This window comes from Schistocerca americana, chromosome 8 (genome assembly GCF_021461395.2).
Source record: "Schistocerca americana isolate TAMUIC-IGC-003095 chromosome 8, iqSchAmer2.1, whole genome shotgun sequence".
Classification (NCBI taxonomy): domain Eukaryota; kingdom Metazoa; phylum Arthropoda; class Insecta; order Orthoptera; family Acrididae; genus Schistocerca; species Schistocerca americana.
Window position 1 is genome coordinate 487,153,296 of NC_060126.1, and position 288,358 is coordinate 487,441,653.

At 41.7% G+C, this 288,358-nt stretch overlaps 4 protein-coding genes and 1 non-coding gene across 5 annotated transcripts; 2 read left to right on the forward strand and 3 right to left on the reverse strand.

Moving 5' to 3' along the window:
- Positions 1 to 7,987: 7,987 nt before the first annotated feature.
- Positions 7,988 to 22,026, reverse strand: LOC124625820. Its single transcript, XM_047149286.1, has 2 exons — positions 21,859 to 22,026; positions 7,988 to 9,021 (listed from the first exon to the last, which is right to left on the reverse strand). The coding sequence occupies exons 1-2, from the start codon at positions 21,968 to 21,970 to the stop codon at positions 8,153 to 8,155; spliced, it is 981 nt and encodes a 326-aa protein (XP_047005242.1). The 5' UTR covers positions 21,971 to 22,026; the 3' UTR covers positions 7,988 to 8,152.
- Positions 22,027 to 22,127: 101 nt separating this feature from the next.
- On the forward strand, positions 22,128 to 61,782 carry LOC124544586 (biogenesis of lysosome-related organelles complex 1 subunit 2). The gene is made up of 5 exons (XM_047123176.1): positions 22,128 to 22,299; positions 22,376 to 22,506; positions 22,652 to 22,763; positions 38,135 to 38,267; positions 59,340 to 61,782. Exons 1-5 carry the CDS (start codon positions 22,251 to 22,253, stop codon positions 59,341 to 59,343), a joined length of 429 nt encoding a protein of 142 aa, XP_046979132.1. The 5' UTR covers positions 22,128 to 22,250; the 3' UTR covers positions 59,344 to 61,782.
- On the reverse strand, positions 61,225 to 136,653 carry LOC124544587. Its single transcript, XM_047123177.1, has 4 exons — positions 136,527 to 136,653; positions 99,185 to 99,311; positions 85,136 to 85,256; positions 61,225 to 61,354 (listed from the first exon to the last, which is right to left on the reverse strand). The coding sequence occupies exons 1-4, from the start codon at positions 136,578 to 136,580 to the stop codon at positions 61,246 to 61,248; spliced, it is 411 nt and encodes a 136-aa protein (XP_046979133.1). The 5' UTR covers positions 136,581 to 136,653; the 3' UTR covers positions 61,225 to 61,245.
- Positions 136,654 to 149,761: 13,108 nt separating this feature from the next.
- Positions 149,762 to 149,835, reverse strand: Trnas-cga. The gene has a single exon. It is a non-coding gene; the product is annotated as a tRNA-Ser (tRNA).
- A 77,032-nt stretch (positions 149,836 to 226,867) lies between these two features.
- Positions 226,868 to 248,427, forward strand: LOC124545434 (nematocyst expressed protein 3-like). Its single transcript, XM_047124352.1, has 3 exons — positions 226,868 to 227,021; positions 237,378 to 237,749; positions 248,021 to 248,427. The coding sequence occupies exons 1-3, from the start codon at positions 227,010 to 227,012 to the stop codon at positions 248,291 to 248,293; spliced, it is 657 nt and encodes a 218-aa protein (XP_046980308.1). The 5' UTR covers positions 226,868 to 227,009; the 3' UTR covers positions 248,294 to 248,427.
- The last annotated feature ends 39,931 nt before the right edge of the window (positions 248,428 to 288,358 follow it).

Genomic DNA, 288,358 nt, shown 5'->3' on the forward strand with positions numbered 1-288,358 from the left:
CATACTCAGAATAAATTGTGCATATAGAACATTTCTTTAAATGAACGATATTAAAATTTAACCAAAAGCTTCCAAATACAGCAGCTACTATAATCAAATTGATCAACTTAGAATTGTGGGACCTTAAATGTTGTTTCCAAGAACATCAGTACTAGGTCCGCTCCTGTTAACCAACATAAGTGGTCATCCAAAGACTTAAAATTATGTTTCCTTTTTCATAAGGGCACTAAGCAAAACTCCAAACATATATATGACAACATGTAATCTGTCTATTTAAACAATAACCACATTTCAAAATCTTTTAAAATATTAATTTGTCAGTTATAATGTAATTTTTTTTGTTGGCAACTACTCACCTTTAGTAATATCAGCCACAGTTTTCAATCTTTGCAGTTGGTATATAATGCTAATTAAGACAGAAGCAAGTTGGGGGATGGATGGTTACAGTTATTAACTGAGTGAAGCATAACGATTTTTGAGGCAGTACAACAGCACAAGGCACAAATCATAAATTAAAGAGTTCCATTTGGCAGGTCCTAAAACTGATCTTCTGAATTAATACTTTTGCTAAGGTTAAGTGAAGCACAGATGCACCCTGAAGGAATTATCTGAATGGAGCGGAAATTGGTAATTGTGATGTACATGTGCAGGTGAACAAACGGTTACAGTTTCAGAAAAAATGGATGATTTATACAAGAAAAACAGCACAAATTGAGCAAGTCAATAACGCATTTATCTGCCTCTGGCTCCTATGCAGCCATTTGTTCGGCTTGGTATTGATTGATAGTTGTTAGATATCCAGAGGGGGATATTGTGTCAAATTCTGCCCAACTGCCATGTTAGATTGCCAAAATCCTGAGCTGGTTGGAGAGCCCTACCCGTAATGCTCCAAACATTCTCAATTGGGGAGAAATGTGGTAACTTTGCTGGCCAAGGTAGGGTTTGGCAAGAATGAATACAAATGGCAGAAACTCCTGCCGTGTTCGGGCCAGCACTGTCTTGCTGAAATGTAAGCAAGCCCAGGATGGCTTGTCGTAAAGGGCAACAAAACAGGAGGGAAAAGGGGGGGGGGGGGGGGGGGGGGGGGGGGATATAGAATATTATCACTGTACTGTTGTGCTGCAATGGTGCCGTGGACCAAAGGGGTCTTGCTAGGAAAAGAAATGGCACCGCCAGACCTTCACTCCCGGTATACGATATTGCAGTGCTTGTGTTATTGACATATGGGAGTTTGGGTCTGGCCGTGAGTTGCGCATGGATAGCCAAATGGTAAGGCAACCACTTGCGATATATGGGAAATCTGGGTTTGAGTCCTGGTCCAGAACAAATTTTCATTGTTGTCTCTTTATTCTACAACTGATGGTTGTCCATACTCGTAATAGCGAATGCATTTGATGTCGGGCTATATGGCAGATGACAGTCAGATATGTATCCCACTGTTGTCTGGAGCGTCTCCAGATATACCTTCGGCCTTGAATCTTATTCAATGGTGTAGAATGTCTTCAGTGCCAAGTCCTGCTTCAAACTAAGCCACGATGACCAGAAAAGGGGTGTCTGAAGACGCCCTGGGCAATAGTGGGATGCCAACCTGACTGTTGCCTGCCATATGGCACAGCATTCGGGAGTGATGGTTTGGGAAACTGTTTCTTTTCATAGCAGGGCCACTTCAGTTGTCATCTGCAGCACCATTACAGCACAGTGATACATCAACAATATTCTATGCCCGGTTTGTTGCCCTTCATGGCAAGCCATCCTTGGCTTACATTTCAGCAAGATATTGCTCACCTGCACACAGCGAGAGTTTCTACTGCTTCTCTCCATGCTTGCAAAATCCCATCTTGGCTAACAAAGTATTTCTCCCCAGTTAGAACATTATGAGCAGGGCCCTCCAATCAGCTCAGGATTTTGACCATCTGACTCACCAAATGGACAGAATTCGACACCATATTTCTCAAGGTGACATGCAACAACTTTTATCAATCAATGTGAAGCCAAATAACTACTTGCTAAGGGTCAGAGGTCATTGACCTGCTGAATTTTTGAAGCTCATTCTCTTCAGTAAATCGTCCAATTTTTTGAAAGTATGATCATTTGTGTTTGATTTCCGTCCCATTCAGATAATTCCTTCGCGGTGCATCTTTATCTCCCCCCCCCCCCCCCCCCCCCTCCTACCCCCTTTGGAATGTAACTACGAGGGAGGTTTCAAAAGTTCTCGGAATCGCCACAAGAGGTCAGCACTAGTGCAACGAGTTGTTCAAGTGATATTCATTGGACTGTTGCCTGTAAACACATGCCATGTCAGTGCTCTTGGAAGAGAGCTGTGGTGGTGACGTGGCTCTGGAAGAAAAAAAAAAAAAGATTCAAGCAGTGATTACGTACTTCGTAGAAAAAGGTATGTAAGCATAGGACATTCATGCCGATTTCCAGAATACACTGGGGGAACTCTGCTCCTTCATATTCAACTGTTACTAAGTTGACAAATGAATTTAAATTTGGTCGGAAGAGCGCAGATTATGATCTGCGTAGTGGTCGGCCAAGATGTGTCACTACTCCAGAAATAACTGCAAAAGTGCACATGGAGGATTGCCGATTGAAAGCGTATGAAATTGCTCATGCTTGCCAGAGGTCATCTGAAAGGGTATATCACGTTTTAACTGAAGAATTAAAAATGATAGTTATCTGCAAGATGGGTGCCCCGACTCTTGACGCTGGATCAAAAACGCATAAGAATGGACATACCAGAACAATGTTTGGCCCGTCTTAATAGAAATGAACAAGATTTTTTGTGCCGGTTTGTGAGCACAGATGAAAATTGGGTGCATTACTATACCCCAGAGACAAAGCAGTGGAAACATGCTGATTCTCCCCACGAAAGAAAGCAAAGACAGTTCCTTCAGCAGGAAAGGTCATGGATCAGTGTTCTGGGATGCGAAGGGGATTCTGTTTGTAGATTACACTGGGCAAACAGTTACTGGAGAATAGTGTACTAACCTCCTGGACAAACTGCAACAAATTACGCGAAAAAAGGTCAGGTTTAGCAAGGGAGAAACATCTTCCATCAAGACAATGCGCATACGTGCCATGGCCATGGCAAAAATTACGCAAACTAAAGTATGAATTGTTGCCACACCCACCTTGTTCACCTGATATGGCTCCGTCAGACTTCCATTTCTTTCCAAAACTGAAAATTTTTCTTGGTGGACGAAGATTCACTTCAAACAAAGAATTTATAGCCGGGATTGACAACTATTTTGCAGGCCTGGAGGAAACTCATTTTTGAGATGGAATCGAGGCACTGGAGCATCGTTGGACCAAGTGCATTAATCTATAAGGAGACTACATTGAAAAATAAAAAAAGTTTTTGATATAAGTACTTTTTTTTTCTATTCAGTTTTGAGAACTTTTCAAGCCACCCTCATACTACTAAAGGTGTGGACTAGCCCAAATGTGGCAGTCTAGAGAGAGGCCAGAATGTAGTGCTAGTTTTCTTAATCTTTTATTAAGAGAAATGCAAGGAATTCTTACCATCAAAGTATATCAAGGGGATGAAAATTAGCTCACTAAATGGACAAGCTGGGAGTGTCACTCAACATCTGCAGAGTTTTTGCACACTGCTAGAACAGGGTGCATCGTGACAGCCTACTTCTTTGCCTTCAGAACACCCAACAGATGGCAGGGATGCAGAAGCAGTGTGTCTGGGGTGTTGTGCTGGGTCAAGGGAACATTGGTTCCCCCCCCCCCCCCCCCCCCCCCCCCCCACTTTTCCCTTTATTCATGTTAAATGCTTAAAGATCAGAAAGGCCTGCTGCTTGCAATCTGCAATGATTCTGAGAATTGTGCAGCCAGTTGAATGGGGAGGGGGGGGGGGAGGTTGTTTTTGGAATGTGAGAGTTTTTCAGCTTTGCATTTATTTAGATCCCACATGACAAAGTAGTACGTACAGTTTCCTATATAAAATTTAACTTATTGTAATCCTATATAAAGTTCAGATTTTGATGCCAAAGTTGCTCTGTTATTTTCTGCAGTTGTAGTGGGACTCTGTAGGAATTTGTAATGAAGAGAATAAAGCTGTGGGTCACTGATGACAAAGTATTTTCTCATTCTGTACAGTTCCTTGCTGCATAAATCACATTATAAATAGTGTGAGCATCCCAGCACAAACCATTTACGACAAATAAGTCAGAGTGATGATTGGTGGATATTATAGAGTGGCAGGTCTACCCAAGTGCTCACTTGCAACTTCAGTTTTCTGCTCACCCTTCTATTTGTAGGCACCAGCAGAAATGTGTATGGTACAGTCTGAACAGGTGAAACTGGCCCATGACAAACATTTTAGACGTGAACTTCAAAGACTCATAGTATACAAACAAAAGTAACTTTTTGTTACCAGAGGAAGACATTAATAGCTGTCAACTAAATGAAACAGTGTGCATAAAATCACTAAAAGTTCTCGTGAGTCAAATTAAAATGGACGAATTATAACTCACAAGCTCAGTTCAGCATGTTTTGCACTTAAAAGTATCTGTGAGAAGATGGGAACTAGTGTATACAGGGTGAAAAGCATTTAAACCGACAAACTCTGGGAGGTTGTAGGGGACATCAAAACAAATATTTTTCCCTAATGTCAAATTAATTAAACCAACAAACACTTTTCCATTTTTTTTATAACCAAGAGACAACACATTAACACAACCCAATTTCATTACAGTAGATTTTAAAAAATGCCTCCATTGACACATAAACAAAGGTTACACCTTCGGATCATGTTCTGTCTGACACAGGCAAAAACCCCAGTAGTATTCTGAATTGTTCCTGTTGCAGCTACTATCCGGGCAACCAGATCCTCTTCTGATGCAACAAGGTTGTGCATCTCTCCCAACACAAAAAAAGTCCAGTGGGGACATATCTGGGGATCGAGCAGGCCATGGTACAGGACGACCTCTGCCACTCCACGTTTCTGGGAACCGTCAGTCCAGGAATCGGCGCACATGATGACTGAAATGTGCTGGCGCCCTGTCATGTTGGAACCACATGCGTTGTCTTGTAGGGAGCGGGACGTCTTACAGAAATTCTGGCAATGCTCTTGCGAGAAAATTGTAATAGTGCCTGCCATTTAATGTCCTAGGTAGCAGATATGGCCCAATTAAACAGTCCCCAACAACACCAACCCACACATTAACGAAGAACCGCACTTGATGAGCGCTAGTAACTGTGGCATGTGGTTTATCCTCAATCCAAACATGCCAATTGTGCACATTGAAGACTCCATCATGCCCGAATGTTTCTTCATCGGTAAACAACACAGAGGATGGAAATGTAGGATGCATTTCACACTGTTCCAGGTACCACTGCGAAAACTGTGCTCTGGGTGGATAATCAACTGGTTCCAGGTTGTGAACATGCTGTAAGTGAAGTGGACGTAACAATTGCTGTCGAAGGACTGTTCTTACATTCGTCCCCATGTTATGTGCAATTGCACGAGTGCTGATTGAAGGATCCCGCTCCACATGCTACAAGACAGCTTCCTCAGATTGCAGCGTTCTTACCGTGCGACGGCGTCCCTGCCCAGGTAATCTGCTAAATGACCTGCTCTCACGCAGATGTTGGTACACAGCAGCAAAGGTCGTATGATGCGGGATACGGTGATTAGAATAGTGTTGTTGATAAACCCGCTGTGCTGCTCGTCCATTGTGGTGCGCTATGTAGTATGCACCAACCATATCGGCGTACTCGCTCCAGGTGTATTGCTCCATTAGTAAACAGAGACAATGCACTACTAAACTGGTGGACAGCAGTTGCCTACAACTGAAGAGCGTAATACGCCCCCTAACAACTGATTACAGTAATACAGCCTCTAACAACTGAAGAGCATAATACGGCCTCCACCAGTTTAAATAATCCTCATAGGAAAAAATGACATAGGGAAAGATATTTGTTTTGGTGTCCCCTACAACCTCCCAGAGTTTGTCAGTTTAAATACTTTTCACCCTGTACTACATATTACTCTTTTGTTACAATCTTCTAAACTATAAGTCAAGTAATGCATTTATTCAGGAAAAGCAATCTATTAGAACAGTGATAACAAATAACTGCATTTCTTGCACAAGCAGTTTTACGGATCATGGAATTCTTACCACTCACTTTCCCCTCTTTGTCTGGTTGAAGAACTGCATCATAGTTCAAATATGGTCGACATGCTGCCAGCAGACTTAACGCAAGAAATTGTAAATCTCTGCAGATTCCAAAGAAAATTAAAATTTAATTTGACTACTCTTACAAGATTGCCTACGTCAAGAACTGAAGATTCCTGTTAACTACATGTGTGCTGATGCCCACTGTAAGCAGGCCTCTGCATAATTATCCTGTAGATAATTATTGCCTTTTGGTAATTATTGGAGTAGTCCTTTGAGTATTCACCCAGCAGTATTCGATAAATGAGAGAAGTGTAGTGTAACTGAGAATGCACCAAAGTAGTAGCTAAGATGGTCATGTTTGAGAGGTTAAGCATTAGCTCAGTTAGATAAGGATAGGGCAGATAATTGACAGCCTGTTCTCTGAAGGAACCATGCCAGCACTTGTGTGTGAATGCTTCACAGAAAATCTAATTCAGCCTGAATGGGGCATATAGAATATAAGTTAAGATTGTTAAGAGCTGCAGTGCATCATTCTATCTGTTCCGGTTGATTGCAGCATTCTTTCTTATATTTTTCCTAAGATTATTTAAGCGGGATTAGTCTTCAAGAACTCTGACTTCAATTGCTGCTGTCAGTTTCAATAAAAAATCGAAGTATGTGACTGCATCATCATATTACAACTGTTGGCCTCTATTGTACTGACTTACACTTTGGTCACTGTTACAACACGATGGTGCAGCATACCTGAAAAAATAGTTATTCTGGAACATCTTTGTACATCTCTCAACATTTTTTTTGATTGCTGTGCTCATTATGCACACATTCACATGCTTGGTCCTCTTACACTGACTTGTGCCCATCTCCTCTACTGTTTCTCAAGTGAACTCAGTTTTGCATTATCACTAATACTCTTCCTTGATGTTTCTCCTGGTTAGGTTCATCTCAGAATCTTTGTTAGTTGTACATTTCTCTGTTAGAGCTATATCCCTGCTCTCCTTTATTTGTTTTGTTAATTAGCTCTTGAGACACATTGCCTACATACTGGATACTGATTACATACTTTCCTGGTAGACAAAACTTGGTGCAGGCACATAATATGAGCCTCCCAAATAATATTAGGGAGGTTGTTGAGCATATCACCGACCGATCACCCTCACTCTGTATGATACTGTGGCAGGGCTTTGAACTTAATGTAGGACATTGATGCACAATCTGACAGTCATGTACTTTACCACCACTCCCTTTCTTGCCTTCCTGTTGTCAATGGTGAAAATTTATTGCTCATACAAGTTTCATACTAGCTGATGGTCATGTGTGCATGAGGTGTGCTGGCTTTTGTGTGAATGAATGAATGATATGCCTTTCTCTTTTTCCGACGAAAGCTTGTGTGTAGCTCTCTCTTAATTAGGCCTGCCTGCAACTTAGCATGTCATCTTTACTGTAAGCAGTGACCTTATTGTTTCCTGCATTGTGTGATATCTGTAGATGATTATCGCAATCCTACTGTGCATTAGCAACTTTAGCTGTGAATTCAGTTCCTGTGTCATAGTCACATTGATAAAAACAGGCTGTGAGCAGCAATAGTTCAATCCGAAATAAGTCCGCATTGTAAGTACATACAACAGCACCTGAAAGAGACAACTGAGGCGAAATATTGTGCAAAAATGGGAATACAGACTTAACTGAACACACAGTACACCATTAAAAAATTAAACACATCAATATCTCTCTCCCATTCTACAATAAAAAGAAATTTATGCAGAGATAATTTCTTCTGGTAAGTGTTTATTAATTTCAGGAACATATGTGCTCAAACTCATTAAGTAAAAATTTTCTTTACAGCAAGTCTTCAGCTGTTCATTTGTATTTTCCATTTCTTTCTTTGTAAAAAATCACTAACCTTCTTAAATTCAGTTTATAGTGTAATAGATTTTATTTTGCAGTTTTTCAATTTAAGTGAAATATCTAGCTTTTTAGTAGAATCCTTAAGTTAGCTACAATTTTCCTGCTAATTTTGTTTATGGACTGTCTTCTTCACCGCCCCAACTGACATGCCTTGTTGCTTCTGGTTCATCATTGACTTTTGTTTTGTCTTCTTCTGTTTCAGATACTCTTGTTTCACTTACTGTCATTTCGATTATCCCTGTCCCACTTATTCTCATTTCACTTATTGCTGTTTCACTTCTTGCTCTTTCAGTTATCCCTGTTTCACTAATTCTTATGTCACTTACTTCTATTTCACTTAATGATTTACATGTACAAACCATTGGTGTAACACGCACTTTTGGTGGTGGCTGCTTCTTTTCTCTGCATTTGCATTTTGTCGGTATTGGCAGCCGTCGAAGCATTTCACGTAAAATTGCATGTGGAGGATACTTTGCAGCACTCTGCATGACAGATTCCATCAATGCACTTAAAGCAGCATCTGGAGCATATGTCGGAATTTTACGTACCAGTTCAAGAATCATTCCCTCTGGAACACTGTCAGAGAGCCAAAGTGTCTTTAGGAGGGAATAAATAATTGATTCTGGAATAGTGTCAATGAGTGGCAGAGACTCCAACAGTGTCCTCAGGACTTCTTCCACTGGAGTCTCTGGTAATGGAAGGGAATTGATGAGATCACACAGAACTGCAACTGCTGGATGACTTTCTGGTGGTAATTCTTCAACTTTTTCCACAGCTAGTGCAGCAGTAATTATTTTTGGATACATCTCTGTCACAGCTTCAACTGCTCTCCTGCATACAGGGTCTTCATCATGTTCACAGTTATATTTTAAAAACGTCTGTCGACATTTGAAGATTATCACTTCATTAACTGTGATTTCAAGCTGGTCCCAGATATCATAAGGATCAAGCCTCACATTGTATCCTAATTCTTCCAGTTTTGCTATATAAGAAAAATGAACAGTTATTAATAGGTGTTCTAGGATTTAAAAAAAAAAATTGAAATGTTCTACCTAGAAATTTATTATAAATTTGCTCAAGACATTGATTCTCTGTGAGATTCCTTATCTAATCAACTATAACATATCTGACACATCTTCGTTGTTGATACAGAAAATATGGGACCATTAAAGTATGGGGATCACAAATACACTCCAATTCAAAACAACATTGATAATGACATCACAATCAGAAGCACCTTCTATGTATACATCTACATCTATGTGCTGCTAACAACCATGAGGTGCATGGCAGAGGGTACATCACATTGTACCAGTTATTAGGGTTTCTTCTCGTTCCATTCATATTATGGACCATGGGAGGAATAATTGTCTGAATGCCTTTGTGTGTGCAGTAATTATTCTAATCTTAATTCTCAGAATCCCTATGTGAGCAATACATAGGGCATTGTAGTACATTCCTAGAAAGCTGGTTCTTGAAACCTTTTTAACAGACATTCCAGATAATTTATGTTTATCTTCAAGGGTCTTCCAGTTCAGTCATGCAGTATATCTGTGATACTATCCTATAGATTAAACAGACCTGTGACCATGCGTGCTGCCCTTCTCTGGATACGTTCAATATCCCCTGTCAGTCCTATTTGGTACGTGTCTCACACACTTGAGCAGTATTCTAAAACCAGTCACACAAGTGGTTTGTGACTCCTTTGCAGACTGATTGCACTTCCCTCTTATTCTACCAATAAATTGAAGTCCACCACCAGCTTTACCCAAGACTGAACCTAAGTGACGATTCCATTTCATATCCCTACAAAGTGATACACCCAGGAATTTGTATGAGTTGGCTGATTCCAACAGTGCCTCATTAATATTATAGTCTTAGGATACTATTTTCTTTGTGCACTTAGCAAATTTTACATTTTGGAACATTTAAAGCAAGTTGCCAATATTTGCACCACTCTGAAATCTTATCAAGGTCTGACTGAATACTTATGCAGCTTCTTTCAGATAGTGCTTCATTGCAGATAGCTGCATCATCTGCAAAAAGCTTGATGTTACTATTAATACTGTCTGTGAGATCAGTGATATACAACATGAGTGGCAAGGGTTCCAACACACTTCCCTGAGGCACATCCGAAGTTACTTCTACATCAGACAATGACACCCCATCCTAGGTAACATGCTGCATTCCACCTACCAAAAAGGCCTCAATCCAGTCACAAATTCCACTTGATACTGCATATTGCTGTATTTTTGACAATAAGCGTAGGTGTGGTACTGAGTCAAATGCTTTTGGGAAATCAAGAAATACTACATCTATCTGATCACCTTGATCCAAAGCTTTCAGTATGTTATGCAAAAAAAGTGTGAGTTGGGTTTCTCATGCTCGGATGTTTTCACAGTCAGTGCTGATTGGCGTTGAGGAGTTCATTCTTTTCAAGATACCTCATTATGTTTGAGCTCAGAATATGTTCTAAGATTCTATGACAAATCAGTGTCAAGGATACTGGACTGCAGTTTTGTGGGTCACTTCTACTACCCTTCTTGTAGACAGCTGTGACCTGTGCTTTTTTTGCAAAAACTAGATGCAATTATTTGTTCGAAGGATCTACAATGGATTGTAGTTACAAGGAGGTCTAACTCAGTTCAGTCTGGGATCTGATAGGGATTCCACCGGACCATGGAACTTTATTCAATTTTAATGATTTCAGCTGTTTCTCAGACACTGTTGACAGTAATTTCACTCATCTTTTCAGTAGTACAAGACTTAAATTGGGGAAATTCTCCAGGAGTTTCCTTTGTAAAGGAACATTTGAAAACACTTTTGATGTTGCTTATCAACAGTCCTTTTAGTCATATTCTAAACATTGTATTCGTAGTGCAATAAACAGTAAGTCATGCTCTCTCTCACCTGCTACAGCTTGCATAAGCAGTTCCCCTTGGTGTACCCAGTAATAATTAGTAAAATTAATTACAAGTACAAAAACTTTGTTTCCAAGAACATTATCTGTTCAGTTTTAATAGCAAAATGTGAAAGTTCCAGTCCACAATTAGAAATTAATTATTTTCTGTACACTTTCTGCAGTATATAAACCTTAACTGTCATGAACCATAGACCTTGGTGAGGTGAGGTGAGGTAGCTTGCATGCCTTAACAATACAGATAATCACAATGAAGGTGCAACCACAATGGAGAGACGAAAATAACCTATGGTTCCTGAAAAGGACAAGCAGCCGTTTTCAGTATTTGTAGAGGCAACCATATGGATGATTGACTATTTTGCTCTTGTAACATTAGCCAGTATGGTCTTCCTATGCTGGTACTGTGAATGACTGAAAGCAATGGGAAACTACGGCTCTTATGTTTCCAAGGGCATGCAGATACTGTATAGTTAAATGACTATGGCATCCTCCTGGGTAAGATACTGTGGAGATAAAATAACTCCCTTCGGATCTCTGGGCGAGGAGTACTGAGGAGGCCATTGTTATCGTGAAAAACAAAACTGGCATTCTACTAGTTGGAGTGCGGAATGTTAAATCGCTTAATATAATTTTCTTGATTTTGACTCATGAATAGGGCAACCTTTGCTCTTTCCTCCAGAACCCCACCTACTCCAAAAATCCACTTCATTTGCTCTTCTCAACTCAATGAGCCAGCTCCTAGATTTCAATCTCCACAAATACATCTGTTTATATAAAATGCACGCACCACCATCTGTATCTACACTTTAATAGTTGTCACCACGCCCATCTCAATAAGTGTCTTCTGTACAGCCTTGCTACCCTTGGATGCTGCACCTGCAGTGGAAAAAAAGTAGTTGTCGAAATATGCTGGTAACCTTACAAGAGTCTTTGACAGCAATATCCTATTCAGCTTATATCGATGTGTGTACTTTTGCTAGAAAAAGAGCAAGAGCTTGAAAGCTAGTGTGAATACTGTTTTCTGTTACATGCTTCTAGGTGCTCCCATCAGTCTGCTACAGGTATATAGTTGCTCTTCTATCATTTTTATACAGATCACTTGATTGTGTAGATATACTACATAATTTAAAAAAGGAAGTTAGATATAGTGTGAATTAGTGAAGTGAAGTGGCAGGAAGAGCAAGATTTCAGGTCAAGTATATAAGGAAAAAGATAGATTGTTACTTACCATAAAGCTGACACATTAAGATACAAAGACGGGTACAATTAAGACACTTACAGTTTAGTTTTGGCCACAGCCTGTGTCAGGAAAAGGCTGGGGCTGAAAGCTAGTGTGGAAGTGCCTTTTATTTGTGCCTGTCTGCAACTTAATGTGTCATCTTTACGGTTTATATGAACAAAATAGTGAAAACGTTATTGTACCAAGACAGACGTGAAGTCAACACCCTCCACAACAGTAAAAGTTCATATACCAAATAGCTCCGCAGATGATGAAGAGACTGAAAGAAAGCATGATGAGAAAAAAAAAGGAAAAGAAAAGAAAAAGAAAACAAAATTGAAATAGTTAAGGGTGATGAAACTTTAATTATGGTGGAGGACTGGAATTTAACAGTACAAAATGGAAGGAACCTGGACTAGCTGAAAGAAATGAGAGGAAGCCACCTGGTAGAATTTTGCACAGAGGGCAAATTGATCACTGCTAATACTTGGTTTAAAAATAATGAAAGAAGGCTAGTAGAGGATGTCCATTAATTATGTGAGAGATTTTCTTTAAACCCCCCCCCCCCCCCCTGCCCCTCACTTGCCCCATGTGATAGTTACCCGAGTCATGTAAAAGTAAATAAAAAGAGAATTTTTTCTTTGTTTTAAACTTGATTTAAACACTTTATTAAAACCAAGTTTTATTTAGAAAGTATGTTAAACAGTGTTTTTAATTATTGAAGGCACTATTTGAAACATGCTGACCCTGGACAGACACAAATGGACCATAAGTCTCCACAAAAATCATATGAACTGTTTTGATGGATCCCTAAAAAACTGATCTTCTACTGGTATATTATATACATGACATGTCACAGAACTCATGTTACTTATTTTGTTGATGAAACACAACATTCATTGTACCTTTCTTTTAGCCCTACGATTATGTACGATATTGCAGTGCCTGTGTTATTCCAAATTACAATGCAATGTTCCTTCATACAGGCACTGCAGTGACTACAGCCTCAGGAAATACCTGAAATGAATTTGCAATTGTGGATATGGACAACCATCAGCTGCATAGTGGAATGACAGCAATTAAATTTGTGAATGGTGGACTCCATGTGGTTCCCAAGTCGTGCAGTGACTGTAAACCATAAAATTACCAAATATGCAGCAACTGGTTGCTGCATATTTGGTAATTTTAATGAAATTTGTGCCGTACTGGGACTCAAAACATGGATTTCCCACTTTTCACAAGCAGTCATCTTACCATTTGGCTATCTCAGCACGACTCAGACCGAAACGTCCATATGTCATCAACCATGTGTGTACAATCTGTACTCATACATCCATTATGTATATTCCCGTACAGGTGAGACATTTTATTTGAAATTCGCTTGCCTGGTGCCAGCGGATAAAGGCGATATTGCAGTGCCTGTGTTATTCTGAATTACTATGCAATGTTCCATTCGATATGCATGCATTCATGCATAGTTGATAATGTATGAAAGTTTGGGTACTGCTGTGAGTCATGCTCGGATAGCCAAATGCTAAGGTGACTGCTTGCAATAAGCGGAAAAGCCAGGTTTGAGTCCCAGTCAAGCACCAATTTTCATTGTCATCATTCCATTATACAGCTGATGGTTGTCTATATTCACAACTGTGAGTACATTTCATGTAACATTATGTAGCTTTCAATTTTTTTATTTATATGATGAATAAGAGAATTCTTGTTGGTGAACTTCAGCTTAGCTTCCTTCCATAAACAATTAGCTTCTTGAAACTTCCTGGTAGTTTGAAACTGTGTGCCGGAGTGAGACTCTAACTTGGGACCTTTGCCTGGAAACATCCCCCAATCTGCAGCTAAGCCATGTCTGCACAATTCCTTTCTTCCATGAGTGGTAGTCAAGTTTCGCAGGAGAGCTTCTGCGAAGTTTGGAAGGTAGCAGATGAGGTACTAATAGGAGTAAAGCAGTGAGGGTGGGTTGTGAGTTGTGCTTGGATAGCCCTGTTAGTAGAGCACTTGCTCTAAGCAAAGGTCCTGACTTTGAGTCTCGGTCCAGCACACAATTTTAATCTGCCAGGAAGTTTCATATCAGCGTACACTCTGCTTCAGAGTAAAAATTCATTCTGATTAACTTCTTGCTTGCAAATGTGTTTCAACTTCTTGGCATGACACTTAACTTACCCAATGTAAAAGTCTGATACAAATCGATGTTGAACACAATAACATCGGATTTATACATATTGCCTGACAGACAGTGATTTCACCCAGTACAGCAAACAGTCACAGAGTGAAATCTGATAACTGTGCACGATTTGTTTCAAATCGGGGAATCCCAGCATTCACATGTGTAAAGCATTTAGTTCAGCTCAGGGAGGTCATACAGATTGGTCGACACATTAAAATTGTCTTTTATAATAATATATATTTTCTGACTTAAAACGCTCACGCGAGATTTTCGTTAACCTCCCCCCCTTCCTATTTAAATGTGGTTTAGTGAAATATTCATGTATTACATTATTTTTAGTTTATAACAGCAGTTATTATTTCAAGTTAATTGTTGATCGGTTTCACCACCTCAGTTGGGGCAAATCTGATCACCATCGTATTTTGTATGTAGGAACAGAATCGGACTTCCAGTGGAGTGAAACAGATCGCTATTATGATTTAAAAAAAATATATTACTGTATTTGCAACAAAATTTTACAATTTCTAGACTAAACAAATGGATATTAAACTTGACATTTATGCTATAAAACCACTAGCATTTACGAAATTTGACAAACAAATATTAATTTTTAGTTATTGTGTGTCATAATCAATGTGAAAAGTATTTACTCAATCTCATCATCATCTATCCCTTCAAAAATAAATTTACTTCACCTTCTGCATTCTGGAACAAATTTTTTAATAATTTGGGCTCAGTTGCATCATCAATTTCCGGAAAGACAAAATAAACATTACCATCAAGCACTTTCTTTCTCAGAAATGTCATTAGGGATGCTGTCAACTTTACCAATAAAAAAAAACCTGAAACTTTTTTTCATAGGAAATTTTACTATAGTGAAATCCTTTTCTTTAAATTCATGCCAATCTTTATCCTTCTCCTTGCCCATATCTTCACTTTCATTTGACTCATGCTGTTCTGGATCACTGTTACATAGGGACTCCCTGCTTGCAGCCCCGTCACCGTAATTTTCACTGAAGTCATTGATAACAATTCCTTTTCCTGGAGTTAATGCTAAATGCTTTGTTTGGTGCAGCTTTCCTTTTGTTTCATGAGAGCAAACCTGTTTCAACTGCATTTCGAAGGCTGCTGCCCAAGAAACTTCTGATGAGCTTGTGCCATGTGCATTGTTATCGGTTGCTTCTAGAATCTGGGAAATGACTTCATCGGGACAGAAAGGAAAAATTCCTGCTTTCCTGAACCCAGATATTACTTCGATTTGGACATGATAGGTATATTTTCAAGGGTTTTTTTCAGATTTTGGCACCACTCCTCTATTCTTCCTTTTCCAATAATTTAGCACATTTCTCCAAGCAAGTTTTAAACGTCTAAAAAAGGTCACATCAACTGGCTGACACAAATGAGTGGAATTAGGTGGTAGAAGTACAAATTTAATGTCCTGTTCCTGGCACAGTTTAATAACATTATATGACAGATTACTCGAGAAATTGTCACCTATAATCACTTTAGGTCCCTCCAATTGCCAGGCATAAGGAAAGACAATTTAAACAAACCATGATTCAAACATTGTTAGGTCAAACCAACCACTTTGATTCCTATTATAACCTGCACCAGTTATGCCTCCTTCAGTCCAATTATCGTAGAGGTGTTTTGCCCTGTAAACTGTGCACGGTGGGAGGACTGAGCTGTCTGCAGCTGCTGTCTTATGCCTTGCTTCATTATTACTTTAACTTATCCAAGATCATCACAAAAGCTTGTCTCATCACAGTTTATAATTTTGGAGGGAGGGACACCACTCAAGGTCACTTCAAGGTTTTTAAAACAATCAATCACTGTTTCTCAGGTAACTGCTGCCTTTGCCCTCTTAACATTTTCCACTTACTCTAACAGTTAGTTCATTAAATATTTTCAGAAAAGATTTTACCCACTTGTGTCCAGGTCGATTATCATGAAATCCTTTTTCAGTTCCCCCAGCTTGATTGAGATATGCCTGTACAATGTTCCTAACCTCATTATTTCTTGAAGGAAACCACCACTTCGCACAACACAATAATCATTTAACCAGGCTTTTTTCCTCACTATTGGTCAATGCTGGTTGGCCTTTTTTTTTGTATTTGTACCTTTCCTCGAGTTTGTCATTTAATGTTGTATATGGAACTGTGTATTGCTCTGAAGCTTTCCGGGTGCTTAATTTTCCTGATTTGACAGCTTTCACCACATTTAGAAGAAATTCTGGTTTGTAGTTAAGATTTCCATGTTGGTCCCAGAGCCTTTCGGTATAATCGCATGATCGGATTCACTCTACAAAAATGCAATTTTGTAATTAGGCCTGCATAGTGACTAGGCAGACGCAAGCAATAATATTGCAACTTACCAGTTACACTTAAGAAGTAACAGGCGCCAGCAGAAGTTTTCACACTGTTGTGTTGACTACATAGGCGCAGCACAAGAATCACACACCCACTGACAATGTGATTTGCTGGTAGCACACACTCCAATATGCTATTGTTGTTGATAGATTAGTCAAGAATTCATGACAACGGTCAGCTGCAATGTAATTGTTAAAATTCTATGCTCAATTATCCAAATGTGGGAAAACTGGTAAATGATTGGATTGACACCACCTTGTCGGATTCACCTCATTTTACGGTACTGTGAGAAGGCCTGGGACAGGCACAGGGAGCTGGACCCTAGAGAAGAGGCACGAGGCGGCCATATCTGTGAGGAGGGTGGGTCCACACTTGCAGCAGGGATGCCCCACAAGACTGGGACAGGCACAGAGGCAGGAGGTGAAGTTGGTGGCAGCAGACCTGCGGCCCTCACCATGGCGTGAGATGCAGCTGGTTGTGGTGCCACGTCACCACCCCATCACTGGCGTGCATCATCAGAGGCAGTAGCCTCAGCATCTGTGGACCATGACCAGAATCCATGTCAGTCAGTAGCTGAACCCACAAGTTCAGACCGCAGAGCCAGAAGGGAACTGCAAAGAGGGTCATTGGTGGGGCGACATAAGCACATGCAGGATTGTGCGTGGCTGGTGACTATGGAGCATCTTGGCTGGTCTCAGCTCCTCCACAAATATGAACCTGTATGAATTCAAGAAGTGTGTAAATGCGTGCTTGGAGGACCCTTGATTTGCAGATGAGATGTTTCACCCCAGATTGGGAACGAAAAGGAGGAGTCAACTAGCAAACACCTTGACGGGCACAGAAATTTTGGAAGTTCTGGGACACAAACTGTGGACGATTATCCATCACAAGCATATACGGCAATCCTTCAATAGAACGAAAAGTTTGAGGGGGCATGAATCATAGTTGTGGTTGACGGTGAAAGACAGCATATAACATATAAATAAATTTAGAGAAAGCAACAACCAACAACCAGAAAGAATTAGGGAAGGGTCCCACAAAATCATGGATGCTTTCCCACGGATGCTGCAGTGTGGGCTACAGAGAGATCATCACCCATGGCACTGCCTGTTGGATAGCAGATTGTGGCAAGATGCACAATGTCACCATCAAAGCTGGACCAAAACAAATGCTAATGGGTCAATAACTTGGTATGTGAGACCCCCAACGTCCCTGTTGTAGGAGCTGGAGCACATACTGCTGTGCTGGGATCACAACCCTGGGTGACGGCTTATTCATAGCTGAGAGAACACCGCCACTAATTACTGAAAGGCAATGACAGAGAGCAAAATAGCTCCGCACAGGACCAGAAATCAGATACCCCGTGTGGAGGCCTGACTGGGACACCATGCTGAATGAGGTGAACAACTTGCCACAGAACCGGATCGGCAGCAACAGCAGCTGTGACCTGGGAGACCGTAGGAAAAAATCCATCCACCATACGTTGTGCCTTAATCGTGAAAACAAAGGAGTTCATCCTGATCGAAAGTACGATCCAACCCCATCAGAAGCTGGGATAGCATATCAGTATTTGCATATTGCATGGTAGACCAAAAATGTATTTTATAGTTGCAGTGAGACAGAAACAAGGCCCAACACTGGAGGCGATGTGTTGATTTGTCGGTCAACGAAGCAGAAGCATTAAAGAATGAAACCAAGGGCTTGAGGTCAGTAATGAGAGGGAACTTAGACCCAGAGAAGAACACAATTTTTGGGGGCATAGATGATAGCAAGAGCTTTCATTTAACTTTGGAGTATCACTGCTGCGCAAAGTTGAGCATTTTCGATGTGTAAGCTATTGGACGTTCAGAACCATCCTCGTATCATTTTTGTGGTTGTTGCTGCTGTTGTTTGGCACATCACTATCCAGCACGGTGTGCTGTGTTTGTATGGCTACTACATTTTCTGCCCCCTGAGGACTGATCGATACCTGATGACCAGGAACAGGAACCACCACAGCAATATCACATCAAGCTTCAATCTGATTGCCAGCAGCACGAGATACCTTGAAAGACTGAGCATTATTTAACACTTCAGCCAAAGATTCTTTCACTGTAGTGCATGCTGACATACCTCACTGTCAGAGCCAGCTGAATGATGGTGTCACAGACCTAAAAAAAAAAAGAGTATAGGAATCATATGACTGAGGCCATGGAGTTCAGCCGCGCAAGCCCGCTAGGCCTGGTGGGGATTTTTTATGACAATGATAGAACTCTACATGCACTGCAATGACAATGATAACTGATGACAACATACACATTTCATCAAACAAAAATGACGCAGGTTCCCGGAGTGGCGGTCACTGGCACAACAACTGGTAGATCCGAGAAGAAATCAAGAAAGGACAAAGCCTTGCATATGTTTGTGTCAGTGACACCAAAAGCGAGGAAGTGTTAATGAAGCCACTTTTCATGAGCCTTCCAGTTTGTGGCTGCACCGTCGTAAGGGGGAATGGGCAGCAGGTACACTGACAGCGTGGAAGCCTGCATAGTCAATGTGGCTGACAAGTTCATCATAGCAAATTTAAGAACCTGCTGCTGCTCGAGGAGAGATTGGAGCACTGCCTCCATCAAAAACTGAGAAAAAAGAAAAAAAAGGAAAAAAAAGAAACGAAACAAAACAAAACAACCAAACAGACTGAGCACATGGAGGTGAACACCACACTGATTACCAGTTGTTTCGTACTGTAAGACACAAATGGCCACAACGAACCACAGTTTATTCTTCCTCCACATAAAAGTAAACAACAGTTGACAACACAGACACAAACAAAGAAACAATCCAGGTACTTATACAAGCAGTTGCTGACAATAAATAAGAACACAGTGGATGCCATGCAATATGCGTAAGTCATGTGGCCCACTGAAGGTGGCCTCTGGTGGCTGGGCCACGTAGTTGCAGTTGGGGGAATATTCAAAGTGCTGCATGTCAGCAGCCTGATGCTGCGGTGCGTATCCAAGTATTATGAGAAGCTTATACCAATTGTAGTTTTCCAATTATTCTTATTTGCGCCATAATAATGAACATCAGTAATTGACCACAGCACTGTGAGAGGTCATTAACCATAGAAACTACACTATGGGTTTGCAGTTTGATGCATCTATAACAATGTCGGAGGAACTAGACTATATGAATTGGCAAGGGACTCAAATATAACTTTAGAATAGGTATTTTAAATTAAGCTCTTTTAGTTAATATTACCCCATTCTGCTTGGAAGTCAACAATTTCATTAAAGCATCAAGATGTTCCATAAAAAATTCAAAATCACCAGATGAAGCACAGTATACTGTGAGGGACTAGTGTAGCAGGGGATACAACCCGTCGGCTTTGGACATTGATGTAACAAGTCGCCAATCGAGAAGCGATCCTTCTTAGTGTTGTAGCTCCCTTCAGTGGCTGATAAGTGTTTTTTGGCTTTTTTTAAAAAAAATCTCACGAGATAGAATAAACAGATTCACTTTATTAAGCAATCAGTAAACAAACGAAACTAAGCGAAAATGGTAAACTGCTATCTGGCGACTTGTGACGTCATTGTCCAAAGCCGACGGGTTGTATCCCCTGCTGCACTAGACCCTACTGTGACTATTATTATTACTGTCATTATTATTGTTGACTTCCATGAAAATATTCTACTGCAGCACGTGCTTCAAAAGGCTGATCACTGCAAAACTATGGGTATCAGTATTTTAGTGTTTACATCCCTTCATAATGTAAGTGGCAACTCTTCCTTTCTCCATGCATTTTAGGCCCAAAATTTTCAGTTGATTTTACCTCTGTTAATAATGATAGCCTGAATTCTATATTTACCCTGAAAAAGATACTGCCTTCATACTAGTTGCTACAGGGATATGCCCATGAGTGTAAGTGTTTCCCCTTGATGAATCTGCTGTCAACTCAACTCAACCCTTTCCCATTCCTGTTGAGACACTGCCCATGTCTTGTAAAACCCCACCTCTCAACAGCATCAAAACAAACAAAATCTTTGTTTGAGTCAGCACCTGGCATGAGCAGTTGATTTAAATCTATGTTACCCATAAATACATTTTATATCACTGCTTTATTAGGTCACTAAAATTAACACATTTCTTGATGTTAAAAATTACTTTTTATATCTTTCGATGTGTGATGTTTTTAACAAGTATTGGTCACAGGCTTCCTGCATGACTATGTCACAACTTAAGCTGAACCATGTTAACTAGAATCAGAGATGTTTAACAGGAGCCTAGAAAAGGAACAACCTCAACATTTGTATGGCTTGTAGCTGAAGCTATCTTTATCAGGTCACTCTCAGTACTGTAGTCATTGTTCCTGTACCTACTGTTCCCTCCTCCACCCACTATTACATCGTCCTCCTTTCCAAAATCTTTGCAAAAAGAATTTATATTCTCCATCATTTAGCTAAATCTCACTGTTGACTTGAAAAAAAATTGTGACTTGATACCTGTTTCCTAGTTCTTCCTGTAACAACTGGCCTACATCTCTTACATGACTACTACCTAACAAAAAGTGTTTCCCCCCTTTGATGCGTTTTCTGAAATCCTTGGTTTCCTATTGAAAGTCTGCTATGCCTCGCCTACGTCTACATCTACTGGAGACCATTCCTCACCTACATGAGAGAGTAGGGAAAACCAGTCTATTATTCTGGGAGTATTTGGCATGACGTTTGCAGAAATATCTATTTTTCTCTCAAGTTGTTCCCCATTTTGGTCGCTTTCCAGTACTATCATGTCACATGCATACAATATTTTCTTTCTTTCTCTCTCTCTCTCCAAACACGTATTATCATTTATAAGCTACACTCCCCTAAGATGGCTTTCGCAGATGGGACGAAGTTGGGTTTTTCCAAAACATTCGTTTAACCGCAGCGTAGTATCTCAGAATATTCTAATAACAGTGAACTTTAACATTTTGTAATTGTGCACCCTTTGGCGTATAATATGGCCGCTCCGCACATTTCGCTAATCCCTTGCAATCCTATTGAATCCACGCACACAACCAGCTCTGCACGTGTCAACTACTTAATAAAAATAAAACGTTCACTGTGGCAGATATACATAACATTCCAGTGTCACGAGAATGAATAATTAGTAATTACTTATTAGACCGTAGAGACGTTGTATCCGATGTTTCATCGTGCCCCAAGCCCAATAGGGACCAAAATGCAAAGTTACAGGCTTATCAAGTCTGCTTCTCATCCTTTCTTCCATTACGAGTGGTAAACGAAGGCTTTTAGACCCCACAAAAATTTCTGTAACAACGTGACAGGATCCCTCAGTCGTTTGCAGAGATGTTTTTTGTACATCGCAGTGTTCGAAGCAAACGGTGATCTCTGGTAAATAAATGCACGTTGGCCCCTCTTTACGTCACCTGACGTCACTTTCCAGCTGGGCAATTGTTTGTTTATATCGCATCAAGGTAGAAGTATATTCGGGAGAGTACGAGTAGTGTTGCAGAAGTAAATAACAGAAAATCTGCGTTATTTTGAATATGACTGACGAAGGTGATAGTGAAGGTGTTACAGACTCACCCAGAAGAGGTACGATACAGTAAATAAACTTTTGCGCCATGTGACAATAAGTAAGTAAGCCTACCTAATAAATATTGTGTTTCAGGGCCAACTTTGTCAACAAGCACAAGTAGCTTTGAAGCCCTCGACCCACACGATCCGAACTTAAGCCGCCTTGCCACAAACATGTTCCAGAAAACGGCAGATTATTTGTATGGAGAACTGACAGCCACATTGGTAGGTAGTGTTGTGATACATGTGACAACGATGTTCGATCGTGGATGTACTCGCCTTTATAGCAGTGTTAAATTACGTGCGATATGTTCATTATATTCCTTATACACTCGTTTAACTTGAGGGTTGATTTATGTTATGTTTTTAGGACGATTATCGTTTGCTGGAAGCGATGAATCGTGCTACGATAACAAAATATGCTGACATGAAGCAGATTGCTGGAAGTGTTTCGAAGACTATGGCGGAACTGAATGAGAAACGTAAGCAGATAATGCTGTAATATATTAAGCTGTTATTGCTTGATGTCAGAGACTAATTTGCCAACTTCTCCTGTGCAACAGATAACAGTTTTGCGATTTTTGGGTTTTGACCAGTGGTACGACACCCGTTGTTGCACTTGTTCAACATTAAATCGTTTATTGATTACATATTTTGGCTATAATCTCTATCTCTCTTGTATGTGATAAACGTGTAGCTGTTGTACAGTGAGAGGATTATTATGTTAAGTGTGCACTGTCGTCATCTTGAGTCTGAAGACTTGTATGATGCAGCTCGCCATGCTAGTCTATCCTACACAAGATTCTTCACCTCTACGTAACTACTGCAACCCACATCCGTTTCAGTCGGTTTACTGTAGTTGAGCCATGACGTTCATCTACCATTTTTACCTCACCCTCTTTGGGTGTCTGTGTGGTTGTGTTGTGTGAATGTATATATGCTTAAAAGGAAAAGAACAATAGCTTGGAATCTAGTGTTAGGCCCCCTAATTGTCTTCTATTACTTCTTTCTGAGCACCGTGCACCAATCCTCTATAGGTAAGTTGTTGCCTTTCCCTTATTTTACATACTTTCCATCCAGAGATTTCCACTATTGTTAAGTTATAATTCCTTCTTTTAGTAATTTTGCGCCATAAATTTCTTTTCTTTTTAGTTCAAATCTATTCTGCCTCATAAGTTATCCAGTATGATCGTCTAATGTTCAACATTCTGTTGTAGCACAACATTTTAAAAGCTTCTGTTCTCTTCTTGTGTGAATTTTTTTATCACCCATGTTTCGCTTTCGTACAAGGCTGGACAGTCTAGACAACTGCCTTCAAAATGCACATCTTAACATTTAAATTTATATTTTGTGTTTTTTTTGTTTTTTTGTTTTTTTCAGAAATGCTTTTCCCGCCATTAAAATATGCTCTGTGTAAATGTGTACCAGGCAACTTCCTCTTTCTTTGCTTTTCCTCAGTCTATGTTCTTGTATTAAAATCATCACATTAAATGTTAGTCACATCCTTAAAAAGAGTGCACTGATCACTTTGGAGCACTGTAGCTGGTGAAGAACTAATACTAGATGATTATGTAACCATCCACTGCTGACTTAAGTCATTGCCATGAAATGTTGTGTGTGTAAGCCAGTCAGTTGTATGGAATCAAAACAGTAAGACTGGTTGACATGGCAACGTGACAGAACAGCAGAAGTGCACCGTCATGTTTGGACAAGCATATGACCACACTATGATTGAAGTTATCCCCTGTGTTGATGTATCAAACTGGACCCACCAAAGTGTCTAAAAGGAAAGGCATAGCCCTTGCAGCCACATAACACAACGTAAGATTAGTGATAATATTATGTTCATAACCATCAAGGATCAGAGACAAGTGTTAAACTCTCTATCAGTGACAACTGGTTTGATACCCAACATGAATTTCTTCTGTCAGTGAATCCATCTCAGCTGCTTATGAATGACATTGAGAACGGAACGGCGTGCAGTGAACGTTTGGAGTTGGGTACCTCACAAAAGGCCATTACACACAATGGTAAATAAAGCTGCACATCTTCAAACAGCATAGAAATAGGACAAACACTGACTCATTGGAGGCATGTAGTCATGTAGTGTTGTCTGACTTTACAATTTTGCCTTTTTAAATAATGCAAAATGTTCAGTGCATTGACAGGCCAATGAGATCCTTACACCACAATTTGTGGAGGATATAGTTCAGCCTAGAGGCAGTTCTGTGAGGTTCTGTGAATGTTTTTTACGACATGACTTAGGCCTACTCTTTCAGGTTACAGTGAGCACGAACAAGGATTTGGCATTTCAGAAGCATCCAATTCCACTTGTCTGCTTTGACCCATGAAGTCATCAGTATGACAGATACAGCTACTTCTAGCTTATACAAAATGATGACAATGATGTCACTACAGACCAATGCCAACAAATGTGAACAAAAACAAAAATGAGACAGTAACATTTCACTCCAAAAATAAAATGAAACCAATGGGACAATCACGGAAAATGGGGGGTTTAGGGCAGGACGAGCTAAATATACAACAATAAAAGAAAATCTGTACCATCCCAAAACAAATAATTACTATACAATAATAATTACTATACAATAAAACCAAAACAAAAATTACTTACCAACAAAGACTGAAACTTCACATCAGATCCATACCTAATGAAAAAACAATAAAAATAAATTAGACTTGTTTCTGCACAACAAACACCAAACTAATCACACCTAACAAAAATGCCAAACACATAAACAAAAAGAACCTTAATCACTGACTGAAAACAATTCCACAACTCGCATTACCGCACCAATTACCTAAACTCAAAACCACATTAGCATGATGACAACCAAAACGCAAATGAATCCAATACCACAAGTTAAACTCAGCACATCCGCTTCCACCACCAGAGGCCACTGTCAAGTACAACACATCTACAAACACAACCTACTCAAAAACTCCATGCCACAATGACGTCACACACCACTCCATTACGTCATGGGTGAAAGCAGACTGGTGGAATCGGATGCTTCCATTGACACCCAAGGATTCTTATTTCAACATTTAGAAGGTTCTTATTTCAACATTGTTGACAAAGTCCTGCCCTGTCTTCCACATCTTCATGATGAATGTGCTGCGGACATTCCTGTCTTCCAAGATGACAACAGTTGTATTCACAGGGCTGTACACATACACTTCTGGTTTGGCAAAAAATCAGGCACTCTTTAACATACCTTGACTAGCTCGCTAAATCACCCAGTCTCAATCCCCATAGAAACTATCTGAGATTATTTGAAACAGCAAGTGAAACATAGTAATCAGCATCAACACAAATTTTTAGCTCATTCATCAATACATATCTTCAGCGGGATACTGCTTAATTGAAGAAACATGTAGACTCCCTTCCTTGCTGAATTGAGGCCATTATTAAGGCGGGATTTCTCCTGAGGAAGACAAATATTTTGACCACTATGCTTATTTTTCCTTCTCTCCTATTTTTGTCTGTCTCTTAACTATCTGCCTGGGTCTCATCATAAATTGTTTCAATCTCTTCATCATCTGAAGAACTAGTAGGTGTATAAGCTTGTAATAATGTTGTGGGTTTTGGTTTCATATCTATCTGGGTTACAATAATGTGCCCGCTATCTACATCTACATAGATACTCCGCAACCCGCTGTAAGGTGAATATTGGAGGCTACCACATATCGCTATGAGTCATTTCCTTTCCTCTTTCAGTCACAAGTAGACCAGGGAAAAAATGGCTGTCTATATGCTTCCATACGAGCCCTAATTTCCATACAAGCCCTAATTGCTCTTGTCTTATCTTTGTGGTCCTTATGCAAAATGTACATTGGTGGCAGTAGAATAGATCTGCAGTTGGCCTCAAATGCTGGTTCTTTAAATTTTTACAATAGTGCCTCACAAAAAGAATGTTAACTTCTGTCCAGGGATTCTGATTTGATTTCATAAAGCATTTTCGTAATACTTTCGTGCTGATTGAACCTACTGGTAACAAATCTAGCAGAATGCTTGTGAATTGTTTAGATATCTTCCTTTACATCTATATCTACATTTATACTCCGTAAGCCACCAAACGGTGTGTGGCAGAGGGCACTTCACGTGCCACTATCTGAGAGAAATCTTCCTTTAATCATACCTGGTGGGATCACATACACTCGAGCAGAATTCAAGAATGGGTTGCACTAGCATTCTATAGACCATCTCATCTATAAATGAGCTACACTTTCCCAAAAGTCTTGCAATAAAACGAAGTCGAGCATTGCCTTCCTGACCACCAGTGTGACATACTCATTCCATTTCATACCACTTTGTAGTGTTATGCATAGATATTTAATCAGTGTGACTGTGTTTAAGCAACACGTTGCTAATGCTGTATTCGAACATTATATGATTGTTTTTCCTTCTTATCCACATTAACTTTCATTTTTCTACATTCAGAGCAAGCTGCCGCTACATCACACTGACTAGAAATTCTGTCAAAGACATTTTGTATCCTCGTATAGTCATTCAAGGACAACGCCCCGTCCCCCACCATATACCCCAGCATCAGCTGCAAACAGCCTAAGTTGTTGTTTGTCTACATATATATTCTGTAGGCGACCATACGTTGCATGGCAGAGGACATCCTGTACCACTACTAGTCATTCCCTTTCCTGTTCCACTTGCAGATAGAGCAAAGGAAAACTAATTGCTATATGCCTCCAAATGAGCCCTAATTTTGCATATCTTACCTTTGTTGTCCTTACATGAAATGTATTATGGCAGCAGTAGGAGTTATCTACAGACAGCTTCAAACTCTGGTTCTCTGAATTTTCTCAATAGTGTTCCTCAAAAAGAACATCGCCTTCCCTTCAGGGATTCACATTTAAGTTCCTAAAGCATCTCTGTAACAGTTGTGTGTTGTTCAGACCTACCAGCAACAAATCTAGCTGCCTGACTCTTAATTACTTCAAAGTCTTACTTTAATCCGACATGGTGCAGATCCCGAACACTTGAGCAGTACTTAACAATAGGTCACATTAGCATCCTGTATGGGTCTTCTTTACCGATGAAGCACGCTTTCCTAAAATTCTCCCCATAAATCAAAGTTGACGTTTGCCTTCCCTGCCACAATCCTCATCTGCTTGTTCCATTTCATATCGCTTTGCAACACTATGCCCAGATATTTAAATTATGTGACAGTGTCAAGCAGGACACTGCCAATGCTGTATCCGAACATGGTGAGTATGCTTTTCCCACTCCATATTAACTTAGATTTTTCTATATGTTGAGCCAGCTGCCAGTCATCACACCAACTAGAAATTTTTTCTAAGGCACCTTGTCTCATCCAACGGTTACTCATCTTTGACACCTTTCCGTACACCACAGCTTCATCAGCATATAACCACAGATTGCTGACCACCCTATCTGCTGTATCACTGAAGTATATAGAAAATAATAGTAGTTCTATCTCGCCAAAATGTGTCCCTATCACACTTCCCTGGGGCACTCTTGATAATATCCTTGTCTCTGATGAACACTGACCATCAAGAACTATGTAATGGGTTTTATGACTTTGAGCCACTCACATATGTGGGGAAACTATTGTGTATGCTTGTACCTTCCTAAACAGTCTGTAGTGGGGGTACCATCTCAAAAGTTTTTGGAATCTAGAAATGTGAAATTTGCCTGTTTCCTTTGATCCACATTTTGCAGCATATCGTGTGAGAAAAGAACAAGCTGTATTTCACATGAACGTGCTTTTAAAATTATGGCGATTTGTTGACATAAACTCTTCAGTCTCTTGGAAATTTATTGTGTTTGAACTCGGAATATGTTCTAGAATTCCAGTACAAACTGATGTTAAGGATATTGGTCTATAATTTTTGGGTCAGTTCTTCTATCCGTCTTATATACAGAAGTCAACTGTGTTTTTTTTTTCAGTCTTTTGGGACTTTGCCCTGGGCAAGACAGTTGTGATAAATGCAAGCTAACTAAGGGGCCAGTGTCGCAGACTACTCTCTGTAAACCTGAATTGGAATTTCATCTGGACCTGACGACTTACTTGTTTTCAACTTTTTCAGTTGCTTCTCTATGCCAGGTACGCCTGTTTCTATGTCCTCCAAGAGGGAGTCTTAGTGACAGGCAAATGATGGTATATTTGTGTGATTCCCCTGGATGAATGATTTGTTAAACGATAAATTTAAAACTTCAGCTTTCCCTTTGCTGTCTTCTGTTGCCACACCAGTCTGATTGATGAGTGACTGGTTAGATACTGTCAACCTGCTTAGTGATTTTATATACAACCACAATTTTCTTGTGTTCTCAGCAAGATCTTTTGCTAAGGTGTGGCAGTGGAAGTTGTTGTATGCATTCACATTGATATTGACACACAAATTTATGCTAACGTTTACCTGTCAACATTTGCAAGTTCTTTGAATCAAGAGTGCGACAGTTTCTGTTTGCTCAGCATTTCCCACATCTGATTATTAAACCATGGAGGGTCTTTTTCATCCTTAATCATGTAACTTGGCATGTACATCACCAGAGCATCATTAAAAATTGGTGCAAATTTTGGCCACAGTTCCTTGACGTCTGTCCATTCATTGGTTAAGTGGGATGCTAACAACAGCTTAGCCACTTTTTCTAGCATAAATACATCCTAGCTTACTGGTGGACTTATTTAACTCAATTAACTGTTGTCACTGTGGTATCTTGATCACTATTCCCTGCCTCTACACTGACACTGTCGATAAAGTCAGTCCTGTTTGTAGGTACAAGGCCTACAATATTTACACTGCGTGTGGGCTGTCGATCTAGTTGTTAAGGCAGTTTTTGGAAAACATGTTTAAAAGTACTTCACAAGACTGACTGTCCATACCATATGCAGTGAATCCACAGACATCCCAGTCTGTGCTCTGGAAATTAAAGTCATCTCCAACTAATACTGCATGCTGTTAGAGCAGCTTACCCACAGTCTTATTTTATTATTCATTATTAGAACTACTTCTGCATTACCCTTATTTAACTTTGTGATGATAACCCTGTACTCATAAGACTAGGTGTACTGTTCTTCCTGCTACTGCACTTGCCTAGGTCCCACTATATCTAACTTCAAGCTATCCATTTTTCTTTTTAAGCTCTCTCACTTATTTGCTGGATTAATAATCTAAAATCTCATGCTCTGACCTGCCAGTTTTTATTTTTATTTTTTTCGTCTCTCTCCTGCTGACAAAATCCTCTTGGAGATCTGAATAGGGGACTATTTTACCTCTCATGGATGCTCTCATCATTAAGCCATACGGTAGAGCTGCATTTCATGGAGAAATATAATAGCTGTAGTTTCTCCTTAGTTTCAGGCATTGGCAGTACCATCATAATGAGGCCATGCTGGCTAATATTACAAAGCCAGATGAGTTAATAATACAGACTGTTGCTCCAGTAACCACTGAAGAGGTTGCTGTCTCTCTTCAGGGACTGTGTTAGTCTGAGTTCTCCACAGATAACCCTCTGATGTGGTATCACTCATGACATCGCTGTCTGTGTAGTTGAGGCATGTGTCCACCCCACCATGACAAGGTCTACAATTTGTAGTATATCTCTGCACTTTGTACTATAATGCTCTGTTATTATTCAGTCTTGATCAATGCAGGATGTTTCCTTTGAAATGAGAGTGACTGGTTTCCTTACCCATCCGTGGCTACAATCTTTAATGACCATCATTGATGAGACATAAAATATCCTCATCTTGCGCGCGCGCGCGCGTGTGTTCGTGTGTGTGTGTGTGTGTGTGTGTGTGTGTGTGTGTGTGTGTGTGTGTGTGTGTTCGTGTGTGTGTGTGTTCGTGTGTGTGTGTTCGTGTGTGTGTGTGTGTGTGTGTGTGTTCGTGTGTGTGTGTGTGTGTGTGTGTTCGTGTGTGTTCGTGTGCGTTCCTGCGTTCAGTTTCATTACACACAGCAAAAAAAGTTGTCCATCACCCCGGTTCCGAGAACTTCTGAAGATAGACGTTGACTGTGGATATTGTATCACAGACACAGTCCCTTTGATTGTTCAGAGATGTTACCAAGCCCACCCAAAGATGTAAACAACCAAGCACGAGCAGTGCCTATTAGACAGAGAGGGTCTGATAGCCAATCAGTTCCAGTTATTCCACCAGGAAGGAGAAAACTGGCTTGTGTCTGTAGTTCAACCATGCCTAGATAGTCAATACCGCGGTTTGATTGCATCTGCATTGTTAATTTGTGCCAAGAAGGGCTCCTAACAAAGGAAGTGTCCAGGCATCTTGGAATGAACCAAAGCGATGTTCTTCAGACATGGAGATACAGAGAGACAGGAACTGTCGATTACATGCCTCGCTCAGGCTGCCCAAGGGCTACTACTGTAGTGGATGACTGCTACCTATGGATTATGGCTCAGAGGAACGCTGACAGAAATGCCACCATGTTGAATAATGCTTTTTGTGCAGCCACAGAACATTGAGTTACAACTTAAACTGTGAGCAATAGGCTGCAATATGCAAAACTTCACTCCTGATGTCCATGGCGAGGTCCATCTTTGCAACGATGACACCATGCAGCACGGTACAGATGGGCCCAACAACATGCTGAATAGACCATTCAGGATTGGCATCATGTTCTCCTCACCAATGAGTGTCGCAAGACCAGACAATCATCGGAGACATGTTTGGAGGTAACCCGGTCAGGCTGAACGCCTTAGACACAATGTCCAGTGAGTGCAACAAGGTGGAAGTTCCCTACTGTTTTGGGGTGCCATTACGTTGGGCCGACATACGCCACTGGTGGTCATGGAACACCCCATAATGGCTGTAAGATACATGAATGCCATCCTCCGACCGACAGTGCAACCATATCGGCACTATATTGGCGAGGCATTCGTCTTCGTGGACGACAATACACACCCCCATCATGCACGTCTTGTGAATGGCTTCCTTCAGAATAATGACATCGCTTGACTAGTGACCAACATGTTCTCCAGACATGAGCCCTATTGAACACGCCAGGGATACATTGAAAAGGGCTGTTTATGGACGACGTGACCCACCAACCATTCTGAGCGAACTACGCCGAATCACCGTTGAGGAGTGGGACAATATGGACCAACAGTGCCTTGATGAACTTGTGGATAGTATGCCACACAAATACAGGCATGCATCAATGCAAGAGGACCTGCTATTGGGTATTAGAGGTACCAATGTGTACAGCAATCTGGATCACCACCTCTAAAGGTCTCGCTGTATGGTGGTACAACATGCAATGTGTAGTTTTTTTTTTTTTTTTTTTTTTTTCATGGACAATAAAAAAGGCGGAAATGATGTTTATGTTGATCTTTATTCCAATTTTCTGTACAGGTTCCGTAACTTTCAGAACTGAGGTGATGCAAAACTTTTTTTGATTTGTGTATAAAAAGTGGAGATGGCTGAAGAGATGCCCTGATTTTTTGAGCTCCTAATTTTTTGGGCTGTTAAACATTTTTATGCTTCATCCATCAGTGAGCTGTAGGCAAGTTGTAGCCCTTCCTATTTTTTGTTTGTTGTCTTCATACTGGTTAAGGGTCTTCCCCAGAGTAAAGACATCTATACAGTAGAGAAAAGATACAAATAATTTACAATTAATCCTCCCACTAGGAAAGTTACAGTTTTCTGGTAAGTACCAGGCCACAGGGGGCCCAGGAAAACAAGCAGCTTGTTACAGCAGTCAAAGAGGTTTGTGAGGAATACACAGCTCACAAATGTGCTATTTTGCTACAACCCTAATTTGAATATTGCATAAGAAAGCAATTCATCACAGGAGACAGAAGGTAAGGGAAAACTAGCTGCTTATTGTGGAAGCAGTTTCCCTTCTGAGATATTCCTCTTTTCATCCATAGAGGCAGAATAGTGGCATTGACGCAGTTTTATTTTTAAATATTGTAGTTCCAATGTAACACAACAGACTCACTCCAGCAGGAAGATACACCTTTTTGTCATGCCTGTGGCATATATTTTTTAGTGTTTCTGATTTTAGTGGCAGGAATTTTATATTCTGAGAAGTAGTTAGTCTTAAATTTCTGGAAACTTTACTTCTGTTTTAGTTGAGAATGAGTTGTTTTGAAGTCTTGTCTCTTCTCAATGTTCCAGAATAAAGTTTATTGTACAGTTTTTTATTTTATTGAACAGTGGCTGACTCATCAATTTTTTGTTTTTAGTTGCATCTGTCATAGCAGTTTACTTACTATTATCATTCTATAAAACATTTTTAATAAATTGTATTGGTAAATGGCTAAACAGAATGTAACAAATGCTACAGTTTGTGAAAGAGGAACTCTGTGTGTTGTTCTTTTCCTTTTTAGATGGTGCCAGTAAGTTAGTTTGGAAAACCAGACGTGGACACCACTGAAAACAGCCGCAAACAAGGCAGTGAAAGCATTTTATGTGTTCAAATTTGCTTAGTGCCAATTTGTTGAGTGTGCAAAGAGCTTTCTGTGACATGTTTCACAAGACACCACCAGTTTACAACAGCCTAGTGAATGTTGGGGCTGACTGGGCAAGTCATAACAGATAGTGAACCATGTGAGGGACATGATGTTGCAAAATCCCATGTCTACCTCTCCAGCTAGTGCAGAATTGAACATCCCTTGGCCAACAGTGCAAAAAATAGTTCATAAACAATTAAGAGTGAAGCCATACAAATTGTGGCTCCTGCAAGCTATAAGCCACGATGACCAACTGCGTCATGTGCAGTTCTGCATTGATATGCAGAACCATCTTGAAAAAAAATGACTTCGTAAGCAATTTAACATTCAGTGATCAAGCTATTTTTCATCTTTCGAGAAAGGTTAGCCAACACCATAGGTATGTGGTGGACACAGAATCTACATGCAGCTGTTGAACATGTCCGGGAGTCTGAGAAAGTTGAAGTGTTCTTTGCCGTGTCCAACAGTTCTTCTTTGCTGACACAACTGCTGCAGTTCATGCCACATCTTAAAACTGATAGCAGGGATTTCAGCTTTCAACAGGATTTTGTTCCTCCACATACCCATCATTATGTATGAAGATTACCAAAATGAGATGTTTCCACATTGCTAGATAGGTTGTGTTGTGCTACTTGAATGACTACCATGGTCCCTGCACTTGATGCCTTACAATTTTTTATTATTGAGTTACATCAAGGATAGCATTTATGTTGCACCTCTGCCACAGAATCTTGGAGATTTGTGACACCACATTGTTGCTGCTGTGCTTACTGCCACTCTTGATATGCCGTGTTGGGTATGAACAGAATTGGACTGCTGAATAGATGTGTTCTATGTGACAGAAGGCAGGCACAGAAACTTCTAGTTTTTTTCTTTTCTCTGGTTTCTTTATTTTTCTCTATTTCTCTGTGTCTCTCTCCTTTACCACTACTCCCCTCCCCCCACCACCACCTCTCCCTTGCACGCCGCCCAACCTGCAGTACTTCACTGTCTGCCATCCCTACCATACATCCCTTCCCCTCTCCGCCCCCTTCCTCCTCCTTTCCCCCACACAGTCGCCACTCCCATCATGCACTGGTGCTGCTGCTCACAGTTTGGTTTCAGTTGCCTGGGACTGCAGTAGTGTGTGTGTGAGTTGCGTGCATGCGTGCGTGCGTGTGTTGTTGACAAAGGCCACTGGCCGAAAGTTTTAAATATGAAAATCTTTTTGTTGTCATCTGCGACTCAGCATCTCCACTATATGGTGAGTGGCATCTTTCCCTCTTATAATATTGTTACATCCCAACCTGAATTTTCCATTGTTTAATTTAAACTTCTAATTTTGTGTTTTTATTTTTTCTGCAACTGTTTTTGTGAGTTGACTGTATTTCTCCTTGTTACCTTTTCTGTGTAATTTACATTTGGATATTATTTAAGTTGGTCCACATCCAAGAATCTCACATGCACAAAAGGATCAACAGAATATGGCAGTAAATAAATTAAAACTCTGGCTGCAACCCTTCTTTCCATCAGTTCCTATACCAGTTCCAAACTGAACAATCCATTGCCCTCACCCACCTAATCCTTCACCTACACATCAACTCAGCCAATGAACACACCCGTCAACTCCTATCCTTAATAAAAGTCCTTAATCTTTCCTCTCCCACGTCCAGACTGGCTGTTCAGAGCATCCTCCTACAGGCCAACCGTAAATTAGAACAGCATGCCACCCTCCACCTCAAAAAACTATCCAATCTCCTGGTTTCCCACCTCCGGAAAGGCAACTCGCTCACCCTTCACAACCTTTCCAGTAAACCTCAACCTCCTCTCATTGCACACCAACCCAGTCTCTCCCATCTACTCAATCTCCCACTTCCAGCTCCACTCCCTCCAAAACCTGGAACCACAACACCCTAATTCAGTAGTTAACCTTTCCTCCAAACCTCTCTCCCAATCCGAAACCTCTGTCCTATCCAAAGGCCTCACCTTCAGCCCCACTCCCAGATTCAACCAAACAGCCCTCGTCAAAGATTTACTGTCCTACACCCGTACTCTCTGCTGGAAATATCACTTTGCCACGAAGAAAAATGATCCTAATCCTACTCCTAATGATCCAACTCCCCAAGACACCATCCAAATTGAACCCTGCCTGGAACAGTTCCGTCCTCCGTCACAGCGGGACCCACCTCCTCTTCCTCAAAATCACCCTCTCCAAACCTTCCAGGAATTTCTGACTTCCAGCCTTGCATCTCAATCCTTCTTAAAAAAACCTTAATCCTACTCCCAACATCACCACTGCTGAAGCCCAGGCTATCCGTGATCTGAAGGCTGACCGATCCATCGTCATTCTTCCGGCGGACAAGGGTTCCACAACCGTGGTACTTGATCGTCGGGAGTATGTGGCTGAGGGACTGCGTCAGCTTTCAGACAACACCACATACAAAGTTTGCCAAGGTAACCCCATTCCCGATGTCTAGGCGGAGCTTCAAGGAATCCTCAGAACCTTAGGCCCCCTGGAAAACCTTTCACCTGACTCCATCAACCTCCTGACCCCACCGACACCCCGCACCCCTACCTTCTACCTTCTTTCTAAAATCCACAAACCCAATCATCCCGGCCGCCCCATTGTAGCTGGTTACCAAGCCCCCACAGAACGCATCTCTGCCTACGTAGATCAACACCTTCAACCCATTACATGCAGTCTCCCATCCTTCATCAAAGACACCAACCACTTTCTCGAACGCCTGGAATCCTTACCCAATCTGTTACCCCCGGAAACCATCCTTGTAACCATTGATGCCACTTCCTTATACACAAATATTCCACACGTCCAGGGCCTCGCTGCGATGGGAGCACTTCCTTTCACGCCGATCACCTGCCACCCTACCTAAAACCTCTTTCCTCATCACCTTAGCCAGCTTCATCCTGACCCACAACTTCTTCGCTTTTGAAGGCCAGACATACCAACAATTAAAGGGAACAGCCATGGGTACCAGGATGGCCCCCTCGTATGCCAACCTATTCATGGGTCGCTTAGAGGAAGCCTTCTTGGTTACCCAGGCCTGCCAACCCAAAGTTTGGTACAGATTTATTGATGACATCTTCATGATCTGGACTCACAGTGAAGAAGAACTTCAGAATTTCCTCTCCAACCTCAACTCCTTTGGTTCCATCAGATTCACCTGGTCCTACTCCAAATCCCATGCCACTTTCCTTGACGTTGACCTCCACCTGTCCAATGGCCAACTTCACACGTCCGTCCACATTAAACCCACCAACAAGCAACAGTACCTCCATTATGACAGCTGCCACCCATTCCACATCAAACGGTCCCTTCCCTACAGCCTAGGTCTTCGTGGCAAACGAATCTGCTCCAGTCCGGAATCCCTGAATCATTACACCAACAACCTGAAAACAGCTTTCGCATCCCGCAACTACCCTCCCGACCTGGTACAGAAGCAAATAACCAGAGCCACTTCCTCGTCCCCTCAAACCCAGAATCCCCCACAGAAGAACCACAAAAGTGCCCCACTTGTGACAGGATACTTTCCGGGACTGGACCAGACTCTGAATGTGGCTCTCCAGCAGGGATACGACTTCCTCAAATCCTGCCCTGAAATGAGATCCACCCTTCATGAAATCCTCCCCACTCCACCAAGAGTGTCTTTCCGCCGTCCACCTAACCTTCGTAACCTGTTAGTTCATCCCTATGAAATCCCCAAACCACTCTCCCTACCCTCTGGCTCCTATCCTTGTAACCGCCCCCAGTGTAAAACCTGTCCCATGCACCCTCCCACCACCACCTACTCCAGTCCTGTAACCCGGAAGGTGTACACGATCAAAGGCAGAGCCATGTGTGAGAGCACCCACGTGATCTACCAACTGACCTGCCTACACTGTGACGCATTCTATGTGGGAATGACCAGTAACAAACTGTCCATTCGCATGAATGGACACAGGCAGACAGTGTTTGTTGGTAATGAGGATCACCCTGTGGCTAAACATGCCTTGGTGCACGGCCAGCACATCTTGGCACAGTGTTACACCGTCCGGGTTATCTGGATACTTCCCACTAACACCAACCTATCCGAACTCCGGAGATGGGAACTTGCTCTTCAATATATCCTCTCTTCCCGTTATCCACCAGGCCTCAATCTCCGCTAATTTCAAGTTGCCGCCACTCATACCTCACCTGTCATTCAACAACATCTTTGCCCCTGCACTCCTGCCTCGACTGACATCTCTGCCCAAACTCTTTGTCTTCAAATATGTCTGCTTGTGTCTGTATATGTGTGGATGGATATGTGTGTGTGTGCGCGAGTGTATACCCGTCCTTTTTTCTTCCTAAGGTAAGTCTTTCCGCTCCCGGGATTGGAATGACTCCTTACCCTTTCCCTTAAAACCCACATCCTTTCGTCTTTCCCTCTCCTTCCCTCTTTCCTGATGAGGCAACAGTTTGTTGCGAAAGCTTGAATTTTGTGTGTATGTTTGTGTTTGTTTGTGTGTCTGTCGACCTGCCAGCACTTTCATTTGGTAAGTCACATCATCTTTGTTTTTAGATATAAAACTATAATTTAGATATATTAAAAATACGGGAAAGGTGAATCATTAGGAAAATGTTAGGTCCATGGAAAACTGTTGAAGGTTGGAAATTACAAAGTAATGATGAAATTTATCAGAATGTAGAAAATGTACTAGAAATAATGAGACAAGGAAGACTGGTTTTTTGACATTATATTTATGCAAGACAGTAGAAACAACTGTCAGAGAAGTGTTTAGGGGGAAATTATTGAATATAGGAGGATTCTAAGTCAGGAGAGTGGGAAAAATTGGTCTGAAATGGTCCAAAAACAATAAGGAAAAAATGTATTGAACAGATGACAGTGCTGGAGAAAAGGAAAGAAATGACTACGGAATTGAAATTGGCCCTTCTTCTGTAGCTGTTCCAAGCGAGAGGGGACTGGGGTGGGAGGGGAAGATAGTTCGCTTGTGCGTGTTCTCCTCCCCCCCCCCCCCCCCCCAACACACACACACACACACACACACACACACACACACACACACACACACACACAGAGAGAGAGAGAGAGAGAGAGAGAGAGAGAGAGAGAGAGAGAGATATATGGACATGTGTGTGACAAAAAGATATCCTGTATTTAATAGTGAAGTTGCTATTATTTGCCATACATTTTTTGAGGTGTAATTTACTGCTCAGAATTTTGCTTCAGTTAAATTTCCTCTTTTGGTTTTTTGTTATGTATCACTGAAAAAAAATATTATTCAATATTTCAAATATGTTAAGAAAAATGGAGTTGCAAGTAAATTAAACTTCAATTTGTTGGGAAACTTTCCAGAAAATTCTAGAAGTGTAATATATTTTGTTACCATTGTTTGCAGATAAGAGCCTGCAGCCATACCTTGAGCAGATTGATCAAATAGAAGACAGTGTTACTAAACTGGAACAGGCTGCCTATAAGTTAGATGCCTACTCTAAGCGACTTGAAGCAAAGTTTAAAAATTTGGAAAAGAGGTATATACACATAGTATGAATATTTGTCAGACTCTTTGCTCCTTCTTGTCATTTCCATATCACTAGCAAATTATTCTGATCTGGTAGCTTTTTCTCAACAGCTATTTATTTTATCAATTAAGATTATAGTTTATTCATCAGAAGCAATTTAATACCTACAGTATATTAAAAACATCTACAGCAAGCATGCAAGGAAAAGAAAATTACCATTAAACAAAATTTTTGTCTTAGTACTTGAACCTGGTTGCTTCAAGGGCATCTTTTTGTGTCGCTGTGAGGAGGTTCTTTATTATGTATGAAGCAGTACATGAACAACATTGCAGTATGTGGTCTGCTCCTCTCCATTCTCTAGTGGTGTGAACTCTACATTGAAGCCGTACTTTTTGAACTTGGCACTATCTCTTGTGATGATTGACTGCAGTCTGTCAAGGGAGCTTGAGGTCACCCAATGTTGCTTGTACTTGGAAGGAAGCTTGTGCATTGATATCAGACACTAGTGAGGTTTCTGATCCATAGCAAGCCACTTTTGGTCTCTATCTTGTTACAAGTGCTTTGATGATTTTAGGAAACTATTCCTTTTTCTGAAATGTGACAGTGCTGGCTGGCATCTGAATGAGGGATGGGTCTGAGTATTTTAACTGCGGCCTTTTCTCTACTGGCTGCTATTTCCTGGTAGATTTCAGGTGGTACTACATAGGTAGTCAGTGCAGTTTCTCCAGTGGTGTAGTGGCATAAAACAGAATGAGACAATGTCTTGGAGGGCAACATCCACAGTGTTCACATTGGGTGTAGCTTGTGCTGAGCATATACAGGGTGTATCAAAAAGAATCATCCAATTTGGCATGTCTGTATTTCTGGAACTAATACACATATACAATGAATTTTGGGTTTTGATGAATGGAAAACTTAAAAGCTTTTTCTTCCATACCTTTTTCATAGGTGTTCAATATGCCTCCCTTGAGATGCATGGCATATATCAATGCGGTATTCAGATTGTTCTCACACTGCAGCGAACACCTCTTGAATAACAGTTTCCACAGCTGCTGTTATGCAATGTCTCAGTTCATTCATTGTTTTTTGTAACAGAGGCTCATAAACATAGTCTTTTATAAACCCCTTGCAAGAAATAATCACATACAGTCAGGTCTGGTGACCTTGGAGGCCAGTAATGTAAGGCTGAATCATTTGGTCCAGTGTGACTGATCCATCATTCAGTAATTCTTTGATTTAAAAATTCCTGCACTTTCAGATGCCATTGTGGTGGTACCCCATACTGTTGGTAAATGAAGTCTCTCAAATCAGTCTCCAACTTTGGGAAAAGAAAGTTCTCAAGCATATCGAGATATGTGCTCCCTATAACAATGTTCTTGGCAAAGAAAAATGTGCCATACACCTTTTCCCGTGAAGCTGCACAAAACACATCAAATTTGTACAACTTCATGTAGTTGTTCCATACCCCATATTCTCACATTATGACAGTTCACCTTTCCATTTAAATGGAATGTTGCTTCATCACTAAATGCTAAATGTGGAAGAAAACTTTCATCTTCCATCTTGCCAAGTACAAAATTACAGAACTCCAAATGTTGTTGATTGTCACTTCACAGAGTGCTTACAGTAGCTGAATTTTGTATGGTTTCATGTGTAAACATCGATGCAACACATGCCAGACAGACATCAGGGGCATGTTGAGCTGCATGGCGAACAGATTTCTGCAGACTCCTTGTGAAACTGGTGGATGCGTTCATCTGTGTCGGACACTTGGGGATGATCCGGCGATTTGCCTTTACACAAACCTGTTTCTCAGAACTGTTCATGCTATCATCTCCTGTGCTGTAGGAGGATCCACACCATACTTAGTACGAAAGTCACACTAAACAGTTATTACTGAATTATTACTGAATACTTAGAATGCAGAATGCTTTCTGTTATCCCAACACCATTTTTATTAGAACTGAAGTGGGCACAACTGCTCTACCTAGTGGCAAACATGTAAAACTTGAGAGTTTTCTCTTTCCAACAATATGTTGTTCACGTATGTATCTCGGATAACGCGATAGTTAAGATTTTTTTTTAATCGGATGATATTTTTTTTATACAACTTGTATATTTGGCTGCAAAAGAATACCAAAAGGGGACAGATGTCATCACATTCACTAGTTATGTCTTCTGGACAGTATGTCAGTTATTGTGTGATGTTATTTCAGAGATACAGTTTTTGCTTCTTGAGCTGCGCCCATTGTAAGTCAGCGTGTAGTCCAAAGTAACACCCAGTATTTAGGCATACTTCAGTATTCTGATGAGCCTTAGAGCTCAGAATGCTTCTCTTTCCTGAAGGCAGAAGCCACAAGCCACAGATCTGTGTTTTAAATGGATTTGGTGCCAGGTGATTCTTCCTGTATTGAACAGCATTCTTCTCGAATATATCAAAGAGCTACTGTTTGGCAAATGTAATGCTGTTTGAATGGTGATGAAGCAGTTGCAATTGGTTCATATGGCAGAGACTGCTTATTTGCATCAATGTTGAACACAGACAGGATCCACACATCATAAGAGTACCAGGTTTTTGTGGTCGATACCATACAATTTTGCATGCTTACTGCTTTTATTCTCAACTGTCACGGTAATCATAATATTAATACATGAACATGAAAATTGAAGTACCAATTTTTAAACATTAATTATCCAATGAGACCAATAAAACTTATGTAATTTGAAAGGTAATTTTCCATTGATGTGCACAAAGAAAAGAAAAAAAAAATCTTGTGTAAGTAGCCACTACCAGTGATAAAAAGAAGAAGATGCTTTCATACTCATAACTTTGATGATACCTTCTCTATCACAAATTAAAATCTCCAGTATGTGAATATTGAAAACTTGAAGTGCTTACCAACTTCTGTCCTGCTTATTGATCAAGTGGTATGATAGAAATTACACACAGAAGTAACAGCGTTTCATGAAATTGCATTCTATGGATGTTCATGTTTACCTGGTTCATTTGCAGTAATACAGGAATTCCATGCAGCTACAATGCAACAACAGCTAGGTCAGAAATGTTGTCAACAGTGGAAATCAAAATATTATAGTTATATAGTCTGTAAATAATGTTGTATATTGGCTTTGTGTGTGTGTGTGTGTGTGTGTGTGTGTGTGTGTGTGTGTGTGTGTGTGTGTAAGAGTAACTTTGTTGTGATTATTTTCCGTTATTACCAGAAAATCTGAAGTAAGTTCCTAATTTTTAATTTCTGCATTTCGAATAACTATAACTTCAGACTTCCCTTATTATATGGAAACTAGTTTTATTTAAGTCTATGTGTAGAAGGAAAATGCTAAGAGGTCAGAGTGAAAGACGAGGAACTAGGAAGACAATTTTTGCTTAGAGACAGTAGTAGGGACTTGGCCATTCATAATGAAAATACATCTGTTGTATTCAATGATCAAAATATTAATACATGAATACTGAAAACTGAAGTACCAATTTTTAAAATTAATTATACAACGAGGCCAATGAAGCATACATAATTCAAAAGGTACCTTGCTGTAGAGGTGCTACTAACTTCTACACATTTACTTTTCACAAGCTGTGGTAGAAATGACATAACAAAGAAACAATGTTTCATCAAATTGCATTGTAGGGACATTCATGTTTAAGTGTAGCTGATGATTCATTTGCAGTAACACTCGCATAATGGGCAACTGCAATGCTACAAGTCCTATTTCGTTGATGTTGTCAGCGGTGGAAAATGAAATTTAGTAATGGAGCCATGAGAGCAAGAAGCAATATTTGTTAGAATCATATTTTGAATAGCTATGGCTTTCCTTATAATACAGAAACTATATTTGTTATTGGCTATGCCTCAAAGAAGGACTCTAATGGATGGTACTGAAAGATGAAGAGCTGGAGAGAGAACTTTGTAAAGACAAAGTAATAGGAATAATGTGGATGTTGATAATGGTAATTCTATCATTCTCTTGCAAGATACATTAAATGTCCATTGAACATAATTCCAAATTTGAGACCTATAATCACAGTTTGATGAATTAGCTGTCCAAATTTTTTAATGCAAGTCATTTCACATTTGAGGTTACTTTACTTCATGTTGTCATAAGAAGAAAGTTGATTTGCAACCATTAACACAAAATTTGTTTTTCAGCGCACTGTACCAAGGACTCGCTTCAAATGTTTAAACAATTAAAGATAAATCAAAGAATTATTTCAAGAATACTCATAGCTACAATGCAACATCTGCTGTGGGTCAGTTCTGAGGCTAAAGTTTTGGTCACAGTTGTACGTGGAGTGTATTACTTTAAGAGACAGGTTTTTTTCAATCACAGGTTGGGCCCTCTAACTCACTTGGTTGAATTTTGACCACAGGCGATATAGTAAAGCTTATTCTAAGACTAACGGTTCACATGTTCTTTCCTGTCTTGACTAATTTTAAATAAGAAGACATCAGAGTCATTAACAGTTTTGTATTGTTTATTCACTTTAGTAACAGCAAGCTAATCCCTAATCATGATCACACTTCTTCTTTCCTTTTGTAACATCTTCAGCTCAGAACTGCATTTATACCCAGATTTTTGAATATTTGTTTCATAATCCAATCTCCTCCCCCCTCCCCTTTGCAGTTTTTGCCCTTTGCAGCTCCCTTTAATGCTGAGGAAGTTATTCCCAGATGTTTTAACACATTCTATCCCTTCAGCTGGTCAGTGTTTTCCACATCTGATGTTCTCCCTTATACCGAGGAGGACCTCCCTCATTTCTTGTGTTACTTAAGTTGTCATCATCGTCGTCAGCCAGTTCGATTACTTGGTGACGTGGTGTCTTTGACTTGGAGTACAACATAGGATCCCTGCAGGTTCTGCCATTTCTACATATTTTGAGCTTCCTGCTGCCAATTCAGTCCAGCTGCCTTTCGTAAGTCTATGCCCCGCGTGTCCTGTGGTCTTCCCCTTGGTCTGTTTTAGTAATTTGTGGTCCAATCTAGCACTTGTTTTGACCACCTGCCATCTTTTCTTCCAGTGACATGACCAGCCCACTGTGATTTCAAAGTATCCACTCTTTCCATTATCTCACTGATCTTTGTTGTCCATTTGATGTCAGCTACTTCCTTTCTGTCTTTTCTTTGTGTAGCTCAAAATTGATGTTTCCATTCCTTTTTGGGTCATTGCTGGTTTTCAGACAGTGAATTCATTTAATGCCATGAGTCACAGCCATCAGCTATTGTTGGCAGTATATGTTGGTCAAAAACTATTTTCTTCAGCTCAGACAACATGTTAGACTTCAAAACTAAAACTGAGGAGTATGTTTCATAAGCTTGCCAGCTCAATTTAATATGTGAAATATTTCTGGTTTTAAGCCTCCTTTCATATTTACAAGTTGACCCAGATGGACATTTTCTGTGACCCATTGCAGAAGTGTACTACCAACAGATATATTCCCAGTGTCAATTCTTTATCACGATCTTGGTTTTATCATAGTTCATTTTTAGACCAACTTCAGAGCAGACAAACATGAGTTTATGAACCAATATAAAGTTCTTCTATACTATTTGCAAATAGAACAATATCAGCAACAAACCTCAGGTTATGTAATTTCTTTACCAGAATTAGTATTCCCTTTGTTATCCAATCCAGCTTAGACATTGCTTTTTCTAGGAATGCTGAAAATAGTTTTGGGATATAGAGTCACCTTATTTTATCTAATTAATGTTGACATTATAAACTCCGGAAGAGCCACACTTTTATTTATGTCCAATTACTTTATTTATTTTAATTAATATTTTTAACTCCACTGCTTCTTGTTTGTTTGTTCTCTCATTCACACACATGTCCATTTTGGCAATCCGCAATAGACACACTAAAATTAGCAGCATACTTTTCCATTATTATACCATATAAAAACTGAAACCCAAAACAGCTAAATAATATAGACCTTCTCAAATACAGAAGTTGCACATTAAAACAGAAACAATAAAGTAAATGGAGAAGACACCCAAATCTCATAAACTAATAATAAATCTAATAAATAAACTGTGTATACTATTAAAAGAAGTACAGAGTGCTTACAACACTTTCATTTGTCAAGCCTTCCTACCTCATTTGCAGTCTGCTTCTTTGTCTTTCAGACTGAACAGAGAAACCGAATTAAAGAAGCAAGTAACACAGTAATTGACTGAAATAATATCTTGCTCCAAGAGGAGGTAATGATATAGTTTCATAAGTTACTGGAAGGTCAAAGAAAATGATCCCATTGATGCCTTTGAAAGCCACTGCGTGTATGGCAAGTTAGTTATAGTGTTAGTGAAGCATAACTTTCTCTGTTCCAAATCCATTTTGCTGTGGAATCATAAATGTCTGTTTTGTCCTTGATCCTGTGCCAGATAAGAACTTTAAAAATGTCACTTCAAGGTGGTTTCATTCATTCATGTGCGTGTCATGTTACATAAATCACATCGTGAAGGAAAGATTTCAGCAATGTGAAATGAGTCACACTCTTACATTAAGAGACAGGAGTGGCCACTTGTGGATACTTCTGTAAAGTTTACCGGAAAGTTATGACTAGTGATTATCTACTGATAATTATGGGATATACTTCTAGATTGCTTTACTAAGTATATTAGTAGAAAAACAGCTGCTTTGGGGAAAACAATTGTCCCTTCTCTTATATTACTCAGCTGTTGTTTTGGTGTAATACTTCAGACAAAGCATTTATTTTACACTGAGCACTACAAACTACCTACATATGCTGCCAAAATCAAGATCTAACAACTGTTGTGATTGGGCAAGCTTTTGGAGCCAGTGGCTCCTTCAGGTAGAAGGGTTGAAGGGGAAAGAAGAAGGGTGAAGGAAAAAGAATGGAGAAGTCTAGGAAAAGGGGTAGATTTTGGGAAAGTCACCCAGAACAGTGGGTCAGGGAAGACTTACCGTACCGGTTGTGAAATGCAGAATTAATCATAATTGCTTTTATTATTATTATTATTATTATTATTATTATTATAAATCACAAATACCATTAGGGAGCATGAGCATATACACACATTTGCATGCAAACAAACACCAATTTATTAAAAGTAGTCATTCCGCATGTATGTGGAATGACTGTTGTTCAAGAATTATGTTAAGGAAGTGGACCCAGTCTGCATCAGAATTCTGGAACCGCCAACTTGCTCAAGGAGAAAAGGGTCTTAATTTTCTCCAAGTGATTACTGTTGAGGACAGGTGCTTACCTGTTTTTGCTGGTCTGAGGGCCAGGTTGACTTCATTCAAGTTTAGATAAATGGTTGTGTTAATTGTCCTCTGGTTATCAGATTATTGATTTAATCTTTACTGTGGTAGTAATCACAGAATTTTCACTTGTTGAAAGTGATTTGCTATTTAATCTGACTTTATTAGTGTGTGATAATTTGGTAAGGATTGTTACAAAGGTGTCCTTAAAGCCAGAAGACCTTCGGGATGCTTCTCGAATAGTTTGTTTTCAGCTTGGCTTTGTAAATTGGTATTTGTCATTTACCTTATAGTAACACTCCAATGAGGAGCCATTCAGAGATAATACCCTTCCAGTAATATATACTGTAACATCTTATGTAGCATCACATGAACAAGTTTTTCACTAAATCTTTAAAAAAAGAAAATAAAAAGTTGTACTCATTAAAAATAAGAACAACTGTAATAATCTTGTTATCCATCATAGAAAAGAACGTAGAACAATCTGATTTTGTGAACTGGATGCTTCATCTGAAATTGACTTCCTGTGACTGCATCATTGGAAAAGGAGACAGTTTGCCAGCCAGTGATGTCTGTATGGTAGTGGTGCTCCTCTGATTTGTAACATTGGTGCACAAAACCATTACAAATATGATATTTGGATTGAATTGTCTTTGTCATCTACTGCTGGTGTAAGGAGAGCACAAGAGTTGTGAATTAGGGTCACTTAATGGCTGCCATGTTTCTTTATCCTCACACAGAAGTGCGCTGTGAAGCTGTTTATGTAGTCTAATGATGTGAAGTGTGCATTTGTTCACTTCTTCTTCTTCTTCTTTGAACTTGTGGTGCTGTCTCTTGTTACATTTCTCTTTCTACCCTTCTTCACATTCCTTCCACTTTTCCCTCTGTGTCTTTTTGCTGCAGACAATTCATATGTGGTATGTGTCCCAGCCAGGACAGTTGCCACTTTCTGATCTTTTCCAATAATCTTCTTTCCTCCCCTATTTCCTTTTCCTTCATTACTTCTTCATTTTTAAGTCTGTCAGTCCACTTCACCTTAACCATTCTTCTCCATAGCAATATTTCAAAACTTTCTCAATGACAAAAGGGTCTTAATTTTCTCCAAGTGATGATTGTTGAGGAAAGCTGCTTACCTGTTTTTGCTGGTCTGAGGGCCAGGTTGACTTCACTTGGGTTCAGGTAAATGGTTGTGTTAATTGTCTGCTGGTTATCTGATCATTGATTTAATCTTTACTTTGGTGGTAGGCGTAGAATTTTCACTTCTCTCTTTTTAATCACTGCTATGTAACACTACACTCCAAACATAACACTTACTGAATATTTTCCTCAGTTGCATTGGAATTCTTGTAGCTGATAGAAACTACTTCATGTTTTCAAAAGCTCTCTTTCCTGTAGATACCCTCCTCCTTATTTCTTGTACAGCTTCCATTCCAAGTCACCAAACAACACAGGTGCAGAAAAGATTTTACTTGTTCTATCTTTTCTCCATACATTTATTGGCACCTTCTTCTTGCTTATTCTCATCATTTTTGTCTTTTCTATATTTATCTTCATTGCACACTCCTTGCTCTTTCTGGTAACACTCTTGAAAATCTACTTTAGTGCCTCTTCTGATTCTGCCAGCACTACTTGATCATCCATGTATTTTATAGTCTTTATCCTGTCTCCTCCAATTACAATGCCCCTTGCATCCTCTATGCCTCACTTATTGTTTCTTCCCCACATATGTTGAATAGCTGTGGTGAACTGGTCACATAAACACGTCCATCTCCCTCCAATAGCGACAAAGAAGTGGCGGGCAAGCCAACATGCGCCCGGAAGTTGCAGACATTCCTGCATTCCAGATTCTTTGGTCTACTGACCTTAATAAATTCCAAAGATACATATAAATAAATACATATAAATATACAACATTTAACATCTCAAAAGAATCCATTATTTAACATAAACAAAAATATTCATAATTAAATATATTAAACACATTTTCTGGCAACATAATGAAATGACCTCAACTCTTTACTGTGGGCATCGTACTTTTCGCATGAGAAACTTTATCTCCGACAGTTAATTACGTTACAATAGCCCACCAGGACTTACAAGTGTACCCTGGTCCACTTGTCAGTCCGATACAGAAATTGCATCATTGTCTTGGCTTGTATAAAACTTTTTATCACAACTGTAGTAAACTGTTTATTCTTTCATCAACCATTGACTTCCTCCTTTGTCTCACAACATAAATTACATAAACACATATATTGCCCAGAAATTTACTATAAAATAATACTAAAGTTAAAACATTTTCTCATATTAGAACAAACATAGTACTAACTCCTATATCATCAGTGAGGTTGCAAAAGTATTTCAATTCAACAACACTATTCTCTTATGAGCCTTGTAAATTATGTGATATCAAAATTAAGAGGCAAAATAAGCCAACATAAAGTATCTGTGCTGTGTTATAAACACAGCTGAATAAAAACAGTTATCATGGTGAGCATGATGTAAAATAAAAGCACACTTGCATATACAAGAAAATATAGTCTATTAACTATAGAACATTTTTTTTATAAGCATCATGGTCTATTTAAGTGAATGAACAAGATTAAAAAAATTATGATATTTGCTATTCTCAAACTGTGGGGGGTGGGTGACATGCCTTGTCTCCTAGCATCATCAGTAAAATAAAATCCCTCATTTATCAAGTCTACATATTTTGCAATTCATTAAATACTGTACAATTACTTAAACAAGCACATAGAAATCATGAAATCTAATCTTATAACAGAATTAAGTGACAATCAGTCTAGCTTCAACATCGTTTTGCATGAGATATGTTACATGGCATAGTATGGTGACTACAATTTATTTATTTATTTTTTTCTTCTTCCAGTAAAATTCTTTCCAGATAAAGGCATGTTTGTAGGCTCAATTTGTTCTTTTCTCAATGTACGGCTTCAAAGAAACAACATTCCTAAGGCCAAACAGCTTTCTAGACTTGGGATATACTAATCGTTACGCATTTGGGTGGGGGTCCTCAATAATCTCAAATGACCCAATGTAAATATCAAAGAACTTCTTGAGTTCTGCTGTTAGTAACTTCGATCGTTCATGGGATTTCACTAAGACAGGGTCACCTACTCTGAATGTAGTAGCCTTTATTTTCCTATCGTGTCTGTTTTTCCTAGCTTCACCTAGTTTCTTCATGGTTTTCTTTACAATCTCTTCACGTTCTTTCATTGATATTAAGCTACATTGTGGAAAGTCTATTAATTCAGAAATAAGATTCGCTGGTCTGAGATGAAACATAATTTCATACGGTGAAAAACCAGTAGAGCTATGCTGCAAGCTATTCATGATGTCTTCAAAGTTGTTTACATGGTCGGACCAACTAGGGTGTTTGTGACTACAATACGTCCTACAAAGTCTCCTTATTTCTCTCATGTACCTTTCTGCTGGGTTTGAAGATGGGTTGTACACAGATATCAAGATGTGTTTTGTGTTAGTTTTTTTCCATGAATGCTTTCCAGTTTTCTGAAACAAATTGTGAACCATTATCAGATAGTATAGCTTTAGGTTTACCTACACTCTTGAAGTAATCTCTCTCAATCTTTGTAATGATCTCCTTACTTGTAGCTTTTCGAACAGAATAAAGTTTAATTAGTTTGGAAAATACATCAACCGTGACGAATATAAAACAATGGCCACCTTTGCCTTTAGGTAAAGGACCATAAACGTCTACAGCTACTAAATCTAATGGCTTATCTGGAATAATGTTCTGCATTTCTCCCTGACATGTTCTGTTGCTTACTTTTACTCTTCGACACTTGTTGCATGTTGATATTTCGTTCCTCACCTTCTTTACCATGTTATAAAAGTAGACATTTTCTTGTAACTTTTTTACACATTTCTGTATTCCACAGTGATCATAACTCTCATGGGTGTACTTTATTAACTTGTCTGCCTAACACTCTGGCCAACATAGCTTCCAATTGTCATTGTCCACGTCTGTTCTTCTAAAGAGTGTTCCCTTAAAGACCTTATAGTACTTGTCAAGTTTATCATACCCCCTTTTGCCTAAACAGTCCTTAACCAATTTCCAATTAGGATTGTTATTCTGTCCCCTCCTGATGTTATTGCAAAGTGTCTTTATGAGCTTTTCATCTTGGATTCCCTTCATGTATCTTATTTTAAATTCCTTTTCTTCCTCTTGATCAAACATTTCCTGATCTTCTCCTACTGGTAACCTGGATAAAGCATCAGCTGAAACTTCCTGGCAGATTAAAACTGTGTACCCGACCGAGACTCGAACTCGGGACCTTTGCCTATTCGCGGGCAAGAGCTTCTGTGAAGTTTGGAAGGTAGGAGACGAGATACTGGCAGAAGTAAAGCTGTGAGTACCGGGCGTGAGTCGTGCTTTGGTAGCTCAGATGGTAGAGCACTTGCCCCCGAAAGGTAAAGGTCCCGAGTTCGAGTCTCGGTCAGGCACAAAGTTTTAATCTGCCAGGAAGTTTCATATCAGCATACACTCCGCTGCAGAGTGAAAATCTCATTCTGGAAAGCATCAGCTACTACATTTTCTGACCCCTTAATATACACAATTTTGTAGTCAAACTGTTGCATGAACATTGCCCACCTGGTTAATCTACTGTGATATAGTCTACACTCCTGCAAGTAACTTAAGGCTTTGTGGTCTGAATACACTTTTATCTTGTCTCCTAACAGGTATGTTTTAAATTTTGTAAACGCCCAGTGTACTGCAAGTAATTCTTTTTCTGTGGCAGTGTAAGTTCTCTCATGTTTAAGTAACATTCTGCTGGCAAATGCAATGGTACAATGAATATTTTTTTTCCATTCACAACTTTCTCCTGAAATAGTTCTGCTCCTAGTCCATAATCACTACTGTCAGTGTGAAGACAAAATGGCAAACTAAAATCTGGTCTGTGTAAAAGACTGTTCTTACAAAGTTCATTCTTAATTTTATCAAATGCTTTCTGACACTCTTCAGACCAATTCCATGTAGCATTTTTTCTAAGTAAGTTGCTTAAACATGTTACATTAAGGCATTGTCCATTTATATATTTTCAATAGAATCAACAGAGTCTGTAGGTAGATTTTAATTGTTTTCGGTTTCTAGGAGATGGAAAGTTTATGATAGATTTTATTTTCTCAGGATCTGCACTTATCCCTTTCTTAGTAATGACATGACCTAAAAATTTGAGTTCTGACACACCAAATTTACATTTTTCCAGTTTTAATGTCATACCACCTCTTCTGAGTTTCTCACACACCTTTTTCAATAACTTCAAATGATCCTCCCAACTTTGATTTGACACTAATATATCGTCTACATAAATTGTTAATTCTGACACAACTTCTTGGCCAAGTACATAGTCTAGTGCCCTTATAAATTCAGCGACTGATGAGTTTAGTCTGAAAGGCACTACACAATACTGGTAACATCTCCCATTTTATAAGAAAGCAGTGTACTTTCTAGAACTAATTGCAAGAGGTATTTGATGAAAACCTGAAGTTAGGTCAAGGCTTGCCATAATTTGCATATTTTTAAATTTGTATAACAACTCATCGATGTTCCCTGGGTGGTCAGTATCTCTGTATAAACATTTTTTTAACTGTCTGGAATCTGGTACTAATCTGACTTGCCCATTAGGTTTATTTACAATCACTAAGGGATTATTATAAGGGCTTATACTCCTCTCAGTGATTTCACTCACTTCCATCTTTTGCAATTCTTTCTCCACTGCTACCCTTTTCGGGATTGGAATACTGTACAGTTTTGTAAAGAAAGGTTCATGTGGCTTCAACTGTAAAGTACATTGGTATCCAATTACTTTACCTTGTATGTTGCTAAATACATCACTATATTCCCACAAAAATAATTTCAAATCTTGTTTTTGGTTCTCAGTTAGTTCTCTAGCTTCGGCTACTTTTTCATTTACCAACTTTTCAAACTCTATCTCATCTGTATCAAAATCTGTGACATGGCTTTCAATGTACTTACCTTCTTTTGTAAATTCAATACTGTTCAGTTTTATTCATACAAAACACATTTGAAGTAAGAAGTTTCGTAGTGATGACTTCACCACTTGGTAGAGTCATCATTAATTTCTGTCCTGCCCAATCAAATGCTGCACTTACTTTTGTTATCCAAGACATTCCTAGGATAAGATCCCCTGTGAAATCAGGAATGACGAGACACCCATGTGACCATGATACTCCTTCAATTTCAAAAGTAATAAAAGCCTGACTCCTTATTGATTTACTGTGCTTCCCAGTAGCCCCTCTTATTTTAATTCCTACCACAGGTAACTTGACATAATCCTTATTAGTTTTCAGTTTTTTACTTAATGATTCTGATATCCCAGATACTTGACTTCCTGTGTCCACTAAACACTTTCCTTTCCATGATCCTATCTGTACATCAATAAACGGACTGCTTACATCAAAGTCAAATTTTTTGTTAATATTGTCATGTAATAAGTCATCTTCAATTTCACTAAATCCATATCCCTTTCCAGTGTCCTTACCTGTATCATTACTACCAGAGTTATATGCTGTTATTACCCTAATTGCATTTTCTTTGGCCTGATTACTATTCCTGAATATTTCATTAATCCAACTACATTCATTTGTGCTATTGTGTGTCTCCTCTTTATATTTATCTCTTAACATTTGTGCAATGTGATACTTAAGTCTATGCCACCAATCTGGATACAAAGTTTCACATATATCAAGTGTTACCTTTCTGAAATTTTCATCATCCTTAATGGCACTACTGTTAACCCATAAGTTAAACAAAAATTGCCCACTATCTGACATTTCATCATCTACTCTCCTAATGCTGTTATGATTACCTGCTGTCAATTCCTTCTCATTTTTCTTACATATATCAAGATCAAATAACTCACTGACTAAAATTCTGGCATCCTTATCATTCAAATTGTCAACTGTGTTCATGTGTACCTCGCTAATTTCATTACTATCCTCTTTTATATTAGTAATCCCTAAAGCTTCTAACTCCTCACTTACACCAAAAAAAAAAATCTTTCTTCACTACTATCCTCAATCTCCTTTTCTTCCCAATCAACATCACAAAAATTATCCTCTGCACCCTTACCTTCAGTATGCAGATGCACATTTAAATCATCTTTACTAGGTGCTATTTTCATTCCTAGCCCACCAGACTCTTCCATAAGTTCTCTAGTTCCTATTACACTTTGATCATTTTCCAGCAAGGTGCCCCTCTCAGCCCACTTATAGAATGAATCTAAGTTTAATTCTTCAGTTTTCTAAGCAAGCAGTGCCTTTAAATAACTTATCTTTTGTTTCTGGTTTATTTGTATGACATATATTATTTGTAACAGATACTACATTAATGGGATAACAATTCTCTTTAAAATAATTACTCATTATGTCACTGGTATCTTTCTGTTTAGTTTGACAGTTTGGGTTGGCCCTTTCCATTTGTGTATAAGTAGCTCCTACCTTGCGGACTGCCAGTGGAGCCCTATTCAGTTTTTTAACTCCTGTTCAGTTCTCCCCATACCATTATGACTATTCCACTCCTCTGGTTTATTTCCAAAGTGCCTGTTACCAAACTGATTATGACTATTTCCATATTGACCCTTGTAATGGAAATTGTGTCCTTGTGATCCCTTGAAGTTGTACTGGTGATTTCTCTGATGAGAATCACTACTTCCAAAACTGTGTGGTTCCTTTTTATCGTGTTGTGTTTTTCCCCAATTTGTATGCCCTGTATTTTGAAAATGGTTTTGACTATGGTGTGGTGGTTTACCCGTTTTCTCAATAATTCTGTCTAGTTTGTCAACATATTTCAAAAACTGATCAATTGTGTCATATGGACCATAAGCTAACTCCCACTGTAGTTCACACGATAGCCTCCTTTTAAGTGCATCAATTTGAGTGAGTTCATCAAAAGGTTTGCTTAGGTGAGTGAGTTTCCTTAACTGATTTCTGCAAAACTGCTTCATGCTACCAAACTCATGTTTATAAACAGGTCCATTCAAGAATTCACTTTTTATTCTCGCTTGTTCTGTCTCTGACCAGAATTTACTTAAGAACCTGTCCTCAAACTCTGCAAAAGCCATTCCCTCAATACAATAATGATTAGTCCATGACAATGCTTCACCTTCCAGAAATATTTTCACAAATTTAATTTTCAAATTATCATTCATATTTGGAAAAAAGTTATCTTTGCAATGCTGCAGGAAATCTACCGGATGCATACTGCTCTCATCTGCAAAGTTTTTTACTGGAATGTTGCACCACAAAGTGCCAATATTGTATGGCAAACTACTGGTGACCATATTGCTACTAACACTTTCAAGTTTCTTAGTGATGTCATTAAAACTACTTTCTAAACTCTTAACTTCATTTTTGTTTATCTGATTATTTAAATGTCTGCTTGTGTCTGTGTATGTGTGGATGGATATGTGTGTGTGTGCGAGTGTATACCTGTCCTTTTTTCCCCCTAAGGTAAGTCTTTCCGCTCCCGGGATTGGAATGACTCCTTACCCTCTCCCTTAAAACCCATATCCTTTTGTCTTTCCTTCTCCTTCCCTCTTTCCTGACGAGGCAACCATTGGTTGCGAAAGCTAGAATTTTGTGTGTATGTTTGTGTTTGTTTGTGTGTCTATCGACCTGCCAGCGCTTTTGTTTGGTAAGTTTCATCATCTTTCTTTTTTGATTATTTACATCTATTTTTTCAGTAATAATTCCTATCTTTTGTTCAAATTTGCTTTCTACTTTAACAATTTTATCATCTACAGGAGAAATATGATCAGATACTGTTTCTTCCACATGTTTGATATCTGAATGCACAACTTCAAACGCATTACGGATTTTCTCTCTACCTGTACTAACTTCAGTTTTCAGATTTTTTGCTTTTGCATGTACATTTTTAACTTTTCTCCCGACATGATTGACCTTACCCGTGATCTTAACCATATTACGACTCAAACTGGAAAGTTTTGCTTCTACTTTTTGAAAGTGATCGTCATTTTTCTTTTCATATTCTTTGAAATGTTTTTCTAATCTATCACTCATGAGCTTAAGAGTCTGGTCTAATTGAGCGGCGTTGTTTTGCTCCATTTGATCCAAACGAATCTCATTAGCATCGAGTCTGTCTTTAATATTTCCTAACCACTGTCCGTTTTGTCTGTTAGTGTCATCAATTGCCTTAAATTTTCCCTCCATATAATTCATTATTGTTGATAACATGTCTTTAACTTCATCCTGTCTTTCCGTACGACTTTCAACTTTGTCTACAGGATTCGGACTATTACTGTTGCATTCACTTTCGTATGATAAATTTACATCTGTACTAGTGTTGGCGACACCGTCATCAGTACTTTCCTCTTTTACAATAGTCATCTTTTTATGCAGGAATAAACAAAATACAATAAATTTATCTTTTCTAAGGGATACTAAATTATCTTACTCACAGTTTACTGGAGTGTAGCCATGTATGGAAGTGAAACATGGATGATAAATAGTTTGGACAGGAAGAGAATAGAAGCTTCCGAAATGTGGTGCTACAGAAGAATGCTGAAGATTAGATGGGGAGACCACATAACTAATGAGGAGGTATTGAATAGAATTGGGGAGAAGAGGGATCTGTGGCACAACTTGACGAGAAGAAGAGACCGGCTGGTAGGACATGTTCTGAGGCATCAAGGGATCACAAATTTAGCATTCGAGGGCAGCGTGGAGGGTAAAAATCGTAGAGGGAGACCAAGAGATGAATACACTAACCAGATTCAGAAGGATGTAGGTTGCAGTAGGTACTGGGAGATGAAGAAACTTGCACAGGATAGGGTAGCATGGAGAGCTGCATCAAACCAGTCTCAGGACTGAAGACCACAACAACAACAACAACAACAACAACAACAACAACAGTTTACTGATTTTCTTATCTTATAACATCTTTGTTGATCGGTGCGTGATGGAATTCACAACACTGAAACACTACACTTTTTGTTGCACAACACTTTACACTATTTTTTTCTTCTTTCTTGACTTATTGCACCGTTACTCTTGCTCCAGTAACTGCATTCCGTTGTCTTGAAGCTATCAGCATACGACTTCCTTTGTCTTGAAGGTATCAGCAAACGACTTCCTTGAACATTTTCATCTAGGATGTACGAATTCTGTTGTTTTCTTCGCAATCTCGGTGGTGGTTTATTTCGGTAACATTTTCAATAATCCTGGATGACGCCACTATATTGTACTGGTTGTTACCTATCTCATTTCTTCACAACCGAACAATTGTGGAATCTTACGTGGTATATTGTGGTAGGACCACACTCTCACAACGTGTCTTTGAATGAGAATAATACGAGTAGTTCCAGCACAATTTCAGCAAGACGTATGTATTAGTAGCTGCTGAAACATTACACACTGCACATCTCGGTTGTCTAGGGGTTTTCAAAGTTTTGTCTGCAAAATAATTACTCCAACAAGCATGGCCTGGGTTTTCTTCTTGTTTGAAATAAACTCTAACGGATCCGAAATACTTTCAGCTAAAAATTATATTTATTCATACTTTTTGTTTAGTAACTACAACATTTTCACTATGAACATTGATACTCTAAATGCATTATACTGTACTGGTCACATAAACATGTCCATATCCCTCCAATACCGACAAAGAAGTGGCGGGCAAGCCAACATGCGCCCGGAAGTTGCAGACATTCCTGCATTCCAGATTCTTTGGTCTACTGACCTTAATAAATTCCAAAGATAACATATAAATAAATACATATAAATATACAAGATTTAACATCTCAAAAGAATCCATTATTTAACATAAACAAAAATATTCATAATTAAATAAATTAAACACATTTTCTGGCAACATAATGAAATGACCTCAACTCTTTACTGTGGGCATCGTAATTTTCGCATGAGAAACTTTATCTCCGACAGTTAATTACGTTACACTTAGAAACCTGATTTATATAATCGCTGCACTTTGATACCATGCATGTGGACCTTCAGTGGCTAAAATCTTTATTTCAACTTTGTCTTTGATTTTGATTCTTTTGGAAAAACAGCAGACTACATTTCTCACTTCAACACATTCTATAAAACAAGTATTCTTTGATTTTCAATATTTATTTATTTAGATTACTCTCATGATTTATGCTAAACTGTCTCCCTCTCTCCCTCTCTCCCTCTCTCTCTCTCTCTCTCTCTCTCTCTCTCTCTCTCTCTCTCTCTCTCTCTCTGGTTGTATAGTAAACAGCTGTAAGCCTCACTTCTGAGATGACAGTTATTTTGGAGAGGTAATAGTCTGTTATGCAAGAGATGCTAGGAGTTTTTTAATATCAGTCAAAATATATTCTATTGCAAGGTCTCTTGTGCCTTCCGGATTATTGCTGATGTGTCATAATTGGAATTCTCTTTAAATGCTGAAATTGAGTTTCTACATATATCCAGTTGTGATCTGAATTTTATAAATGTACATTTTTCCGGTACACAAATAGCTCTTGGTGTATGACACTTTCCAACAACTGAATTGGTGTAGGGAAAAAAAGAAATTTATAATAATTTTTAATGTCTCAAGAAATGGATTCAAAGAAATTCTTATTTAGTTATCTTTTACAAATATCTTGTGGCAAAATTTATCATTCTCTTGACAAGATCGCAGCTGCTTTCCCCGTTCCTGAACTGATGGACCTATTTAACGTATCTAGTGTTCTAACTGGTAATGGCACATTCAGTGATAATGGGTGGAATTATAGCAGAGAAAGTTTTGCCTCATAATGAGTTAAGAAAACTGAGAATAACAATCAGTTTGGTTTTTGAAGTGTTGGCAGAAGAGCCAACACCGTGTTGCTAGAGGAGGCCGAAATGCACGCTTTTAAGCTCACGCAGATTGGCGTGAGATCTGGAACAGTTAAGGGAATTTATAGTAGCAAATAAAGTACGTAGTTGATGTAATACTTAACTTTAATCCATAATTGGAGAACATCGGTCTGACGGTACAGGCATCACAAGTTAAATATCTATTGATAATGGCGCCTTGCTAGGTCGTAGCAAATGACGTAGCTGAAGGCTATGCTGTCGTCTCGGCAAATGAGAGCGTATTTGTCAGTGAACCTTTCCTAGCAAAGTCGGCTGTACAACTGGGGCGAGTGCTAGGAAGTCTCTCTAGACGTGCCGTGTGGTGGCGCTCGGTCTGCAATCACTGACAGTGGCGACGCGCGGGTCCGGCGTATACTACATCTACATCTACATTGATACTCCGCAAGCCACCCAACAGTGTGTGGAATGGACCGCGGCCGATTTAAAGGCTACCACCTAGCAAGTGTGGTGTCTGGCGGTGACACCACAGTTTTAAGGAAGATACAGGCACCAGAGAGACAGTTCTGACATTGTACTTGATAATGAAAGCAAGAGTTAAGAAAAATAAAGGTATGTTCATAGGACTTGCCAGTCTAGAAACAGGATTTGACAATGTAAAATGATGCAGGATGTTCAAAATTCTCAGGAAAATAAGAATTAACTGTTATGTATCAGAACCAAATGCGAAAAATAAGAATGGAAGACCACAAGTGAAGTGTTTGTATTAGAAAGGTTATAAGGAAGAGATGTAGTCTTCACCCCTACTATTCAAATAATACATCAAATAAGCAATGGTGAAAATAAAAGAAATGTTCTGTAGTTGGATTAAAACCAGGGCAAAAGGATATCAATTAGAAGGGTCGTTGATGACATTGCTGCTCTCAGTGAAAGTGAGGAAGAATCGTAGTACCTGTTGAATGGAATGAATAGTATAATGAGAATGCTCTATGTATTGTAAGTAAATTAGAGAAAGACAAAAGTAATAAAAAGTAGTAGAAATGAGATTAACGGCAAACTTAACTTCGTAATTGGGAACCATAAAGTGAAGGAATTCTGCCGCCTTGGAAGCAAAATAACAATGACTGATGAAGCAAGCAGGACATAAAAAAGTAGACTAGCACAGAGAGGGCACTCCTGGCCAAAAGAAGTCTAATTGTGTTTGGAGCACAGCATTGTGCTGTATGGAAGTGAATCATGAACTGTGGGGGAACAGAAGAGAATCGAGGAATTTGAGATGCAGTGCTGTAGAAGGATGTTCAGAAATAGATGGCTTGATAAAGAAATTCTCTTCAGTATATATGAAGAGAGCAACATGGGCCAGGACGATAGCATATCTGTTCAAGATGTCAAGGAATAATTGCAGTGTTACCTGAGGGAGCTGTGGGTGGCAGAGGATGGGGTCAGAAGGGTAAGGAAAAACAGGTTAATTGAGGGCAGTGGGTGTAAGTGCTACTCTGCAAGAAAGATATTGGTGGAAGACAGGAATTCGTAGCAGACCACATTTAACCAGTCAGATGACTGCCGCCCCCCCCCCACCTCCTCCACCCCCCACAAAAAAAAGAAAAGAAAAGAAGAGAGAGAACAGCTACTGAGATCTTAAATCAATGCCTTAATATGTAATTTTTAATAGTAATATTTGAATGAATCTGTAGTAACTTATATATTTTGGTACTAAAGAAAAAAAGACACTTTCGTTAACTTGAATGTATGTATACCATATAAAGGGGAACATTACATATTAAAATTGTTTCATTTGTAATGGAGTGATGTATCATTGATAACTGTTGTATGTGGAATTTTTAGTGTAATATTTGTTGCATGTGGTAATCTTGTGTTTCATAAGTTATCAGAATCACTGTAGATTGTGTTTGTTGGTTTCTTTTCTTCCTTGCATTTGAAAAATGTATCCTCACTAATTCTTACTTTGGGGTAAAAGTTTTGATATTTAATTTTTTTCAGGTAATGTGGCATAACTCAAATGAATAGTGCAGCAGAGAAGTAGAAACGGCAGTGAAAATTACTTGTCAGAAAAACAGTTCATGATACTTGTGCTGTTCTATTACCTACCATGATACATGGTATAATATTAATTCTGCAGTGACTGTATGGAATTATGAGTTGTGTAGAACTAATGAAGTTTGAAATTATTATTGCCCCTGTAGTAACCTTATTTATGTGTTCTGTGTAGAATGGGGCTATCTGTTGTTGTGATGCATAAAGTACGCAAAGACATTTAGCACTGATATTCAGATTATGCTGATATTCAGTATTTGTATTTATTGGAAGGAAGTTGAGATAAGTCTAATTTCTGCAGTAGATGAATATTTCTAGTCACTTTTCCCAACAAGTGGGCCGTTACATTTACTCACAGTAGAATACAGAAGTGAACTACAGAAAAAGGCAGAAGTGAAAAGTGAACTTTATCGACTAGCATTCCTTGCTTCTTCCCCCCCCCCCCCCCCCCCCCCTGCACACACACACACACACACACACACACACACACACACACTTTTTACCTCCGAATATATGCCATTATTAAATTACTTTCATGACTGTTTTGATTATTTCAGTTAACGGGTTTCTAGTAAGTCTTTTGTTTTGTTGCTAAGTGTTTTGTAGTAATTGTCCTGTACTCTTGTTTTAATATCTCATGTGATGAGATTTTTACCTTTCCAATTTTTTTTTAAGTAGATGTGTCATCTGAAAGAATATGCATACCTGTTGCAACTATAAAAACCACATTCTGCTTTTATTTCACATATTAAATTTTTGTTAAAAATTTTGTGATGAATTAAAGGTATGATAATTTTGCAACAAATGAGAACAATCTTATGTTACATTGTGTGATTTGTTTGTATTGTGGTATTTACCCTTCATATTTTGTATGTTTGTAACTGTCCCAATCAGTTGTTATTGACTTGGTTCCTTCTTTCTGTACATTTTATGTTTAAATTTGAAATACGTCAGTAACATAAGAAATGAAATTAGCCTTCTCTACCATCTGTATAGCTCTTTTAAGATAGTTTCATTCATGACAATATGCTGTTTACGTGCATGGCTTAAAAACTGCTGATTTTTTGGGATAACTGAGATTTTTATTCGTTCTTACATTAATTCATCAGTTTTGTAGGTACTACTACAAAGGAAAGCCATTAGAGATTTGGGGCAATTGAATATATAGTGAGTAGTATTAATCAGAAACTAATGGCAAAGGCTGTATTAAGATTGGCTGTTTTTGAACCATAATTTTGTTTCTGCTTATGCAAGCTGTTAATGGTATAATAATTGTCGAATCTTGCAAATTAACAGTTTCAGTATTTCAAATGTAAAATTTCATATACTTTTGTGAAAGTGAAGTTCATATACTTTTTTGGAAGTGATATTTATCTTTATTGGACGTACTGGAATTACAACTATTGCTTCATGACTGCCTAGTAAAATTTTGTAGTGAGGCGCAAGATGTTCTTTTTCTTCAATTTGACTATTTTATGTCACATAAATTTTACAGGCCTTTGTTGGTAGTGCAGGATATTTGGAACAGAGCGTGACAGATCAGCATTGTCATAGATGATGCCCTCTTAGAGATGAGTTTGATGATGAAAGCTTTGTAATAATATTGTTGCAAGTGTAAACTATTGTTAATCATACTATTTATTATTGTTTTAACATTACATATAATCATTTGGCTTTAATTATGGATTTCTTCTTAATAGACTATCAGCTTGCCTGTGATCATAAAATTGATTATTTCTTATATGAGCAGAATATTTCTTAAGTAGTAGCAAAAATTATTTTCTTAGCTTACTAAATATATTTCAAACTTATTTTTCATTTATGTGCTGATTCTAAATTAACATTAATATCCTTACAAATGTAAATAATATATTGGCTTGTTGTGCCTGCTGAATGGTAATGGCCCCGTTAAATGGTAGCGTTCGTCTGTGTGGACCAAATAACGAAGAGTTTCTGTTGCCCTGAAAGAAAGGTTTCTCAAATAGTAAATATTTTTACTAAATAATAAAATTTCTCTTCATTTTTTTAAACAATGTGGAATGGTGATAGCATCATCAGAAGTATTTGTTTCACATTTTGTCTTGTGTACAAAATTACATGTTTACAGTAAACAAAGATATGTTAAATTATTGAAGTAATGTAAAAATCTTAAGAAATTTAATCATGTTATTCTTATGTTCAGTGAATCTTGAACATCCACTGATATTATCTACTCCTGTCATTCATTATTAAACTGTTTTCTCACTAGGTTATTTAGAATAACAGTTTTTATATTTCAATTTCTCCTAAAAGTTACTATGTTCAATTGTACTTTTGTATATGAAAGTTATAGTGAAGCAATTGATCAATTATAAACAGTTGCAAAAATGATGAAAACACAAACAGAAAACCAATCTTTTGAATTATTTCATGAGAAGCTGAAAAATACCGAGAGTGATTCTTCAAATTTTCATGGCGTAAAGAGTATTCCATGAAGTTTCAGGATTGCATCCAGCTTACATCAACTTCTTGCCAAGATATTTCATCTGAATGACATTCACCCATCTTTAGGTGAGTGTATTGCTAGAGTATGCTGTGATTCACACAATCAAAGGCTTTTTGACAGGTCACCGAAAATGCCAGCAGCCTCTAATTTATTATCTAATAAATAAAGTACATTCTCACTCTAAGGGTAAATAGAACCCTTAATAAATCCAAACTGTTACTTGGACAATATATTATTTGCAGTCAGATGCTTAAGGAGACACTTGAACACAACCTTTACAAATAATATTGAGAAAGCCAGCAAAAGTGAAATTGGCCGATAGTTTGATGGTATCTCTTTATCCCCCTTGTTGTAAAGAGGCTTAACTTCAGCATAATTTAGCCAGTCTGGAATTGTTCTGCTGATAAGAGATTGATTACACAAATAACTTCAGATAGAACTCAAATCGCATGAGCACTCTCTGATTAACTTAGTTGATATGTTATCATACCCACTCAAATACTTAGATTTTAAGGATTTTATAATGGATGCTACTTCTCTGGGAGACGTGAGTGTCATTTGCATTTTACTCAAGCTATTTTTAAAGACTGGTCTCAGACACTCCATTGCACTGTTCACTGAACCTGATAACCCCAAGCTCTCAGTAACAGAAATGAAGTACTTGTTCAAGAGGTTTGCAACATTACATGTACTTGTTACCAAAGTCTCATTTATTTTTAGAGCTATCTGTTCCTCTTCCTTTTTGGCTCCACCTATCTCTGTCTTCACCATATCCCATACAGTTTTTATTTGGTTGCCTGATGTAATTATCTTTGTTGCATAATAAAGCTGCTTTGATTTCTACATTAATTGCTTCAATATTTTGCAGTATTCATTGTAATGCATTACAATTTTACATCAGAGCTGTTCCTAGATACTAGACAGTCTCCTTTTTGTCCCCCATGATATCTTTATTCCTTGTGTAATCCACAGTTTATTTTTTTTTTACTTTTGTGTAATCTCAGTTACCTTTAGGGGAAAACACATTTCAAAAGTGGAGGTAACCTCATTAATGAATACTTTGTGTTTTCCATTTGAGTCAGAAGTATGGTAAACATCTATCCAGTTCATGTCTTTGAGCAATTTCCTGAATTTCTCATTTTTTGACTTATTTATTACCCTCCTGTACTCAGATTTAATAGTTTTTTTAATCCTGGCGAGTTTCAACATTTAACTCAAGATGCTGCATGTCATGATCAGATAGCCCATTTACTATTGGTTTTGTGATATGGTTCTTTTCCCTAGATTTGTCTACAAAGATATTATCAATAGCAGTCTCAGAGCATTTACATGTCCTAGTAGCAAAGTTCTCAGTAGGAACTAAATTGAGTGATAGTGTTACTGGCTGCAATAATTGTTCACTGACAGTGCTTTTCAATAAATCCACATTAAAGTCCCCAGCAACCACTATTTCCTTGATTTTTACTATGAGATGGGACAGCAGAGCTTCCAAATTTTTTATGAAGAAGTTAAAATTTCCTGAAGGTGATCTGTATATACCTACTATTATAAAGGACTTATTATGAAACACTTCTTCTGTTGCACAAGCTTCTAAGTACTGCTCTGAGCAAAATTTATTAATATCAATATTCTTGAAATCGGAACAGTTTCTGACAAATGTGACCACTCCTCCTTCCTCCAGATTTTCTCTACAGAAGTAAGAAGCAAACTTGAATCCTGTAACCTTTAACATACGAGGGGCGTTTGAAAAGTCCGTGCAAAGTCCGAGAGATGGCACCACCAGTGCGTATCTAGGTCATTTTTAGTTATTAGCATCTTTGGAAAGAACCACACCTTTGTGTTTGGCATTCGTGCAAATCAAGGAAGTCGAGTGATTGTCAAAAAATGGCCAAAAAAGAATTTCATGTGGTGATTAAACATTACTTTGAGAAAGGCAAAACGCCTCAGGAGACTAAAGAGAAGCTTGATAAACATTACAGTGACTCTGCACCTTCGATTAGAACAGTTTATAAGTGGTTTCAAAATTTTCGGAGTGGCCATATGGGCACAAGTGATGCTGAACATTCTGGATGCCCAGAAATCATTGATAAAAATCCATTATATAGTGATGGATGACAGAAGAGTTAAGGTGCATGAGATTGCTAGTGCTGTGGGCATCTCAAACGAATGCGTACATAATATTTTACATAAACATTTGGACATGAGAAAGCTATCCGCAAGATGGGTTCTGCGATTGTTGACACTTGACCAAAAGTGGAATGGTTTGAAGTGTTGCAAGGATGGTTTGCAGCTGTTCGGGAAGAATCCCCAGCACTTTAAGTGTTGTTTTGTCACTGTGGATGGAACATGGAGGTGATTGCAGCAACTAATAGATATTTTGCAGACTTGGACAATTCCTATTATTCGGAAGGGATCAACAAATTAGAACAGTGTTGACAAAGTGTATAAGTCTAAAAGGAGACTATGTTGAAAAATAAAAAAAGGTTTACCCCAAACACTATGTAGTTTTTATTTTTGCAAGGACTTTTCAAACACCCATCGTATCTATACCAATAGTCACATGATGTTCAGGGCATTAGATTATATCAACTGGTTTGCTCAACTCTAATTCTTCAACACAAATAAGCAATCGTTAAGCATACCCTGTGGTTCTCAGATATTCTGATGCAATTAAGGATAGCCAGTTCTGTGCACTGGCTGAATTACAACTGGATGAACCTAATTTTTCTGTCAATTTTTGAGTGTGTCTAATTTCAATCCGAGGCTGTCTGCATGAATTGTGAACATTAATATTTGCTTTCTGGCTGCTTGTTTTATCAATGTGAATCTCATTTTCACCCTGTCTCTGAACATCTTTTGTTTCTGGCCCCCCCTACCCTAAAAAAACTGCAGAACTGTCACTTATAACCACTGGTACTTTACCACTTGTGACAGTGCCCCTCCCTTAGATATTTGCTATTAGCCCAGACAGTTTTCCCTTCCCTTTTCCTGTTGAGGTGAAGGCCATGTCTAGTATAGTCCCACCTGCTGATAGTCAACACGAACCACACTGATATGAGACCCCATACCTGATCCAAGCAGCCGTTCCACCTCTAAATTAACTCGCCTAACAGAAGAGGTTAAATGAGGCCGGTCATGGCGCCACAGAACAGACAGAAGCCCAACACCAGTATGTCTTGTTGCTGAAGCTACCTTTACCAGGTCAGTCTCAATTGAATAATGTGTTGTAATCGTGTTTATGAGCACAAACAACGTTGTTTATGGCAGCATGAATTTTTATTGGTGACTTTCGATTGAGTACAGAGGTACACCATAATTATCAATGTGTTAAGAGATTTTTCAGAGTAACTTTTTTAAGTGAAAAATAATGGTTTCGTACGCAATTTCCAGTTGTACTAACCACAGCAGTGAAGTAAGTTAGGAATTAATTTTCATATATTTCCTAAAACAATGAGACAAAATGGAAATAGGTAAATGCTTGTAAACGTGTAGATTTGTTTTCAGTTGAAAATGCTTGTGTGCTCAACACATTCTACTGACTTGGGTTATGTAAGGGATTTGAAAAATAAGCTGTTGAATATTCCTTCCAAACACAAGCTGAAGACTGATACTGTTCAAACTCTAAATCTACCATCCTCCAGTGCTGATTATGGTGTAGTGGACATTCTAATAATGAAAGAAATGTTTGACACAAAAATGAAGCTGCTGTAAAGATGTAAAAGATATTTTACAGGTAAATATATTACAGATTAATAAAGAGATTACTACTAGACATAGTGCTCATCTTGAAAACAAACAAAGCTGTGAATGTGACTATGCTTGCTTAAGCCAACAATTAGAAACTATGGGAACAGGAATAAAATCTTGTACAACAGAATGCAGATTTACAGGATTGTCTCTCTGGATGTTGACCTGAGGTACTGAAATTAAAACATGTTGGAAATGTGTTTCAAGGGTCTCTTCTGACTCAACGTACTCCAAAATCTATGATTCTGCATTGCTTATCTTATAAAGTGTTATCTTTTGTTAGGGACCTATTGAAATATCCTCTTCCTAGTGAAGTCATTATTAAAATAGGACTTGGTTTCAGATAAAGCATGACTGCCACACTTGTTCCACCAGGTTTTGTTGATTTAAGCTTTAGTGTTCTGGAAATGCAATCAAAGTTATCAACAAAATTTGAAAAAGACGTAGTTGTTAGCTTTGATGAAATGAAAGTAAGAATTGGTTTATGTTTTGACCAGAGGTGGTTATTTAAAGGACACACAATAATACTCAAGTAATGTTAATCAGAAGTTTGGTACAAAAATGGAAGCAGCCCATTTATTATAACTTTGATACAGTTTATTCTAAAAATCTGTTGGCTGAAACAATTCATGTAATAGAAAATGTTGAATATAAAGTGAGTGTGTGTATGTGTGTGATTAGGGGCCATCAAACAGAAAACTTACAGGGAGTCCAGAGGCTACATTTGATAACGCAGGATTTGAAAATCCATCAAGTCAAAGCAGTAAAGTATGGGTTATTTGTGATGTGTCTCATGCCTTAAAGTAATCTGGTTGATGAATGTTGTCAACTAAAAACTGGTAGTTTGCTCAGAAAAGAACCATTCATTGATGTCCTTCAGAGGCTTTACAATAGCCTTTCACCAACCACAGAAAAAATAGTATACGAGTTAAACATGTGTGTGGCATGTGTCTACAGGTTTCAATGCAGTGTGACATGGTTCACAGTGATGTCACAGCCCACTTGCATGTGACCCCTACCGTGATCTGTGACTCCATTTGTGGTCAGCAGGAACATGCGTAATGGTGGTACTATGTGCATGCACACTCAAGGAGTTAAAATTCAGATGTCAAAATTATAAAGTAACAGTGCTGGACATGTCACTGGTCATATTTTTTTCTGAAGAAATTAAAGAAATCACACAATCCCATGCCTTATCCTGTTGAAAACCATCGCCACAATTGGTAAGTTCTCCTTCTAGAATGCATTTTCATGATTTCCTTAATTATTGAATCCCAGAAGCACCACATCAAGGCCAAGCTTTCCATGGCAGAATAATCCATGGAACAGCCTCTGGAGGAACAATGTTCAGCTACGGCTGACTTTCAGGGCAAAAGGCAAGTGTGGTGATCATGTCCGATGTATCTAACATGCACCGTGCATGTTGTTGGACCAATGTAAGCTTTGCCACACTGACAAGGCATTCTGTAGATTCCATCCATCCTCAATCCCAAGTCACCTTTTGCTGAACTGAGAAGAGCGTAAGTCTTTGTAGGTAGGCAGAATATTTCTTTAACATAACACGTCCTTATGATTCTGTCTAATTTTGATGAAATATTGCAAATGTATGGAAGCAATGCCCTGGATTTTCACTGTCCTTTCTCTTCTTGGTATTGTGGGTGGTTATGTCTCTTTTTCCTTAGAGCTGTGCTGATCTGATGTGATGAGTATCCATTATCTTTGAAAACTGATTCAGGTGATTCAGCTCCTTTGTAAGGCAGCCTCTATCAGACACAAAATGTGCAAGGCTCATCAACATTCGAAGGTCACCCATAGCTTATGGTGGCTGGTGGCAGCTAGATGCCTGAAAATGCAAGTCTGTATGTTTGGGCTTACAGAAACTGGGACACCTCAATGATCCATCCACTTTCCGACTGACCAAGATATCCAGAAGTGGCAGACCGCTGCCTTTCTCCATTTGCACCTAAAAAGACTGGTGCTCCTCTCTATTCTACAAAGGATGGGGTTGCAGAGGGCTGGAACCTACAGAATACCTCGCCAGTGTATTAAAGCCTACATTAATCAAACAATGCTCATAGTGCATGAAAGATGCATTGAGCATGATTGCCACACTTGTCTTTTGCAGCCCAGTAAGTTAGCCGTAGCCGAGCATTGTATCTTGCAGGGCATTCCACGGATTATTCTGCCATGGAATCTTGGCCTTGACAAGATCCTTCTGGCAGTCAATTATTAAGGAATCAATGGGGATACATTTAGCAGAAGATCTTATTAATTGTGATGACAGCTTTCAACTGTATCAGGTGTGGGATCTGGTGATTTCATTAATTTATTCAGAAAGAAAACATTTTATGACCAATGACATGTTCAGCACTGTTAACTTTATTAATTTTGACATCTGAATTTTAAGTCCATGTGTGTGCATTCCAACAGAGCACACGCATGTAGTATTAGCAGTACTCATGTGTCTGCGCACCACAAATGGAGTAAGAGCAGAGAGGGTGCAAAACTTGACAGGTCACTCAAGTAACGGGTGCCTTTGAGCGTGCATCTCCAAGCCAGTTTTTGGTATAAAGTTAGCGATGTGAATTAGTAATCTCCAGTGCACCACATTCACCTGTAGATGGCTATATTGTTGTCAAGTCAACGTAATACGGCTGCAATCCCAAAGCTTCATGGAATACAGAGAGTGCTTCTTTTTGTAATTTTTTAAAACCATCTACATTTGAAAAGATTTGTATGTGAGATGAGATATAACTGATTAAGTTGTTAAATGTTTGTAGATCTAAGAGTCTTTGTTGTGATATAGCTTTGATTAAATGTTACTGTAGTTAACATAGAAAGCCAAAAAATTGTTTTTGCATGTTACTGAAGGTCAAATTGTTTGAATGTTTTCTTTATACAAGGATCCACACCCTCATTTTCTGCTCTGGGCTGCAAATTTCTTTATCTTATTTTGCAGTTTCGATCTTTGTCATTCCTAAGCAAAACACTGTTCATGCATTACAGGCAACCATTCTGTAAAACTTTAGATGCCTCCAAGTACAAGAGGCAAAGACTTAAAGCATGCTACATTAGGTATTCATCCAATAATATTAAAATTTGGGGAAATGGTTCTCAAATGTGAAATACCTGTTCATATCAATGGAGAAACTGTCATCAGGAGATAAGAAATACTGGTATGTCAATTGGTTTCAGGTTCATGGTGGTGTAATCATAGATTGCAACCAGTCAAGTGGAGATAAGAAAAAAGTAATTTCATTTCATGGTCTGTTTAGGTGTTTTATTAGACCTTTTGTTCTTTATTTTACCTAATTAAAAATTTTATGTTATACTGAAAAAATAAATATACATATCATTCACATTAAATTTGAAGCACTTGATACACACAGATGGGACTGAAAACAACTGATAATATACACACACACACACACACACACACACACACACACACACACACACACACACACACACACACACAAAAGAATCAAATACTCTTAGGCACATAAAAATCTGACCTCTATCAGTTGTGTCTGATTTTCCTTACTTTCCTCCTCACTACTCCCACAGTGGTAGTCCACCACTGCTTACCCAATCTTTACCCAATTTTTGCAATATGTCTGTCCCTATTCTACCCCAGCTTCTTACCCCTTACCCCATGGCTCATATTCCTGTACACAAACTAGATGGAAGACCTCTCTCATACATCCTCCTGGTATCACCTACTCTATTCCTGTCACAAGCATTTCCTACATCGGAGGCAGGGCCATCTGTGAAAGCAACCGTATAGTCTACTGGCCACTGTGAACATTCTGCATGATCATGACCACTAACAAGCTGTCTGTCCACACAAGTAACCAATGCTTAGCTGTAGCCAAAAGACAGCTGGACAGCTCAGTTTTCGAGTTCGCTGCTCATCATGGTGTCTTTAACTTGGCTACTTCACAGCCTCTGTCATCTGGATTCTTCCCAACACCACCAGCTTTTCTGAACTGTGCATATGAGAACTTTCCCTGTGGCATATCCTTTGTTCCTGTAAGCCCTCTGTTTTCAATGTATGCTAGTCCCTGTCCTCCACCCGCCTCTGTGTCCTTCCCTGATCCCACTCCAGCCTCACACATGCTTGCTCTCTCTCTTTCTCTCCCCCTCCCTCTCTCCCCCTCCCTCCCCCCTCCCCTCTGACACACCAGCAAGCTTCTCACCTTGCCTCCCTCTCTCCTACCCCCTCCCTCCCCCCAGCACAGTTCTCCCAATGCTGTGACTATCCCTGCCATAACCCTGATCCCTGCACACAACCACAGGCAGCACTACAGCCTCTTGTCCCACACCCCCACTCCTACCCTGCCTCCTCACGTATCTTCTGTACCGCCACTTGAGACTGCTACTCACTTCAGTCAGGCATGATTTTGAGTGAACAGGACAAGCATGTATCAAAACAAGATAGACAGCACATAATGTTGGAATTAAAAATGTTATGCAGACATTTTCAGTGCATTTTAAGATAAAAGTCGGGTAAGAAGCCAAACAAAATGCAGTTACTGCTTAATGAGCCACCTGAGACCATAAGTCCCTTGTACAAAAATACTCAGAAAATAGTGCTGAACAAACTTCGAAATTTTCTCCATGGAGTTTGGGTTCACCTTGTATACACACCACCTGTTTCGGGTGTGTATAATTCAAAGAAGTGCAGCTCACTTTTTACTATCACAAAACACAAAATAGTGGAGAGAGTATCACATATATGATAAGTAGCTTAGGAAGGCAGTCATTAAAACAAAGGTGTTTTTTGTTGTGGTAAGACTTTTGTTTGAAATTTCAATCACCAACTTTCTCCTCTGAATGCTTGTATATTTTGTTGCTGCCAAACTACTTGTACATAGGGAGAAATGACCATCAAACTGTGAATAGGAGAGAAATGAAGGTAATGGAGGAAGCATTCCGAGCCATCCAAGATCCAAAACCACTGGTGTGGTTTAGGTTCATTAAAGATACCCTTATTATCGGGTCTCAGGACCAAGATACTGATTCTCATTCCTCGACAGCCTCAACCTTCTTTCCTATTTACTTCATCTGGTCCTCCTCAACCCAAAGCCTGGACAATGGCCTCCATGTGAAGCCCACCAAATGTCAACAGAACTCCAGTTGATAGCTCCCATCGCTTCAAAAGTAAAAAGTTTGACGTCCAAAGAATGCTCAATATGAAATGATTAGCTATCATTTGCCCAGTAAGCTGAAGATGTTACAAAGGCCATCACAGATGGGCACTATCTGCCAAATCAGGTCTGCAAACAGAGCCCCAGTGCCATAGTCACACATGCCCTGAATTCTCCAACCATCCCCACCAATCAGCTGCAAAGGAGCACTGTTTTCAACCATTTTTGGCTTTCTTTGCCAGGAGGTCATCTACTGTCATGTCCAAAAGTGTTGAACATCCTTCTCGTAATCCTTCAGTCCTTTCACTTCTCTCAGAGAGTAGTGTTCCACTGCCCACCTAACCTACAAAATATCTTCATCCCTACTTCCATCATTGATGATCTGCTGAAACGTCTGAGTTCAGCTACTTATGCAATAAGGGTCATTGCAAATTTTGGTGATAAACATCTTAGTAAATTAGCTTACTATGCCTATTTTCACTCATTGCTTGCATATGGCATCATATTTTGGGGTAATTCATCACTGAGGCATAAAGTATTTATTGCACAAAAGCATGTAATCAGAATAATAGCTGGAGTCCACTCAAGATCATCCTGCAGACATTTATTTAAGGATCTAGGGATATTCACAGTAGTTTCTCAGTATATATACTCTCTTATGAAATTTGTTATTAACAACCAAACCCAATTCAAAAGTAACAGCAGTGTGCATAACTACAATACTAGGAGAAAGGATGATCTAGGAGAAAGGATGATCTAGGAGAAAGGATGATCTTCTTCAAGATTAAATCTAACTTTGGCACAGAAAGGGGTGAATTATACTGCCACTAAAGTCTTTGGCCACTTACCAAATAGTATCAAAAGTCTGACAGATAACCAACAAGTATTTAAGAAGAAATTAAAAGAATTTTTGAATGACAACTACTCCTACTCCATAGAGGAATTTTGAGATATAAATTAAGGAAAGAAAAAAAAATTAACTTAATTATGTCATGAATTGGAAAATTTGACTCGTTCCACATCATTACGAAATATCTTATTCATGATGCATGGGACTTGTATTAATCTAATCTAATCCAAACCTACTCCCAATCCTTTACAACACGGGTCATTTCCCCTTGGAAAACCCAGGTGCAATCTGTCTTATGCAACCTCTCAGTACATTGGACTTTGTCAGCAGCAGGGCCACCTGTGAGAGCTGTCATGGTGCATAACAGTGCTGTTGTTTTGACAGCCATTTATATGGGCATAACAACCTGCACAAAGTTCACATGAATTAAAGGCCACCACCAAACTATGGTCTAGAGCAAAGTAGGCAACCTCGTGTCACTGATCACAACATACTCGATTTCAATGAGAGCTTCACAAAACATGCCATCTGGACCAGTCACCCATACCAGCATCTCAGGAGTACATAGATGGAAATCATCTTGCAACGCATTCTTCAGTTGTGCAGTCATTCCCTCGTTCCACAACTATCTCCACCTCTCTCGCCATGCCTGCCACTTTAGCCCACAACAGACATTCATATTTTCATTTCTGCAGTATTCTCTTCCTATTTTCTATCTCACTGTCTAACTTACTTCTCCATTTCCTGTGCCACACGCTACTCCCCCTGCCTATTCCCTACTGTTGCCACACAGCCTCTCCTTTACAACCCCCCCCCCCCCCCCCCCCTCCTCAGCTTCCTCCTCTCCACCTCCTTTCTCACCTCACCCACTCTGCTCAGCACAACCCCTAACTATAATCATGCTGCAGCCAGAGAGGAAAATGTAACCTTCCTTTTTTTATATTAAAAAATCTACTTACTAAGCAGTGGCAGGGGAACACACACACAAAAGGATATAACTATTACAAGCTTTCGGAGCCAGTGGCTACTTCTTCTGGCAGATGAGATGAAGAGGAAGGAAGAGGGGCGAAGGAAAAGGACAGGAGAGGTTTGGATGGGATGAGAAGGAAAGACATTGCCGGGGACTGCACTGGATGAGATTTGAAAACCGAGAGCTTAAAGGTGGAAGACAGGGTAATATGCAAGACAGAGATTACTGCTAAAACATTGTGCACTAGTTAATACGAGTAAAAAGCTAAGTGCATTGTATGTAACAGAGAGGAGATGGGGGGGAGGGGGCAGTGAAAAATAGACTAGTCAGAAAATGAAAGCTGTAGGAAATTAAAATGGAAAGAAGAAAGGAGTAGTTACTGTGAAAAAATGCTGAGATGGAAGGGATTAATGTAAATTAAGGCCAGGTGGGTGGCGAGAACCAAGGACATGTTGTAGTGCTAGTTCCCACCTGCAGAGTTCTGAGAAACTGGTGTCTGGGGTAGGAATCCAGATGGCGCATGTAGTGAAAGGAGCACCGAGGTCATGACTGTCATGTTACACAGTGTGCTCTGCAACAGCATGTGTGTTGTCTGTATACACCCTCTGCCTATGACCATTCATCCTGACTGATCACTAGGTCATAGTCATGCTGATGTAAAAGGCCGAACAGTGTTTACATAACAGGTGGCATACAACGTGTAGTTTCACAGGTGGCTCTCGCTTTGATAGTATATGTTTTGCCAGTTACAGAGCTGGAATAGGTGGTGGTAGGAGGATGCATAGGGCAAGTCTTGCAGCGGGGACAGTCACAGGGGTAGGAACCATAGGGTAGGGAGATGGGTGCAGAAGGAGCATAGTGTCTGAGGGTCTGGCAAGGGTGTTGCAGAGATTAGGGTGGGATGGGGGGTTGACGAAAAGCTGGCCTAGGTGTGGTGGGCAAAATCACAGACAGAATGGATCTCATTTTAGGAAGTCATGGCCTTGTTGAAATAACTGATTGATTCATTCAAGACCAGGATAATACTGGGTGACAAGTGGTGTGCTCCAAAGTTGTTTTTTGGAGGGATCAGCAGTACCAGGATTGGATGTGATGGCCCGGGAAATCTGCTTTTGAACTAGGCTGTTGGGATAATTACACGCAGTGTATTGCTATAAAGAGTCTGCGTCGGAACAAATTCGTTTGCCTCGAATGCCAAGGCTGTATGGGGGAGAATGTTTGACATGGAAAGGATGACAACTGTCAAAATGTAAGTACTGTTGTTTGTTAGTAGATTTGATGTGGGCAGGAGTGTGCAGCTGGTCTTTGGTTAGGATGAGATCAACATTGAAGTAAGTGGCATGAGATTCGGAATAGGACCATGTGAAATTTAATTGTGAGAAGGTATTTTGAGATTCGCTTGACCAAGAGGCCACGGTGAGAACTATGTATGGAACAACGAAACGGATAAAGATTCAGAAAGGGGTCCGGCAAGGCTGCATACTGTCACCGTACTTATTCAGTCTGTATGCAGAACATGTTATGAGGAATGCAAGGCTAGATGAAGGAGAAACAGGAATTAAAATAGCTGGAATAAATGTAAACAACCTCAGGTATGCGGATTATACGACCCTGTTGGCAGAAAGTGAAGAAGAATTGAGAACACTCTTACTGAAGGTGAAAGACGAAAGTGAAAAGGCCGGTCTTATGCTGAATGTGAAGAAAACGAAAATTATGGCAACTACACCTACCAATTCGTGGGATATAGCAGGAGAAACCATGGAGGTAGTGTGACCACATTCAGTTATCTCGGTTCCCAGATTTCTGCTGATGGCGACTGCAGCCATGAAATCCGGAGACACCTGTTGCTCGGTAGACAGGCGATGTCAAACCTTGACAAGGTTATAAGGTCCAGAGATATAACACTAGCAACAAAGATCTGTATTTTGAGAGAGTTATGGTCTTTCCAGTTGTGATGTATGGATGTGAGACCTGGACCATTAGAAAGGCTGAACGGCGAAGAATTGACTCCTTTGAATTGTGGTGTTGGAGGAAACTTCTTAGAGTTCCATGGACTGCAAAGAGAACCAACAGATCAATATTGGAGCAAATAAAACCAGATTTCTCCCTGGAAGGTCTAATGTTAAAACAAAAGCTGAGCTACTTTGGACACACAATGCAAAGGCATGCCTCGCTGGAAAAAACATTAATGCTGGGGAAGATTGAAGGAACTAGAAGAAGAGGACGTCAAGGATGAGATGGATCGATGGCATCACAGAAGCAATGTGTTCCAACCTGGAAGGTCTACAGGAGAAAGTGCAAGACAGGAAAAAGTGGCGTGATTTGGTTCATGGGGTCACGAAGAGTCGGAACCGACTAAACGAATAGAGAGAGAGATTTTGAGATTCCAGGAATTTTAACAGGTCAGCCTCACCACGAGTCCATTCGGCAAAGATGTTATCAATGTATCCAAACCAAACAAGGGGCTGAAGATTTATGGATCCCAGGAAAGCCCCCTCCAAGTGACCCATGAAAATGTTGGCATAGGAAGGAGCTATCCTGGTTCCCATGGCCGTACCCCTAATCTGTTTGTATGTATGCTCCTCAAAGGCAAAGTAATCGTTGGTAAGTATAAAGTTGATTAAGGTGAACAGGAAGGATGTCGTAGGCTTGGAATCAGGTGGGTGTTGACTGAGGAAAAGTTTAGCAGCAGATAGACCATGTGCTTGGGGAATGTTAGTATAGAGGGAGATGGCATCAATGGTGACAAGCAAGGTGTGTGGTGGGAGTGGGACACATGGATTTCAGATGATCAAGGATATGGTTGGTATTTTTAATATAGGAGGGAAGTCTTTGTACTATGGGTTGAAGGTGTTGATCAACTGAGGCAGATATATGTTCGGTTGGTGCTTTGAAGCCAGCAACTGTAGGATGGCCAGGATGATACGTTTTGTGGACCTTAGGATGAAGGTAAAGGTGGGGGGGGGGGGGGGTGGTAAGATGTTCTGTGGATTGAGGTGTAAGTTCTTGTGAGGGGCTGGATGTGAGGAATTCTTGGAAGGCTTGTAAGGGATGATTCTGAGGTAGTGGTGGTGGATGAAGTCGGGATCATGGTCAGAACTGTTCAAGGCATGGTTCAGTGTCAGGTTTGCTGTTGGAAAGGTTTTGGGATTGGGTCGCAAAGTGATATTTCCAGTTGACATTACATGTAAAGGAAAGGAGGTCCTTCACCAAAGCAGCATGGTTAAATGCAGGTTTACTGCTGAAAATGAGACCCATGGATAATACAGATAATTCGGGGGAGGGGGGGGGGCGGCTTTGGATGAGAGATTGAGAACACTGTACTGTTGTCACTGGTTCTTGTGATTATGAGCTGGAAGGCAGTGGTGAAGGATGTGTGACGTTAAGGATGTTGGCCAAGCTCAGTTTTGTAGGAGATGAGTGGTGGTTTATGGTGTGGCTGTTTGGGGAGCTGCAGAGGGACAGGAAGGGAAACACCACTGTTGAGGTAGTTTAGGAGAAGGTAGGATAGCTTTTAGAGGTGAAGTTTGCCATGTTGTTGCATCCAAGGAAACACGGGGGGCAGATAACTGTATGAATTTGTAGGAGGAGAGAAGTCTGGTGGAGTGGAAACTGGCAGATGAGGCATGTAGGTCACAGGTTAGTTGGACAAGTGTAGGAGATTGCTGTATTTGAAACCGTAAAAGAAGCTGGTGTAGAGTAGGATTACATCCAGAAACAGGGACTTTCAATGTTATGCCTTTGTGAGTAACTCCAAGGGACAAGCAGGTTTCAGAAACATAATGTGGGCATAATTATCCCAAGAGCCTAGTTCAAAAGCAGATTTCCCGGGCCATCACATCCAATCCTGGTACTGCTGATCCATCCAAAAAACAACTTTGGAGCACACCACTTGTCACCCAGTATTATCCCGATCCTGAATGTATCAATCAGCTGTTTCATGACCTGAAATGAGATCCATTCTGTCTGAGATTTTGCCCACCACACCTAGACTAGCTTTTCATCACCCTCCCAAACTCTGCAACATCCTTGTCAGACCCTATGCTCCTTCTGCACCCTATGGCTCCTACCCCTGTGACCATCCCCGCTGCAAGACTTGCGCTATGCGTCCTCCTACCACCACCTATTCCTGCCCTGTAACTACAAAACATATACTATCAAAGAGAGAGCCAGCCACCTGTGAAACGACACGTAATATACCAGCTGTTATGTAAACACTGTTTGGCCTTCTACATCAGCATGACTACACCCAGTGATCAGTTAGGATGAATGGTCATAGGCAGATGGTGTATACAGGCAACACACATCGTGTTGGAGAACACACTGTACAACATGACCGTCATGACCTCAGTGCCCATTTCACCACATGCACCATCTGGATTCTTCCAGTTTCTCACAATTCTGCTGGTAGAAACTAACACTACAACATTTTCTTGGTTCTCGCCACCCACCTGGCCTTAATTTACATTAATTCTTTCTGTCACAGCATTTTTTCACGGTAACTACTCCTTTCTTCATTCCATTTTAATTTCCTACATCTTTCATTTTCTGATTAGTCTATTTTTAGATTTCCCCCCCCCGGCGGAAGTATATGAGGATAAGATAAGATGGGAGATACGAGTCTTTGAGAAAAGAATTTGACAGAGCAATGAAATATGCAAGTTGAAACAATGTCCCTGGAGTACACAATATTCCCTCAGCATCATTGAGATCCTTGGGAGAATCAGCCATGACAAAACTATTTCACCTGATTTCGAGCATATATGAGACAGGTGAAAGAAATACCCTCAGACTTCAAGAAGAATGTAATAATTCCAATTTCAAAGAAGGCAGGTGCTGACAGATGTTAATATTGCTGAACTATCAGTTTAATAAGTCATACTTCCAACATACTAGCACAAAATATTTACTGAACAGTGGGAAAACTGGTAGTAGCTGACCTTGAGGAAGATTCATTTGGGTTCTGGAGAAATTTAGCAATACACAAGGCAATATTGACACTATGACTTAGCTTAGAAGATAGGTCAAGGAAAGGCAAACCTACATTTGTAGCATTCGAGGACTTGAAAAAGCTACTGAGAATGTTGACTGGAGTACACTCGAATTTCTGAAGGTAGCAGGAATAAAATACTGGGAATGAAAGGTTCATTACAACTTTTACAGAAACCAGACTGTAGTTACGATAGGGAAACACTAGTTGAGAAGGCCATGTGACAGAGTTGTAGCCTATCCCTGATATTATTCGGTCTCTACACTGAGCAATGGGTGAAGGAAACCAGGAAGAAATTTTTAAATGAGGTTAAAATTCAGGGAGAAGAAATAAAAATATGAAGCTTGTTGATGACATTGTAATTCTATCAAAGAACTTTGAATAGCATAATGATTCATTAGAAAATAGTAACAGAGGAAACAGCACTGGGTTAGAATTGAAGAAAAGCCGTCAGGCAAAAATCAGACAATGGGAAATCCAGGATGGAATGTAACAATGTTATCAGAAAGAAAGTTGCTACTCAGCAACTCTGCTGTATGGTGAGTAGCAACTTTCCGTCTCATAATACTGTTACATTCCATCCCTGATTTTGCATTGTTTAACTTTGAAGAGCAGTTGGATAGAAGGGTTAGTGTCTTGTAAAATGGTTATAAGATGAACGTCAACAGAAGTAAAACAAGGGCAACAGAATGCAGTCGAATTAAATCAGATGTGCTGAGGGAATTAGATTAGGAAATGAGATACTAAAAATTGTAGATGAGTTTTGCTGCAGCAAAATAACTGAACATGGGCAAAGTGAAGAAGACATTGAATGCGGATTAGTAGTAGCAAGAAAAGCATTTCTGCAAATGAAGAATTTGTTAAAATATAATATAAATTTAAGTGTTAGAACCTTTTCTTTTTTTTTTTCTTTTAGATACTTGTTTGGAATGTAGCCTTATAAGGCAGTGAAATGTGGACGAGTGGACAATAAGCAGTTTAGAGTAGAGAAGAGAAGCTTTTGATACGCGATACTGCAGAAAAATGCTGATGATTAAATGGTTAGCTCAGCTAATTAATGAGGAGATACTTAGGTGAACTGGGGAAAAAATATTTTTGTGGCACAACTTGACGAAAAGAAGGGATAGTCTCATAGGACACATTACGTGGTATCAAACAGTAGTCAGTCTCGTAATGGAGGGAAGTGTAGGAACAAAAAGTGTAGAGGTAGATAAGATAAGATAAGATAAGATAAGATACTTTATTGTCATATAACATGTTTTTATACAATCATTTGATTGAGAACATTGGTGACTCGTCAGTCCTTAACCAAAGTTGTTACAGTATTTTATATACTACAGGAAATACGTCATACATACATTGCTTATTATAATAAAAATACAACATTATATTTTAAATCTTTTTGTAACTCATTGAATCATTACTATAGCCTTCACACACCTATATGAAGTATGGATGTACTGAACGGGATACAAACCGCCCTATAATTCTATATATAAACATGAATATACAGTGAACGTGTATACTTTGTATCTATATGGTTTCGAAAGTATACCATTTGTACTTTCACCTTTACTCCCTATTCCTATTTATAAATTCTTCTGAACTATAACATTGCTTTTCATTCATTTAGAAATTCTTCTAGACTATAATAACATTTTCTTTTTAGGTATGTGCCAATTGTCTCCAATGTGGATTCCCCAAATATTGATCTTATCTTATTTCTGATCTTCAGAGCCATGTAATATGGAGTATTTTCATATACTGTGAGTCGGTGACGAGGTAGCATGTATTTCAATTTATGTCTAGTTTCATAGGCATGTGTGAATGTATTTACTTCAAACAGATGTGAGTTTTTCTGTTCAAAGAGAAGTATTTCAAATATGAAGATGGAAAGGATTGTCATGAAGTCCAGGTTTTTGAATAGTGGTTTGCATGAATGTCTAGTATTGGTTCCTGTCATTGCTCTGATTTTTTTTTTTTTTTTTTTTTTTTAGTTTGAAGATTCGAAGGAGGTTTCTTTTCAGCACCCCAAAATATTATTCCATATCTTATAAGTGTTATGAAATACGCGTGGTATACAGTTTTCTTCACTGTTAAATCCGTTACTTTGTGTAGTACCCTCATTGCATAAACTAAACTATTTAATCTCTTCAGTAAACTGTCCACATGGTCGGTCCATTGCAAGTTTTTATTTAAAGTTATCCCAAGAAATTTTACAGAATCAACTGTGGTCAGTTCTTTACCTGAATATTCTATTTGTGATATACATTCAGTAGTTTGTTTGGGTTTTTTCAAGATTTAATTTCATAGCATTATTTTTTATCCATTGTTCAAGTTCTTGTAGAGTTTGTTTCGTGGTCCTCACAAATTCGTCAGTGTTTTTGCAGCAGACTACAGCAGTTGAGTCATCTGCGTAAAGTATTGTATCTGTATTTACTTTGCTAGGCATGTCATTTATGTAATATAAGAACAGAATTGGTCCTAATATCGAGCCCTGGGGCACGCCTGCTTGAATTTCTCTCCAGCTAGAGCAAGTTTTCTCTCCCTTTTGATGTATCACCACCCTTTGGTATCTGTTTTTGAGATAAGATGAAAACCATCTTATAGATTTTCCATGGAAGCCATAGATACCCAATTTTTGGAGAAGTAGCTTATGGTTTACTGTGTCAAACGCCTTTGAGAGGTCACAGAAAATACCAGATACACTTTGTTTGTTGTCAAGGTATTTACTTACTTTGGAGATTAGTTCATTTACAGCTTGTAAAGTGTTTCGTCCCTTCCTAAACCCATATTGGTTATTGAAAATAATATTACCTTCCTTATTGTACTCTTCTAATTGATTACATACTATTCATTCAACTATTTTAGAGAAAACTGGGAGTATAGACACTGGGCGGAAATTTACTAAATCATCTTGTTTTCCCTTTTTGTAGACTGGACAGACTTAAGCATATTTCAGTCTGTCTGGAAAGCAGCCCTCATCAAATGATTGGTTTATTATTTTACAGAGTTGAGGTGCAATGCTGTCACTTCCTGCCTTTATGATATTTGTTGGAATTTCATCCCAACACAGATTTAAGATTTTTTAGGGATTGTATGATGTTAGCTACTTCACGACATGATACTGCAGTAAATTTAAGCTCTCTTGATTCCTGCAGTACTGCATCAGGTCTTATTTGTGGAAGTAAGAAGTTATGAATTTTGTTTGTGGTTATGAAGTACTTATTAAATTCTTCACAGATGTGCCGAATATTAGTAACAGTATTCCCACCAATTTCTAGTTTGTAATTAAAATGTTTTGTTTCTTCAGTACCTGTTTCTTTCTTGACAACCTGCCATACTGCTTTTGATTTATTTGAGGCATTTGCTATATATTTACTGTTTGCCAATTGTTTTGCTTGTTTAACTACCCGATCAAATATTTTTTTGTATTTGATTTTGTACCTAATAAATTCAGCATCACGGTTGGTTTTCGCTTCCCTATGCATTTCCCTCTTTCTAATACTAGAGATCCTGATACCTTCCGTAATCCATGTCTTACTTTTATTGTATTTATCATTTGTTGATATGAGGGGAAAGCATTCATTGAAAATGTTCTTGAATTCAGATATGAAAGTACTGTAATTATTGTTTACTGAACATTGGTTGCTGAAGGTCCAATGGGTTTCCTTTAATTTCAAGATAAATTTGTTTATATTTGGCTGGCTGAAATTTCTGACCAATTTCACTGTGGGCCTATGTGTTTTGTCTATGTATAGCAATGACATAAAAAGTGCTGAGTGATCAGATATTCCTAAGTCTAATACATGTTTTTGTGTATTCCCATAATTTTTGCTGCTCACTATATTATCAATGCTTGTGGCAGAAGTGGCTGTTACCCTGGTGTACTCAGCTGCAGCATTCGGGAACTCTTGACAAACAGTGTAAATAACGATGTTCAAATCTCAGGCATTATAAAGCCTGGTGCCAGTTTTGACAATGTGGTTAAAAGTGTTAACGAAGATTGCTCAAACTCACAAAAAAAGACAGTGTGGTGATAATAGGAGGTGCAAACAATGTTTACAGAAATGAAGCCACGGCCTTTGTTAAGAAGCTGATCACAGTACTGCGGTTCCTGCATTTTACAAACGTAATTGTAACAACACTCCCACAAAGGTATGATCTTCTGGACTGGTCATGTGTTAACAAAGAAATTCGACAAACGAATTATAAGCTAAAAAGTTTTTGTGCCAAATTTGTAAATGTAAAGCTCATAGATATTGATACTTACGAAAGAAACTGTTTTACACGCTATGGAATGCATCACAACAAACATGGTAGGGAAAGATTAGCTGCGAATATTAACGATGTACTTGAACTGATATCTCATGGTAACGAAAACAGACCTGTTATTGCAATGGAAACTCCTTCACGGGGAAACTAATATGGCGGACCAATTCCTATGGAATTAGGTCCAAAAGAACTAACAAAGCGAGGGACCGTAAATTTGCAGTAAAAACTCACATCAGTGTAAACTTTGCCGACAGTTTAATAGATACTGTAAATTCTTTAGTCAGTAAAAATAGCTTCATAATGCACTTAAATATTGGTGGTGTGTCGGGAGAAATGATGAACAAACTATATGACTTAGAAATACTCTTAGGGCAAATTAACTCTGTAAAAGTCATATGTTTGAATGAACATTGGCTTAAATGCGACAATGTCAAGCTACTAAATTCACTCTCAGGATACAAGTTAGCATCAAGTTTTTGCAGAAAAAAGGGGTATGGGGGATCATTTATATTAGTTGAACAGACACAAAACTTTGAAGCTAAAACGACATTCGATTGTTTAAATGAGGAACAGGTATTCGAAAGCTGTTGCATTGAGCTGTCTGAATACGGTTTACTAATCATATTTAGGTATGAATGTAGTAAGCAAGTTCAAATGGATGTAAATTGCAATAATTATTCAGATATGAAAAGGCTTGTTCAGGATAAAATATAACGGAGAGCTCTATTAAACTTGTGTTTGGAATGACGACCTCAGTATCAACAACAAAAACAACAACATGGAACAGGAAACAGCCTGGTAAGTCAAACTAAAATAATGTGACAAAAATAGAAGATCTCAAGTCAGGTAGCCCTTCAACTAAACACTGCTGACAATTTTTTTTTTTTTTTTTTTTTTTTTAAATAAAAGCATGGCACAATCTCTTAAACTTTCTCGTAATAGGTTATGCCTCTTATCTACCAACACTTAACTGTATTGGGAAAAGAACCACTCACTATCTGTATTTTAATGTAGTTGCCAAACAGCCTTTACTGTCCTAACATCCAACTGAGGCTTAATTAGTTTCATTATATGCAGACATTTGACAAAATCAATGTTACTTGTAGCATGAAAACACAATTGTCCTGAATTCTGGAAAGTGAAACTGGCCTGACTTAAAATAAGTTCAGATGGAGAGGGAGGATCCTGTAACCATTAAACACTACTTGAGGCCAACATCAACATAAATTCTTACTTTTAGCATGCATAATGCTTAGTGTTGGATCTCAGTTCAGCTGGTGGTAATACCAACTGCTGCCATTTAAACTACAGATGAGAATGTTTAATGTTGATATTATGTTGAGTGTAAACCAAGAGAGAGATATGGCAGAACTCTAGTGGCTCTTTGCGAGTGAAGAATTATACTGACTCTATATAAGTGCCAATGTTTTCAAAACAAGAGTAGTAAATAATCACTTGTTTCTTTTCCCACTTGTGTTATGTCTCATCCATTGAAATTCACTGCCACATATGTGAGACTGTTGTCATGGTGTCAATAATGTGGGTTTGATAGTTCAAAGAAGTTCGAATGTCGTGTAACAGTGAATCAAAATTATTTTGGCCTCACACCAGCCAGTCTCACAACGTGGTCATACAACAGATGACAGTTGTTTAGGGATCACCAACTGAATGTGAAAGATATTGACTCCAAGACTAGCATTTCTGTCAGACCTGGGCACAAAAAGCTGTGTAATGGACTGAAAATGTGAAAAGTGTGCTCCAGGTGGGTGCCACGAATGCCAGGTGACGTTGACGTGTGATGGTGGCATGAATGTACTTCCTCTTCAACATTTGTGACAATTGATGAAATATGATTGCCTTTTTTCAATCCTGGAATGAATCCTTGGTCAGCTCAATGGAGGCATGCATTCTCAACTCCATAAAAAATTCCAGCCAATGGCCAATGCTGTTACAATGATGGTAGCCATGTTTTAGCACAGCATTGTTATACGCCTTATTCATTGTGTTCGGAAGGGCACTAAGGTAACTGGTGCAAGCTACCAACATGTGTTGGAAAGCAATCTGCTTCCAGCACTGTGAGGAAAATGGCTGGAAAGAGCTACACACGTGCTCTTTCACCAAGTCAATGCACCAATACATTAGGGCAAACACAAACCAGATGCTTCTTTGTGAAAATAAATTTGATTGGGTTTTCCATGCTCCTTATTCATCTGTCCTTGCTCCTAGTGATTTTTGGCTTTGTCCAACAATTAAAAACAGGTTCCATATTCATATATTCTCTAGTCAAGCTACTGTTGTATCTGCGATTTTTCGTTGTTCAAACCAGACTCTTAAAGAAGCATCAGTGGTGGCCATGGAACCATAACACTGACATTCTAAAACATCTGAACGGCTTCAAGGAAATTACAGTGAGAAATGACACAAGCTGAATTTTTTCACTCCGAAAATCAGTACCATGTGGCTCGCTGCAATCCTAAGAAACTACATTGTGAAAAAGAAAATCTGAGACCTTACTATCTGAACACATGTTTTAGGTCACAGTTGACTTCAGCAATGAATAAATGATTGTATTTTTTGAATGAAATGCTTTGCCCTGATTATTGGCATCTTGCACGTATAACAATTAGAAGCAGCCGCTTAGGGAACCAAGCCGTGAGGAGCACCAGGAGCTCCTAAGTGCTAAATTCACATACAATATGCTCCTTTGTGAGAAATATGGTCAGCAGCCAGAAGTCAAGAATGCAGCTAGGAAGGAGGTTTCCATGTACAGTTGTTAATGATAACTCACCTTCACCCTTCAACCCTCTGATAAATTGACATCACCTGTTAACATTTTGTGAACTTCCCAGAGCTTCATGGAGAAGCACCACCAATGGAGAAGCAGTGCAGTGCATGTGGGAGAGCAGCTCTTCAAAAGGCAGATATCTTATGTAGGCTCTTACAGATGTTTTTGCAAGATTGGGTTAATGGTTGATTTATATGAAGAAGCAGTTTAGATGGGAATGTCTTTGCAAGGTTATATTGTATTATCAGTAATGTTCCAAAATACCATCTGTAAACATTATTATTGCAGGATAAAGATTTTCTGTGTACATCTGTCATGGAGGTAGAGATAAGCAGTCACACTGAGAGTAGTTGCAAGAAATTGGTTTCAAAGCTTGAAACTTTATTTAAAACTTTTATCTGTTGCATTGTTTCCATAAGTTCCAAAACTCATGTTCCAGGAAATTTAATTTTTTTCAGTTTACTTTGTTTATGTGCAGCTATTTTCATACCTGTAGCCATGGCTGCCTGCAGTATAGTGTGTCACCCTAAGAGTCCCTGGTGGGTCCTCATACCCAAACTGGCCTTCAACAATACCTGTTGGCCAACGATGTTCCTCTCTATAAGAAAAGCCTGTAAAACACAAAAATGTATGTTATGTTTGGTGCTGGGCAAACCACAGCTTAACATTTCATGTGATTTAAAACAAGTGAGTAAGATGAAGTCGAAATGTGTTTAATTACTCCATCTTTAAATATAGCCCTGACTGCAATGGAAAAGTAAATTGACTCGAGTTCACTTACGATGGTACAGTAATCATGAAATTTCGTATCATTGCTCTACGTTTGTAGTTACATAGGTTTCCAGAGGTCCTCTTTAATGTCAATAGCCTAAGAAAGACCTGTCTCCATTCTTAATTGTCTGTACTACTGTTGTGGAAATCTGTGTGACTCCTGTAATTTTTAACCTCCACTGTTATCAGTATTTTTTTGTGGAACAGTTATTTCTGTTATACTTAAGAATCTGTTGATGTTTTCTAGTAATTGACTCCCACAATTTTTTTGTGACTATTTAACAGCTCATGTGTTCTAACATCATGAAGGTGGACAAGTGCTTTATTTTTTTCCAATTTAAAATGAAAAAAAAATTGTTTCATTCTGCCCTTTGGCTATTTTACATTGATACAATTTTTATTAGTTACTTTGTACAGTTCATCTAGTAACTAGGCCAGTAACAGACGGGATCGATTAACATGAAACAGCTGATTGGAAAATAGAGACTGTATGTTGTCTCTTACTTATATTCTTCTATGCTCTAGTTATTAATTAGCTCCTGATTAAAATTTTATGTAGCTAAGTGTAAAGCATAAAGAAACATGCAGGGGATATTTTCTTACATTAAAAGTCCCCATAACATTTACACAGAAAATCTGTAGAAATTGTCGATGACTGAGTGATTTATGACCCTTTAATCCTTGGTGCATGTTCTGTCGGTTTCTTTTTGTGTAAAATTACACACATTCACATTTATTTTGTTCTTATTACATAACAGATTAGAAGAAATTAGAAACAGGAAATGAGAAAATGTAACAATAGAATTATAGTGCAGCAAAAAATAGGTTCAGTATTTAATTAATATTACCTAACATTGGCAGTATGAAATACTATGTTAGACAGTCTGTGCATCAATGAACTACACGTTCTAGTGTACTATAGTTTCAACAACTGAATGGAAAACTTTTGGAGCAATATCACATAGTTTTATTTTAATCATTGTAGTCTGGATGGTTCTTCTCTGTAGGAAAATAGTGTGGGATTTGGAAGTCCAGTTTGATTCAAGCACTTGTCATATCAGTATTTTTGTCACCAGTGAGTTTTCACTTAAAAACTTGATATATAGACCAGTCCACAGTGAATTTAAGTCCATGTTAAATAGTACTGTAATTAGTCACACACTGATGTGTTTCAACCCAATACCTTTCCTCTTTTCATACTATTAATGTAATAACATTATCAACACATATTTTCTCATACAAATTGACATCTGCTACAAGAGAACCTGTTATGATTTTATGTGGCCTTAAATAACTTTTAGATTAAGAAACTCCAAAATTGTAACTATAATATAATGTTAAGGTAAACATTAAGACAGCATAAAATAGTATTGATTTGCTTGTGACTGCTTTGAAAACTTTGTTGTCTACATAAAAATCTGTAGTTATGTGACTACATCACTGTTGTTCATCATTTTCCAATAATCATAATGAGAAAATTCCGTGACAAAACTGTGGTCACTATGAGTGGTAATGGCTAATTTGAGTAACACATGCTGTTGCCGTTATTCTTAAATGACTTAAATGAAGCTTTCGTTTTATCAAGTGCAGCAGTAACCAGCTGCTTAGGCTGTAGAATTCCCTCCGTGAAAATGTTTTCTTGCAGTAATGAGAGTGAGGGCAGGTGCTTTTAAAATCCTGTTGTGGCTTTTGACGCCTGCATACTTGAGAGACTTATGAATTCTCCAAGCTATTTAATATAAAATTGTGGATTGCAAAAAAACTTAGCAGAAACATGTCTGTCAGAGAATCATGAGGTTATCATATGTAATAGTCTGTGTACCAATTCAGTGAGACATTTGAACCATGCTTGGAAATCCTGTATACAGAGAGTACAACAGAAATGTTATTGACCTATTCCAAATATTTTCTTTGGGGATTCCAGGGCAGCACTTAGTTTTTTACTTCATTAGTCTGCAGCAGTCCTTTTTACTCAGATGATAGTAGCAGCAGATCATGGCATACACTCCAGGAGACAGCAAAAGTGTTCAGGAGACTTCTTGTTCCACAACTGTTGAACTACCACCAACTGCTCTGAGAGATGGTCAGAACTGGGGCCCATGAGATGGTGCATCTCTCAAAGATGTACTGAACCACTGAAAAGAATGGTATTCATGTAACCTGATGAGCCATACAAGTACTAAGAGATCTATTGATTGTTCCTTAAACCATTCTGACACAACTTGTGAGTGACAACTCCTCAACTACCTTGCTGAAGGTACAGTTTGCCTTCAGGATGATTTAGATAAACAGATGGATGCACGTGTTTGAACAGTAAGTTTCAGTATTGTTTAGCAAGAGATATATGACAGGCTTTACATACAGTGCTTCACATTTTGATTGACCATTAATGTGTACTTTGGTACTAATTGGTTACATCTGCTTGCTGGAAATGGCATAATAAAAGTATTTATGGGAATAAGGCTTAAATTGTATTCTGTGATTCAGTTGCAGGCTTCTTCAGCTATCATCTGGGCCATGTCTAGTAAGGTTGAGTTTGGACCCTTGATTAGAATGCTTGAAGATCTTATGCAGTTATAGAACTAACAATCCTTGTGGGATCCCACATGTTATGTTCCCCAATTCTGAAGTTTGTTTCATTTCTGTGACAGGCTACCAAGTGAGGCAGTGTGATGGTAAGAAAGTGTAATCACATTTGGGAGAATAATGGTTCAAATCCTCTTTCTGCCTTCCAGATTTAGGTTTTTTATGGTTTTTCAGAATAATGCAAGAGAGAATACTGGTGTCATTTTTTTTGAAAACGTTAAGCCTTAATCTTCCTTCCATTTTCTCTGATAGAGTCCAAAAATGTGATTCTCTACTTTCTGTTATATAGAAAGAGAGATGATATGTGGTACTCTGAACTGTCCCGTTATCTCTTCCTCTCTTTGACACTGCAAATATCTGTCATTCAGTTGCTCATAGGTGTGTAAACACAGGAAACAATCACTGTTATGTACAAAGAGCTGCTGTGTACAGCAAGAATGTGCCACAGCACTATCTTTACTGAAACTACCATCTTTGTAACTTTGTGAACAAATGTACCAGCTCCAGTGATAGTGATATGATGTATCTATGCAGTCTATAAATAGTGACTGCACTTGTGTGGTTTCCTGGTTTGCTCTTGACTATCTTGTGGATTCAGTTTTAGTGACCTTGAATGCTTTTATCATTTATTTTACAGCCTTTGAAACAGAGATCTGGACAAATACCACATGACTGCAAGTAAATCCTTAACACAGACTAGCTCATCTCAATGCTCCCTTATGGATAATGTGAACTGCAGTCTACGTGTATACTTACCTTACAGATTATAGCTTTTAACTAAATCATTTTCATGCAGTACAACTCCAATAGAAAGGCATGAGGTACTGTAATACATCCATTACTAAATCCCATGTTGTCATATGCTGCCTCTGGGAGGTTGCCAGAGACACTAACCACCAGATCACAGAAGAAGTCTAGTTTAACTGTCTCTGCCATGGATGCATTCAAGATATCACATTGCAATACAGATTCCCATTATACACATCTGCTCTATGATTAGCTGACAGTTTCTGACTTCATGACTTCTGTTAACCTGGGAGGAGCAATGGGGACTGACAATGGCAATAAGAACAGCTGAGTGCCATTCACCATAGAGCATTTTGTAAACTCTGCTACTGATCTGATTGCACAAGCAACTGTAGAAATGATATATACTATTCATCATAAAGCTATGAATTTAATGTGTAGCATGCAGCTCAAATGGTATTAGAATAGTAGCCATTCACCTGGCTTTACCCTTTGGGCTATCATTTATTTCCCTTCTTTTAGGTCTTCACAAAACTGAGGGAATCTTGCTTTTTACCCAAAAAAAGGAGGGCCATAACTTGGCCTATTGTAATATGCTGATTTACTGAAAGTTAGGTTTTAATGGATGACTACAACAGACAAATTCTTCAATTTTGCACTTTCTGTTTAAAATTTGTGTTTCAGCTCCATAAAGACTCTTTGATTTGAAAACTGTGTTGTAGTGTTCATTTTCATGTATTTTAAGAAGCATCTTTTGCTGTACATTTCTTTTATAACACATGGCTGTTTCCATTTTTGTGGCATTGAATTTCATAATCAATCTTTTCTAGTCTAGTCTCTGTACAGTTACACTGTACCAGCTGAATATTGTGGTGGAGACAACAGCAAATACATTTATTTAAGAAACAAGATGTCAGAAAGATATACTGAGTGAGGACTAAGGATGTGCACATGTGCCCAGGCTGGAAGGAGATTAAAAAAAAACCTCCTTCAAATATCATCAAACCACAATTCAATTAAGGTATTTAATATTGTAACATCCAGATATTTGTATTTAGCCAGTAAACAGAATTTAGTGCTGTAGTGCCTATGTGACAGTTCTCCACAGAGAGAAGGGCAAGACATGCACTTTGCTTATGGTGTAGCTAAAAGCAGTGGTTGCAGAGCCCAGCAAATGTATCACAAATGTTTCTCTGCACAAAAATGTCCCCATTATTACACATTTACTGTAATCCATAGTCAACTGGGCAATACTGCCACACTGATGTTACACAGGCCCAATGCAGGCAAACCACAGATGGTGCCTACAGCAGCCTTTTAGGAAGACTTGCTGCTACACTTTGAAAACAGGCAAAAGACAAGTACATGAGCAATTGACACTAAGTTCAGTGTTCACCATTGTTAAGTTTGGTATGGAATGTGTTGCATAAGCAGCTGTTCCATTCTTTCTGTCCTACCAGATGATTATCTAACTTGGCTTCAGTGTGTACACTGGTGTCCATAACTGGCTATCAAAGACCCTCAATTTCCTTAAGTTGTTCCACAGATGAGGCTCGGTTTGACAAGAAATCATGTGCAATTTTATAACTTGCATGTATGGGTGGAAGAAAACCCATGTAAATTTATGGCAGTTATGCAGGATTGTCAGAGGCAATTTGCAGTAAAAATGTTGGCCAGTATTGTAGGTGAATACTTGCTTAGGCCCTACATGTTGCCACCTCGATTCAGGTGGCCAATGTACAGACTGTTTCTGCAAGAGCAAATGTTGATGTTATTGGAGGTGGTACCCCTATGTATCAAAGGGAGGATGTGGTTCCAGCAAGCTGGGATCCCAGTGCACCTTGCAGCTCCAATATGTGCAGCATTAATCCACACTTTCAGCAATCAGTGGATTTGCTGGAGAGGACATGTACATGGCACTGGAAGATATCTGAACCTCACTCCATTAGACTTCTTTTTGAGGGGCTATATGAAAACTAAAGGGTGTTCTACCTCTGTGGATGAGGAGGAAGTATTATTTGCAAAAAGTCAGTCACACTCACAGAGACCATACCACACATTTTCCATAAAACATAGGATGGCCTGTTATGCAGATACTGGCTGTACACTGAAGTTAATGTTGTTAATTTCCAGCATTTATTGTAACACTAAACAGAAAAATAAAGGAATGAAACACATTTAATGTTGTTTTATTCTCATTTTGGGCAGGGACCTCCAGGGTATCCCATAATCAATCAATATGCATTTGCTACAACTGGTTGCTTAATTACATATATTTGTTGTTTTCTTCATCATATCTATCATTTTGGACATTGAATTTGTAAACATTCTGTATATATGTGCATGTATGTGTGTGTTTTGTACACTGTTTCAACTAAGGAAATGAGGCACTATAGTACATTAGGTTTACTTTACCAAGGAACTGTCAGAGGAAAGAAATGCACTAACAGAAAGACATGCAGCCAACAATGCTGCTTCGAATATTTTCCAGTCTCAAGGTAAGGAATTCAACAACGATGTTAACTAAACAACAGTGTATATTTCATTGCTGGCTTTATAGTAATATCTTTTAGTAATACAACAATGTTGGCACTAGTTGTATGTATGTGTAAGAAGTGCCAGGTGAATTAGAAATGGACAGTACACAGTTCACAATTTACACATTGGGTTACATACTGAAAACTTGAAGTCTGCTGTGTAATATGCCAGGTGTGATCCCCACAATTATTATTATTATTATTATTATTATTATTATTATTGTTATTGTTGTTGTTGTTGTTGTTGCTGTTGTTGTTGTGCTCATGTATTGTACCTCAATCTTGAACAATAGAAGGTGGGGTACTATTTCATAGTTAGAAAAGCAGTATTAATAATCATGTATGACAGTAAGAATTCAAATTATCAATTAGTTATACTACAGTACTCTTCAAATCATAGCTATGGAGAGGGTGAGTACATAAAAATAGTTGTGGTAATAGTAGTAGTAGTAGTAGTAGTAGAAGTAATGGGATAACTTGCATGATCATTATCCACTAACAAACAAAGGTGTCTTCTGGAGTTCCATCACTTTCGTATGGCTAGGATATCCCTAATGAACAGCATGACTGACTGTAATGGCCTTGGGAATATGCCTTTCTGTTTAAGTATGTTAATAACTAAAGTAGGAGAGTGTTAGAATAAATAAATAGCAAGGACTGTAATGACTAGAATAGTTCCCTGTAAAGAATTCGGTAACAATGGTGACATAATACCAGTAAGTGAGGATAACTGGAAGTAGTGAAGTTACTGGAATGTGAATAACAGTATTTATAAACACCACTAATGGTACATTAAAGACAGAGGATTCAGTGTGGAATGTCTGTGGAAGTTGAATGCATGAGGTATACTTGTGTAGATACAGTTCTTGCTTTTAACTAAGTGAGCATGAAGTTGGTTGTGCGTGCGTGCGTGCGTGCGCTTATTAAGGACTTCTGGGTGTTACATGACGAATTTACTAGCTGAAGTTTTAATAAGGACATGATGTCCAGGAATGTGCCATTTGGATACAAAATAAGTGTGGAGATCAGATCACTTTCAAATCTCACACTTGACTGTACAGTACATAATGGTAGAGCTGCAAAACACATATATTGAGAATGATTTCTGGTACATTTCAGTCTATTAAATACTATTTTTGTCTAGCTGCGACAATGGCTGTGAGAAACTGATAAGTTGACTATGGTGCTCCACAGATGTGCACCAGAGTTGTTGACGTGTGTGAAAGTATGCATCACAAGTACACCTTGTGGGATGAACAGCAGTGTTACCATAGGGAGCAGCTTCTGTAGAGCACAGAGGTCAGAGCTTATTGTCTCCGCTGTGTGCGTGCTGTGAAGTGGGAGCTTCAAAAGTGATCTGATCTTCAAACTTGTTTTACATCCAAACTGTACGTTTCTGGATATAGGTTCCTTATCAAAACTTTGTCAACTATGTTCCCTCTACAACGCCTAGAAGCCTCTACTAGAAATTGTGAAATACTCTGTATTTGTTAATCAAGGAATACGAAGGAAAAAGAACATGATGCTGCTACTTAGTATGTACAAATAATATTAAACTGCATAAATTCTGTTGCCAGTGATAATGAAGATGCGGATTGAAGATACCAACAGTCACAACAAAGGAGATGCACATGACCATACAGTAAAGAAGCTATAACAAATGACTGTAATAGAAGTGTTATACTATTACGTAAAACTCTAAGATGTCTGTCTATGAGATTTACATGTACAATCATCTGTACTGGAATCATGTATTAACTAATAAAAATAAGTGATGCTTTCTACACAAGTCAAATACTTTTCACCAGAGCCATAATTCATCTTTTTATTCTAACCATAATTTTTGATGCCAGCTGAGTGAGTTTGAAAGGGGTCAAATTGTGGCCTTCTGAGTGGCGGAATGGTCCTTTCAGAGAATACCATCCAAGTTGGACTTGTTGTGTCAGTTGTCCATAAAAGCTAGTATCAGTGGCCACAAGAGCATACTCACACATGTAGATGAGGTACTGGATGTCCATGCTGCACAGACACCCACTAGTATTGTCATATCGTAAGGGCAGCAGTGGCAGATCATACAGCTACCACAACACAGATAAGAGGGCTTGTGAGCCTAGACATGTCATCATGACATCATGAACCAGTTTTTAGCATTGGGACTATGGGCATGCACACCTCTAATTCCAACAGGATGGCACATGCCTACACAATGCCCAAAGAACTCAACATGCTCTGCAAGACATGCAACAAATTCCCTGGCCAGCATTATCTCCTGACTTGTCTCCAATTGAGAATGTGTGGGATATGATGGGATAAGTAGTGAGTCCCGTAATTCATCAACCAACAAATCTTACAGGACTATGTGAACACATTGAGCAGGCATGGCATAACATGTCCCAGGGCAGAATTCCCTACCTGTATGATCAACTGGATGCCAGAGCCTGCATTGCCGCCTGTGGAGGATACATCATGTACTAATATGGGTGTTTCAGCATGCATTGGTACCTGGTACCTCAGAACTAGTTGTGCTATTGATCTGCAAACGTAATCATTTCATGTACTCCACAATCACTGTTGCATCAATAAATCCTGTGTATTGGAAACCTCTAAAAGGATGTACTAATTTCTTTTCTGGCTGTGTATTATGCATCTGTCTTTCTTCAACATGAGAACCAACACACACAGCCAGATATCACCTGCTTACAAGAGACATTGGTCTCTTTGGAACACTGTAGATGGAACAGAACTGGCACCAGGCAGCCATGTGACCCTCCACCACTGAAGTAAGTAATGGCAGTGAAGAGGTGTCAGTCAGCTGTATGGAATCAGTGAAATAAGATAGGTCAATGTGAAGATGTGACAGAATGGCAGAAAGGAGCACCGTGTTTGGATGTACACAATGAATGAGGTTGCCCAATTAGTTGGTGTATCAGTGTAGACTCTCCAATGTTTTTACAAGAACGGTGTACTACTCACTACCACCTAACATGGTATAGGAACAGTGGTTGTAAATAGATCCTAACCAACATGGACAGGAGACAAGTGCTTTGCCTTAAAATCGACAATTGGTTGCAGCTGTCAGCAAATTCTGGTCCATTTCACCTAGTTTCTGAGAGAACACTGTGAAGGAAACAGTATATAATGGACATTTGGAGCTAGATACTCTGCAAAAGGCCATTGCTCAAGCAGCAGATAATATTCCACATCTTAAGTGGGCCAAACAACATAGAAAGTGGACATCAACTGACTGGAGGCATAGAGTGGTCCAAAGAATAGGAATTTGGCTCTCTGCAAAATATGTAAGGTGTCAAGTGCTCTGATTATAGAACCACTCACTCATGTTATTGTGAATGTGCAAGGATGTTTATCTGTTGTGATGACCAAGTGTTGCCATTTCTTCTACATCTTTGTTATGAGTAAGCTGGGGACACTCTCATCTTCTAAGATGATGAAATCTGCATTCTCAGAGCTGCATACACACATTCCTGATTTGTCAAACATTCAGGAATCCTTTTGCACATCAACTACTTTGTTAAATCATATAATCTTAATCCCATAGAAAATGTTTGGCACTACTTCAAACAGCAGGTGAAACACAATCAACATCCATGCAGTTTGGTAGCTCTAGGAAATATTTGCATTGGAGTGGTGTCAGTTGGATAACTTGATAAGAAACCTGTGGATCCTCTGCCACACCTTGTTGAGGCCCCTATTATGGCTAGAGATGGTATACAGTATTAGCAAGATGTCCCCTGGGGGTTCCTAATGTATACTCCAGTGTACTTATTTTATACAACTAAAGCCACAATGAATGTGTGTTTTTTATATGCATAAAGCATCATTATAGATGTAAGTCATCTTAAATCACAGAAATTGTAGATGCAATCCAGATTTATGGTTGTCTAATCTGGGTTAATGTCAGGGAACCAAGTTACATAATCACTCGTTACGGAAAATCAAATCGTCCCACTCATGCTGATTTACTCAGTGACATTTATATAGCAACTAACTGGGTCTGTTGCCCGTGTGTGTTTATTCCAGTCTTATATTTGTGGGAATTTAAGGAGATGGGACCCAAATAAACTGAAAGAACCAGAGGTTGTACAGAGTTTCAGGAAGAGCATAAGGGAACAATTGACAGGAATGGTGGAAAGAAATACAGTAGAAGAAGAATGGGTAGCTTTGATGGAGGAAATAGTGAAGGCAGCAGAGGATCAAATAGGTACAAAGACGAGGGCTAGTAGAAACGCTTGGGTAACAGAAGAAATATTGAATTTAATTGATGAAAGGAGAAAATATAAAAATGCAGTAAATGAAGCAGGCAAAAAGGAATACAAACGTCTCAAAAATGAGATTGACAGGAAGTGCAAAATGGCTAAGCAGGGATGGCTGGAGGACCAATGTAAGGATGTAGAGGCTTATCTCACTAGGGCTAAGATAGATACTGCCTACAGGAAAAGTAAAGAGACCTTTGGAGAAAGAAGAACCACTTGCATGAATATCAAGAGCTTTGATGGAAACCCAGTTCTAAATAAAGAAGGGAAAGCAGAAAGGTGGAAGGAGTATATAGAGAGTCTATAAAAGGGCGATGTACTTGAGGACAATATTACGGAAATGGAAGAGGATGTAGACGAAGATGAAATGGGAGATATGATACCGCATGAAGAGTTTGACAGAGCACTGAAAGACCTGAGTCGAAACAAGGCCCCTGGAGTAGACAACATTCCATTAGAACTACTGACAGCCTTGGGAGAGCAGTCCTGACAAAACTCTACCATCTGGTGAGCAAGATGTATGAGACAGGCGAAATACCCTCAGACTTCAAGAAGAATATAATAATTCCAATCCCAAAGAAAGCACGTGTTGACAGATGTGGCTTTTGACAATGTTGATTGGAATACTCTCTTTCGAATTCTGAAGGTGCCAGGGGTAAACTACAGGGAGCGAAAGGCTATTTACAATTTGTACAGAAACCAGATGGCAGTTATAAGAGTCGAGGGGCATGAAAGGGAAGCAGCGGTTGAAAAGGGAGTGAGACAGGGTTGTAGCCTCTCCCCGATGCTATTCAATCTGTATATTGAGCAAGCAATAAAGGAAACAAAAGAAAAGTTCGGAGTAGGTATTAAAATCCATGGAGAAGAAAAAAAATTTGAGGTTCGCCGGTGACATTGTAATTCCGTCAGAGACAGCATAGGACTTGGAAGAACAGTTGAACAGAATGGACAGTGTCTTGAAAGGAGGATATAAGATGAACAACAACAAACACAAAATGAGGATAATGGAATGTAGTTGAATTAAGTCGGGTAACGCTGAGGAATTAGATTAGGAAATGAGACACTTAAAGTAGTAAAGGTGTTTTGCTATTTGGGGAGGAAAATAACTGATGATGGTCGAGGTAGAGAGGATATAAAATGTAGACTGGCAATGGCAAGGAAAGTGTTTCTTAAGAAGAAAAATTTGTTAACATTGAGTATAGATTTAAATGTCAGGAAGTCATTTCTGAAAGTATTTGTATGGAGTGTAGTCATGTATGGAAGTAAAACGTGGATGACAAATAGCTTTTTACCTGTAGCTTTGCCCATGTATGCACATGTCATATATATTTCACATATATTTAAAATATTTCACAAGGTTTTGTACACATCTTTCACCTGTATATTTAGTGAATTTTGCTGTGCAATTTCATTTTCATGCAGCTCAATGTCTGATGTCATATCATACAATGATATAATTTTGCAGGTACATCCAGTGATATATGTGTCTACTGCCAGAGAAATGTGTTGTGAATAGATTTAGTAATAAAGAAGTAATACATTTAAAGGTTATGAATAATGTGGCTGTTTTTCATGCATCTCAATGTTTATGATGTCATATCTGCTCAGCTATGTGTTGTACAATGATATTTAGTTGGTATATTGAGTGGCATAGGGGAAGACTGTCTGCAAAAATATGTCACAAATGCAGTTAGTAGTAAAGAAGTACCAAATTGAAATGTCATGCTTCCTGCTGCAGTTTTACTTCAGAAACAGTGAAAATTTAGTTAGTGATAAACATTTTTTATTTGATCGTTTTGCAGGGGTTGTAAGCAAGAAAAAGTTTCATAAAGATGTGAAAGTATGTCTTAAGTTTGTTGAAAGTCACAAAGTAATTACATTTTCCAATCATGGATGACTAAAATATGGATATTCAAATGTTGTGGGCTATACTTCTTTTTCACTTCCACCCATGCAGATAGTAAGTGATATGTGTAACAAGTTTCATTGAAATCAATCCAGTGGTTTAGGAGGAGATGTGGAATACCCATCCATCCATGCACCCATACATACACATATGTGTACATCCATTTTTATAATAGGTATGGATTCTGATATACCAAGCAGATAAGCTGATCTGTAACATGAAAATAAGAAAATCAAACGATGGAAAATCCAGGACGGAATGTAACAATATTATGAAAAGGAAAGTTGCTACGCAGCATATAGCAGAGATGCTGAGCCGCAGTTGCCTGAGACTGCAGTCGTGTGTGTGTGTGTGTGTGTGTGTGTGTGTGTGTGTGTGTGTGTGTGTGTGTGTGTGTGTGACATATTAAAACAACCACTCAGTAATGGATTGAGTTGTAATGAATTAAACCAACCATTCAGTAATGGATTAAGTTCTTGGCACCAGCGAGAGATTTAGAGTTATTTCCTAAATATGTCATAGCTTTTGATGTGTGGCAGATTTTAACTGAATGCTTCATATTACCATCGAAGTGGCAGACTTTGGCCTGGCTAGTAACCACACTGAATGAGATGGCATAATATTAAGACTTTGAACTCACATTTTAGAAGATGAAGATTCAAATTCCCAGCCAGCCATCCAGACTTAGTTTTATTGTGATTTCCCAAAGTCAGTCTGTTTCTAACAGTGGCAGAGGGGTGATTCAAGACTGACAAGTCAGATTTGAAGATAATGCACATGGAATTTGATTTTGTGCATTTTAAGACAGAAACTGTCCTTTTCTTGAACTGCAAATGCCCTTTATTTACAAGAAAGAAAATGTAAGGCTCAGGAGAGGTTTTACATATTAAATTAAAGTGTTTAGCTCAGGAGGCTATTTCCTAAAGAAAGAAAGATCTGTATTAAGTTAAAATCTACTGTGAGACACAAGTGATTTTAGGCATAGGCAGTTTCTTCCATCAATTTTCCCTAGTCATGCACACTTTTGAATCCTTTGCAAGTACTATAATACAAGCTAATTGCTATGGTTAACATAAAAAAATAGAGGAAGATCACAGCTAGAGTACAGAGATTAAATTATGAAGTATGTTGGCAACCCAGTCACAAAAACTGACACCATCCAGGAGAGCAGTGTGATGACCATAAACCCCTCCATATCCACATCCAGTGATGCCTTTTGGCTGAGGATGTCACAGTTGTTGGTCAGTACTGTTGGGCCTTCTGAGGCATGTTCATATCGAGTTTAAGTTTATAGTTTAGTTGGCAACAACTCCTAGAAAAAAAAAAAAAAAAAAAAGTTGAAGGAAACATATGGACACTGGACATCTGCTGCCAGCTAGACTGCTGCCAACCAACCCTTGAATTAAGCACCTGAGGAGAGATTATGCTGCACATGTTAAAGGTTGTTCCATTTCATTTCCTTAATATGCTTGTGTTCAGGCTCAATCTGTATATGTTAGTATTCTTATTGTTTCCTATGAATCTACAGTTAAATCACTGGTGGTTTTTGAAGTATGAATTAAAGTACCATTGTGTTGTCTTTGTTGACTAGAACATCAGAAATCTTTATTTTCCAATATGATTGACCTTTTATTTATAATTAAGTGGAATACATGCTTCAGGTGCATTTTCTGTACTCCCGATAACATATTTCATATTAATTTACTGAGGTAAATACTAACCTGTGTCATAGCCAAAATGATAAGAACCATCTTTCTTCAGCAGCATGAAATGCACTGGAAATGTGGCTAGGTTGCTTAGACGTCTGTGATAGAGGTTTGATTCCTGACAGGATATTTCTGACACTACCTGTATGTGGAATTATGGATGATTAGTTTCATTGTTTCTTACAGAAATGTACATACTAAATAACCTAATGTACAATTATTACCTTAATGTATTAATTTCAGTTTACTGTTTTTTATAATTTAATGAAAGGGCAGCATGTATGACATTTATAGTTCCAAAGAGATATTGATAACCCTATTAAAATAGTCTTGCTTCACAGCTCACAGTTCAAGCAGTAATGGTGACTGAGTTTTGTGTAATTTGTGGAGGTGCATGTACATAAAATCATACAAATTTTACAGTTATTACAAATGATGTGCAAGCCTTGTGAAATTTTTAAAATTCGCTTACTTTTTGTCATTGCATAAATGAAGAATGCAAGATATTACTTCAACTACTGAATTACAGTTATTATAATAAGATGCAATATAAATACAAAGCTAAAACCAATGTTATCAAATGTATACAGGATGTGGAACATTTATCAATGGTGGAAAATGTTAATGGACCCTTGTTCCATAATGAAACAATCAATTTCTTTTGCCCTCTGTCTTAATGCTCAAGTGGTGCTGTAGAGTGTAACACACCAGAGACTGGCAACAATGTTATATATGAAGTGATCATCACAGTGCACTGCACTTAGCATAGCTTTCTTCATTATTTAGTCTTAATCTGTGTGTGAAGCTGCAAATTTCTTCACTTCACTTTTTGTTTAATAGAGCTAGGTTCACGCATATTTGAATTCTTAGCATAGTTGAATGCCATCATAAGTGCCACTGTTGCCTGAACTGTGATCAATAAATAACACACTAAAGTGCCCTTTGTTTAGCTCTATGTATCGTTGAAGGAGTCTGCCTGTAGCTTCTTAGTTAGTCTCCAAATTCTTTCATGTTGCTATACAAGGTGGTCCATTGATAGTGACCGGGCCAAATATCTCACAAAATAAGCATCAAATGAACAAAATACAAAGAACACAACTTGTCTAGCTTGAAGGGGGAAACCAGATGGTGCTATGGTTGGCCTGCTAGATGGCACTGCCATAGGTCAAACAGATATGAACTGCGTTTTTTAAAAATAGGAACCCCCATTTTTTATTACATATTCGTGTAGTATGTAAAGGAATATGAATGTTTTAGTTGGAACACTTTTTTCGCTTTGTGATAGATGGTGCTGTAATAGTCACAAACATATAAGTACGTGGTATAATGTAACACTCTGCCAGTGCGGATGGTATTTGCTTTGTGATACATTACCCGTGTTAAAATGGACCATTTACCAATTGTGGAAAAGGTCGATATCATGTTGATGAATGGCTATTGTGATCAAAATGCCCAATGGACGTGTGCTATGTATGCTGCTTGGTATCCTGGACAACATCATCCAAGTGTACGGATGGTTTGCCACATTGTTACATTATTTAATGAAACAGGAAGTGATCAGTCACATGTGAAACGTCAACCACGACCTGCAACAAATGATGATGCCCGAGTAGGTGTTTTAGCTGCTGTCGCTAATCCGCACATCAGTAGCAGACAAATTGTGTGAGAATTGGGAATCTCAAAAACGTCGGTGTTGAGAATGATACATCAACATAAATTGCACCCGTGCCATATTTCTATGCACCAGGAATTGCATGGCGATGACTTTGAACGTTGTGTACAGTTCTGCCACTGGGCACAAGAGAAATTACAGGATGATGACAGATTTTTTGCACGCATTCTATTTAGCGACAAAGCATCATCCACTAACAGCGGTAACGTAAACCAGCATAATATGCACTATTGGGCAACGGAATATCCATGATGGCTGTGACAAGTGGAACATCAGCGACCTTGGCAGGTTAATGTATGGTGCGGCATTATTGGAGGAAGCATAATTGGCCCCCATTTTATCGATGGCAATCTAAATGGTGCAATGTATGCTGATTTCCTACATAATGTTCTACCGATGTTACTACCAGATATTTCACTGCATGACAGAATGGCGATGTACTTCCAACATGATGGATGTCCGGCACATAGCTCGCATGCAGTTGAAGCGGTATTGAAGAGCATATTTCATGGCAGGTGGATTGGTCGTCGAAGCACCATACCATGGCCCGCACGTTCACCGGATCTGACCTCCCTGGATTTCTTTCTGTGGGGAAAGTTGAAGGATATTTGCTATCGTGATCCACTGACAATGCCTGACAACATGCGTCAGCACATTGTCAATGCATGTGCGACCATTACGGAAGGCAAACTACTTGCTGTTGAGAGGAATATCATTACACTTATTGCCAATGCATTGAGGTTGATGGTCATCATTTTGTGCATTTATTGCATTAATATGGTATTTGCAGGTAATCACGCTGAAACCGCATGCATTCTCAGAAATGATAAGTTCACAAAGGTACATGTATCACACTGGAACAACCGAAATAAAATGTTCAAACATACCTATGTTCTGTATTTCAATTTAAAAAACCTACCTGTTACCAACCATTCATCTAAAATTGTGAGCCATATGTTTGTGACTATTACAGCGCCACCTATCACAAAGAGAAAAAAGTGGTCCAACTAAAACATTCATATATCCTTACGTACTACATGAATATGTAATAAAATATGGGGGGTTCCTATTTAAAGAAACACAGTTGATATCTGTTTGAACTATGGCAGCGCCATTTAGCGGGCCAACCATAGCATCATCTGGTTTCCCCCCTCAAGCTAGACAAGTTTCGTTCTTTGTAGTTTTTTTGTTTGACGCTTATATTGTGAGATATTTGGCCTGGTCATGATCAATTGACCACCCTGTATAGTTGCACATAGTAGGAAATGGTTGGTGAATGTACCTGCCATGTGCAAACATAACGAGAATTGAAACTTCCTGGCAGATTAAAACTGTGTGCCCGACCGAGACTCGAACTCGGGACCTTTGCCTTTCGCGGGCAAGTGCTCTACCAACTGAGCTACCGAAGCACGACTCACGCCCGGTACTCACAGCTTCACTTCTGCCAGTACCTCGTCTCCTACCTTTCAAACTTTACAGAAGCTCTCCTGCGAAACTTGCAGAACTAGCACTCCTGAAAGAAAGGATATTGCGGAGACATGGCTTAGCCACAGCCTTGGGGATGTTTCCAGAATGAGATTTTCACTCTGCAGCGGAGTGTGCGCTGATATGAAACTTCGGTAGCTCAGTTGGTAGAGCACTTGCCCGCGAAAGGCAAAGGTCCCGAGTTCGAGTCTCGGTCGGGCACACAGTTTAATCTGCCAGGAAGTTTCATATCAGCGCACACTCCACTGCAGAGTGAAAATCTCATTCTGGAAACATCCCCAAGGCTGTGGCTAAGCCATGTCTCCGCAATATCCTTTCTTTCAGGAGTGCTAGTTCTGCAAGTTTCGCAGGAGAGCTTCTGTAAAGTTTGGAAGGTAGGAGACGAGGTACTGGCAGAAGTGAAGCTGTGAGTACCGGGCGTGAGTCGTGCTTCGGTAGCTCAGTTGGTAGAGCACTTGCCCGCGAAAGGCAAAGGTCCCGAGTTCGAGTCTCGGTCGGGCACACAGTTTTAATCTGCCAGGAAGTTTCATATCAGCGCACACTCCGCTGCAGAGTGAAAATCTCATTCTGGAAACATCCCCAAGGCTGTGGCTAAGCCATGTCTCCGCAATATCCTTTCTTTCAGGAGTGCTAGTTCTGCAAGTTTCGCAGGAGAGCTTCTGTAAAGTTTGGAAGGTAGGAGACGAGGTACTGGCAGAAGTGAAGCTGTGAGTACCGGGCGTGAGTCGTGCTTCGGTAGCTCAGTTGGTAGAGCACTTGCCCGCGAAAGGCAAAGGTCCCGAGTTCGAGTCTCGGTCGGGCACACAGTTTTAATCTGCCAGGAAGTTTCATATCAGCGCACACTCCGCTGCAGAGTGAAAATCTCATTCTGGAAACATCCCCAAGGCTGTGGCTAAGCCATGTCTCCGCAATATCCTTTCTTTCAGGAGTGCTAGTTCTGCAAGTTTCGCAGGAGAGCTTCTGTAAAGTTTGGAAGGTAGGAGATGAGGTACTGGCAGAAGTGAAGCTGTGAGTACCGGGCGTGAGTCGTGCTTCGGTAGCTCAGTTGGTAGAGCACTTGCCCGCGAAAGGCAAAGGTCCCGAGTTCGAGTCTCGGTCGGGCACACAGTTTTAATCTGCCAGGAAGTTTCATATCAGCGAACACTCCGCTGCAGAGTGAAAATCTCATTCTGGATAATGAGAATTGGCAGCTGTCTGGAAACAGTTAGAAACTGCACTGGCCACCATCTTAAGGGTTCAATCTGCAACATTATTGGCATACTGGTGGTAAAAGCTGAGGCACCTCCAGTGCCTCTGGAATTGCCCAAAAAGTCCATCAGTGTGCCTTCTGGAGTGCTTGATGAGATAAGTTTATTCTCGTTTTAGAAGGAAATGTCAGACAATGGTGGGTGTGAGTACCTCTGGATGGAAGGTGAATGTCAGTATTGGACACACATCTGTCACCTTATGGCTTATCAACATATGTGCAGTGCTGCCCACTGTTAATAGTGGTAACATTTCCTGTTATTAAACAGGTCATGAAAGTAAAGTAATAAAACCCAACATATTCATTTTATTGACTGTGTGTGCCTCAGGTTATCAACAAAGCATATTTGCAGTAAATAACACTAATTATCAGAACAGGTAACACTACATTTTACTGCCAAATACTTGCCCTTTGTGAGAGGACTGTTACAGGGTGCACTTGGCTTTAAGGTGCCAATTGAGCAGCTACTTAACAGAGTAGTAGTGGCTAGATGGCCTGGAAAGTCTGCAAAATATCCAGGAGAGAAGTATGATGACCATATGCCCCTCCATACTGCATCCGCATGACGCTGCAAGGGGTAGACTTTCCATGGCCCTTTGTAGCCTGGATGTTAATGTCACATTTACAGTTTTACTTGGCTGGTGCAATTAATAATTGAAAATTGACATTCTCAATTTCTGGTCTTAGCAAGTAGCCTTCAACTTCTACCATAAATACAACTGCCAATAACTCTCACTGTGCCAGAAAGTAACTGCCATGTGGTCGCAACTGCTGTTACATGTATAACATTATAACAATGTCAGTAGGCTCAGGCATTATTAGAAACAATATTTTAATTAACTTGCAGTCATGAAATATGTGCATAAAATTGATTGAGCATAATGTTGGGCACAGCAGAAAACATAAACATATTTTTTATGCTGTTATTTATTTATTTATTTACATGTCAAATTCCCTAGTACCAAATTGAGGAGCAAATCTCCAAGGTCATGGAACGTGTCAGTACATGAACTTACAACATAAAAGTAATAACAGATAAAAATAAATGTTCATGAAACTGAAAGAAAATCAGTCCATAAGTTTAAGCAAATGCTATCAGCAATACAATGAGAATCAGCTTAATTTTTCAAGGAACTCCTCGACAGAATAGAAGGAGTGACCCATGAGGAAACTCTTCAGTTTTGATTTGAAAGCGCGTGGATTACTGCTAAGATTTTTGAATTCGAGTGGCAGCTTATTGAAAATGGATGCAGCAGTATACTGCACACCTTTTTGCACAAGAGTTAAGGAAGTCCGATCCAAATGGAGGTTTGATTTCTGTCGAGTATTAACAGAGTGAAAGCTGCTTATTGTTGGAAATAAACTAATATTGGAACAAGAAACGACAATAAGGAATATACATATTGAGAGGCCAATGCCAAAATACCCAGACTCGTGAACAGAGGCCGACAAGAGGTTCGTGAACTGACACCACTTATTGCCCGAACTGCCCGTTTCTGAGCCAAAAATATCCTTCTAGAATGGGAAGAGTTACTCCAAAACATAACACCATACAACATAAGTGAATGAAAATAAGCAAAGTAGACTAATTTACGTGTCGACGTATCACTCACTTTCGATACCGTTCGAATAGTGAAAATGGCAGTATTAAGTCTTTGAACAAGATCCTGAAGGTGGGCTTTCCACGACAGCTTGCTATCTATCTGAACACCTAGGAATATGAACTGTTCAGTTTCACTAATCATATGCCCGTTCTGTGAGATTAAAACTTAAGGTTTTGTTGAATTGTGTGTTAGAAACTGTAAAAACTGAGTCTTACTGTGATTTAACGTTAGTTTATTTTCTACAAGCCATGATCTGAGGTCATGTACTGCACTACTTGAAACCGAGTCAGTTGCACACAACATCCTTTACTACCAAGCTAGTGTCATCAGCAAACAGAAATATTTTAGAGTTACCGATAATACTAGAGGGCATATCATTTATATAAATAAGGAACCGGAGCGGCCCCAACACTGATCCCAGGGGTACCCCCCACTTGACAGTACCCCACTCAGATCCCACATCACAGCTGTAATCAACATTGTGAATAATGACCTTTTGCTGCCTGTTGCTAAAGTAAGAGGTGAACCAATTGTGAGCGACTCCCCTTATTCCGTAATGGTCCAACTTCTGGAGCAATATTGTGAGATCAAACAAGTCAAATGCCTTCGTTAAATCAAAAAATACGCCAAGCGCTCGAAACTTTTTGTTTAGCCCATCCAGTACCTCACAGAGAAAAGAGAATATAGCATTTTCAGTTGTCAAACGACTTCTAAAGCCTAACTGTACATTTGATAGCAAATCGTGTGATATAAAATGATCGATTAACCTTACATACACAGCCTTTTCGATAACTTTTGCAAACACTGATGGTATAGAAATAGGTCTAAAATTATCTACATTATCCCTTTCTCCCTTTTTATAAAGCGGCTTTACTACTGAGTACTTTAATCGCTCAGGAAACTGACCATTCCTAAAGGAAAAATTACAAATATGGCTAAATACAGGGCTAACATGTGCAGCACAGTACTTTAATATTCTACTAGACACTCAGTCATAACCATGAGAGTCCTTAGTCTTCAGTGATATAATTATTGACTCAATCTCCCTCTTGTCTGCATCACAGAGGAGTATTTCAGACGTCAATCTCAGAAAGGCATTTCCTAAGAAATTTATATGATTTCCTGTTGAAACTAAATTTTTATTTAATTCACCAGCAATGATCAGAAAATGGTTGTTAAATACTGTACATATATCTGATTTATCAGTAACAGAAATATTATTACTGCGAACTGACTTTATATCATCAACCTTGTGCTGCTGACCAGACACTTCCTCCACAACTGACCATATGGCTTTAATTTTATCCAGTGAATTAGCTATTCTATTTGCATACCACATACTTTTTGCCTTGCTAATAACATTTTTAAGCACCTTACAATACTGTTTGTAATGGGCTACTGTAGCTTGATTGTGACTACTTCTAACATTTTGATATAATTTCCGCTTTGTTCTACATGATATCCGTATCCCACTAGTCAGCCAACCGGGCTGTCCATTACTGCTAGTACCCCATTTAGAATGTTCTAATGGAAAGCAACTCTCAAAGACCATGAGAAATGTGTTATGGAAAGCATTGTATTTATCATCTATATTATCGGCACTATAAACATCTTTCTACTCTTGTTCCTTGACAAGTTTTGAAAAACTCTCTATTGCTGTTGGATTAACTTTCCTATGTAGTTTGTAATTAAATACGACATTGGTTTGAGTAAAAAAACCTTTTAGTGTTAAAATTTGTGCATCATGGTCTGAAAGGCCATTCACCCTTTTACTAACAGAATGCCCATCTAGTAATGAAGAATGAATAAAAATATTGTCTATGACTGCGCTACTGTTCCCCTGCACCCTAGTTGGAAAAAGCACAGTTTGCATCAGATCATATGAATTTAGGCGATCTACCAACATCCTTTTCCTTGCACAATCATGTACACAATTAATATTGAACTCACCACATATAACTACTTTCTGGTACTTCCTACAAAGTGAATCAAGAACCCTCTCTAGCTTAAGCAAAAATGCTCTGAAGTCGGAGTTAGGGGACCTATAAACAACAGCAATTAGAAGTTTAGTTTCACTAAATTCAACTGATTCTGCACAACTTTCAAATATCTGTTCAGTGCAGTGTCGTGATACATCTATGGACTCAAATGAAATACTGTTTTTTATGTACAGAGCCACTCCCCCACCCCGCAAGGAACTCCTTGAGAAACAGCCAGCTAATCTGTAGCCTGGTAAAGGAAGCCTCTGAATTATCAAATTATTTAAGTGGTGCTCTGATATACCAATAATTTCAGAGTTAACATCTATTAGCAGTTCACTAACTTTATCTCTAATACCTCTTATATTTTGATGAAATATGCTAATTCCTTCTCTACTTGGAAACATTACATCCTCTGGAGGTGAGCCCTTAGTTAGAGGCACTTCCTTTAAGCAGGTATACCTATCAGCTGACTTCAGTCTAAAAAAGGTGCAGCTCTAACACCAACTACTACAGGAATTTTTCCATGAGTGATACCACTACCACCACCACCACCCACTACACTGTCACCTATAAGCTTAGCCAGCCTCCCCTTCCCATACCTATTGAGGTGCAGGCCATGCCTAGTGAAACCCCATCTACTGATAGACCCAACTGGCACCACTGAGATGTGATCCATGCCCTCCGCCATCAGTGCCCTCCCCAGCCCCACATTAACGCGCCTAACAGCCGCATTAAGGTGAGTCCGATCATGACGCTGAAAAGTGCTGCACGAAAAGCACATTAGTGCCACCAGTTTGCTATCTCAACCAAGTCACCACTGACATCATATTCCCCATCCCTATTGAGACTGTTAGCTGTTCCACCCACTATCACTACCTGATCCTCTTTCGTAAAATTCTTACATAACTCAACTATGCTTTCAGTCACCTGAGCCAACCCTGTACTAGGCTTCACAATGCTGGTGAGCTGGTACTCACTCCCCAACACTTCCTGCAACTGCTGGCCCACACCTCTACCGTGGGAACTACCTAGCAGCAGAACCTTCTTTCTGCTAGACTTTGCAATTAACCTAGGCCTCCTAATTGCTGAGGACTGCTGCAAGTTACCTACATCTACGTCTACATGAGGCTCCTCTCCACTCAACTCTGACAGTTGGTCATATCTATTGCATGTATGCAAAGTAAAACTGTCTGAATACCTCTTCTTCCTAGCTACCTTCTTGCAACTGCCAGTTCCCATTCCCCACCACCCTTCACCCTCCTCAACCTATCTAGTTCCTCCTTTGCGCATTGTAACTGCACCTGAAGGGCACAGATCTTATGCTCCTGCTCCTCTATTAACTTGTTTCTACTACAGATTCTACATTCCCAGGAGAGGATCTCACTAAAATGACCACTGGCTTCCCGACTGCATTCCCCCCAATGAAAATACTTTGAACAAATCCCACACCATAATCCACTACTCACAAACCTTCACTTTTCACTCATGGTAAAATTTTACAGTTACTGAAAAAAACTATACGTCTACATTACCAAAGTTCAGTTACACCAGTAGAACTGTTTAAGAACTAACAATAATGGTCTCGGAATTCTCTGCCTACTAAGAAAGCAGCTACTTGTATTAATACTACTACAACACAGCCGATACCAACACCAGCAAAACTTCACAAAATTATTAGCTAAAACCAAAAAATTAAAACGACCACTGTAACACTAAGCGAAGTTAAAACACTAAATGAAAATTTCACTGAAATATTTCACTAGAAAGAATAATAAACGTCAGTTGAAAACTAAAGCACGAAATTTACTAAACGACTTCAACACACTGAAAACTCTATAAAACACAGTGAGCGAACAATTACAAAAGTTTATTAAGTCGTTATTTCGCCACAAACGGCACGCAACACTGCTGAAATCTATTAAATTTAATAACTGTATTACAGAGCACAAATAAGTTCCATATATCATAACTTGAATGTTTTTACACTTAATATTACAAAAGTTAATTTTGAATATAATAGAGGGAAACATTCCACGTGGGAAAAATATATCTAAAAAGAAAGATGATGAAACTTACCAAACAAAATCGCTGGCAGGTCGATAGACACACAAACAAACACAAACATACACACAAAATTCTAGCTTTCGCAACCAATGGTTGCCTCGTCAGGAAAGAGGGAAGGAGAAGGAAAGACAAAAGGATATGGGTTTTAAGGGAGAGGGTAAGGAGTCATTCCAATCCCGGGAGCGGAAAGACTTACCTTAGGGGGAAAAAAGGACAGGTATACACTCGCACACACACACATATCCATCCACACATACACAGACACAAGCAGACATTTGTAAAGGCCTTTACAAATGTCTGCTTGTGTCTGTGTATGTGTGGATGGATATGTGTGTGTGTGCGAGTGTATACCTGTCCTTTTTTCCCCCTAAGGTAAGTCTTTCCGCTCCCGGGATTGGAATGACTCCTTACCCTCTCCCTTAAAACCCATATCCTTTTGTCTTTCCTTCTCCTTCCCTCTTTCCTGACGAGGCAACCATTGGTTGCGAAAGCTAGAATTTTGTGTGTATGTTTGTGTTTGTTTGTGTGTCTATCGACCTGCCAGCGCTTTTGTTTGGTAAGTTTCATCATCTTTCTTTTTAGATATATAAAAGTTAATTTTGGACAGAAATAAATTGGTCTTTTGCTTTTGTTGTTGTTGTTGTTGTTCTGATCTTCAGTCCAGAGACTAGTTTGATTCAGCTCACCATGCTGGTTCTTTTATTCAATACAAATTACTAAATTCCAATTTTATTGAAGGTTATAAATGTGACATCTGTTTACATTACAAACAATTATATTTGCAATATGTGAGTGTTAATCTGTTACATTACACATCACATATGAGCTGGAATGGAATGTCCCATTTGTTGGAACTTGATTCCCATGCAAAGTCCAGACAAAGCATATAGAGTGGGTATGTTGGTCACTGGCACACCCACTGAGGGCCTCATGATAAATGAAGTTAAGGAATTCTGTTACCTCTGAAGCAAAAAAACACAAGACTCATGAAGCAAGGAGGACATAAGAAACAAACTAGGACAGTCAAATAGAACATTTCTCATCGAAAGGGAGCCTACTAGTACCGAACATGGACCTTAATTTGAAAACTAAATTTCTGAGCATGTTATGTCTGAAAGTGAATCACGAGAAACAGAAGAAAATAAAATAAAAGTGTTAGCAATGTGGTGTTACTGGAGGATCTCAAAAATTAAATGGACTATTTAGATTGAGGAATGGGAAGGTTCCCTGCAAAAATGGTGAGGAAAGGAATTTTGTGATGTTGCATCACTGAATAATAATTTTCATTCACGTGCAGGTTCAGCTTTCTGTAGCATTCATTAAATTCCCTCTGTGTGGCACAAAACTTCTGTTATGATTTAAAAGATAATAAACCAGATTCCTCTCTCATGTAAAATATAGCTAAACACATCCAAAAACAATCACTTTCTGTTTAAAATATTCTATAACTGCTTCCTCTATCTTCTCAGTGCTGACATGCAAAATACACATTCTTTCCAATTTCCTTTGTGTCTTCCATTTTCCTTTTCTATCTCGAACAGCAAAGAAACCAATGGTAGTTAGGGTGGTAGACGAGCCCTCTGGGATGACTTAAGATGCAAAAGAGTTATCTTCAATGCAACCTCAAATCACAGCTGTCTTGCAGATAGGCATTGTTCCTCAAAGGTTAGAAGAGGAAAACCTTGAACAAAAAATGGAAAATCCAGGCTGGAATGTAACAATATTATGAAGCTGCTACTCACCGTGTAGCGGCGAAGTTGAGTTGCAGATAGGCACAATGAAAAGACTGACGGAAAGTGAGCATTCAGCCAACAAGGCCTTCTTTAAAATTATACAATGGGTGGGCGCATGTTTGCGCGCGCACGCGCGTGCACACGCACACACACACACACACGCACACACACACACGCACACACACACACACACACACACACACACACACACACACACACACCAGAGACTGTGGTCATGTGTGTGTGAGTTGGGTTTGTGTGAGTGTGTGTGTGTGTGTGTGTGTGTATGGGGATGAGCAAGCCACTGGCAGTTGTAGTATATCTCTAGAGTCGTCAGTTAAAACTGGTTCTTGAAACTTTGATAGCAGACTTTCTTAGGATGCTTTATGTTTATCTTCAAGAATCTGCAGTTCAGTTTCTTCAGTGTCTCTGTGACATTCTCCCATGGACCAGATAAACCTGTGATAATTCATGCTGCCCTTCTCTGTATGTGTTCAATATCCCTGGTCAGTCCTATTTGGTGGGTCCCACACACTTTATCAATATTCTATAACTGGTCGCATGAATGTTTTGTAAGCAATCTCCTTTGTAGTCTGATTGCACTTCACCAGTATTCTACCAATAAACAGAGGTCTACAACCTGCTTTCCCCTCAACAGAGCCTATGTGATCGTACCATTTCATATCCATTTATATGAGTTTGCTGATTCCAACAGTGACTCACTGATATTGTGGTCATGGGATACTACATTTTTTCATTTTGTGAAGTGTACAATTTTATGTTTTTGAACATTTGAAGCAAGCTGCACTTCATTGCAAACCATTAGGATTTTAATACTCTCACCTGTGGGAAGCATTTTTTGATCTTACATTGGTACTTATGGTTTCTTACCGCTGTTGTTGTGTGTATTGGACGGAGAGTCACCTAATCTAAAATACCCTTCTGTGTACCCCACACACAGTCAGCTACCTGAATAGCAGCCTCTGATGTATAGTGCACACCTGACCCATTTAGGGGACCCCTACAGTTCTCAACCCTGTTGCACAAGTCCAGGATGTTGCAGCCTAGCTTGTCACACAACCTTTGAAATCCCTCTTTCAGTTCTTCCACCTGACTCAGAACTAAAGGGCCACAATCAGTTCTGAGGACAACACTGCACATTGTGAGCTTCACTGAAACTCCATGCACAAGGCTGGTCTTCTCAATCTTCCCTGCCAGTTGCTGCAATGACCCAATTAGGGCCTCAGAGCCCAGATGACAGGCATCATTTGTTCCAATGTGCACCATAATCTGCAGTTGTTTGCATCTTGTTCCCTCAATGGCTGCTGGAGCAGCCTCTTCAACATGTTGAATGAGCCCCACAGGCATACAAACTGAGTGCACCTGGTGTGCTTTCCTGTCCCTTGCTGCCTTTTCCCTAAGGGGAACCATCATTCGCCATACATTTGAACTGTTGACAATTACTAGACTCCTAACCCTTTTGAATTTGCCTCCTCTTGACACTGGACAAAACAGGTGTCTCCAAAACAGGTGAAGTGAGTCCCTCTGACTTAGTTTCAGTGAAAGACAGCACCTCAAACTTGTTGGTTAGGGGGATCAGTAAAACACAGATTATGAATTCATGATAAAAGTCTCATGGATAACACATGGGCAATATGTGATCCTTGGTCTGAGGAATGATGGCCTCTGGCATGTTATGACTTGTGATGAGCCATTACGCAAAAAGAGAAAAATGTAGTTTCTGCAGTCACATGAGATACACACATTAATAATAATAAAAAAAACATAATAAAAAATTGAATAAAATGTGTCAGGCGTATATTAGGTTAGTGGTTGTGAAAAGCAAGTGCCACAGATTTATTTGTGACTTCAAAATTTGTGGAAAATACGAACTAGAAGAAGTGGCATGATGATAATACATGAGCAAAGACATCAGGAAATAACCATGACACTAGATGGAGCCACAGAGAGCAAAAAATGTATGAGCAGACAGAGGTGGGACTATATACAACAAATAATTGAGGGCATTGGGTGTAAGTGTTGCTCTGAGATGTATAGATTGGCACAAGTGAGGAAATCTAGGTGGGCCACACCAAACCATCCTTAAGACTAATTACCTCCCCCTACCTCCCATAACAGGGCTGGAGGAGTTCTGAAGTTAGATGGATGATGGAGGCTCCCAATGGAAATAGCACGCAGATCAGGAAAAAATGCCAATGTGTACTCAATACAATCCCTGGGAGATATCGCCTGAGATTTGGTAGGTGGTCTGCTGGTGACTATATAGAATGTACTGGATGCGGTGCCTGCCACTTGTGTTCCAAAACAATCCAGATTCTTTTAGACAGCTGATTGTATCCTTGCATGTAGTATTTAAGCACCTCTCACTATTTGGTAAAACATACCCAGAACCAGTTGCAGTCCTCTGGATTGAAGCTGAGTGGGAGGTTTAAACCAGAGGCTTCTCTCAGTAGATCAGGACTGCACTACAGAAAAGAAGGGTTAACTAGGTTATCAGAGCACATGAGGCATGCATGTGGTGTTTCTTTTGGGTTATAGGAACCTCTACATAGGCTCATGATTAATTATATCATGTAATAGGACAGATGAGTTGATGAAGTGTAGAAAGAGTTAATGTTAGTAAGATATTTAGTTAACTGTATGAGCATCCCTGAAATAATCTCATTTATTGAAACTAATGATGCCCACTTAGAACTAGGAATGTAAGCTGGTAAAAACGAGAAGGGAAAAAAATGAAATCTTAAACTTGTAATGAAATATGTGCCTTAAAGATTATCCAGAAGCCAATGTTGGCAACAAATTTTTATTCTGTGAAGAGCTCAACATCTAGAGGGATTATTGTGGATTCTGGATGTTGAACTAATCTGGCTGAATGTAAGCACCAAAGGCAGATCAATAACAGCAATGGGATATTCTTATAGACCACATGCCTAAGGAGCATAGTGGTTGAAAGCTTCAGGGAAAACTTTGTAAATGTCACAGGTAAATTTCCTTACCATCATATTGCAATAAGGAGAGATTTCAACATGTTTCTGTAGAATGGTATGTTCATTCAACTGTAACAGGGGCAGGAATTGGAATGAAATTTTTTGAAATGTGTTTTCTTGAACATACTTTGAGCAATTAGTTATAGAAAAGACTTGCGAGGCTAACTTCTTAAATCTCCTTGTAACAAAGAGACCTAAACTAAATGGTTTAGTTAATATATGGGAGTGAAATGATTACTACAAGGTTGTTATAACAATGACTTCTTCTTTTCCTTCTGGCTTTCCCAGTTTAGGCTCAGATAAGCCTGGTCCTTGGTCTATGCACTGATATTCTCCCTAAAGATTTATAATGTAACACTCGCTTTTGGATCTTGTTCTCTGACATACAAAACGCCCAGAATCCATTTTTATTGGTGTTAATATGAATGTTAAGAAAAAGTGGAAAATATATTTGCTTAGAAAATGTGACAGACAAATGCTGGGGGTTATTTGAGTAGTCTACTGCAAACATTCATCTCTGTTTATGAATATGTTGAATATCAGTGAATACAATTCAAAAGTATTAAACAAAATACTTCATACATGTATGTGCTGAACAAGGTTGTGAGGGGTAGGAAGGACTCGCTATGGTACAGTATCTGTGTTACAAAGTTGGTATGAAAACCAAAAGAGCTTCATCATAGATTTAAGTGAAATCAGAAACTTGTTGGCAAACAGAAGCTGAACAAAATCAAAATGAGTGAAGATAGAATAACATGAGAAGCATTCAATGAATTCAAGAATAAAATCCCCTAACAGAAATGGAAATGCCATGTGGCTAGGACCTCCCATCAGGTAGACCGTTCGCCTGGTGCAAGTCTTTCGAGTTGACGCCATTTCGGCGACTTGCGTGTCGATGGGGAAGAAATGATGATAAGGACAACACAACATCCAGTCCCTGAGTGGAGAAAATCCCCGACTCAGCCGGGAATCAAACCCGGGCCGTTAGGTTGACATTCCGTTGCGCTGACCACTCAGCTATCAGGGGTGGACCCCCTAACAGAAAAAGGCAAAAGGCTTATGGACATAATGGGATATGCAGATTATGTGAAGAAGTGGTTCCAAGTATTTTGAAAGAAAGTGCACTCATTCACATTTTCAAGAAAGGTCATTGAACAGATGCACGTACAGGGTGGTCCATTGATAGTGACTGGGCCAAATATCTCAAGAAATAAGCATCAACCAAAAAAAACTACAAAGAACAAAACTTGTCTAGCTTGAAGGGGGAAACCAAATGGCACTACGGTTGGCCCACTAGATGGCGCTGCCATAGGTCAAACGGATATCAGCTGCATTTTTTTGAAAATAGGAACCCCCATTTTTTATTACATATTCGTGTAGTACATAAGGAAATATGAATGTTTTAGTTGGACCACTTTTTTCGCTTTGTGATAGGTGGTGCTGTAATAGTCACAAATGTATAAGTGAGTGGTATCACATAACATTCTGCCAGTGTGGATGGTATTTGCTTCGTGATACATTACCGTTTACCAATTTCAGGAAAGGTCGATATCGTGTTGATGTGCGGCTATTGTGATCAAAATGCCCAACGGGCTTGTGCTATGTATGCTGCTCGGTATCTTGGACGACATCATCCAAGTGTCCGGACCGTTCACCAGATAGTTACGTTATTTAAGGAAACAGGAAGTGATGAGCCACATGTGAAACATCAACCACGACCTGCAACAAATGATGATGCCCAAGTAGGTATTTTAGCTGAAAGTCATGGCTAATCCACAAATCAGTAGCAGAAAAATTACGTGAGAATCAGGAATCTCAAAAACATCGGTGTTGAGAATGCTACATCAACATCAACTGCACCCGTACCATATTTCTATGCACCAGCAATTGCATGGCGACGACTTGGAACGTCATGTACAGTTCTGCCACTGGGAACAGGAGAAATTATGGGACGATGACAGATTTTTTGCACGCGTTCTATTTAGCGACGAAGCATCATTCACCAACAGCGGTAACATAAACCGGCATAATATGCACTATTGTGCAATGGAAAATTCACGATGGCTGCGACAAGTGGAACATCAGTGACCTTGGCGGGTTAATGTATGGTGCAGCATTATGGGAGGAAGGATAATTGGCCCCCATTTTATCGATGGCAATCTAAATGGTGCAATGTATGCTGATTTCCTACGTATTGTTCTAGTGATGTTACTACAAGATATTTCACTGCATGACAGAATGGTGATGTACTTCCAACATGATGGATGTCTGGCACATAGCTAGTGTACAGTTGAAGCGGTATTGAAGAGCATATTTCATGACAGGTGGATTGGTCGTCGAAGCACCATACCATGGCCCACACGTTCACTGGATCTGACATCCCTGGATTTCTTTTTGTGGGGAAAGTTGAAGGATATTTGCTATCGTGACCCACTGACAACACCTGACAACATGCGTCAGCACATTGTCAATGCATGTGCGACCATTACGGAAGGCAAACTACTTGCTGTTGAGAGGAATGTCATTACACGTATTGCCAAATGCATTGAGGTTGACGGACATCATTTTGTGCATTTATTGCATTAATGTGGTATTTACAGGTAATCACACTGTAACAGCACGTGTCCTCAGAAATGATAAGTTCACAAAGGTACATGTATCACATTGGAACAACCAAAATAAAATGTTCAAACGTACCTATGTTCTGTATTTTAATTTAAAAAACCTACCTGTTACCAACTGTTCATCTAAAATTGTGAACCATATGTTTGTGACTATTACAGTGCCATCTATTACAAAGCGAAAAAAGTGGTCCAACTAAAACATTCATATTTCTTTATTTACTACACGAATCTGTAATAAAAAATGGGGGTTCCTATTTAAGAAAATGCAGTTGATATCCGTTTGACGTATGGCAGAGCCATCTAGCAAGCCACCATAGCGCCATCTGGTTTCCCCCTTCAAGCTGGACAAGTTTTGTTATTTGTAGTTTTCTCATTTGATGCTTATTTCGTGAGATATTTGGCCTGGTCATGATCAATGGATCACCCTGTATATTGCTGGTCATTAAAATTGCAGCAGCATGAAAGCAGCATGCAACAAATGTCAGATTGTCGTAAAGTGCTACACATGCTTGGATACATAAAGGATTAGCATATCAGCACAACCACAAAAAGTTGGTGGGAGTAATGCCATCTGTTTTGTGTATGTAAGGAAAATGATACTGCGTGAAGAGTTTGTCAGAGCACTGAAAGACCTGAGTTGAAACAAGGCCCCGGGAGTAGACAACATTCCATTAGAGCTGCTGATGACCTTGGGAGAGCCAGCCCTGACTAAACTCTACCATCTGGTGAGCAAGATGTATGAGACAGCCGAAATACCCTCATACTTCGAAAAGGATATAATAATTCCAATCCCAAAGAAAGCAGGTGTTGACAGATGTGAAAATTACCGAACTATCAGTTTAATAGGTCATGGCTACAAAATACTAATGCGAATTCTTTACAGATGAATGGAAAAACTGGTAGAAGCAGACCTCGGGAAAGATCACTTTGGATTCCATAGAAATGTTGGAACACGTGAGGCAATGCTGACCCTAAGACTTATCTTAGGAGATAGGTTAAGGAAAGGCAAACCAATGTTTATAGCATTTTTAGACTTAGAGAAATCTTTTGACAATGTTGACTGGAGTACTCTCTTTCGAATTCTGAAGGTGACTGGGGTCAAATACAGGGAGCGAAAGGCTATTGACAATTTGTACAGAAACCAGATAGCAGTTATAAATGTCAAGGGGCATGAAAGGGAAGCAGTGGTTGGGAAGGGAGTGAGACAGGGTTGTAACCTGTCCCCGATGTTATTCAATCTGTGTATTGTACAAACAGTAAAGGAAATAAAAGAAAAATTCAGAGTAGGAATTAAAATCCATGGAGAAGAAATAAATACAGAGGTTTGCTCATGACATTGTAGTTCTGTCAGAGATGGCAAAGGACCTGGAAAAGCAGCTGAACAGAATGGGCAATGTCTTGAAAGGAGGATATAAGATGAACATCAGCAAAAGGAAAATGAGGATAATGGAATATAGTCAAATTAAATCAGGCAATGCTGAGGGGATTGGATTAGGAAATGAGACACTTATAGTAGTAAATGAGTTTTGCTATTTGGGAAGCAAAATAACTGATGGTGGCCAAAGTAGAGAGGATATAAAATGCAGACTGTCAATGGAAAGGAAAGCGTTTCTGAAGAAGTGAAATTTGTTAATGTCTAGTATAGATTTAAGTGTCAGGAAGTCTTCTCTGGAGGTATTTGTTTGGGGTGGAGCCATGTCTGAAAGTGAAACATGTATGATGAGGAGGCACTGAATAGAACTTGGGTGAAGAGAAATTTGTGGCACAGCTTGACTAGAAGAAGGGATCGGTTGGTAGGACATGTTATGAAGCATCAAGGGATCACCAATTTGGTATTGGAGGGCAGTGTGGAGGGTAAAAATTGTAGTGGGAGACCAAGAGATGAATACACCAAGCAGATTCAGAAGGATGTAGGATGCTGTAGGTACTTGGAGATGAAGAAAGTTTGCACAGGATAGAGTAGCATGGAGAGCTGCATCAAACCAGTCTCTGGACTGAAGATCACCACAACAACAACAACAAGAACAAAGAAAAATTGTGCTGAGGGGTTCCTCATAAAGAAATCACATTTTTGTGAGAAGATCATGTTATGCTACTTATTAGAAGGCTGAAACTCTAGCAGCATCTGTTTGAATTTGGCAGCAGCAGGACGAGGGCCCATTGAGACTGTGGTTTATCATTCTGCAATATTTCTTCTCATGATTGTCAAGACACCCCATCTGTATGGGTTCAGGAGGGCTATACTGAACATTATGCAGGATCTCAACAGCCCCACATGACTAGTGCCCCAAAGGACAGATATATTGTTCACACATCTGTGTAGGATTGTTGGCCATGTGACACGCCTTGAATTAAGATAAAGGCTTGTCTGCAGCAAGATGATAATTCACACAGACAGTGCAACAATGTGTGTAACACCATGGATGTTCACTGCGAGAGCACTGCAACCACATGGCAATGCCCAGTGAGTGTCACTTGCTTTCCATCCAACAGAATATTAACCTGGGGAGGTGGGGGGGAGGGGCAGTGGGGGTATGGCAGTGTTATTGTGCCCTCCCTCCCACTTCAGAGTCGGTGGGCAGAGTTAGGGTGGGTGCTGGCATGAGATACGGTTTCTATCTCCACAAATTTATTTAGCAGTGTACATGATCTACATGCAGAACCAGTAATAAAAATTGTGCTGCACCTCAGCAAATATGCAGTTACTATTTTGGCTGATGACAATTTTTTCTTCTGGCTGCATCAAACTGTTGTGTACTGTCAGATAATATTAAACATCTTATAACTAACTTCATCTGTCCTATCCCGTTATAAGTTACTGTGGGTGAATGGAAGACCTCATAAATTGGAATTGTTCATGACTTAGCCAAGGACAGTGGTCTCTTCTGTGTCTGTGTTAGGCCTATCCACATAGTGAGACATGGGAAGACTGCAGAAAAAATAGATTTCCTCAAAGAATGTTTCTGCAATTGGAAAAAAAACTACAGAAAAGAAAAAAAAAAGTAATGAGAGAAGTCGTTTTCAGCAAGAGGCTGCCACAGTTATTCAGCAAAGCGAAAATAGAACACCTGTGGCTTTTAATAGAACAAATTTTTTCTCGGCGTAGAAAAACATAGCACGGACTGCCGAAAACACCCTCCTGCAATATGGGTATTCATGTATACTTAATGGATTCGCTGAAAGATATCTTTCTAATTAATATTAGATGAAACCAGTGGCTAGGCATGTTTACTGGGTAGTATTCAATAAACTGTGGATGAAGCCTGACCAACAGGCATTACATGCATTGATCAAAAATGATAGTGCATTGAGAATGGTTAGTTTCTAGCTGAAATCTAGATCTGCCAATAAAATTTATAAAGGACGACTGATAGCTGAAATCTATTATTTACAAGTCAATATAAGAGTCGCTGAATGCAACAGCCTTCCGAATGGAAGGTAACCTGATGGGTAGTAGAGATAGCTTAATGCCATCACATAGAAAATATTTTTATATCGAACTAAGGCTACATACGAATTTTCATCTTTCTGATTATATTATCTAGAGTCTTCAATTTTTCATAAAAATGCTGATTCTGACCAAAATATTGCACTGATCAAGTTTAGACTTGTAGCTTTTGATTGCGACATACATTTGCACATTCTGAACAATTTTTGGCTTTCTAGCATTATTATTTAGTGCTACTTATTTTTTTCTTAAAATAATACATTTAGCAAACCTTATTCATCTGATCATTCTGAGATTTAACAATGTTGACATTAATATACTAAAGCATATACTGACAAAGTTTTGAAAAGCTACTTCAATTTTTAATTTCACTCTTAGATTATGGCACAATACTTTGTATGCTATGCACAGGCGCTTTGTGATGGTGTGATACTAGAAGTAGTGAACGGGGTAAGTCCTGGCACACTCGCTCGCCCCTGTATCTCTCTCACAATGATACAGTGCTTGCTTTGCCACAAAATGAAACTAGTTACAGGAAAACCACATGTCAGGCTAAATTTCATTGAAAGAATGTAAGGGAAAGGTAATTAATTGGTGGCTTGCAGAACCCTGGTTTAGCTGAGTCTTCAGCTCGTCTGTATGACCAGTTAGGGTTAACAGAGGAAATATGCAATATCCAAGCAAAAGCGGCATGTCAAGAGAGTTTTACAGAGATACCCATCAAACTTCAGTGGCGGCCACTCCAGAGAGGCGTTGCATATCACAGAGAGATTTACTGTTAAAATTCTGATAGCAAGAAATTAAGGCTCATATAGAGCCCTACGAACAGTTATTCCACCGGAACACTGTGAACTGAACAAGAAAGGGGGACAAACACCAGAAGTACCCTCCATCATATACCGAAATATTCCTTCAGACTATTGATGTAGATACAAAAGTAAATTTGTTTTCAGCTATACCCTGGACTTCATTGTATGTGACAGAGATTACATTTTCCGGTATCATCTACTAAAGTTTGTTCCTGTTCGATTCAGGGATGGAAAGCATGCAGAATGGCTTTCGACTCACGGTTTGTCTGATTTTATTTTCACATTCCCATCAGAAGTGATATATACTTGACTGTAGAGAAGTCGTAAATTATACTTGGAAAACAGATTCTTGAAATTTTCTAACTACCTTTTCTCAAGGTAGTGAGGTTGTATTAAGTGTATCCCAGTTTACAGTTCGTAACAATTCTGCTACGCTCCACTGTAGGGCAAATAAGCTTGTGATCATTCGATGCTTCACTCACCGTTGTTAATTCATCAGGGTATGGATGCCACGTATTTGAGGAATATTCCAGTACAGATTCTACAAGTGTTTCACAGGCGAACGCTTTTGTAACTTACCGCAGTTTCTCAAAGTTCTGCTAATGAATCAAAGACTTACAAATGAGTCTGTTTGATCTATCGACTCCGTATCCAACATATTATTAGTTTCAACTATTTACATTAATTAATTAATTGGTACACACTTCATGTTCCGTAAATCGTATCACGAAGCAGAGCCTGCAGGGATTTTGGAACGAGTCAGATTTTACATTATCAGGCAGAAGCTGTCATTGAAGACTACTTCCGTAAAGTATGCCACGGGCAATTGCGCACTAGTGGCCGGCCGGGGTGGTCGAGCGGTTCTAGGCGCTACATTCTGGAACCACGTGACAGCTACGGTCGCAGGTTCGAATCCTGCCACGGGAATTGATGTGTGTGATGTCCTTAGGTTAGTTAGGTTTAAGTAGTTCTAAGTTCTAGGGGACTGATGACCTCAGAAGGTAAGTCCCATAGTTCTCAGAGCCATTTGATGCCTCGTGATGGCTGGGTGTTGTGTGCTGTCCTTAGGTTAGTTAGGTTTAAGTAGTTCTAAGTTCTAGGGGACTGATGATCATAGATGTTAAGTCCCATAGTGCTCAGAGCCATTTGAGCCGTTTGAGCGCACTAGTGCGGCCACGGCCAGACTTGCAGCTGTTCGAACCCGGCCAGGTTTGCACGGGGAAGGTGCCGCGCAAAGTGCACTGAGCCGGCTGTGGCCAGCCAGCACTTTGTCATGTGACCAGCGTCCGGCCAGCGCCCCGCTGCGGCCAAAGTTACACGCAGCTGAACGGGGCAGCATGCACGTTGCACTGCCAGTGGGCCGCCAGCCATCAATGCTGTTCCAGCTGTGGAGATATTTTACATTTTATTATTTGTTTGCTGGTGCGTGTCTGCAGAAAGATCTCTCTGTTATCATGGACTCTGATACGGAGAAATTTATTATAAACATGAGGGAGAAGCCTGCTTCGTGGGACTTGTCATCTGAAGACAAAAATGTGAAAAAGAGAATGTGGGAGGAAGTGACTATAATGTTCGGGGGCAGAGAATGTGCAACACCGCAGGAACAAAACACGCTGTGTATGTTCTATTACTTTTGTTAGTCTTTATTAACACAACATGCACAAATAATTCAGACTTCAGTGAATGTAATCCAACTGCCATGACAGAGCTCCTTCATGTACAAAGTAATCGGCAAAAACGTTTCTGTAGTGTGAACTGGATGCACGTCTACGTATTCGTTTTGGAATATCCTCATGAACTGAAGCACTACAGATTATGGCCCCTACCAGTTTCTATGGGGACAGCATCTTCAAGGAGGCCATTGAAATTCGCGTAACGGACAATCTCATAAACTGAGACACAGGTTTTCAACTAAGCAAGGCATGGCAACCATTACTTAACGCCACAAGTGAACACAAGACCCTTCTACGACGGCCACAGGGGACGCTCCACGGGATTCTGCATCTTCCACCACCCGGTGCGACGCCGGGGTGGGCGCGGACCTGGGTCGGCGCCCGCAACCGGATTGTCGGCGGCCGCAATCGAAGCGTCGGCGCTCTCAAACGGAATGTCAGCTCCACCCTCCCACCTCGGCACGGCCTGACTGTGTACTTGGCCCTTGTCCGGCCAGTACTCGAGTACGCCGCCGTAGTGTGGGGGAATGCAGCTCCGTCGCACGTTGCGATGCTCCAGCGCGTCCAGAATCGGGCGCTAAGACTCGCTCTCCACAAGCCGCCTCACTACTCGACGAGGCTCCTTCATGAGGAAGCAGGCGTCCCGCTGCTGCGGGATCGCTTCAGGCAGTCTGCCAGGGTGTTCTATGCCTCTGCCGAACGCTCTGGCAGTCGTCTTATTCGTGGACTGGGACACCAAGTCCACCACAGGCCGACCACGCGTTGGCCTCATCTGTTGCGGGAGTAGTTTCTTCCGCAGCCCCGATGACGCTTTTGACGAAGCGTCCGCTCCCACGCGGCCGCTCACATAGGCCAATCCTACCTGTGAGGCCAGAAATCGTTCTTGAGGTACACACAGGAACAGCAGCTTCGCTGCTTAGCCTGTCTCACTCCTGGTAGATGTAACCAGAGATTTGCAGTGCAGTACGGAATGTCGGAGGCTGTAACCGGAAGTTCGGCGGCCGCAATCGGACCGCCGGCGCAGGGAATCGAAGCCCGACTGACGGACATAAATAACACTGACAATGAGCAGACAGACCATCATTCCCGCTCAGACTGCGGAGCGGTACGCATCGCTGCTGTCGCTGTTGCTGCTGGAGATGTTGGGACGCGGAAGGGGACGCAAAGCTGCGGCCCAAGCGGAGTTGCTGCTCACGCTAGCACGAACGTCCTGCAACGAGAAGAAGACTGTAGCGCAGTGCTTTCGCTGCCAAAAGCTTGGCCACGTTGCCAAGCACTGCAGCGGCGCAAGCACATGACACACGCGACTGCAAGAAGGAAAAGGGCACCCCTTGTACCTGCGTCAACTGTGCCGGCGCACATGCGGCGAATGCCCGGTCCTGCGCCTACAAGAGGAATTGACGCGGACCGGACAAGAAGAAGACGCAGAAGCAAGTGACCACCACACATGAAGAGGTGGTCTCCTGTACAGAAGACATCATCTCCAGGCGTCTAAAGGAAGCTGTACAAGAAGCCATGTCCGCCTTCAAATCCGCCATGGCGGAAGAGAGGGCGGCCATGTTGGCGGAACTGGTCGAGGCTCGGCGTCAGATTGACACAGGAACTTCGCTCAGCCAAAGAAGACTCCGACACAAGAGAAGGCACCGCCACCCAGGCGACTTGTGCTCGAGAGAGAGAGTTCGCAACGGTGGCCACGCAAACCGACGAGCCTGCCGAAGGGGAGGCGATACAGCAAAAGGACACCGAAGCAGCTGCCCAAGGGGAAGAAGAATGGGAAGAAGCACCATTCCTCCCGCTTCCCGACATGTACAGCGCAAGTGCTGTATTGACGAAGATTGCTAGCTCGCTTCGAGACTGTACATATCCTCACCACGATAATCCTTATTCTTTTGTCCCACCAAATCATCCAAACCCGCCACATCCAGATCACGGACTTACCTATCCAGAAGGTCTTACTGGACTCTCCAGGGAGGATTATGAGCTCATTAATTCCTACCCCGTCTTCACTACCTTGCAGATGCGAGGTCTAATCTGTTCTCTAATCTACGGAGAACAATTGAAGGCAGAATACGCCACGTATCAAGCCAACACCGAGGAACAGTCCTCAGTCACCAGTAAGAAGAAAAAGTAAAAGCGTCACATCGACAAGAACAAGAAACAGATCTTCGGCACTCCTTGCCAGTTCCAGATACACCAAACAGTCCCAGGAAAACTCCCGTCAAGATTCTCATGGGAGTAAAGGCCAACAGGCCACAAACATCCACTCGAACTTCCTCACAGTGAGGAAAGTCAAAAAGGAGCCGCCAGCCAGACTGACCATTCCATCAGAACCACCTGATGATGGCGGAAAGGTTATTCGCCGAAATATCGTGGGACTTCAACGATCGCATCCGGCTGGACACCCGAGAGCCCTGGAAACAACACATACGCTGGGAAAGCCTCCGATCACATATGCTATATCTTATTTACGAGAATTTATTGAATTTTTACTGTAGGATTTCTCGAAACAATTAAAATGTCGCTTACCATTGTTTACAGCGGAGGTCTTCAAATGGGGAAATCCATTTACATCAGCAGCTTTGACAAAGAGCACCTGGGATGAGCATTTCGGAAACAACGAAGACGATCGGCGGTTCGCATGCTACTGTCGTGAGCCTCTGTACAAAGAAATTGAAGGACGGTGGAACGACAAATAGGAGACAATGTGTCGGAAGTCCACCGCTCATCACAGAACGTTGAGGCCGGAGGTTTGCACGTTCTGCGGAGCAGAACAGGCAGCGATCTGTGGCAGGTCTGACGACAGAGTACAGTGTTCGTGGGGGCACGAGCGTTTCTGAACACACGGTTCAGTGCACAGTCTTGAACACGGGGCTCCGCAGTAGACGACCCCTACGTGTTCTCCTGTTGATCCAACGGCACAGGATCATCGGCAGCGGGGCGCGGATCAGTGGAAATGTGTCGCCAGGTCAGATTGATCACGTTTTTCTAAATATGCACCGCACCACGGTCGCAGGTCTTACGCTGTAGGGGACATTCACCTGGGCTTTCATGGACTGCTATAGTCCGATCTACGAACGATGGCAGTTCGCGTAGGTCGAGACAAGGGCGGGGACTGCACTGTTGCCGGTTCCAAGCGACAGTTGCGGTATGCGTGAACAGGTGCTTTGCACTTAATGAAAGCGTGTGTCCCGCAAATTATGTCTCTCGGTTGCTTGTGTAGAATTTGCTGCTCCCCATCAACAATAGCCATGACAACTCGCAACAATGGAACAAAAATTCACTAAATTACTCTCTATGATCGCGTTTATAATAATACTCGCACTGCGTACAACATTCACAGCACAGCACTTAGAAAGTACTGAACGCCCATTGGCTGTCGGACAACGCGTGACGTAGCTGAACAGAGCAGGCCTAGACTCAAGACTCCAACTATAGCAATTGAAGACACCACGCCAACTGTCAACTATGTGATTAAACAGTTTTTGATGTTGATGTGTTTCTTTAAAAAAAATTATTATTGCGGACCACTTGCTTGCTTTCATTTTGACAAATCTTTCAACAATAAAAAAGCAAGGCTCACTTGACGCTCATTTTATTTTATAACCACACATTTCATCTCAGTATAACCAAGGTAACAATTGGAAAGTTTATGATACAATCCGTATAGTGCGAGCTTAATAAATATATGAAACACTTATTTGATTTCTCAAGAAAAAGCCAGTAAACTGTCGCTTGTACTGGAACACTGTTAACAGTTTTTAGGGCTTGTGATTATAATGTTCCCCATTTTCTGCTGGTAACAACCATGTTATCATACGCGTATCTTACTTTTGACTGTAAATCTACGACTACATAAAAAAATATTTGTTAAACTCTGTGCATGTTGTTTCCTATATGTTATATGAAAGCACGACATCGGAAACCAAAAATTTTGATGGACAATTGTTGGTTTGCCTCCCACCTGCAAAAGCAATTTAATGTCTTCCAGTAAGCCTCTGTCCTGATTCTTTAAAGAATCGAACTCCCATGTATAAAACGTCGTCTCGTACAGTGATAGAATTTTGCAGGTCCATTCAGCTGTGTATGTGGTTACTATTTGCAAAATGTGTTACGAATGAACTTAGTAGTAAAAGTAATAAATTAAAACGCCGTGTCTGATGTTCTAGTTTCAGTGCATGAAAAGCGAAAATATAGTAAGTGATAAACTTACTTCCTTTCGTCATTTTGTGATGGGTATCTACGAGAATTAAGTGTCAAGTTTGTTGGAAGTCGTAAAGTGCTCTCATTTTCAAATTGTATAAATACAGGATGTCCGGAAATTCCAGCTGCAGACTTCTAGGACTTGTCGATGGGAGTAAGTAGGTAATATTTTGAATTGGAACCCATGTCTGGAAACCTACCGACTTTTATAACCATTTGAAAACATGATGGTAACGCGACCACTTTTACAAGTAATTGATTAGGCTTAACCCAGTACATGACTTATTTTACGATTCCACTCATTTATAGGCAAAGAAATTGCTAGTGCACTCGTTGAAGGGTTCTTTTCAGCGTGATACAGTAAGGCCTCTTCCAGTTCGTGTGTGCAGCGTCTCTTTGGAGCACCACAATCACGCCTTCTGACGGTAAAGGAAACCCTTTGTCGAAGCCGTTGTGTAACTCTGGCGGAAAGGGGAAAAGGGTATGATATGCAGTGCACGTTGTGATCTTGATAAAGGCGACGAGCAGCTTTTCCATTATCGTGAGCTTCGCCATTCAGAAGGGTCGTGTCGGTGTAGTTTGCAAACGTGTACTCAACCACGTTGCTTTAACGCTCACAGAAACTTGAGCATCGAACCAGGTCAAAGAGATAGGACAGAATTAAAATGAATTGACGTAATCTCCTCCCCCCCCCTCCCCCCGGCCACGATGACTACCCTGTTGCATACATACCTGGCAAACATGTTTCCAAATAGCTGTAGCACAGAAACAGTAAGTTTCCGAACATGGGTTCCTAATCAAAATTTATGTACTTACTCCCTTCTAGAATTCCTAGAAGTTTGTAAGGGAAATTTCCGAACATCCTGTATAGTCTGGGTAATTAGGGCGCCCTGAGTTAGGCTGCCTCAAGACTTAAAAAATGGTTCAAATGGCTCTCAGCACTATGGGACTTAACTTCTGAGGTCATCAGTCCCCTAGAACTTAGAACTACTTAAACTTAACTAATCTAAGGACATCACACACATCCATGCCCGAGGCAGGATTCGAAACTGCGACCGTAGCGATCGCGTGGTTCCAGACTGTAGCGCCTAGAACCGCTCGGCCACCACGGCCGGCCTCAAAACTTATATGCAGGTTCTAACCGTAGTACTTGACTTATCGTGATAAACCTTCAACATAAAATTATAGCTCCTAATGAGTATATTATGACAGCACCTTAAATTTCATAATTCCGTCAGTAATTTTTGTTGCCCATGGAAGCCATTAGATAGGCAATCTAAAACTGTGAATGTGTCCCTGGTTAGCCGTTTAGTAATACAGATACTTTGAAAAATAAGTCTTAAGTGTGGGTCTCTTACTAATGAAATGTCTTTCGCCCTTTGTGCCACAGTAGACAACAAAATTCTTTTTCTTTAAAGAAGTTCGTGTGTATGAGGACACATTCCATGGGCTATGTATTTGATGTACGAGGGCTGTTCGGAAATAAGGTCCGACAGGTGGCGAAATGCAAACGACAGTGAAAATCCGATAAAGCTTTGCGCACATGTGTTGGACAGTCTCCCTAGTACGCCTGTCGATCGCGTCACGGCGCTCTTTTCAGCTATGAGCTCACAGTGAGCACATAAAAATGCCTAGAACAATAGTTTCTCCCGCCACATACGGCTTCCCGCTGAGAGATTTAGCCTGATTTCATGCAACCCTGCATAACATACTGTCACAGATTTCGTTCTTCATGACAATTCTCGGCCGCACACTGCAGCGCTGTCGATGGGAAGTGTCTGATCATCCACCATGCAGCCCGGATTTGGCTCCCTCTGTTGTTCATCTCTGCTCATATGATCCGCCAGCTCCGAAGATAAGATTTTGCCACGGCCAACGAACTGCAGACCAACGTAGAGAAGTGACGGAAAGCACAGGCGGCTGCCTTCTATAACGAGGGTATTGAAAAGTTGGTACAACGTTACGACAAGTGTCTTAAGTCGGGGCGGCTACTATGTAGGTGTAACAAACTGTTGCAACTGTTTCACTATGGTTTCTATTTCACGACCGGTCGGGCCTTAGTTTCCGAAAGGCTCTTGTATAAGAGTTCACAGGAATGCAAATAAATAAATCACAAGTGTATTGAAATGTTATGATACGCTCATACGCTCGCTTTTAGCTAAAAAATACTTTTTCGCGTTTTTAAACTACCGCTCAGTAAAAGTATGTTGTCACCGTCGGTGCTTTTCGACAAAAGAAGACTAAGAACAAGTAGACTTCTAGCAATTTTTACAAGAATGAGATTTTTCAATCTGCAGCGGAGTGTGCGCTGATATTAAACTTCCTGGCAGATTAAAACTGTGTGTCGGACCGAGACTCGAACTCGGGACTTTTACCTAGGAGACGAGGTACTGGTAGAAGTAAATCTGTGAGGATGGGGCGTGAGTCGTGCTTGGGTAGCTCAGTTGGTAGAGTGCTTGCACGCGGAAGGCAAAAGTCCCGGGTTCGAGCCTCGGTCCGGCACACAGTTGTAATCTACCAGGAAGTTTCATATCAGAGCACACTCCGCTGCAGAGTGAAATTCTCATTCTGGGAACATCCCCTAGGCTGTGGCTAAGCCATGTCTCCGCAATATCCTTTCTTTCAGGAGTGCTAGTTCTGCAAGGTTCGCAGGAGAGCTTTTGTAAAATTTGGAAGGTAGGAGACGAGGTACTGGTAGAAGTAAAGCTGTGAGGACGGGGCGTGAGTTGTGCTTGGGTAGCTCAGTTGGTAGAGCACTTGCACGCAGAAGGTAAAAGTCCCGAGTTCGAGTCTCGGTCCGGCACACAGTTTTAATCTGCCAGGAAGTTTCAATTTTTACAAGATTTGTCAGTTTTCATCATATAATTTTTCTGTTGTAGTTAGTTTTCTTGTACGTAATATACGAGGACATAGAGTGGGCGTACAAAAATAAGGAAATACCAGTAACCCAACACCTTACCGTGCCTAATACGGTGTAGGGAAACAATGGACATTCAAAACAGCTTCCAGTCGTCTCGGAACGGATGAGTACAGGTTCTGTATGATTTTCAAGGGAATCTTTTGGCACTGTTACTGAAAAAAATGTGGAAAGTTTCGGTAACGATGGTGGAGATGGATAGCGATCATGCAGCCTTTTCTCCAAAGTGGACCACAAAGACTCAGTAATATTGAGATCAAGGGCAACGCAACAATTCATCCTCGTGCTAAGAAAACCAGTCTTGGACGACGCGAGCTGTAAGAACAGGGACCATGACTTTTTGGGACACAGTATCTACTTTGGGAAGATCCTGACTACCCAAAATGGTCACACAATTTTTGGCAGTAATACGACCTTTCAGAGTGGCCATAGGGCCCATAGGATATCAAGATCTGGCTGCCCAAATCATCGTCAAACCCTTACAATGTTTTAATCTTGAGACGTAAACTAGGCCAGAAATTGGAAACAGTGTGAAAAAAGACTCATTCGACTAAATGACATTCTTCCATTGCTCCATAATCCGGGTTTTATGGCTTCGGCACGAAGTTCTCCTGTTAAGGCTCTTGCATCACTGATGAGTGGTTTTGGAATTATAATTTGGCCTACCATTCCCTGCTTGTAGTGCTCCCTTCGTGTCACGCGTTTGACATTTAGTTTTGCAGTGACTTTTGAAGCTGTCGTCCTCTAATCTTTCGTCACAATGCTCTTCAATGAACGTCTGTCGCGGTCATTCAATGTACACTTTCGTCCGCGTTGTGACTTAGCGGATGATGTTTTCCCGCTGTGCCTGTATGCGGTACACGAAATCTGTTCAAAAAACTCCAGAACATTCGTTATTTCGCGCCAATGGCTTGTTGGAGCGAAATACGGTTGACATCCCGGCACACTCCTGTGTTTAATGTGTAACTACCGGAAGTTTCATTGTTGTATGTCTCTTAGTTACCGTTCAGTGCTGCATTGAGTAGGACTTTGTGTCGTACAGTTTACGAATTTCGAGATGGCAGAGTTGTAAGAGCAACGCGTCTGCATTAAATTTTGCATGAAACTCAAGAAAACCTTTACAGAGACACATAAAATGATGTAGGAAGCCTACGGTGTTGAGCACTTGAGCCATTCACGGTGTTACAAATGGTTAACACGGTTTAAAAATGGCCGGATGGAAGTTAAAGATGACCCTCATTCAGGATTCCCTTCGACGTCTACCGACGACGCTCATGTTAGGAACGTCAACAAAATTGTGCGTGCCAGTCGAAGACTGACTATCCGAAAAATTGCAGCAGAATGTAACATTTCAGTTGGATAATGTCATGAAATCCTGAGACAACATCTCGGAATGCAACGTGTTGCCGCCAAGTTCGTGCCGGTTCATGAGTGTAGACCAGAAAGACCATCGCCTCGAAATCTGTGAAGAGCTTATGGATCGTGCAAATGAGAACGAGATGTTCCTTAAAAGCATGATAACTGGTGATGAGACAAGGGTCTACGGTTATGATGTTAAGACCAAGGTTCAACATTAACAATGGGTCGGGAAAGATTCTCCAAGACCAAAAAATCTCGCCAGGTCAGGTCAAATGTCAAAGCCATGCTGGTAAGTATTGTTTGACTTTGAAGGATTGGTTCATCATAAATTCGTGCCACAGGTACAAACTGTTAAGCGATGGTACTATCGGGATATACACTCCTGGAAATGGAAAAAAGAACACATTGACACCGGTGTGTCAGACCCACCATACTTGCTCCGGACACTGAGAGAGGGCTGTACAAGCAATGATCACACGCAAGGCACAGCGGACACATCAGGAACCGCGGTGTTGGCCGTCGAATGGCGCTAGCTGCGCAGCATTTGTGCACCGCCGCCGTCAGTGTCAGCCAGTTTGCCGTGGCATACGGAGCTCCATCGCAGTCTTTAACACTGGTAGCATGCCGCGACAGCGTGGACGTGAACCGTATGTGCAGTTGACGGACTTTGAGCGAGGGCGTATAGCGGGCATGCGGGAGGCCGGGTGCACGTACCGCCGAATTGCTCAACACGTGGGGCGTGAGGTCTCCACAGTACATCGATGTTGTCGCCAGTGGTCTTCGGAAGGTGCACGTGCCCGTCGACATGGGACCGGACCGCAGCGACGCACGGATGCACGCCAAGACCGTAGGATCCTACGCAGTGCCGTAGGGGACCGCACCGCCACTTCCCAGCAAATTAGGGACACTGTTGCTCCTGGGGTATCGGCGAGGACCATTCGCAACCGTCTCCATGAAGCTGGGCTACGGTCCCGCACACCGTTAGGCCGTCTTCCGCTCACGCCCCAACATCGTGCAGACCGCCTCCAGTGGTGTCGCGACAGGCGTGAATGGAGGGACGAATGGAGACGTGTCGTCTTCAGCGATGAGAGTCGCTTCTGCCTTGGTGCCAATGATGGTCGTATGCGTGTTTGGCGCCGTGCAGGTGAGCGCCACAATCAGGACTGCATACGACCGAGGCACACAGGGCCAACACCCGGCATCATGGTGTGGGGAGCGATCTCCTACACTGGCCGTACACCACTGGTGATCGTCGAGGGGACACTGAATAGTGCACGGTACATCCAAACCGTCATCGAACCCACCGTTCTACCATTCCTAGACCGGAAAGGGAACTTGCTGTTCCAACAGGACAATGCACGTCCGCATGTATCCCGTGCCACCCAACGTGCTCTAGAAGGTGTAAGTCAACTACCCTGGCCAGCAAGATCTCCGGATCTGTCCCCCATTGAGCATGTTTGGGACTGGATGAAGCGTCGTCTCACGCGGTCTGCACGTCCAGCACGAACGCTGGTCCAACTGAGGCGCCAGGTGGAAATGGCATGGCAAGCCGTTCCACAGGACTACATCCAGTATCTCTACGATCGTCTCCATGGGAGAATAGCAGCCTGCATTGCTGCGAAAGGTGGATATACACTGTACTAGTGCCGACATTGTGCATGCTCTGTTGCCTGTGTCTATGTGCCTGTGGTTCTGTCAGTGTGATCATGTGATGTATCTCACCCCAGGAATGTGTCAATAAAGTTTCCCCTTCCTCGGACAATGAATTCACGGTGTTCTTATTTCAATTTCCAGGAGTGTATATTGCGACGCCTGTGAGAAAATGTGGGAAGGAAACGGCCTGAAATGTGGCGATACAATTCACGTCTCTTGCATCGCGATAATGCGACCGCATATTCATCCCCGCTGGTGCGTGACTATTGCACAAAAAACGAAATCACTTTGCTGCCTCATTCTTCGTACTCTCAAGACCTGGCCCCTACGGACTTCTTTTTTACTTACAAAGTTGAAAATCCCGATGAAAGGACGAATATTTGTACCAATAGACGAGATAAAAGAAAATTCGCAGACGTCGCTTCGCGCGATCCAGCAAGAGGCGTATCAAGACTGCTTCCGGAAGTGGCGTTGGGAGCGGTGGATCAATTGTGGAGGGGAGTATTTCGAAGGAGACCATGCACAATAGGTAAAAGGTAGGCGTATAAAAATTTTGTGGAGAAAGTTTCGGAATTTTTTGAATAGACCTCGTAAAACTTCGATCGGTGCGTCTTGAACATCAAACACTTCGGCTGCTTTAGTTCCAGAAGCACCTACCATAAGAGTACCAACAATTTGCCCGCGTCAACATAATCTTCTTTCGGCTCTACAGACTTTCCCCAGCTATGTTCAATAAGTTCAAAAATGGTTCAAATGGCTCTAACCGCTGTGGGACTTCGATCATCTGAGGTCATCAGTCCCATAGACTTAGAACTACTTAAACCTAACTAACCTAAGGACATCACACACATCCATGCCCGAGGCCGGATTCGAACCTGCAACCGCCTAGAACCGCTCGGTCACAGCGGCCGGCTCAACAAGTTCGATCCCTTTTTATAATGAGAACTGTCTAACTCCTCAAAATAGCCATTAACTGCCGACATCATGTCTTCATTTGTTGAAAATGTTCAACCACCGAGGCATTTTTTTCAAGTTTGGGAGCAGAAAATAATCCGAGGGAGCTAAATCTGGCGAATAGGATGCCTGAGGTAACAATTCAAACTTTAATGCATGAATTTTGGCCTTTGCAGTAACGGACTTGTGAGCTGGTGCACTGTCGTGAAGAAACAACACTTTCTTCTTGGCCAAATGCGGCCGTTTTTGCTTGATTTCTTCTCCCAAACGTTGCAATAAGTTCGCATAATACTCGCCATTGACAGTTTTTCCTTTTTCAAGGTAGTCAATGAAAATTATTCCACGCGCATCCCAAAAGACCGATGCCATGACCTTGCCTGCAGATGAAACGGTCTTCGCCTTCTTTGGAGTCGGTTCTGCAGTTTGTGTCCATTGTTTTGATTGCTTTTTTGCATCAGGAGTGAAGTGGTGGACCTATGTTTCATACTTGTTTACGAAACGGCGCAAAAAATCAGCTTTGTTGCTACGAAACTTCGCTAAATACTCAATCGAAACATCTTCATGACACTGTTAAGGTTCGAGTGTGAGCAAACGAGGCACAAACCGTGCACACAGTTTTCTCATGTCCAAATTTTCAGATAATATATGATGTACCGCACTTTTTGAAATGCCTACTATGATTGCTAGCTCGCTCACTATCAGTCGACGAACATTCAGTTACGCTTTTTATGGATTTTCTTCACCATTTGTGGAGTCGCCACCTCATCTGGTCGACCACTGCGATGCTCGTCTTGGCAGCTCGTAAGGCCTCGTTTAAACTCAGCTACGCAATATTTTACTGTTGTCAACGAAAGAGCAGAATCTCCCTAAGTAAAATCTAGCCCAGTTTTAAGGGGACCACCCCGTGGTTCAGGCCGAAAAAAATCGATTTTCGGTTTTCGTCATATTTCGATAGATTAAGGTTTTATTTAAGCACTCTGAAAAGGATTTTGCTGAAAAAAATTTTTTTCGAGCATTTAAAGAGCATTTTCCTACCACGTGTGTTTATGTGCCACGCCCACTTTTCTGTCGCCCACTTTTCTGAATATATTTGAGATCTTTCTATCCCCTACATTGCACGTTAGGGATTTTTTTTTACTCCCTAGTGTGTTGGCTATCTTTGGAATTCAATGGTCGGTATTCTTTTGTTTCCGCTGTTTGTAAACAACACGCTTTCAAACATGCGGTTACTTTTGTTCAAGTGTGATTGCGAGTAGCTGTTATAGAAAACTTGCAGGAATACTAAGGGCAGGCAATTAGAAGAAATACAGAAAATCTGGAGGCAATGAAGAGAGATGTTTGGGCCATATTCTTCCATAAGTTCTCTACTGATGATAAGCCAGGTCATGGTTTGCGTCCATCAGGAGAAAATTCGTGGTGCAAATACAATAGGGCTCAGGCAACTGGAGAGTCTTATTCTCACCAGCATTCTCTTCCTGCTGCTGTTATTACAGCAATTAAACCTATTTTCAGAGACTTGGCTCATCCTGACCTTCTAAGGAAATGTCTGCATGGGCAGACACAGAGCCCAAATGAATGTTTCAACAGCACAATTTGGAACCGCCTTACTAAAACTGTATTTGTAGGCATGCATACAATGAAACTAAAAGTTCATGATGCTGTTATTACATTCAATTGTGGTATGGGAAAGAGCTGGGTACTGAAAAAGCTGGGAATTAATCCTGGGCTGCAACATTGCGATAAAATGAGGATAGCCAGTGCAGACAGGTCTGCATCTAATATGGCCAAGAAAGCAAGACAAACATCCAGGAAGGTGAAAAAGAAGCTGGAAGACCTTCTAGAGGCCAAAGAAGGACCATCATATGCAGCAGGACGGTTTTAATTAACTGTAAGTAACAAATTGCAATTTTTTTTTACTTTAAAGTCAATTTTCCGCAAACTAAAATTTTCAGTACATATGCCACATTATATCAGAAACTATCATACATAAATGAATGAAATTTTCAGAGACTCTGCATAACGTAAAAAGCCACCTCTGGTACTACATTCATTGATATTCCCCCATTAGGAAGTTCACAAAAAATATTTTCTCTAGAAAAACTTAATATTTTTTGTTAATAAATTTAAAAAAGTATTTCTTAAAAAACATAAAATGGATAAAGTAGATTTTAGTACAGTTGACTCTATTAGCATCATGTAACATACAGTAAAAATATTAAGGTCCTGCATCAAGTAGTTTTTTCAGAAATGGGGCAAATACTTGCCTAAATTAACGTGGGTTAGATAAGCAGGGTGTGGTTCCCTTAATATTAGTTGCGCTGAGGCCTTTCAAAAAAAAAAAAAAAAAAAAAAAAAAAAGAGTATCACATAACGATGACCAATTTTCTCAATTTTCACAAGTTCACTCACAACGTTCACTATTGATGGCTGCCAAACAAATACTAAACAATGTGGCGTCTTCAAACTCGGAACATATGTTTCATAGATCGTATACTTTGTAATCCAGAGATATTTTTCAACAACGAGTGCCATCTGTCGGTCAGACCGGGTACTTATGGGACCACCCTCGTAATTCTCTCATAACTAGACAGAACACTTCTGACCACGACTGACACTTGCAACGTATTCAGGCAGTTTCACAGGTGCCGTTTGTACTCAAATATAACAGCACAACCTGCAGGCTTGGCTAGCATCTAATTTATGTTCAGGAATGCAGTTCTCGCGGTGTTTTCAAATTTTTGTTGAGTTCTTGACGTCGCGGCAGTGCAACTAGTAGAGACGCGCGAGGCTTACGCAGTTGGTAGTCTTAACTAGACGTCAGGGCTGTCCACGGCCGGCGCTCCGTGTCGAACGAATCGCAAAGATTCCTTCGAACGCCAACGTGCAAGAAATTACGAGAAACAAATTATTATAGTAGGCTGCTTACCAGCACGAGCAAGAAGACACTGACGGTCGCGAGTGGCGATGCTATTGCGATCATCTCGGCTGTTGCACTAACACGGCGCCCTGAGCAGCAGTCCCTTAAGGGCAGCAAGGGCTAAGGGGGCGTTCTCGCCCTGTCAGTGCATCAGCCGCCTACTCGGTATAACACGGACTGCCTGTCTCCCTGTCGTAGATAACGTGCCGCGCGTTGTATATCCCTGCTATTACTGTCTGCTGTCGAAACTACTGCACACGGTTGCACCTAGAAAAAAAGAAATGTATCGCTCACCGCCAAGAGCAGGCCTTTCGGTTTCGTATCACATTGACGGCTCGCGTGCGGTGACAGAAATCCCACTCAGAATATCACTAAGTAGTATTTCTTACCAAAGTAGACCTACCATTGATTTTGCGTGTGATACTGTATGCTGCATGAAGCTACCAATACACCAAAGTCATCAAGAGAAAGGTTAAGTACTGTCATTGCTCGCGAAAATCAAGATTCAGAGTTGGAATCCAGGCCAAGTACATAGTTTTAATCTGCCAGTAAACATCAACACTGAGCTGGATGCTAAGTTTTTAGCCATTGTATGTATTTTAGGTGGTTGCCAGCAATTCTCGTTGTATCTGTCAACAAACTTGACCTCCGGATTAGTGAACACAGAGTTGTCGTAGCGAGAGTGAATATTGTAATCCCCAAATCCTCGAAAAATAAGCGAAAAATATACTTATTCAAAAAAGCAGATAAAAATTCACTTGACGCCTTCTTAAGAGACAATCTCCACTCATTCCAAATTAATAATGTAAGTGTAGACCAGATGTGGCTTAAATTCAAAGAAATAGTATCGGCAGAAATTGAGAGATTTATACCAAATAAATTAACAATCGACGGAGCTGATCCTCCTTGGGACACAAAACGAGTTAGAACACTGTTGCAGAAACAACAAAACAAGCTTGCCAAATTTAAACAGACGCAAAATCCCCAAGATTGGCGATCTTTTACAGAAGCTCGAAATTTAGCGCGTACTTCAATGCGAGGTGCCTATAACAGTTTCCACAACGAAACTTTGTCTCGAAACGTGACAGAAAATCCAAAGAGATTCTGGTCGTATGTGAAGTATGTTAGCGGCTAGAAACAATCAACGCCCTCTCTGCGCGATAGCAATGGAGATACTATCTAAGACAGTACTGCCAAGGCAGAGTTACTAAACACATCCTTCCGAAATGCCTTCAGAACAGAAGACGAAGTAAATATCCCAGAATTCGAATCGAGAACAGCTGCCAACATGAGTAATGTATAAGTGAATATCCTCGGAGTAGTGAAGCAACTTAAATCACTTAATAAAAGCAAGTCTTCTGGTCCAGACTGTATACCAATTAGGTTCCTTTCGGAGTATGCTGATGCGTTAGCTCTATACTGAACAATCACATAAAACCATTCGCTCGACGAAAGATCCGTACCCAAAGACTGGAAAGTTGCACAGGTCACACCAATATTCAAGAAAGGTAGGAGTGATCCACTTAATTGCAGCAGGATTTTACAACATATATTGTGTTCGAACATTATGAATTACCTCGAAGAAAACGGTCCATTGACACACAGTGAACATGGGTTTGGAAAACATCGTTCCTGTGAAACACAACTAGCTCTTTATTCACATGAAGTGTTGAGTACTATTGACAAGGGATTTCAGATCGATTCCGTATTTCTGGATTTCCGGAATCCTTTTGACACTGTACCACACAAGCGGCTTGTAGTGAAATTGCGTGCTTATGGAATATCGTCTCAATTATGCGACTGGATTTGTGATTTCCTGTCACAGAGGTCACAGTTCGTAGTAATTGACGGAAGCCATCGAGTACAACAGAAGCGATTTCTGGCGTTGCCCAAGGTAGTGTTATAGGCCCTTTACTGTTCCTTATCTACATAAACGATTTGGGAGACAATCTGAGCAGCCGTCTTCGGTTGTTTGCAGATGAGGCTGTCGTTTACCGACTAATAAAGTCATCAGAAGATCAAAACAAACCGAAAAAACGATTTAGAAAAGATATCTGAATGGTGCGAAAAGTGGCAGTTGACCCTGAATAACGAAAAGTGTGAGGTCATCCACATGAGTGCTAAAAGGAACTCGGTAAACTTCGATTACACGATAAATCAGTCTAATCTAAAAGCTGTAAATTCAACTAAATACCTACGTATTACAATTACGAACAACTAAAATTGGAAGGAACACACAGAAAATGTTGTGGGGAATGCTAACAAAAGACTGCGTTTTATTGGCAGGACACTTGGAAAATGTAACAGACCTACTAAGAAGACTGCTTACACTACCTTTGTCCGTCCTCTTTTAGAAAACTGCTGCGCGTTGTGGGATCCTTACCAGATAGAACTGACGGAGTATATCGAAAAAGTTCAAAGAAAGGCAGCACGTTTTGTATTATCGCGAAATATGGGAGAGAGTGTTACAGAAATGGTACAGGATTTGGGCTGGAAATCATTAAAACAAAGGCGTTTTTCGTTGCGGCAGAATCTTCTCACGAAATTCCAATCACCAACTTTCTCCTCCGAATGCGAAAATATTTTGTTGACACCGACGTACATAGGGAGAAACGATCACCACGATAAAATAAGGGAAATCAGAGCTCGTACGGAAAGATATAGTTGTTCATTCTTTCCGCGCGTTATACGAGATTGGAATAATAGAGAATTGTGAAGGAGGTTCGATGAACCCTCTGCCAGGCACTTGAACGTGATTTGCGGAGTATCCATGTAGATGTAGATGTAGATGTTATGTTCTGATTTTTTAAAACCGAACGTTGTACCGGCCAATGGCCGAAACTAGTTATTTGGGTAGTTTATACACTTCAATTGTGATTGATTGTGCATTACTATAAAATAACTAACAAAAATCATCGCGCTCTATTATTCAGTCCTTGTATTATCAATCCATGTAAACAAAACACATACACAACGCGTGTCTTTAAAAAGCAATAAACAAAATTGTTCCACACATTTGGTTCGAAACTTACTAACGCAATTGTGCAACATTGTACCATAATAATAAATATAAAATTCCTTTGACGTTGATACCATACCAGTGGTACGCTGAGAATCTTTTACTTTCTGATAAAAGTAACACTAGACGTCACCCTCGAGAAAGGTTCCAGTAAAAGAGGAGGAAAGGACATACTAGTACTCGACAGAAACTACAGAAACTGGAAGGCAGGTATTTCGTAGAAATGCCGTATACGTTAATCAAAATGGCGAGGAAGAAAACCGAAAGTGTTAGCAGCTGTGATATGCCATCAGGAGCCACATTTCCCTAATCAGTCGTTTATTGAGACGTAGCGTTGCCATAGACAAGCCACCGACCTTCGGCTACTGACTTTGACTTGCAAATAGCGCTCATTTAGAGTGACTCAGCGACATCGATGACGTCATACTAACTTTTAAGTACAAGCTCTCAAGGATTCAAGGATTTTTCCTGAAGGTGTACGAAGTTATGAAGAACAGCCGACAAAGTCGTTTCGTCTGGAAGTGTCCTTGATGTTCTCTGAGTTACTGTTTCACGTCAAGCAAAGTTGGCAGCTACTTATATGAGTCCGGTCCTCATAACTCACAATGAGACGGATATTAAGAAATTAGATACCCCTCATTAACGTGTGACATGACGTCACAAAAGGGCTGAGATGAGGACGCAGTATGTCACCCACCTTGTTCAATTTAGAATTGGCTCTCCAAAGATCGAAGAAGTGCTGTGAGGCCGGTCGGAGTGGCCGAGCAGTCCTAGGCGCTACAGTCTGGAACCACGTGACCGCTACGTTCCCAGGTTCGAATCCTGTCTCGGGCATGGATGTGTGTGTGATGTCCTTAGGTAAGTTAAGTTTAAGTAGTTCTCAGTTATAGGGGAGTGATGACCTCGGCAGTTAAGTCCCATAGTGCTCAGAGCCATTTGAACCAACAGCTGTGAAGAAATGGGAAGCATTGTTAAAGATACAGAGGACTTGAGTTTTGTTGATGATCCATCAGTTCTAGCACAAACTGAATAAAATCTTGAGTTAATATAGGCAAAAAAACTATATATATATATATATATATATATATATATATATATATATATAGACAAAAGTGGGCTGGGTAATACATAAGTACCGTAAAATATAGAATACAACAAAGCAAAAAAGTAATAGCATGTATAAACTATTTTTGGTGACGCAAGAACAAACAATAAGAAAAGGTGGGTAGGTTAACGGTTGAATCTGTCCTATGTCATAGATTATAACTTTGAATTTTAAATGCTGATCGTAAAAGAAGCTGTGGAAATAGATCATCTACGAAGGGATGTTGGAGTATCAAGAGTCAAGGAAAAAAAAATGATGAAGCACGATGGCGGTTATCGCTGAAACTACCGGTTTTCCGTTATATCGATGTTATTCCACACCAGTCTAACGTGAGTATTGAAAGAGCTCAGAATAACCGGTTTCTGAAATAACCGATTTTTAGTTTTTTATTCCTATTATTTCCTGTAGTAAACGAACAATGAAGAGTCGAAGAAACTGGTACACCTGCCTAATATTGTGTAGGGCCCCCACCAGCACGCAGAAGTGCCGCAACACTACGTGGCATGGACTCGACTAATGTCTGAAGTGGTGCTAGAGTGAATTTACACCACGAATCTTGCAGGGCTGTCCATAAATCCGTAAGAGTACGAGGAGGTGGAGATCTCTTCTGAACAGCTCGTTGCAAGACATCCCAGATATGCTCAATAACGTTCATGTTTGGGGAGTTTGGTAGCCAGCGGAAGTGTTTAAACTCATAAGAGTGTTCCTGGAGCCACTCTGTAGCAATTCTGGACGTGTGGGGAGTCGCATTATTATGCTGGTTTTGCCCAAGTCCGTCGTAATGCACAGTGGACATGAATGGTGCAGCTGATCAGACAGGATGCTTTGGTACGTGTCATCTGTCAGAGTCTTATCTAGACGTATCAGGGGGTCCCATATCACTCCAACTGCACACGCCCTACATCGTTACAGAGCCTCCACCAGCTTCAACAGTCTCCTGCTGACATGCAGGGTCCAGGGTTTCATGAGGTTGTCTCCATAGCCGTACACGTCCATTCGCTCGATACGATTTGAAACGAGACTCGTCCGACCAGGCAACATGTTCCCAGTCATCAACAGTCCACTGTCGCTATTGACGGGCCCAGGCGAGGCGTAAAGCTATGTGTCGTGCAGTCATCAAGGGCACACGAATGGGCCTTTGGCTCCGAAAGACCGTACCGATGATGTTCCGTTGAATGGTCCGCTCGCTGACACTTGTTGATGGCCCAGCATTCAAATCTGCAGCAGTTTGTGCAAGGGTAGCTCTTCTGTCACGTTGAACGATTCTCTTCAGTCGTTGTTGGTCCCGTTCTTGCAGGATCTTTCTCCGGTCGCAGCGATGTCGGAGATTTGATGTTTTATAGGATTCCTGATATTCACGGTACGCTCGTGAAATGGTCGTACGGGAAAATCCCCACTTCATCGCCACCTCAGAGATTCTGTGTCCCATAGTTCGTGCGCCGACTGCAACACCACGCTCAAAGTCACTTAAATCTTGATAAGCTGCCGTTGTAACAGCAGTAACAGATCTAACAACTATGCCCGACATTTTATTTCTTATGTAGGAATTGCCGACTGCAGTGCCGTATTCTGGCTGTATACATATCTCTTTATTTGAATGCGCATGCCTATACCAGTTTCTTTGGCATTTCAGTGTAGTACCCATGTTGTAATCGGGGATCATACCACTATTCGGGCATTACGAATATTCAGCGATAAGGGGTGAAAACTAAGATTGAAGAACTTTTCTTTTCGTGTTAACCTGTCGCTTTCAAGGGTTACAAGCAGATAAAGGCATATTATGTAGACATTGGCAGCAGATCATCTACTTTCTGTTTTCATTGTATGCTATGAGTGAATTATAGTTAAGTTTTTAATTTATTGCTGTTACTATAATTTCCTTCCTCTTTTATTACATCGTAGAAAAGGCGGGAAAATCTTTAATCTTTTCAGGGAAATGAAGCATTGTACTTCATTGCTACGCTGCTACGTCACTTCGTAAAAATATTTCCAGACTAGATTGGTTGCCATTCTGCAATGCAATTGATGTCCGGTGACGTCAGCGAGAAACTGCCGTATAGATCAAGTGGGGACAAGCACGTACACGGGTATCATACGCCACTACACACATCCATAGGGACATTATTGTCTTCCAACAACGCCGCACCATTTGCTATGTCATATGTTTGTTGCTCGTTTCTGTCGGCATTGTTACTGAAATAGCACTGATCGCTTTGCCCGTTTCCTATAATAACGCAATATTTCAAAACAATGCAAATTTCTCGAATAAAAATTACTCCTTTTTTTAAAAAAGGTTTGCTGAAAAAAAAACAAATGGTTAATTGGTATTTCGGTTTTATTAGTAAAAAAACAAAAAAACACCTGTTATAACCGAGACCAAACAAATACCGAGAAATACCGGTTATTCAGAACTAAAATATCAGTATCGGTTTTAACCAGTCGGTTTTTTTCATCCCTGCGATGAAGTAAGAGCTAGAATGAGGGTAAATGGAACAATGGTAGGATTGAAAGAAAATCATTAAAGTGGCATGGACATTTGTTGAGACTGCCAGAACATCGATGGCCAAGAAAATTTTTGAACTGAAACTACTTGGCAGACGTAAACGCATCGTAACACTACGTTCTTGGAAAAACCACGTCAACGAAATAATGGAACATCGTGGTGCGCAAGGAGGATGCCATGTTTAGAGAGGACTGGCACAAGGTAACAGGAATACAGAAAAATGTTATTATTAATTGATCTTTATATCAATTATTCCTATAATAATAGAAGCACTAACAATAATAATAATAATAATTATAATAATAGATACACTTTAGAGAGAAAACGTGCTTCGCGGAATTTCTTTCACCCTGCTGGAATGTACTTGTTTGACGACTCTGGTGACAAATGAAATCACGGTGACGTCATCATAGAATACAACGAAATTGTGCAGATTATAATCAGATACGTTAAGAGATGTAGCTAACATAAGGAATTAATCAATCCCAACACGAGGGCTGTAAACCTGTATTGTAGAGAAATTTGAAAAACGCAAAAAAGTCACTGATGACAGTGCCACTAAAGCAGAGTTATTAAACACGGTTTTCCGAATCTCCTTCATCAAAGAAGACGAAGTAAATATTCCCGAATTCCAATCAAGAACAACTGCCAAGATAAGAGACATAGAAGTAGATATCCTCGGCGTAGCAAAGTAGCTTAAATCACTTAATAAAGGCAGGGCCCTGGTCCAGATTGTATTTCAGTCAGGTTCCTCTCAGAGTATGCTGATACAATAGCTCCATATTTAGCAATTACATACAACAGCTCACTCACAGAAAGTTCCGTACCTGAAAACTGGAAAATTTCTCAAGTTACACCAATACCCAAACAGGGAAACAGGAGTAATCTGCTGAATTACAGACCCGTATCACTAACATCGATTTGCAGTAGGGTTTTGGAACATATACTGTGTTCGAACATTGTGAACTACCTCGAGGAAAACGAGTTATTGACACATAGCACGGATTCAGAAAACATCTTTCTTGCAAAACACAACTAGCTCTTTATACTAATGAAGTAATGAGTGCTATCGACAGGGGGTGTCAAATTGATTCCATAATTTTAGATTTCCAGAAGGCTTTCGACGCCGTTCCTCACAAGCATCTTCTAACCAAACTGCGTGTCTACGGAGTATCGCCTCAGTTGTGCTGCTGGATTCGTGATTTCCTGTCAGAAAGGTCACAGTTCGTAGTAATAGACGGAAAGTCAACCAGTAAAACAGAAGTAATATCCGGCGTTCCCCAAGGTAGTGTTATAGGCCCTCTATTGTTCCTGATCTATATTAACGACGTAGGAGACAATCTGAGTAGCCATCTTAGATTGTTTGCAGACGATGCTGTCATTTACCGTCTTGTAAAGTCATGAGTTGATCAAAACGAATTGAAAAATGATTTAGATTAGATATCTGTGTTGTGCAATAAGTGGCAATTTAGCCCGAATAAAGAAAAGTGTAAAGTTATTCACGTGAGTACTAAAAGAAATCCGCTAAATTACGATTAAGCGATAAGTCAGACAAATGTTAAGGCTGTAAGCTCAGCTAAATACTCAGGGATTACAATTACAAATAACCTAAATTGGAACGATCACATAGATAATGTTCTGGGTAGAGCAAACCAAAGACTGCGATTCATTGGCAGAACACTTAGAAGGTGCCACAGGTCTACTAAAGAGACTGCTTACACCACGCTTGTCCGCCCTATTCTGGAGTACTGCTGTGTGGTGTGGGATCCGCATCAGGTGGGACTGACGGATGACGTCGAAAACGTTCAAAGAAGGATGGCTGGTTTTGCACTATCGCGAAATAGGGGAGATAGTGCCACAGATATGTAACGTGAATTGGAGTGGCAATCATTAAATATAGGCGCTTTTTGTTGCGACGGGACCTTCTCATGACCATTTCAATCATCAGTTTTCTCCTCCGATTGCAAAAACATTCTGTTGGCACCCACCTACATAGGGGTTAAAATGGTTCAAATGGCTCTGAGCACTATGAGACTTAACATCTGAGGTCATCAGTCCACTAGAACTTAGAACTACTTAAACCTAATTAACCTAAGGACATCACACACATCCATGCCCGAGGCAGGATTCAAACCTGCGACCGTAGCGGTCGCGCGGTTCCAGACTGAAGCGCCTAGAACCGCTCGGCCACTCTGGCCGGCACATAGGGAGAAATGATCATCACGATAAAACAAGAGAAATCAGGACTCGCACAGAAAAAATTAAGTGCTCGTTTTTCCCGCGCGCCATTCGAGAGTAGAACGGTAGAGAGACAGCTTGAAAGGTGGTTCACTGAATACTTTGCCAGGCACTTTATTGCGAATAGCAGAGTCATCACGTAGATGTAGATGTAGAAGCAGTTAATGCAGTCGCGATGTCATTACAATGTAAAGTCATGGGCTAGTGGTACTTGTGTGTGAAGCGTGGTTTTAAATCTCTCTCTCTCTCCCTCTCTCTCTTATATTGTCTCTGACACCAGCATTAATTTAATTTATAATACGGCCACCAAAATATATATATTTAAAATAGACACATAACCTTCACAATGCCTGTATTCAGTTTTAGTTTTTAAGTTCGTTTGAGTAATTAGGCCTGTTCAAGGAATCACTAGCCATGCTAAACCAGAGAGAAAACTACGTTGATTTAATAGCCTTATGTATTGTAAGTACATGAATTTAGATGTTCTTCTGCTGAAGTGGCTTTAAAACATTAGGTAGATATTACATCTGTTCTAATATAATATATACAATATAATATACTTTAACAAAGCACTTTTATCTCCGTGTTAAAATATGTCATTACTTTTTGAACCGTAACCTAGTGTAACCAGCAAACATACGAGGCGCATCCAGAAAGTAAGTTTCCCTATTTTTTTAAAACAAAGACGACATAGTTATTTGAAAGACTTTACTAGCAACAGGTACAACAATGTTTGAGCTATTTTTCTACATAGTCACCAAAAGAACTGAGGCACTTGTCATATCGTGGGATCGACTTTTGTATTCTTGTATGGTAGAAGTCTGTCGCCTGTGAATGGAACCAGTGTGAGAGTGTCGTTTTCAGCTTCGTCGTTGTCAGGAATTTCTTGAGGTGCAAGGAAAGATGGTAATCGCTGGGAGCAAGATCAGGACTGTATGCTGGATGGTTAAACAGCTCCCAGCCGAACTTCCGCAAAACAACTGCTGTGCGCCGAGCCGTATGGGGGCGAGCATTGTCACGGTGCAGCACAACGTCTGCATTAGACTTGGCCACTGTTTCTATGTTTCGATACAGTGTATCGATACGTGGAACTGTTTCAGTGTTTCGGAACGGCTGTGGTTCACTGTTTCGAAACAGTGGTGTTTCATTCCGCCCCTGTCTCGGATATCCGGACCAGGCTCGATCTCGAGCCAGACACAGAAACTGTATCGTTGTTTCAAAATAAGGCTGTTTCAGTCCACCTGTGCTTGGAACGGACTGATTGTATCGAAACAGTGATGTTTCATTCCGCTCTGTGTCGGACGAGATTCGGGCTCGGCACAGGTACTGAAACACAACATACCACTTCGTGAAACACTTTCAAGAGTGTCGAAATCGTTTTGACAACCAATAGCATGAAGCTTAAGATATCCGAAAATAAAGCTTCGTTTCTAGATGACTGTCCTATTCCGAAATGGCGTAACATTTGCTTTATAAACATTAACCAAACAATAAAACAACGCATACTATTCACATTCAAAATAATAAATATGTGAAAATCATTCTGTTAAATTACACTTTTTTTATAACATGCGTTTCTCTGTTCAAGTACAGTAATCATGTTAAGAAACGCAAGTAAACCTAGAACATTCTGAATAAAAAAAGGCGTAGAGTGACAGTTATTATACATGTACATAAATTTAATGTAGGTATAATTGCAAGCAATCTGTTTGACATATCACTGATAGCGTAATGGTGAACGGGAAGGGCTGGGAAGCATGGTGAATTCACAGTAACGGTTCGAAACACCTTGAAAGACAAAATTTTTTCTGTTATATTTTGTTATTTATTCGAATTATTTGGCATTATTTGTGAGTCTATAGTCACTGTGCCTATTATCCACAATGATTCCCTTTGTGTGCATGGGAATTAGCAGGATGGGTATATTCCCATACTAGCGGAATGTGGGAATCCCAGTACCATATCCGTTGTTTCTGCAGTTCGCTCTCACCTCCAGTTCCGTTTGTGGTGGTTCTTCTGTCTTCAGCTATGGCTGTCCTCAGCAAATTGAAAAGTATGAAAGTCACACGACACGAAAGCATCGCATTTGCTGCATGAAATACGAAACTGCCAAGACGCCTAAGTGATAGTTTCATACTTTCTGCGGTATGATTAGCGCTCTCGCACCTCATTTGTATTTATATGAACATACCTATACAGTAGACATTCAAGATGATAAAATGTCTAGGTTTATTAGATTACAAAACACAAACTGTTTCACTGTTTCGGAACAGCGTATCGAAACATGACATTGTACTGTTTCATTTGTTTCGAAACAGTTACGTGTTTCAGTTTGCCCATCTCTAGTCTGCATTAAGCATTCCACGCCTCTCGTTCCTTTCGACACATCGCAGTTTCCGCATTGTTTCCCAGTAACGGTCAGCTTCACTGTTTCACCTCTGGGCAGGAAATCAGTGAGCAGAAAGCCATTCCTGTCCCAGAACACCGTGCATATCACTTTCTGCACCGACACTTTTTGCTTGAATTTCGTCGTGATCGGTGATCCACTGTGACGCCAATGTATTGACTGCTTCTCGGTTTCCGGGCTCAAGTGAGGAATCCACGTCTCATCGTCCATGACGATCCTGTCGCTGAACGCGTCGCCGTCGTCATGGTGATGATGATGAGTTCCTATACTCCGAGGAGCGTAGGGGACGATGCGGGAAACCCGCAACGCTGACTAGGCAAGGTCCTAGTGAAGGTGGTTTGCCGTTACCTTCCTCCGACCGTAATGGGAATGAATGATGATGAAGACGACAGAACAACACCCAGTCATTTCGAGGTAGGGAAAATCCCTCAGCCCGCCCTGAATCGAACCCGGGACCCTGTAATGGTTCCTTATTTACGTGGCCACTACGGCACTTCAACCCCAGTTCTCGATACCAGTAATATCGTACTACTTTTCTGCGAAGTAACAGACATATTTTTGTGGCAATATTCACATTTGCTTTTATTAATGTATAGGTACTCCGATGTATCGATATATTACAGTGATAAGGTTCTTGTGTGTATTCATTTCTGTGAGACTGTCATGATCTTTGACTTACTTGTAACCGTTTTGGCGCGAATGCGCACAGGACAGTCTTTGTTTCACTTTGCAGAAGTTAAGTTGTTATTTCGCTTTGTAAAAGAACAGTCGAATCTTGTGTTTGGTTGAAGTGGAAATTAAATATATGAAGATTGATACAAAACTGTTTTCTTGATGTGACACTTAAGAAGAAGTATACGTGAATTTACAAGAAGTTTAATAAAAATGTGGATGGTGAACACCAAATCAAAAATTATTTCTACCATACCATTGTTATGATCTGGGATTGTTTGATCATTAAGAATTTCCTGAAAAACGCATTTGTTAGGTCTTGAAATATTGCTAAAATACAGATCTGGACCTTCTAGCAGTCAAAGTGGAATCAGCCTAGAATCAACAAGATGAGCCATAACAACTTCGACGAAATCTACGTGGCAATCCATTCAAGATAAGTGCCAAATTAATGACTTTTTTACAGTGACTTCATTATTTCCATTCTGACGATACCATCCAAAGTCAATAACTTTGTTGTTGCCCGATAAAGCGAACATATGCTGCGTGAGCAGCATTATTAGTCTGATTTCTAACCTACTTTGCAAGTGGTGGTATTGTTAGAACCCCGTGCGCGGGACACGAGAACGCTACCGCAAGACCACGAGCTGCTGACGTCATGGTACCGCTACAGAAATGTCAGTGCTGCTCCAAAGCGTGTCGTTTTGTGCTCGGATGTCAGGTTTTGTGGCACCAATCTGGCACACAATTTCTTGAACAGCAGGTGCTTAGTGACAATTTCGTGCACCAAGGATCGCAATATGTGCGGAAAATGGTTGCTGAAGTGAAACGACGGTTCTCCAGGATGCGCTGTCATACCTGCTCAACCAGACGATGATTGATGAAGGACGGTCGCCCGCTACGCCCTTCATCACGGACACTTTGACAGCCTTCGGAAAAAGCCTACACATGCGAAACACCACCTGTTTGCTCATGATGCTCTGCCAGTAGACCTCACTGAGCTGACGATGAATTACGAAAGGCGTTGTGTTTTGTGCATTAAGGAACTTTGTCACTGACCGAACTTCGCAGGCGGCGGGAGAACGAATAAGAGACGCTATTTCGGGGCACCGCTGACGCAGTACTAGCACCAGGCGGGATCTGTTCGATCGGCGTTTGGTCGTCACGTCATAGATCTGTTGTGTATGCGCCTTCCCGGCTACAAACGTCTGCTTAAAGGAAACAACACCGGATAGAATGAGATTTTCACTCTGCAGCGGAGTGTGCACTGATGTGAAACTTCCTGGCAGATTAAAACTGTGTGCCGGACCGAGACTCGAACTCGGGACCTTTGCCTTTCGCGGGCAAGTGCTCTACCATCTGAGCTACCCAGCAACTTCCATGAGTGCTAGTTCTGCAAGGAGAGCTTCTGTGAAGTTTGGAAAGAAGGAGACGAGGTACTGGCGGAAGTAAAGCTGTGAGGACGGGGAATGAGTCGTGCTTGGGTAGCTCAGATGGTAGAGCACTTGCCCGCGAAAGGCTAAGGTCCCGACTTCGAGTCTCGATCCGGCACACAGTTTTAATCTGCCAGGAAGTTTCAACATTGGATAACATCCATACTGAATGCGCCTCGTACACTGATAGGCTATTGTTCTCCGAAGTTACGCTAAAGAGTGACTAAATGGCCATTACTAGACCACTTCATTGCATTTAATTTGTTACTAATTTTGGTTATCGCTCACATTATGTAGTACCATTGCAGCGAAGTAGCAGCAAATAATTTTAGCTTTGCTTTTTTTCCATATAAATACTTTCATCGTGAACGTGCGTGCCGAGATGGATTCACTTGTTTCCGTCAGCTCACTGAAGTTCAGCTCCGTCAGTTGTGGTCAGTAATTGGATGTGTAACTGTCCGGGTACGCTGCGCGCTGCTGACAACCTTTTCCTATTTGTCTTTACGGCAGAAGGGACAGGAAGGGTGGTGGCGTGAAGTCCCTGATCACCAGTCTTTGCACCAGTGTCCTGGATTAAATTCATAATCTCTCCGCAGAGTTTCGTGAAATGAGGGCATGCGACACTGTCGATAGTGGTCCATCCGTTGGATCAGGACGTTAAGGTCGGCGGCCCGCTTGGTACCATTCGAGAGAAGTAGGCACCGGTTTAACCCTCCCTGAGGCTGTATGCATAAACAGTGATGACAGCATCAAATGCAAATAAAAAGACAAAAATAGAATAAGAATCAAGGACAATACTGTAAATGTGAATTTACAGTAATTATTTGATAAAAACCAACAGATACCTCAACTGTCACATATCCAAAATAGAGTTATATATAGTATACCATAGCGAATTTCCACTCTGTACGTTGCATAAATGTACTATGTATTAATAAAATCATTAATTAAATATTCCATGATTAAAACCGGTCAGTTAGATGACAAACTAACTGCGGTGCAAAATCCTGAAATGGCCTATTAATTCAGCAAAAATAACCGTAGAAAATAGTAAATGTATGAAACAAACTAAAACAACATCATAAATGAGTAAACCAAAGAAACATGCATCTATGTGCAAGTTGTTGTTGTTGTTGTTGTTGTTGTGGTCTTCAGTCCTAAGAACGGTTTGATGCAGCTCTCCATGCTAATCTATCCTGTGCAATCTCTGTCATCTCCCAGTGCCTACTGCAACCTACATCTTTCTGAATTTGCTTAGTGTATTCATCTCTTGGTCTCCCTCTACGATTTTTACCCTCCACGCTGCCCTCCAATGCTAAATTTGTAATCCCTTGATGCCTCAGGACATGTCCTACCAGCTGATCCCTTCTTCTAGTCAAGTTGTGTCACAAACTTCTCTTCTCCCCAATCCTATTCAGTACCTCCTCATTAGTTACGTGATCTACCCACCTAATCTTCAACATTCTTCTGTAGCACCACATTTCGAAAGTTTCTATTCTCTTCTTGTCCAAACTATTTATTGTCCATGTTTCACTTCCATACATGGCTACACTCCATACAAATACTTTCAGAAACGACTTCCTGATACTTAAATCTATACTCGATGTTAACAAATTTCTCTTCTTCAGAAATGCTTTCCTTGCCATTGCCAGTCTACATTTGATATCCTCTGTACTTCGACCATCATCAGTTATTTTGTTTCCCAAATAGCAAAACTCCTTTACTACTTTAAGTGTCTCATTTCCTAATCTGATTCCCTCACCATCATCCGACTTAATTCGACTACATTCCATTATCCTCGTTTTGCTTTTGTTGATGTTCATCTTATATCCTCCTTTTAAGACACTGTCCATTCCGTTCAACTGCTCTTCCAAGTCCTTTGCTGTCTCTGACATGCCGGCCGAAGTGGCCGTGCGGTTAAAGGCGCTGCAGTCTGGAACCGCAAGACCGCTACGGTCGCAGGTTCGAATCCTGCCTCGGGCATGGATGTTTGTGATGTCCTTAGGTTTAGCTAGTTCTAAGTTCTAGGGGACTAATGACCTTAGCAGTTGAGTCCCATAGTGCTCAGAGCCATTTGAACCATTTGTCTCTGACAGAATTACAATGTCATCGGCGAACCTCAAAGGTTTTATTTCTTCTCCATGGATTTTAATACCTACCCCAAATTTTTCTTTTGTTTCCTTTACTGCTTGCTCAATATACAGATTGAATAACATCGGGGAGAGGCTACAACCCTATCTCACTCCCTTCCCAATCACTGCTTCCCTTTCATGCCCCTCGACTCTTATAACTGCCATCTGGTTTCTGTACAAATTGTAAATAGCCTTTCGCTCCCTGTATTTTACCTCTGCCACCTTTAGAATTTGAAAGAGAGTATTCCAGTCAACATTGTCAAAAGCTTTCTCCAAGTCTACAAATGCTAGAAACGTAGGTTTGCCTTTCCTTAATCTTTCTCCTAAGATAAGTCGTAAGGTCAGTATTGCCTCACGTGTTCCAACATTTCTACAGAATCCAAACTGATCTTCCCCGACGTCGGCTTCTACCAATTTTTCCATTCGTCTGCAAATAATTCGTGTTAGTATTTTGCAGCTGTGACTTAGTAAACTGATAGTTCGGTAATTTTCACATCTGTCAACACCTGCTTTCTTTGGGATTGGAATTATTATATTCTTATTGAAGTCTGAGGGTATTTCGCCTGTCTCGTACATCTTGCTCACCAGATGGAAGAGTTTTGTCAGGACTGGCTCTCCTAAGGCGGTCAGTAGTTCTAATGGAATGTTGTCTACTCCCGGGGCCTTGTTTCGATTCAGGTCTTTCAGTGCTCTGTCAAACTCTTCACGCAGTATCGTATCTCCCATTTCATCTTCATCTACATCGTCTTCCATTTCCATAATATTGTCCTCAAGTACATCGCCCTTGTATAGACCCGCTATATACTCCTTCCACCTTTCTGCTTTCCCCTCTTTGCTTAGAACTGGGTTTCCATCTGAGCTCTTGAAATTCATACAAGTGGCTCTCTTTGCTTTATTTACTGCATTTTTATATTTTCTCCTTTCATCAATTAAATTCAATATTTCTTCTGTTACCCAAGGATTTCTACTAGCCCTCGTCTTTTTACCTACTTGTTCCTCTGCTGCTTTCACTGCTTCATCCCTCAGAGCTACCCATTCGTCTTCTACTGTATTTCTCTCCCCCATTCCTGTCAATTGTTCCCTTATGCTCTCCCTGAAACTCTGTTCAATCTCTGGTTTAGTCAGTTTATCCAGGCCCCATTTCCTTAAATTCCCACATTTTTGCAATTTCTTCAGTTATAGTCTACAGTTCATAACCAATAGATTGTGGTCAGAGTCCACATCTGCCCCTGGAAATGTCCTACAATTTAAAACCTGGTTCCTAAATCTCTGTCCTACCACTATATAATCTATCTGATACCTTTTAGTATCTCCAGGACTCTTCCATGTATACAACCTTCTTTTATGATTCTTGAACCAAGTGTTAGCTATGATTAAGTTATGCTCTGTGCAAAATTCTAACAGACGGCTTCCTCTTTCGTTTCTTAGCCCCAATCCATATTCACCTACTATGTTTCCTTCTCTCCCTTTTCCTACTGTCGAATCCCAGTCACCCATGACTATTAAATTTTCGTCTCCCTTCACTACCTGAATAATTTCGTTTAACTCATCATACATTTCTTCAATTTTTTCGTCATCTGCAGAGCTAGTTGGCATGTAAACTTGTACTACTGTAGTAGGCATGGGCTTCGTGTCTATCTTGGCCACTATAATACGTTCACTATGCTGTTTGTAGTAGCTTACCCGCACTCCTATTTTTTTATTCATTATTTCACCTACTCCTGCATTACCCCTATTTGATTTTGTATTTATAACCCTGTATTCACCTGACCAAAAGTCTTGTTCCTCCTGCCACCGAACTTCACTAATTCCAACTATATCCAACTTGAACCTATCCATTTCCCTTTTTAAATTTTCTAACCTACCTGCCCGATTAAGGGATCTGACATTCCACGCTCCGATCCGTAGAATGCCAGTTTTCTTTCTCCTGATAACGACGTCCTCTTGAGTAGTCCCCGCCCGGAGATCCGAATGGGGGACTATTTTACGTCCGGAATATTTTACCCAAGAGGACGCCATCATCATTTAACCATACAGTAAAGCTGCATGCCCTCGGGAAAAATTACGGCCGTAGTTTCCCCTTGCTTTCAGCCGTTCGCAGTACCACAACAGCAAGGCCGTTTTGGTTAATGTTATTAGGCCAGATCAGTCAATCATCCAGACTGTTGCCCCTGCAACTACTGAAAAGGCTGCTGCCCCTCTTCAGGAACCACACGTTTGTCTGTCCTCTCAACAGATACTCCTCCGTTGTGGTTGCACCTACGGTACGGCTATCTGTATCGTTGAGGCACGCAAGCCTCCCCACCAACGGCAAGGTCCATGGTTCATGGGGGGAGGTATGTGCAAGTAGTCCTTTCAAAAGGACAGCGTCAACAATATCTAAGTGTTAATATAAGTAAACCTATCAAAATGGCAGTATAACTATATCTGTATGCCACGTCGGAGTTATAAAATGCTGAGGCGAAAATCGTATAAGAGCATATTTATCTCACTTGCAAATAATAAATTTACAAGAACGTGCCCAAACCCCCTATGTCATACCAAACACAGAATATACAACAGCTAAGATAATGTTCAGGATGAACAAAACATACGCATGTATGAGCAAGTAGGCCTTGCAAAGGACAGCCTCAACAAAATCTGTCAATGTAGGTAAAATGAAAGTATGAATATATATCTATATCTCATGTCAAAGTTATGAAATGCTGAGATGCAAGCCGTTGAGGGGCCTACTTATGTTATATGCATAAAATGATTGTCCAAACAGTGTCAAATGACCAAATGTAGAAAATCACCTGTAATACGAAAAAACCCCACAAGATATTATCCAGAGTGAACGACAATCATTGTCAATGCATCATATAGCATGCAGTGCTGTTATACCAATATCAATCGTGAAGCACTATATAACTCGTGTAAATACCAGAAATTTGTAATTTACATTCACATAACATATAGTATCTGTAGATCATATGATAAGTTATCAGAATAGCAAAGGCGAAAAAACTTCATATATGTCCAACGTTGTACCAAACAATTAGATACCGATGAAAAATCGTATTATCCTGATAGCGTCTATGTCATCCACTAATCCTAGACAGACAAGGCGGTCAACAACCACAAAATACAAAAAAAAAACCCACAAAAAGTATATCTGACATGTCCATATACTCCCTCCACCTTATCAGTCCACCTAATTTTCAACATTCTTCCGTAGCACCACATCTCAAATGCTTCGATTCTCTTCTGTTCCTGTTTCCCCACAGTCCATGTTTCACTACCATCCAATGCTGTATCCCAGACGTACGCTCTCAGAAATTTCTTCCTCAAATTAAGGCCTGTGTTTGATATTAGCAGATTTCTCTTGGTCCGGAACACCCTTCTTGCCAGTGCTAGTCTGCTTTTTGATGTCCTCCTTGGTCCATCTGTCATTGGTTATTTTACTGCCTATGTAACAGAATTCCTTAACTTCATCTACTTCGTAGCCATCAATCCTGATGTTTAGTTTCTCGCTCTTCTCATTTCTGCTACTTCTCATTACTTTCGTCTTTCCTCGATTTACTCTCAATACATATTCTGTACTCATTAGATTATTCATTCCATTCAGCAGATCATGTAATTGTTCTTCACTTACACTCAGAATAGCAATGTCTTCAGCGAATCGTTACATTGATATCCTTTCACCTTGAATTTTAATTCCACTCCCGAACCTTTCTTTTATTTCAATCATTGCTTCTTCGATGTACAGATTGAACATTAGGGGCCAAAGACTACATCCCTGTCTTACACCCTTTTTAATCGGAGCACTTCATCCTTGGTCGTCCACTCTTATTATTTCCTTCTGGCTGTTGTATATATTGTATATTACCCGTCTCTCCCTACAGCTTACCCCTATTTTTCTCAGAATTTCGAGCATCTTGCACCATTTTACATTGTGGAACTCTTTTTCCAGGTCGACAAATCCTACGAGCGTGTCTTGATTTTTCTTTAATCTTGCTTCCATTATCAACAGCAACGTCAGAATTGCCTCTCTGGTGCCTTTACCTTTCCTAAAGCCAACCTGATCGTCATCTAGCGCATCCTCAATTTTCTTTACCATTCTTGTAAAAATGGCTCTGAGCACTATGGGACATAACATCTGAGATCATCAGTCCCCTAGACTTAGAACTGCTTAAACCCAACTAACCTAAGGACATCACACCCATCCATGCCCGAGGCAGGATTCGCACCTGCGACCGTAGCAGCAGCGCGGTTCCGGACTGAAGCGCCTAGAATCGCTCGGCCACAACGGCCGGCTTCCATTCTTGTGTATATTGTTCTTGTCAGCAACTTGGATGCATGAACTGTTAAAATGATTGTGCGAGGATTCTCGCACTTGTCAGTTCTTGCAGTCTTCGGAATTGTGTGGATGATATTTTCCCGAAAGTCAGATGGTATGTCGCCAGACTCATATGTTCTACACACCAACGTGAATAGTCGTTTTGTTGCCACTTTCCCTAACGATTTTAGAAATTCCGATGGGATGTTATCTATCCCTTCTGCCTTATTTGATCGTAAGTCATCCAGAGCTGCTTTAAATTCTGATTCCAATACTGGATCCCCTATCTCTTCTAAATCGACTCCTGTTTCTTCTTCTATCACATCAGACAAATCTTACCTCTCATAGAGGCCTTCAGTGTACTCTTTCCACCTATGCCGGCCGCTGTGGCCGAGGGGTTCTAGGCGCTCCAGTCTGGAACTGCGCGACTGCTACGGTCGCAGGTTCGGATCCTGCCTTGGGCATGGATGTGTGTGATGTCCTTAGGTTAGTTAGGTTTAAGTTGTTCTAAATTCTAGGGGACTGATGACCTCAGATGTTAAGCCCATAGTGCTCAGAGCCATTTGAACCATTTCCACCTATCCGCTTTCTCCTCTGCATTTAACAGTGGAATTCTCGTTGCACTCTTAATGTTACCACCCTTGCTTTTAATTTCACCGAAGGTCCTTTCGAATTTCCTGTATACTGAGTCTGCCCTTCCGACAATAATTTCTTTATCGATTTCTTCACATTTTTCATGCAGCCATTCCGTCTTAGCTTCCCTGCACTTCTTATTTATTTCATTTCTCAGCGACTTGTATTTCTGTATGCCTGAGTTTCCCGGAACATTTTTGTACTTCCTCCTTTCGTCGATCAACTGAAGTGTTTCTTCTGTTACCCATGGGTTCTTCGCAGTTACCTCCGTTGTATCTACGTTTTTTTCCCAACATCTGTGATGGTCCTTTTTAGAGATGTCCATTCCTCTTCAGCTGTACTGCCTACTGAGCTATTCCTTATAGCTGTATCTACAGCATTAGAGAACTTCAACCGTGTCTCGTCATTCCTTAGTACATCCGTATCCCACTTCTTTGCGTATTGATTCTTCCTGACTAATGTCGTAAACTTCAGCCTAGTCTTCAGCGCTACTATATTGTGATCTGAGTCTATATCTGCTCCTAGGTAGGCCTTAAAATCCAGTATCTGATTTCGGAATCTCTGTCTGACCATGATGTAATCTAACTGAAATCTTCCCGTATCTCCTGGCTTTTTGCAAGTACACCTCCTCCTCTTGTGAGTTTTGAGCAGGTTATTCGCTATTACTAGCTGAAACTTGTTACAGAACTCAATTAGTCTTTCTCCTCTCTCATTCCTTCTCCCAAGCCCATTTTCTCTTGTAACCTTTACTGCTACTCCTTCCCCTATTACTGCATTCCAGATTCCCATGACTATTTTCATCTCCATTTACGTACTGGAATACCCTTTCAATATCCTCAACTACTTTCTCTACCTCTTCATTTTCAACCTGCAACGTCGGCATGTATAGCTGAACAATCGTTGTAGGTGTTGGTTTGCTGTCGCTTCTGATAAGAACAACCCTATCACTGAACCATTCACAGTAACACACTCTCTGCCCTACCTTCCTATCATAACCATTTTCTGCTGCTGTACTCATCTGACCAGAAATCCTTGTCTTCTTTCCGTTTCACTTCACTGACCCCTCCAATATCTAGATTGAGCCTTTGCATATCCCTTTCCAGATTTACTAGTTTACCTACCATGTTCAAGCTTCTGACATTCCACGCCCCGACTCGTAGAACGTTATCCTTTCGTTGATTATTCAATCTTTTTCTCATGGTAACCTCCCCCTTGGCAGTCCCCTCCCAGAGATCCGAATGGGGAACTATTCCTGAATCTTTTGCCAATGGAGAGATCATCATGACACTTCTTCAATTACAGGCCACATGTCCTGTGAATACACGTTACGTGTCTTCAATAGAGTGGTTTCCACTACCTTCTGCATCCTCATGCCGTTGATCATTGCTGATTCTTCCGCCTTTAGGGACAGTTTCCCACCGCTAGAACAAGAGGGGGCCCTGAAAATCTGTCCGCTCCTCCGCCCTCTTTGACAAGGCTGTTGGCAGAATGAGGTGACTTCTTATGCCGGAAGTCTTCGGCCGCCAAAGCTGACTATTAATTACCTCGGTCATGGATGTGTGTGATGTCCTTAGGTTAGTTAGGTTTAAGTGGTTCTAAGTTCTAGGGACTGATGACCACAGCAGTTGAGTCCCATAGTGCTCAGAGCCATTTGAACCATTTTGACTATTAATCAAAATTTAAGCAGTGGCCGGATTTTGAAACCGGGATCGAGAACATTTTTGATTACTAATAAAAGACTACCTTTTTTTTAATATCGATTTTCAAATGTTGTCGAAGAGGGTAACAACGCCTCCTTTCACTGAACGATTCCCATTTCTAACTAGATGATTTACCATCATTTACTAAGAACTGTAACCTTTCTGACAGGATATTACGAACCCGGCCGCACAACTGAGATGTTACTTCATAGATAACGCAGTTTTATCAGATGCTGCTTGGGAGCAACGTCGTCAAAACTCTTCCAGAAATCTGGAAATATGGAATCAACATGAAAGCCTCTGTCGAAAGCACTCATTATCTCCTGCAGATTAAGAGCAGGAACGATATTTTCTCTGTCCGAGCTGTTTATGTCTCACTACATCGTTTTCTTCCGGGTATTTCATAACGCTAGAACAGTAATATTTCGAAGTCCTGCAACAAACCAGTGCCAATCTTAGGCCAATAATTCAGGGGGTTATTTACATTTCTTTTCATGTGTAAAGGCGTGACTGGTGTAATTTTCCAGTCTTTATGTATGGATCTTTCGCCAAGCGAACTGCTGTATGTCACTGCAAAAAATCCTACCCACAGAGTAAATTTTCACTCCGCACCAGAGTGTGCGCTCATTTGTAACTTCGTTGGAGATTAAAATCAGTTCTAGGCGCTTCAGTCCGGAACTGCGTGACTGCTACGGTCGAAGGTTTGAATCCTGCCTCGGGCATGGATGTGTGTGATGTCCTTAGAGTAAATTTTCAGTCCGCACCGGAGTGTGCGCTCATTTGTAACTTCGTTGGAGATTAAAATCAGTTCCAGGCGCTTCAGTCCGGAACTGCGTGACTGCTACGGTCGAAGGTTTGAATCCTGCCTCGGGCATGGATGTGTGTGATGTCCTTAGGTTAGTTAGGTTTAAGTAGTTCTAAGTTCTCGGTGACTGATGACCTCAGATGTTAAGTCCCATAGAGCTCAGAGCCATTTTTTTTTAAAAAAAAGTCAGTACAGGAACGGGATTCGAACCTGGGTCGTTTACATTTAGCGAGCAAGTGTTTCACTGACTGTCCAGTAGACTCGGAATTAATGCTGCAAACAATTCCCTACGTCGCTGGTAAGACTTTCTTCTCCGCTACATCCTTCCATTCATAAGTGATATTCCCGCAAGATATGCGGCAAAACTTCTGTGAAATATGGAAGGCAAGACGTTGGTACTGTCCATAAAGTAGCTGTGACAGTGGTTGGTAAACTGAGTGCTCAGTCTGTGAGGACGTGGTTCGCAGCGCTTTGTTCTGTAGCTGACTGGTTACGTCTATGCGTGCTATTGTACGCGTGTTCCTTGTTAACTCGCCGAAATTGTAGCTAATGAATCCATCTTACTAATCCTCCACTGTGTGTATCGTCTGAGAAACGGATGTTCGGCTTCATACCCGCACATCATGATGGATCTGATTAGCGAAAATATCTCGCTGTTCGCCTTTGACGAGAATACAAGCCATGTGCAGCCTACAGTTTAGGAAATTCGTGTTTCCCTGCGTGATAATTTCGGTATTTCTGGTGATAATGCTGAGTTTGTTTCAAATAGATGGTGAGAAATACTGTGCCAAAATGATTTTTTTTATCCTTCATAGTAGAGTGCAGTGATACAAAACCTCCTGGCAGATTAAAATTGTGTGCTGGACCGAGACTCGAATTTGGGGCCTTTACTTTTCGCGGACAAGTGCTCAGTCGTCTTTTTTTATCATACTAGTTTATTTATTTTTTAAAATATTTGTTGGGATATCATAGGACGCCCTCCAGGCGAAAAATAATGATGTGTAATTACCATCAATAACAAACAAAATATAAAGGGAGTTAAGGAAATTAAAGAAAACGCCCTCCTGGCGGAACAAACAAAATGGCATCCGCATCCCGCCAACTTGTGCGTAGACGCACAGGTATGTTCCAGGCACGTCTTCACGAAGAATATTGCATTTTGCCGGTACACTGGACAGAGTCATGGTATTACACAATCTCACTGAAATGACCTTCTCATACCTGGGACACCCCAGCTGCAGGGGGGATCGAAGAAGGCACTACCCAAAAAGTTGGCATAGTACTGACGGTATCGCGGATGGTGCACGAGAAAAGTAAAGCGATCTTGCAGGAACGTCCAGAAATCAAGAATACTCTTATCATCTTCATGGAACAAATAAGATATCGAGAGGCCTTTTTGTCCGCAGCTCGTGGTCGTGCGGTAGCGTTCTCGCTTCCCGCGCCCAGGTTCCCGGGTTCGATTCCCGGCGGGGTCAGGGATTTTCTCTGCCTCGTGATGACTGGACGTTGTGTGATGTCCTTAGGTTAGTTAGGTTTAAGTAGTTCTAAGTTCTAGGGGACTGATGACCACAGATGTTAAGTCCCATGGTGCTCAGAGCCATTTGAACCATTTTTCTCGAGAGGCCTTTTATCCAGATCACAGCTTTCGTCTTCGTATGTGGGAAATATGTCTCATCTGGGAACAGAAGAGATTTCGGTGTACGTCGAAGAAAGGCAAGCATCTTCTGAATCAGCTGCCACACCTCTGCAGTAGATCCAGACATCAGTCGATGTTAGTCCGTATCCGTACGAGGACACAGAGGCGAATCTGTCATTTTTATGGCATGTAGACGAAGTTGCGCCGTGTATCTTCCATTAACGACCAGATACCAGGTGGCACGGAGCTCTCGTGTCGAGGAGGACATGGTGCACAGAGCGCCAAACCACGCGCCATTCGATCGTAGGATATCGGTTTTCCACAACATTCCGAATATGATTTCTCACCGTTAGGCGGTAAACATCACGTGCCGTAGGGTTCCTGGAACTAGGCAAGTCGGCATGGACAGAACTGTGTTCGATGAAAAAGGTCCTGACATTTGAGAGAGAGGAAGAAATATGGGCTACTGCAACGGGTGCCACTCGAGAGGGAGGGGCCAGTTCGTCAGTCAGGCTTCCAGATAATCCGGTTCGGCGGCGGGTCCACGATTTAACCATCGTACTGACGTAAAGGGCAGCTGTTCTCTCTTGGACGTTGACAAGGCCGAGACCGCCATCTCGTGGAGGAAGTGTCAGCGTGTCGTAGCGGACTTTGAAGATAAGACCCGCGCTTACAAATTAGCCGAGCGCCGCCTGAAGTCTGTGTGTCTTTGCCTTTGGCATCATTAAAATCTATGCTAAATGGGGTAGTGGTTAGACCAGATGAGTGTTAACAAAATCCACCCTTTGTAACACGTCCAGTACTCCCAGGAGGTTGCCACGAACGTTTCTGCGCATAGATTGAAGCAGGCCTTTATAGTTAAATGAAAACATGCGTTGTATATCACACGTGAAGATGATCCCCAAACATTTGAGCTTGTCCACTAATGGCAATGGAGTCACACTCTCTGCTGGAAGACCTCTGCCGACGGACATAGCACTAGATTTCGTCGCCGGCTGGGTGGCCGTGCGGTTCTAGGCGCTACAGTCTGGAACCGCGCGACATCCTGCCTCGGGCATGGGTGTGTGTGATGTCCTTAGTTTAGTTAGGTTTAAGTAGTTTTAAGTTCTAGGGGACTGATGACCTCAGAGGTTAAGTCCCATAGTGCTCAGAGCCATTTGAACCATTTTTAGATTTCGTCAGGTTCACACGGCTGACAGCAGCAGTCCCGTACTGTTTGATCCATGCCAGTGCCTCTCGCAGTTCATCCTCCGATAGAACCAAGAACACCACGTCATCTGCATAGGCGTGGTAGATGAAAGCATGGGCCCTCATTGTTATCCCTGTCAGCCGGTTCCTCAAACCGTGTAACAGTGGCTCAAGGGCGATGGCGAAAAGCAGCATCGACAGCGGACATCCTTGACGGACCGACCGCATGACATTAATTGGGCCCGCCACACAGCTATTCATCAGCACTCGCGACGTGGCACCTCGGAGGAGCAGCAAGACGATAAGACGATGTGCATAAAGCTGAGGGGAAAGGCCATTCGTGGGAGTACGTTTTCTAGAAAGTCGTGACTCAATCAATCAAAGGTGTGGTCGAAGTCCACTGTCTCTAAGGCACCGCGACTGCGGCAGGTCGTGGCCAGGGCTATGACGTCACGGTAATCGCTGAGTGCCGTCTGAATGTTACTGTCACCACCAAATCACGTTTGATCCAGAGAAACGACTTGGGAGATGACGCGCCGAAGGCTAGCGCCAAGAATTCGGGTAAAAATCATGAAGTCACAATTTAACATGGTCAGTGGCCGAAAATGTCCAACTTCCCGACCTCTCGATGGCTTGGGGACCGAGATAAGCAAGCCTTCTACGAATTCGGGCGGGAGGGGAAGGTCAGGGTTCATCAGTCCTTCATACATCGCAGTCCTGCTTGTGCCCATGATGTCGTGGAATGTGCGGTAAAACTTCAGCGGAAACCCGTCGGGACCTGGGGCTTTGTTCGTCGCACCCTTATGAAGAGCATCAGTGACGTCATCAGCCGTAATTGTCGCTGTGAGAATCTCCGCAGCAGCCCCATCAAGGGTACCTGTCAAGGAGAAGAGGACATCAGTCGTTACCGCCATGTTCTGATACTCTGCTGCATAGAACTGGTTGTAGTGATCCATAAAGGCTTTTACGATGTCATTCTGGGATGTCAATCGACGACCATCTGGCATGTCGAGGGTGTTGACCAGCTTTCTCCGACACCGCTGCTTCTCTCGGATAATATGATGCATGGACGGGGGTTCTCCTAGTACACAATCGTGACATCTTGTGCGTACTATTGTGCCTTCAAGGCGGTGACGCGTAAGAGAAATTATCTTCGCCTTAATCCGTTGAATTTCAACCTATCGTTGAACAGAGGGGGGCATGGTTTGAGAGTTTCTGGATAAATGTGAAATAGTATTCCACGGTATGTCGTTGCCACAGCATTTTGTCGCTACCGTAATTAATCATCGAACGACGTAAAGCAGGCTCGGTGCAGTCGATCCACCACCGGAGTGTTGAAGGATATGTGGAAAGCGTCTCACACAGTTGTTCCACGTCATTTCTACGACCTACCTGCATTCCGGATCCTTGAGATTGGCGTCACTCAGCTTCCACAGGCCTCGACCGCGCCACACCTTCTGCCTCTGGAGCGAAACAGTGCAAATGTAGGCGATATGGTCGGAGAAGGTGGTAGGCCATAACTCAGCGGCAAGCGTGGCAGTTACGATTCCTTGGGAAACGTAGACACGGTCAAGACGACATGTTGAATGGCTGGTGACGTATGTATATCCACGTCGATCACCATGCACGCGGTCCCAAGTATCGGTGAGGTTCAATTGATGCACGAGCACGTTGAGTTCCTGACATGTAGTGAAATGGGGATGTTGGTCCTTCTGAGATAACAAACAGCAGGCGGGAGTGGCCGAGCGGTTCTAGGCGGTACAACCTGGAGCCTCGCGACCGCTACGGTCGCAGGTTCGAATCCTGCCTCGGGCATGGATGTGTGTGATGTCCTTAGGTTAGTTAGGCTTAAGTAGTTCTAAGTTCTAGGGGACTGATGACCTCAGCAGTTAAGTCCCATAGTGCTAAGAGCCATTTGAACCATTTTGATAACAAACAATTGAAGTCGCCACCAAGAGTAATATGGTCATGGCGGCCTACTAACAAAGGAGCGACCTGTTCTGAATAGAATCGCAACCGTTCCCGTCGCTTGGCCGTACCCGAGGGATCGTAAACATTGATGATTCGGACACCGCGGAAAGTCACAGCAAGATCCATAGCCGATGGTAGGTAAATCACGTTGTCTACCTCAATGCCTTCCATTAAAAGAATAGCTGTCCCAGTACCACCGTCAGCACACGGCGTGAGGTAGGAAACATAGCCACAGCTATTTGGAAACGTCGCCAGGTGAACTTCCTGCAGAAGGGCAACATCGAAGTCCGACGCCCTCAACATTTCACGGAGCAATTGCAGTTTGATAAGGGTGCCAATGGTGTTGAACTTCCTGCAGAAGGGCAACATCGAAGTCCGACGCCCTCAACATTTCACGGAGCAATTGCAGTTTGATAGGGGTGCCAATGGTGTTGACACTGATGGAGTCAATCCTGTAAGCTTGTCGTGGAATTGGGATTACTGGGACGCACATGGAGGTACGAAGAGCAGCAGCGAGCAGGAACGTTGTCCCAGTAGGCTGCACATCCCCATCCAGTAGCCCTGTCGCTTAGCAGTCGTGGGTTGGAGCAGCAGCATTCGCTGCTGTATGAACGGTGGGTGTTTCGTCGTCTACATCGTTAGACCACACTTACTTCACTTTACTTTTTCGTGTCCGGAAACTACAATTTGTTTGCCAGTATTGGGCAATATCCAATGCTTCTTCTTTAGCTAGCCATAGATCGTCGAGGGCGCATCTGTAGGGGCAGGCAGGACATTGTAGAAGATGTTCCATGTCCTGTCGAGTGCCGCAGTCGCATTTGTCATCATTTTCGTCCAACAAACCCCATTTGATCAGATTAGATTTCGCAGGAGCCACCCCAGTCCTGACGCGGTTAAGCATTCTACAGGTTTTCCAGTCACCAGAGACACCGCTTGGTGGGTCCTCTCTTAGTGGATATTAGATGGGGGGCTCATCTAAGGCGCAACTTAGGAAACGGCGTCTGGATTTGAGTCTGCTGGGGCCACACTCTAGGCCAAATATTGAGTGACGGGCATCAGAGGTTTGTTTTAGCTTCTCGGTATGTTCATGGGCTTTCCTACGTGAGCCAGGGTTTGTGAAACCTGCGGCCCTGTGAAGATTTTCTTTGGGGGTTGGTTTCATGCAGCCTGTCACTATCTTGCATGTTTCATTCAAGCTAATATCTACCTTTTTTTGCGCGGGAGGATCTGCACCATACCGGGCAGGCATATTCGGCAGTTAAGAAGCACAAAGCTTGGGCTGAAGTTCTGACCACGGTAGGTTTGGCACCCCATTTGCTGTTGGACACCTTTCGTATTAGGGAATTTCGTGCTTCTACTTTTATGCGTGTTTTTTCGCAACGATATCTGTATGTCAATGTTCTGTCCAGCAAGACGCCAAGGTAGGTGGGAGTGTCTGTGCGTTCTGGTAGTGTCCCATCCCAGGTAACCCTAAGCCTGCTGTACCCTGCCTGCCTCGAGTTCAGATGTAATGCACTCACTTGGGTTTTGGAGGGATCGGGTTTTAGAGAATTCTTTTTGTAGTAGGTTGACATTGTAGAAAGGCCGGTTTCTAGTTTCTCCTCGATGACTTCAAACCTTTTGCCTTGAACTGTTATTGCCAGGTCGTCTGCATATACAAAAGTTTTGGTTTTGTCTGGAGTTGGTTGGTCATTTGTATATATGTTGAATAGGATTGGCGCCAACACGCTCCCTTGGGCGAGCCCATTTTTCTGATTCTGCCATCGACTCTTTTTCCCCTCAAGCATTACGAAGAACTGTCTATTCTGGAGCAGGGATTCGATTATCTTGACTAGGTGGTAGTCTTTCAGGGTCTCGTAGGTTTTATGCAGTAGTGTCCGGTGATCTACTGTATCATAGGCGGAACTTAGGTCGACTGGTGCCAGCCCAGTGATCAGTTTATTCTCAAACCCATCCTCGGTATGTTCCGTCAATGCCAGAATTTGACTGGTACAGGACTTTCCAGGTCTAAAACCTGTTTGGTGTGGAATTAGCTTGACTGGTACAGGACTTTCCAGGTCTAAAACCTGTTTGGTGTGGAATTAGCTTCGAGTCGACGATCTTCTCTATTCTGTTGAGGATCAATCTTTCATAGAGCTTAAGCAAGTGGCAGAGAAGGGTTATGGGTCGATAGCTCTTCGGAGACTCTGGGTCCTTCCCGGGTTTAAGGAGAGCCACCACTTTTGACTTCCTCCACAGTTTCGGGATTTGAAAGGTTTCACGGCACACGTTAAAAAGTCCAAGTATCCAGTCCCTGGCGCCAAGGCCGAAGTTTTTAATCTGTTCCACGCAAATATCATCAAACCCAGCGGTTTTCCCATTCTTCATGGTATTTATGCCATTGTTCAACTCTCTCATGGTAAATGGTTTCTGGAAATTGGTGTTTTCCGTTGGCAGTAGGCGTGTGAGTTTAGTTTTCTGACGTTTGGAGTTGAACTTGCCGTTTAGAAGGAGGTGGTTGGCCACCTGGTTTGGAGTTACGTTGGCCAGGGCCTTGCTTAGCCTTGGATCACCATCCAGTTTCTTAATCAGGTTCCAGGCTATTTTTCTACTGTGGGACATATCCATTCTTTTTAGTGTTGCTATCCACTTCTTCTCGCGTGCCTCGCTGAGGGCTGACATTAAAGCTGTGCCGCAGGTGATGGTTTCGTCGCTGAATGGGTCTTCTGCGAACAGTACTTGATACTTCTCCAGGATGTCCTTTGAGGCACTTGAGAGCCCTGGGATATAGTGTTGTCTGCAGCCCCTAGGAATATAGCGTCTAGATACCTTTCGCAAAGTCTCAACAAAGATAAGATAATTATTTGGTGTTGGGGTCAGACTGGCTAATTCCTCATCCAGCGCTTGGGAATATTCTGACCACCTAGCCTTTTTAAAGTTGAATCTCCTATGGAAAGGTATTTTGGTTGTTTTGATTGTTGAGTAGACTTGGATTCCAATAGGTCGATGTTGTGTCTTTGGGATTGTATCATATACTCTTTCGCAGCAGCTGTCGTAGATGCTCCGGCTGACGAAGCAAATATAGGGATTGTAACCTCGCTTCCAAATTTTGCTGTTGAAGGAGCAGGGGAGCTTGGGGTCGTGGAGAAGTGAGAGGTTATTTGCCTCAGCCCATTGTTCTAGCAGCTGACCATTGGCGTCTGTCTCGTCGTATCCCCAGATGGTGCAGTGGCTGTTAAAGTCGCCCACAACGAAATGTGTCCTTTGGTCGTTGAAGCTTTCTGGCGTTGAAATGTGGAAGTTCTGTCCGGGGGGTTTATATACGGAGCATATTGTAAATGATCCACTCTCTATGGCTAACACTTCAATGTTGTTGGTGGTTGTCTTAGTCGTGGAAGAGAGCAGCATCTCGGGTCTGGTAAATATTGCGCTCCCATACCTTCTGCGAGGTGCTTCTAATGCCAAGCGCATTCCTTTCATATTGGGTTCGAAATGGTTCAAATGGCTCTGAGCACTATGGGACTTAACATCTCAGGTCATCAGTCCCCTAGAACTTAGAACTACTTAAACCTAACTAACCTAAGGACATCACACACATCCATGCCCGAGGCAGGATTCGAACCTGCGACCGTAGCAGTTTCGCGGTTCTGGACTTCGCGCCTAGAACCGCTCGGCCACCGCGGCCGGCTTTGATATTGGGTCTGTTTGCTGTTTCATCTCTATGCGTTTCCTGCAGGCACAGTACGTTCCACTTTTCTGATTGGCATAGTTGCGATATTACATCCTCTTTATCCTTGGTGATGCCCTCGAAGTTCAGGCTGACGATCGTCAGGGTTGGCCCTTAAGAGGATCTGTTTTTGTTTTTGGCTTTTGATTGCATTGGTTTCCGGTGGTGGAAGGTTTGGCCGTTGTCCGATTGGTCAACGTTTCCGGGGAGCGCCGGCATTTTACTTTCTTCTATGTAGCATGTAAGTAAAATGCACACGTGGAGGCACCTTCCTTGCTCCCCGTTAGACCACACAAAGGTGTGTGGATGGCGTGCGTCCAGTGGAGTAACACTGGAGTCCGTAGGCGGCGTCACTTCGGCGGTGGAAGAGTGGTGCTGGCTCAGCTACTGTTCAACCTCCATAGGTACAGCGCCTAGTGCACGCAAAGATGGTTGTACCTCCGACGGGGTGCAGACTGGTGCCTCCACCACGGAATCTTCCATCGGGGGAACATCTTGATAGTTGTAATCCTTATCGTCTTGAGACTGCGTCCTGCAGGTGTCAGACGGGGCTATCCGCCGTTTCCGACGTCTCTTCGGCGAACGTTGCTTGAGCACGTGATCTTCAGTGTCCGAAGATGCCTGGGGATCCGGGCTGTCAGCCACAAAAGCAACGGTAGGCACAACCATGGAGTCAAGGGCCATCCGCTGCCCTAGAGATTGATCACCACTGTTCATGTCTGGAGGAGGAGGCAAGGGGGCCGGTCCTTCCGCAACAGCCTGAGGCATTACCGGAGATGGCGGTGTGTCAGTAGTAGGAGCCAGTGGTGATCGCGGTCGGGGGTCGTTATGTAGAACTTTGTTAAACGTCAGCGGTAGCGCCATCGGAGCGGCCGTGGCCGGCAGGTCCCCAGGCAGTAACTTTGTGATTCTGCGTTGCAGACAGCTGGGACGGAGGTGTCCTTCTTTGCCACATCCCGAGCATGTCTTCGGCTGGCCATCATAAATTACAATTGCACGGCGGCCACCAATGTAGAAGTAGGGCGGCACGTGTTTGGTTAGCTCTATACGGATCTGTCGTACTCCATTGAGAACCGGATGTGTAGTGAACTGAACCCACTTTTCAGCTGTATGACTAATCACCTTTCCATATGGGCGGAATGCAGATACCACTACCTCTGAAGGCACCTCGAAAGGGAGTTCGAATACACGTATCGTCAGCAGTCCAAGTGCCGCATGTTCCACAGTTACGTCACCGATGCGTCTGTCAGAGTGACGGAACTTAAGACCACTTCGAGTTGCACTTAGAAATTTTCACATATATGTCTTAGTTAACCAATATCACGTATATCACACTGCTCACTATAGACAGGTGGATGCCAACAAGATCGTTGCAATCAATCTTGACTTCATCTCTGATAAAGTGTTCGATTTCAAGTGCTTTTGGTGGGGCATATTCAGGTGCAAAGCTAATCTTCAGTGCCAATTTCCTGTGGGCATAAGCCATTCTCTTTTGAAGGAAATATAGTTCGCTAATACGGCAGAATCACGTAAACAACTCTGCGAGCGAGCTGCGCGGTGAGGACGTAAACAAGATGTCCGTACCGCTGGAGTGCGGTAAGGCGGCTGTCCATCCTAGACCACGGGTGCGAGCCTGCTAGACCACGGGCGCAAGCCTGGATACCCTAAGGCACAGACAGGCGCTCTAGTGTGCCATACCAAAAAGAGTGGTACCAGTCTGCGAGGATGCAGTACAACATAAGGGATACCTCAACATTATGAACCCATGAAGTAACAAAAAAATATCTGAACAGTAAACCAAATGAAAAGTTAATCACATGCACTGCATACAAATAAAATACTGTATTCTCCTCAACAGTAGTTCAATGTAGACAAAGCGCACAACAGAAGCAAAATAAATATGCTCTGTCCATATATCCTATACCGAAAACGGTAAGATACGGTCTGGACATGTGAAGAAAATATTTATGTCGCAAAACAAGAACAAAGACATGGAATATATGTATGGAATCCACATACACAACTGAGCAACGTCACAAGTGGTGTAACGGTGTAGGACAACCACTTATACCAAACTCAGTACGGCCTGTGTGTTCAGGTAAAAGGACCAGACAGTAATATATTATAAGGTCAGAAAAAGTCCCAGGCATTAACGTTACACTTCAATAGACAAGTCAAAATAGAGGACAATCAGAAGAATGCTAAGGCAGATCCTGGGTAATAATTGTAACCACTAGAAGACACACCCTGAAAGTCTACATTATACCCTACCAAAATGAGTAGTAGTAGCCTGTAAGGATGCAGTGCACCATAAAGGATTGCTCAACAGTATTAATTCATCAAGCATCAGAAAATGTTTTTGCCTAGCTACATAAAATAAAATTTTAAGTTGCATATACCTATATTGTAAACCAGTACACACAGGCCCGAAGATGGAGTATTGAATCACTGAATTGGTTGCTATATAATAAAGTAACACCAAAACGACAGGTTGAAACAGTCGCATCTGAAGATGAGGAGCAGGCACTTCGCAGAAACAAGGCGTGTTTCTAAAGCCCCTTACCATTTCTATCTTGCTGTTGTTGTGGTCTTCAGTCTGAAGACTGGTTTTATGCAGCTCTCCATGCTACTCTGTCCTGTGCAAAGCTCTTCATCTGCGAATAACTGCTGCAGCCTACATCTTTCCGAATCTGCTTACTGTAGTCATCTCTTGGTCTCCCTCTACGATTTTTATGCCCCCACACTTTCCTTCAATTAGTGATTCCTTGATGTCTCAGAATGTATCCTACCAACCGATCCCTTTTCCTATTCAGTAGCTCCTCATTAGTCACATGATGGACCCATGTAAACCCTCAGAATTTTTCTGTTGCACCACATTTCGCAAGTTTCTATTCTGTTCTTGGTTCAAATGGCTCTGAACGCTATGGGACTTAACATCTGAGGCCATTCGTCCCCTGTAACTTAGAACTACTTATACCTAACTCACCTACGGACATCACACACATCCATGCCCGAGGCACGATTCGAATCTGCGACCGTAGCAGTCGCGCGGTTCCAGACCGAAGTGCCTAGAACCGCTCGGCCACACATGCCGGCTTCTGTTCTTGTTTAAACTGTTTATTGTCCATGCTTCACTTCCATAGATGGCTACACTCCATACAAATACTTTCAGAAAAGGCTTCCTAACTCTTAAATCTGCATTCGATGTTAAAAAATTTGTATTAAAAAATGTCTCAATGTATGTTCGTGTTTTTTGTAGTCAATAATATAGTGGAAAATGATAAATAACTTTATAAACACCCTGGATTGTGCAGTTTTCACAACACCATTCGACGCAACGTATTAATACCTTTTAATTAGCTAGTAATTACAAATGCTGAATCTTAGGTTCACTGTTAAATTTTAATTGCTGGCACTACAGAAACTATGAACAAAGCACTAACTTCTTTTCGCATTAACGATTATTACTTTAACTTGGACCAGAAAGTCACCACAGCTATTTCACGGTATTACAGTGTTTTTCAAAGACTATTGTTATTGTTACGCCTGTACAAAGATATCGTCATCATCCTAAATTTAAAATGCAAATTGCCATAGACTTAAGATATCTACGCCATGATCACCTAACTAACTGCTTAACTACAAACAGCCTGCTAGACGAATAGCAGTCAGATTTCCGCAAATGTCGCAACACATCTGCTTGAATAAAAGAAACAGGCAACGTGAAGCTAGCCACGGTCAGACAGAGAGTGACTATTGCGTACTTTTTCGATTTTAGTGAAGCTTTCGACCTGTGGACTTCGATATTTTACTTGCCAAACTAAGTAGTCTGAATTTCTCACAACGGGGACAGGTAATATAGGTGCCCCCCCCCCCCCCTTCTGCGGCACCACCCCCCTGCCCCCCCCATATCTGTACCGTATTAGAGCCTACACTTTCGTCAGTTCCTTCCAACTGCAAATACCATATGTGTGCTGACGATCTCCAGTAGTTATACCTAACTGCAAAGCCAACAACATGAAGGCATTTATCATGAACGTCAATACTGTGCTATATGCGATATGAAAACGGGCACAGAAAATAGGGTTAAAACTCAGTCCATCCAAAACACAAGAGGTCATGGCTGGTCCTACGAAGCTCATTAGTTCGAAATATGGGGATTCCTTGCCACACTTAACGTCAAATGGGACGAATAAAGGTTTCTATAATTCAGCATAGACTCTAGGAATTGTAATATATGTAAACCTAAACAGGGCTATAGTCGTAGGAAAAACGTGCAAGAAGCCGTCAGAACTTACCATGATTTACAAAAATTTAAAAATCTCTTCCCTCTTGCCCTGAAAAGAACCCTGTATAGACTCCTGGTACCGGTAATGAACGCTTACGTGCAATATGTCTGTGACTTTTGGCTTTCTGATCATATTTCACTATCTAATGCACAGTTATGCTACCTACGTGCAAATATGCGCAGAGACTTCCATATACTCTGTCTCCTGTACCATCTTATAAACGTAAACACTCCCTCATATCTCTAACTTCTTTTGAGTAGCAGGAAGGCGACTCTTGGCTGATCTATCTGATTATACCAGAGAAGTGAATAATATCTCCAACTTCAAAAGATAGTTACTACGATTTTATTACTGTTTGCCACATTAAAATTGTTAGAATTTTTAAGTAACTATGATTTAAAAAGTACTTTATATATAAAATCCTAGTCCGATATAAGAAAAGGCCTTCAGGTTTGTACAGGTTTCTAATCCGATTAGGTTAAATAAATAAATTAATTAATAAAATATATCGACAAACAATAGGGTCAGGCAACGAGATCAAGCTTTTAAACATATATCTGAACGATGCAATACGAGAATGGAAAGCCCAGTTTGATGCAGGTATTCTAAAAGCTAGAGACACTATTTTATCCTGTCTCTTATCCACTGACATTGTCATATTTTGGCCTAAAAAGTAGATGGCACACACAAAAAAATTATTTGTTAGGCAGAATATGTACGGAATATATCCTAAAGGTGTCAGCAAGGAAAGAAAAAAAAGTCTTGGGGAAACTATCCCAGAACATCAACAATTGTTGCTGATAATGAAATACTAGAAGAAGTTAGATATTTTAACCATATAAGTTGTAACATTATACAGGGTGATTCAAAAAGAATACCACAACTTTAAAAATGTGTATTTAATGAAAGAAACATAATATAACCTTCTGTTATACATCATTACAAAGAGTATTTAAAAAGTTTTTTTTCACTCAAAAACAAGTTCAGAGATGTTCAATATGGCCCCCCCAGACACACGAGCAATATCAACCCGATACTCCAACTCGTTCCACACTCTCTGTAGCATATCAGGCGTAACAGTTTGGATAGCTGCTGTTATTTCTCGTTTCAAATCATCAATGGTGGCTGGGAGAGGTGGCCGAAACACCATATCCTTAACATACCCCCATAAGAAAAAATCGCAGGGGGTAAGATCAGGGCTTCTTGGAGGCCAGTGATGAAGTGCTCTGTCACGGGCTGCCTGGCGGCCGATCCATCGCCTCGGGTAGTTGACGTTCAGGTTTCATAACTAACCTTTTTCGTAGGACTCTCCATACAGTTGATTGTGGAATTTGCAGCTCTCTGCTAGCTCTGCGAGTCGATTTTCCTGGGCTGCGAACAAATGCTTGCTGGATGCGTGCTACATTTTCATCACTCGTTCTCGGCCGTCCAGAACTTTTCCCTTTGCACAAACACCCATTCTCTGTAAACTGTTTATACCAACGTTTAATACACCACCTATCAGGAGGTTTAACACCATACTTCGTTCGAAATGCACGCTGAACAACTGTCGTCGATTCACTTCTGCCGTACTCTATAACACAAAAAGCTTTCTGTTGAGCGGTCGCCATCTTAGCATCAACTGACGTTGACGCCTAGTCAACAGCGCCTCAAGCGAACAAATGTACAACTAAATGAAACTTTACAGCTCCCTTAATTCGCCGACAGATAGTGCTTAGTTCTGCCTTTTGTCGTTGCAGAGTTTTAAATTCCTAAAGTTGTGGTATTCTTTTTGAATCACCCTGTATATGAACATGGTAGTGATAGAGAGATGAAATTGGCAAAATTCTCAAATACGATTAAATGCAGAGCAATAAATAAGTGCCTGAAAAACAATACTGATAGACACACGACTGATATTTTGTAAGACGGTGACTGTTGCTACTTTACTGTATGGGAGTGAGTTGTTAGTCGCATGTAAACTTCAAGTAAATAAAATTCAGGCAGCAGAAATGAATTTTCTCAGAGCAGTAAAAGGTTGCATATCAGACAGAATTAAGAGTGAATTGAACATTTGTAAATTATGAAATGAAATCCTTGAAAACAGAACAAAGTGGGCTGAACACATGAACAGGATCAATAGCTGAAGATGCTCTCTAAAATTCATAAAAAATAAACACAAAGGGAGGAGAACTCCAGAAATGAAGAGGAAAAAATGGGTACATCAACAGGCAAAGGCCTGACGCTTCGAGTGTGAAAGAAGAAGAAGATGAAGAATAATAATAAGAAGAAATTGTGCTTATGTGCTACATTTAGTTGTGAAACTAATGTGTCGTCGTAGTGGTAGCGAAAGAGGGTACTTATGAATGTGGTTCTATAGCGCTGGAGGCTCTGTCACAAACGTCTGGTATCGTTTGAAGAATGCGGTATACAACCATGTCTCCGGAATCGTCTGACGCTTTCTCTTCAAATAAAATAAGTAAAATGGAAATAAGACAATATTAGTGGTATTCTGTTTGTATTAATTCTTTCCTCAGTGTGTTTACTTTCCCGCTACAGAGCCTAATATCATAGCAAGCATTCTTGCGGAAACGCCGATTGTGATAATAAAAATTCCGATCCCTAAAAGAAAACTCGCTTGTACTTGACAACAGGTATGTATTCGTAAATGTACCGACTGTGGCCAGGGATGGAAGTAGCATTTGATATGGAATTGGTTGCCATAAGGTACACAAGAATTAATATCATTCCAAAGTTTCCTCCTTCCCAAGTACGAAATTTATTATCTTAAGGTGCTGCCTCTTTGGACTGGACAGGCTATAACGGCAGAAAGTCTCTTAAGCTATGGAGTGTCATAGGTTTCTCCTTATCAGTAGTCATAATTAAACGTAGTGCTTTGACTATGCATTAAAAGTCGCTTCTAAATCTGAATGTATAATGTTTTCAGAGGCCAAGCGAAATACACAAACCAAACGTCACAAAAGCTTCCGTTTAAGTGGAACGTTAAAAAAGCGAAACTGAAGTTACCTAGTTTTATCTGTTGATGTGGATTAGTCAGGAGCAGTGTGTGGCGAAGGACACTTTACGTGCCACTGTCATTACCTCCCTTTCCTGTTCCAGTCGCGTATGGTTCGCGGGAAGAACGACTGCCGGAAAGTCTCCGTGCGCGCTCGAATCTCTCTAATTTTACATTCGTGATCTCCTCGGGAGGTATAAGTAGGGGGAAGCAATATATTCGAAACCTCATACAGAAACGCACCTTCTCGAAACCTGGACAGCAAGCTACACCGCGATGCAGAGCGCCTCTCTTGCAGAGTCTGCCACTTGAGTTTGCTAAACATCTCCGTAACGCTATCACGCTTACCAAATAACCCTGTGACGAAACGCGCCGCTCTTCTTTGGATCTTCTCTATCTCTTCTGTCAAACCGACCTGGTGCAATACTCAAGTATAGGTCGAACGAGTGTTTTGTAAGCCACCTCCTTTGTTGATGGACTACATTTTCTAAGGACTCTCCCAATGAATTTCAACCTGGCACCCGCCTTACCAACAATTAATTTTATATGATCATTCCATTTCAAATCGTTCCGTACGCATATTTCCAGATATTTTACAGAAGAAACTGCTACCAGTGTTTGTTCCGCTATCTTATAATCATACAATAAAGGTTCTTTCTTTCTATGTATTCGCAATACATTACATTTGTCTATGTTAAGGGTCAGTTGCCACTCCCTGCAGCAAGTGCCTATCCGCTGCAGATCTTCCTGCATTTCGCTGCAATTTTCTAATGCTGCAACTTCTCTATATACTACAGCATCTACATCTACATCATTACTCTGCAATTCACATTTAAGTGCTTGGCAGAGGGTTCGTCGAACCACAATCATACTATCTCTCTACCATTCCACTCCCGAACAGCGCGCGGGAAAAAACGAACACCTAAACCTTTCTATTCGAGCTCTGATTTCTCTTATTTTATTTTGATGACCATTCCTACCTATGTAGGTTGGGCTCAACAAAATATTTTCGCATTCGGAAGAGAAAGTTGGTGACTGAAATTTCGTAAATAGATCTCGCCGCGACGAAAAACGTCTTTGCTTTAATGACTTCCATCCCAACTCGCGTATCATATCTGCCACACTCTCTCCCCTATTACGTGATAATACAAAAAGAGCTGCCCTTTTTTGCACCCTTTCAATGTCCTCCGTCAATCCCACCTGGTAAGGATCCCACACCGCGCAACAATATTCTAACAAATGACGAACGAGTGTAGTGTAAGCTGTCTCGACTTGTTGCATCTTCTAAGTGTCCTACCAATGAAACGCAACCTTTGGCTCGCCTTCCCCACAATATTATCTATGTGGTCTTTCCAAGTGAAGTTGTTCGTAATTTTAACACCCAGGTACTTAGTTGAATTGACAGCCTTGAGAATTGTACTATTTATCGAGTAATCGAATTCCAACGGATTTCTTTTGGAACTCATGTGGATCACCTCACACTTTTCGTTAATTAGCGTCAACTGCCACCTGCCACACCATACAGAAATCTTTTCTAAATCGCTTTGCGACTGATACTGGTCTTCGGATGACCTTACTAGACGGTAAATTACAGCATCATCTGCGAACAACCTAAGAGAACTGCTCAGGTTGTCACCCAGGTCATTTATATAGATCAGGAACAGCAGAGGTCCCAGGACGCTTCCCTGGGGAACACTTGATATCACTTCAGTTTTACTCGATAATTTGCCGTCTATTACTACGAACTGCGACCTTCTGACAGGAAATCACGAATCCAGTCGCACAACTGAGACGATACCCCATAGGCCCGCAGCTTGATTAGAAGTCGCTTGTGAGGAACGGTGCCAAAAGCTTTCCGGAGATCTAGAGATACGGATTCAACTTGAGATCCCCTGTCGATAGCGGCCATTACTTCGTGCGAATAAAGAGCTAGCTGCGTTGCACAAGAACGATGTTTCCTGAAACCATGCTGATTTCGTATCAATAGACCGTTCCCTTCGAGGTGATTCATAATGTTTGAATACAGTATATGCTCCAAAACCCTACTGCAAACCGACGTCAATGATATAGGTCTGTAGTTCGATGGATTACTCCTACGACACTTCTTAAACACTGGTGCGACCTGCGCAATTTTCCAATCTGTTGGTACTGATCTATCGGTGAGCGAGCGGTTGTATATGATTGCTAAGTAGGGAGCTATTGTATCAGCGTAATCTGAAAGGAACCTAATCGGTATACAATCTGGACCTGAAGACTTGCCCGTATCAAGCGATCTGAGTTGCTTTGCAACCCCTAAGGTATCTACTTCTAAGAAACTCATGCTAGCAGCTGTTCGTGTTTCTAATTCTGGAATATTCCATTCGTCTTCACTGGTGAAGGAATTGCGGAAAACTGCGTTCAATAACTCTGCTTTAGCGGCACAGTCGTCGGTAACAGTACCATCGGCACTGCGCAGCGAAGGTATTGACTGCGTCTTGCCGCTTGTGTACTTTACATACGACCAGAAATTCTTCGTATTTTCTACCAAATTTCGAGACAATGCCGCATGGAACTTCCGACACTATCTACTAGGTCATTTGTTTGGAGTGTAAACATATTCGCACTTTTTTATGCTGGGAAAGGAGGAGACGGTGGCAATGGGAAAGAAACGGAGAAGTCATAAATTCTAGTAGATAGCAGACTCTTGTGGTATAGAAAGAGCGAGAGAGATAATGACAGTGTGAAAGAAATAGAGGGACGAGGAGGCAGTAGAACATAGTTGACAATGATAGAACAATGGTAGGAAAAGAGCGAAGGAAACAGTGCCAGTGGGAGAGGAGTAAAGAGAGGGAAAAAGTGAAAGTGGGTGAGAGCCAGTGATATTGGGAGAGAGTCTATGACACTGACAACGAGGAAGAGAGAGGGAGTGTGACAGTGAGAATAGACAGCATCAGTGGGAAGGAATGAACTAGATAACAGCAGATAGTGAGGGTATGAGGAGATAGTGACAGTCAGAGAAGACAGTAGTAGTAGTAGGACAGAATGTGAGACAGGAGACAGTGACTGTTAGAGACACACAAAGAGAAAATGACACGAGTTGGGCCGAATGAATGAGTGAGATGGGACAAATGGGAGTGGATGGGTATGAGCGAATTACAGCGATGGACTAGTGGGTGTGTGCGAGTTAGTTAGAGGAGTTTGTGGTAGTGAGATGTGAGTTGCATGATAAAAAGAGCGCGAATGTGTTCGCAAGCGAAAATTATTGGGAAGGTACTGAGAGAGGTAAAATGAGGCAGCTGGCACTCCACCTCTCAGTTAGCATAATTTAAACAGGAGCATATACGCCTTTATTGTGCTCAGACAGGAGAATTTTTCCGCTGCAGAGATCAGCCGCGCACATCGTCGTCGGGTGGAGCCAGAGGTTCAGCCGGAGGAAGCTGCCGATCAGGTGGTTGTGGCAGGAACGAGGGTGCGCCCAGAAAAAGCAGAGCAGACGTCTGGCGGCCCCGGGACCTGCAGCAGGTGATTACAGATGGCGGCGTCCCGGCCGCAAGAAAAGGCCACAGGGTCATTGTCGGATGCCTCGCAGAGAACTGGTCCCGCAGCCTAGGAGACTGGACGGCACAACAAAACACCTGCCGCCGCTCTGGAGCAGCCCCCGAACAATGGCGCATCGCAGCGTGTTCGGTAGGTATGCGTCTCAAGGGAGAACTGTGGTCTGGTTTAACAAGCAGCTGTGTAGGGCCGGGCCGCTCAGAGGGATGGGAGAAGCACACTACGGGGTGGAGGGGGCGAAGGAGGGCGGGTGGAAGCGTCATGAAGTTTTCATTATCACCTCGAAAAAAATAAAGTTACATAATGCAATATTAGTAATTTTCGCCTCACAAACATTAATATACGCTCAATAGTAAGCGCCTGATGACCTAAAGTTTTCGAAAAATTCGAAAGTAAAAGAAATGAACCATCGCATAACAGCGACAGAGTCTATTATTCTTTATATTTGCCATTCTTGCGCGGTGCCTGTAAATCTCTATGTACATGTATCGATTAATGGTATAAAAAAGAATTCTGTTGTTTCAAAACAAATGAGGCATTTGGCGCCTCACCTTTTACTGTTTGTATTCTATCAAAGGCGGACGCGGACTTGCTGCGTTTCGCAACTGTATTTTATATTTTATGTGAAAATGTTGAGTGAATATGCTAATTGTTATTTTTTTCAATCAGAAAACATGTAGTTTCTTGTAACTGATTACGAACAGACAGCATCAAGAGGACATTTTGACTGTTATGTATAAAGTATTTAACCACAATGGTCATCTATTGTAATTTAATATGAAAAGGTACGTAGCATTAAAAAAACGTGTGTTAATGATGTGTGCTTATTTTAGTAAATTAATCTTGATGATTTCCATCTCCTTATTTACCTGAATGATAATTATTTTGTGTTACTTCATCACCAGAAATTACGATCACGCTGATGGGCCGAACGCAGCATGAGGCAGAAGGAACATTATCGTTTTCTTATTATTTCTGAACCAACTCTTTTTTAATTGTGTAGTGTTGCACTTCTTTTAAAGTCTATAAATCTTCTGGCCCCTTAGTGTTGATCCGGGTATGACTACATCGCTACTATAAAAATGCACAGGAATGATAATGTTTCTTCCGAACGATCTCAAATATATATCAATATGCTGCTCTTATTCAGGTATTTAATGCTCAACGTATGTTATTATAATAGTGTAATCAATCCCTGATTCTGTTGCCAAGTGGCCCACCAAAATATTAACTTTTTCGACATTAAAAAAAAATAACAATTCTTTTTATTTTCGCCCCCCAAGAGCAACGTTACAATAATCAGTTTTTTGTGCATGTATGAAGGTACATAACTTCACTACCGCGCCATAGAACCTTATCAGGCCGCCAGATGAGACAGTTGACAAAGTGGAGATGGGTTACACCTGCTTGTTTTGCCTCGTCAAATGTCATGATTCGATACTGTCTGAGGGATTTCAACCCATGACTGAAGACATGTATCTAAAAATATACATACTCAAGGTTTTTCTTTTTGCTTCGAGAAGATAATTAAAACTTTATGACTACCCCTCTCAATCTTTTAGTAACCGGAATAATGTTTAAAGCTCTCTACAGTTCTACTGAAAGATTGGTAGAAGCAGACGCCGAATACCGCAATGATTTCTTGAGAAATCAAAGCCTACCCGAGGCACTACTAAATTTACAACTTATTTTAGAAGATAGACTGAAGAATGACAAAACCACATTTCTAGCATTTATGGATTTAGAGAAAACTTCTGACGTTGTTCACCGAAATATTCTCTTTGAAATTCTGGATGTAGCATGAAGAATCTACGGACAGCAAAACTTATCTGCAGCCTGTAATGAGACAAGACTTCAGTTATAAGAGTCTATGGGACACCACTACTATAACACGCATTAGGGTGAATCACCGCTGTTACCCTTCGCATCCTGACTCGCATTCGGGAGGACGACGGTTCAATCCCGCGTCCGGCCATCCTGATTTAGGTTTTCCAGGTAAATGCCGGGATGGTTCCTTTGAAAGGGCATGGCCGACTTCCTTCCCCATTCTTCCCTAATCCGATGAGACCGATGACCTCGCTGTTTGGTCTCTTCCCCCCAAACAACCAACCAACCAACTTCGCATCCACATAAGATACAAGTTTCTCCGCATTGCAGAGAATATCCAAATGAGATGGCAGTCCTCAGCCATATGATACTAGAGTACTGACAATATGAAAGACAACGGCTTAAGTTTTTGAAGAACTTGTTAGGAACAGGAATTCCGCAACCTACGTCTCTGACAGAAATTTTTTGGCACCTGTCCACGATCGTCTAGGTCAGTATTTCCCGATTTTTGAAAGAAGCGGATACACGAATATAGTACAGACGCAAACACAGATGAAGCTGCACTACAGAGAAATTCCCACACTGAACAGGCTACCTGATAAATTTTTCCGCGTCAATTACAATCCACTGTGAGATGAAATATGGACAGCGTTGAACAATGAATGGTAACCAAGATGGATACACTCAAAATATCGTCGGATGACCAGCTACCTCTCGCTGTACTGTCCGTTCAAGATAAAAGGAAGATTGTCTACAGCGCACGTGAACGTATATTTAATATTGTTATTGTGGCATTCCAAACAGCGAAATGAAATAATAGCTTTTAATTAGCAGTGAAATGAAATAATAGCTTTTAATTTTACAGAGTAACCACGAAGTAGAATTATACACTGAAGAGCCAAAGAAACTGGCCAACCTGCCCAATATCGTGTGGGGCCCCCGCGAGCACGCAGAAGTGTCGCAACACGGCGTGGCATGGACTCGACTAACGTCTGAAGTAGTGCTGCAGGGAACTGACACCATAAATCCTTCAGGGCTGTCCATAAATCAAATGGCTCTGAGCACTATGGGACTCAACTGCTGTGGTCATAAGTCCCCTAGAACTTAGAACTACTTAAACCTAACTAACCTAAGGACATCACACACATCCATGCCCGAGGCAGGATTCGAACCTGCGACCGTAGCGGTTGTGCGGTTCCAGACTGTAGCGCCTTTAACCGCTCGGCCACTCCGGCCGGCTGTCCATAAATCCGTAACAGTACTAGGGGGTGGAGATCTCTCCCGAACAGCACATTGAAAGGCATCTCAGATATTCCCAATAATGTTCATGTCTGTGGAGTTTGGTGGCCAGCGGAAGTGTTTAAACTCAGAAGAGTGTTACTAGAGCCACTCTGTAGTAATTCTGGACGTGTGGGGTGTCGCATTGTCCTGCTGGAGTTGCCAAGTTCATCGGAATGCACATCGGACACGAATGGATGCAGGTGATCAGACAGGATGCTTACGTACGTGTCACCTGTCAGAGTCCCATATCAATCCAACTGTACACGCCCCTCACCATTACAGAGCCCCCACCAGCTTGAACAGTCCCCTGCTGATATGCAGGGTCCGCGGATTCATGAGGTTGTTTCCATACCTGTTCATGTCCAACCGCTCAATACACTTTAAAACGATACTCGTCCAACCAGGTAACACGTTTCCGGTCATCAACAGTCCAATGTCGGCGTTGACGGGCCCAGGCGTTGCGTAAAGCTTTGTGTTGTGCTGTCATTAAGGGTACACGAGTGGGCTTTGGCTCCGATGATGTTTCGTTGAACGGTTCGCTCGCTGGCACATTTTGATGGCCCAGCATTGAAATATGCAGCAATTTTCGGAAGGGTTGTACTTCTTTCACGTTGAACGATTCTCTTCAGTCGTCGTTGGTCCCGTTCTTGCAGGATCTTTTTCCTGCCCCAGCGATGTCGGAGATTTGATGTTTTACCGGATTCCTGATATTTACGGTAGACTCGTGAAATGGTTGTATGGGAAAATTCCCACTTCTTCGCTACCTCGCACATACTGTGCTCCATCGCTCGTGCGCCGACACCTAAATCTTGATAACGTGCCATTGTAGCAGCAGTAACCGATCTAACAACTGCGCCTGACACTTGTTGTCTTATATAGACGTTGCCGACCGCAGCGCCGTATTCTGCCTGCTTACACATGTTTGTATTTGATTACGTATACCTATACCAGTTTCTTTGGCGCGTCAGTGTATTAGAGTAATTTAAAATGCTGATGTTGTGTACACTGATGTGACGAAAGTCATGAGATACGGATACACACATACAGATGGCGGTAGTATCGCGTACACAAGATATGAAAAGACGTTGCATAGGCGAAACTGTCATTTGTACTCAGGTGATTCACGTGAAAAGGTTTCCGATGTGATTATGGCCGAAAGACGGGAATTAAGAGACTCTGAACGCGGAATGACAGCTACACGCATTTGACATTCCATTTCGGAAACCGTTGGGGAATTGGGACATTCCATTTCGAAAACCGTTAGGGAATTCAGTATTCCTAGAGTCAGAGTGTCAAGAGTGGATCGAGAATACCAAATTGCAGGCATTATCTCTGACCACGAACAACGCAGTGGCCGACGGCCTTCACTTAACGAGCGAAAGCAGTGGCGTTTGAGTAGAGTTGTCAGTGCTAACAGACTAGCAATACTGCCTGATATAACGACAGAAATCAATGTGGGACGTACGACGAACGTATCCGTTAGGACACTGGTGTCAACGGGCTACGGCAGCATGACATCGCCTGCAACGCCTCTCCTGTTCTCGAGATCATACAGTATCAAAATGGTTCGAATGGCTCTGAGCACTATGGGACTTAACATCTGAGGTCATCAGTCCCCTAGACTTAGAACTACTTAAACCTATCCAACCTAAGGACATCACACACATCCATGCACGAGGCAGGATTCGAACCTGCGACCGTAGCGGGCGCACAGTTCCAGATTGAAGCGCCTAGAACCGCTCGGCCACAACGGCCGGCCATACAGTATCAGTTGGACCCTAGACGACTGTAAAACCGTGGCCTTGTCAAATAAGTCCAGATTTCAGTTGGCATAAGCTGACAGTAGGGTTCGAGTGTGGCGCAGACCCCACGTAACCATGAACCAAAGTTGTCAAGAAGACACTACGCATGCTAGTGGTGGCTCCATAATGGTGTGGGATATGTTAACATGGAATGAACTGGGTCTTCTGGTCCAACTGAACCGATCATTGACTGGAAATGTTTATGATCGGCTACTTGGAGACCATTTTCAGCCATTCAACGATGGAATCTTTATGGATGGCAATGCGCCATGTCACAAGGCCACAACTGTTCACGATTGGCTTGAAGAATGTTTTTGAGAATTCGAGCGAATGATCTGACTACCCAAATAGCCCGACATGAGTCCTATCTAACATTTATTGGATGTAATCGAGAGGTCAGTTCGTGCACAAAATCCTGCAGCGACAACACTTTCGCAGTTATGGACGATTGTAGAGACAGTATGGTTTAATATTTCTACAGGGGACTTCCGACGACTTGTTTTGAGTCCAGGCCACGTCTAGCTGCTGCACTGTGCCGGGCAAAAGGAGGTAAAAAAAAAAAAAAGGTTCAAATGGCTCTGAGCACTATGAGACTTAACTTCTGATGTTATCAGTCCCCTAGAACTTAGAACTACTTAAACCTAACTAACCTAAGGACAACACACACATCCATGCCCGAGGCAGGATTCGAACCTGCGACCGTAGCGGTCGCACGGCTCCAGACTGTAGCGCCTAGAACCACTCGACCACACCGGCCGGCAAATGGAGGTCGACACGTTATTAAGAGGTTAGCAGGTATCCCATGACTTTTTTCACCTAAATGTACATGATACTAAATAACATTTTGTAGCTATTCACTAGTTAAATGGCTAACGAGAAAGGCCAATTAAGTAAATAAATATAGAATCGGACATGAAAACGAAGCAGCAGTTGAGAAGGGAGTGAGATAGGACTGTACCCTTTCCCCAACAATATTCACACAGCATATCGCAAGCAGTGAAGGAAGCTAAAGCGCCGGCCGGTGTGGCCGAGCGGTTCTAGGTGCTTGCATTTCCGGACATAAGTTCATTAGACCTTTTTTGTTCCGTATCTTTTCACCGATCAATCCCTAGAGTTTGTACACGGTGGAAAAAAACACCCTGTATAATTATCTTTGGAGCTAGTTACAATAGTGAAAAAACATGTTCGCTTCGTTGCCTATAGTGTCAGCAATATTTTTAAATAAGTTTCCTTCTTCTTCTTCGGTGTCTTCCTGTAGGAGTCAGCCGTTTTCGACCTTCACAGACCTCTTCCGTTCCAGTCATCCGATGCTAGGCTTCTGCCTTCCATTGCTTTCTGTATGTGTTTTTCACAACTTAGTGCTGACCCCCTTCTCCTCGCTCTTCCGGGTGGCTCACATTTTAAAATCTTCCTCGGTCACCTACGTTTAGGCGTTCTCTGTGCTTGCCTGTACCACTGAGACGCTCTATTCTCTAAAGTTTCTGTTATGGAGCATGTTATATCCGTTCATCTACACACCTCATTTTGTATCCTATCTTGCCTCGTTAACTGCAGACATCTTCTCATTCTAGTGTAGTACCTTGTCACTGCCTTAATTTTCTCCTTAGCTTTCATTGTTCGAGGCCTCTTCTCAGTTCCACACAGAACAGTATTCTCCATCACACTGTGAAATATTCTTTTCTTAGTGTCCTGCCTAATACTATTAATTTATTTTATCCCATGCAAAGCTTTAGTAGCTCTCTTCCCCACTGCTATTCTGGAACTAGTACACTTGTCACATGTACCAGAGTTATCTACTATTGCTCCCAAGTATTTATAGCTTCTGCAAGATTTAATTTCTTCTTTCTCTGTATCAGTTTTCACCAAATCCTGTCCCATGCCCTCCATCTTTTCTAGTTTTATTCCCAAACCCCATTTCCTACACCCCTCTTTAAGCGTTCTAAGGATGTATTCTACGTCTACATCTACATCTACGTCTACATCTACATCTACATACACTCCTGGAAATTGAAATAAGAACACCGTGAATTCATTGTCCCAGGAAGGGGAAACTTTATTGACACATTCCTGGGGTCAGATACATCACATGATCACACTGACAGAACCACAGGCACATAGACACAGGCAACAGAGCATGCACAATGTCGGCACTAGTACAGTGTATATCCACCTTTCGCGGCAATGCAGGCTGCTATTCTCCCATGGAGACGATCGTAGGGATGCTGGATGTAGTCCTGTGGAACGGCTTGCCATGCCATTTCCACCTGGCGCCTCAGTTGGACCAGCGTTCGTGCTGGACGTGCAGACCGCGTGAGACGACGCTTCATCCAGTCCCAAACATGCTCAATGGGGGACAGATCCGGAGATCTTGCTGGCCAGGGTAGTTGACTTACACCTTCTAGAGCACGTTGGGTGGCACGGATACATGCGGGCGTGCATTGTCCTGTTGGAACAGCAAGTTCCCTTGCCGGTCTAGGAATGGTAGAACGATGGGTTCGATGACGGTTTGGATGTACCGTGCACTATTCAGTGTCCCCTCGACGATCACCAGTGGTGTATGGCCAGTGTAGGAGATCGCTCCCCACATCATGATGCCGGGTGTTGGCCCTGTGTGCCTCGGTCGTATGCAGTCCTGATTGTGGCGCTCACCTGCACGGCGCCAAACACGCATACGAACATCATTGGCACCAAGGCAGAAGCGACTCTCATCGCTGAAGACGACACGTCTCCATTCGTCCCTCCATCCACGCCTGTCGCGACACCACTGGAGGCGGGCTGCACGATGTTGGGGCGTGAGCGGAAGACGGCCTAACGGTGTGCGGGACCGTAGCCCAGCTTCATGGAGACGGTTGCGAATGGTCCTCGCCGATACCCCAGGAGCAACAGTGTCCCTAATTTGCTGGGAAGTGGCGGTGCGGTCCCCTACGGCACTGCGTAGGATCCTACGGTCTTGGCGTGCATCCGTGCGTCGCTGCGGTCCGGTCCCAGGTCGACGGGCACGTGCACCTTCCGCCGACCAATGGCGACAACATCGATGTACTGTGGAGACCTCACGCCCCACGTGTTGAGCAATTCGGCGGTACGTCCACCCGGCCTCCCGCATGCCCACTATACGCCCTCGCTCAAAGTCCGTCAACTGCACATACGGTTCACGTCCACGCTGTCGCGGCATGCTACCAGTGTTAAAGACTGCGATGGAGCTCCGTATGCAACGGCAAACTGGCTGACACTGACGGCGGCGGTGCACAAATGCTGCGCAGCTAGCGCCATTCGACGGCCAACACCGCGGTTCCTGGTGTGTCCACTGTGCCGTGCGTGTGATCATTGCTTGTACAGCCCTCTCGCAGTGTCCGGAGCAAGTATGGTGGGTCTGACACACCGGTGTCAATGTGTTCCTTTTTCCATTTCCAGGAGTGTATTTACTCCGCAATCCACCATACGGAGTGTGGCGGAGGGTACCTCGTACCACAACTAGCATCTTCTCTCCCTGTCGGGCGCTGATAACCTCGCTGTTGTGCGCCCTAAAACACTAATAATCATAATAATTATCTCCCTGTTTCACTCCCAAACAGAACGAAGGAAAAATGGCTGCCTATATGCCTCTGTACGAGCCCTACTTTCTCTTATCTTATCTTTGTGGTCTTTCCGCGAAATGTAAGTTGGCGCAGTAAAATTGTACTGCAGTCAGCCTCAAATGCTGGTTCTCTACGTTTCCTCAGTAGCGATTCACGAAAAGAACGCCTCCTTTCCTCTAGAGACTCCCACCCGATTTCGTGAAGCATTTCCGTAACACTCACGTGATGATCAAACCTACCAGTAACAAATCTAGCAGCCCGCCTATGAATTGCTTCTATGTCCTCCCTCAATCTGACCTGGTAGGGATCCCAAACGCTCGGGCAGTACTCAAGAATAGGTCGTATTAATGTTTTATAAGCGGTCTCCTTTACAGATGAACCACATCTTCCCAAAATTCTACCAATGAACCGAAGACGACTATCCGCCTTCCTCACAACTGCCATTACATGCTTGTCCCACTTCATATCGCTCTGCAATGTTACGCCCAAATATTTAATCGACGTGACTGTGTCAACCGCTACACTACTAATGGAGTATTCAGACATTACAGGATTCTTTTTCCTATTCAATATCTATTCTATATTTTCTTCACCTTGAGAAAATATTGCCTCGTCATTCACATATAAGAGTATCATTACCAATCTTTATTCCCATGCCTGAGAATTGCCTAAACAAGCCATTCAGTGTTTGTTTCAAACAAATGTTAAACAGAAGAGGTCACATTCCACAATCTTACAACCGTGTTTTAGACATTTGTCAACAAAAATACTTTGGGTAAACTTGTTTACCATCTTAATCCTTATTTTTGTGTCCTTGTATAACTTTTTAACGGGTTAATGCATTTCTCTGTGACCCCTTCTCATTGGTTCCAATAATTTTATTCTAGGGAAATTGTCATACACTTTCCGTAGATCTACAAAGATCGTATATACACTTTCATTTTTTATTTCTTCGTTTTAGCTATAACCATCTGATGCAGTGAATATTATCAAGACATGATCGTCCTAGCCTAAAGACACTTTATTCTTCACTTAAATATGACAAGTTCTTTTCTGTTTTCTTAGTCAAAATACTAGCTGTTGCTGGGATAACACTTATTCCTCAACTAGCTGTTACTCGCAGCTACACTCGCATGTCAGTAGTTCTGTTATGATGGGTGATGGTGAGTAAGTGAGCTGCTGTAGGTGCGATAACTTCAGCTGGCCTCACGTGTCTGCCTGTTTGGGTAAACACAGCTCGTGATTTGCGCCCTGCTCTCTCCCCCTCCCCCTCCCCCCCATTCGCAACGTCGTTGTCGAGCAATGCGTACAGAGGGACGTGGGCAGGAGTGCGCATATCTACGCATTGTGCTGTTGAAGTAGCTACACATTGTACAATGTGTACATGATACAACGAATAGTGTGGAAGTATGAATTAAACACAATGAAGAATGTATAACCATTGTATTCGATACATTGTATCGTGTAGTGTAGCACTTATCAACCAATAAAAACATTTTCACAAATATGACAAAAGACTAAAAGTCAAAGAGTAAATAGCTTTTCCAAAGAGTAAATATTTTTCCCTAATGCGCATAATATTCTTCAAATGAATCATTATCTTGTACTGAACACTCTCTAAAGCAGCCTGTGTCCTTCCTCAGGGTTCAAGCCATCTCCGTAGCAGTTTTCATCGAAATCATTCTGAGGGGCTTATCGTGAAACCGTAACAGACAGTTACTTTCGCATTTATAATGTTAGTATAGAAGTACTGTATGCATAAAACTTTCAATTCCTATATTTTTTTCCGTGAATCGATTTTGATGAAATAAAGCTCATACGGTGCTCAAAGCTATGCTTAAGTCACCTCTGGAAACCCCATGAAAAAGGTTGGCGTGTTCACACAACAAACAGACAGATACGACGGTTTTAGATAAAACTTTAAAGCACAATATATTTTTTCCGTGATTCGATTTTGAATAAATAAAGACCAAACGGAACTCCAAGCTCCGCTCAAATTACCTTTGCAAACAATGAAAATTCGTCTAGAAGTTTTGGAGATCAGCGTGTTCAAAAAGAGAAACAAGCAGATACGACTATTTTAGATAAAACTTTATATCTCGATATCTTTTTTTTTCGTGAACCAATTGTAATAAAAGAAGTCCTTTACGGTGCACCAAGCTACGCTCAAGTTATCTTCGAAAACCCCATGAAAATTCCTCTAGTAGTTTTGGAGATTAACGCTTTCAGACAGACACTGACAAGATGATTTTAGTAAAAATTTAAATCACCGTATCTTTTCTTCCTGCGATTCGATTTCGATGAAATAAAGCCTGTGCGGTGCCCAACGCTGTACTCAAGTTACTTACGAAAATCGTATGGAAATTCATCTAGTAGTTTTGGAGATTAACGTGTTCAAACAGACAAAGACTAGATGATTTTAGTAAAACTTTAAATCATCATAGCCTTTTCTCCGTGATCTAATTTTGATGAAGTAAAGCCTATACGGTGCCCCAAGTTATACTCAAGTTATCTCCGGAAACTGCATGAAAATACGTCTAGTAATTTTGGCGAAGAGTGTTCAAACAGACAAGCAAACACGACAGTTTTACAGATTTATTATTAGTACAGATAATTTGTGTACACTCGCATATCACCTTTCCTAAATATCTAGAAGATATATGATGAATTCCGTTACATAGATGGATCATCTCCCGCCTCTGTTTTCCCAAAACGTTTCTGTAGCTATGTTATAATTACACTATCTCTATACTTCAGAAGTTCAATTCGTATATTACTGCGCTGATATTCTCGTCCTTGAGCGCATCTAAACCGCAAACAAACACACACACACACACACACACACACACACACACACACACACACTCGTGTATTTCCTGGTTCTTGGGCTTTATTCACTTTGATTTAGACAGCCCTTCTTCTTTGTCGCCCAACGTATTTTCCTGCAATAACGTTGAATAATGCCCTATCCATTCTTGAACGCTATTTTTTATTATGTTCTTACACTCATTGTTATTTCCCATTTTTATTAATAATCTTCCAAGTTTAAGTTGACGTATTATATCCTATTGTCCCATCTATCTCCATACACAGCCTGCCACAATGTTCATTCATCTCCACCCTGACATCCATTGTAACCTCTTGTCTAATCTTGTCATATAACTGCCTTGATTCTGACATCTTGGCACTTAACCATTTCAAATATGCTTTTTTCTTTTCCAGAATCGTATCAGGTTTCCTTAAATACCCAAAAATGTGGTTGATTATATGTCGAAAAATAAAAAGTAATTGCGGCACTGAGAACCATAAGTGCGAGAAGCACAGACATAAAATTTTGAGAAAATTAGACGTTTGTGAAAACCAAATTTATAGACAAACCACCAGTCTCACAGTCTCCACTGTTTTTTTAACCAAGCTTCAACATTCACTACTCCTATGAAAAAATATTGTGCCAACTACATGTCATGAAATATTAATTAATATTTAGGATTATATTTATAACTAATGTTAATTCACAACTTTCCACTGACATTTGTCAAGTTTGTAATTAACGTCGAACTTGAACCAGAACTTAAAGAACAGGTACTAAATACACCACGCACGCACACACACACACACACACACACACACACACACACACACACACACACACACACACACAATTATGACCTAGTTCTATACTTCTTGGTCCTCGTTGTCATCAGCTTCTTCACGCACATTCTGCGGTTTAAGTTTCAGATAAAACTGTCGATACGCCTCCAATTAGGAAATACTGTTACTACTACGTACGCGATGTAGACACTAAATTGTGTTGGCAACCATAGATAACAACTGAGTAGCGTACAAAAACAAAATTATGCTTTGTGCTTTGGACCATATGGAAATGAATATCCGAGAAGTCGGTGAGACAGTTTTTCGTGAATGCTCATGTGTAAAATGTCGGGCTACATGTATAGATAAAACATGTTCACCGTAAGATGGACCGCCCCCTTTTCTGACAGGTTATCGCGTCTGACTGCCATGCACCGGACATGGCTTCGATTGTCTTGGTCGGGGACTGGGTGTTGTGTTGTCCCCGCCATCATTTCACGATTGTCAACACGCAAGTCGCCCAATGTGGCGACAACTGAAATGACTTGCAGCTCGGCGGTCGAACTTCTCGGTCATCAATACCACACGATAATTTACACTACTGGCCATTAAAATTGCTACACAAAGAAGAAATGCAGATGATAAACGGGTTTTCATTGGACAAATATATTATACTACAACTGACATGTCATTACATTTTCACGCAATTTGGGTGCATAAATCCTGAGAAATCATTACCCAGAACAACCACCTCTGGCCGTAATAACGGCCTTGATACGCCTGGGCATTGAGTCAAACAGAGCGTAGATGGCGTGTACAGCTGCCCATGTAGCTTCAACACGATACCACAATTCATCAAGAGTAGTGACTGGCGTAGTGTGACGAGCCAGTTGCTCGGCCGCCATTGACCAGATGTTTTCAATTGCTCAGAGACCTGGAGAATGTGCTGGCCAGGGCAGCATTCGAACATTTTCTGTATCCAGAAAGGCCCGTACAGGACCTGCAACATGCGGTCGTGCATTATCCTGCTGAAATGTAGGGTTTCGCAGGGATCGAATGAAGGGTAGAGCCACGGGTCGTAACACATCTGAAATGTAACGTCCACTGTTCAAAGTGCCGTCAATGCGAACAAGAGGTGACCGAGACGTGTAACGAATGGCACCTCATACCATCACGCCGGGTGATACGCAAGTATGGCGATGACGAATACACTCTTCCAATGTGTGTTCACCGCGATTATTCCAAACGCGGATGCGACCATCACGATACGTAAACAGAACCTGGATTCATCCGAAAAAATACCGTTTTACCATTCGTGCACCCAGGTTCGTCGTTGAGTACACCATCGCAGTCGCTCCTGTCTGTGATGCAGCGTGAAGCGTGGAGCCGCAGCCATGGTCTCCGAGCTGATAGTCCATGCTACTGCAAACGTCGTCGAACTGTTCGTGCATATGGTTGTTGTCTTGCAAACGTCCCTATCTGTTGACTCAGGGACCGAGACGTGGCTGCACGATCCGTTACAGCCATGCGGATAAGATGCCTGTCATCTGGACTGCTCGTGATACGAGGCCGTTGGGATCCAGCACGGCGTTCCGTATTACCCTCCTGAACCCAGCGATTGCATATTCTGCTAACAGTCATTGGATCTCGACCAACGCGAGCAGCAACGTCGCGATGCGATAAACCGCAATCGCGATAGGCTACAATCCGACCTTTATCAAAGTCAGAAACATGATATTACGTATTTCTCCTCCTTACACGAGGCATCACAGCAACGTTTCACCAGGAAACGCCGGTCAGCTGCTGTTTGTGTATGAGAAATCGGTTGGAAACTAACCTCATGTCAGCACGTTATAGGTGTCGCCTCGCTTGGTGGAAGGAGCGTAAACATTGGAAGACTGAATAGTGGAAAACGTTGTGTGGAGTTACGAATTACGGTACACAGTGTGGCGATCCGATGGCAGGGTGTGGGTATGGCGAATGCACAGTGAACGCCATCTGCCAACGTGTGTAGTAGTGCAGGGAACTGCCAGAAAAAAGCCTGTACCTTGCAAGAGGTGGGGTAGAAGATTTTATTTATTTTACTGGTTCATATTGTTGGAAAGGTTAGAAAACCTATTTCTGCCAACAAAATTTCTCTCGGGAAAACTTTCTGCAGTCAAAAAACTTCGAAAATTTTGGACTTTTTTCAGTTTTTTCAAAATATCTCAGTTTCATTTGCTCCTATCGCTTTGACGTCTATTTTCTTGTTTGAAGAGTACAAAATTCTCTACAAATTTGATTCTTGTCATTTTTTTCTACTCCCAGTATCTAAGCGCGTCAAAAAATATCAATTTTTCAAATTTCGAGCAAAGCGGCAAATTACCTAGTTTTTGAACACCGTTATTTCAGTTTCTATTTGTGTAGTATAAACATATTACTCATCATGTTATTCACTGGAATTTACCATCTCACTCTAGTGCAGGGCCAGGAAAAACAGCTTCATATTCAGTAACTACGAACACATTCACGTCGGACTGCGTGAAGTTTATTTGTGTTACAATATGTAATACGATTGCATGCAGGTGCCGTACATTTTCTACAGTTGATTGACGTTAATGATCAGTTATAAGAAAAAGTAAAAAGGACTACAAGATGGTCACTTTCATGAAACAATTTATTGAAGCGGATCGAACAGGCAACTGGAAACTTCATCTTGAAAGCGTGCGAAAAATGCTTCCCTACTTCCATTCAGCTGGACATTTTATGTATGCTAAAAGTGGCCACCTCTACTTACAGTATATGTTGAGACTCGAGGAAAAAGTGGACTTATCAGAATATGAGAAGTTCACAACGAAAGGACATTTTACAATCTGGCGATCAGAAAAGTGTTGGTCAGGTGTTCCATCTGACATGACTATAGAACAAACATTGATGAGAACCATGAGGAGTTCTGGAGGACTTACTTCTGGCCGAGGAATTACGGATAGTGTATTAAACAGATGGACATTGGGTATGATTCACATGCAGAACGTTTGTGAAGAAATTGAGTCGTATTGCGAAGTGAGCGCAGTAACATCAGAACAGCATGTAGATGCAAGAAGTTGTCGCATCGAACGAGATGCCATAGACTTGCGTAAGCTGCGTGATTGGTTTTCAGTGCACCCTCCCTTCCCTGAAAGTGATTTTATAATGTCTGTCAGCAGTGGTGTTGTCGGAACGGAGGATGTTAATTGTCATATGTATCACGAAGAGGGGGGAAAAAGGCATGAAAAGAATAGTTGGTGACAATTTCCACGATGTAAAGTTCCGTAGAAAAGATAAAGTTGTGACTCTCCTTTCTGCGTTTAATTCTGTAAAAGCTGGGAGCACTAAAATTACTCCTGTTGATCCTTTAACTCTTTTTCAAAGGATTTGTTTAATGAAACAAAGTGAAGAAGAGTTAAAAGCCTTTCTGAAATATGAACTTGCTCCTTACCCAATGTCCCTATTCTCAGAAAAAGGCATGCAAAAAGGAACAAAATCTTCATTCTACAATGCCTTCGTTCCAGTGAAAGATGTGAAGTCAGGTGGACCGAGTAAATTTTTTGTCATTGATGGAGGGTACCTTATCCACAAAGTGACTTGGACGCGAAATGTTTGCTTCAAGTCAATAGCCCAAAGCTATGTTTCTTACCTGCAACGTCATTTTGGATCTCAATTTGCTATTGTTTTTGATGGGTATCCATGTGAGGAAGACAAATGTAGCACAAAGAGTGCTGAGAGGATTCGTAGGTCCAAAAAACATTCTTCGGTTGACGTTTTGGTTGAATCAGAGATGGTGAACCAAGTCCCTCAGGACAAGTTCTTCTACGACGAACGAAACAAGATGCGTTTGATCACACTTCTTAAAAAGGAATTTCTGGAGTGTAGCATTGAAGTGCACCAGGCACAAGAAGATGCTGACGTTATGATTGTAACATCTGCCATTTCAAGAACCAAAGATTTTGGAAGTATTGTCATTGTAGGAGAAGATGTTGACCTGCTTGTGCTCATGACCGGTTTGGGGCAAGGCATTGAAAACTTATTTTTCTTGAAGCCAGGAAGAGGAAATGCAGAAGTGGTTTTCCACTGCACCGTACAAGTTTGACAGTGAATATATTCTGGTCACTCACGCCTTTAGCGGATGTGCCACAACATCCGCTTTTTTTGGTCAAGGAAAAATTAAGTGCTGCAATATTGTTGCGAAAAATGAACACCTAACGGCACGTTCAATAAACCACATGCTACCCGTGAAGAAATAATAATAGCAGGAGAACAGGTTACTATCGCATTGTATAGTGGAAGTGTCAGCAGTTCCCACACACTAGACGATTTGCGGTACCAGCTATTCGCCAAGTCTGCCACAAAAAGCAAACTGAATCTTGCACGGTTGCCACCTACACAAGATACGGCACAACATCATTCTTTGCGGACTTCCCAACACGTCCAATGTTGGATGGGAAACTGGAAACCTCCTGAGAAATGGGGCTGGAATCACAGTGACCACGGTCCAGTATCCGTTACAATGAGCCATCATGCGAAAAAAGTGTGATTTTGATTACTTATTATCGATGTTATCGGAATCCATGAGTATTTTTGTGAATGAAACCATCTAGATCGCTAATTAAAATTTCTTTATTTGCTATTTATTTTCTGCTACTGTCACTATCAGATATCTGCAATTAAGACGAAAGGAACATAAAGAGAAACAGCGTCCATTGTAGAACAAGCTAAGAGAAGATAATAAATTAACAGCTTAAAACGTGTTTTTAAAGATGCAGTCACCAAATGGTTTGGAACTTATAAAAGACGGTTGTGTCTCAGAACTAAAACCTATGCTTACTCAGGGTGTCAACTAACAGTTTGGTTTAACAAAGTTAACACAGCTATAAGTTTTAGTTGACAGGTGGCGCCAGTGTTGAATACTTGTCTTCAAATTTTATTATACATATATACCTCTGTACTTATCAAATTAGCTATTCAGATTGCGCCAGTCAGTCCTTGTGGAGTTTTCCAAACTAACAAGTATTCATTAAATCTTTGACGCCCACTTTTTAGTACTTACACAGAATCTTCTTTTGTAAAGAACTTCCAGAATTTTGTAGTAATTGCAGGGCAGCAATTTGTGTCAATAAATACAACAGAAAAACAGCCAAAGCCGGAAATTTCATTTTTATTTAGTTGATAATTAGTTCCGGGTCAGGACCCATCCTCAAATCATCCAGGTCGTCAAAGTGTTATTTACAAAACTATAAGAACCGTGTCAAGATACCAAACATATAAGTATTACAAAGTGCAAATGAACAATTACAGAGCATGCAGGTAACTACGTAACTGTTCATTTGCACTCTGTTATAGGTGTATGTTTGTTATCTTAACATAGTTGTTATATTTTTGAAAATGCCATTTTGACTACCTGGATGATCTGAGACTGGGCCCCGATAAGAAATTAGTCGTGAAGTAAATAAAAGTGAAATTTTCATCTTTGGCTGTTTTTCCGTTGTATTGGCATCTTTTGTAAGTTCTATGCTTTTTGATATCTGATGGCAGTAGCCGAAAACTCGTAACAAATAAATAAATTTTAATAGCTATCTAGACGGTTTTATTCACAAAATATTTATAACGATCGCGGCTCACAGAGGAAATTCATTTCCTTTATTAACAAATTTCTGATTTCCGCTAAGTATTAATAAGGTTGGGGATATTCTTTAAAGAGAAAACCAAATGGAAAAACTTGAATCACACGATATTATCTGTTAAAGAATTTAAAGGACTGATTTAAAAACAGATAATTACTTTCAAGCAATTGTATGTTCAGGCCGAAAATGTGTCTTTTATTTTACAGCAGAACCAACTTTTACTAGGTGATAATTTAGGTTATGAAGAACAACAGCCTTCCATCTGAAGCAGGCGTCTAGACACTAATCTTGCTTGCTCTCAATCTTAGACTGAGGAAAAGGAGCGGAGAAATCGGTAGAATTGCATCCAAACGGCTGCACCGAGTTGACATCCCAGCGTAATTCCGTCAGTACTACGCCCAAGCCCTGAGGATGAAGCTGTGCTTTGAAACGTTCACTGTCGAATAACAATTTTAAAAAGAATTGCAAGAAGTAAGATCTCCGTGTCATGTCATGTTCCGTCGGACACTAAGAAATGCGCGGAGTGCTGGTCGGTGTAGTTTTGGTCTTGCTGTTATGGTCTGGCCTGGCCGCTCACCGCGGCAGCAGCAGCGGTGACGGGTCTAAGCGTTGCATCTTATACCGAATACCATTAGCACAGCACACCTGGATAACAGAATTGCTTAGAAACACTGTGCAGAGCGCATACTCCGCTGTTTCCCGTACGGTAGTGTCTCAGTATCCTCCAGATTCGAGGTACGCGACCCCTCGCCGCCGTAAGATCGGCAGAAAGAAACATACGCCGCTGCGTAAAGCGAGAGCTGATTTCGTTTTGCTCGTTTTTTGCGTCTGCGTATCTTCTACGAAGACGAGGAATTTACGGGCGGAAACTCGAGCAGTGCCCGCCAGACCCTGAACCGAACTCATTTGCAAGCGCCGACCGCCAATGACATTTCAGCAGCCGCCCCACGGCAGCCTTGATATTTTCACCCAGAGACACATCACCCGAGTGGATTCCCAACATGTAGAGCTGTCCGGCCATCGCACGCCCACGGGTATGTGAAATACCACAGGCTTGTCCTCACCCACGGGTCCAGTGCGGTATCCGTAAAAAAAAGGCCATCCAAGGTGAGCGCGCTGGACCCTCCCTCTGCAACCCGCCGCCTCTGGAACGAGAGGTCATCTCGATTTTCCTAATTATGACGTGAGCAGCGTCACTGGCATCGCAGTCATTTTCTAGGTGACCACATGTGATCACAATACAGGGTTTAAAAGGAAAGGAAGGAAGCTAAGCGTTTATACATTTTTATTTACTGTTGTCTTTATCGCATTGGGCGGCCTTAACAGAAGTTTACCGTTGCTACTCTTAGGAGTCACCATCAGAGCTAGAAATGCCTAAAGGATAAAAGCGAAAAGTTACTATTAAACATAACAAATTAAAAAGTGCAAGACAAAGAGAAAGATACAAATGTACCCAGTATCATGTTACACAAGTAACACGAACTGTCACCGAGCGCCTGTCTTAGTCACTTTAACATCAACTGCTATACTTGCCTATGCGTCCTACTCATTAAATAGGTCAGTTATGTTTTTAGTGGCCGCCTTATCTTGCTTGGCTTACATATATGGAAAGTGTGAACACATATAACAACTGAAGTGCTGATGTAATCGATTTTGAGATTGTAGCATGTACGCATGCTCCTGAGATCTGTTGATGTTATCCTCTGAAATACACCACTGGACATTAAAATTGCTACACCACGAAGATGACGTGCTACAGACGCGAAATTTAACCGACAGGAAGAAGATGCTGTGATATGCAAATGATTAGCTTTTCATAGCATTCACGTTTCCACTTCACTATCACATCGTAAAAAGTGGACCTTTGGATGTTTGTTGTTGTGGTCTTCAGTCCTGAGACTGGTTTGATGCAGCTCTCCATGCTACTCTATCCTGTGCAAGCTTCTTCATCTCCCAGTACTTACTGCCTCCTACATCCTTCTGAATCTGCTTAGTGTATTCATCTCTTGGTCTCCCTCTACGATTTTTACCCTCCACGGTGCCCTCCAATGCTAAATTTGTGATCCCTTGATGCCTCAAAACATGTCCTACCAACCGATCCCTTCTTCTAGTCAAGTTGTGCCACAAACTTCTCTTCTCCCCAATCCTATTCAATACCTCCTCATTAGTTACGTGATCTACCCACCTTATGTTCAGCATTCTTCTGTAGCACCACATTTCGAAAGCTTCTATTCTCTTCTTGTCCAAACTAGTTATCGTCCATGTTTCACTTCCATACATGGCTGCACTCCATACAAATACTTTCAGAAACGACTTCCTGACACTTAAATCTATACTCGATGTTAACAAATTTCTCTTCTCGAGAAACGCTTTCTTTGCCATTGTCAGTCTACATTTTATATCCTCTCTACTTCGACCATCATCAGTTATTTTACTCCATAAATAGCAAAACTCCTTCACTACTTTAAGTGTCTCATTTCCTAATCTAATTCCCTCAGCATCACCCGACTTAATTCGACTACATTTCATTATCCTTGTTTTGCTTTTGTTGATGTTCATCTTATATCCTCCTTTCAAGACACTGTCCATTCCGTTCAACTGCTCTTCCAGGTCCTTTGCTGTCTCTGACAGAATTACAATGTCATCGGCGAACCTCAAAGTTTTTACTTCTTCTCCATGAATTTTAATATCTACTCCGAATTTTTCTTTTGTTTCCTTTACTGCTTGCTCAATATACAGATTGAATAACATCGGGGAGAGGCTACAACACTGTCTCACTCCTTTCCCAACCACTGCTTCCCTTTCATGCCCCTCGACTCTTATAACTGCCATCTGGTTTTTGTACAAATTGTAAATAGCCTTTCGCTCCCTGTATTTTACCCCTGCCACCTTCAGAATTTGAAAGAGAGTATTCCAGTTAACATTGTCAAAAGCTTTCTCTAAGTCTACAAATGCTAGAAACGTAGGTTTGCCTTTTCTTAATCTTTCTTCTAAGATAGGTCGTAAGGTCAGTATTGCCTCACGTGTTCCAACATTTCTACGGAATCCAAACTGATCTTCCCCGAGGTCGGCTTCTACCAGTTTTCCCATTCGTCTGTAAAGAATTCGCGTTAGTATTTTGCAGCTGTGACTTATTAAACTGATAGTTCGGTAATTTTCACATCTGTCAACACCTGCTTTCTTTGTGATTGGAATTATTATATTCTTCTTGAAGTCTGAGGGTATTTCGCCTGACGTGCTCACCAGATGGTAGAGTTTTGTGATGACTGGCTCTCCCGAGGCCATCAGTAGTTCTAATGGAATGTTGTCTACTCCCGGGGCCTTGTTTCTACTCACGTCTTTCAGTGCTCTGTCAAACTCTTCACGCAGTATCTTATCTCCCATTTCGTCTTCATCTACATCCTCTTCCATTTCCATAATATTGTCCTCAAGTACATCGTCCTTGTATAGACCCTCTATATACTCCTTCCACCTTTCTGCCTTCCCTTCTTTGATTAGAACTGGGTTTCCATCTGAGCTCTTGATATTCATACAAGTGGTTCTCTTCTCTCCAAAGGTCTCTTTAATTTTCCTGTAGGCAGTATCTATCTTACCCCTAGTGAGACAAGCCTCTACATCCTTACATTTGTCCTCTAGCCATCCCTGCTTAGCCATTTTGCACTTCCTGCCGATAACATTTTTGAGACCTTTGTATTCCTTTTTGCCTGCTTCATTTACTGCATTTTTAAATTTTCTCCTTTCATCAATTAAATTGAATATTTCTTCTGTTACACAGGGATTTCTATTAGCCCTCGTCTTTTTACCTACTTGATTGTCTGCTGCCTTCACTACTTCATCCCTCAGAGCTACCCATTCTTCTTCTACTGTATTTCTTTCCCCCATTCCTGCCAATTGTTCCCTTATGCTCTCCCTGAAACTCTCTACAACCTCTGGTTCTTTCAGTTTATCCAGGTCCCATCTCCTTAAATTCCCACCTTTTTGCAGTTTCTTCAGTTTCAATCTGCAGTTCATAACCAATAGATTGTGGTCAGAATCCACATCTGCCCCAGGAAATGTCTTACAATTTAAAACCTGGTTCCTAAATCTCTGTCTTACCATTATGTAATCTATCTGATACCTTTTAGTATCCCCAGGATTCTTCCAGGTATACTACCTTCTTTTATGATTCTTGAACCAAGTGTTAGCTATGATGTTTAGGAGTGTGTAAATCTCGCGTACAGACGTATGACACAAGTGACATCCAATCACGTGGCACATTCGAAGTCCGTGAGTTCCACGGAGCGCACCATTCTGCTCTCTCACGATGTCTAATGACTGCTGAGGTCGCTGATATGAAGTACCTGGCAGTAGGTGGCAGCACAATGTACCTAATATGAAAAACGTATGTTTTTGTGGGTGTCCGGATACTTTTGATCACATAGTGTAACTAGCTGACAAATCCTGCATTGCCTGGGTATTCATTTCGCTAATTTTCTGTTAAAAACGACAAACAGAAAAAGTGCACTGTGTTTGTATTGAATTATCGAAAAAAATTCATTTCCACGTATTCGTGAAAACACCTTTGAAATTATGAAGCAGTCATATAAACAAATTTAAATAATGTAAAAATGTGTAAGTACAGTGGACAGTTTCTGAACGCTGGGTCCAGCTCCTTCGCGTGACCACAACGCAATTTTGTAAACGGCTCTGTGGCAACGCCTCTTCATAGCTCTACTAACGGCTGGGGTTTTCTCCGACAGCCGTTGGCGCTTCGCAGTTGGAAGCTGACAAAAGCGCTGCCAGGTGTCACGGATTTCCTTAAGTTGAATCGACTGTGGAAATGTCTTAGTAGTAAAGGAGAAGTATATTCATACTGTTCATGCATGAAGCGGTATTTTTTTACGCACCTCTCAGTGTTTATGACGTCATATATCTTGAGCTATGTGTCGTCCAATGATATGCTCCTATTTGTGTAGGTATGTTCAGCGGCCTATGTGGATAGTACCTGCAAAATGTATTGCGCTCGTAGTTAGTAGTATAGAAGTAACAAATGTAAACAGCTTGCACAATGAGGGAGTGTTTCATGCATCTCATTGTTTATGACGACATATCTCCTTAACTATGTGTGTTACTAAGATATTATACAGGGTGATTCAAAAAGAATACCACAACTTTAGGAATTTAAAACTCTGCAACGACAAAAGGCAGAGCTAAGCACTATCTGTCGGCGAATTAAGGGAGCTATAAAGTTTCATTTAGTTGTACATTTGTTCGCTTGAGGCGCTGTTGACTAGGCGTCAGCGTCAGTTGATGCTAAGATGGCGACCGCTCAACAGAAAACTTTTTGTGTTATTGAGTACGGCAGAAGTGAATCGACGACAGTTGTTCAGCGTGCATTTCGAACGAAGTATGGTGTTAAACCTCCTGATAGGTGGTGTATTAAACGTTGGTATAAACAGTTTACAGAGAATGGGTGTTTGTGCAAAGGGAAAAGTTCTGGACGGCCGAGAACGAGTGATGAAAATGTAGCACGCATCCAGCAAGCATTTGTTCGCAGCCCAGGAAAATCGACTCGCAGAGCTAGCAGAGAGCTGCAAATTCCACAATCAACTGTATGGAGAGTCCTACGAAAAAGGTTAGTTATGAAATCTGAACGTCAACTACCCGAGGCGATGGATCGGCCGCCAGGCAGCCCGTGACAGAGCACTTCATCACTGGCCTCCAAGAAGCCCTGATCTTACCCCCTGCGATTTTTTCTTATGGGAGTATGTTAAGGATATGGTGTTTCGGCCACCTCTCCCAGCCACCATTGATGATTTGAAACGAGAAATAACAGCAGCTATCCAAACTGTTACGCCTGATATGCTACAGGGAGTGTGGAACGAGTTGGAGTATCGGGTTGATATTGCTCGAGTGTCTGGAGGGGGCCATATTGAACATCTCTGAACTTGTTTTTGAGTGAAAAAAAACTTTTTAAATACTCTTTGTAATGATGTATAACAGAAGGTTATATTATGTTTCTTTCATTAAATACACATTGTTAAAGTTGTGGTGTTCTTTTTGAATCACCCTGTATTGTAGATGCACTTGGTGACGTGCAGTGAGGAGACGAAACTCATGGGGTACCTCCTAGTGTCGTGTCGGACCTCCTTTTGCCCGGTAAGTGCAGAAACTTGACGTGGCATGGACTCAGTAAGTCGTTGGAAGTTATCTGCAGAAATATTGAGCCATGCTGCCTCTATAGCCGCCTATAGTTGCAAAGTGTTGCCGTCTATAAGTGCGAAAGAGCTGCCGGTGCAGGATTTTATGCATCAACTCACCTCTCAATTATGTACCATAAATGTTCGATGGGACTGACGTCGGGGGATCGAGATGACCAAAACATTCTCTAGAATTGTCCAGAATGTTCTTCAAACTAATCGCAAACAATTGCGGCCAGTGACATCGTTCATGGTCATCCATAAAGTTTTTATCGGTGTTCGCGAACACGGAGTCCATGAATGGCTGCAAACGGTCTCCAAGGAGGCAAACATAACCACTTACAGTCAATGATCGGTACAGTTGGACCAGAGGATCCAGTCCATTCCATTTCAACACTGCCCACACCATTGGGAACCACCACCAGCTTGCACAGTGTCTTTTGACACGTTGGGTCCGTGGCTTCAAGGGCTCTACGCCGCAGTCGAACCCTACCATCCAGCTCTTACCAATTGAAATCTTGGCTCATCTGAGCAGGTCACTGTTTTGCAGTCGTCTAGGGCCCAACTGATGTGGTCCACGAGCACAGGAGAGGCGCTGCAGGCGAGGCCGTGCTGTTAGCAAAGGCACTCGCGTCGGTCATCTTTTGCCATAGTCCATTAACGCCGAATATCGCTACACTGTTCCACACTGATTTTTGCGGTTATTGCACGCAGTGTTGCATGTCTGCTAGCACCGACAACTCTACGAAAACGCAGCTGCTCTCGGTCGTTAACTGATATCCGTCAGCCACTGCGATGACCGTGGTGAAAGGTAATGCCTGAAATTTGATATTATCGGCACAAAAAATTGTTCAAATGGCTCTGAGCACTATGGGACTTAACTGCTGGGGTCATCAGTCCCCTAGAACTTAGAACTACTTAAACCTAACTAACCTAAGGACATCACAGACATCCATGTCCGAGGCAGGATTCGAAACTGAGACCGTAGTGGTCGTGCGGTTCTACACTGTAGCGACTAGAACCGCTCGGCCACCCCGGCCGGCTTCTCGGAACACTCGTGACACTGTGGATCTCAGAAAATTCTAATTCCCTACCGATTTCCTGAATGGAATGCCCCATGCGTCTAGTTCCAACTGCCATTCCGCGTTCTAAGTCAGTTAATTCTCGTCGTTCGGCCATAATCACGTTGGAAACTTTTTCACGTGAATCACATATGACAGCCCTGTCAAGGCACTGCCGTTTTATACCTTGTGTACGCGATACTGCCGTCATCTGTATATGTGCATATCGTTATTCCATGACTTTTTGTCACCTGAGTGTTTGTGGCTACTGTCGGCGAAATTTATTGCGAATAGAGTCACGTCAAGCGATGCAGTAGTTTTGACGCGTCTCTCTGTTTATGATGACATACCTCCTGAATTATGGTAGACAGGTGGTTCTTACCGCCACAGCGACTGATTCCTGGTATTACAGTTTCCTTCCTTCCCATTTGCGGAGCGCAGGAGAATGACTGGTAAATTTCCTCTGTGTGCGCTGCAATTAATCTAATATTATCTTTACTATCCCTATGAGAGCGACACGTACAAGGCTGTAGTACATTCCTACATTTCTCATTTAATATTTGTTCTTGAAAGCCGGCCGGAGTGGCCGAGCGGTTGTTGGCGCTTCAGTGTGGAACCGCGCGACCGCTACGGTCGCAGGTTCGAATCCTGCCCCTTGCATGGATGTGTGTGTTGTCCTTAGGTTAGTTAGGTTTAAGTAGTTCTAAGTTCTAGGGGACTGATGACATCAGAAGTTAAGTCCCATAGTGCTCAGAGCAATTTGAACCATTTTGTTCTTGAAATTTTATAAGTAGGCTTCTTTCCATAAATGTTGCTCTCTTGCTTCACCCGCTTGCATTTCCGTGAAACTCTCCCTCGAGCCAAACAAACCTGTCACCTCTTTATGAATAAAATTGTCTAGATCGCTTAATACGAGGGCTATTCGGAAAGAAAGGATCGATCGGTCGCAAAATGAAAATCACAGTAAAAATCCGATGAAGCTTTGCATAAATGCATTGGACAGTGTACCTAGTGTGCTCTTCCATCGCGTCAAATCACTCGTTTCAGTACTGAGCGTGTAGTGAACACGTAAAAGCCTAGAAAATAGTGTCCTACCAATTATGAATGCCTGTGGGAGATTCCGCATGATATCGTGCAGCCCAGAAAACGTATCTGTCATGCATTTCATTCTTCGTTTCAATTCCCATCCTCACACTGCAGGGGAAATGAGAACGCTCCTGCAGCGGTTTCGATGGGAAGTGCTTGGTCGCCCACCTCAGAGTCCGGACTTGGCTCCCTCTGATTTTCACCCTGCCCACATGAACCACTGTCTATGGAAACAACAAATTGGGACAGATAATGAGCTGCAGCGGCGCCCTTGCAGCACGGCGGTACGTGGACGATGTTCTATGCCCCGTCTTGTTGCCCTTCGTGGGAAGCCATCTTGGGCTTACATTTCAGCGAGATAATGCCCGCCTGCACACGGCGAGAATTTCTACTTCTTGTCTTCGTGCTTGCCAAGCTCTACCGTGGTCGGCAAGGGCTCCAGATGTCTCCCCAATTAACCGCGCGACTGCTACGGTCGCAGGTTCTAATCCTGCCTCGGGCATGGATGTGTGTGATGTCCTTAGGTTAGTTAGGTTTAAGTAGTTCTAAGTTCTAGGGGACTGATGACCACAGATGTTTAGTCCCATAGTGCTCAGAGCCATTTGAACCATTTGTCTCCCCAATTCAGAATGTTTACACCATTATGGGCAGGCCCCTCCGAACATCTCGGGATTTTGCCGATCTGAAGCGCAAATTGGACAGAATTTAGCACGATAACCCTCAGGAAATGACTCTGAGCACTATGGGACTTAACATCTGTGGTCATCAGTCCCCTAGAACTACGTAAACCTAACTAACCTAAGGACATCACACACATCCATGCCTGAGGCAGGATTCGAACCTGCGGCCTATCGGTCGCGCTGTTCCAGACTGTAGCGCCTAGAACCTCTCGGCCACCACGGCCGGCAACAAGTTAGACCTCTGCCTTTACAGCGATCATGTTGACTTTCGACGATGTACAATTCGCATGTATTTTCGAAGGAGTTGGTTCCCTTGGAGAGGAAAAAAAAAAAAAAACAGAAATTGCGCAGAAGGGGCGAATTCAGCCAGGAAAGCTTCCAGAGTACATTTCAATGGACCAGGAGCTCATTCACAGCAGGACAGATTCGTAGACATTAACAACAACTACTTACAAATTAAAAAAGTCTACTGGTGTGATTTAACTTGTTTGCGTGGTGCTTTCGATGTATTTCTCAGTTGTAACAATACTGTGCAGTCGCATTGAAACGTCCCGTTAGAAAAATTATTGAATTACTGTGCTGATAAACCTCTTACATTATTTGATTTTCAAACACCTGAGCAAAACTGAACGTACTCAGACATTTCGCTCTTTACCTATTCTGATCAACACTAAACTGACAGCCAATATTTTTAGCGCAACCAATCTGACTTTCAATAATCCCTACAAGAGAATGGCCCTGACTAACATTAACCTATACCTTACACAAATCACTTACCTCACAAAAATCTTCGTTACTCGAACTACTGCAATACAGCGAGCGCTGCTACTGCCAGCTAAATAAAAGATTCAAACTACTGAAGGCACCAACTACTGATAGGCATAGTTAGCAAATGAAAGATTTTGATAGAGAACAAACAATGTATTTACCTTAATAGTGTTCAAAAGTCACAATATATAAAGCAGTTCATGACATCCATTCTTACAAATGTACTGTTTCTGATGGACACACGCTCTCAAAAATCCGCCATCTCACTTCCCCACATCCACCACTGCTGGCGGCTCACCTCCAACTGCGCAACGCTACGCGCTGTTAATAGCCAACATCCCAACACTACAATAGCGAATGTTGCAACAACGCCGACCAGCCTCAGACTGCACACAGCACAGTCAGTGATTTTCATACAGAGCGCTACGTGGCGTTACCAATATAAAAACCTAAACAGCCTACTTACAACATTAATGTGATCACCGAAGTCAACGTGCAGTAACCACCCACAGACGGCGGGGTTGCAGCACTAGCAATCGAGGGTGTATATAAAGCGTGTCGGTGGGACGGAGAAAACAGTGCAGTCGTTTTCGTAATGCGGAAACGTAGCGATTTATCTGACGTCCAAAACGGCGTGACCACTACTAGCTTTCGGGCCAGGGGTGGAAGCATTTCCGAAACGGCTAAGTTTGTAAACTGTTCAAGTGTCGCTGTAGTTAAAGTGCGCCGTGCATGGCGAAATGGCGGTATCGAAAACTGACGCCCGTACTGTGGTGCACTAGGGGCCACAGGTGAGAGAGGTAAATGACGGCTGCAGGGATGTGCGCTGGCGAATGGATATGGAACTGTCCGCCCAAAAGGGATATCAGCAGTGACTCCTCAACGAGCGTTCGGCGAACGTTGCTGCGTGTGTCAGGCCTCTTCAGCAGGCGCCCGTTTCGTGCACCCATGCTCACTGCTACTGATCGGCGACGAAGGCTGGAATTTGCACGCAGGTACCGCAAGTGTACATCCACTGAGACGCGGCAGGTGGCCTTTCCGGTGAATCATCATTGTGTTCTACATCTACATCTACATCTACATCCATACTCCGCAAGCCGCCTAACGGTGTTTGGCCGAGGGTACCTTGAGTACCTCTATCGGGTCTCCCTTCTATTCCAGTCTCGTATTGTTCGTGGAAAGAAGGATTGTCGGTAGCCCTCTGTGTGGGCTCTAATCTCTCTGTTTTTATCCTCACGGTCTCATCGCGAGATATACGTTGGAGGGAGCAATATACTGCTTGACTCTTCGGTGAAGGTATGTTCTCGAAACTTCAACAAAAGCCCGTACCGAGCTACTGAGCGTCTCTCCTGCAGAGTCTTCCAATGGATTTTTATCTATCATCTCCGTAACGCTTTCGCGATTACTAAATCATCCTGTAACGAAGCGCGCTGCTCTCCGTTGGATCTTCTCTATCTCTTCTATCAACCCTATCTGGTACGGATCCCACACTGGTGAGCAATATTCAAGCAGTGGGCGAACAAGCGTACTGTAACCTACTTCCTTTGTTTTCGGATTGCATTGTCTTAGGATTCTTCCAACGAATCTCAGTCTGGCATCTGCTTTACCGACGATCAACTTTATACGATCATTCCATTTTAAATCACTCCTAATGCCTACTGCCAGATAATTTATGGAATTAACTGCTTCCAGTTGCTGACCTGCTATATTGTAGCTAAATGATGAAGGATCTTTCTTTCTGTGTATTCGCAGCACATTACACTTGTCTACATTGAGATTCAATTGCCATTTCCTGCACCATGCGTCAATTCGTTGCAGATCTTCCTGCATTTCAGTTCAATTTTCCATTGTTACAACCTCTCGATATACCACAGCATCATCCGCAAAAAGCCTCAGTGAACTTCCGATGTTATCCACAAGGTCATTTATGTACATTGTAAATAAAAACGGTCCTACGACACTACCCTGCGGCAACCCGAAATCACTCTCACTTCGGAAGACTTCTCTCCATTGAGAATGACATGCTGCGTTCTGTTATCTACGAACTCTTCAATCCAATCACACAATTGGTCTGATAGTCCAAATGCTCTTACTTTGTTCCAACGGACAGATGGCCTTTGGCTTGTGCAACGTGAAACGTCTGAGACAAACACCCCGCAACAATCGTCGGAAGGGTCTAACAGGGATAGCATTCCCTGCCTGATTTCGATAGTCTGGAAGGCACAATGGATAAACACTAGTATGCATCATTCCTTGGGGACCATGCCCACCCCTACACGCCGTTTCTTTTTCCTCGGTGTGATTGTATCTACCAGCAGGAGGATGCAACTTGTCACACACGTGCAACTGTACATGTGTGGTTAGAAGAGCACCAGGACGAGTTTGCCGTTCTCTCCTGACCACCAGACTAGCATAAGTTAAACCCAGTCGAAAATTTGTGACACCACATCGATCAGGCTGCTTGCTCAATGGATCCTCAACCGAGAAACCTAGCGAGGCTGGTCACAGTACTGCAGTCGACATGGCTTAAAAATGGCTCTGAGCACTATGGGACATAACACCTGTGGTCATCAGTCCCCTAGAACTTAGAACTACTTAAACCTAACTAACCTAAGGACATCACACACATCCATGCCCGAGGCAGGATTCGAACCTGCGCCCGTAGCGGTCGCGCGGTTCCAGACTGTAGCGCCTAGAACCGCTCGGCCACACCGCGCGGCGCAGTCGGCATCCCTGTCGGAACCTTCCAGAGCATCACTGACTCTCTTTCTGCACGTTTCGTATCGGTCTGCTCAGCAAAAGGTGGTTATTCAGGCTTCTGATAAGTGGTGACAGTAATGTGATGGGAAAGTGTATTCTTGCAAAGGAAATAAGAAGATTTATTTATTTGTTTACACGTCTAGTTCCGTAGGACCAAATTGAGGAGCAGAGCTCCAAGGTCATGGAACGAGTCAGTACATGAAATTACAACACAAAAGTAATAACAGATAAAAATAACATGTTTATGAACCCAAAAAAGTTAGGCTATAAGTTTAAGTAAACGCAATCAAAAATATAATATAAGAATCAGCTTAATTTTTCAAGGAACTCCTCAACAGAACAGAAGGAGCGACCCATGAGGAAAGTCTTCAGTTTCGATTTGAAAACGTGTGGATTACTGCTAACATTTTTTAATTCTTGTGGTAGCTTATTGAAAACGGACGCAGCAGTATACTGCACTCCTTTCTGCAGAAGAGTTAAGGAAGTGCCATCAAAATGCACGTTGGATTTCTGCCGAGTATTAACTAAGTGAAAGCAGGTAATTGTTGGGAATAAGCTGATATTTTTAACAAGAAATGACAGTAGAGTATATATACCGGGTGATCAAAAAGTCAGTATAAATTTGAAAAATTAATAAACCACGGAATAATGTAGATAGAGAGGCAAAAATTGACACACATGCTTGGAATGACATGAAAAAAAAAAAAAATAAAAAAATAAAAAACCAAAGAAGCGTGAAAGATCTCTTGCGCGCGTCGTTTGGTGATGATCGTGTCCTCAGCCGCCACTTTCGTCATGCTTGCCCTCCCAGGTCCCCAGACCTCAATCCGTGCGATTATTGGCTTTGGGGTTACCTGAAGTCGCAAGTGTATCGTGATCGACCGACATCTCTAGGGATGCTGAGAGAACAACATCCGACGCCAATGCCTCACCGTAACTCCGGACATGCTTTACAGTGCTGTCCACAACATTATTCCTCGACTACAACTGTTGTTGAGGAATGATGGTGGACATATTGAGCATTTCCTGAGAAGAACATTATCTTTGTTTTGTCTTACTTTGTTATGCTAATTATTGCTATTCTGATCAGATGAAGCGCTATCTGTCGGACATTTTTTGAACTTTTGTATTTTTTTGGTTCTAATAAAACCCCATGTCATTCCAAGCATGTGATTTATTCAGTTTTCAAATTTATACTGACTTTTTGATCACCCGGTATATATCCGTTTGACCTATGGCAGCGCCATCTAGCGGGCCAGCTATAGCGCCATCTGGTTTCTCCCTTCAAGCTAGACGAGTTTCGTTCTTTGTAGTTTTTTCGTTTGATGCTTATTTCGTGAGATATTTGGCCCGGTCACTATCAATGAACTACCCTGTATATATATTGTGATCGCTTCTCAGTTTTGGTTATTGATAACTTGATACCAGTGTCTGAGTTTAATGTGTACAGCACCGAAGATGATCACTATGTGATCGAAAATCGATTCTGCTATTAATAAAACATCAATATTACGACCAACGCTGACCTTCCTTTTAATTTCCCAAAGTACCGCGTGGTACTTTCATTTACATTTTCTTGCCCACTTACTGCTCTATTCTTTTACTTCTTTCAGTTCTTCGCGTAGATTCTCTCGAACTCCGCAGAAACTGCCGCGAATTGCGCAATGCCACATTCACAGTGTACAATATATGGCATAATATATCTCTTCGTTGTTCTCTTGGCACTTCTAAGTACGTGGAGCGTTCAGTAAGTAATGCAATACATTTTTTCTGAGAGCACGTTGGTTTCATTTGCCACTCTTTTGGCTACAAAATCCTGTTTTTCAACATAATTTCTGTTCAATGCGACGGCCTTACGCAACCTTACTAGGATGGCCTGTGTTCCCGCATTGTACCACTCTAATGGTCGACGTCGGACCCAACGCCTTGTACCATCAATAATCTCCCCATCATCCATCCAATGCCTCTCGCGGAGCGCATCCTGCATTGGACCAAAGTCGGAAGAAGCGACATCGGGACAGTATCGTTGATGAGGAAGAACAGTCCAATGAAGTTCTGTGAGCTCTTCTCGGATGCACAGACTTGGATGAGGCCTTGAATTGTCACTGAGAAGATCGTTTCCATTTTTATGGCGGCAAACACACTGAAGTACCAACGTTGCAGGAGTCACAACTTATTGCGATGACAGACGCTTTGCCCAACGACTCACCGTGCATTTTTTCACTGCCAAGTCTCCGTACACATTCTGAAAGCGATTATGAATATCTGCGGTTCTCTGGTTTTCCGCCAAAAGAAACTCAATGGCAGCTCTCTGTTTTGAACGCCATTTTGAAGAGTACGTATAGAGCCACCACTTGTCAGAACTTCATGAAACCACAGGGGCTGAAGCGAGAGTACTCCACGATATCCCACAGCAAATTACGGATTTTTTCCAGTCAAAACTGGTCGAGAAAAATAATGTTGCATTGGTTACTGGACGCCCTTCGTACCATCTATTTCAGCCCATGTTTTGCCGATTGCACACATATTTGCGCATCCTGTGGTTATGGTATGTTTAAGTAAAGGTTTTTCTTGAGCTGTAAACACCACACCGCCTTCTAGCTCTCGTAGGGTATTAGATCATATCAGATGTACTTCCGATCCATAGTGATGAGATCTTCTGGAATATGGAACATGTCAGAAAACAAGACTACACAATAAATATTTACATTGTGAGTATTGTAGCAACGCATCATTAAATAAAAAAAAAGTACAGCATTTATTTACAACGATCCAGTTACTGCACAAAGTTTGTACAGAAGTCAGTATTCACATTATGTGATATTTTTAACAACATGCATGCATCAGTTGGTTCTACTAAGTATTTCATTAGTGGAGTAGAAGGAGTTGGTCACTAAAAATGCTTTAGACTCTTTTCAAAGCAAACTTCATTATCAGCTAAACTTTTTATGGCTGCTGGCATGTTACTGAAAATGTGCATTGCTCAAAAGTGGTCACCTTTCTGAACCAAAGCAAGCGACTTTAAATCTTTATGAAAGTAACTCTTATTTGTAGAGCTTATTCCAGCAACTGATCTGTTGGTCTAAGGAAAGAAATATTTTTAATGACAAATTACATTGAGGAATAAAGATATTGGTATCAGCTGAAGACTGGCGTTGGAGAGAGCGTTTTTTTGTGTATGCGATTGATCAATTATGTATAATTTTCATATTTATCAGTGTAAATATGATGAAGATAAGTTTCTTCACATGTACCTCTTTTGATAAATCTGTAGTTTTTTGTTTCTGAAATAAACAGAAAAGAGTATCATAATTTAAAGTACTTCGTGTCTTGTGTGTGTATTTCATATACTGGTTAACAAACATAGTTTGTTGCTTTATGTAGTGTTTTTCATAATACTTTATTAATTTTAACGAAGCTCTTGCATAAATTTCAGACTCATCTTAGTATCAGAAAGATTAAATGTTTTTCTTGACAGAGAAAGAGACTACTGTACCACTTTCCGTGTGTAGAAAATACTAACAAACAATGAAATTGCTGCAGCTTTTCTCGGAGATTTGTCACTTGTTAATGATGTTACAGGGGTTGAGGACGACGAAGAAGATGATACTGATGCAAGTGATGCGAAGAATTCTTCTACTTTAGGTTCTGACTCGATTTCTGAAAAAGATTTAGGTTTTGATGCAGTTTATGAAAGAAATTTTGTAGAATGTGCATTACTGGAACTGGAAATCAATTTACCTGAAACTGTAGAGAATTCCGAAAAATAAGAGATAAATGGTTGCTTGCATTAATACTCCGGTGAAAGTAGAAAGCTGCCTGACAGAAGTTGGAGGAAACAACCAGTTGATACCCTACCTATAGTAGCCCTGATGGCAAGTAGTTTTATGAGAGTTCATGTTTCCAAGATATTACTTCTGTGGATAATTCTAATTCAGTAGTTTTCTTTTAGGATCTTTTAGGATCCAATTAAGGCAATTGGGAGTCTGTGAAACAGCTGCAGATGTGATGTTGGTCTGCTTGGGCCATCCTTAAAGCATACAGTGTACCAGCGTAACCTGTATGCAAATCAGAAAAGCAAAATTCTGAACGTCAAAAAAGGAGAGTTGAAATCTTTCATAGGAATAATATTTTTCATGGGGTTTCGTAAACTTCCATCATGATAGAACAATTGGTTATCATGTGGCGTCCTTGGTGTTCAGTTAGTAAGAAATACAATTACTCGTGACGGGTTTGATGCAGTGCTCTGTAATTTACATTTGAATGATAGCTCCTACAGTTTTATCAAATAACACACACAAAGCCTACAAAATGCGCTCCTTTATTTCTTTTGCAAATAATCATTTCCCAACCGTCTATGAGGGAAGAGAAGCATGAGTTTAGATGAGTCAATCGTTTTGTTCAGAGAGAGAAATTCGACGAAGTAATACAACCCAATGAAGGCAGTGAAACACGGCTAGAAACTGTGGTGTGTTGCAGACCAGAAAAGCTGCATTATTATCTTTGAAATTTACCGAGGAAAAAATGAAGCCCTGGAGAGAGAGTCTGAGAATTATGCATTAAGAGGAAGGGTAGTTTTAGGGGTATCAAAGAAGTTTTGAGGTAAAAACAGGAGACTGTACTTTGATAACTTTTTTTATTTCCATTGCACGTGATTGAAAGGCTAAAAGTAGAGAAAATATTTTACTTAGGGTATAATGAGGATTAACAGGAAAGGATTCCCATCGGGCCTTTCACTTTCTAAGGAAATGAGAAGAGATGACTTTGGTTATTGGAAGTCATCCTCTGGAATTGGGAATTATTTGGAGAAAGACAACAAAAATGTGTCAGACTTACAGTTACCACGGAACACAACTAATTTTTGTGTGCAGAAAGCAGACGGATGGCACGAAAATTAACATAGTGCCCATATTAAGTAATGGACTACAATTATAATATTGGAGATATGGAACATGCCGAAAAACGAATATCTGCTTATGGGGTGGGAAGAAGATCCAAAAAGCTGTAGCATCGCCCTTTCGCCTTATGCACTGTACAGTGAGCTACGAGAAAGATTCTTCTGCTGAAGCTTATGAGAAATGTTGCTCAACGACTGATGGTTCAGACAAATGCAAAGCATTTCAGTCCTAGAGCTGCAAGTTCTGACAGAAAACAATAAATGCAACAAAAGCAAGAAATTAGAATACTCATTCCCAAAGGATGCAACACTAGGAAATAAAATTGCCCAAATTTTTACCCTTTACAACAAAGAGGGAAAGATGTTAGGTACGCAGTAAAAGAAAGGTTCAGTCAAGACCATGTCAAAATGTTCATTTTGTCGAGTATGTCTATGTTGCAATGAAAACAAAAATTGTTTTGCTGCATTCCAATTCCTAATGTTCTCTAATTTGTAGAATTTGTGCATTCTAATGTATTTTGTTCTGTTAACTACAATATGTACTGTGCTGGGAAAAGTAGGTGAGTGAGCCACTGGAGTGCCAGACGGTACTCTCGAAAGTACAAACTTAGTAAGAAAAAAGTTAAAAAATATTCACTGTTATTTTTTTACTATTTACTGCTGTGCTCGATAAAAATTCTGTTTTTGCTAGTTCAGGCAACAAAGGGACGTTGAGTTCAATGTTCTTAATGCTCCGCTATCTTCTTCAACATATTGCGCAGACCGTCAATACCTATCTTAGACTAAAAATGTTACTGCACGATACTTTGTGTTGCGCAATAAATATTAAGCGTGTGGGTGCCTCTTTAGACAGCGGTCTGTTGACGTCACGACTCGACTTTTGTGAGGATACTTACAAGCAGTTCGGCTTCCTGGACTTGTCCAAGTACGAAACTGCTCTCTCAGTCTATATATCCTCTGATCATGTCTCCAACATCGGGGGACGAAACGAGAGGCACAGAAATATGCATTGGACCACGGTCTAATTCCCATAAAACAAAATTCGTTAAGGACGGCAATACCTGAAAGCCTGCATTGTATCTATATCTACATGAATACTCTGCAATTCATAATTAAATGCTTCGCAGATAGTTCATCGAACCAAATTAAAGCTATCTTTACTGCTCCACTCTCGAACAGCGCGCGGAAGAAACGAACACATAGAACTTTCCGCGCGAATTATGAGTTCTCTTATTTTATTATGATCATTTCTACCCATATAAGTTGGCCACAGTAAAATATTTTCACACTCTGAAGAGAAAGTTGGTGACTGTGATTTCATGAGAAGATCCCGGGGCAATGAAAAACACCGTTGTCTTAATGATTGCCACCCCAATTCGTGGCATTCTCTCGCCTGTTTCGCAATAACACAAAACGAGCCGTCGAACTTTTTCGATGTCCTTCGTCTGTCCTATCTGATGAGGATCCCACACTGCACAGCAATACTTCAGAAGAGGGCGGACAAGCGTAATGTAGTCAGTCTGTTTAGCAGACCTCTTACATTTTCTCAGTGTTCTGCCAATAAATAGCAGTCTTTGGTTTGCTTCCCCCACAACTTCATCTGTGTGATCGTTCCAAGTTAAGTTATTCGTAATTGTAATTCCTAAGTTTTTACTTGAATTTACAGCCTTTAGATTTGTGTGATTTATCGTGTAGCCGAAATTCAGCGGATTCTTTTCATTACTTGTTTAGATGACTTCACATATGTCATTATTTAGAGACAATGGCCACTTTTCTCACGATTTTGCAATTGATTTTGATGACCTGATGAGTTTACAAGACCTTAAATGACAGAATCATTTGCAAACAATGAAAGAGAGCTATTCAGATTGTCCCCTAAATCTAGTACGCAGAGCAGGAACAGCAGATGGCCTATGACAATTCCATGGGAAACGCCAGATATTACTTTTATTTTGTTCCTTGATTTTCCGTCAACTATTACGAACTGTGACTATTCTGACAGAAAATCACTAATCCAGACGCACAAGTGAAACGGCAGTCCATTGGTGCGCAGTTTGATAAACAAGTCGCTTCCCAAGAGCGGTATCAAAACTCTTCAGGTAATTTTAAAAATGAGGAAATCAGTTTGACATAGCCTGTCGATAGTTCGTAAGAATAAAGAGCTAGTTGTGTTTCACGAGAACAATATTTCCTGAATCAGTGTTGGTTTGTTTGTCAATAAATCGTTTTGTTCGAGATAATTCGTAATGTTCATACACGGTACACCGAGGTGACAAAATAATGGGGTACCTCCTAATATCGTATCGGACCTCCTTTTGGTCGGAGTATAGCAGCAACTCGACGCGGCATGGACTCTACAAGTCTTTGGAAGTTACCTTCAGAAATATTGAGTTGTGCTGCCTCTATAGCCGCGCATAATTGCGGTGCAGGATTTTGTGCACTAACAGACCTCTCGACTACGCCCCTTAATTGTTCGATGGGATTCATGTCGGGCCATCTGGGTGGCCAAATCATTCATTCGAACTGTCCAAAAAGTTCATCAAACAAATCGTGAACAATTGTGGCCCAGTGACATGGTGCATTATCATCCACTAAAACTCCATCGTTGAATGGCTGCAGATGATCTCCAAGTAGCTGAACATAACCATTTACAGCCAATGATGGGTTCAGTTGGAACAGAGGACCCTCTCCATGCCATGTAAACACAGCCCTCACCATTATGGAGCGTCCACCAGTTTTCACAGTAGCTTCTTGAAGACTTGGGTCCATGGCTTCGTGGGTTTTGCGCCACACTCGAACCTTACCATCAGCTTTTACCAACTGAAATCTGGCTCATCTGTCCAGGAGATGGTTTTCCAGTCGTCTAGAGTCAAACTGATATGGTCACGAGCCCAGGAGAGCCGTTGCAAGTGATGTGCTGTTAGCAAAGGCACTCGCGTCATTTGTCTGCTGCCATAGCCCATTAACGCCAAATCTCGCCACACTGGCTGAACAGACGTGTTCGTCGTACGTAGCACATTGATTTCTGCGGTTATTTAAAGCAGTATTGCTTGGCTGTTAATGGCAGCTTTATGCAAACGCCGCTGCTCTCGGTCGTTAACTGAAGGCCGTCGGCCATTACGTTGTCTATGGTGAGAGGTAATGACTAGAATATGGTACTCTCGGCACACTCTTGACACTGTGGTCCACGGAATATTGAATTCCCTAACGATTTCCGAAATGGAATGTTCCACGCTTCTAGCTGCAACTACACTACTGGCCATTAAAATTGCTACACCAAGAAGAAATACAGATGATAAACGTCTACTCATTGGACAAATATATTATACTAGAATTGACATGTGATTACATTTTCACGCAATTTCAGTGCATAGATGCTGAGAAATCAGTGCCCAGAGCAACCACCTCTGGCCACAATAAAGGCCTTGATACGCCCGGGCATTGAGTCAAACAGAGCTTGGATGGCCCTTGCAGCTTCAACACGATACCACAGTTCATCAAGAGTAGTGACTGGCGTATTGTGACGAGCCAGTTGCTCGGCCACCACTGACCAGACGTTTTCAATTGGTGAAAGATCTGGAGAATGTGCTGGCCAGGGCAGCAGTCGAACATTTTTGTATCCAGAAAGGCCCGTACAGGACCAGCAAAATTCGGTCGTCCATTATCCTGCTGAAATGTAGGGTTTCGCAGGGATCGAATGAAGGGTAGAGCCACGGGTCGTAACACATCTGAAATGTAACGTCAACTGTTCAAAGTGCTGTCAATGTGAACAAGAGGTGACCGAGACGTTTAACCAATGGCACCCCATACCATCACGCAGGGTGATACTCCAGTATGGCGATGACGAATACACGCTTCCAATGTGCGCTCACCTTGATGTCGCCAAACAGGGATCATGATGCTGTAAACACAACCTGGATTCATCCGAAAAAATGACGTTTTGCCATTCGTGCACCCAGGTTCGTCGTTGAGTACACCATCGCAGGTGCTCCTGTCTGTGATGCAGCGTCGAGGCTAACCGCAGCCATGGTCTCCGAGCTGATAGTACATGCTGCTGCAAGCGTCGTCGAACTGTTTGTGCAGATGGTTGTTGTCTTGCAAACGTCCCCATCTGTTGACTCAGGGACCGAGACGTGGCTGCACGATCCGTTACAGCCATGCGGATAAGATGCCTGTCATCTCGACTGCTACTGAAACGAGGCCGTTGAGATCCAACACGGCGTTCCGTATTACCGTCCTGAACCCACCGATTCCATATTCTGCTAACAATCATTGGATCTCGACCAAGGCGAGCAGCAATGTCTCGATACGATAAACCGCAATCGCGATAGGCTACAATCCGACCTTTATCGAAGTCGAAAACATGATGGTACGCATTTCTTCTCCTTACACGAGGCATCACAACAACGTTTTACTAGGCAACGCCGGTCAGCTGCTGTTTGTGTACGCAAAATCGGTTGGAAAAATTTCCTCATGTCAGCATGTTGTAGGTGTCGCCACCGGCGCCAACCTTGTGTGAATGGTGTGAAAAGCTAATCATTTGCATATCGCAGCATCTTCTTACTGTCGGTTAAATTTCGCGTCTGTAGCACGTCATCTTCGTGGTGTAGAAATTTTAATGGCCAGTAGTGTACCAGTCCTGTTTCAGCATTTGTTAATTCTCGTCATGCGGAAATTATCACATCGGAAACCTAAACACATAATCAGCTGGATGCAAATGACAGACCCGTCAAGGCACTGTCCTTTTATACCTTGTGTACACGATATGTAGTGGGACGAAATTAAACGTCACCCATCCACCAAGTCAGCCCAGTTTGCAGGTGACTATAAGTTAATTTAGTTTTTGTTTATGTGTTTTCTTATTATTTGTAATAAATGTGAATTATCTAAAAGTTTTGTATTTTTTTTATGTGTTTCATGTACGGAGAGATCGGCGCAACGAACGGGGACAGCATCTTCGTTGCCGCGACCAGAGAGGAAATTGCTGGCCGCTATACGTCGCGGGTCGACAGCCAAGGAGCAACAGAAGATCCTGGAACCGAGTTGTTGCGTCGTGTTTCTAAAAAATTAAAAATGAATTTTTATACTCTTTTTGTACAACAATGACGTCATAATGATCTTAACCTTATTGAAATGTTAGTCACTGTCTGTCAACGCTCAAGTTCACATCTGTATGTGTAGGAAGCTAATAAAATAGTGTATGCTATTAAAGTTGAAACACGTGTCTTGAAGATTTATTTATGAAGAATTGTGTGAACTGATTAATAATATATTTGACAAGATTATTGATTCAGACAGCGTTGGCCGAAACTTTGAATCTAAAAAGTTTATTTAATGTGTGATTATGATATCGATTAGATCAAGATAACGTGTGTCGATATAATTTTCTGAGGAGAAACAAACGAAATTTAAATTCGAAAAAGTTACGAAAACCAATTGGCCCAAGTGATGTAATTCTTTGCACACGACTCAACTGATGTTTTACAGTTTCGTTCAAGAACCATTCTATGACAATTTAAAAAGAATATGAATCATTTTTGAAGTGGGTTGTAACTGACGTAGGTGACGAAGTCTGCACATGGTCATTCATATAACAAACGAAAACCTAATAAAACGTCGTTACACCGCACCGTGGCGACCTTAGAAACAGGACTTGTGTGCAACTAAGGCACACAGGTACGAAACAAAGCATCAAGAATCCTTCGGAAGTCAACGCGAGTTTTCGTGGAGCCTTCACCAGCCAGCGGCGACTTCGCGGGTGTGGGCATCTGACGGAGTGCAGCCAAGCAGTACGGTCACGCAGTTGTTCCACGAGAAGGCGCATCTGTTGGGCAGCAGCTGAACGCTGCAAACCCCGACAACCTTTTTTCTCCCTAAACTAATAGGCCCAGTACGTCAGCTGCGGGGCGTTCCTCCGGCTGGTATTAGAGGTGTTGCTGAGGGCTTCGCCTGTCTACGGCGGTGCCGGGCGTGGTTGCAGCCAGCGACGTTTCCGGTGTTCGACTCAGCGTCCGGCCGGTTGCGGAAGCGGGGTCGCAGCATCTCAGCGGCTGCATCGACGGCTGTTACATCTGCAGCCCATAGCAGCACACTGGTCATCGAGAACTACAAATTACAATATTAGTGTCCGGTGAGTTTGTTTCAAGTTGGAAGTGGAGTGTTGTATATAGGAAGTGTGCTTTCATAGGATTGTTGATTCCAAGTCTGCGTGTGTAAATAGTTAATATCTTACAATAATGTCGGGAAGTGAAATGTCAGACGAAGAGCAATCTATGTCCGATAGGAGCATGAGATCCCTTTTTAGGGCGATCGCTAAATTGAAACAATCTAACGAAGAATCTACTGCTAGATTAAAAGAGGAATTAAAACAGGCTAACGAGGAATCTACTGCTAGATTTAAACAGGAACTAAAACAGGAATTAAAACAATCTAACGAAGAATCTACTGCTAGATTAAAAGAGGAATTAAAACAGGCTAACGAGGAATCTATGGCTAAATTAAAACAGTTTAACGAGGAATCTACTGCTAGACTTAAAGGGGAGCTAACAAAATCTACAGATAGGTTACAGGAATATCTTAATGAAACCAGTCGAGAATTAAGTGATAAAATAGAGTCTTCTAAAGTTGAAATGCAGGAAAAATTAGTAGGACTTAGTAATAAGATTGCTGATAATTGTAAAAGGTTAGAAGAACATATCCAGGAATCGCGCGAGGAAAAAGCTCGCATGCGAAACGATATCACTGACTTAACCGAGAGACTAGATAGTGTCAATATCTTAGTTGTAAATGAAATACAGAAAAATAACGATATGTTACGAGATGAATTTTCTATGCAAACAGAAACTGTTCGCAGAGAATTATTGAAATCTATTAAAGAGGTCTCTACCCAACCTGTAGAGATTTCTTCAATAGATAATGTAGAATTAGAGACATTAACTCATCAAGTAGAAAAGGACCATACCGAAATCGAAAACATGAAATTTTTAATTACTGAAATATGCAGTAATCTTGAGACTGCCAAAGATAATAATATTGACGAAGGTACAGAGCGTTCACATCGTGAACACAGTGAAGAATCGATGTTAGCTAATCGCGTATCCAATACAGAAATGCGGATACAGGAAATTACGAAACGGTTATCGGAATTAGATAATAACGAGAACATTTCAGGTAGCAGAGGTAATAACATAATCAGAGACAACAGTCGCATCGAATTTGCTAGCACGGACGGCAACAATATGAATAAGGCAGTCACGGCAAGCCAATCCGATGCAACTCCGTCTCTGCCAGCTAAACAAAATCCGACTATTTCTCTCGCAGAATGTCTGGATGACATAACAACAAATTCAAATGTAGCAAGTCGATTTCCTGTATTCAAACCAGGAGGCGAACTTCACCCTATAATCTTTATAAGAGCTTTTGAAACATCATTATCTTCTAAATGGAGTAATGAAAAACGCATTCAATTTGTAATAGGACATTTAGAAGCAGAAGCTGCGGAATGGGCAGTACTGCATAGAACTGAATTCAGGGATTGGGATGATTTTGTTAAGCAGTTTAAACAAAATTATTGGTCAAGACGAAAACAACAACATTTAACTTTAAAGTTGTTAGCCCCTCCTCCATATTCTAAACGGTGGAGAGGTTGTAGGAATTATTTTGAATGGAATTTAAACCGTGCTAAATTAATTGAAAGTCATCTAATGCGAGTCCTAATTAGTGGATTACCGTATTACATAAAGGAAAGAAAAATGTTATTCTACGAATTATACAAAACCTTAATAATGGGGACGAAGCAGTTAACACCCGGGGTGTGTGGTTATATTTTAACGACTTGTTGTATTGGAAAGCACAGAGGGAACACCAGAGATGGAAAATCTGCATTCCGAAAACTGTTGTGGACGAGTTAATTACTTATATTCATGAAGGTTACGGGCATTTTGGAATTCATAAATGTATTAAACATCTAATGAAGTATTATTATTTCAAAAATATGTCCCGTATTGTGAGCAGTATTATTAGGGCTTGTGAAACCTGTCAAAAGGTTAAAGTTAATAACAAATCCAAGCGTTATAAATTATATGCTGTAATTCCTCGAGGTTTGTGGGATCTACTATCATTAGATTTTTTCGGCCCTCTGCCTCGGAGTTCAGGAGGATTAACATATGTGTTTGTTGTAATGGAATGTTGGTCCAAACATGTGAAACTATATACTTTGAAACGAGCGAATACAGCAAGCGTTATACGCTGCCTCACCCGAAATTACTTTGTTAACTGGGGCATTCCTAAACGACTTATGTCTGACAACGGTAGTGCCTTTATTAGTCAAAGATTTCAAGATATGATAAGACAATATGGAATCAAACATATCTTAATTTCGAAATATCACCCTCAAAGTAATTTAGTAGAAAGAGTCATGAAAGAATTAGGACGATTATGTAGAACTTATTGTGCGCATAAAAATACTCGGTGGGCCAAACTAATGCCTGAATTCGAAAAGATATTAAATGAATTGCCTCACCTAACGACGGGATTATCACCTATAGAAATTTTAGGCAAACGAATTATAGGTGAGCCTTTACTAGCTGCTTTACCTTGGCCACAAGTAAATGAGATACAACAAGATATTCCAGACGAAAAAGTTTGCGCACAGATTGTAAAAAATGCCGAACGGAGAATTAAAAGTTATAATCAACAGGCTATAGAACCCTCATTTCAGGTAGGAGATCTTGTGTTAGTACGATCTCATCCTAAAAGTTCTAAGATCGGTAAGGAATGTAGAAAATTCTTCTTGATCTTTGAAGGTCCATATGTTGTACATAAGATTGTACATCCCAAAGCATTACTTCTTATGGAACCTTCATCAGGTGTAATTAAAGGATTATATAGTGTTGATCAAATGAAACTCTTCATTCCTAAATAAGTTAATATTTAGTATATGTTACACACGGAAGAGCGTTCATAGTTTATTCATGTGGAGTTTTCGTGATAGTTGCGTATTATTTTAAAGAATAGAACAGAAAGCTTAGACAAGTGTCCTACAATAATCTACTGGTACTTCAAAAAGAGAAAGATAACCCAAAGGGGGATTTATATGGAAGAAATTTTGCTCTTAGGTCAAAAGGAATTTTGCATATTTCAAATTTACTCGGATAGTAGGAACCAAAGGGGATGGTTAACAGTTTTAGGGACCATGGGCGTCCAGAGCTATATGGCTCACGAGAACATAGCAGAGTGCCTTTAATAGAGGTTTGCAATAGTGTTAATATAGAACACACCAAACGGGGCTCTCTCGCTTGTTTCTCCTAAATAAATGGCCATTACCCAACAAGGTGTCCGAAGGTAAAGAAAGCCGTGCCGAGATTCTAAAGAGAGTTTTGCTTGATTTCTTCTTGACCTCAGGCATAAATAAGGTATTAGGGAAGAGAATGACGTAAAGTAAATAGTACTATTAGTTATTGTGAGAAACTTATTAGTAATATACATTCTTGAAAAGAATAACTCTAGTAAATAAATGAAACTGAAATTAATCTATCACAATTTGAACGCTCTGTCCTAATGTACAACGTTAAAGAACGTACTAAATTAGTATTTATTAGCAACTATTAACTGAAGAGGAGCAATCTCCCTATATTCGGTTACGAATTACCATAAGAGCACAATTAAGAGTAAATGACAAATAGTCACAACGGTATCGTGTTAAAAGGATTAAATCTATCTAATAGCAAGGACTTGAGGTTACGTAAAATGTGAGGAAAATGTATTAACAGTTAAATATTGTATATTGAACAGTTTTAATTCCGGTTAAAACCTGACAAACTGAGCTTGTGGGTGGGGTATGTAGTGGGACGAAATTAAACGTCACCCATCCACCAAGTCAGCCCAGTTTGCAGGTGACTATAAGTTAATTTAGTTTTTGTTTATGTGTTTTCTTATTATTTGTAATAAATGTGAATTATCTAAAAGTTTTGCATTTTTTTTATGTGTTTCATGTACGGAGAGATCGGCGCAACGAACGGGGACAGCATCTTCGTTGCCGCGACCAGAGAGGAAATTGCTGGCCGCTATACGTCGCGGGTCGACAGCCAAGGAGCAACAGAAGATCCTGGAACCGAGTTGTTGCGTCGTGTTTCTAAAAAATTAAAAATGAATTTTTATACTCTTTTTGTACAACAATGACGTCATAATGATCTTAACCTTATTGAAATGTTAGTCACTGTCTGTCAACGCTCAAGTTCACATCTGTATGTGTAGGAAGCTAATAAAATAGTGTATGCTACTAAAGTTGAAACACGTGTCTTGAAGATTTATTTATGAAGAGTTATGTGAACGGATTAATAATATATTTGACAAGATTATTGATTCAGACAGCGTTGGCCGAAACTTTGAATCTAAAAAGTTTATTTAATGTGTGATTATGATATCGATTAGATCAAGATAACGTGTGTCGATATAATTTTCTGAGGAGAAACAAACGAAATTTAAATTCGAAAAAGTTACGAAAACCAATTGGCCCAAGTGATGTAATTCTTTGCACACGACTCAACTGATGTTTTACAGTTTCGTTCAAGAACCATTCTATGACAAATTAAAAAGAATATGAATCATTTTTGAAGTGGGTTGTAACTGACGTAGGTGACGAAGTCTGCACATGGTCATTCATATAACAAACGAAAACCTAATAAAACGTCGTTACACCACAGATACTACGGCCATCTGCATATGCGGGTATCGCTATCCCACGGCTCTTGTCACTTCATTGTCTACGTTCAAAAATCCTAAAAAAAATTGGCTCTGAGCACTATGGGACTTAACTTCTGAGGTCATCAGTCCCCTAGAACTTTGAACTACTTAAACCTAACTAACCTAAGGACAGCACACACATCCATGCCCGAGGCAGGATTCGAACCTGCGACCGTAGCGGTCGCATGGTCCCAGACTGAGACAGAACATGCTATGGCACGTACACGCATGCACTGAGGCACATGGAAACCGTTTTCAACACATACTGTAACTGTGGTTACATGGTACAGCTCGTACTAAGACCGCAGTCTCTGCAATAAAGTTTGACTGAATAAATGGGCTCTAGCATGGAAACCACGCGTTTCCTGACATAATCTCATTAGACCTTGTTTGTTCCGTATCCTCTCATCGATCAATCCCTAGCGTTTGTACACAGTGGAAAAAATCACGCTGTAAAGAGCAAGGAAACCGAGCAGAAATAAAAATATGATTGTTAAAAACACACAGTTCTTTAGCCAGCAAATGACCTACTTAATATACTCAATCCTCGGTCTCCTTTTACCAATTTTACCACCCCCACCCCCATACGTCTCTTCATTATAAAATTGATGACTCCTTGAGTCTTAGCATGTGTGCGATCAACCGATCCCTTCTTTTAGTCAAAGTGTGCCATAAATTTATTTTCTCCCGAATTCTATTCAGTAACTCTTCATTTGTTATCTGATCTACCCATCTGATCTTGACATTCTTATATAGCACCACATTTCGAAAGCTTCCACTATTTTTTGTCTGAACTGTTTAGCGTCTATGTTTCGCTTTCGTAGTAGGCTACAACCCAGACAAGTACCTTCGGTAAAGAACTCCGAGCACCTAAATTTATATTCGATGTTAACTAATTTCTCATTTTTGAGTCACTTTTCTTGCTATTGTCATTTTGCTTCAACCACGGTGAGGTATTTTACCACTCATACGACAGAACTCATCCTCTAATTCTAATGTGTTGTTTCCTAATCTACACTACTGGCCGTTAAAATTGCTACACCAAGAAGAAATGCAGATGATAAACGGGTATTCATTGGACAAATACATTATACTAGAACTGACATGTTATACATTTTCACGCAATTTGGGTGCATAGATCCTGAGTAATCAGTACCCAGAACTACCACCTCTGGACGTAATAACGGCCTTGATACTCCTGGGCATTGAGTCAAACAGAGCTTGGATGGCGTGTCCAGGTACAGCTGCCCATGCAGCTTCAACACGATTCCACAGTTCATCAAGAGTAGTGACAGTACACACATCTATGCCCAAGGCAGGATTCGAACCTGCGACCGTAGCGTTACGCGGTTCTAGACTGCAGCGCCTAGAGCTGCCAGTCCGGCCGACTCCAAAATCCTATTGCAAATCGACGTTAGTGATATAGGTCTGTAATGCAGCTGATTACTCGTATTTACTTTCTCGGCTATTGGTGTGACTTTTCTTTGGCTACGGATCTTAATTTGTGTGCCATAATTTTCAGAACGAAGTTGCAGTTGGCTCTTCAGGGAATCGCACAGCGGGTCGGGCGGCTCGTTTGTGCAGTGTGTGCAGACCTGCGGATGACCTCGGGACTCCTCTGGAAGGAGACCGCAGGTCGCAGGACACTGTCAGGGTCGCCAGTTGTCCGGCCCTGCGCGTGCCTCGCCCACTGTCCAGCTGGGGACGGAGCCGCGCATCGGATTTCGCGAACGCGGCCATAAATCTGTCAGTCGATCGCTCCAGTCTGCCTGCCCGCCCCTCCTTCACCTTCCCCGCCCCCAAACTCATCAGACGATCCCCGCTCGAGTTTCCCCCCCCCCCCCCCCCCCCCACCCAGGCTCGACCGGTCGCTGCGCCCAACGGCGGGAGCGTGCCAGTCCCGACCGGTAAGCGACAATATTTCAGCGGTTATGCGTGGAATATGAGAGCCTATCTTGGGTAGGAGTAAGAAGGGAGGGGGGGGGGGGACACCTTGAGGAACGCTCAGACTGTGACGCGAAGAAGCGGTGCGTCTGGTGTCCCGGTTAATATGCATGAGCTCGTCTTCGCCGACAAAGGCCGACTTCGGCTCCACGCGGCTTCTGGTTTCCCCTCCCTTTTGCTTTACTTTTCGCCCCGCGCGTGCGGAAAAAGGAGAAAATTAATTTTTGCCCGACTGATTGGACGGCAGTGCGTGCGGGCGCGTGCGCCACCGCGGGGTACGACGATGTGTGTATATAAAGGGTCGCAGCAGCCGTGGAGGGCGTCAGACGACGATACGACAGCCCACCTGCCGTTGGAGACCGCTGCAGCGACGCCATGAAGTTCCTCGTGAGTATAAAGGGCGCACTTGAGATTTTGGTGGTTTCGGTGTGATTTCTAAACTTGGGGGCTCCATCAGTCACAGACTTCCTAGAATACGCACTGCACCTACAGTTTGGCTCTTTGTGCTCCTGTCGAAAAAACCACTTGCCACAAGTTATTTTAACTAGGCCTTTCTAGTGGTTTCCGTGAGATCACCGATGTTAAGCGCTGTCGGGCGTGGCCGACACTTGGATGGGTGACCATCCAGGCCGCCATGCGCTGTTGCCTTTTTTCGGGGTGCACGCAGCCTCGTGATGCCAATTGAGGAGCTACTCGACCGGATAGTAGCGGCTCCGGTCAAAGAAAACCATCTTAACGACTGGGAGAGCGGTGTGCTGACCACACGCCCCTCCTATCCACATCCTCACTTGAGGATGACACGGCGGTCGGATGGTCCCGATGGGCCACTTGTGCCCTGAAGACGGAGTGCTTTTTTCCTAGTGGTAACACCGTGGTACATGATTTTGTACAATTCAATTGAAGTGCTTGGAATACTATTTTTTGCCATTCCAACTAAATGTTTTGTTACTTCACGATTTTAGTTTTCAGCCTTTCAACTATGTTAGGCTGATAGTTTGTTTCTAGGCCTTTCTTCAGGCGTTTCAAATTTTTCTCTCCTCTTGGTTTTTCGTTGTCACAAGTCCACCCTGTGGTCAATTTCAGCAGTTCATGAGCGTGTACTATTCAGAATAAGTAACAATCATGTACTCGCTGTATTTACAGTTACAATGCCAATAACTTTACATAAGTAAACGATTACAGAAAAAAATATAAGGGGTGGAAATAAAACTAAAGCCGTTGTACTAATCCATCGGACAAACATCACCAAAATGTTTGGCGTTAGACGCTATCTGATATTATAATGCACATCAAGTCCAAGCAGCACTCTATATTTATGCAAACTATCTACTGTAACATCAGCTTAATGCTAATTGTCTACTCCGCAAAGCATACCATATGGTAAAGGCAGTTCACGCATTATGGATGTCTGCATAGGTGTCCCTGTGTCAGTAGAGTTGATCTCGAGATATACTGAACAATTGTCGATATCTAGACTGTGTTAATTACCTTTCTATCGAATACCTTACATTGGTGCTGTTGACTCTTAGAAGCTGTTCAGGAATATTAACCGCAAAACCGCAGTCACGCAAAGAATAGAATTACGTATCCTGTGTTTGTATCAAACGACAGTGTTAGATTCTATTGTAGCATCAACAGTGGAAAAGCATATATATGGATCCTGTATAAATTCTATCATTATTGTCCAGACTCCAAGAACTAGAGCGATGGCAAACTGTCATTTCAAATATCAAGGGTCCCCTAATTCTACGTAAGCGATGTAGATCCTTAGAGCAGCCTTTCAAAGCTGCAAAAGTTTTAGGAGTACACATATTTCGATGCGGTGCAATTCACAAGAGAGATTGGTTCATGTCAAAATATGAAACAACTAGCGACTAATTGTACTAACTGAACAGATTTAGACATATAAACGAAAGTAAACGCTTAGACGTTAAAAAAACTGTAAAATATTCTGTTGGAACTCGATAAGATATCAAAATGATTTAAAGATTGGCAACTTACATAAGTTCGTAGCCTTCCATGGCCAGAGTCAGCTTGAATAAAATCATTTTGGGTATAAGGCCGCGTCATTATGAAACAATGAAATAACTAAAATGCCTATGTATCGACCGACTTTGCGGCGGTCCTCATCAGTGCAACTAAATGCTGGATTTTGGTGATTGTCTTCCCGTGTATATTGTCTTATTTCAGTTGTAAGGTGGCTACTGACGTCGCATTCTGGAATGCGTGTATACGGGGGAAAACCGTCAGCAGAATCCAGCAGTTGGTTGCCCTGGAGAGAGCCGCGGGAAAGTCGGTCGAACCGTCAGCATTTCAATTGTTTCAATATTTCATAATGACGCGATTTAATACCCCAAATTATTTTATCCAGATTGTTAAACTACTTTAAATTTTCAGAAATGAAAAATTATACGCTTTATAAATTGCAGAAAAGTATATCCTATGACAAGAGTAGCAATGACTCATAACTAGAATCAGTCAGTTCATACAAATATCTGGATGGAACAATTTGCAGGTATATGGTGGTCTCATAGGTGCAGTCGTAGGTCAAGCAGGCGTCAGACTTCGGTTCATTGGCAGGATACATCTACATCTACATCTATATGCACTTTACGTGCCACTGTCATTACCTCCCTTTCCTGTTCCAGTCGCGTATGGTTCGTGGGAAGAACGACTGTCGGAAAGCCTCCGTGCGCACTCGAATCTCTCTAATTTTACATTCGTGATCTCCTCGGGACGTATAAGTAGGGGGAAGCAGTACATTCGATACCTCATCCAGAAACGCACCCTATCGAAACGTGGATAGCAAGCTATACCGCGATGCAGAGCGCCTCTCTTGCAGAGTCTGCCACTTGAGTTTGATAATCTCCGTAACGCTATCACGCTTACCAAATAACCCTGTGACGAAACGCGCCGTTCTTCTTTGGATCTTCTCTATCTCCTCTGTCAACCCGACCTGGTACGGATCCCACACTGATGAGCAATACTCAACTATAGGTCGAACGAGTGTTTTGTAAGGCACTTCCTTTGTTGATGGACTACATTTTCTAAGGACTCTCCCAATGAATCTCAACCTGGCACCCGCCTTACTAACAATTAATTTTATGTGATCATTCCACTTCAAATCGTTCCGTACGCATACTCGCAGATACTGGGAAAATGTAATCAGTCTACAAAGGAGATTGCTTACAGAACACTTCTGCGATCCTTCCTAGAGTATTGCTCGAGTGTGTGATCCATATCAAATAGGACTAACAGAGCATGTTGATTTTATACAAAGAACGCCAGAACGAATGGTCACAGCTTTGTCTGATCGTTGGTTGATCATCGCGGAAGTGCTGAAAAACCAGAGTTTGAACACATGTAAAGATGCACGCGAACATCCCGGGAAAAGCTACATTTGAAACTTCGAAAACCACATTCAACTGAGAAATCTAGAATTCTGCTTCAGCACTCTTGATGTCAGTCCCACAGGGCCACAAAAACGAAATTACACTCGTTACTGCTCACACAGAGGCAGTTTTAAGCAACCATTCTTCCCTGGTCCACAATGGAGTGGAACAGGAAGAAACTACAGTAAGTTGTACAGAAGAATCCTATGGCACGCATTTTACGGTGTTTTACATAGTATACGCGAAGATGTAGATGTAGAAATATAACAGTACTCTTAACATGTATATTGTACACTACTGGCCATTAAAATTGCTACACCAAGAAGAAATGCAGATGATAAACGGGTATTCATTGGAAAGATATATTATACTAGAACTGACATGTGATTTCATTTTCACGCAATTTGGGTGCATAGATCCTGAGAAATCAGTACCCAGAACAACCACCTCTGGCCGTAATAACAGCCTTGATACGCCTGGGTCAAACAGAGCTCGGATGGCGTGTACAGGTACAGCTGCCCATGCAGCTTCAACACGATACCACAGTTCAAGAGTAGTGACTGGCGTATTGTGACGAGCCAGTTGCTCGGTCACCATGACCAGACGATTTCAATTGGTGAGAGGTCTGGAGAATGTGTTGGCCAGGGCAGCAGTCGAATATTTTCTGTATCCATGCGGTCGTGCGTTATCCTGCTGAAATGTACGGTTTCGCAGCGATAGAATGAAGGGTAGAGAAACGGTCGTAACACATCTGAAATGTAACGTCCACTGTTCAAAGCGCCGTCAATGCGAACAAGAGGTGACCGAGACGTTTAACCAATGGTACCCCATACCATCACGCCGGGTGATATGCCAGTATGGCGATGACGAATACACGCTTCCAATGTGCGTTCACTACGATGTCGCCAAACACGGATGCGGCCATCACGATGCTGTAAACAGAACCTGGATTCATCCGAAAAAATGACGTTTTTCCATTCGTGTACTCAGGTTCGTCGTTGAGTACACCATCGCAGGCGCTCCTGCCTGTGATGCAGCGTCAAGAGTAACCACATCCACGGTCTCCGAGCTGATAGTCCATGCTGCTACAAACGTCGTCGAACTGTTCGTGCAGATGCTTGTTATCTTGCAAACGTCCCCATTTGTTGACTCAGGGATCGAGACGTGGCTGCACGATCCATTACAGCCATGCCTATAAGATACCTGTCATCTCGACTGCTAGTGATACGAGGCCGTTGGGATCCAACACGTCGTTCCGTATTACCCTCCTGAACCCACCGATTCCATATTCTGCTAACAGTCATTGGATCTCGACCAAGGCGAGCAGCAATGTCGCGATACGATAAATCGGAATCGCGAAAGGCTAGAATCCGACCTTTATCAAAGTCGGAAACGTGATGGAACGCATTTGTGCTCCTTACACGAGGCATCACAACACCGTTTCACCAGGCAACGACGGTGATGTGCTGTTTGTGTATGAGAAATCGGTTGGAAACTTTCCTCATGTCAGCATGTTGTAGGTGTCGCCACCGGCGCCAACCTTGTGTGAATGTTCTGGAAAGCTAATCATTTGCATATCACTGCATGTTATTCCTGTCCGTTAAATTTCGCGTCTGTAGCACGTCATCTTCGTGGTGTAGCAATTTTAATGTCCAGTAGTGTACATTTAATATACAGGATGTCCTAGAAATGTTCTGCCAAACTTCTAGGGGTTGTAGAGGGAGTCTTGAGGAACGAAACGAGTTTCAGAACCTTTGTCTAGAAGCGTCGTCCGATGACACTACAGAGTGGTAGGCTTCGGCGCCTGACACTTGGCCAGCCCTTCAGCAACAAACGTGACTATGTAAGCTGACGCACCGCAGACGGAAAGTCTCCCATTGTTGTTTGGTATTCGGCGATCACAGCTGATTGCCACGATCGCCAGTGGAGAAGATGGTGCTAGTTGACCCATAGTAAGGCTTTGTAACCTACGAATACGATGTTCTAATGGGCTGGTAGATGACGGTTGCTCACACATATTTCCATCTGTAGTTTATTTTTCTTCTGGAATATTCTAAAATTTCATATTTTTTCCGATGTACAGGAGAAAATAATCTGCGAGTGGAAACCCCTGTCTGAAACCGTCGTCCACGGAGGCAACACAGCACTGCATTCACAGGAGACAAGGCCTGCAGCTAGCTACATCTTCTCCACTCTCGGTCGCGGCAATCAGTCGCGGTCACTGAATAAGAAACAACATTGCCTGACGTTCCGCCTACAGTCCTTCAGCGTACGAAGTCACGTTTACTGCCGAAGGGGAGGCCTTGTGTAAGGATCTGGCGCTTATAACTTCGACGGTCTGTAGTGTTGCTGGATGACATTTACAGACAGTGGTTCCTGTACTCTATTTGTTCTTTACGATACCCTCTACAACCCCGCAAAGTTTGTCGCAACATTTCTGGGACACCCTGTATATCGAGAACTTTGGCGAAGTTCTAGTTATCAATAGCGAATAGGATTACGTAATGAATGAATGTAGGTAAAGATTTAACGTTCAGTCGACGACGAAGTCATTAGAGTCTGAGCAAAAGCTCGAATTGGAGAGGCTGTTCCCCTTTTAAATGCAGACATTTACCTTAAGCTATGTGTGGAAACCACAGAAAACGTGAATCTATATGACTGGGTGGGGATTTGAACCGCTGCGATTCCGAATGCGTCAGTGTCGGTGGTGGGTTCTTCCTCGCACATAGAAGTAACGCTTCTGTATTATACTGATCAAGAAGCTAAACTCTAATAATGTAAACCGAGAAAAACGCTAATTTTCTGAAATTTAATAGATTTATGCTTGCAGTTTAACGCTCGCTAAACTTTAGACCCCAAGGCGGCTGCCTAATTCATATTTATACGGTAAAGTTGGTAACCTTCAATATCCGCAAAATACTTTTAACTATGAAGCTTTCTATACAGAGTAGGAACAGAGTAGTGGTATCGTGAGTTTATCACCTGCTTCGTACACAATTATGTTTTAATAATTCGTTGGGTTTGTGTCAGTGTGTATTGCACAATTGTAAATTAGGATGTTTGTTTACATCATAGTGTATCATTTCTTTTTTCCCAAGAACGCGCAATACATCCAACACAGTGGCAGCACTATATTACCAACCACACGCAATGTTTACACGTTATAGGATAGCAACGTGGCAGGCATTTGTGTGAGTTTATGAATGTGGCGACACATACAAATGCCTGTAAGTTTTCGTCCTTTACTACGTAGAAAAGTACGCCCGAATGAGGTTATAGTGATGCCATGACCGAAGCGATGCAGTAACTGCACGAATCTTTGACCTTCTGCAATTCTTCCATCATTTCGTCACACTTTTATAGCACTAAAATTACAACAGACTCATCTGATAACAATTTCACTTCAAGTCCTCTTGACGTCCAGGTTATCAGAATACAAAAACAAGTTCGGAATGGACGACAATGAGAAACGGAATAACCTGGTACCTCGATAAAACAACGTACCTAAAGTGAGACAAGGGAACGTGCGGAAAATCTAAATAGGGATTGCAAATTTCCTCTGGTTTATCTTTATCACTTCCTTTCAAATTTCCCTTTGAAACTATTCTACCGTTATGTTTCACTGACTTTCTACTACTTAGTATTTTTAAATTTCGTAATACAATATTTTAATATGTCAGCGATTATATGGAGTGAGAAGCGTTCCTCGTTGGGAACTTACTGCAAACATTAATTTGACCTGGTCTTCATACTCATTGTCTGAGGCCACAAATGCACCCTGGTCATAGGTACTGCTCTACCTTTGAGTAGAAAATTAGCGTTAGGCAGATTCGTAGTGAGACATGAATGCCACTGAGGGAGCTAAACTATAAAAAGGACCACCATGACGGTGTCGACCCATAACGCCTAACAAAAACCTTTCTTAAGGTCTACCTACTAAATAAGCTGTAATAATGACGCCAATATACGGGACAAAATGCGTAAACCTACTGCCAAAATCAAGCAAAATCCTGGGAGCACGGCCAGCTCGGTATATACTGACATTTGAGCTATCTGACCCTCCTTGCGGATTTTGTATGGCCGAATTTTTTTGCCTGCTAATGCATGGAGCACCGGAATGGAGACCTGGTACTGTTTTCTGGTGTGCTACGTGTGGGGTGCTGCTTCAGTCTTGTAACCAGTAGGTCTGTTCTTACAACGAAACCTCATTCCTTGCTCCAAACAAAACGTCTGTCTCTTGAGTTTCGTGTTTGCAGCCTATGTAAGGAGTATGTGTAAACGAACAGAATAGGCATACGGTGTGGAAATTAAACGAATGCTTGCCACGTTCCGGAATGAGAATTCATATTAATTTTGTATTCTACAAGGGATGTCCAGAAAGCAAGTTCCGATCGGTCGCGAAATGGACACCACAGTGAAACCCCTATGAAGCTTTGCACAGATGTGTCGGGTAGTGTCTCTAGTGTGACCGTTGATAGCATCAAGACGCTCTTTTCAGCTGTGAGCGCACTGCGAGCGAGTAAAGGTGCCTAGAACAACGATGTCTCCAGCCAAGTAGGAGGGCCCGCTGAGAGACTTCGCCTTAATGAATGCAGCCCACCTAACACAACTGCCACGCACTTCCTTCTTCACGGCAATTCTCAGCCGCACTCTGCAGGGGCAGTGAAGACGCTCCTGCAGCCTTTTCGATGGGAAGTGTTCGATCACCCACAACACAGCCCTAATTGGCTCGTCCTGAGTATCATCTCTGTTCACATGAAACGCTGGATACGAAGATAACACTTGGGCGCAGGCTACACGCTATAGACTGGCGTAGAGAATTATCGGAAAGCACAGGCGGCTACCTTCTATTACGATGGTGTTGGAAATTTGGTATAACCCTCCGACAAATGTATGAGTCGGAGCGACAACTATGTAGAGAAGTATCTGGAAAGTGTAGCTGACTCTTGCAAATAAAATGTTTCTGATTTTCTCTGTGGTTTCCATTTAGTGACCGATCGGAACTTACTTTCCGGACAACCCTCGTATTTGGTATACTTAACACGCATTCAGAACATTATTACATCTGATGATAGTAAAACTTCGTGTAAATATGGGCACAGCACATCTGATTAAAAGTCACGATAACATACCTTAATAACTCTATAAGACAGATCTTTTGTTAGAGTATTCCACCCGAGGTGGTGAGACTATGGGGGATGCAGTGGTCTGATTGTCAAAGAAAAAATTTCCGCCAGTCTGTAATTAAATTCTTTTCATCTGGTCTGCAAACCAGCCGTTTGGGGTGGTGCTTTGTGGTTGGCGCTGTGGGTCCCTAGTTTGACAGTGTACTTTATTGAAGGACGATGTCAAAAAGACACGCATCTAAGATGAACATATTACACACCGATTCGTCGTATATGTATCAAATACAACTGAAGATGAGGCTAGAAGCCTCGAAATCGATAATCATATAATAAAATGAAGAGTATTTAATTTCAGTCTGGGGCAGTTCCTCTTTTTCCCCCCTACCGGTTTTTTTACAGTATGCCAAAAGAGACAATGGGTAGTACAGATACACTAATTTCTTCGGTAGCGATATTGCGACGTTATCTTAAGGTTAAATGAAGGATACTATAAAGATTAAACAATATGTAGACTTGGAGGTCTATTGGACAAAAGCGCTCCGTGGGAACAGGCACCTAATTATATGTGTAGGTTACAGTATATTAAAAATTCCATAACGATTCTTTAAGCAGTTGCATTTTCTGGAGCGAGAATGGTGGTGAAAGTAGTGGGAGAACGGTGTTTCACTTTGCTTAATCTCCTGCACCAAGTAATTTGTTGCTCAAGATAACTCTCTCAGTACAAAACTGATGGGTTAAACCACCTTCCTACGCCGAGTAGAGTGAGGAAGTTAGGGAGTCTTCGACACTCATCCTGCCTAGGTGACTGGGAAGCTGCAGCGACGGAGTATGCAGTATGGCATACTGCTGGACACTAAAATAGCTACAGAAGGAAGGTTAGCAAAGAAAAGAAACATAATTTTACTTACAGAAGAAAAGGGAGAGTGCATAATTAAATAAGGGATTTAGGGGTACAAAGAGAACACAGAGCTGTCACCTCGGGCAGCAACAGTGGTTGTAACTCGGCTGGGCACTGAGTGAGACCAAACTTGAATCACAGAGGCGAGTACGTCATTCAAAGCTGTTCCAACGCGTTCAGCAGTCATAGTGGCTGACGAGTGGTGGCGTGCTGGTCTCTCGGAAGCCCGTAACCAGAAGTTTTCATCGGAGGTGGTTTATGGAGAACAGGGCAACAGTCGAACACCCTCTGTATCGGGGTAAGTTAGTACAGTGCGAGCGAAATACGCTCGTGCGTTTTCCTGTTGAAAGATAACGTCGTCGTGATCTGGAAGAAAGAGCAAAGGCATTGGCCTTAACACGTCAGAATTGTAGCGGCTGCTGTCAAAATTACGGACTATGTGAGCTAGAGGTGATCGTATTGTGTACCCTCTGGCAACCAATTCCATCACGACAGGAGCCTGTATAACAAAGATGAACACAATCTGGGAACATTTCTTCTGCTTGATGCCTCCACACACGGGTACGTCCATCGTGAGGCTGTACCCAGAACAGGGACTCATCTGAAAATTCGACGCTGGCCACTCGTGTGCTCAGTTTGGTTTCCCTACTCTCGCTGTGTGTCTCTCTGCACCTGCACTGATGGAAGCTGGTACACTGCTGCACTGACAGCCTTTCGTGCTGCAGACGTCGTTGCACTGTAAGTGTAGACACTTCGTCTGCTGCAAAATAAGCCCATTTCTTGACTCAGAGTAAGCGACGTCGTTGTACGGTCCTGTATGGCAAAGTGAACAGTTTGTCTCTCCTCTCGGGCGCTAATCGCACGGGCCGGCTAAAACTCTGAGTATGGCCCTCAGTGACGGTGATTGCGCATGACGTTGAATACTGCCCTCCTGAGCCAATTGATTCCATATTCGCATGGTAGCCGTGGGATTCCGATCAAGGTGAGCCGTCTCCAGATGACACTATCCTTCCAAAATGTGTTTGTAGATCGTTCTCTTCCCTGCACGAGGTATAACATGGTCTTCTTGCAGACAGCCAACATTCAAATGGGATTACTGTCTGAGTAATTCGCAGTGTAACCTCTCCTTACTTACGCAATGTAGACGGCGTTATTCCTAGATAGTTCGTGCAACTGCCCTGAAATGGCAATCATTCGTACATCTAAACTGTTACTACACTTCACATCAGTTTGACGTTTGCTGCATGCTGCCTTCATGTTGATGCAATTTTAACACCCAGCACTGCCCGTTGGATGTTTTGCAACAGGTGTTTCCCACTGTGCGCAGGTGCTGGTACTGTTCGCTCTGGCCGCCGCCGCCTCCGCGGCGTACCTGCCGGCGGGCGTGTCGCCGCTGAACCTGGCCTACAGCGCGGCCCCCGTGCAGGCGCCAGGGCTGCCCTTCTACCCGTACGGCGCTCTGGGGCTGGGCCAGCTGCTGCCCTACGGCGGCCTGCAGTCCTACCCCTACCCCTACGTGCCCGCTGTCTCCCACGCCCCCGCAGCCGTCGCGGTGAGCGTCGCCCCCGCCGCCTCTGCCTCCGCCGCCCCCACCCCCGTCGCAGAGCAGAAGTCGCTGGCTCCAGTCGCCCCCGCGGCGCCCGCCGTCCCTGAGGTGCAGCCTGTGGACGCGCCCAAGCCGGTCGAGGAGACTCCTGAGGTGAGTCCACGACCAGGAACGGCGTGTCATCAAGTCGTAACTGAAGTCATGGCTAGTTCAGTTCATACAGCGCTGCAGTTTGCACTTGAGGGAAATTATCACATATGTTTACGTTTCCTGTAGCGAAGTTTACTTATCGCACCATTTAGCTCCTGTAGCAACTTTATTTGCTTTTTATCGATCGAGAGAGGTTCTACGTTGGCCAATGATGGTGCAGCATATGGGAACTCTTCTCTGATTATTGTGCAACAGTGACTCAGTTTTGCCTGCAAAGGGATTGTTATGATAACTAGATACGAGTTATAGAGGAAGACGAGTAATATAAGGATTGGCATAAAGTCACAACTCCACCCTTAAATTCAAAATGAAGGTTATATTTTAACTAAAGTTCAGTCTTGATCACAACACTTATGTCTCAATAACATAGGTGACCGGTTTCGGTTATATATATATATATAACCATCTTCAGACCTGTGAATTAATTTTAGAAAATACTAGAGACCAATCTTAAAATAAAATGAAAAGTGTCTAATGACGACAAAATTTTAACAAGATAAAATAAAACTTATTATACCCATCGCTTCCTTGGAGGATGGTAGGCGGAGCTCTTCTCAGCTGCTACGAAATCAACTGATGGTTATGAGTGCTGAGCATGAGCTTAAATATGCAGAGGCTCCGCTTACTTCCTCTCACACTACTTCACAACTGCCAATCAGCGTTCATAATATGACGCTATCGTCAAAGTATAAAAGCACGAAATACACTAATAACATAAAATTGATTCATTTAAAATGTCTGATTAACAGATAGTTAGTACGTGTAAAACTTATTTATATTTTAGATAAAAACGGTAAACTGCGATGTGTAATAGCTGTGCCCTCTATGGGCAACCTTAATACTATTACAGTGTCAGTTAAATCAAAGATGTAAAAGTCCTTGGAGTTGTGGTATATATCGATTATTCCAAGTCGCCTACCTCACAATTGCATCTTTGATGGATGTTGCAGAATCTTCTTACTTTAACTGTAGTTTTTATAATGACATTCTTTATAACAGTAGGGTAGCAGCCAACAGTACGTTCCGCATTATGTATGTCTGAATAACTGCATATTTAAGCTCATGCTCAGCACTCATAACCATCAGTTGACTTCGTAGCAGCTGAGAAGAGCTCCGCCTACCATCCTCCAAGGAAGCCATGGGTATAATAAGTTTTATTTTACCTTGTTAAAATTTTGTCGTCGTCAGACACTTTTCATTTTATTTTAAGATTGGTCTCTAGTGTTTTCTAAAATTAATTCACAGGTCTGAAAACGGTTATATAAATGTAACCGAAACTGGTCACCTATGTTATTGAAACATAAATGTCGTGATCAAGACTGAACTTTAGTTAAAATATAATACTCTATTGATCACTGTTTCCAAAAATGTTTACCAAAATTGTACAAAAGGAAAGTACTTGTACAGACAAAGAAATGACTAAAATTTCGGAAAAATTGAGTGATTTATTCAAGAGAAAGGGCGTCACAAATTGAACAAGTTAATAACTGGATGCTCCACCTCTGGGCCTGATGAAAGCATTTATTCGCCTTGGCACTGATTGACAGAGTTCCTGGTTGTCCTGAGGGATATCGCGGCAAGTTCTCTCCAATCGGCGCGTTACATCCTCAAAATCCCCACATGGAGGGAGGTCTCTGCCCATAATTCTCCAGACGTTCTTAATTAGGGAAAGATCAGGCGAACTTGCTGGCCGCGTTAGGGTTTGGCAAGCACGAAGATGAGCAGTAGAAACTCTCACGTGCCATGAAGTTGCAACAAAACAGGACGTAAAATGTGGTTCGACGTACCGACGTGTGCTGTAAGGGTGCCGCAAATGACAACCAAAGGGGTGCTGCCACAAAAAGAAATGCCACCCCTGACCCCTGGTTGATGGTGCATGGCAATCAGGTTGGTATCCCACTGTTTTCCGGGGCGTCTCCAGACACGTCAATTCTAAACGGCATTCATCCCTGAAAGCAATTCTATTCCAGCCAATGAGATTCCAGGCCGATTACCGACCCATGCGGATAATTCCTTTGTGGTGAGTCATATTCTTTATCTTAGACTATGTGTTAAACATCATATTATTCAACCTCTAGGACCAATGCATATCACCAATAAAAACAGGTACACAGAAGTCGTGTCCTTAACCGTTTGCACCCTATCGGCGTCAGTTTCTGTGCGACGTATTTCGCACCATCGCTGGAATATCTCGTGGAATGCCAGTCTCACAGCTTACTTCGAGTCATCAACCGTTTCATGCTGTTTATCTGCAGTAATGTTCTTAATCCTTTCTTTCTTTCTTTTGCTACTGCCTTTATCTCGCAGTGTGCGCAGGGTCGGCAGGGCTAAGTACTGATTTGGCATGGTTAACTGTAAGGGGTGGCCGGATGCCCTTCCTGCCGCCACCCCATACCCCCCCGGGATGGAATTAGTGTACCCCAGCTGTTTGCGTCTATTGTAAATCGTGAAATAGTGTGAATGAGTTTCAAATGTCTGCGAGTCGTGTAACTGAGGCGGGGCGTTGGGACCAGTCCGGTATTCACCTAGTAGGAAGTGGAAAACCGCCTAAAAACCACATCCAGGCTGGCCGGCACACCGGCCGTCGTCGTTAATCCGCCGGGCATCTTCGATCCGGGGCCGGCGCGCCTACCAGAGTCCAGGAAGCAGTGCGTTAGCGCTCTCGGCTATCCTGGCGGGCAGTAATGTTCTTAATAAAACGCCAGAACGAATTTCACATGTTGTGAGATCGGGGCTGCGTGTCCAGACTGCTGGAGCTGGTATTGCAAGTGACCCACGGTCAATCCAGCGTTCTGTGCAAACTTCATTCGCTAATCCCCGCACTGAAATAGCTAAATGGGGAGGCGCAGAAACTTGCTGAAACTAGCGCCCTCTCTGGTTCCTTGGCCTTCCAACAGGGGTATGAACTATTACTCTAACATCCGAAGATATTGATGTTGGTTGGCGGTAACTTAAAACAAAAAGAAGAAGACCGTAAATTTAGTATCCAATCCAGCCCTTTACCCAACGTGGGAGGGTTATTCTACACCTTCTCAGAGAAATATGGATTCTCTTCACCAAAAGACGACGTTCCATGACAGGGAACTCCCGTGAATGGCACAGTCATGGCTAAATATCACTTTGCAACGCTTCATAATTGTGTACATGACCTGATAGATTTCATCATGTGCGTCCTTCCTTTGTCTTAAATCATTGTTTGACAACCTCTGAACACACATTGGTTGATATGCGCGCAACTTTAAGTCCTCTTTCATATTTTTATGCGAATTTGACCTCGGCACACACTTTTCCGCTAGCTTTTTCCGTGTTGACATCACTGGTGAATTTTCCACAGATCCTGCGACGTCTGTGCATTGTTTCTTTCTAACTGATGGCCGAACACCTTTCGGTATATCCTTAACACGCCCAATAACAAAGAGCTTTTATTCCCACCGCAGAAGTGTTTTCTTTGGAGATGACTTACGGCCGAATCGCATCTAGAAGCCCGTATACACTTCTTTCAACGACTGCCCAGTTCTCACACTTTCGTGGGCCGAGATCCTCGCAGTTATGCACTCTTAGTCGTGTAGTCACGGGTGCCGGCCATTTTTTACATAATCTGCAAAAGGCAACAGTATGAGGTCAATGTGATATCAACGTCCGATACCACACTTGTTAAGGGTTGCAGTTATCGACCGCGGTCCGTACTAGTATAGTATCGCTGGACCCGCGAGTCGAGACTGGCGCCGCTAGCGCCGCTCCGCGGATTGCAACAAGTCTAGCGTGCGATCGGCCACGCTTGCTCGGGACGTCAAGTAGGAAAGTACACTACTGGCCATAAAAATTGCTACACCACGAAGATGACGCGCTACAGACGCGAAATTTAACCGACAGGAAGAAGATGCTCTGATATGCAAATTATTAGCTTTTCAGAGCATTCACACAAGGTTAGCGCCGGTGGCGACACCTACAACGTGCTGACATGAGGAAAGTTATCAACCGATCTCTCATACACAAACAGCAGTTGACCGGCGTTGCCTGGTGAAACGTTGTTGTGATGCCTGGTGTAAGGAGGAGAAATGCGTACCATCACGTTTCCGACTTTGATAAAGGTCGGATTGTAGCCTATCGCGATTGCGGTTCATCGTATCGCGACATTGCTGCTCGCGTTGGTCGAGATCCAGTGATTGTTAGCAGAATGTGGAATCGGTGGGTTCAGGAGGGTAATAAGGAACGCCGTGCTGGATCCCAACGGCCTCGTACCACTAGCAGTCGAGATGACAGGCATCTTATCCGCATGGTTGTAACGGATTCTGCAGCCACGTCTCGATCCCTGAGTCAACAGATGGGGACGTTTGCAAGACAACAACCATCTGCACGAAAAGTTTGACGACGTTTGCAGCAGCGTGGACTATCAGCTCGGAGACCGTGGCTGCGGTTACCCTTGACGCTGTATCACAGACTGGAGCGCCTGCGGTGGTGTACTCAACGACGAACCTGGGTGCACGAATGGCAAAACGTCATTTTTTCGGATTGATCCAGGTTCTGTTTAAGGCATCCGTGTTTGGCGACATCGCGATGAACGCACATTGCCGGCCGTTGTGGGCGTGCGGTTCTAGGCGCTTCAGTCTGGAACCGCGTGACCGCTACGGTCGCAGGTTCGAATCCTGCCTCGGGCATGGATGTGTGTGATGTCCTTAGGTTAGTTAGGTTTAAGTAGTTCTAAGTTCTAGGGGACTGATGACCACAGATGTTAAGTCTTTGAACGCACATTGGAAGCGTGAATTCGTCTCCGCCATACTGGCGTATCACCCGGCGTGATGGTATGGGGTGCCATTGGTTACACGTCTCAGTCACCTCTTGTTCACATTGACGGCACTTTGAACAGAGGACGTAACATTTCAGATGTGTTACGACCCGTGGCTCTACCTTTCATTCGATCCATGCGAAACCCTACATTTCAGCAGGATAATGCACGACCGCATGTTGGATGTCCTGTACGGGCCTTTCTGGATACAGAAAATGTTCGACTGCTGCCCTGGCCAGCACATTCTCCAGATCTCTCACCAATTGAAAACGTCTGGTCAATGGTGGCCGAGCAACTGGCTCGTCACAATACGCCAGTCACTACTCTTGATGAACTGTGGTCTCGTGTTGAAGCTGCATGGGCAGCTGTACCTGTAACGCCATCCAAGCTCTGTTTGAGTCAATGCCCAGGCGCATCAAGGCTGTTATTACGGCCAGAGGTGGTTGTTCTGGGTACTGATTTCTCAGGATCTATGCAGCCAAATTGCGTGAAAATGTAATCACATTTCGGTTCTAGTATAATATATTTGTCCAATGAAAACTCGTTTATCATCTGCATTTCTCCTTGTTGTAGCAATTTTAATGGCCAGTAGTGTAGTATAGCCTTCAGCTAATAGGAAGCAACCTCTAACAAGGCGCTTAGTTAAAGCATGGCCTATGTGATGCCTCTATAGCTCTCTGTAATTATATTCCTCCTGACTATGAAGACTCCTGTACCACCAGTTAAGTACAATATTATATTTTTTATCAATGACTTCTAATTATTTTAGTCCATACAGCCAGCTCCTTATCGACTGCACTGACAAACCTGCTGTATATGCAAAGAAGAGATTTGTATGTTTCTATTTAGCATTGGCCACCAGTCATTCACATTGGCGACGATTCGTTCGTCGTCGTCATAACAGTCAACGCATTACGAGTTTGCAGCACTGTGCCGGCTGAAGTGGCCGTGCGGTTAAAGGCGCTGCAGTCTGGAACCGCAAGACCGCTACGGTCGCAGGTTCGAATCCTGCTTCGGGCATGGATGTTTGTGATGTCCTTAGGTTAGTTAGGTTTAACTAGTTCTAAGTTCTAGGGGACTAATGACCTCAGCAGTTGAGTCCCATAGTGCTCAGAGCCATTTGAACCATTTTGCAGCACTGTATGCTTGTCTATCTTTCAGGGGCGTTATGATACGCGGTGCTCACCCTATACAATATCTACAAGGACCACGAAATGCAGTTAAGAATGGAGGACCAAGAACGAAGTGCTCACATCAAAAAGAGTGTAAGACAGGGATCTAGTCTTCCACCCGTACTGATAAATATATACATCGAGGAAACAATGACGAAAATTTAAAAAAAAATGTTCCGGGAATGAGATTAAAATTCAGAGTGAACGGATATGAATGATAAGATCCGCTGATGACGTTGCTATCCTCAGTCAATGTGAAGAAGAATTACAGGGTCCGTTGACTGGAATGCACATTTTAATGAATACAGACTACGAAGTGAGAGTAAACCGAATAAAGACGAAAGTATAATAATGAGAAGCAGCAGAAGTAGAGATTAGGAATAAACTTAACATAAAAATTAGGTAATACAAAGTAGGCGAAGTGAAGGAACTGCCATCTTCAAAGCAAAATAACACTTGATTGACTAAGCAAGGAGGATACAAAAGAGCGGACTAGCAGTGGCAAGGAGGACATTCCTAGCCAAAAGAAGTCTTCTAGTATCAAAATTTCTGAGAACATACGTCTGGGGCACAGCGTTGTATGGTAGTGAAACACAGACTGTGGGAAAACTGGAAAATAGGAGAATTGAAGCGTTTGTGATGTAATGCTGTACACTGACCAGCCAGAGAATTATGACCACGTACCTTATACCCGGTATGCCTACCTTTGACACAGATAACAGCCGCGAAGCATCGTGGCACGGAAGCATTGAGGCCTTGGTATGTCGCTGGAGGTAGTTGGCAACACATTTGCACACACGAGTCACCTAATTCCCATAAATTCCATGGAGGAGGGCGAAGAGCTATGACACCATCTTCAGTTACATTCCATATGTGTCCGATCGGGTTCAGATCTAGCGGATTGAGGCCCAGCACATCAATTGGAACTCGCCACTGCGTTCCTCGAACCACTCGATCACACTCCTGGCCTTGTGATATGGCGTATTATCTCCTTGCTGTCGGGAAACATGATCGTCATGAAGGGGTGTACGTTGTCTGCAACCAGGGTACGATACACCTTGGTCACCGTGATGCCTTTCACGAGTTACAGAGCCCTCACTTTAGCAACTAAATCCCTGGTTTTTCTGCTACAGTCTGTTATAGGCTGTATATGGAGGAAGTTGTTTATAGGTCATTCGTCTATGAACAAAACGGCCAGCAAGACAATTTGCGATGAGTAATGCTACACTCTTCGCAGAACGGTGCGCGGGTATAAGAATACCTCCCGACTTCCTGGTTTAGAGAGCAGGTGACCCAGATAATTGACTGAATCTGGAGTGTTGTGCACAGGATTTGTTGCGACGTTGCTGCTGCTCGGTCCAGTTGTACAAGTGTCGAGATGCTGTGGAGCAGTGAACTGCCCAACGCAACTAGTCTCCTTTGGAATAAATGCAGGAATGCATTCTCATTGTCTTTGGGGTGGCAGGTAATGAAAATTTTACTGTGGACATTATAACGATATGTTTACGTAATGTGTATACATAAACATACTGTTATAAATGTCCCCGTTCGTAGTCCCTAATTATAACAATATGTTTACTTTTGTGCTGTAACATATAGCTATAATCAGCGGTGGAAATATATTTTCGGACGCCGACCGTGTGCGGCTGTTTCTTGTTGGATCGCCTGATCAGTCGGAAGTTGCATTGCAGAGGAGAGTAAATGCCTATTCAAAATATAATTATTTTTGGATAGCTCAACATGAATTTCATAAGGGACCGCAGTTTATCATGCATTTACCAGTAGAATATGGGGCGGAGAAAATATTTCGCCGCATGCAACTTCCGTCCAATTTCGACGAAAGAATTCGTGACTGTGAACTCTCTATTTGGCAGAAACATAAAGAAAATTAAATAACTTCATGAAGGAGTGAGACATAAATTCTATACTAAATAAATAGTCCATACACCAGTTCCATTTAACTCTGAATTTATGGCAATGAATAGATGAACTTAGACTGCAATGAAGGATTTAACATGGGTGCCGTTTTGACTCGCACTTCTCTTCTCGTAATAAAAAATAAAGAAAATTAAATAACTTCACGAAGGAGTGAGACATAAATTCTATACTAAATAAATAGTCCATACACCAGTTTCATTTAACTCTGAATTTATGGCAATGAATAGATGAACTTACACTGCAATGAAGGATTTAACATGGATGCCGTTTTGACTGGCACTACTCGTAATAAAAATAACTCCTTTGACGTTTTCACATACACGTCGCACAATAAATCTACTGCTATGCAGTATTGCACTTTTACTTTACACTAAACTAATAGTATTTTTAACAAGACACAAGTTATAAGAGACAAGAGGAAAAAAAAATGAGTAATTGAGTAACTGTTCATCGAGAATATCTCGTATATCAAATGAATGTGCAAAGGTGTTCTTCTTCTGTCCGTTTTTCGCGCCGCGGTTTTCAAAGTCAGTAACTCACTGCATCTCTGACGGCGCTTCGAAAATAAGCAAGTTACGTCACAGGTCGTTCACCTTTTACATTCTCGCAACATTATTTGCTAACTGTAGCTGTTGCCGAGCGACTGCAATCGAGCAGTCGCTCGGCAACAGCTACAGTTAGCAAATAATGAATGATTTAAAATGATAAGGCAATTACATAATGTTACAACATATTCCTTAAGTAAACTACTCATGATTACTTATGCTCAGTGTGCGTTTTTGAAGCTTCCTACCTGGGTTGTACAGAGAGGAGGATGACTTTGCTCTAGTTGGTCTTGCCAGGCGACGAATTGGGAGTACTTCCTTTGATGAATAGAAAAAAGAATCCCGTAATGTTTGAATACTCCATTAGTAGTGTAGCGCTTGACACAGTCACGTTGATTAAATATTTGGGCGTAACAATGCAGAGCGATATGAAGTGGGACAAGCATGTAATGGCAGTTGTGTGGAAGGCGGATAGTTAGGGTTGGTTGGGGTTGTTTGGGGGGTTGAGACCAAACAGCGAGGTCATCGGTCTCATCGGATTAGGGAAGGACAGGGAAGGAAGTCGGCCGTGCCCTTTCAAAGGAACCATCCCGGAAGTTGCCTGCAGCGATTTAGGGAAATCACGGAAAACCTAAATCGAGATGGCCGGACGCGGGATTGAACCGTCGTCCTTCCGAATGCGAGTCCAGTGAGCTAACCACTGCGCCACCTCGCCCGGTTAAGGCGGATAGTCGTCTTCGATTCATTGGTAGAACTTTGGGCAGATGTGGTTCCTCTGCAAAGGAGACCGCTTATAAAACACTAATACGACCTATTATTGAGTACTGCTCGAGCGTTTGGGATCCCTATCAGGTCGGATTGAGTGAGGACATAGAAGCAATTCAGAGGAGGCCTGCTAGATTTGTTACTGGTAGGTTTGATCATCACGCGGGTGTTAAGGAAATGCTTCAGGGGGTTGGGTTGGGTTGTTTTGGGGAAGGAGACCAGGCAGCGAGGTCATCTGTCTCATCGTATTAGGGAAGGATGGGGAAGCAAGTCGGCCGTGCCCTTTCAGAGGAACCATCCCAGCATTTGCCTGGAGTGATTTAGGGAAATCACGGAAAACCTAAATCGGGATGGCCGGACGCGGGATTGAACCGTCGTCCTCCCGAAATGCTTCTGGAACTCAGGTGGGAGTCTCTAGAGGAAAGGATGCGTTCTTTTCGTGAATCGCTACTGAAGAAATTTAGAGAACCAGTATTTGAGGCTGGCTGCAGTACAATTTTAGTGCCGCCAATTTACATTTCGCGGAAAGACCACAAAGATAAGATAAGAGAGATTAGGGCTCGTACAGAGGCTTATAGGCAGTCATTTTTCCCTCGTTCTGTTTGGGAGTGGAACAGGGAGAGAAGATGCTAGTTGTGGTTCGTGGTACCCTCCGCCACACACCGTATGGTGGAGTGCGGAGTATGTATGTAGATGTAGTAGATGTAGACTTCCTCGCCCCGAGACCAGATGATCCAAATCCTACTGACTCACTCTGGAGCACTGAATGAGAATTTATTGCGACATTGTTACCGTTCAGTCCAGTTGCACATGTGTTGGAAGTCAGGGACCAGAAGAGCTCCCCACTGTAAACAGTGTCTAGTGGGGTCCATGCAGTGACGAGACCTCGATGTCTTCAGGGTGGTAGATGTTGCACATTTTAATGGCGAGGTTTCGCTTAGGTAGAAGCCGCCCGTCCTGAGCTGTACGGAGAGGAGGCTGACGGTGGTGTGTGGTTGGGTGTGGCAGGTGAAGCAGGCCCGCGAGAGCTTCATGGCGCTGTGGCTGGCCGCCGCCAAGGCCGCCGCCGAGAGCCCCGACGCCGGCGACGCCCCCGCCCCCGCCCCCGCCGGCGAGCCGGCGCCCTCCAGGCGGCGCCGTGACGTCACGGGCGTGCTGCGGCCGGCCGTGCGCTCCTGGGGCTCCGGCGCGCCGTGGCCCTCCTACTCCTACTACTACTCGGCGCCGCTCAGCGCCGCCTCGCCCTACGTGCAGCCGGCAGCCTACCCCCACTACTACTGACCGCCGCAGTCGCCCCCACCTATGACGAAATGGCCACCGTTCTCGACTTTTTTTGTGCTCTTCTGTTACCTTATCCTTCTCCAACGTTCTCTCAAGCAAGCTCAATAAAGACGCTGCTGTGACACAGCACATAAGTGTTGGCTTCTTCATTTCTTTCCATCTCCATTCCTCGTCTTTCCCACTGTCAAACGACGGGTATACGGTGACGCAAAAATACGGCAAATTGTTAGGAGAGGTAAACTACTAACGGTCCAAACATGGGAACTGCATCCCTCCACACCTACAAAGCTTTTATTTGACCTATCTTCTCCTACGCCAATGTTGTTGTTGTTGTGGTCTTCAGTCCTGAGACTGGTTTGATGCAGCTCTGCATGCTACTCTATCCTGTGCAAGCCTCTTCATCTCCCAGTACCTACTGCAACCTACATCCTTCTGAATCTGCTTGGTGTATTCATCTCTTGATCTCCCTCTACGATTTTTACTCTCCACGCTCCCCTCCAATACTACATTGGTAATCCCTTGATGCCTCAGAACATGTCTTACCAATCGATCCCTTCTTCTAGTCAAGTTGTGCCACAAACTTCTCTTCTCCCCAATCCTATTCAACACCTCCTCATTAGTTACGTGATCTACCCATCTAATCTTCAGCATTCTTCTCTAGCACTACATTTCGAAAGCTTCTATTCTCTTCTTGTCCAAACAATTTATCGCCCATGTTTCACTTCCATACATGGCTACACTCCATACAAATACTTTCAGAAACGACTTCCTGACACTTAAATCTATATTCGATGTTAACAAATTCCTCTTCTTCAGAAACGCTTTCCTTGCCATTGCCAGTCTACATTTTATATCCTCTCTACTTCGACCATCATCAGTTATTTTGCTCCCCAAATAGCAGAACTCCTTTACTACTTTAAATGTCTCATTTCCTAATCTAATACCCTCAACATCGGCCGGCCGAAGTGGCCGTGCGGTTAAAGGCGCTGCAGTCTGGAACCGCAAGTCCGCTACGGTCGCAGGTTGGAATCCTGCCTCGGGCATGGATGTTTGTGATGTACTTAGGTTAGTTAGGTTTAACTAGTTCTAAGTTCTAGGGGACTAATGACCTCAGAAGTTGAGTGCCATAGTGCTCAGAACCATTTGAACCGTCAACATCACCCGACTTAATTCGGCTACATTCCATTATCCTCGTTTTGCTTTTGTTGAAGTTCATCTTATATCGTTCTTTCAAGACACTATCCATTCCGTTCCAATATCACCTCCATTTCTGCGGCACCAAAATCTGTCACTGTCTCCAAATCCTCTAAAAACCAAGCACTGTGGCTTGTTTACAGGTCTGCCTACCTTCCTCCAATATAATCCAGTATCAGGTTATCATTTTCTGATTCCTCTCATATCTCTTATATTAAACACCTTCGGATTTCTAACACATGTTGCAAAGGCCAAGCGGATTGGCACATTGGTATGTCACGACTCGTATCCAGGAGGTTGGCAGTTGAAATTCCTACCCGCCCATCCAGATTTACGTATTCTCTGGATCTCTTAAGGCAAATGCTGGAATTGTTCCTTTTAAATGGAAGCAACCTATTTCCGCCAGTCTAAGCATGTACTACATGCCCCCTCAAGACATTGAACCCTACTTCCTTTTTTTTCATTTCTTGCAGTCTTTACACCAAGCACTCAGTCGCTTCATTTCTAAGTACCAACCGCCCCTACTGTGCCATGCATATACCAGTACACCTCCTAACCTTATACCTACACACTCTCCACACCACATCCCGATAAAAGTTTAACCGCCTTCTGTACCTCTTTGCACCTGTTATCTGCAGCGGCATCTCCAATGAAAGCTCTATGCTAGCAAATCTCTATGCTTTTACCATAATTATTTATGGCATTGTGCCTGTTGGACTACAAGCATGTTGCAAACGAATCTGGAAGAAACAATGCACACTTTCTGATAAAAATAATCCGAACACCTACACAATTGATCAAAAGTATCCGGAAACCTAGCTGCAAATGACTTACAAGTTCGTGGCGCCCTCCATCGGTAATGCTGGAATTCAATACGGTGTTGGCCTACCCTTAGCCTTGATAACAGCTTCCACCCTCGCAGCCATACGTTCAATCAGCTGCTAGAAGGTTTCTTGGGGATTGGCAGCCCATTCTTCAGTGAGCGCTGCATTGAGAAGAGGTATCGCTGTCGGTCGGTGAGGCCTGGCACGAAGTCGGCGTTCCAAATCTTCGCAAAGGTGTTCTGTGGGAGTCAGGTCAGGACTCTGTGCAGGGCAGTCCATTACAGGGATGTTATTGTCGTGTAACCACTCCGCCACAGGCCGTGCATTATGAACAGGTGCTCGATTGTGTTGAAAGATGCAGTCGCCATCCCCGAATTACCCTTCAACAGTGGGAAGTAAGAAGGTGCTTAATACATCAATGTCGGCCTGTGCTCTGATAGTGCCACGCAAAACAACATGGGGTGCAAGCCCCCTCCATGAAATACACGACCACACAAAACCACCTGCGCCTCCCAATTGGAACCACACACGCTGGCAGATGACGTTCACCGGACATTCGCCATACCCACACCCTGCCATCGCATCGCCACATTGTATACCGTGATTCCTCACTCCACACAACGCTTTTCCATTGTTCAAAAAAAAAAAAAAAAAAAAAAAAGGTTCAAATGGCTCTGAGCACGATGGGACTTAACATCTGTGGTCATCAGTCCCCTAGAACGTAGAACTACTTACACCTAACTAACCTAAGGACATCACACACATCGACGCCCGAGGCAGGATTCGAACCTGCGACCGTAGCGGTCACGCGGTTCCAGACTGAAGCGCCTAGAAACCATTGTTCAATCGTCCAACGTTTACGCTCCTTACACCAAGCGAGGCGTAGTTTGGCATTTACTGGCGTGATGTGTGGCTTATGAGCAGCCGCTGGACCATGAAATTCAAGTTTTCTCAGCTACCGCCTAACTGTCATAGTACTTGCAGTGGATCCTGCTGCAGTTTGGAATTGCTGTGTGATGGTCTGGATAGGTGCCTGCCTATTACACATTACGACCCTCTTCAACTGTCGGCGGTTTCTGTCAGTCAACAGACGAGGCCGATCTGTACGTTTTCGTGATGTGCGTGTCCCTTCACGTTTCCACTTCACTATCACATCGCAAACAGTGGACCTAGGGATGTTTAGGACTGTGGAAATCTCGGGTACAGACATATGACACATGTGACATCCAATCACGTGAGCGCCCCATCTGCTCTCTCACGATGTCTAATGACTACTGAGGTCCTGATATGGAGTACATGGCAGTAGGTGGCAGCACAATGCACCTGGCAACATATGTTGTTTTTTTTTTGGGGGGGGGGGGCTGTGCTGATACTTTTGATCACATAGTGTATATGAAATTCGGAACGTACTACTACACGTCACAAGAGTTGGCGCGCCAGCATAAAAGTAATACGGGAGTATTATGGTGTCAGTAGATAAGCTGAAATAGCAGGCTGGGTTGGTCATGAGAGCTCAGTGCTGGACGGCACTTGAATAAGAGATCCACTAGATATATTTCAGTCGTTCTAAACCTGCCCAAGCCGGCTGTTGCTAATATAATTGCGAAGTGGAACTGCGGAGGAACAGTCATAGCTAAACGAAGACCATGCAGGTCTCACGAACTGACGGAGAGAGACTGTCGAGCATTATGGAGATGGTTGTAAAAAATTGCATAAAATCAGCGGAAGGAGTCATAGATGAGTTTCAAAGTGCTATCGGCAATTCAGCTAGCACAATGACTCTGCTTAGGGGGTTAACAAGAATGAGGAAGAATGATGGAGCGGCTACTCGCAGCTAGACATTTCTGTACTTGTGTTAAGCGGTACACGATGTGCTGTAAAGAGAGACGACGCTGGACAGGGGATGCCTGGAAACGAGTAATTTTCGGTGGTGAATCACGCTATACCTTCTTGAAATCCGATGGAAGGGTTTGGGCTTGGCGAATTCCTGGAGAACGTTACCTGGTATCATGTTTAGTGGTTCAAAATGGTTCAAATGGCTCTGAGCACTATGGGACTTAACATCTATGGCCATCAGTCCCCTAGAACTTAGAACTACTTAAACCTAACTAACCTAAGGACAGGACACAACACCCAGCCATCACGAGGCAGAGAAAATCCCTGACCCCGCCGGGAATCGAACCCGGGAACCCGGGCGTGGGAAGCGAGAACGCTACCGCACGACCACGAGATGCGGGCCATGTTTAGTGACAAAAGAGTAGTACAGAGGTATTGGTGTTACAGTACAGGGGTGTACTTCGTGGGTAGGGTGTGGTCCCGTTATTGCGCTTAAGAAAACTCTAAATTCTAAAGGAGATGAGCACATTTTACTGAGTACATTAGAGGAACAGTTCGGAGACGATGATTGATTGTATCACCATGACAATGGACCCTGTCATAAGGCAGCATCCGTGAGGCACTGGACTGTGGACAATAACACTTTTGAAATGGGCTGGTCTGCCCAGACTCCGGACCTGAACCCAATGTAACACCCTCGGGATGAGTTAGAAAGACGATTCGCTCCAGATCGCAGGGTACAACATCAGCCACTAGCTTCTCTAGTTTGGGCTCTTGAGAAAGAACGGGCTGCCATTCCTCCACAGACATTTAGCTACCTCGTAAAAAGTGTTCCTAACAGAATACACTCTGTCATTAAGGCGAAGGGTTGACATAGCGCCATGGGAAGCTACAACAATTTCCATTCTGCACAGGGCACAGTCACACATTCTGCTTCTTTGGGCTATCAAATTTAGTATATGCCTGACGTTCATCAAATTTTGTCTTATCTGACGCATTCTCCAGACCCGGCGCCCAACGACTTTTGCCTCTTCTCTCAGATGAAAAGTGATGGCGTAGCAGGCGTTTCCAGAATGATGTCAAGGTGCTTTCCAAGATGGAACGTCTTCTGAACAGGCAGAAAGCAGACTACTACAACCAAGCTCTCCGCCAAGTCGTTCATGGCTCGGAAGAACTGTCTCGCATTGAAGGATGAATTTGTAGAGAAAGGCTAACAGCACCACCGAGTTTCATGGCCACAGCTTGAGTTTTACGAGATGACTGGAACATGTTTCATGCCCGAGTATTATGACATTTCTGGAGGCCCTAAAATGTCGTCTGTAGCAATCAACATGGATTCCGAAAACGAAGATTGTACGAAACCCATTTCGCTCTGTTCTTGTACGAGACATACGAAGCAGCAGACACCGGCGCCCAGGCAGATTTTCGGAAGCCGTTCAGTACAGTTCAGCACTGCCGCCCACTGGACAAAATACGCACGTGCGGTATATCAGACCAACTGTACGACTGAACCGAAATGTTAGCATCAAACAGAATACAGCAAATCACACACACACACACACACACACACACATATATATATATATATATATATATATATATATATATATATGAGGGTTATTCGGAAAGTAAGGAACGATCGGTCGCAAAATGGAAACCACGGTGAAAATCCGATGAAGTTTTGCACAGGTGTGTTGGGCAGTGTCTCTAGTATGCCCGTCGATCGCGTTACGTCGTTCTTTTTAGTTCTGAGCACACAGGGAGCACATAAAGATACCTAGAACAATAGTGTCTCCCACCAAGTACGAGGGCCTGGTGAGAAATTTCGACTGAAGCTATGCAGCCAACATTACATAACCATCGTGCTTTATATTCTTCAAGACAATTCTCAGCCGCATTCTGCAGGGGCAATGAAGATGATTCTGCATAGTTTTTAATTGGAAATGTTTGATTACCCACAATACAGCCCGTAATTGCATCCCTCTGACTTTCACCTCTGCTCACATGAACTGCTGGCTATGAAGACGACATTCTGGCACAGACAACGAGCTGTAGGCCAGCGTAGAGAATTGGTGGAAAGCACGGGCGGCTGCCTTCTATAACGAGGGTATTGGAAAGTTGGTACAACGCTACGACAAACGTCTAAGTCGGATCGGCGACTTTGGAGGTAAGTAGCTGGAAGTAGCTGGTTTTAGCGAATGATGCTGTTGTGTACAGAGAAGTCGCCACGCTAGAAAACTAGCGAAATGCAGGAAGATCTGCTGAGGGTCGACGCTTGGAGCAGGGAGTGGCAGTTGACACTCAGCATAAACAAATGTAACGTATTGCAAACACATGGACAGAAATCCCCTTTATTGACTGAGAAATCCTCTTCATAGAGTGATCAAACAACCGCAGAGCAGTTTTTGGAAGCAGTTATTTCATAAAATATCTAGGAGGTGCAAACGGGGTGATTTTAAATGGAACGATAAAATTAAGTGCGAATAACGCAGATACCAGTCTGAGATTCATTGAAAGAATGCTCAAGAAATGTAGTCCATCAACAAAGGAAGCAGCTTACAAAACTCTCGATGACCAATATTTGAATATTGCAAGTCAGTAGGGGATCCATACCAGACACGTGTGATAGAGGAAATAGATAAGATTCAAAGAAGTACAGTAATTTTCGTTATAGTTTTATTTAATGAGCGCGAAAGCGTCACAGAAATGCTCAGCCAACCTCAGCGGAGGACACTGTGCCGCGCGGAGTGACCGTGCGGTTTGAGGCTCCATGTCACGGATTACGCGGCCCCTCCAGCCGGAGGTTCGAGTCCTCTCTCGGGCATGTGTGTGTGTGTGTGTGTGTGTGTTGTTCTTAGCATAAGATAGTTTAAGTAGTATGTAGGTCTACGGACCGATGACCTCAGCAGTTTGGTTCCTTAGGAATTCACACACATTTGAACGTTTTGAAGACGCGGCAAGAGATGCGTTCTATGTCACGTTATGGTCTACTGTTAAAGTTTCGAGAGTGGACATACCTAAAAGAACCAGCTACTTCATTCTATGTATATCTCGAGAAAAGACTATGAAGGTAAGATCAGAGAGATTCGAGCCCACAAGGAAGCTTACAAGCCATCGTTCTTCCCGCGGACCATACGCGATTGGAACAGGAAACGGGGGATGTCACACTGCTATACGAAGTACCCTCCGCCGCACACCGTAAGTTGGCTTGCGGAGTATAGATGTAGATGTTGATGTTGAAGTAAGTAAAACTTTATGGCGAAGCCGCGCATGTGTCTGAAGAAAAACAGTGTGGCACTGCTGCAGCGTAGGTTGGCAACAGATGCGAGATCTGACGGTGCAGTGCCGAGTGCAGAAAAAGAAGAGAGCATGACAACGTCGACACTCGTGTTGGGTCTGAAGGGCAGTGATTGGAGAAATCTCAACGGTCGGCCGTAGTGTCTATAAGGAAGGAGGTAATGGCCCCTGTGTGTGCCAGTAGAAAAGTTTTTAAAACAGAGAAACTCCGTATTTATTGGCAGATTTATGCCCCTTGATGGGATGAGTAGGCACAGACTCAGATAGTGCTTCTACGACAAAAAACTGCAGGTGCTATAATCAACTTGCTCAATTCACTGATCACAAAGTACTTTTGGCCGACCGCACACGAACACAAGAACGATATGTCAAGCACGATCTATCTGCAAATGAAAATCAAAAATGTCACCAGTAACAAATTTTGCCCTTACAGTCATACAATAAAGAGTGTTGTTGTACTGAAGATAATTAAAGCATCGCCGAGAAAATTACACTTTCAATTCGTTTGCACACAAACACGAAGATAAAATCAAGCACAAGATTTCAAAAGAAGGTGAATTAAGGCAACCCTAACAAACTGACGCACATACTATCTGTTTCAAAGGACAAGGGTTAGCACTAAAGAACAGTATGTAAGCTATAGTAATGTCGTAGCGTTGTACCAACTTTCCAATACCCTCGTTATAGAAGGCAGCCGCCCGTGCTTTCCACCAATTCTCTACGCTGGCCTACAGCTCGTTGTCTGAGATAATAAGACATTATACAAAATAGATTCTTGTAGTGAAAAAGCAGCGATGTGTAAATAACCGTATGACTTATTATTTTATCTGCTGCTTTTGTCTATAAATATTTCTATTTAATCGAATTATGGCACAATTAACAAGAAAGACCTATAAAACTGTTATTAATACAAAAATGGTGCAGCCTTTAAAAAAATGACTGCACTAACGAGAAGAAAATTGAAGATCAAGTCAGGTTGAACGCCGTAAAAGCGTAAGTTGAAGTAATGTAATTTTTTGCGTTGCACAAGACTTTGCAAAATTGGAACTAATTGAGTATCTGAAGCCTATTATTATATAATAGTTTTGATGGCAAAGTGAGTAACGCAGGTAGGCACATTTTACTACTATTCTGAAGTTGCACAAAATGAAAGTGACCATTCTTGTGAATTACACAGATGGTGATCGGCAAGCAGTATGCGAGAGTTTAATGAGACTATAAGCAGAGAAGCAAGTGCGTTGGAGCTCTACCCTTAGTCTGGAAGTGAGATCCTGAGGCGAGAGTTACGCATAAGGCGACAGAATTTGGATAGTGTATTGGTTTGTGGCTTCAAAGGTTTACTTAGAAGATTTCTGGTACCTTTCGATGCAACAATAATATTTTTTGTATGATATGGGCTTTAACTTCTTTTGGGATCGGATTACCTTATTTCACTAAAATTTGACTGGCAATTATATTTCATCAGGACACTACTTTAGTGGTAGTTTGTAGATGATTCTGGGCGCACTGATTGTTTAATTTGCACTCAGCGGAACCAAGTAACTTCAGCGTTGAACATAAATGAGCTAATTTTACTGTGTGCGATGCAGCTTTGCTCATTGAACTAGAAAATAGTCCGTGTCATGCCTTGTGTTACTAATGACTTTGCGTGTGACAAGCAAATAAAATTATTAAAATCACTATTCCAAGTTGCCATTGAGATTATTGAAATAATAAACAGTTCAGTTCAAATATATTTTGTGCAGTCAACCCCTCCTACCAGCCTCATAAAACTAACGAAAATAAAACAGAAGATCATCCAATACGCTAGAAGCCACAACAATTCGATGTAACTAATGTTAGGAACAGTCGCAAGGTACAGGTCAAGAGGTGTGAGATCTCAGGACCTTGCTGTCCATTCAGTCAGTACGTAAAGTTCTTCGGTCAGTCACACACACACACACACACACACACACACACACTGTATGCAGTCGGTAGGGGAGATGAGGTGCTCTCCTAGACGGGGATTACATAGATAAACTGCTATCAACAATCAATCCTTCCAGCGTTTCCTAGCAACTTACATGTCACCATCAATCACATCGTCAGTGAATATAGTAGCAATGGGCCCCATCTCCTAGGACACTGTCAGAAGGTAATGCCAATAATAAGTTCAGTTTAAACATATTTTGTAATTTTGACAAACATATGTTGTTGCAGTGTAATGTTTGGCACAAAACTGTGTGGGGATATTAATATGATGTATATGAATCAAATGGTTCAAATGGCTCTAAGCACTATGGGACTTAACATCTGAGGTTATCAGTCCCCTAGACTTAGAACTACTTAAACCTAACTAACCTAAGGAATCACACACATCCATGTCCGAGGCAGGATTCGAGCCTGCGACCGTAGCAGCAGCGCGGTCCCGGACTGAAGCGCCTAGAACCGCTCGGCCACAACGGCCGGCAATATATGAATAAGCCCCTTCCTTGAACAATGTAATACGAGAGAATATTAAAATGGAGATTATTCGTCACAATAGAAGCCCCTATTTTGGGACAGAGTGTGAAAGAGGAAGTCGAAATTGGGGAACTCGTCCAGGAATGGGTATGTGGAAAGGACGCATAAGAATTCTACAATCACAAGCTGGATAATCAGTAGTTAGAGTCAGTTACATCAACATAAGAAATGTGCAACAAGTAGTGGGTGCACAACAGAGTAGAGTCAGCATCATTACAAGACCAGCGGCTTCGTGACTATGAGGAGGCAAAGACAATACAGACAATGATCAACAATAGGAGCGGATGACAATGATAAAGAGATATTGATAGTGTAAATTTCTGTTTGTCTGAAGGCATTAAACAATTATCATATAAAGGTGGACCAGATACAGTAAAACATCAGGCTCGGTAGTCTGAAGTAAGTACATGAGAATTAAGTGAAACATCTGTTGTTAATAATTATGAGTTCTTCGATTGTGTTATACGTAAGGTGCGATCAAAATTTATTGATCGAAGGCCATACAGTCCAGAATAGGTACGTCAGTCAGGCAAAAGCGTTGTGAGAAATAATCCTACCGACGCACCAGGACGAAGACAATTTTTCGGTAAAACATCGTGTCCTTCTGTGTGAGGGAGTTCGCAACTGCCTGCTGGACATTCTCGCCCGACAGGAATCTTCGAACCTTCAGTGCCTCTTTTAAGGTACCGTAGGAGTGTTAATCGATGGCGAGAGAGCCCGCATCTCGTGGTCGTGCGGTAGCGTTCTCGCTTCCCACGCCCGGGTTCCCGGGTTCGATTCCCGGCGGGGTCAAGGATTTTCTCTGCCTCGTGATGGCTGGGTGTTGTGTGCTGTCCTTAGGTTAGTTAGGTTTAAGTAGTTCTAAGTTCTAGGGGACTTATGACCACAGCAGTTGAGTCCCATAGTGCTCAGAGCCATTTGAACCATTTTTGATGGCGAGACACATGTACAACAGAAGTCTCCCACTTGAGTTGGCCTAACTTCTGCCTTACGACATTTGCGATATGGGGGCATAATATTCATAATCCGATTGAGTTGGCGTAATTTCTGCGTTACATTTGCGATGTGAGGAAGTGCGTCATCAAGAAGCAGCAGTACTCCTTCTCGTAGTTTCCCCGGGAGTTTAGCCTTAATTGCACGGCGAAATTTCTTCAGAATCGCAGCCAGCACGGAACTTGCCAAACCGTTCCACAACGGCGGTTTTCGACAGCCGTGTTACACCGTACACATTCTTCACTCTCCGGTGGATGTGTACCTGCCAGTCGAGAAGAGAATAACGCGCGTGGACGCATTTGGTAATAATGTGGCCATATTTCACCTTACCTCATTTAATAAATGAAAAGCACCAGTTTGCTCTTGTTCTACAATATTACTTTTATTGTTAACCAGTTTTCGGCTTACAAGGCCATCTTCAAACATTTACTGAGTATTATCACCAAAGACGTTACATGTTAGCAGACAGCATTGGAAGAGAAGTAACACATCTAGACTGAAGTAGACACATACAGTAAGAACATCTTTGCAATGAAAAAGTAAAAACTGAACAGTGCATTAAAAACAATGGAGTAGACAGGAAAACCTGTAGCACAAAATAGGAATAGCATGCCTACATAACAGTTCCTATTAATAAACAAAACTAATAAAATAAAATAAAATTAGTACTAGACAAGGCCGCATCAGGAGGTATGAAACATGGAGAGTGATACACAACCAATTAAAAGAAGAGACAGTTGTCAATGTAAATACAGAATACATAAGGAACTTAAGCAATATCAATAAGATAAACAGAAATAAACAAATGCAGGAAAATGGAGGTGCTTGAGGGAACCTACAGTTTGAGAGTGTGGTGGTACTGCATTTTAACATTAACATTATAATCAAAGCAGTGGCTGTGTAACAGTTTTCATTAAATAAATGAGCAAAGCAAAATATGAACAGTATTTGATGAGACAACTACAAGGGGTGTTAAACTTGGACAGTAATACAAGTACCAGTTAAAAGAAATCCTTAACTATTGAAACTACAGTCTATGTGGAATACAAAGACAACTTCAACAAAACAAAACAACTTAATGAATACAGGAAAATGGGAATATGTAGGAAGAGAGAGTGTGGGAAATAATGAACAACAAAGATGATTATATGAAGTTTAAGAGAGGGGAAGTGTTGAGTGTGTCTGGTCATTTAGGATGAGATCTGGACTTTGAGCAAGATGTTTGTTAATTTCCAGGGCTTCCAGCAGGTTGAGTTTATGGCCTTTGTTTGCTAAGTGATGTACATGGGACACTGGCTGGTAGTTGTCCCAGGTCGACGGGCACGTGCACCTTCCGCCGACCACTGGCGACAACATCGATGTACTGTGGAGACCTCACGCCCCACGTGTTGAGCAATTCGGCGGCACGTCCACCCGGCCTCCCGCATGCCCACTATACGCCCTTGCTCAAAGTCCGTCAACTGCACATACGGTTCACGTCCACGCTGTCGCGGCATGCTACCAGTGTTAAAGACTGCGATGGAGCTCCGTATGCCACGGCAAACTGGCTGACACTGACGGCGGCGGTGCACAAATGCTGCGCAGCTAGCGCCATTCGACGGCCAACACCGCGGTTCCTGGTGTGTCCGCTGTGCCGTGCGTGTGATCATTGCTTGTACAGCCCTCTCGCAGTGTCCGGAGCAAGTATGGTGGGTCTGACACACCGGTGTCAATGTGTTCTTTTTTCCATTTCCAGGAGTGTAAATGAAGCGCACCGGTAGCGCACGTCCTGAGACTCAAGCGTGCACCTTACGCTGCCGTGATGTAATTGACGTACTACATCAGTTGAGTGTTAATGTATGGTGTGGTATTGTATGACAACACATAATTGGCCCATATTTCATTGATGGCACTCGAAAAGTGGGATAGTTTAGCTAGCCCCTTCTTGAGTTGAACCTTACTTGAACCGGTCCACTTCTTATAATGTGTCAAATAATGCGGTATCAGAATGATGGATGTCCTACACATAATGTTTATTGTTACGAAATGACATCTAGAGGTTCAATTAGTGGTAACTCACTTGGTTTCACGTTTCTAAATCTCATAAGTTTTGAAATATGTGGCGCCTGTATCCTGTCGTAAACATACCAATATCACCAAGGCACGCTCTACCTTCAGTGCACAAGTGTCTCCTAATCTGGTCTGCTGAACTGCTCTCATACTGTAACGCAATTCACATACGTTGCCACATTAAAACCTGTTTTCTTGTGGCTTGTCACATTTGCCGTCATGCCGGCATTCAGTAATGAAAAAAAACTAGATATTATTTTAATTTATGGCGAATTTCACAGAAATTCAACTGCAGCCGTGACACTGTCTGCTGAACACTACCGAGATTGGCGGTGTCCGTCACGTCGAACCACTGGCAACATCTGGAAGACACTCACGGAAACAGGAAACTGGGCTCGCACAAAACGTCGACATACAACGCCAGCGACTGGCGACGGAAACGAAAGTGCTGTTCTGGCTGCTGTAGCGCACTATCCTCAGGTGGGTGTACGAGAAATTGCACGAGGTGTAGGAATAAGTCACAGAAGTGTGTGCAGAATCTTTCATCGGTGTCGGTTTCATCTGTTTCATATCTCACTGCACCAAGAACTGTACGGGAATGACTTTGAATAACGCATTGCATTCTGTCTGCGGAACATGCACTACTGGTCCGTCCAAACTCCCCACTGGATTCGCTAAGTTGCTCATCAACGACAGTAGTATGTTAATGATTGGTGCGGCATCTTTGATAACTGTAATGTAGGTCCCTATTTTTACCGTGAAACATTGAATGGACAACATTATGCATCATTTGTTCAACACACGCTAGCGCTCCTCAGGATTGGAAACTCATCTGTCAATCTGGCTCCAACATGATGGATGTCCCACACACAATGCCAAATTTGCCAGAGACGTTCTAGATGCGACATTTCCAAATAGGTGGATGGGGCGGGGAGGTACTGTGCGATGGCCAGCACAACCTCCCGACACGACACCATTAGACTTATTTCTCTGGGTGCAGTGAGAAGCAGAATCTGTCAAGAACCCCCAACGACAGTAGAGAATATGCAACATCGTATTACTGCGGCTTGTGCGGAAATACTTGTAGAAACTCAAGAATTTGTGCAACACTCTCTCGTTACCCGTCCGCAAACGTGTACTGATGCAAATGGAGGACACTTCGAACATACGTTGACGTGATATAGTTTCATTGGTCAAGATGTGGGTAACAGGGCACTAGTAAATGTGTTTAGGAAAGTGAATTCAAGTGTCTTATCTCTAATTGTAGCTCTAGTTGTCATTTCGCTAGAATAAACATACATTTACAATTTGAAAAACGTAACTTTGCGTTGGACGTGTTACTTGTTTATTTTTGTGCATTGTGCGTGCCTTCCCATTGAGTGAGCCCCTGACACAGGCAGTGTGAGGTGCACGCTTGAGTCTCAGGACGTGCGATAGCTGTGCGCTTCATTTATTTCATGCGTCAACTTCGCTTCGCAATTTCTCGGGATGTAATTGACGTATTGCGATGAAACCAACGCCATTATTTTCGTGATTTCTCACGCTATTGATTGCATACGAAATAATAGGGGGTGTCCATTTAAAAATACACAATTTTATGTTGAAACTTTGTTTATGTTTTAAAATTTCGCGTAGTATTTGGTTTCCTAAGCCCCTGTCCTACGTTCATGCTGGTGAAAACCGTTTTTGAATATCTAACTCTGCCACCTAAACTATCTCTGGAACAACACTGCCACCTCAACTATCTCTGGAACAACAATAGATATTCAAAAACGGTTTTCACCAGCATGAACGTACGGCAGGGGCTTAGGAAACCAAATACTATGCGAAATTTTAAAACGTTAACCCAATTTCTACATATAATTGTGTATTTTTGAATTGACAAGCCCTATTATTTCTTATGCCATCAATAGCATGAAAAATCACAAAAATAATGGCGTTGGTTGCTTCGCAATACGTCAATTACATCATGAGGAATTGCGAAGCGAATATATATGGTGCTCTATTGATCGTGACTGGGCCAAATATCTCACGAAATAAGCATTAAACGAAAAAACTACAAAGAACGAAATTTGTCTACCTTGAAGGAGAAAACCAGATGGCGCTATGGTTGGCCTGCTAGATGGCGCTGCCATAGGTCAAACGGATATCAACTGCATTTTTTAAAATAGGAATTCCCATTTTTTTTACATACTCGTGTAGTAAGTAAAGAAATATGAATATTTTTGTTGGACCACTTTCTTCGCTTTGTGATAGATGGCGCTGTAATAGTCACAAACGTGTAAGTACGCGGTACCACGTAACATTCCGCCAGTGCGGACGGTATTTGCTTCGTGATACATTACCCGTGTTAAAATGGACCGTTTACCAACTGCGGAAAAGGTCGATATCGTGTTGATGTATGCCTATTGTGATCAAAATGCCCAACGGGCGTGTGCTATGTATGCTTCTTTCTTAGAATGGCAGGCAGCTTGCTGAGGGTGTCGCAATAGTGCCACATTGATTATCCTTTTCTGGAGAAACTCAAGGAGAATCACACCTTTCGCCTTCCAGAAAACTATGGCCATAACCATTCCCGTCGAGAGCCCATTTCAAATTTTTTTCTCACTGCTGAACTTATATGCTCCAACGTCATTGAGGTAGCCTTGGATTTTGGGGTAAAGTGGTGCACCCTTGTCTCGTCTCCTGTGATAATTCTGAACGGGAACTGATTTCACTCTCCTACGTATAGTATCAAGGATTGAGGCCGATTTCCATTCTTGCCCTCTCGTGATACGGGGTCAGGTTTCTCGGGACCCATCTTGCAGACACTTTTCGGCAACCCCGCATTTGATGGGCCTGAGCACGAACCGCACGCATTGTGGGCGCCACGTCTGATACCGTTATGTGACTTTTCGCTAACACCATGTCCTGTACGCTAGCAATGTTATTTTTATTCGTGATTGTGAAGGGACGCCCACTTCGACGTTCATCCTCTGCACGCTGTTTCGCAACAGTTGCGAAACATGACCTCTTCACCATACACGGTCTGTAGGCGTTCATGGAAGACGGAAATGCTAGTGCCACAAGCTTATTCATACAGGATAACAGCGTCCACTTCCAATGGCGACATATTCTTCTGTCATTGTGACGTATACTCGAATAACATCGAGCACGAGTATCTGCTGCTACTCTCTCTTCTTCGGCACTCTGCACATGGGTCATTCCTCCTCCGCTGACGTCCCTTCCGTTGTTGAACCAGCAACGTGTGTGGGTTCATACGGCGTTTGTTTGTGTCACATTGAGGCGGTACGCCACATTACGTGATAAAAATTACATAGAATAACTTCGCAAATATACCAAAACTGACATCGTAACAAAACATAAATATTATCTCAGAAAAATAACAAAGACTCTGTAATCAATTATCATCTGCGAATGTAACTGCAATTTTTTTTTCTTTTTTGGCGAAAAGATCGCTAGCTCTCCCCTTTTGTTTCTTCCTAGAGTAAGAAGCCATTTTGTGACGAGGCACGAAAACGTGTACGTTTAATGTTATAATTAGCCTAAATATAATCAAATATTACTCAAAAGAGATGTAAAATTTTATAAGAACCAGCTCCTATATTCCTGAAGCGGCAAAATTAATGTCTTTATGCAAATTTTACAGGGGAACATTGGTGCAGAGGTCAACGCCATTGTTCTAAATAACGGCCCCGAGTAATAATAAATATCTTAATATTCGCTAATTTTGACAAATAAAAATAAATATAAATGAAGATTTCTCTTGATTAGCGGTTCTTCCTGTGAAACAATAAGAATGATCAATATTTCCAATATTGAATCAGATTTGAGTAAACTGAGTTCAGTAATTTTTTTCGATCCCCGCTTTACGAAATCGTAAGAATCACCGTAGCCATGCATTTTCACAAAACTAAAGATAATTAACAAAATAATCAAATTTATCAATAAATACAGTTATATATATATCTACAAATTTGTTCATTGGTGGTGTCTTTTAATATAAAAACATGGTGTCGGGCAAATGAACTGCGCGAGCACCACAACAGCGTCACTAACGTAAATAAATTACCAGTTGTGAAGCAGGTACAATAACATGAACTTCAACTTTTCATAACATATAAAAACCGATACATAAAGAACCACCACGACATGGCGTCCATCTTGTCTTTCAAAAACCATTCCGAAACTTACTTTCGGGACGTCCGTCATAGATGAATGCTACACTTGTGTGCGTTTATATATATACGTCCCCCTACTCTGTAGGTAGTCAGAAACAGGTATTTAGTGTGTGTCGGTCGGTTTACGGCAGTCCGAATATATTACGTCACGCCTATGTGAATGAAAAAGATACGTTCACAATCGCAGTGTAATAAATTGAACGCCTGGCTTCAACTGGTAATCGGACCAGTGGCCTGCACTCCAAGCCGAAGTGAACACAAGCGAAAGTGCAACAGAAAACGAGAATTCTCTCTGAAGTAAAAGCCAGGCACGCCTGCGCAATAGGGATGGCAGGTATCGCTGAAACAACCAGTATTGTGTTTTTCCCACGCTATCGCGTAACGTTTTGAAACGTGAATGAAATAAATTATTCTGTTAAATTTGAAATGAAATGTTTTGTAAAAAAATCTCTTTTATGTTAGTTAAAAGCCACGGCTAATTTTTCTCAGGGCGCTATCGCCAGAAATATCATACGTATTCCAATGTGAAGACATCCGTCTTACTCACGATGGATGAAAAATATCTTTAATGTTACGCGATAGGCAAATTAAACACAATACTCAATCAATTATTTATTTTTCTCTGTGAGGCTTGATGCTCCAGTACAGACGCCTGTGTGCAATGGCAGTGTATACAATTGAAATAATTGTTCTTACTAAAACTGTACCTCTGGCCTAAAATGAAATGGAAAATATGATAGGACGCCGTTTTCTATTTATTGAGATCAAATCCTTTCAATACTTTCAGAATTAAATGACTATTAAGAAAGTTTTTATCATTTTAACACCAATGGCGTCACTTCAACAATGCACTTACTCGAAATGGCCGGGGCATCATTTAATTGTTACGTAATTAAACAAAGGGGCAGGGAAGGTACTTTCTTGCTACTAACAAAAACACACGCTACATTGGACACTGACATATATATTCAGCAAAATTTATAATTACACCACATATAGTTAAATTAATGACAGACCGTTATCTTCAGCTAGGACGTCACAACCAAGAAGACGAAAGAGAAGCAGAGCACAAAGAAACAGATGTTCTTTTCTTCTATACTACGAGACAAAGATCATGCTTCATCCTTATTACAATCTTAGGAGCGCATATACCGCTTTCATTGTCGCTGAATATCGATTACTAGATTTTATATTCCTTTTTTCAAGAAGCAATGCTATAACGCCAGTTTAGTTTGACTGTTAAAATAGCTCAAAATAAACGGTTTCTGGAATAACCGATTATGCTGTTACCATAATTTCGTTTCTTTTTTATTATTTCATTGAAATGGCAGGCAAATCAATGTTTAATCTCTTAAAGCAGATGAAGCATTGTACTTCATTGCTATATTACTTCATAAATATCTCCAGACTAGGGTTGGTGCCATTCTGATTTACAACGAAATCCTGTGACGACAGAGAGAAACTACCACACAGACCGGAAGGGGCAAGTTTGCACGCCGCATGTATGCGCATATAGTCTACTAGCCACGTCGCGTGATAACAGGTACGTTATCATCTTAGCAATGCTGTACGATTACTTATTCCAAGTGTTTGTTACTCGTTTCTATCGCCATCGCTATCAAAAAAGCACTGATCACTTTTCGTATTTTCTAAAAAAAGGCAATATTTCAGAGCAACGCAAATTTTACGAATAAAAATAACTTTTTTAAAAATAGGTTTATTTAAAAACGAAAAAATTTAGCGCTACTGCTACGGTTAATTGATATTTCGGTTTTTTCCCAGGTTATCAGCAAAAAATAAAAAAAACACCTGTTATAACTGAGACCAAATAAATAACGAAAAATACTGGCTACTCAGAAATAAAATACCAGTATCGGTTTTAACCGGTCGCTTTTTTCCCATTCCTACAGCGCAAATGACATTCGGTCGCACGTGGGCTGCGTTCGCTTATGATCCGTGCCTTATCGGACTTTGAGCGAATCATTAAATGAAGTTCACGCCCTCTCCGCTTCGGCGCTAGCATACAGAAAGCTTTCGTCTGCTACTTTGTCCGCTTTTTGTTGTTGTTTGTGAGCTATGGACTGGAATTTGGAGAATGTTATGTTGTTGGTAGATACACAGCGTAAATGCCGAAAGAAAAGAAATATGGCTGGTAGAAAAATGGGGAAATACTCATAAGGTGCAACTGGTGACATGAGGAAGATGAAAAATTCATTAGATGCTCGCACCAGGCGGGACCGGAGTGAATAACTCATAGCTTGGTAACTAGCTTCATTGAAAAATTTCAGCGAATGTAAACAAGTGCGAATATATTGTTGTGGTCTTCAGTCCAAAGACTGGTTTGATGCAGCTCTCCATGCTACTCCATCCTGTGCAAGCCTCTTCATTTCCGGGTAAGTGCTGCAACCTACATCCCTCTGAATCTGCTTATGTATTCATCTCTCGGTCTCCCTCTACGATTTTTATCCCCCACGCTTCCATCCAGTACTACACTGGTGATCCCTTGATGCCTCAGAATATGTCCTACCAACCGATCGCTTATTTTAGTCAGTTGTGCCACAAATTCCTCTTCTCCCAAATTCTAGTCGCTACCTCCTCATTAGTTACGTGATCCGCCCGTCTAATCTTCAGCATTCTTCTGTAGCACCACATTTCAAAAGCTTCTGTTCTCTTTTTGTCTAAACTCTTTATCGCCCATTTTCACTTCCATACATGGCTACACTCCATACAAATACTTTCAGAAACGACTTCCTGACACAAATCTATACTCGATGTTAACAAATTTCTCCTCTTCAGATACGCTTTCCTTGCCATTTCCAGTCTACATTTTATATCCTCCCTGCATGGGCCACCATCAATTATTTTGCTTCCCAAATAGCAAAAATTATTTATTACTTTAAGTGTCTCATTTCCTAATCTAATCCCCTCAGTATCACCTGATTTAATTCGGCTGCATTCCATTATCCTTGTTTTGCTTTTGTTGATGTTCATCTTATATCCTCCTTTCAAGATATAGTCCAATCCGTTCAACTGGTCTTCCAAGTCCTTTGCTGTCTCTGACAGAATTAAAATGTCATCAACAAACCTCAAAGTTATTATTTCTTCTCCCCGGAGTTTAATTCCTACACCAAATTTTTCTTTTGTTTCCTGTAGTGCTTGCTCAACATACAGACCGAATAACATCGGGGATAGGCTATAACCCTGTCTCACTCCCTTCTTAACCACAGCTTCCCTGTCGTGCCCCTCGATTCTTATAACTGCCATCTGGTTTCTGTACAAATTGTAAATAGCCTTTCGCTCCCTGTATTTTACCCCTGACACCTCCAGAATTTGAAAAAGTGTATTCCAGTGAACATTGTCAAAAGCTTACTCTAAGTCTACAAATGATAGAAACGTAGGTTTGCCTTTCCTTAATCTTTCTTCTAAGATAAGTCGTAAGGTCAGTATTGCCTCACGTGTTCAAACATTTCTACAGAATCCAAACTGATCTTCCCCGAGGTCGGCTTCTATCAGTTTTTCCATTCGTCTGTAAAGAATTCGCGTTAGTATTTTGCAGCCGTGACTTATTAAACTGACAGTTCAGTAATTTTCACACCTGTCTGCACCTGCTTTCTTTGGAATTGTATTTATAATATTCTTCTTGATGTCTGAGGGTATTTCGCCTGCCTCATACATCTTGCTCACAAGATGGAAGAGATTTGTAATGGCTGGCTCTCCCCAGGCTATCAGTACCTCTATCGGTATGTACTCCCGGAGCCTTGTCTCGACTGAGGTCTTTCAGAGCTCTGTCAAATAGCCTACTTCACAATGTATCATACCTCCCATTTCGTCTCCAACTACGTCCTCTCCCATTTCTATAATATTGCCCTCAAGTATATCGCCCTTGCATAGACCCTGTATATACTCCTTCCACCTTTCTGCTTTCCCTTCTTTGGTTAGGATTGATTCTCCATCTGAGTTCTTGATATTCATACAGGTGGTTCTCTTTTCTCCAAAGGTCTCTTCAATTTTCCTGTAGGCAGTATCTATCTTATCCTCAGTGTCTAGCTATCTCTGTTTTGCCATTTTGCTCTTCCTGTCGATCACATTTTTCAGACGTTTGTAGTTCTTTTCACCTGCTTTATTTTTACTGCGTTTTTATATTTTCTCTTTAAATCAGTTAAATTCAATAGCTCTTCTGTTACCCAAGGATTGCTACTAGCCCTCGTCTTTTTACTTACTTGATCCTCTGCTGCCTTCACTATTTTGTCTCTCAAAGTTACCCATTCTTCTTCTATTGTATTCATTTCCCCTCTTCTTGTCAATCGTACCTTAATGCTCCCTTTGAAACCCTCTACAACCTCTGGTTCTTTCAGTTTACCGAGATCCATCTCCTTAAATTACTGCCTTTTTGGAGTTTCCTTAGTTTTAATCTGCAGTTCACAACCAATAAATTGTGGTCAGAGTCAACATATGCCCCTGGAAATGTCTTACAATGTAAAATCTGGTTCCTAAATCTGTCTAACCATTACATGATCAATCTGGAACCTTCCGGTGTCTCCAGGTCTCTTCCATGTATACATCCTTCTTTCATGATCCTTAAACCAAGTGTTAGCTATGATTACGTTTGCTCTGTGCAAAATGCTACCAAGGAGCTTCCTCTTTCATTCCTTTCCCCCACTCCATTTTCCCCTGCTACTTTTCTTTCTATTCCTTTTCCTGCTATCGAATTCCAGTCCCCCATGACTATTAATTTTTTTTTATGTCATCATACATTTCTTCAATCTCCTCCTCATCTGCGGAACTAGTTGGCATACAAACTTTTGCTACTGTGGTGGGTGTGGGCTTCGTGTCTATCTTGGCTACAATAATGCTTTCACTGTGCTGTTCATAGTAGCTTATCAGCATTCCTATTATTTTACTCATTATTAAACGTACTCCTGCATTGCACTTATTTGATGTTGTTTTTACAACCTTGTGTTCACCTGACCAGAAGTGCTGTTCCTCCTGCCACCAGAACTTCACTATTTCCACTATATATAACTTTAACCGAACTATTTCCCTTTTAAAATTTTCTAACATGCCTGCCCGATTAAGGGGTCTGAGATTCCAAGCCCCGATCTGTAGAACGCCAGTTTTGTTTCTCCTGATAACGATATCCTCCTGAGTAGTCCCCGCCCGGAGATCCGAATGGGAGGCTATTTTACTTTCTGAATATTTTACCCAAGAGGACGCCATCATCATTTAACCATACAGAAAAGCTCCATGCCTTCGGGAAAAATTACGTCTGTGGTTTCCCCTTGCTTTCAGCCGTTCACAGTACCAGCACAGCAAGACCGTTTTGATTAATGTTACTAGGCCAGATTAGTCAATCATCCAGACTGTTGCCCCTGCAACTACTGAAAAGGCTGCTGCCCCTCTTCAGGAACCACACGTTTGTCTGGCCTCTCAACAGACACTCCTCCGTTGTGGATCTGTATCACTGAGGCACGCAAGCCTCCCCAAAAGCGGCAGGGTCCATGGTTCATGGGAGGGGATATGTTTATAATGCCGATTAAAATTAAAAATATACGGAAGACCTTTGCTTACCTTACAGTGATGTATCACTGTTAGCGATTTTTGATAATAAATTAAAATGTTTTACACTATCTGCCTTGTAGCAAACTATTTAGTACATTTTATCAACTAGCCTAGGCGACAAGTTGTATGTACATTTCACACTTCAATAGTCATATTTTATTCACGTTATCTTCCTTGTATGCACTTCAACAAAATCCTTGAAATATACTGCACTGCGGACATCAGAAGCTACCTGATCCACGTAGAGATTCAACTGCCACTACTGATGTTTTAGGCAACCCGCAACGTTGTATTTCGGCTTCAAAAGCCACATGCGAGGATTCGTATTCTGTCGTCTGCTACGCGCAAACTGCTAGTCCTACAGAAAAAATGAACAGGACTTTTTTATAGGAAATTTAATGTAGTCAAATTTGGTATTTTGGTATATTTTTCGCTGGAGGCCGTAGTTATCGAGTTATTCAAGAAAAATGTACAGAAGCGACCACCTCTCGCATACTCAGTCCCCACTGGTCATGATTTCTAATATCTTCACGGCACTCCCTCCTGCCACTATACAAACATTTGCGTCTGCACGAATTATTTCCCATATTCGACCGTTTCTGGTCTTCACTGAATTGGCCACCCTGTTAGTTCAGCACTTGTAAATTGCTAAAGCTGACGGTTGTGTAATTTTACCTAACAATTTTGTGAAATTTAACAGCATAAAACAAAAAATTACATCGTTGTATTCGATACACCTTCCGACTGCGGAGCTGTTGTGCTTGTAGGGATTGCGTTTGGATCGAGCTGACAACGTAATTAATTTTAGCATAACGTTTAAAAAAGTCGTTTTTCTTTAATTACCCTCAGGGACACGGTTAAATTAACAATGTTAACGAAATAGCCTATTTTGCTGGAGGTGTAATAGCCCATTCAGTGGGGACCGAAAATGGTCGAATATTCGGAATAGATCGCGTAGTCGGAAATTTTTGTAAGGCTGTAGGAGAGAGTGCCACGAACGACATACTAGAAATCTTGACTGGTGAGGGATGAGCGTGGGGGTAGACGTGCATTTGAAGGACACTTTTCTACGTTTCTCTTGAGTAACTCGAATACCGTGCCTCAAGCGAAAACATATCCCAGTACAAAATTTAACTACAGTAAGTTTCCTGTAAAAAGGTCCTGTTAATTTTTTTTGTTTTTTTTGTATGACTAACAGTTTGCTCGTAGCAAGCGAATCTCTAGGGTGGCTTTTCAGGGCCAGATGTAACATTGTGGACTCGTAAAAAAGGACACCAGTAGGGGCAGCTGACTCACACTGTATAGTAGCTACTTAAAAAAAAAGGTTCAAACGGCTCTGAGCGCTATGGGACTTAACATCTGAGGTCATCAGTCTTATAGAACTTAGAACTACTTAAACCTAACTAACCTAAGGAAATCACACACACCCATGCCAGAGGCAGGATTCGAACCTGCGACCATAGCGGTCGCGTGGTTGCAGACTGAAGCGCCTAGAACCGCTCAATCACAGCTGCCGGCCGTAGCTACTTCCATGCGAAACAGTCACTGGCGTCTCTGGTTACTAATAACAGAGGCGTTACTGCTAGCAGTTCTTCGTGTAATGTTGATCATCAATAACTAGTGTTCTCCTTTAAATTTTCTCCTCAGTTGTAATGAGAAGCCAGAAAAAAGCGTCACACTACATATGTGCAAAGCTTTGGACTAATGCTAAGGAAGGCTGGCGCTGCAATTCATTATTATGTGTACTGCTTTCACGCATTTCAGGCTTACGTACATTTCCCGACGCTTTTATCACAACAAGCCATACTAAAAATAGAGTTTTTTGGGAGACATTTTTAATGAAGCGTATCGCTAAAAGTGCTCATTTTCGTAATAAGGGAATATAAACACGATACCACCAAATGCAACATGTTAGCTTCAGAAACCTGAAATCAGCGTCGGCTGCTCTCTCCAGTGCAAATGCCTCTTCACAAATACAAATGCGGATGATACATGCTAGCAGTGTTCCGCTCCATCCAATCCAAAGCCCACAACCTCCTCCTCTCTGGCCAGACATGGGGTTTGCACCCTTCTACCATCCTCCACACTTAAAAATCCTTAATCCATCCCATCCTCTGTTATGCCAGTCCCGCCTCGATATCTGCCCCCCCCACCGTTCTATAAGTCTCTCCCGATCCTTGTGCGTCATGCACTCTGCCTCGCCTTCTGTATACACCTCCCGTCCCCCACACGGATCCTCTATGACCTGATTCCTTTCCCCCATCTGCTCCTCTTCCTTGAACATATCGGCATACTCTACACCTCCCGCCGCCTTGATCCCACTCACGCCCTGGTTGCTCCTCTCTTCTCCCGTCCCCACCCCCTGCCACGCCTTCACTGTTGTGTCCCCCCTACCCTCCATCTCCACACCCTTCATCTCCTTTCCCAAGGTGGCTTCCATCAACTCCCCCTCCCGGATGATGCCCTCTCTCCCTCTATTTATCCCTCCTGTCAACTCTGATCCTCACCCCCCCACCCCACTCCTTTCCTCCATCCTTTCCCTGGGCTTCCTCTTCCCTCCCCCCATTCCATCCTGTTTTCTCCCCACCTAACCTCTCCCTACCTCCCTTCTCCCCCCCCCCCCCCCCCGAGTACTTTTGTATTCCCGCTCCTCTGCCTTCCCCAGTTCCTGTCGTGTCTGCCCAGCAGCCCCCCCCCCCCCCCCATCCCTCTTATGGGTCCTCATCCTCCTCACCTACATCGGCTCCTTTCCCCCCTCCCCCTTCTCTTTTTCCTCTCCTTCCCACCTTTTTTATTTTCCCACCATCTGTCCAGTTCCCCCCCCCCCCCCCCCCCCCACCTGCTATCGGCTGTGGTATGTCATATTTGCGAACTTTTTAGTACAGTGTTCCAGTGCATGTTCAGTGTTGTTCATCTTTCCAAACTGTTGCGAACATAAACCATGCTGTCGCTGAGTGTGAATTTTATGTCTTTTGCGAACAGAAACCAGACTGTCGCCGTATTTTTTAATTGTCTGTCTATTATTTTACCTGTCTGCTGCATATGCATTTTATTCGCATCATCATCCCTTTGTTCTATGTTTTAAGTTCCACGCTTTTTTCGCCATGTTACCATTTAAGTCTCCGATTTTATCGCCTGTTTTTATTATTTATTATCTTCATCTTTTTAAAACAAAGTCTGTAGGCTGAAGAGAGGCATACTAATCTGCAGCCAGCCCGCCCCCTTGAGGGGGAATCTAAATTCAATAAAAAAAAAAAAAGCTAGCAGTGTTGTCGCGAATAGCGTTGGCTCATTTTCACTTGTGATCGCTTCAGCGCAAAGTGGGTTTTAGGAGCACAATCTGGAATAATGTGTAGTGATTTGAGCTGTCAGTTTGGTGCAAATGTAATTTTTTACATAAATTTTACGAATAACAGAAAACATTGTGGGCTATCGGTGACAAGAGTGATTAGCACGCTTAGCAGGCACATCAACATGAAGATTTTGGCCACAACGGCACGCAGCGGCAGGAGGGCTTCGTCCGCGCTCCGTGCTGCCCTCTATCGCGTCCTCGGGCAGACAACAGAGGCGCTCGCTGCTAGGAGAGTCCTCTGGCGGCAGACCTGCGAGTCTGCAGAGGACGCGGCGACCTTGGTCAGGAGGCGTGGGGCGGGTTCTGCAGGATGCGCCGCTGAGCCTCCTGGACGCAGGCGTAGAACCTCTGCACGGGCCACCTGGTGCACAGCGGATCTCGCCGCCTCTGCTGTAAGCTCTTCAGCAGCTGCCGACGCTGGCATTGGCACACTTCTGGCACCACCTGGGCAGCAAGGGCGGAACCCGCTCAGTACCACGGGATTCGAAACTAAAATTCTATGTACCGACTTGACAGAAAATCCTAGGAAGTTCTGGTCATACGTTAAATCAGTAAGTGGCTCGAAACAGCATATCCAGACACACTGGGATTATGATTGCATTGAAACGGAGGAAGACACGCGTAAAGCTGAAATACTAAACACCTTTTTCCAAAGCTGTTTCACAGAGGAAGACCGCACTGCAGTTCCTTCTCTAAATCCTCGCACGACCGAAAAAAATGGCTGACATCGAAATAAGTGTCCAAGGAATAGAAAAGCAACTGAAATCACTCAACAGAGGAAAGTCCACTGGACCTGACGGGATACCAATTCGATTCTACACAGAGTACGCAAAAGAACTTGCCCCCCTCCTAACAGCCGTGTACCGCAAGTCTCTAGAGGAACGGAAGGTTCCAAATGATTGGAAAAGAGCACAGGTAGTTCCAGTTTTCAAGAAGGGTCGTCGAGCAGATGCGCAAAACTATAGGCCTATATCCCTGACATCGATCTGTTGTAGAATTTTAGAACATGTTTTTGCTCGCGTATCGTGTCATTTCTGGAAACCCAGAATCTACTCTGTAGGAATCAACATGGATTCCGGAAACAGCGATCGTGTGAGACCCAACTCGCTTTGTTTGTTCATGAGACCCAGAAAATATTAGATACAGGCTCCCAGGTAGATGCCATTTTCCTTGACTTCCGGAAGGCGTTCGATACAGTTCCGCACTGTCGCCTGATTAAGTAAGCGCCTACGGAATATCAGACAAGCTGTGTGGCTGGATTGAAGAGTTTTTAGCAAACGGAACACAGCATGTTGTTCTCAATAGAGAGACGTCTACAGACGTTACCGTAACCTCTGGTGTACCACAAGGGAGTGTTATGGGACCATTGCTTTTCACAATATATATAAATGACCTAGTAGATAGTGTTGGAAGTTCCATGCGGCTTTTCGCGGATGATGCTGTAGTATACAGAGAAGTTGCAGCATTAGATGATTGCAGCGAAATGCAGGAAGATCTGCAGCGGATAGGCACTTGGTGCAGGGAGTGGCAACTCACCTTTAACATAGACAAATGTAATGTATTGCGAATACATAGAAAGAAGGATCCTTTATTGTATGATTATGAGATTGCGGAACAAACACTGGTAGCAGCTACTTCTGTAAAATATCTGGGAGTATGTTACGGAACGATTTGAACTGGAAGGATCATACAGAATTAATTGTTGGTAAGACAGGTGCCAGGTTGAGATTCATTGGGAGAGTCCTTAGAAAATGTAATCCATCAACAAAGGAGGTGGCTTACAAAACACTCATTCTACCTATACTTGAGTATTGCTCATCAGTATGGGATCCGTACCAGGTCGGGTTGACAGAGGAGACAGAGAAGATCCAAAGAAGAGCGGCGCGTTTCGTCACAGGGTTGTTTGGTAAGCGTGATAGCGTTATGGAGTTGTTTAGCAAACTCAAGTGGCAGACTCTGCAAGAGAGGCGCTCTGCATCGCGGTGTAGCTTACTGTCCAGGTTTCGAGAGGGTGCGTTTCTGGACGAGGGATCGAATATATTGCTTCCCACTACTTATACCTCCCGAGGAGATCACGACTGTAAAATTAGAGAGATTCGAGCGCGCACGGAGGCTTTCCGGCAGTCGTTCTTCCCGCGAACCATATGCGACTGGAACAGGAAAGTGAGGTAATGACAGTGGCACGTAAAGTGCCCTCCGCCCAACACCGTTGGGTGGCTTGCGGAGTATAAATGTAGATGTAGATTTCGTAGACTACTGTATCGTCTCAACATCGATAAACTGATTCTTGCCTTAACAAACAAGTTGTTTAATGAAATCGTATATTTGTAAATGGCTACCAGTTTGTAATTTGGTGATTCTGAGTCTGGTGTTGCTTCAGGTAGAGGTGTGCTCTACAAAAACTGTGGTTCGGTGCAGTACGCAACCGCAGCAAATCGTAGAGAACGGAACGAAGTGTCGAGTAAATGCGCAATCGGCAGGGTACGCGTGGACAGACAGATAGTAGTGGTGGAAGCTACAGGCAGGCTCTTGAGAAGTGCCGCCCAACCTAAAGCATACGCTCACATTTTCTATAAACAATAAGTGGAGCCGTTCCCGTACCCACTCTGTATGGTGCCCACGCAAAAAGATCTGTAATCTCTGCTTTGCTTAGTATCTGAAAAGAGTTCCACTGAATGTGTAACAAAAGCAGCGATTTATTTCCGCTTGACTTGTTAACCATTTGTAACTTCCAGAGAGGCGTCATGGGTGACGAATTTTGAGTAAAATCTACACCTTTCTCTTGTCGGCATATTAAAATTTGCCTCTTTTGCCAAAACACAGCGGAGTTTACACAACGCCACCTTACTAAAATATTTTGCAGACGCAATTGCGAGCGAGTTCTGAAACAGTGGTTTATTAAGTTTATTAAATGAGGAACTGAGGGAAAGTAAGGTCAAAAGCTTATGAAAAAGCACATCCTAGGTACAAAAATAAACGTGTAATTTCTACTCTACGTTGTTCATCAGCAATCGACGACCTTGAAAATTACTTTCTTTCGTCAGAATAGTCTGTAGCTATTGGAATAACCCGGCAGATAATGAAGTTTTGCATATTAACAATATTGCAAAACACTCTCCTCCTTGTGAGCTATCATTTGCCAAAGTCTCATTTCGATATCTCCAACCGTTTAAGAAACATGAGGAATGTTGTGGTTATTTCACTCCGGCTGTATTGCAGAGGCGCGCGACCGCAAATGAGTGTGCTACGTCACATCAATTTTCTCGAGGTTGATGACAGATGGAGATCTCCACCCAAGTCTAAAGAAAATTCAATATGTTAGCTAAATTTCGTACATAACAACGTGTTATGTAATATACATCAAATGCACGACATAGGGATCCCTATTTTACGTAGAAAATTTTTCGAATTTCGAACAGTGTCTCACTTACATGTAGATATCGGAATAACTATGCCCATTACCGAAATGATGGACATCATGAAATAACTATGCCCATTACCGAAATGATGGACATCATGAAGCTGACACGTAAAGCCATAAGTAACGCAATAATGATTTTTTTTACCGAATAGTTCCTGTAAAATCGTTTGAGAAAGATTGCAGGTCGTGGGCCTCGATTCTATCATTTCTGACCTGCCCAAAGTGGGCAAACACTATCGATCTCTCCTTCTGAACAGAAGAATGAACTCGCCCAGCACTTTGGACGAAAACTGCTAACGGCGCATCGGCGATCGTATGGTGCGCGGGCTATGCCAGTAGTATTTGTGGGATTGGTAGGGACAGAAACATACGGAGAAGAAATAAAAGCCTTGAAGTTGGCCAATGACATTGCATGTAATTCTGTCACAGATGGCTAAAAGGTTGGAAGGACAGTTTAACAGAATTGATAGTGCCTTGGAAAGAGAGAAAAATAAAACAAGGATAATGGAATGTAGTCGAATTAAATCAGGGATGCTGACGGAATTGGATTAGGGAATGACATACTAAAATTAATAGTTGAGTTTTGTTATTTGAAGAGCTGAATAATTCGTGATGGCCGAAGAAGAGTGGACATAAAATCAGACTGGAAACAGCTAGAAAAGCGTTTGTTTTTTTAAAAAAAGGTAGTCTCTTAACATTTAACACAAATTTAAGTGTTTGAAGTAGTTTCTGAATTTATTTGTCTGGAGGGTAGTCTTGTACATAAGTAAATGGTGGATTATAAGCAGTTCACACTAACCGAGAACAGAAGCATTTGAAATGTGGTGTTACACAGAATTCTGAAGATTAGATGGGTTTATCGGACAAAGAGATATTGATTCGAATAGGGGAAAATATAAAATTTATGGTACAACATGACTAAAAAAGGGATCGGTTGGGGGGAAACATCCTGAGACAGCAAGGAATTATCAATCTGATGATGGAAGGAAGTATTAGGGGTAAAAACTGTAGAGGGAGACCAAGGCTTATGCGGGGATGGAGAGGCATACGCAGTTTAGACTAGCACAAAGTGCTGCATCAAACCAGTCTTCGGACTGAAGACCTCAATTATTCGTTTTTCCATTCGAAATCTGCGTTTCCTCTCTTCTGGTCACAGACTAGAGGTTGCACTGCCAATTCGTTTATAGAACATCGACCCATTTCCATGTCACGATCTTTCTGTTTTGCAGGTTTCAAATTTCGTAAGCTAACTGCGGTTGAACACCTCTACTGGTCTGACAATAATTGCAGTTTATTCTCACCGTAACTGTGAGTGATTTCTATCGTAATTGTATGTTCACTTGGTGTCTCTTCCCTTATTTGTTTACGCAGGTGCAGCGAACCATAACGAAGTAACTGGTAACTGTTGCCAAACTAACGACTCTTCATTTCTGTTCTGTCTTACTCTTTCTGTATACCGTACGTATGTGTTTTTTTTCTTTTTTCCTGGAAAGTTAACATTACATTAAGACTTTTGGGTGGGAGTCACCCTATTAAGAACCATGTTGCGCCTTTTGTAATTTCCAGGGGACTATTATGAATTGCAATGCCTTCACTGACATTATTGTTTTTGGATAAAAGTGTCATTTATGTTTGTCTAGTTACTTATTCCTTTCAATTACCTTCTGTATTACACTTTAGCAGTTCTTCTTCCCAAGTTTCATCGAGCTATGCTACTGGGCGGTTTTGCACAACAGTAATAATTTTTATAAGTGATTGTACAAAATCCAAGGAATGCTTCTAAAGCAACAGTTAAAATAATATTACAAATTTAATTGGTATTTCTAAATTTCATGCTGAATAGATTTGTTTTATCTATACTAATAATAAAACTGTAAAACCCTAGCGTCTCTTTGTCTGTTTGAACACGCTGATCTCTAAAACTACTAAATGAATTGTCATGGGTTTTCAACAGGTGACTTGAGCGTAGCTTGGGGTAACGTGTAGGCTTCATTTAATCAAACATTAGATCATGGAAAAAGAACAATATCATAACTTAAAGATTTATCTAAAATTGTCGTATCTGTCAGTTTGTCCGTGTGAGCAAACTATTGTCCGAAAATACTAGACGAATTTTCAAGGGGTTTTCGCAGATAGCTTCAGCGTAGCTTAAGGCACCGTATCGGTTTGTGAACACAGTCACAGGTAACACCTAGCAAAAAATAAATTATTTGTTTGAATAATAGAACTATAATCCCTCTTAATAATGAGTGTGTCTGTAGTTATCATGGCAGATCATACGCTGGAGATGGCCCCATTATAAAAGCATAAAATGGAATATCGAATGAAGGAATGTGATATTTTTCTAAAATACAAAATTACTGCTGTAAGAACTGAAATATCACATGAAAAATTGTGATACTTACTACATTAATAATTAACCATCTGAAAACAAACAATGTTTGAGGCCAGAAGGACAATGTTATTATCTTAACCCTGACAGACCGACACTCTGCTACTTTAATCTTGTTTGGAGTTTTATAAGTATTTCTTCTTCAGTGCACGAGGGTTATTCCGAAACATAAGTGACTGAGACAGATGAAGTTGGTGTAGAACCAATTGTAAGGTGCCAGAACATGGGCACTTACACGTTAGTTGACCAACATTAGTATTAATAATAAAGGGACTGGCAAGGGCATCAGATCGTGACTCTATTGAATATGAGGCACTCTCGAGCAGTATTCCTTGCATGTCCGCATGATTGAGCCAGTAACTTAAAACGTCGGTGAAAAGCGTCGGAAGTTGAGAATTGTGGAATGTAAAGTCTGCAGATGGCCGTAGCTCGCCGGGCCGCCGTGGGCGGCAGGTAGCGGTCACCGGAAACGTAGGACAATACGGCGCTTTTGGGGATAGCCCGGCATCCGGAGCCACCTGTGCTGGGCAACACGTGGCGAAGACGGGAATTTCGTTTGCCTAGGGGCGTTAGGAAAAATCCTGGAGATACTAGAAGGTATCAGATAGATTATATAATGGTAAGACAGAGATTTAGGAGCCAGGTTTTAAATTGTATGACATTTCCAGGGGCAGATGTGGACTCTGACCACAATCTATTGGTTATGAACTGTAGATTAAAACTGAAGAACCTGCAAAAAGGTGGGAATTTAAGGAGATGGGACCTAGACAAACTGAAAGAACCAGAGGTTGTACAGAGTTTCAGGGAGAGCATAAGCGAACAATTGCCAGGAATGGAGGAAAGAAGTACAGTAGAAGAAGAATGGGTAGCTCTGAGGGATGAAGTAGTGAAGGCAGCAGAGGATCAAGTAGGTAAAAAGACGAGGGCTAGTAGAAATCCTTGGGTAACAGAAGAAGTATTGAATTTAATTGATGAAAGGAGAAAATATAAAAATGCAGTAAATGAAGCAGGCAAAAAGGAATACAAACGTCTCAAAAATGAGATCGACAGGAAGTCCAAAATGGCTAAGCAAGGATGGCTAGAGGACAAATGTAAGGATGTAGAGGCTTATCTCACTAGGGGTAAGATAGATACTACCTACAGGAAAATTAAAGAGACCTTTGGAGAAAAGAGAACCACTTGTATGCATATCAAGAGCTCAGATGGAGACCCAGTTCTAAGCAAAGAAGGGAAAGCAGAAAGGTGGAAGGAGTATATAGAGGGTCTATACAAGGGCGATGTAATTGAGGACAATATTATGGAAATGGAAGTGGATGTAGATGAAGATGAAATGGGCGATATGATACGACGTGAAGAGTTTGACAGAGCACTGAAAGACTAAGTGGAAAAAAGGCCCCGGGAGTAGACAACATTCCATTAGAACTACTGACAGCCTTGGGAGAGCCAGGCCTAACAAAACTCTACCATCTGGTGAGCAAGATGTATGAGACAGGCGAAATTCCCTCAGACTTGAAGAAGAATATAGTAATTCCAATCCCAAAGAAAGCAGGTGTTGACAGATGTGAAGATTACCGAACTATCAGTTTAATAAGTCACAGCTGCAAAATACTAACGCGAATTCTTTACAGACGAATGGAAAAACTAGTAGAAGCCGACCTTGGGGAAGATCAGTTTGGATTCCGTAGAAATATTGGAACACATGACGCAATACTGACCTTACGACTTATCTTAGAAGAAAGATTAAGGAAAGGCAAACCTACGTTTCTAGCATTTGTAGACTTAGAGAAAGCTTTTGACAATTTTGCCTGGAATACTCTCATTCAAATTCTAAAGCTGGCAGTGGTAAAATACAGGGAGCGAAAGGCTATTTAGAATTTGTACAGAAACTAGATGGCAGTTATAAGAGCCGAGGGGCATGAAAGGGAAGCAGTGGTTGGGAAGGGAGTGAGACAGGGTTGTAGCCTATCCCCGATGTTATTCAATCTGTATATTGAGCAAGCAATAAAGGAAACGAAAGAAAACTTCGGAGTAGGTATTACAATCCATGGAGAAGAAATAAAAACTTTGAGGTTCGCCGATGACATTGTAATTCTGTCAGAGAAAGCAAAGGACCTGCAAGAGCAGTTGAATGGAATGGACAGTGTCTTGAAAGGAGAATATAAGATGAACATCAACTAAAGCAAAACGAGGATAATGGAATGTAGTCGAATTAAGTCGGGTGATGCTGAGGCAATTAGATTAAGAAATGAGGCACTTAAAGTAGTAAAGGAGTTTTGCTATTTGGGGAGCAAAATAACTGATGATGGTCGAAGTAGATAGGATGTAAAATGTGGACTGGCAATGGCAAGGAAAGCGTTTCTGAAGAAGAGAAATTTGTTAACAATGAGTATAGATTTAAATGTCAGGAAGTCGTTTCTGAAAGTTTTTGTATGGAGCGTAGCCATGTATGGAAGTGGAAACATGGATGATAAATAGTTTGGACAAGAAGAGTATAGAAGCTTTCGAAATGTGGTGCTACAGAAGAATGCTGAATATTAGATGGGTAGATCACATAACTAATGATGAAGTATTGAATAGAATTGGGGAGAAGAGAAGTATGTGGCAGAACTTGACATAAAGAAGGGACCGGTTAGTAGGACACGTTCTGAGGCATCAGGGGATCACAAATTTAGCATTGAAGGGCAGGGTGGAGGGTAAAAATCGTAGAGGGAGATCAAGAGATGAATAATACACTAAGCAGATTCAGAAGGATGTGGGTTGCAGTAAGTACTGGGAGATGAAGAAGCTTGCACAGGTTAGGGTAGCATGGAGAGCTGCATCAAAGCAGTCTCAGGACTGAAGACCACAACAACAACAACAACAACAGGGGCGTTATGACCTACTCGATCATTGGGTAGATCTCAGATATGCCGTTGGAGGGATTTCGGCGATGATAGAGCGTTCGACATTGGCCGAAACTGACAAGGGGAGGCCGCCAATTGTTAAATTCAGATTCGATTCATATTGCGCATAATAAAAGCTCATGGCCAGAGGTGTAATGTGGCAAAGCACCAAGATACACTTCTCAGCCGTTGTCGAGAAAATCGACAGTTAAAAGAAACCGTTGCGGTGAAATACTCTCTACGATTAATAGTTTTCTACAGCGTCGTGGCGCAGCGGTAAGCGCTCGGTTTCGTAATCCGAAGGTCGCCGGATCGAATCTCGCGCCATGCAATTTTTTTATTATTAGTTTTTTGTAATGCACACACACACACACAGACACACACACACACACACACACACACACACACACACACACACACACACACACACACACACACATATATATATATATATATATATATATATATATATATATATATATAAACTATTAATGAATTGCTTATGCATGTTGGTGAAGGCGGATCGCTCTCCAATTGTACCGCCTCCATTTTTCCGTTTTTTTAACAGGGTGTACCAAAGCTCTCCCGTCCGCACTGATTTTCGACGATGTTATAAGTTGCGCTAGGGACCGCATCTACCTTCTTCCGAAGTTAGCAGGCAACTACGCTGTTTTGCGGCGGCTCGTTTCGGCCCAGTCAACATCTATCCTTCAAGTGTAACGAGCGAGTAACGGAGTTTATATTTCATACCTGCCACAGCGAATTTGTGTTCGTGGGGTCTCTATTCTAATTCGAACGTTTGACTTACTCTATACGTATTCGTTTCGGAATATCGTTTCTACGTCTTTCGTTAACTATACGTGGTTAACATTATGAAGACAATTAATAACATTTGTGAAATACAACTTTGTTTGCGGAAAACATAATGATGTTCGAAGTCGTCAGCTATGACTTTCAACAACTTATTATATGCATAATTGTTGCAACTGATTGCCGGGAATTATATATATATATATGTGTGTGTGTGTGTGTGTGTGTGTGTATATATATACTCATTTGAATTACAAAAAACAAATACTAAAAAAAAAGTTGCATGGTGCGAGATTCGATCCGGCGACCTTCGGATTACAAACCCGAGCGCTTACCGCTGCGCCACGACGCTGTGGAAAATTATTAATCGTAGAGAGTATTTCACCGCAACGGTTTCTTTTAACTGTCGATTTCTTCGAGAACGGCTGAGAAGTGCATCTTGGTGCTTTGCCACTTTACACCTCTGGCCATGAGCTTTTATTATGCGCAGTATGAATCGAATCTGAATTTCACAATTGGCGGCCTCCCCTTGTGAGAATTATTCCGCCTCGTTTTCGTGCGCGTGGAGACGGGAGAATTGGGAGAGGGGGGGGGGGGGGGGAAGTGAAGGCTTCGCCTTCAGCCATCGAGCGGTACGGACTTGGAGACGGCGTCTTAGCCATCATCTTCGAAGAGAGATATACGGTCTGTATGGCAGCACTGCACCAACGCGTGTTCCGTGCAGAGTTTTGCGGTTAGAGCTCTTTGTGTGCTCAGAAGCGAGATTTTCACAAACACTTGATCACTTCCAACAACTTACCTAATATTCTTGATCTGGTAGTTATCCTTGCGAGGTGCCGAGTATTTATCAACGCAGCTGCCGGCAATAGGGTGCGCGTAATTGCAAATTGTTAATGTGCCATTCTCATGAGTGTGTAGGTGGACAAAAAAAATTCACATTTTTTTTCTAAATTTTGTCAGTTGTGGGGGATATCAAATTAAAATGCCAATATTACAATCGAATTATCGACTTCATTGTTTACCCTGTCCCAGTAAGCTTTACATGTACTCTAGTCACTGCACAACTTGCCCAGACGGGAAGGAAAGGTGGTTTGCGGTCTTCTATGCCAGCGACGGACAAATAAGCTTACACAATTTTTGAACGTTTTCGCCCATGTTTCGTTGTCCTGCGGCAGTCAGCAGCAGCAGCAGCAGAGGCTTTCGGAAATGGCGTCTGATGCCGAGAAATAAAATAAGGGACGTGTCATTGAATTTCTCACTGCTTATTCCGACAACTGAAATCCATCGTCGCTTGCTAACCGTGTGAGGAGATGACACAGTAGGTGCGAGTAAAATGACGCAGTGAATGCTGCGTTTCAGTTGTGATGGAATAAAAGTGGACATCGAGTCACATCCTGCTCGACCCTGCTGACCAGCCATCGCTCATAGTGAACAACGCTTCGATCAATTCATCCGCGGTGATCGACGGATTATGTAGAAGGAATTGAGTGCACAGCCGGATGTTGGCGGTAACGCCTCAGGCAAGACGTTACGGAATCTCGATTCATACGAAGTGTTTGCGAGATGGTTCCTGCGTGGGCTTACACAGGACCAGAGAATCATCAAACAGAAATATATCGCAACCTGCTGGATCAATACGAGGCTGAAGATGATAAATTTCTCAACACTATCTTCACTGGAGATGAGACGTGGTGTCACCACTACGAGACGAACCCAAAAGACCGTACACGATGAGAAACTTCTGCTTGATATGCGGTAGACCCCATAACAGTTTTGCAGCTATGGAGCTCTTTGCCAGTTTGGCTGAACTGTCCTACCGGATACACAGTACGGGCTTGATTTAGCACCTTGGGACTTCCACGTCTTTGGGCATAAGAAAGACTGAGAACGTGGTCAGAATATTCCAGACTCAGATGCTACTGTATGACAGTGGCCAGCGTCAGCTGGTTCAACTTACTACGAGCGCAGCATGCAGGTTCTTGCTCATTGTCGTCAAAACTGATTAACGAGTGGTGCATATTATGTGACAAAAATGAGAGTATGAAGGTGATATCTTGCTCTATTTAACTGTGTCGCTGAAATTTCTGTGTCTGTTGTAGAGTACATGAAAATAAATGGGAGGCGTTGGTTTCGGCATGACCCTCGTGCGAAACATCATTAGCTTCGTAATGACAACGAAAGAAGCAACCTATCTGCGCTCCAAGCGGAATCGGGCAACATGTTGCAGATACGGGGTATGTGAAAAAACTAATGAGGCTTATTTTTTATCTAGCAAAGTTTTTACTTTTTTCAGGCAACAATACTTTCCCCTTCAAAGTAGTTCTGAGTCTTGATAGCAGCGCTGAAAGGCTTCAGCTGGCACGGCGTTAAACATGTCGGTCACGTTCTTTTCAGTGTTCTCCAGTCACAAAATGGCGTCCTTTTAAAATATTTTTCATTTTCACGGAAAAAAAAGCCATAAGGACTCAGATCTACATCTTCATCTACATCTACATTTATACTCCGCAAGCCACCCAACGGTGTGTGGCCGAGGGCACTTTACGTGCCACTGTCATTACCTCCCTTTCCTGTTCCAGTCGCGTATGGTTCGCGGGAAGAACGACTGCAGGAAAGCCTCCGTGCGCGCTCGAATCTCTCTAATTTTACATTCGTGATCTCCTCGGGAGCTATAAGTAGGTGGAAGCAATATATTCAATACCTCATCCAGAAACACAGCCTCTCGGAACCTGGACAGCAAGCTACACCGCGATGCAGAGCGCCTCTCTTGCAGAATCTGCCGTTTGAGTTTGGTAAACATCTGCGTAACGCTATCATGCTTACCAAGTAACCCTGTGACGAAACGCGCCGCTCTTCTTTGGATCTTCTCTGTCTCCTCTGTCAGCCCGACCTGGTACGGATCTCACACTGATGAGCAACACTCAAGTATAGGTCGAACGAGTGTTTTGCAATCCACCTCCTTTGTTGATAGACTACATTTTCTAAGGACTCTCCCAATGAATCTCAACCTGCACCCGCCTTACCAACAATTAATTTTATATGATCATTCCACTTCAAATCGTTCCGTACGCATTCTCCCAGAAATTTTACAGACGTAACTGCTACCAGTGTTTGTTCCGCTATCATATAATCATAGAATAAAGGATCCTTCTTTCTATGTATTCGCATTACATGACATTTGTCTATGTTATGGGTCAGTTGCCACTCCCTGCACCAAGTGCCTATCCGCTGCAGATCTTCGTGCATTTCGCTGCAATTTTCTAATGCTGCAACTTCTCTGTATACTACAGCATCATCCGCGAAAAGCCGCATGGAATTTCCGACACTATCTACTAGGTCATTTATGTATATTGTGAAAAGCAATGGCCTAAAACACTCCCCCGTGGCACGCCAGAGGTTATTTTAAGGTCTGTAGACATCTCTCCATTGAGAACAACATGCTGTGTTCTGTTTGCTAAAAACTCTTCAATCCAGCCACACAGCTGGTCTGATATTCCGTAGGCTCTTACTTTATTAGGCGACAATGCGGAACTGTATCGAACGCCTTCAAAAGATCAGGTGAGTAGGGGGCTGTGCAAGAACAGGAATACCTTTCGAGGACAAAAATTACGTGATGGAAGTGGTCTACGACATGGGGCGTTGTCATGATGCAGCACCCACTTGTCTGCAATGTCCGGTCTCACTCGATTCACCCTTTCCCTGAGCCTTTGAAGGAAATATTTTTAAAGCACTTGCTTGACAGTTTATCCTAGAGCAACAAATTACTTATACACGATACTCCTACTGTCGCAAAACTAAAGCAGCATTGTTTTGATCTTTGATTTGTTCATTCGAGCTTTTCCGTTCGAGGAGATGTCTCAGTGTGCCACTCCTCACTTTCCAGCTTTGTATGAAGATGGCACTAAAAATACAGGATTCATGGCCTGTCATCAAACTATTGAAGGGTTCAACGTAAAGTTTCTTCGATTGTTCTTCTGCTCAATTATGAGGTTATCCGGGCACCATTTTGGTACGAACCTTTCGAATGTGCATGACTTCGGTCAAAATTTGATGTACGGTGAAAGTGTTTAACAGATCACCCATTACACCCATCACACTCTTTATTAAACGTGAGCATGATCCGGTTTTTGAAGTTAAGGTTCACCTTCAACGTGCTTTCGACCTTCCAGAGATGATTTGTGCCAGCGAAAAACCTGTCCTCTTGATAACGAATATTCCCCATAGGCTTTTTTCTACTTTTCAGTGGTCACACTCGCGGATTCTCCAAGCTTAACATAAGACTTGATGCCATAACACTGCTCTAAATTCCGTTGTTCTGTTTTCGTAACGCACAACAAAAACTCAACTTCACTGATTGAGCTCTCGAAAATCGCGTGATGGCCGTACGGAGCTGTAACTTGAACTGTGCGCCTGGAAGGGATGAACGCACCAGTGTGCACAAGCAGAACAACACAACATTGTCAGATCACTCGCAGTGCTGTCGGTCTCAGTAATTCAGTCACACACCTAGTATTATTTCAAAGAATGCGGATATCCGCCAGTAGCGGAAGGAAACTATGGCAACCCGCCAGGTTAGCCGAGAGCTCTATGCGCTGCTTCCTGGACTCGGGTAGGATCGAATCCGCCCGCCGGATTAACGAGGAGGGCCGGCGTCCCGGCCGGCCTGGATGTGGTTTTTAGGCGGTTTTCCACATCCCTCTAGGTGAATACCGGACTGGTCCCCGCGTCCCGCCTCAGTTACACGACTCACAGACATCTGAAACACATCCGGGATGG

Excerpts from the sequence above, each read along its gene's own strand:
- LOC124544587 (XM_047123177.1), bottom strand. The coding sequence starts at position 136,580 with ATGATCGCAATAGCATCGCCACTCGCGACCGTCAGTGTCTTCTTGCTC. Across the intron at positions 99,312-136,526 it reads GTGTCTTCTTGCTCGTGCTG|GTAGTGTCAGAAATATCCTG; the intron begins GTAAGCAGCCTA and ends TTCCACATACAG. Across the intron at positions 61,355-85,135 it reads GCAGGCAGCCATGGCTACAG|GGCAACAGAAACTCTTCGTT; the intron begins GTATGAAAATAG and ends CCTTTCTTTCAG.
- LOC124545434 (XM_047124352.1), top strand. Across the intron at positions 237,750-248,020 it reads CGGTCGAGGAGACTCCTGAG|GTGAAGCAGGCCCGCGAGAG; the intron begins GTGAGTCCACGA and ends TGGGTGTGGCAG.
- LOC124625820 (XM_047149286.1), bottom strand. The coding sequence starts at position 21,970 with ATGGAAGAAAGGATGAGAAGCAGACTTGATAAGCCTGTAACTTTGCAT. Across the intron at positions 9,022-21,858 it reads ACGTCTCTACGGTCTAATAA|CAAAACTGGAAGAATTAGGA; the intron begins GTAATTACTAAT and ends TTTCTTATATAG.
- LOC124544586 (XM_047123176.1), top strand. The coding sequence starts at position 22,251 with ATGACTGACGAAGGTGATAGTGAAGGTGTTACAGACTCACCCAGAAGA. Across the intron at positions 22,300-22,375 it reads TACAGACTCACCCAGAAGAG|GGCCAACTTTGTCAACAAGC; the intron begins GTACGATACAGT and ends ATTGTGTTTCAG. Across the intron at positions 22,507-22,651 it reads GAGAACTGACAGCCACATTG|GACGATTATCGTTTGCTGGA; the intron begins GTAGGTAGTGTT and ends TTATGTTTTTAG.